General features: G+C 47.5%; 2 protein-coding genes across 2 annotated transcripts; one reads left to right on the top strand and one right to left on the bottom strand.

Annotated features, from left to right (window-relative positions):
• Positions 1–70,486: 70,486 nt before the first annotated feature.
• On the bottom strand, positions 70,487–262,933 carry TSPAN15 (tetraspanin 15). Its single transcript, XM_085625251.1, has 8 exons — positions 262,409–262,933; positions 176,033–176,218; positions 171,274–171,348; positions 168,417–168,512; positions 137,698–137,814; positions 125,142–125,189; positions 116,470–116,586; positions 70,487–75,888 (listed from the first exon to the last, which is right to left on the bottom strand). Exons 1-8 carry the CDS (start codon positions 262,502–262,504, stop codon positions 75,718–75,720), a joined length of 906 nt encoding a protein of 301 aa, XP_085481377.1. The 5' UTR covers positions 262,505–262,933; the 3' UTR covers positions 70,487–75,717.
• On the top strand, positions 86,517–87,698 carry LOC146798022 (uncharacterized). The gene has a single exon (XM_085627507.1). The coding sequence runs from the start codon at positions 86,517–86,519 to the stop codon at positions 87,696–87,698; it is 1,182 nt and encodes a 393-aa protein (XP_085483633.1).
• Positions 262,934–288,358: the final 25,425 nt, after the last annotated feature.

Raw genomic sequence — 288,358 nt, 5'->3', positions numbered from 1 at the left:
TTCTTGCCACGATCAAGCTACTCAAAAGGTTTCTGCAAAAGTCCCCTGCCTCTCTCAGTTTCTCTGTCAACCAGTGTAATGCTTTAGTCATTAATTGATCCGTCGTCTCCAATTGACCCTCCTTCAGCTCTGGTACATCCCCTAACACTAATACCAGAGGTGCAGCTGCCGGGGGAAGATGTAAAAACTGCAGACCAGGCGCCCATTTACCAGTAGTCGATTTTTCTGCCCCTTGCTTACCAGAATATCCGCCCTCCCCATTCCGTGACCCACCCTGACCCATAGATACAATGTCGGGGTTAACACTCTGGTGAGGTCTTACATCCCCTGCCCCGTTCAGGTATTGCATAGGGGGCTGACATTGGGCAGCTATATTGGAGTGTCTCACCAAGTATGTGTTCGTATTGACAGAGTCATCGGTATGACAGTGTGACAGATTAGCCCTTTCAATGGGCATGGTCCTAATCTTTGGGCAACTCATAGGTGGGATTGTTCCATACGCCTGTGTTTGTCTTTGGGTCGCTTGTTCTGGTCTTGACTCCGGCCTAGAGGGTAATGACTTCAGTAAGTGTGCATTGCTTTTTGCCTGGGTTTCTAGGTCTATTAGCTTCTCTTCAATCCGAGTTTGTTTTGATAATTTAGGATTTAACAGAGTGGCCACCAAAGTTTCAACTCTCAGCCACATGTCCTCGTTTAATATAGGGCTCGCAGTACATGGGGGCACTTCGGTCAGACTTTCTCTACCGTGTACGTCACAATCAACTACTTGGTCGTCGTTGCCCTTTGCTTTTGCTGCTCTGTTTTTTTTTGCTGGTTTATTATTCTGTGGGCTACCTCCTATTTTCCTCTTGCCTGGGTTCCCATTGCTAGCACCCGGCGGCTTTTTCACCCCGTGGCCCTAGATGACGATCTTTTTGATAGAGGTACAAGATCTTGCTGCTCCAAAGCCCCACCCGTAGATGCTGTCATTTCTACTTACTGTATTAATGGGGGGGGGGGGGGGGGGGTTGTGAGTCAGCGATATGCACAAATACTTCCCCCAGCGTGATCCTTGTTTGCAACACAGGCTCTAAAGATAGGCGACGCTGTGTCAATTCTATTTCGTGATTCAAAACCGATGTGGCTCTGGTTAAAAAGGAGTCAATAGTCCTCACAATTCCACCTCCCGGGCGATAATTCAGGGTCTTGCGCAAGGACATCTTACTCATGTCTACTGCAGACTATGGGGGTGGTACAATAATTAACAAACAACTGGCCGACAAACAGAAGCGATGAAATTAACCTTTGCGGGATGATGGGTGTCAGAGGGGGGGCCCCAGCCCATTCTTCTCCGGGCTCGGACGGGCCCGCCCTTTGCCCGGGCGGGTCACTGCGCACTTCCCGTGCTGCGGGAGCGCATCGCGTTTAGGAGTTGAGGTGGGCGGAAACCAGAAGTAACAGCCACTTACCAGGGGAGATGGGAGATGTAGTACTCTCCCCGAGTCCCCGGTGATGCTCCTCTGTATTCGGCCTCCCTTTGCAAGTTCCTTCAGCTTGGGCAGCGTGCTCCCGCTAGTCCTCGTCAGGTGAGGTTTAATTTCTGGTGGTCAAACAAATACAATTGCAAATGTCTGAGTGGATTGAAGGGGAACATGTTGGTCCAAAGTAAATATACCAGCCAGGGTCCAACTTGGCCAGTTGATGCTTGAGCCCTCGAGTTCCATTAGATTATTGTTCCGGATGGAAGTCAAATATGAATGTTTAAGTTTTGTGGTTGATTTCAAGTGAATAGATCCCCAGTTTGAATTGATGAAATATTTCTTTGAAGTAAGGGAGATGCACAATAGAAGCACTTAAAAAAGAGATGAGATTTGAGGTTTATAGGATCTGAAGTTCCAACTCCAGCTAAACTTGTTAGTATAGGTCTGGTTGCGACAACCATTTAGAACTTTGTCTGAAGAGGAAAACTTTAGGATATAATAAAAAGTTAGCCAATCTGACCCCTCCCTTTTTGCTTAATCTTAGTTTTTTCGGGCAGATCCTTGGTCTCTTGCTATTACAAAGGAATTAATTGCAAAATAAATCTTTTGATAGGGAGATCGGAATCATAGAGATCATTTAATTAATCATAGGTGTGATCATAATTTTGAGTGTTTCAACACTCTCCCACCAAGTCATAAATTCTGGGGACCAGCTTTACAAGATTTTCGTTACCTTTTGTAATGAGCTCGATAAGTATGCTTAAGGGAATCATTCAGATCATCATTAAATTCAGTACCAAGGTACTTTATAAATTTGTTTTACCAATATACGTTAAGTGTACCCAGGACTTCTTCGCCCCCAACTTATTCAAGGTATCACTTCAGATTTATCTTTGTTTAATGCACATCCTGATACACGGGAGTGAGCTTCAATAGTTTTTAGCAAGGTCTGGATAGATGATTCAGCGTGTTCCGTAAAGATTAATATCTCATCTGTGTATGCACCTGTTTAACGGTAAGATTACCAAATTCAACGCCTGCAGTATCTTTATCTTTTATGGCTTGTGATATAGGTTCAATTACTGAAAGAAAGCGTGCCAGTGAAAGTGGACAGCCTTGTCTTGTACCTTGTTTTAGATAAAAGAAATAGAACCATTAAGTCTAACTCTCACTTTAGGGTGGGTGTATAAGGCCATAACCATTTTAATGAAGTCTTCTCCTAAGTCGAGTTTGTTAAGTACTGCTTTTAAAAAGGGTCATTTGACATTGCCAAATGCCTTTTCAGCATCAAGCGCTATTGCAACTGCAGCAATAGTGGACAGTGAGGCCTTTTCAATAACGTGGCAAATCAATCTGGTATTATCACTGGACAGTCCATTTTTAATAGTCCATTTTAAACAAATCCAACTTGGATGGGGTGAATTAGTTTAGGAATTAGTTTATCCAAATGTGTAGCAAAAACTTTAGCGTAGATTTTACAGTCTACATTAATCAATTAAATTGGCCTGTAATTTTTCAGAAGTGATAGATCGTTACCTTCTGTTTTAATGACAACAATAATTGCTTCAACCGGTGTGCAATTCATTTTTCCTTTAGAGGATGACTGGTATAAGTCTAACAAAGGGAACTAATAATTCTGGCCAAAAAGGTGTATAGAAAGATGCAGTATATCCATCAGAGCCTGGGGCCTTGGAGGTCTTTAATCGTTTTATGAATGACCAAACTTCCTTCGCAGAAAAAAGTTGTGGCAAGAGTTGCTCTTTCCTCAACTGTGATGGTAGGGAGATTTACATTTTTAATGAATTCTTTACATTGCTCAGAATCAAATTGTTTGTTTTCATCATACAATTCCATATTGAAAATGTTACATCTGGTGTGTTTTATACTAGTTATCGAAGATTTGCCGTCTTTAAATTTTAAATATGCAGCCAACATCTTACCAGTTCTATTAGCACATCCAGATACTTTTCTGTTTTTGAATTTGAGTCGTTAGTTTGTTTGTTCATGAAGGATCTGATGCTGATGAGTGTACCTCTGGTAGTAGCTTTTAAAGCTTCCCATTTTGTAAGAGAGGAAGTATTGTTGACTGTGTTAGCGTCAAGGAAGTTCCAGATATCAGTACAAATTTTCGCTTTATGTTCAGTGTCATCAAAAACCTCCTTGTTTAATATCCAGAGTTTTATTTTTTTTGATAATTGACACACCCCATATAAGCAATAAAGAAACAGGAATGATCAGAGATGTGTCTGGCTTCTATACTAGTGTCATGATTGCACGAGCGTCGGCACAAGCCGGGAAGAAACCTGGATAAACTACATTTCCCGGGTGGCCCTGCTGATGCGCGCGTTACGTAACGTCCCACACGCACCGGAAACGAATAAAAGCCAAAACAACTATGGGGGCGGTGCCAATGATTCTCGTGAACTTCGTTCCTGTTCAACGGCCTGAGCAATCACCATTTCCAGCCTGCATTCCGCTAACCTCCCGAGCTTCCTACTGGCTACCTCAAGCTCCCGCTCGCTCGCTCTTCTGCTGCGGCCGGTTTCCTACCACGAGGTGAGTGACAAGGAGTATCTACCCTTTTGTAGCGCCCCCGGATTCCTGGGCCAACGGTCTGCCGGCACACGCTCCGCTGCTCCTCCGCAGCGAACTCTGAGGTGCCCCACACCATCCTCACGCCCACGGATTTCCGGGCCGTCAACCACCCAGGTGCGCGCTCCTCTGCTCTCTTCGGATCATCGAGCATAGAGTCGAAGCGCGAGCACCATGAGGGGTGGCTCTCCGACATAAAGGGGGGGAAGGTCATCATATCCTGATCGTGGGTTCGCTTCTCCCCAAACACTCGGGTTGAAGAGGCGTACAAAGCCCTGTGGTATCGGTCATACCTCCGTGGGTGAGAGATCCCCACAAACTTAGCGCTCCTCCGCCCAAGGATTTCCAGGTGTAGAGTGGCAGCGCTAACAAGTACCTCCGTAGGAGAGAGATCCCCACAAACTTAGCGCTCCACCGCCCAAGGATTTCCGGGTGTAGAGTGGCAGCGCTAACAACCCTTTGCACTTGCTTCTCTGGTTAACATCTCCCTCGACCCTTGCCTTCTCGTGAGTTCAACGGGACGCGAGGAAGGGGAGTACTATACCTAGACCCCATCAGCCAAGGAGAACAGCCTCCCAGTGAGATTAACTGGGCCAAGGCATTATCATTCTCACCGAATATCACCAGACAGGGGGAGGAAGGAGTATCAGGTAATGGGGGGAAAACACTCGACGAAGGTCTGGCGCAGGGGGAGGAGATAGATGATCCTGATCCGTTTCTGACCTATCTGCTTGTTTCCTTTCAGGTCTCTCTCCCTGCAGTCCCTACCCTGCCTTCCCTCGCCCACCTGTCTCCTGAGTCCGTGTGTATTATACATATCCCGGACTGGGGACGGATGGGAGGTGGACCCATACATAGCATCAGCGTCATCCCGAGGAGAGGATCAAAGGAGCCCGTGACAGAATCATTGGCCCACGAATTTATCTCCTCTTGATCACGCTGAAATAGAAACATGGCCACGTTGGATGACGTGTTAGCCGCGTTGGCTCAGGTCCAACTAGAATTGGCTACGTCTAGAGCAGAAACTGCCGCATTACATAGACGCTCGGATCGCATCCAACAAAACCCTTTTGATGCAGGGAATACACTCCCTCCCCAGGCCCCTCAAGTGGTGGTGGAGATGCCAGCGCATGTTCCCTTAGCCCCCCCTGAGAGATTTCACAGAGACATTCAAAAGGTGCAGGTCTTCATGACGCAAGTCCTGCTGCATTTCCACTGCAAACCGAAACTCTTTCTCACCAACCAAGCCAGGGTGGCGTTTCTTATTTCCTACCTGACCGGAGAAGCAGCTCAATGGGCTGTTCCCATCGTTCGAAGAGATGACGCCCTCTTATACGATTGGGACACCTTTCGACTTGAATTCGAAAGAACCTTTGACCGCCGGGCAGATACTTTCTCTGCAGATCCTGACCTCCTGGATCTTCGTCAAAACAGTTCAGACTTTATCGGTTACATCAACAGCTTTCGGCGGCTAGTGGCAGAAACCGACTGGCCTGAATCGAAGCAAGCCGCGATATTTTACAGAGGGCTCACAGAAGAACTAAAAGATGTCATTGCCCAGATAGACCCGCAACCAAGTACCTGTGCGGCCATGATAGAGCTGGCTTCCCGATTGAAAGATCGGCTCAGGGAAAGAAAAGGCGAACACAAACGCAAAGATAAAACTCCTTCGTCCTATGAGCATCCCCGCCATCCGGAACAAGCGCTGCCCCGAGCTGACCCAATGGAAATAGGGACGGTGAGAGCGTCCCTAACACTCAGCGAACGAGACCACCGACGAAAACAGGGCCTCTGCTTATATTGTGGCAAGAAAGGCCATTTCTTGCGGGAATGCCCTGTGCGCCCAAAGACCAGCCGATCCCGTGCTGGACAAGCAGCAACCATAGCCGGTGATGGACCGGCGGGAAACTTAAGCGCTTGAAGGAGCAGGAAGGGAAACCTTCAAGCTTTCATTCCATCCCTTCTATGGAAGCAGATGCTACCAGAGAACCCGACCACTTTTTTATCACCGTGCAAGTGGAGATAGACCAAGAGCCCCAATACATCAGGGCCATGATTGACTCTGGAGCAACTGGCTGCTTTTTGGACACAAAAGAAGCCGAACGATTGGGGATCCCCCTTCTGCTCAAAGACACTCCCGAACTTGTTTACGCCGTCGACGGCAAGGAGCTGGAATCCGGTCCCATAAGGCACGTTACGCCATCCCTGAGGATGACCATAGGAGGGGATCACAGCGAATGGCTCACCCTTAACATCATACAAGCACCCCGGTGTAACCTTATCCTCGGGTTACCTTGGTTAAGACAACATGAGCCCCTGATACATTGGGCTACTAACTCGTTACTTGTGTGACCGCTCAGCCCTCCACAGGGCTTGGTCGCCCCACTCACTGCTGCCGCTCCTGCCTGCCTTTGCCGCCTCCTGCCTGCAGATTCCTTCGCTCGCTGCCCGCTGCTCCTGGGAATTTCCCGCTGCTCCTGGGAATTTCCCGCTGCTTCTTGGAATTTCCCGCCGCTGCCTCCTTGCGGCCCCGCCCCCCTGTGATTCCATTCGCCGCCCCGCTCCCGCCACCCAGCTGCTCCTCCCTCCCGGCTCCTTACTTAAGGGGACCGTAGGGGACCACAGAGTGTGACCGCTCAGCCCTCCACAGGGCTTGGTCGCCCCACTCACTGCTGCCGCTCCTGCCTGCCTTTGCCGCCTCCTGCCTGCATATTCCTTCGCTCGCTGCCCGCTGCTCCTGGGAATTTCCCGCTGCTCCTGGGAATTTCCCGCTGCCCGCTGCTTCTTGGAATTTCCCGCCGCTGCCTCCCTGCGGCCCCGCCCCCCTGTGATTCCATTTGCCGCCCCGCTCCCGCCACCCAGCTGCTCCTCCCTCCCGGCTCCTTACTTATGACGCCCCCAGAGCGACCGCGCAGCAGACGCGCGCAGCGGGAGCGCCGATTGAGCGCCGAAGGTGCGGCAAAGGTAAGCCCGTCTGCGCCCGTCCGCCCCTGGACCACGCCCAGCGCCAGACACCCTGGTCCTCGCCCTCGCCAGCACACCCTGCACATCTACGACGCCAAAACCCTCCACACACTCAACGCCGGCCGAAACACCGCCTGCTACCGAGCCACCCCGAGACGCACCCACGGACTCTTCACATGCCTGACCTGCCGCTTCACCGGCCTCCGACCCAACACCGCACCTGCTAAACCGAGCCCCAGCAACAAACACCTGATGTGCATCCTGCTCAACACCCGCTCCGTTCACAGGCATGCCGTCGAACTCTGGAACCTCCTCGACTCGACAGCACCAGACATCGCCTTCCTGACGGAAACCTGGATGAACGCCTCCTCAGCGCCCGACGTCGCCATCGCCGTCCCAGAAGGCTACAAAATCACCAGGAAGGACCGCATCAACCAGACAGGAGGAGGCATCGCCATCATCCACAAGAACACCATCCGCATCACGACCAACTCTGATGACACCTTCACCTCCGCCGAACACCTCCACTTCCAGATACACACCGACCCCAAGACCATGCTCAGAGGCACCCTCGTCTACAGACCACCGGGACCACGCACACAGTTCAGTGAAGACATCACAGACTTCGTCAGCCCGCACGCCATCAATTCCACCGACTACATCCTCCTGGGGGACCTCAACTTCCACCTGGAGGACAACAAGGACCGCAACACCACTGCTCTGCTGGACAACCTGGCCAACCTCGGACTCAAGCAACTGGTAACCACCCCCACCCACTACGCCGGCCACACGCTTGACCCAGTCTTCTCATCCAGCAAATACGTCACCTTCAGCCACTCCACCAATCTCCAGTGGACTGACCACAGCTGCGTCCACTTCAGCTTCAGTAAAACGACGACCCACCACCACCCTCAACAAGCCCCCCGCAGGAGCTGGAACAAGATCACCGGCGACCAACTCACCACCTTCCTCAGCCAGAACCCCCCCACCAGCTCAACGGACCCCAACGAAGCCGCCAACAACCTCACACAGTGGATCACCAACTGCGCAGACGCCCTCGCACCACTGAAGAAGAACCCCCCCAGCAGACGCGGCAGCAAGATAGCCTCCTGGTTCACCGACGAGCTCATCACCTCCAAGAAGAACTGCCGCTCCCTGGAGAACACCTGGCGCACCAACCAGACCACAGACAACATGACGGCCCTCAAACACGCCACCCGCAAACACCACCAACTGATCCGCGCCACAAAGAAGACAGCCTTCAAGGAACGACTAGACAACAACACCCACAACAGCAAGGAACTCTTCAGCATCGTCAAAGAGCTCTCCAACCCCGACGCCGGAAACAATGACATCACTCCCTCGTAAGACCTCTGCGACTCCCTCGCAGCCTTCTTCCACGACAAGATCGCCAACATTCACAACAGCTTCGGCCCACCAACCACGAACCCCACCACTGAACCGATGCCCCCCACCACCACCCTCCGCACCTGGACCCCAGTCAGCACTGAAGACACAACACGCACAATGAACACCATCCACTCCGGATCCCCTACGGACCCCTGCCCACACCACATCTTCAACACGGCCGACCACATCATCGCACCCCACCTCCGCGACATCATCAACGCCTCCTTCAACACCGCCACCTTCCCGGAGTGCTGGAAACACGCCAAGATCAGTGCCCTGCTGAAGAAACCAACTGCAGACCCCTCCGACCTCAAGAACTACCGCCCCATCTCGCTCCTCCCGTTTCCTGCCAAAGTCATCGAGAAGACCGTCAACAGACAGCTAGCCGCCTTCCTCGAGACCAACGGATCCCTCGACCACTCGCAATCCGGCTTCCGAGCCAACCACAGCACGGAGACCGCCCTCATCGCAGCCACAGACGACATCAGATCCCTAATGGACAACGGGGAAACTGCGGCCCTCATCCTCCTGGACCTCTCCGCAGCGTTCGACACTGTCTGCCACCACACCCTGGTACAGCACCTGAACAACACCGGCATCCAGGAGAAGGCCCTGGAGTGGATCACCTCATTCCTCGCCGGAAGAACCCAGAGAGTCCGCCTCCCCCCGTTCCGGTCAGCGGCCACCGAAGTCATCTGCGGCGTTCCACAAGGGTCATCGCTCAGCCCCACCCTCTTCAACGTCTACATGAGCCCCCTCGCAACCATCGCACGTCAGCACAACCTCAAGATCATCACCTACGCCGACGACACCCAGCTGATCCTCTCCCTCACCAGCGATCCGGACGCCGCCAGAGCCAGCCTACACGAAGGGATGAAAGACGTCGCCGAATGGATGAAGAACAGCCGCCTGAAACTGAACTCAGACAAGACGGAGGTCCTCATCCTGGGATCATCACCCTCCGCCTGGGACAACTCCTGGTGGCCCCCCGCCCTGGGAGCCACCCCCAAGCCAACGGACCACGCACGCAACCTAGGCTTCATCCTGGGCTCCTCCCTCTCGATGACCAGACAAGTCAACGCCGTCTCGTCTTCATGCTTCAACACCCTGCGCATGCTTCGAAAGATCTTCCGGTGGATCCCCACCGAGACCAGGAAGACGGTCACCCAGGCCCTCGTCACCAGTCGGCTGGACTACGGGAACGCCCTCTACGCCGGCACCGCCGCCAAACTCCAGAAGAAACTCCAACGGATCCAGAACGCCTCAGCATCCCCCGACACAGCCACATCTCCGGACACCTGAGAGACCTGCACTGGCTCCCCGTCAACAAAAGAATCACGTTCCGACTCCTCACCCACGCACACAAGGCCCTCCACGACCTGGGCCCCAAGTTCCTCAACAGCCGCCTGACCTTCCACAAGCCCACCCGCCTGCTCCGCTCCGCCAGCCTCGCTCTCGCCACCGTCCCCCGCATCCGCAGAGCCACCGCCGGAGGAAGATCCTTCTCCTACCTGGCAGCCAAGACATGGAACTCCCTCCCCATCCACCTCCGGACAACGCAAGACCATCTCGCCTTCAGGAAGCAACTCAAGACCTGGCTGTTCGAGCAGTAGCGTTCCCCCCCCCCCCAGCACCTTGAGACCCTCCGGGTGAGCAGTGCGCTATACAAATGCCTATGATTGATTGATTGATTGATTGATTGGTTAACGTTCTGCTCCACCTTTTGTCATGTCCATTGCAATCGTCATGAGTCCACTCCGGAGCCTGACAACGCGTCCCCACACCACGTGGCCACAGCTGCCGAGAAGGACGTGACGCTCCCTGACTGTTATTCCCCCATAAGGAAGTGTTCGACAAACAAAAGGCAGAAAACCTACCTCCGCATTGCGACTATGATTGCCGCATTGATCTGATACCTGGTGCCACCGTCCCGTGTAGCAGAGTGTACGCCCTCACGGGTCCCGAAACCTGTCATCTCCGTGACTATCTGGATACCTACTTAAGGCTGGGATTTATCTGCCCCTCCAGATCTCCCGCAGCGTCTCCCCTTTTCTTCATACTAAAGGCCAACGGTGAGCTACGCTGCTGTATAGACTATCGCGCCCTCAATGCGATGACCATCAAGAACCAGTATCCACTGCCGCTCATTCCCGTATTGTTAGAACAAGTGAGGGAAGCACGAGTATACACCAAATTGGATCTCCGGGGGGCCTATCATTTGGTGAGAATACGCGAGGGAGACGAGTGGAAAACCGCATTTAAAACCAGATTCGGCCTCTTTGAGTATTTGGTGATGCCCTTCGAGCTCTGCAATGCCCCAGCCGCTTTTCAATTCTTTCTAAATGAGGTCTTGAGGGACTTCTTGGACAAATACGTCGTGGTGTACATAGACGATATCTTGATCTTTTCGTCCAATCTAGAGGTACATGTCGGCCACGTGAAGTCAGTGTTACAAGCCCTAGAAAAGCATCACCTATTTTGAAAACTCACAAAATGCGAATTTCATGTAACCACCGTGGAATTCCTCGGTGTCCTGTTAACCCCCGACGGACAAATCAATCATGACGGACCGCAAGGTGCAAGCAGTTGCTCAGTGGCCTCAGCCAAGAACCGTGAAGGATGTACAGAGCTTTCTTGGCTTTTCAAACTTCTATCGGAGGTTCATCCACCACTTCTCGCAATTGGTGACCCCTCTCACCAAGTTAACGAGGAAAGGAATCCCCTTCATGTGGTCACCAGAAGCCCAAACCGCGTTTGAGCAACTCAAGAAGGCCTTCACCTCCGCTCCCATCTTGCGTCACGCCAAACCCGATCTTCCATTTATAGTGGAAGCCGATGCTTCCGACGAGGCCGTGGGAGCTATCCTTTCTCAACGTCACCCGGAGACAGGCCAGCTCCATCCAGTGGCCTTCATGTCCAGGAAATTAAACCCAGCAGAGATTAATTACACCGTCTCTGAAAAGGAGTTGCTCGCCATACGAGAAGCTTTCCTGGAATGGCGACATTGGTTGATGGGAGCACAACATCAGGTGACCGTATTCACGGATCACCGAAACCTTCAGTTCTGCTGTCCGCTCGCCACCTCTCTCCTCGCCAAAAGAGATGGATGCTCTTTTTTGCGGAGTACCACTTCCTCGACACTTATCTACCAGGAACACAAAACAAGAAGGCCGACGCCTTATCTAGACAGACCCTTCCAGGCCTCCCTATAGAGTCTCCTGATCAACCCATTTTATCACCAGCACAAGTCGTCGGCAGCGTACAGACCGAGTCCTTTCTACAAGGAGTTAAGCAAGGGATACAAACATCCGCCTGGGCCTCATGGCTAAAGAGCCATAGAGAATGGGGCCTACAACACGGTCTCCCCATATGTGGCTCCAGGGTCCTGGTCCCTACGCTCAAACTCCGTAAACTCGTTTTTGCCTGGTGTCATGAACTACCTTGTGCAGGACATACGGGGGGAACCAAAACCCTGGAAAAGGTGTTGAGACAGTTCTGGTGGCCCTCTGTTCGACCGGACATTCTGCGGTGGGTAAAACGCTGTTCAGTATGTGCCCAAATGAAAACCGACCATCAAAAGAAACAAGGCCTTCTGATGCTGCTACCTACCCCTATGAACCCCTGGGAAAGAATATCGATCGACTTCGTGGTGGGTTTGCCTAAAGATCAAGGATGCACGGCAATCGTAGTAGTCATAGACTATCTCACGAAGATGGGACACTTTATAGCTTGCAAACAAGTGCCCACGGCAGGGGCATTGGCAAAACTCCTGTTGGTACACGTGGTGCGGCTTCACGGCCTTCCGTTGGGAATTGTGTCAGACAGAGGTTCGCAATTCACTGCTCGTTTTTGGAAAGTTTGGTGTCAAGAACTCGGCATCCGCTCCTCCCTCTCCACGAGTTTCCACCCTCAAACAGATGGACAGACGGAGCGGCTCAACCAAACCCTCAAGCAGTATCTTTGTTGCTACACCGACCACGCTTCGGAAACTTGGGTTGACTTGCTATGGGTGGCAGAAATTGCCTACAATAATTCCCAACACTCCTCCACACACCAAACACCTTTCTTTCTCGCAGCAGGGTATCATCCACGCTTTGTTCCCTTCATTCTCCCCCGTGGGAACGTTTGTCTTCCCGACTTACAGAGTAGACTCAACACCATCCACTCAGCACTCAAACAAGCCCGTGCACACCTTCGGCTAGCTAAATCACGGTACAAAGCCCAAGCTGACAAACACCGCAGGCCCGCTCCAGTATACCACAAAGGGGATAGAGTATGGCTGTCCACGAGAAACATCAGATTTCGGAAACCCAGTGTCTTTAATCCCAAATACATAGGGCCCTATCCTGTAGTCAGACACGTGAACCACGTAGCTGTACAGTTGCGACTTCCCCGACATATGCACATACACCCGGTGTTTCACGTCTCGCTGCTCAAACCTTCGCTGTGTCCTGTTCGGAAGGTCCCGGCTCCAGTGTGGGTACACCATGAACAGGAGTTTGTTGTTCGGCGAGTGCTGGATTCCAAGCTGGTGAGAGGCAAGTTGTGGTACCTCTTGGCCTGGCGGGGTTATGGACCCGAAGAAAACTCCTGGGAACCTGCATCGGCGATGCACGCCGACCGCCTGGTGGCAGCCTTCCACCGTCGTTGCCCTTCCAAGCCCGGGGGCTCCTTTGGCTCCAGGGACGGGGTAAAGGGGGGTGTGCTGTCACGATTGCACGAGCGTCGGCACAAGCCGCGAAGAAACCTGGATAAACTACATTTCCCAGGTGGCCCTGCTGATGCGCACATTACGTAACGTCCTGCACGCACCGGAAACGAATAAAAGCCAAAACAACTATGGGGGCGGTGCCAATGATTCTCGTGAACTTCGTTCCTGTTCAACGGCCTGAGCAATCATCGTTTCCAGCCTGCATTCCCGCTAACCTCCCGAGCTTCCTACCGGCAAGCTCAAGCTCCCGCTCGCTCGCTCTTCTGCTGCGGCCGGTTTCCTACCGCGAGGTGAGTGACGAGGAGTATCTACCCTTTTGTAGCGCCCCCGGATTCCTGGGCCAACGGTCTGCCGGCGCACGCTCCGCTGCTCCTCTGCAGCAAACTCTGAGGTGCCCCACACCATCCTCACGCCCACGGATTTCCGGGCCGTCAACCTCCCAGGTGCGCGCTCCTCTGCTTTCTTCGGATCATCGAGCATAGAGTCGAAGCGCGAGCACCACGAGGGGTGGCTCTCCGACATAAAGGGGGGGAAGGTCATCATATCCTGATCGTGGGTTTGCTTCTCCCCAAACACTCGGGTTGAAGAGGCGTACAAAGCCCTGTGGTATCGGTCATACCTCCGTGGGTGAGAGATCCCCACAAACTTAGCGCTCCTCCGCCCAAGTATTTCCGGGTGTAGAGTGGCAGTGCTAACAAGTACCTCCGTGGGAGAGAGATCCCCACAAACTTAGCGCTCCTCCGCCCAAGGATTTCCGGGTGTAGAGTGGCAGCGCTAACAACCCTTTGCACTTGCTTCTCTGGTTAACATCTCCCTCGACCCTTGCCTTCTCATGAGTTCAACGGGACGCGAGGAAGGGGAGTACTATACCCAGACCCCATCAGCCAAGGAGAACAGCCTCCCAGTGAGATTAACTGGGCCAAGGCATTATCATTCTCACCGGATATCACCAGACAGGGGGAGGAAGGAGTATCAGGTAATGGGGGGAAAACACTCGACGAAGGTCTGGCGCAGGAGGAGGAGATAGATGATCCTGATCCGTTTCTGACCTATCTGCTTGTTTCCTTTCAGGTCTCTCTCCCTGCAGTCCCTACCCTTCCTTCCCTCGCCCACCTGTCTCCTGAGTCCGTGTGTATTATACATATCCCGGGCTGGGGACGGATGGGAGGTGGACCCATACATAGCATCAGCGTCATCCCGAGGAGAGGATCAAAGGAGCCCGTGACAACTATTGGTATCAACCTGAAATCGTTAAATAATCTATCCAAGTAATCGAGAAAGAAAGGTACGCCAGAGAGAAAAATGTGAAATCTAACCTATCTGGGTGCTAAAGTCTCCATGATTTCTTTAGATCAAACCTCAAGCATACGTTTTTCATAGATCTAGGAGCCTTAGGGGATGGTAAGGACACCTAGTTAAGCTACCTATTGTGTAATCCATAGGTAAATTAAAGTCTCCTCCAAAATAGATCAATACATGATCAGGGATAAAAGCCATATCTGAAGAGAACTCTTCCCAAAAGCCCCATTGTTACCCATTAGGTGCATATACATTATTACATATTTCTGAAATTAGCCATCTGCCTTCTGGCAACTGGGGTTAAACACAATTTTTCTTACCTACTACAGGAGAGATGGCTACATCACTTATCCATTTAATCAGAAAAGAGGCCACGTCCCTCTCTTGGATTTTAGTCACTTGAAGAAGAATATCCCCTTTCAATCTAAAAATAGAATAGGTAATTTTGTGCCTTTTAACGGGGGTGATTAAGTACCTTGGCATTGAGCAAGAGAATATTGAGACCTTTTTTCGTTCGAGCCAGGAGTTAATAAAAAAATGATAGTGGAGATACAATTCCTAACATGGACTCTCGGTAAAAATGAAACGCAATTAGATTTTTAAAAAATCATCAAAGACTAGGTAAAGGAAATACAGAACAGAAAAAAGAAGAGAAATATAAGAACTGGTCTATAATGGAATCGCGAGGTTCCAGCAAAGGTGAAAAATGTTTCCCCCCCAAAAAACAGCAAAACTGTTGCCTAAACAGGTTATCAAACCCCAAACTTCAAAGCTCATTCCCTTCATCCCTTCCTCTCAAGAAACATAGAACAGCAATGTGGACAAGAGGACATGATACTCCCCCAATGCAGCAGTGATCAGTTTATACTACAAACCCATAAACGAAGATAGAAGCTAGCAGTAGTTATAATAAATGGACAGTTAATCAATCTGGTTAAACAATTTTTAAAAAATCATAATAAATGTCTGTTTTGAAGGTAATCAAGTAAACAAGTAAGTATTGAATAATTGTGCCGTAGTACAAAAATATAAACAATGTGATACCAATACTTATAAAGATACTGTTATTAGTAAACGTAGCAGGACTTCATAGACATATAGAATGTCACAGAAAGTAATAGCAAGGTGAAGAACTGGATGCAAGAAATCTCCTACTTGTCGTGGTCTTGAGGATATAGGCTTCGAAAATGAGGTATCCATGTCAGAGTCATCAAGCAACTTTTTCAAATCTGAGCTCAATGCAAAGATATACATAGAACCATTTAGAGAAACTTAATATTTCAACAGACCTGCTAAAAAAAAAATCCATGTTGCTGGCTCATAGTCTTGGTCTATGGGCTAAGAAGGCTTTCCTAGTGTCCACTGTGGCTTTGAAGAAATTTTAGAAGATGTATATTTTGTGGCCTTTCCAGAGGGAGTGGCTATTTTTCCTCATCTAGTTCACTATGAGTTCTGTGTGTTGAAATCTAAGAGGTTTATACACAATTGGTCTTGGAGATTTACTATTCGGATTGAGATGGGCCGGACCCCATCAGCACTTTCTAATTCACAGTCTTTCTGAAAGGATGAGACAGTTTTTTTTTTTAGAAATCCACGTCGCCAAGAATTTAATACAGGCATTTAAGTCTTGACCTTCTGAACATTCAGGTGGGCCAAAAATGCAAATGTTGTCCCTTCTGTTCCGGTCTTTCAAATCTCCTATTTCTCTATGTAATGTGAGAGAGCTGGTCATAAGAGTAGCGAGCTGCTTCACATGTGTATATTCTCTGTCTTGCAGACTGATGATTCGACCCTCCGCTACTGATACTCTTTTGTTTATCCGTTTAACCTAATTTTTTATGACAGTGATATCAGTTTGCATATTGTCTATATTGTTCTTAGTGGAGGTAGCCAGATCATGCACTTCCTCCAATTTCTTAAGTATCATCTAGATATGCATTCAGATTTAGGTTAAATGGGAGAGTCCGGGATTGGAGGCCTTGCCTTTGATATTTTCATGGCTATTTTTTGTTCCTTCTGGTCTTTCCCAGCCATGTTGCAGTTTTAACTGGACTGACTGAAGGAGCCATACAGGGAAACTGAAGTAGTCTCAAGTTTATGTGATAAAGTGTAATAATTCTGAGGTGATAGATGATGTGCTGATAATAAGAAGGGACTGCACGTACAGTAGGTCGAATAATGTAGTTTAACAGCACAGAGCTAATTTTAGAATGAGTGTGTGCATGAATTAAAGACCTCGACCTCTCACCATCCTCCGTCTCTGTATCCCACCACACACTGATTGAAAGACATCCAAAGGGATCCAAGGAGCGGCATCCAAGGTGACGCACTCTAATGGATCACCTCCTTACTTACCGGAAGAACCCAGAGGATCCACCACTGCAGTGCCCCCCATGGCTAATTCCTCAGCCCCATGCTCATCAACGCATATATAACCCCGCTAGGCAACATAATCAGATCCCACGGTCTCAACATAATTTCCTACGCAGACAACACCCAACTCATCCTCTTTCTTACCGACAACCCCACCACCAACAGAACCAACTTCCACAGATGTATGACAAATGTCACCAACTGGATGCAGAACTGTCGCCTGCAGCTGAACTCAGACAAGACAGAAGTACTGATCTTTGCCAAAAGCAGCAACACATGGGATGACTCCTGGTGGCCATCAGACCTAGGACCCACACCCACCATACAGAAACCTCAGAATCATCATTGAGAAGCAGCTCACCATGAATTCACAGATCAATGCCGTCTTCTCCCCTACTTCTTCACTCTTTGCATGCTACACAAGGCCTTCAAGTAGCTACCCCTACACACCAGATGCAATGTGACACAAGCCCTCATCACCAGCTGACTGGACTACGGCAATGCCCTCTACGTAGGAATCACTGCAAACCTCATACAGAAAGATACAGCCAGACTCATCCTCTGCTTTCCCTGATGATCCCATATCACACCCCACATTAGGAACCTCCACTGCCTCCCCATACAGAAGAGATGTCAATTCAAGCTGCTGACCCACACACACAAGCGAGTCTACACAACCAAGGACCCACCTAAATTAACCATCACCTGAACTTGCACCAACTGTCGAGAAGACTTTGCTTCAACTCCCTTTCACTTGCCTATACTCTCCGCATCTACCGATAGAGAAGTGGAGGATGCTCTTCTCCAACATTGCAGCAGACCTGGAACAGCCTCCCCACACACCTCCGGACCATCAGCTCATTTCTGGAATTCCGAATGGCCCTCAAGACCTGGCTGTTCGGATAAGGCTCCAGGACCTGCAAACGCCTGGCTAACCGATCAGGTGATTAGTTGCGCTTTTTAAATCCTGATTGAAGACATAGCACAATTGGGATTGTTGTAGCCCATAGAAATCAAGGGGTTGCAGATTGGGCTATATTAAAAGGGTTGCCTGTAAAATGACATAAGAACATAGGAGCAATAGCTGAGTTTAATGGTTGTAAGACAATTCCGTGATCCACAGGAGTAATTTGTATGAGGTTACAATGGGCGAATATTTCATTTGCAGTTGGTATTAAAGAAGTTCTATGTAGTTTAAAGGTAGCACAGATATTGAAGATTGTACAAGCACAGTAAAAGATCACATGTACATCAAAACAGCAGGAACTGCTTGTAGGGGCCCTCGGAGATAAAGATCATTCATCCCATTAAGTTAGGTAACAAATCGAAGACTGGTAGCCTAAATAGCCCATAGTATCCCAAAAGTAGCTCAAGTATGAAAGGCTTCAAAAGTATAAGAAATAAATGATCTTTCCCCCGTCAAAAGTGCAGCATCTGCATAAAGGTAAGTTCTTTTATGACTCACAGAAGCAGAGATCACTCCTCTCCGGGATAAGCAATAGAAGGATGGTTAGTAATCTGGGCAGCCCAACGTTGCCCGAAAGTAGCCCAAGTATGAGAAGCTGGAAAAAAAATTTTTTAAATCCCTTTTGTCCCTCAAAACACCAGGGTGGCGGGTGGTGGTACCACCACGGTGCCTGCGGTGGCGGAAAATGCCTTTTTCCTCACACCCACAGCGGGCCTCACGCCCGCCATATTAGTATGGTCAAACACAGCCCATTCCCCGTCCGCCGCGGTGCGCCATCAAAGTGCGCCCGCCACCGCGGCGATGAGAGCCAATGGAGACTCACAGCTGTGCGGAATGACGTCCCGTCCGCTGTACAAATCAGCATACCTCAGAAAGCCAGTCGCACAGCAGCAGAGAAACCGCCCAACTATAGACGGGGGAAGTGCGACAGCGGAGCGCGAAACCTGATTCACGGTCCCGACCGCAATGGATCCAGCTCTTCAGTCTTACCGATGCTGTACCTGATACATCACCAGCAACTCATGGACCGTCGCGGATGCCGCCGCAGGTACGCAACAACACAATAACGGACACAACCACAACACACAACTCATGGGCTGATTCCGGGTCCCTGGCCACACCAGACACCCTGGTGGGGACAGGAACACATCCACAAGGGTACCAACAAAGTTCCTACCTGCCACCAAGTCACCCCTCCGCAGCCCGGTCACACATCACCGCGATCTCAAAGTAATGTCCCAGTCACGTCACCCAGCGGTGAAGACAAGGGAAAACATGCGCACAATGCAGAAGGCAGGGCCAGCGGCAGGCATGGGCAGGGCATAAAGCACACAGGTCCACCCCTCCACACTCCACACACTGCCCCTCCAACATGAATGAACATGCCATGTGCACCCCCCTGTGCACCCCCATGCCCAACACCAAGCTAGGTGAATCCACACCCTGCACGACACAACAAACAACTAGGGAGACAGCCACAGCAGGAGTGGCTGCAGAGGAACACACAGCACAGTAGCACATGCCCAGGGCAACACACACACCACAACACCACATTCATGGCAAGAAAGCAGAGTACAAGCACACAATGAACACATACAATGAACAAACTTCCTACTGGACACTCAACCTGCCAAGTCACACAGACATACCCCACACTGACACACAGCCACATACACAGACCACATGCCACCAGCAATGGAACACAACATATAGGAAGGCCAAAATGTGGTGCACACAAATGGGAGGCCAAGGAGACAACCAACAAGCATGTGTACATCACATGCAAGACAAGGAACAGAGAACAACACCCTCACCCCATCAAAGCACACATGGCTGGCACAGTGAGTGAATTCAAACCACATTCCCCTCAGTGCAACAACTCAGGGAGACAGCAAGGCAAAACATGTATAGGCACAGGGATGAAAGGAAGGCCCTGAAGTCAAACTGTGAACAGCCACACATATGTACACAACAACTACACTGGGTTATGCCAGCAGCACAACACACAGGGCACATTGACCCACTCCATGACGGTCAAACACAAGTAGGATTCTCCACACATACACCCCCCCTCACACCTGCAGCACACAACCCCAGTGTCAGACACACAGAAGGGTGTCAATAATGTCCAGTCAATACACAAACAAACAATCACCCTCCCGGGGGTTATCCACAAACATCACACACAGGGATGCCAGAACCAGTGTCTGCACCAAAACAACAGCCAAACACATAACTCAACAGAAACACACACAGAACCACAACAAAACCACACATGACCTGTGCAGCCAAACTGTATGAAGGCAATGGGAGCAAAGACACAACAGGCGTTCACAACCTCATCAGTCAGGAACAATGCACAGGCAACATACCACAACACAGACAAGAAGTGCACCATCACAGAACAACACAGCCACATCAAACACACAACAGATGCACATGACAATAAATCACATAGCAAACACAGCAGGACATCAGGGGATGAACACTAGGCCAGGACAAGGCAACATACACCCACAGCACTGCATGCACAACGAGCAGTGTGTGCACACAAAAAACAACAGCCCGACACAGCCATGAGTGACACACCATGAACACCCACAACAACAATCAAAACAGCACACTGACAACATCACACCCAGGAAGTCAAGCAGTACCCCAGCATACACACATACACCTAACACAACACCCATAGATGCACAAGTCTGGGACACAAAAGTGGAAACAACTTGACCAGAGGACTGGCCAGCACAGACAGTTGAACTGCACATGAGCAACCATGACTGCTGAACGGTACAAGAACAACACAGATAACTAATTGGGGAAATCTCCTGAGTGGCACAGTGCCCCAGGCCAAAGATCTGCACCATAAAGCACAGTGTCACAAATGAAGTGATGGGGAGGCACACACACAGGCAACACAAGGGGACAGCTAACATCAAAGTGAAGTGGTGTGCACTTTAGTAGTGGACATGGCAGGAGGGTACCATACACAAATAGAGGGAGTGCTGACTCACAATGTCAAGGCATCTGAAGCACAGATAGGGGATGGTATGACACCGCACACCACATGCCACACTGGAGGCAATAAAGCACCATGTGACAGCAATGCATGAGAACACCACACTCACAATGTCAGTGTGGTTGAGCAGGTATGCACAGTGAGTACAAACAGTATCAAGACACATGGCTGTTCAACAAAACAAAACCCTGTCTTGCCAGTCACACACTCTGCATACTCACAATTGGCAAAAGCAACAAGTAGGAGTCAGCCAGAACTGCAAGGACACACCAACACACTGCACAGTGCATTGCATACAACTCACACATGTGCACACAATCACAATCCCAGGCCTGAACAATCACACAAACAGGGACTCTACTCCTGAGTGACACGTGTGTAGTTGACATAGCATGGGCACACACACATCAACACTCACAACTAACGCACCCCCTTCACACTGCTCACCTCTTGACCACCCAAGTGCACACATTGAAAGTAATCCATGTGACTAGGATGACTGACCATCACAAAATGACCATACACCTACACTGCTGGGCACACATGAAGTAAGAACACACATACATGATGATCCTGGCCAGCATGCCTGCAATCCTGTGGAAAGAATCATACACTGTGCTGGCAGTGCCCCCAAACCGGACGTGTACAATATAGCTAACTTGCAGGAAGAATGATAATGATAACAGTATTTCATCGTAAACCACCATCATTGCACCCACAAACATCAGAGGCAGGAGGAAATGAATGCCCTATCACACCTGTAAAAACTAGAAAAAGTGAAACAAGCCATTGGCAATGTTGAAGTGGCACACAGAGCATGTGGCACAGTAAACCATATACACACAGGAAAGACTTTATTCAGTAAGGACACTGACAAAACAGACAACATGAGCAACTGTCTTTATTCACAAATTGCACAGATAGGCACCATTAGAGAAGAGCTTGTCCATGTGAAGCTGCACAGGGGCAAACAGCAGCGAACAGCAAGGCCAGTGGCCAGTCCAAGATGCAGACTGAGTCCATGAGAAGCTGTACAGGATGGGGCAAACAGCAAGGCCAGTGGCCAGACCAAGGTACAGACTGAGTCCATGAGAAGCTGCACAGGCAGGGGGCAAACAGCAGCTAACAGCAAGGCCAGTGGGCAGGACTAAGTGCAGAGTGAGTCCATGAGAAGCTGCATAGGCAGGGGGCACACAGCAAGGCCACTGTGCAGGACTAAGTGCAGAGTGAGCCCATGAGAAGCTGAACAGGCAGGGGGCACACAGCAAGGCCAGTGTCCAGGGCTGAGTGCAGACTGAGTCCATGAGAAGCTGCACAGGGAATGTGTGTGACTGTACCCTGCCATGGTCAGCAACACAGTTGGGGGTGTCACAGTGGGCAGCACAGGCCCCGCTGTGGGAGAAACAGGTGTGTGAGGTTGACCAACATTCAGACTTGGCTGTCAGTCGGACTGGGAGCTGGCTGTGTGTCGGGCACAGTTGGAACACTTGACTGGGGAGAGAGAGACCCAGCTGAGGTAGAGCTATCAGTGGCTTGGGAACCCTGAGCGCTGCTTGGACCGGGTGGTGTAGTGGCACGTGGAGGTGGAGTTATGCTGACGTGCGATACAGTGTGGGTGGGAGATTGTGGAGGGGTGCCCTTCCACTTCTTGGGGATTCTAAATGGTTTGCCTGACTTTGTATCAATGGGAAGTGGTGTGGACACAACAGGCACACGCAACACCAAGGCTGCATCAGGTGCAGACGCTGGCCCTCCCTCTGGGGACGTGCTGTATCCAGCGGCACGCTTCACCTGACCTTGCCTCTGCCCCTCCATCCCCTGTTTACCAGGTGTTCCCCCTACAGTGCCCTCCTTTCCCTGCTTCACTGGACTTGGAATGGGAGTCGAGGTAGTGGGTGAACCTGCCTTGGAGCCCTTCTTATGTGTAGCCTTGGCAGGTAGCACCTTTTCAGTGGGCACGGAAACTGTCTGCTCGTCTTTGTGAGACACTTTTGGGACAGGAGAGTCCTTGGCTGGAGATGGGTTTGAGGCATGTGACCCTGAGGTCTGCTTCTTTGCTTTTTGGGCCTTGGTGTTGCCTGACGGGGTTTTCTGTTTGTGCTCTGGGTGGCTTTGGTTTTCTGTGGGGATGGTGTCTGCGGCCTGGACTGCTTGGGCTGTTGCTGCTGCCGCTGTGTGCTACGTGTGCTGTATCATGACCTTGAGGTCTGTGGGGAGTGGTCACTATCATCAGACGTGGCCACTGGCATGGGGGTGGACAAAGGAACTGGATCTGGACTACGAGATTGTGCCAGTTGAAGGGCTGCCGTCACTGCGGAGGACATTGACTGGACAGTCCGGTGCAGCCCATCCAAGTCTGAATGTATGCCCTCCATGAAAGCAACCACCTGTGCCAATTTCTTGTTGTGTTCTAGGAATGCATTGAGGAGAGCTGGCCTACACACAACTGGTGCAAAAGGTCCACAGACTCTGCACTGATGGCAGCAGGGGGGACACAGGCAGGGGCTGCGGTGCCTGGGGTGAAGGACACTCTTCCCCTCTTACTGGTGCTAACATGGGCAGCACCAGAGGAAGCGGCTGGGAGGGTGGGCACTGTACGCTGTGTGGTGGAAGATGATGCAGAGTCCCCGTTCCCTGTGCCCGCCAACATTGATGCGTCACCGCTGGCATCAGATGACGTTGAACTTTGCGTCTCGGGCTGTGATTCTTCCAGCAGACTCCTGTCCCCCTCCAAGGCGCTGGTCACATCTGTGCCACTGGGCTCCTGTGCAGCTGTTGTGCTCGTTTCCCCACCACTGGTGTCCATCCCCTGTACCTCCGTGACCACGGGAGATGCTGCATGAGAGAGAGAGATGTAGGGTCAGTTCAGTGGCAGCAACAGAACAAACATATGCAAGCAATGCAACACTGAGGATGACTAAATCTACATGTTGCATGCCAACCTGTGCAATAACTTTGTGCAAACACACTTTTGTTACTCAAACAGCGCGTGTAAACAAGAAAACCAGGCATAAGTGAGCCATGTGATGACCACATAGCACAACATCCTGCATGTGGCTCCGTTCAAACAGTAACACAAATAGCTCAGACATGAAGCCCACCGCCTAGAATGCTATTGAAATGCCCAATGCTCAAATTCCCTTAGGTAGTACAGGTAGGACAAATGCATGACAGCTGCACCCAGCACAAAGGCCACTCACAAGCCACTGCATCACACTACCAACATCAAATAGCCCAGCGCTGGCACAGGCTTGGTACACATGCAGCCACACACAGCCAAAGTCACCCTTCCCAGAATACTCACCCCTAATTTGCTGCTGATGTCTTTCAATCATGCATCCAGCTCAGGGTGTGTCACGGTCAAGATGCGGCACATCAGTGGTGTCATGCTGCGCCGTGCCAGCCTGCCACTGCGAGGGAGCAGTCCCAGTGTCATCTCCGCAACGTTCTTTGCCAGCCGTGAACTGTCGTCCCACCTCTTGTGGCAGTGGGTGCGCCGGCAGTTTGACACACCCATGGCCCGCACTTTGGTCGCAATGGCCCTCCACACGGCCTTACGCTGGTGTACTTTGAGCTGCAGGCATGGGAGACAAGAGTGGGAAAACATCAGTGACAGTGTTATGTAACAAAATCTCTCAGTACAGTAGCATGATACTGACTCATCCCAAATCCACAGATAGGTCTTGCAGAAACAGGAATGCATCTCACAGGGTACATCTGCATGTGAGAAGCACACAAATACATGCAGGTGTGAGGGGGGACACAGCGCCTGCACATCTCAATCTCACATACCAGCAGGATGCTGGCACAAAAAGCCATGTGTAGAGTGCCCACATCTACTGTCCATTTCCAGGTAGAGCAAGACGTACGTCACATGTCAACATGTGTTTGGGGGGAGACTCACTGTGTCCAACACTGCGCAGGCCTCAAAAACCTTGCCCTGTGAATAGATCACTGTGTCATGGATGTCACATTGAGGGACAAGATCTCACAAACCCACACCCTCTCACAGGGCCAGTCATATGCAATCTACAGGGCTGATTTGGCTCATTGATGGAGTCCTGCACAAAACACACATGTCACACTGTACATTCTGTGATGTGTCCTTGTCAGATTGGGTGGTGACTGTGCAGCCAGGTGGGCTCACACTGAGATGGACAACAGGGACCCACAAAGCCATTCACACAAGCAATTACTGTCCTGACTCTTGCATTACCAACTTGCTGCGTCACTGTATGGCTGACAAGACAAGACATGTCCCTCCAGTCTTGATGTGCAGGCAGGGAAACGTGTGGAGTAGGGTACACCCCCTTAACCCTACGAAACAGCATGTTAGGCAGTGCATGATACAACCCCACACTCTCAGGCACATACTGCATCAGACTGACTACATGTGTGCCCCCCCCCCTGCACTCTCACCCAACTGTTGAAGACTTACCATGAGATTTGGGGCACCATGTAGCCTTGGGTACTGTGTGAGCACCTCGTCCACCAGGACCTCCAGCTCCTCGCTTGTGAAGGGACTGGCACGGATCTTCTCTGTCCTTGCCATCACTGTGGACAGGAGACAGCAGCAGCAATTGTGGGTGGTGAGTGGTGTCAGGCAGCAGTTCCTGTAGGCAGCAGCAGGTGAGCGGTCTCAGGCAGCAGTCCCTGGAGGCAGCAGCAGGTGAGGGGTCTCAGGCAGCAGTCCCTGTAGGCAGCAGCAGGCGAGCGGTCTCAGGCAGCAGTCCCTGGAGGCAGCAGCAGGTGAGGGGTCTCAGACAGCAGGCTCTGTGAGCAGTGGAAATGTTGGGCTCTCTCCCACACATATATAGCCCCCTGGTGTAGTTTCAGTGGCTTTAAGATGCTGCAATTGGTGTTCTAGGTCAGTCTTTTTCAAATGCATCCAATGACTGGCTCCGCGGTGGAGCATGCCTACCGTGATTTTCAAAACTGCATCATGCTACCGCGATGGCGGATCCCATTGGCTGTAAGGGCATGGTCAGTGGCGGTGAAACACCGCAGGGGCCAGGCAGTAGCTACTGCGGTGGTGCATCTTTCAATTGCATCCAATGACTGGCTCCGCGGTGGCGGAGCACACCTATGGCGATTTTCAAAATTGCATCATGCTACGGCGATGTCGATTCCCTTGGCTGGAAGGGCATGGCCCATGGCGGTAACACACCGCAGGGGCCAGGCGGTAGCTACCGCGAGTTGGGTGACATACAGTGACATGGGTGACCGGGATTCGGGTGGCAGAGCATGCCAACCGCTATTTGGCAACACATATATATCAATGACTACCGCGATTGTGTCTTTGGCATTGGCGGTGACACACCGCAGGGGCCAGGCGGAAGCTACCACGAGTTGGGTGCCATACAGTGACAGGGGTGACCGGGGTTTGGGTGGCGGGTGACTGTTACAGCACCAATGGACACTTCATGCTGTGTCAATGGCCATCTGGCAGTCATCTACAGTGCACAGTGTCCCCATGGTTGATGGCACGTCACAGTGCACACAATGCCAATGTGCCATGTACCCCACTGCTGAGCACACATGCCATGTTTGTGTATGTGATTTTAGATTGGCATGTACTCCCTCACATGTCATTTGTGATACAATGATGTGCCTGTACACAGGACAGTGTTGTAATGGACTCCCCAATGTGTACACATGTCAAGGTGTAAAAGTGCAGGGAATATCGGTGTGATGTATTTCAAGTTGAAGATTGTCCATATGTGCCTGTTCGCTCATGTTTGACCATGCACACACTCATCATGTACACTCAGCCTGTGGTCTTTGTGTTGTTGATGTGTGCCAGGTTCAACTAACGCCTGAAAGTGTGTCAGGTGCAGCAGCTAGGTGTGAGACAGTGGTGTTGCATTTTTACACCAATGCTGGATGATATACTCCCAGGCGTGCCCATGGTGAACGTGGCCATATCCATATGTGCATTCTCGTATGGCGAGTATGATTTGGATGTACTTGCTGTGTGTCAGTTGACAGGTGTACGATCAGTGTAGCTGAATGAGTCCCTACATGTCAGCTGGTCTGTAACACAATTTAAATGACAGTCATTGTTGGCGTTGAGTCCGCCAAAACGTGAGATGCTGTGCCCATCTCATGATGTATTGCATTGACATGTGTTTACTTTTGTAACGCCCTGAACGTCTCAGGATCGTTTAACAGACACGACAATGAGGACGCAACCACTTGTGAAGGGTTAGTTCTTTTAATGAAGGCAAATAAAATACAAAGAACAAACAAAAGTTATAGTCACTGGAATCCTCCAGGCTAAGTACGTTACCAGCCCACAGCACGGATGGTCCTAACCGTCCTCTGCATATACGCCGATCCCGGCGTATGCCAACAGAGGGCAGAAATGAAATGGCCGACAATGCCAATCGGTAGGCTGTGAGGGGCACGAAGAGTGTTGGGGAGAATCGAGGAGTCAGGGAAACACCCAGCCGGGGTCTCTACCTGAAGGGAGCAGCCGCTCAACCTCTTCCTCAGACTGCACCGGGACGCGGAGTCACCTCCTGGTGATGCGTCACCGATACCCCAATCACAAGCAAGAAGACTGAACCGAGAGCAGCCGCTCGATCGATCCTGTGGACTTCCGAGTCTGTAACGCGGCAAACACCTCCTGGTGTGCGTTACAGCTGGCAGTCCCTGTGTCTCTGGTCGGGCTGGGAGTTACGACTCCAACCAGCAAAAGCGCCACTGCGCTTGGACTCAGCCGAGTCAAAAAGCGAAGCTCAATGGTTGACCGGTAGAGCTTCCGGGTCCTTCACAGGTGACGATGGGGCAAGACACGGCCCAGGGAGTAACGACTCGACCTACCTCCGTTCTTGCCTTACTGGAGCACCACTCCGGAACACTGCTCTTCACGAAGCAGGTACGTCGGTGTAAACACAATATCCGACAGCCTTGTACCTCCCGGTTCCTCCCTTTATAGGGCGTGTTTTCCTTGAGTTATGTAACAGCTCTCCTGTTTACATAAGGGCGTGTTTCCCTTGAGTTATGTAACAGCTCTCCTGTTTACATAAGGGCGTGTTTCCCTTGAGTTATGTAACAGCTCTCCTGTTTACATAACCTCTCAACCGCTAAGCATCCTGAGAGATGTATTCCGTTTTCGCTGGTTACCGTTTTCCTCCCCTCGTAGGACAGGAATTCTTGACAGTACATCCTCCCTCTCAGCGGCTCCCCACGGGTCCAGCGCTGGCAGGAAAACGCTGATGGAACAAGGAGACCAAGCGCGGAGCATGAACCCCTTCAGCCGGTTCCCATGAATGCTCCTCCGGGCCATAGCCTTTCCACGCAACCAGGTACCACAGCTTCCCCCTGCGCCATTTGGACGCCCGTATGCCCGACACTTCATACTCCACCTCCGACTCCACGCATACCGGCCTAGGTGTCCCAGACGGCTTGGAGGGTGCTGGTTTGAGCAATGATACATGAAAGACAGGGTGTATCCGCAATGACTGGGGCAAGCACACCTTCATGTTCACGGGACCCATACACTTGGTAATTCGATAGGGGCCCATGTACTTGGGATGGAACACACTGTTCTTTCGAAACCTCATGTTTCTTGTGGATATCCAGACGTAGTCTCCAGTGCGGTACAGTGGCCCGGGCCTTCTCTTCCTATCTGCCGCAGCCTTGTATCTTCTCTTGGCCTCTATTAGGACAGCCCTTGAGCACATCAACGTGTCTTTTATGTGTGCCACCCTGTCCGCTGTGGCGGGAATCCTGTCCTCTCTGAACGGATGTAGAAATGGCAAGAACCTGGGATGTTGGCCATAGTTGCTATAGAACGGAGATGACTGTGTGGAGCTGTGAGTGGCGTTGTTATAGGCTATCTCTGCAACCCATAGCAAGTCGACCCATTCTTCCCTGCCCTGGTCCACAAAACATCGCAGATACTGTTTGAGCGTTTGGTTCAGGCGCTCGGTTTGGCCGTCCGTTTGAGGGTGGTAGCTGGTGGACAGGGCGGTCTTAACATGCAGCGCAGTGCACCAAGTCTTCCAGAATTGCGCAGTAAACTGCGACCCCCGGTCCGACACGATCACCCCAGGTAATCCATGCAGTCGTACCACATTCTTTAGGAGTAGTGACGCCAATTCCCCGGCCGTAGGGACTCTCTTGCAGGGGATGAAGTGCCCCATTTTCGTCAAGTAATCCACCACCACCAGTATTGCCGTCATCCCCTGGTCTACCGGTAGGCCCACCACGAAGTCCAGTGATATGCTATCCCATGGTCTATCCGGGGTCGGAAGTGGATGTAAGAGCCCTTGGGTTCGGCCATGGTCGGCCTTCATGGTAGCACACGTAGGACACTCCTGTCCCCACCTCCTGACATCCACTCTCATGGTTGGCCACCAGAAATGCCGTCCCATGCTAGCCACCGTTTTTTCAAAGCCCAAATGACCTGCGCATGGAGAGTCATGGCACCAGATGAATGCTTGTTTCCTTAGCCTAGGCGTGGGTATCAATAGGCACCTGCCCTTCAGGGGTATCCCGTCCTTCAGCTGCCATTCTCTGTGACTGAGGAGCCACCTCCGCCATGCGAATGACCTGATCCCTCTCTTTATTCCCCTCAGGAAAGTATCCGGTTGGATAACCCCCAATACCATCCTCGGGGAAATGATGGAACGCTCGGTTGCAGGCAATGGTTCCTTAACTGCAGATTGACGGGACAGGGCGTCCGCCTTCCAGTTTTCCGTCCCCGGCCGATATGTGATGCGGAAGTTGAACCCCGCAAAGAAGATCATCCACCGCAGCTGCCTGGGAGAAAGGTGTCTAGTGGCCGTCATGAACTGTAGGTTCCGATGGTCCGTGTACACCGATACCACATGTCTTGCCCCCATCAACCAATGCCTCCATTCGGTGAAGGCGTCCTTGATTGCGAGAAGCTCCTTCTCCGCAATATGGTAGTTGCATTCGGCGTCGTTGAGTTTGCGGGACATGTACGCAACGGGATGAAGCACCCCTGTGTCGTGGTTGCGTTGGGACAAGATAGCCCCCAGCGCCACATCCGACGCGTCCGCTTCCACCACGTAGGGGAGATCCGGATCGGGGTGAGCCAACACCGGCGCCTTACCAAAGGCGCTTTTCAGGGCCTCAAAGGCTTTGTTCGCTTCAGGGGACCAGACAAACTCCTTGGACTTCCTCAGTAGCTGTGTGATTGGGGCCACCACTCCTGAAAATCCATCTATAAACCGCCTGTAAAAGTTGGCGAAGCCAATGAAACTTTGGACGTCCTTCACGCTTTGGGGCACCGGCCATTCTTTCACCGCCTTGATCTTTCGTTCTGCCATCTCCTGTCCCTCTGGACTCAGCATCACTCCGAGGAATTCCACGGATGTGACGTGGAAGTCACACTTGCTGAGTTTACAAAACAGCATGTTTTCCCTCAGTTTTTGGAGCACAGCTTTGACGTGGTGTACGTGCTCCTCCACACTGGACGAATAGATGAGGATGTCGTCGATATATACGACCACGTAGATATCCAACTCCTCTCTGAATACCTCATTCAAAAAGTACTGAAAGGCTGCCGGGGCGTTGCACAGACCGAACGGCATGACGAGGTACTCAAAAAGGCCGAACCTGGTCTTAAAGGCGGTCTTCCACTCGTCTCCGTCCCTCATGCGCACCAGATGGTATGCCCCTTTCAAATCCAACTTGGTGTAGATACGAGCTTTCTTGACCTGTTCCAGAAGTACACTGATGAGAGGCAAGGGGTACCGATTTTTTATGGTTATCGCATTCAATGCCCTAAAGTCCACACAGGCTCTCAGCTCCCCATTAGCCTTCGGGATGAAGAAGAGTGGCGAGGCGGCCGGAGACTTGGACGGGCGGATGAATCCTAGCTTGAGGAGTTTATCCAGGTACCCCCGGAGATGCACGTTTTCAGGCTCCGTCAGGGCATACAGCCTGCCGCTGGGAACGCTGGCCCCTGGCACCAGGTCGATCTGGCAGTCAAACTGTCTATGTGGTGGTAGCACTTCCGCCTTCACCTCATCAAATACATCCTCAAAACTGTGATAAGCCTGGGGGAGAGCCACATCTTTTTCTGCCGCTGTAGCCACCGTCTGACTCCCGCTCTCATCTGCGTCAAGGGATTCCGTTCTTATTCCACAATGCAGGATGCAATACGGTGACGTCATTTCGATGCGATGTGTTGGCCAATCCACAAAGGGGTTGTGTTTCTGTAGCCACGGCAATCCCAATATGACGCCATATTGGGGCGCTCGGATGATGTTAAAATCGATTTGTTCCAAATGGTTCCTCCCATATCTCATCGGAAGGACCCCCGTGTGCTGTCCGATGGGCCCCGTCACCAATCGCCTTCCGTCTACCGCATAGACGTCTTCGGGTACTGCTTTGGGAAGAAGCACTAGCCCTAGCCTGCATGCCTCGTTGTGGTCCATAAACATGCCAGTGGCCCCTGAATCCACCATGGCCACAACGGGTATCCACTGGTCATGCACTCCCACGTGCACCGTGATAAACAGGTGTCGTTGTCCCTTAGTGACCGAGTTGGAAAGTGAAGGGATGGATGAGTGACTCCGAGATGCCCCTTCTCTGGTCTTGGAGTCCTCTAGTTTTCCGCCGGTATGTCCACCACGGCTGTTACCGACCGGTTGGCCCGATAACGTGACGTCTTCGGTTTGGCAGGGCATTCACGTACGTAGTGGCCTTTTTTGCCACAATATAGGCACAATCCTTGTTTACGGCGTGACTCTTTCTCCGTGGCTGTGAGGCTCGCTCGTATTGCGCTGATGTCCATGGGTTCTCCCTTGGATGCGGTGGAAGTTTCAGGACTTCCCACCGTCACATAGGATGGAAGGGATTTTCCTTTTCTCCCATGATCCCCCTTTCTTTCACTTAGCCTATGTTCCAGCCGTAATACCAGGTTGATAAGGCCCTCACATGTCTTGGGTTGAGGGTCAATATGAGCCACGGCGTCCTTGAGCTCATCGCACAGCCCGTGATGGAAGAGCGCCGTCTGTTTAGCAACAGGCCACTTGGTTTCCGCAACCAGCCTTCGGAACGCGTTGAGATACTGCACCAGGTCGTTGGATCCCTGTCTCAACTCAAGCATTTCACGGTCCGCCGTGTACGAGTCAGCCCTTCTGTCGAATACCTTCAGGAATTCCTCGCGAAAAGCACCCCAATCACATAAGAGGGGGTCGTCCCTGCTCACCAGAGGTACGGCCCATTGTGCCGCGTTTCCAGCCAAATAGGATATAAGGAAAGCCACACGAGCCTGACTCGTGGGGAACGCCCTTGGTTTGCACGATAAATGTAGTGCCACTTGTGTGAGGAATACCTGCACTGTGTTAGGATCCCCACTGTACCTCTCTGGTGTTGCCAAGGGGATGGCTACCGGCATTTCCACTACTACCGCAGGGGTCTGGTTCGTGAGGGAGGTGCTGGGCGTGAGCGGGTCCAATTGGATAGCATCCAGTCTGGCTTTTACATCGGCTGTTTCTTGCCTAGAGGCAGCCACTTCAACTTGCATGGCCGCTAAAGCAGCCAGCACATCATCAAGTGTTGCCATGTCTGTTATCGACCGGGAGACAGTTAGTGTTATTAAGGTCGGATATTTTGTAACGCCCTGAACGTCTCAGGATCGTTTAACAGACACGACAATGAGGACGCAACCACTTGTGAAGGGTTAGTTCTTTTAATGAAGGCAAATAAAATACAAAGAACAAACAAAAGTTATAGTCACTGGAATCCTCCAGGCTAAGTACGTTACCAGCCCACAGCACGGATGGTCCTAACCGTCCTCTGCATATACGCCGATCCCGGCGTATGCCAACAGAGGGCAGAAATGAAATGGCCGACAATGCCAATCGGTAGGCTGTGAGGGGCACGAAGAGTGTTGGGGAGAATCGAGGAGTCAGGGAAACACCCAGCCGGGGTCTCTACCTGAAGGGAGCAGCCGCTCAACCTCTTCCTCAGACTGCACCGGGACGCGGAGTCACCTCCTGGTGATGCGTCACCGATACCCCAATCACAAGCAAGAAGACTGAACCGAGAGCAGCCGCTCGATCGATCCTGTGGACTTCCGAGTCTGTAACGCGGCAAACACCTCCTGGTGTGCGTTACAGCTGGCAGTCCCTGTGTCTCTGGTCGGGCTGGGAGTTACGACTCCAACCAGCAAAAGCGCCACTGCGCTTGGACTCAGCCGAGTCAAAAAGCGAAGCTCAATGGTTGACCGGTAGAGCTTCCGGGTCCTTCACAGGTGACGATGGGGCAAGACACGGCCCAGGGAGTAACGACTCGACCTACCTCCGTTCTTGCCTTACTGGAGCACCACTCCGGAACACTGCTCTTCACGAAGCAGGTACGTCGGTGTAAACACAATATCCGACAGCCTTGTACCTCCCGGTTCCTCCCTTTATAGGGCGTGTTTTCCTTGAGTTATGTAACAGCTCTCCTGTTTACATAAGGGCGTGTTTCCCTTGAGTTATGTAACAGCTCTCCTGTTTACATAAGGGCGTGTTTCCCTTGAGTTATGTAACAGCTCTCCTGTTTACATAAGGGCGTGTTTCCCTTGAGTTATGTAACAGCTCTCCTGTTTACATAACCTCTCAACCGCTAAGCATCCTGGGAGATGTATTCCGTTTTCGCTGGTTACCGTTTTCCTCCCCTCGTAGGACAGGAATTCTTGACAACTTTCATCTCAACTAGGAGGAGACCAAATCTGCATTGTCCCTTTACAGTGCTGGCAGACATGAAGAATGAGGAGATCATCCGGAAATACTGTCTGAATAGAGCCACTCTACAGACCCTTTGTGCTCAGCTGGAGCCCCATCTGTAGCCTCGCAGAACATATCCAACAGCTTTCACCCCACATCTGAGGTGATGGCAGCCCTGCATTTTTGTGCCACTGGATCGTTCCAGCACACGGTGTCCAGCGCAGGTGGGATGTCGCAACCCATGTTCAGCATGGTGCTACGGGAGGTCCTGTCCGCCATGATGAGATACAAGGACACATATATCCATTTTCCCAAGGGGCGTGAATTGGAGGCTGCGAAGGGAGATTTTTATCCCTTTAAACACATCCCCCATGTGGTTTGTGTCAATGATTGCACCCATGTTGGGCTTGTACCACCACAGGCACGTGAGCACATCTACCGGAATCGGAAACATTTGCACTCCATAAATGTGCAGGTGGTGTGCCAGGCAGACATGATCATCTCACACGTGTGTGCCAAACTTCCAGGCTCGGCCCATGACTCCAACATCCTGCGTAACAGCATTTTACCACAGCTGATGGCTAATCGGCTTCCCAAGCGTGCATGGATTATGGGTGAGTATGACTAGTCAAATAGCATGATGTGTGTGTGACATGCTGTCCTCTGAACCAGCAACATTGCAATGTGTATCTGTGTTTGTCACACATAGGTGACTGCATATCCCAATCTTCCTTGGTTGCTGAGCCCACTGCGGAATCCCAGGACACCAGCTGATGTCCACTACAATGATGCCCATGGGAGGACACGTCGTGTGGTGGAGCGCACCTTTGGTCTGATGAAGTCACGTTTCTGATGCCTGGACAGGACCGGAGGTGCACTGATATACTCGCCCAAAAAGGTGTGTCAGATTGTAGTGGCATGCTGCATGCTCCACAACCTAGCCATTCGCAAGGAGATCCCCCTCCTCCTGGATGCTGATGAGCAGCAAAGGCCCCCGCCTGCAAACCAACCCGTGTCCAGTGATGAGGACAGTGGAGAATAGGAAGGTGTTGACCTGCGTAAACAGCTCATCACCCGCTACTTCACTTGAAGGTGAGTGACAATGTACAACGGATCCATTGCCTGATGATGTTGCTGTTGTTGTGAAGGTGTATGTGGGCTTTGTGACTGCAGCCGGTTGTTGACTCAGTGTTGGCTGACAATGTTTCTAGAACAGGGCAGTTTTGTACTTCAACAGGATGTGTATGTTGGCACTTGTTGCCCATTGTAATGTGTGCATGTTGGATTATCTTGATGGTAGGTGTTGTGTGATGTCTGTGATGCAACAACAAGACTAGTGAATGTTGTTCTGTTGTGTTTTCCTAGGTGCCTTCAACCTCTACTTGCCTACATACATTCCATACTTCTGGTACATAGTAATCATGTTGAAGACAGTACATCCTGGGATAAAGACGTAGCAGACACTACAACATGTGTGTAAGGATTTTTTATTTACAATGGTGACATGGGGGGGTGAACATTTACATTGAGGTGATTAGTGGAGCAGTGAGTTTACAGTTATGGTAGATGAGATAATTGAGTTGCCACCACATTGATGTGGTGACCCAGTCCAACAGACAGATGCCATTCACAAGGCTGTGTGGGGAAGGACAGTCCAAAAAGTCAATGCAGTGGTGAAGAGGGTTGCCATCAGGGCTGGCTCCGTGACTGGCATTTGGCAGGTGCTTTGCCTCCAGATACTCCCAGGGTTTTCTTAGGATGGCCCCTCTGTCGCTTGGCGGGGGGACCCCTGCTGTAGGGCCAGTGGGGTCTGAGGACTCACCTCTCTCTGTGGGCGCAGGTGAGGGTGGTGAACTGTCATCCTGGGGCCCACCAGAGGGAGGTGGAGGTGTTGGTTGCGGCGCAGGCCTGTCCCTCAGTGCTGCCACTTGCTGGCCCAAGAGGTCCACAATTTGTCCCATGCGGGTGTCGATGGACCTCATCAGCAGGATGAGCTCACGGAACAGTTCGTCCGACCGGCCCGTTCGTCCCTGGGCCCGTTCATATGCCCCAAGGACTCTGTTGATGTGGTCCAGGGATCAGGTCCCAGCCTCTTGGTGTCCTTGAGTGACCCTGCCCCTCCTACCTTCCCTGCTGCCACGCACCTGCTGCCTCACCACTGTAGGCACCCACATCCTCTCCCTGCCCTCCTCAGTCGGTGGGGTGGGGTGGTCATCCTCTGGGCCAGGGGGAATGTTGTAGGCAGCACTGGTGGTGGTGGACGACGCACAGGCTGTAACAGCAGGGGTCTGCAGCGACGTTGTTATTGCAGCAGATGTGGTGGGGGGATGATGGGGTCCTGAGACCTGTTGCACCCTGGCACACCAGATGGGCCGGCTTCGAGCTCATCGTCCAGAGAATCCTGGGAGTCAACATCCGAGAGTCCATGTACTGGGGGGGGAGACTGGCTGTGCAGGTTGCTGGTGTTGTCCTCTACAGTGAGTTCTTGGTCACCTGTGGGTCAGTTGGGAAATGGTCATTGTAGGGCACCCCGAAAGCTTTGTGTTGGCTGTATGTCATTCACTGTTTGTACACCACACATTCGTCTAATCATCACATTTTGTTTTATGTGCACTACTGTGCCTTCTGACATGGTGCTGTGGTACATGCATTACTTGTCCATGGTGTGAGGTGTCAATACCTACCATGCGCAATGTGCATAGTTTGTGAGTACAGGGACAGGTTGCCATCTAGGGACTAGGGCAAGAAAAACTTTCGGTGAGGACTATTTTTTGCTTACTCTGCCCTGTCAGACGTTACATCTGGGCATGAAGTGGCCATTGTCATCTCCTGCATACCTTGGTCTTGTCATGTGCATATCTTGTACCACCAACTATGCTTTCTTGTTTCTCATTTGGTCCTTGCTGCTCTGGCCCCATGGCACTTACACATGGAAATCAGTGCTGTGCATGATTGTGCCCAGACTTTCTTCCACATGTGCAGTGGTGTCACACTTTGGTTGCTGTGACAGTCTTGTTTGCTTAGCTGTGTGCACACTGAATGGCAATAGGATCTGTGTGAATGTGTGTCCAATAAGAGGGCTGGTGTTGTCATGTGACACCATGCTTTTTGCGGACAATGGCTGTGTGCACACACTGGCTACTTACCTGTTCTGTTTTGCCATTTGGCTTTGACTTGACACTTCTGTGTGTGTGTGTGTGTGTGGTGGAGGCTTGCATCCTGGTCAGGGGTGTGACAGGCAAGCATGATAGGTCTACCTACCTGTTAGTTTGTTTGCAGTGATACAATGGCTGACATGCATCTCGGTGGGAGGGTATGCTCCATCTTGATGGTCTGTGGGACGAGGGGGCCTGGGGTGAGTTGTTGTGCAGGCATCCCACGCCCAAACAGACCTCCCAGGGAAGATGTCTGCCTACCTGTTTGTTTGTAGTGGTACAATGGCTTCCAGATGCTTCTGGGTGGTGTCTAGTGCTCCATCCTGCTCAGGGGTGGGACAGGGGGCATGGTAGGAGTTGTGGTGGAGGCCTCCCACCCCGAAACAGCATAACCTGGGAGGATGGCTACCTACCTGTTAGGTGAAGGTGAACAATGCAATGGCTGCCACATGCTTCTGGGTGGGAGGGAGTGCTCCATCTTGATGAGCTGGGTGACAAGGGTGCATGGTGGGAGTTGTTGTGCAGCCCCCCCACCCCCACACAACCTCCATGGCAAGATGGCTACCTAGCTGTTTGTTTGTAGTGGGACAATGACTTCCAAATGCTGCTGGGTGGTGTGGAGTGCTACATTCTGCTCAGGGGTGGGACAGGGGGCATGGTGGGAGTTGTGGTGCAGGCCTCCCACACAGCCTCCATGGCAAGATGGCTACCTAGTTGTTTGTCTGTAGCGGGACAATGGCTTCCAAATGCTTCTATGTGGTGTGGAGTGCTCCATCTTGCTGAGCAGTGGGACAAGGGGGGCTGGTGGGAGTTGTTGTGCTGGCTGCCTGTGCACATGCCTCCATGGTGATGTTGCTAGCTACGTTTGGGGTGGATGTGAGTGAGTGAATATTGGATCTGTGAGACATGTGTCGGGGAGTGTGTGGTGCATATGAATGTACTTGTGCCTAGGAGGTGTAGCTTTGTAGTTGTGCAAGATAGTACATAGCAGTGTGGTTGTAGTTAAGTGTTTGTACTTACCAGCCTCCACACTCCCGGCTACTCCTGTGAGACTCTCCGGATGCAGTATAGAGAGCACCTTCTCCTCCCATGCAGGGAATGGTTTTGGTGGGGTGAGAGGACCACCGCCAGTCCTCTCAGCCAGCTCACGGTTCTTGCTCCTCTTCTGTTTGACAACCCTCTTCAGGTCATGCCACCGCTTCATGATTTCATTTTTTGATCGCGGGGTGGTCCCTACTGCATTGACCTTATTGACTATCCTTGCCCACATTTGAGCTCTTGTGGCTAATGGTGTCTGTTGGACCAAGCTACCAAACCGTTGTGGTTCCACTCTGACTATCTCATCTACCATTACCTTCAACTCACTCTCTGTGAATTTTGGCATGTTATGTGTTGCCATGGTGTGTGATGTGCAAAGGGGTTATGGATGGAGGGGGTGATGTGTATGGTGTTGGATGTGCAGGGGCATCAGAGGTGCAGGTGTGGAAGTGGTGGTGGTGCTATGTGTGGTGTGAGTTGTGCTGGTGTGTTGCTTTGCCTATCCTTTGTTGTCAGGGTTAGTGGCCTTCAGTCTTGGGATGTTGCAAAGGACTGTGGTCTGGGAAGGGGCTGGTTTTATACTCGGCTATGTGTGTGTGTCCAAATGGGTCATTTCGGCCAGGTGTGCTGTGTGGATTGTCCTGGGATTTGTATTTTTGTATTTGCCATGTGGTTGTGTCATTGGGGTGTGTTCTGTGTTTTTGGGTGCATGGCTAGTTTGCTGTGTGCACTTTGTAGCCTTGTTGTGGGTTTTTTCTTTCATCTGCCATATTTGTCACGGAGCGTCCGCAGCGGTGTCTGTGCTGCAGCTCTAACGCCGGCTCTCCCATTCATCACTGTATGCGACCGCCGCAGTCAGAAACTGCGGAACGTACCGCGTGGGCATCGGGGTTATCCTAATTTTCCGTGCTGTGTCTCCACTGTCCTGGCAGCGGTTTGACTGTTTTCCGCGGCGAATGCGACCACAGAGGACGGGTTTAGGCCATCTCCACCCGCTACGGGCGTTTTTTCTTGGCCTCGTTACGCTCCAGTCAGTGGTTTTTGGTGGTTGCTCCTATTTGGACGCCGGATTTTCCACGGTGCCGGCGGGCAGTTGATTTCCGGATCCATGGCGGTCGTGGTGGTTTTCCTCCCGCCATCCTAATGGGCCCCAAAGTATTACATGAAGGTTAGCATCTAATGATTTGTAAAAGTAAAGATTACCCAGCTCTATGTGCTGTGCAATAGGGCAGCATCATGGTGGCGGCTCTTCCAACATCAGAGAAGTCAACATACAAATCATCGCCAGCAGGGCAACACCCTATTTAGGTGTTGTTCAGGGTAAGAAATTGATCCTTGGATGATCTGCCACAACTTTCATCTCATCTGGGGATTCGGATGCATCATGGGCATGTTCAGGACCACTGCATCTCCAACGCTGGGCTGAAACTGCCGAACTAAGCAGCCATCTTGAGTCAAGGCATAGTCAAGCCCTTCTTATTGTTTAAATTTAACTTGTAGGTATTGTGGGCCTTTTCCTGGGGAGGCGCTGTAGACAATACAGAGTTCCTTGAACAGTGTTGCAGTTGATTCATCATGATCAAACAAGAAAGTACGCCGTTCCTATGGGGGAAGGGGGGAGTGCGACAGGCCAAACATGTTGTGTCAGTTAAGAACAAGTGCTAGGACAATACGTGATTGTACAGGGATAGCTCCAATAAGGAGCAAGGGCCCTCACACACCCAGAGGGGTGTCATGCTTCTTCACAGGGCAGCTCCCCGCAGGGGGGCTCTTTGCCAGAGGTTTTCTCGGTCCCCGTTGTGAAGCTAAAAGATGTTGTGGAGGGACCCTTTGTGTGGTGAGTAGAAGTGGGGTGGTGTATGTGTTAAAAATGGCTACCGGATTCTCCAATGTTAATTTACTTGTGGAGTACCTGGGCCATGAGTAAAAATACAGACTAAAAAGTTGTAGACTGGAGAAGGAAAATTAAACCCGCTTCAGTTTTTGAGTTGTGCAGGGGGTTGACATGTTTCATGCCCTGTTCAGTCCAAGTGGATCTAGGCATTTCTTCAGGACCTAAGTATCCTCATATACTCATAGGGGGCGGCGTGTTTCGGGTTTAGAAAAAAAGGAAAAGTCACGTCCCCTTATGTCAGGACTCAACAGTGGTCCTAATGTGTGGTGAGAACGAGAGGTATATTATACTTCTGGAAAAGAGTGCACCTAAATGGGGGAAGGGTTCTGCCACATCTGGGACAGGCCGGGTTGCTCGCTGGCGTTGCGAGAGAGACCAACTTAGTCCGGATTGCTCCTAGTGCAGGACCTACCCATGACCGGCCGTACTGTTATTGGGCTCAGCTGTCCTTGTCAGAACTGGACGCAGGATAGACGATGTCAAGTTAGAGATAATAGATTAGTCTTCACTTCTTGTGAATGGGATTCCATCTTCCCCCTAAGAACCAGTTTCTTAAGAGCTACATTGATTTAACCTTCTTGTAAAAAGATCAAAACACAGACAGAGTCTCAAATCCCTTTTTTCCTCAAATAAACAGTCAAAATGGCTTTTGCTATGCCTTGTTCACACGCTTAGAGCAAAAAACTGATTTTTTTTACACTAATTCAATGGAAATGCCTGTTGATATTGTAGAGATTCGGTGCACTGGCGAGGTACCTGCTAATCCTAGGTGAAATTTAGATAATTGTCTTTGCAGATAAATGCCCAAAAAGGTATGCAAATTTACATGGTATTACATAGAATGCTGAACTGGAAATTGATGCCTTTTTGGCAATAACTGAGCCCTTTATCTAACTTTGACTTGAGTATGCAGCAAGTGCTAAATTAAAAGCACAAAAATCACACAAAGTGAGTTACAGTCGCTGGCTTTCAATTTGTTGGCATTGGTCTCACAGTTGGATTTTTACCCGAAGTTCATCTCAAATGCTTGATGTGGCATATCGGAGTAAGCTTGGGTATGTCATGTAACAATAGTAACATGAAATACTAGAAATTACAGGAGAGTACACCAGCATTAAGGAAATTTTACCTGGGGCTAGTACCTAAACACCAAGGGGGGAGGACCAGGAGCATGGTGAATGAATGAAGCAGACTTTTCAAGGCACCTTACAGGAGGGCCATTTTGCTATGCCACTACATTTAATGCACTTTATTTCCATTTGCAGCATATTCTTATGAAATAGTTTTACACTTATGAACAACGTGGACATTGCCATTGCAGAGTACCTTGAACATTGTTGCTGGTGATTCACCATCAATAACTGCTGCACCAATTCCTCTCGATTTTGCCCAACAGCATCAGGTCATTTTATATAATTTGCACCTTTTTGTACCTTCACTCTGGCAATATTGGCTACACAGTGACCTCTTGATAGCATTATGCACAGCTGATCACAAATAAACATTTATATACATGGTGAGTACCAAATAGAGGGTGTATGTGTAGAGTAGCGCTCTAGTGTTTCTGCCGCGTCACAGCAGGGAATGCTGGGAGCGCGGGCGGCCATGTTGGTTAGTGGGTTGCAGAGCCGAGGTGTGAGCGGGTGCCGTTCCCGGCACTCCGACGATGTTAACAATTAAACACCCTTTAAGCAAACGTGGTGTCAGTCTCTTAGTACCCCAGAGCCTCCTACAAACTGGCGACGAGGCTGGGGAGGTGGACACACCCACGTCTGGCCCCGCTACACCGTGCGAACACGACACGCGGACCGCGGGAGCACGCACATCGGGAGCACGGCAGCGGAGCGGCTGAAGGAGTCCCACCCTTCAAGGATCGGCAGGGAGACAATGCAGCTAAGCGGTGGACCGGAGAGAATAGGGGCCTGAGGAGAGGCGGTGCAACTACCCGGCACAGAGTGTGGAGGCGACAGAGGAACTGTGAGTGCAGCAGCGCCCCTCCCCCACAGGTTGCAGAAAGAGGCACCCGAAGGCAGTAGGGCAGGTGCTCACAGGCCACAGCATGAGAGCGGGGGGGTCCCGCTGGTCTTGCCCTACATACCGTCCACCGGCCAGCCTCGCCTCAGCAACGACTGCCCCTGGAGAGAAGCAGCACCTATCCCCCACAATAGGCCACCACGTTGGGAACAGAGCAGGACAGGGTGCTGCACAACACCCACCAGGAGGGCACAGAGAGTGCCGAGTCAAGCTCCTCATCACTGGCACACGCGCCAAGGCGGAGGAAATCTGGTTCAAGCATCAGACTGCCTCATTGAAAAGAGCATGGGTGAAATAGAAACGAACACCCTAGAACATTCCCAGAGTATCCCTACAGGCCACACGCAACACGCTAAGCGCCACACATGCTAGCTGCTGGAGGTACGTCAAGCTATGGAGGAAAAGCAACCCTGGCGTACCAAGGTCAGGCCAGGGGGGGGGGGGGGGGGAGAGAACCTCGCGCCTCCGGCAAGGGCTGCAAGCTCATGCGAGCTCAGTGCACCGGGGACCTCACCGCCCAGGACGGACGAAGAGCCACTGAGACAGCAAGCTGCCATGTGCGCCCAAACCTTCTCCCTCACGAATCCGGTTCCCTTCCTGCCGAAACCGGGAGAACCGTCCATGAAATGGGAAGACTGGAAAGAATACTTCCTGATCTATCTGTCGGCGCTGGAAGACGAAGCGGAAAAAGAAGATTCTGCTACACAATTTAGGCCCAGAAGGCATCAGGGTGTACATGAACCTAGTGAAAAAGACTAGGCCCGCGGATGATGACAATGTACTCCAACACGCCATAGAAGACCTGGACTGCCACTATCAACCAGTGGTGTGCACTGCGATCGATCGCTTCAACTTCTTTCAACGGAATCAGAATGCGGGAGAGTCAGTGGATGACTATGTAGCAGCACTGAAGAGGTTGGCGACCACATGTAAGTTTGGAGGACTCCATGATGACCTCATAAGGGACCAAATCATCATGCACACGGTGAATACATCCATACAGGAGAAGTTGTGGGTCAGTGGCGACGCCAAGGAGAGGACAAGCAAAGTTGCTACAGGTGCGGAAGCTGGGCACACGCTGCCAACGACAAACGATGTCCTGCCTTCAGGGCCAAATGCTTATACTGTGGAGTAATGGGGCACTTAGAGAAAGTTTGTAGGCGCAAACCCCGGAAGACGGCAGTCAAATACGTGGCACAAGACTCAGAGACCGAGGAAGGAGGGGGCGGAGAAGACGAAGACAGTGTGCTGTGCATTGATGACCAGGTCCTAGGCATAGACTGCGTCAGGACACGCAATCCGTTGTGTGAACTTTCCATAGGCGGGGTTCAAGTCTCCATGTTTGCAGACTCAGGGTCCCCATACACCATCATACAACGCAGCATTTGGGACAGAGACTTTGCGAAGATCATCGACACACACACCTTCTTTCTCCGGACATCCATCTGGTCACCTTCACAAAAGAACCCATCCCCATGGTGGGGTATTGCCCACTACAGTTTAAATTCAAAGGACGCATAGCTGAAGGGAAGCTATATGTGGCGGAGAAGGGACCCTCAGTGCTAGGGTGGGTAGATCAAGGAGAATTAGGGATCCAACTAAACCCAGGAGGCACGACGCAAATGCTGATGACAGATCACGCACGAACAGACAAAGCCAATACGTGGAAGGCAAGTTTCCCACCGGTCTTTGGAGGCACCATCAGCAAGTTGACAAAGTTCACTCACAAGATATGCCTCAATGAGAGGGCCCAGCCAGTGAGCCACAAAGTGCGGAATATACCGTTCAACTCTAGTGACGCAGTGCAACAAGAACTGCAGCGCCTGGAGGACAATGGAGTGATTGAACCCATAGAGAGCGCGGAATGGCTGGCTCCCCTGGTCTTAGCCCGGAAACCCAATGGGAAGGTACGCCTATGCATAGACCTGAGGGAGCTCAACAAAAACATAATAGTTGATGAGTTCCCGCTGCCAGGATAAATGAAATGTTGGCCCCGACGAAAGGCATCAAATGGTTCTCCACCATAGACTTGACCTCAGCATACCACCAAATAGCACTACACCCTACGTGCAAGAAACTAACTTCGTTCATCACACCGTTTGGGTGCTACCGGTTCCAGTGAATGCCATTCGGCCTAGCTTCCGCAGCAGCGGTGTTCCAAAAGTTGATGCATAAACTCTTCAAGGGCACGGAAGGGGTACAATATTTCCAAGACGATATCCTGGTTGTGGGGAGAACCAAATCGGACCGTGACGCCAAGCTAAACAAAGTTTTGCACATTCTGGCGCGGAATGGGACAAGTGCAAGTTCGGAGTGACATCAGTCACGTACCTGGGCCATGAGATTAGCGACAAAGGAGTCACACCCAAACATGCGAATGCCAAGGCTATAAAGGACGCTCCTACACCTAGAAGCAAGGACGACGTCCGTTCTTTCCTCAGAATGGCGGAATTTTATAGCAAATTTGTACCTCACTTTGCCACCAAAACACACAACCTGCCACAGCTACTGAAGGAGAAGACCACCTTCGCATGGTCGGAGGCGTCCCAAGAAGAATTTCGACAAATTAAGGAGGACATCTGTGAAACAGTGCCTCTACATGGCTTCGACCAACAAGCTCTGTCCATCCTCACCACGGATGCGAGTGACAGAGGGTTCGGAGCAGTCCTTATACAACAGTCCGAAGAGGGCGAGATGTCGACAGTCAGCTTTGCGTCCCGATCCTTAAGCCCGAACGAACAAAAGTTCAGTGTAATATAAAAGGAGCTGCTGGCGGCGATCTGGGCAATGGAAAGATTCCGCCAATTCCTTTGGGGCTCCAGGTTCCTACTCCGGACGGATCACAAGCCACTAGTGAAGGTGCTCACATCCAGTGGACATGCGAGTGCCACGCCTCGCATAGCAAAAATGACGCTGAGGTTGCTGGACTACGTGTATGATGTAGAGTATATACCGGGCTCCAAGAACAAGGTTGCGGATTACCTCAGCAGGGCTGCGGCAATGGAGGATGCGCCAAAACCAACGGGCGAGGATGAATACACCATAGCCTTCACAGACTACCAGGAAGCAGTCATAAGTGCACAAGAGTGGAGAGAGGCATACGACAATGACGCTTAAACGGTTCATAATTGCTGGATGGCCAGAGAAGAAACATTTGGGGGCAGAACACCGTAAATTCTATGAAGTTCGAGAGGAGCTGTCAGTCAGGGACAACAATGTATTCATACTGCGAGGAGACAAAGTAGTTCCGCCAAGTCAATTGGTGAAGCGATTACTCTCAATACTGCATGAAGGACATTTAGGCATAGTTAAAACTAAGCAGAGAGCCAAGCAAGCATACTGGTGGCCGGCTCGAGACAACCAAGTGGAGAAGCATGTCAGGGATTGTGTCCTGTGCAGCAATGCAGACAAGACGCAGACCACTCTGCGACCTCCACTGGGGAATTTTGCCAATTCGGTAAATCCATGGGAAGAATTGGCAGTGGACATCCTAGGTTCCATTTTGGACGAACAGAGTGTACCCAAATATGCAATCATGTTGGTAGACAGGTACTCAAAGTGGCCGGAAGAAAAGGTGTGCGAAAACGTGGACACAGACTTTGTACTGACATTCCTCACGGCCACGTTCCTGAGAGAAGGAATACCAAGAGTCTTAACCTGTGATAATGGGCCTCAATTTACGTCAGACAAATGGAACGCATTCATGGAGTGGAACGGAATACTGATCAAGCACACCCCGGTATATCATCCGGCCGGGAAAGGCCTAGCAGAAAGATTTAACCAGGTTATCATGGGGTCAGTACAGGCAGCGATCAATGCCGGGAAGAATTGGGAAGCTGAACTTAAGAGTACGGTATGGGCGTACCGGATCACCCCCACCAAGACTGGATATAGTCCATTCAAAATACTGAGAGGTTGTGCCCCTTTACAAGAGACAATGTAGCATGGAAACGACAAACTGTACAGAGTAAATGGTCTCCAGCGGTAGTGCGTAGCAATTTGGAAAGGGCACAAAAGATTTACACAGACCACTACAACAAGCGACGTCAAGGAGGCGTCACTGGAAAAGGGAGAATGGGTCAGAGTGAAGTTGGCTCAGCTGAGAAGGAAAGGCGACAGCAAGTATAGCACACCGCTGCAAGTACGCGAAGTCTACACAAGATCAGCCCGATTAAGCAACGGAAAGGTATGGTCTCAGGACAGAATGTCAAGGTGCAACAAGGTGTTGAATTGGACTAGGATAGGAGACATGCAACTTGAAAGAGAAGATGACGAGAACCCGGAGTGGGGCGAAACCACTACGGAAATGGAAGCAACTAGTAGCGACACGAGGAGCACCAACACAGAAGAGACGACCACCACCAGTGCACCAAAGAATGCAGAAGACAAAAGTATACGTGTGCAATGGGAGTACCAAGGAGCGTGCGCTCTGGCAAAGGGGAGCCAAACACAAGAGACACAAAACCACGCTCCACCCAGTAGCGGCAGAGATACCCGGGCATGCACGCCGGTGATATACACCCGCACCGGCAGGACAGTGGTATTGCCCAAAAGGTATCGAGAGTTCGACATGAAAACATAACCACCCATTGCAAGAACTATCGTTGGACACTGTATATGTTCTGTTAATTGTTTGTTGCAGTGTCAATAAAGGAGGGAGATATGTAGAGTAGCGCTGCTCTAGTGTTTCTGCCGCGTCACGGCAGGGAATGCTGGGAGCGCGGGCGGCCATGTTGGCCAGTGGGTTGCAGAGCAGAAGTGCGAGCGGGTGCCGTTCCTGGCGCTCCGACGATGTTACAAATAAACACCCTTTAAACAAACGTGGTGTCCGTCTCTTAGTACCCCAGGGCCTCCTACAGGATGCTACCCATTGAAATGACAAGGACAGTTCTTACCCTACTTCTTCCTTCTAAGTCGGTCTGTTGGCAGATGAACAAGATTTCCTGCTAGAGTAGATTTAGTGCAGCTGTCCTTAGTGCCGTGGCCTTAGCCACAAGTACTTGCAATGCGTGCTGGGAGTAGGGCACGCCTGTATCTGAACAGCAACACATATCCTCTTGCCAGTGGCAGGAAGAATTGTGCAAGCTGTCAGATTTTCTGAAAACCAAGAATGCACAGCATTTGTTTGTCAGTGGGTGGCTCCCAAACTGGACATAAGTGTCACCTGCCCAGGCGCTTCGGTAAGAATTCACTTTAACAAGGCCTGTGTAGAATCTCCATTTAGACCTTCATTAACACGGATTTGATGCTGTCCCTGTTCTCAATAATGAGACAGTGTTTGGACAAAATATTGAGTTAGAAATATTAGAACTTGAAAATGGCAGAAAAAAATATTGTGGAATAGAATATCGTTGTCAACAAAAATCGATTTTTTTGTAAAGTCATATGGTTTTTTATATTATTGTAGTTTTCAATTTACCTTTTAGTACTATAGTTGTAAAAATATAGTTTGTTAATTATTTAAATGAGCTTTAGTTATATTAATTGTAATTGTTATGTTTGTTAGTATAATTATTTTTTAAGAATGTAAGGTGTAATTTTAAATGAGTCATTTTTATTTTAATGTAATTAGTGATTTATAGTGTCATATTGGGTGGATAGGTTTGTAGTAGGATGGGGTGGGAAGGTATTTAAATTATACATGTTAAATTTATTATTGATTTATTTTTAATTGCCAATTCATTTTTTTCATGATTTTGCATTTTCTTTCGTGTTCTGGTTTAAATGTACATGTTTAATTTAGCTTTATTTTTTGTTATAGTAAGGTATATTGTACTATCGGGTTGTTCTGTTTTTCTGGTATAGGGTGGGAAGTTAATTAAGGCCCTGGTTAAGATTACAGAGAATGAGTTACTCGGTCACAACAGTGTTGGAATCCCGTCAGCTGAAATATAAATCCCATTGGATATTATGGGATTTATACTTCAGCGGACGGAATAGGTCAGAGTAACCCATTTACTGAAATCTAAATCAAGCACCAAAGTTATAATTAAAAAAAAAAGAAATCTATATTTATTGGTAATTAGTTTTTAATTGTTAATTATAGAATTTACTATCTGATAGAGACTACGAGCCGCAGATTCCTTAACATAGATTTATCCCCAGGCGTGAGACTGGATCCAGAATTTTTTTTGCCACAGCATCTCTGCGCGCCGGGGACGGCACCACGTGACTCCACCCAGACGTCCGTGGACGTGACGTCAGCGAGATCACATAAGTCCCACCCCGGCGCCTTTGACGTCAATTTCCTTCTTTTCCACGTGCAACGCGGATCTGGAGTGAGTTCCCTTGACCTATTTTCAGGCCTTCTTTTAACGCCTTTGCGTTGGGAACAGTGTGCAATGCCTTCAGGTTTCAAGACGTGTGCTTCGTGTACGCATCAGATGTCGGCGACGGACCCTCACCCTATTTGTATGTGGTGTTTGGGCAAGCACCATGATTCTACGGACTGCGACGCTTGTCAGCATCTGAAGCCGAAGTCTCAGCAGGAGCGCCGGATGAAATTACTTTCGGCCCGCTTGTCCAGATCGGTCTCATCACAGCGTCCGTCCCCTACCTCAGAAGGGTCCAGAAGCCGCTGATTCCGGCTGCGGCATCGTCCTTCACAGAGGCCGCACGGGCATCGCTCGCCCGCAAGTCCTGCAGCTTGCCATCGAAGCCCTGTCCTCGTTCTGCAGAGGGCACTGGTTCCTCTCGGGACGTGTGACCTCGCCCATCGCTACCCTATCCGCCGTTTCCTGGCATTGGGGCTACAATGGCCCAAATGAAGGCCTACACTACTGCTCTGCAGGCTTCTTTAGGCCCCCTCCTTTTCCTGAGACGTCCGCGGATCCCTCACCATGCGCAGGGCCTTCCGCGGACTCGCAAGCGGTATTGTCCCCGGCGCCGACTAGTTCGGCTTCGGGTTTCGGAGGTGTGGTTTCATTGGGGTGCAGCCCTACGGAGTTCCCCTCTTCAACCCACGGCATCCCTTCCTCGCCGCAAAACCCCGGGGGGTTCCCTGTGGTGTTGCAGGAGGTCGCCGGGACTCACGGTTCATCCCAGAGTCCCCCTCAGTCCTCTGGGCAGGCGGTTGTCTTACCAGAGGGCGAGCCGACGCCTTTACGGCGCTGACGGCTTTCCTCCCCAGCCCTGGCGGCACCGCGGGTGGCGACCGGGACCCGGGGCGCCTCCCCGAGTCCCTCTCGGTCCTCTGCCCAGGTGGCTGCCTAGTCAGAGGTCGAGCTAGCCGCTTCGGCTCCGCCCCCACCCCTTTCTCCTATGAGGCACGTGGTGGTGGAGGTGAACTCGGCACCCCTGGTGGACACTTCAGCGCCGATCGAGGACACACCAGTGCCCATGGTGGACTCCACGGCGCCGTCCTGACATCGGATCGTCGAATCTTCTCCGGATGTCCCTTCTTCTCCTGAGGTTTGTCATCTCCTTGTCTCCTCTTCACTGGAGACTGGACGCCGCATCGTTGCCATTTCCCCGGCAACTTCCAGGGCGGGTTCTACGCCGTCTCCACGCCCACACTCTTCGGACCCGCTCTTCGCTGTGGCTTGCCCCGCAGGTTTCTCCGCCTTCTCCGGAGACCCCTCAGGTCCCTCACTCGTCCATGGGTCTTCCATCCTACAGGGGCTGGCCGTTTCTTCCTCCAGCTGGGCTCGGGGACGGGTGGCTTAGTTTGCAGCCTTCGCCCACGGAAGAGTTGCCCTCTCCCCCACGACGCCCTACGGAGGCGAGTGTGGCCTTTGTCCGGGCAATTTCCACAGCCACTGGCATTTTGCAAATGGGCAACTCGGTCGCTCCACTCCCTATGGACCATTTGTTGGAGGTTCTCCACCAGGGCTCTGGTGGACGAGAGCTGCTTCTTCCATTTGAAGCTTCGCTCCATAACTCCCTTCTGGGGGCCTGGGGGCGTCCTGCTAGAGGGGATCCGGTGCCTCAGCCGCTCCTCCACCGCCACCGTCCTGCCCCGCACGATCCAGTCTGCCTTTTCCCCCCCACTCATCTGCCCAGGGCCCTGTCCTGCAGACTGCTTTTCCTTCCTTGCCTTCAGTGTTGCTCCCTCCGTCACGGGAGGCCCGGTGGTTGGACTCCTGGGGGCGTAAAATTTTCGCTTCCACTAGCGCTGCTCTGCGCGCGCTCAACACACTTTGTGTGTTGGCCAGGGCTACCTCCGACCTATGGGATTCCGCGGAGTCCCTTCTGTCTCGTACCTCGCATGAAGGTGTCTACGCTGATCTGTGGCACTATGTGCTGGATGGTCGGGAGTTAGCTGCATTTATTCTCCGTTCGGCCTTGAAGGTTTGTGATTCTCTCGCCCGCACTATGGTGAGTTCTGTGGCCCTCTGCCGCCATGCTTGGTTGCGAGATAGCTTCTTTCTGGGGAATATTCGGGAGCGTTTTGTTGACCTGCCTTTTGATGGGGTTCATTTATTTAACACCCACGCGGACTCTGCCATTCAACGACTTCTTGCGGGGCTCCATCCTCCTCCCCCTCCGTAAGCTTCAGCTTGTCGGTCCTTAGGTGCCATATGGGAGGCTTTTATCCCACCCTTCTCTTTGGGCCGAATGTTTCGGTTGGCCCGTCTGTGTGCTGTGTGTGGCTTGGAATGCCTTCAGGGTCCCGAAGTTGGCCCCTCTGTACTTTTGGCTGCTGGTTCAGCCCTTCAGCTTTTGTGGTGTGTGTTTTTGGGCTGTTAGTGAAGCCGTCTTGGTCCTCAGTTTGGACCATCTGTGTATTTTTTGGCTGATTGGTAAGCCACCTGTGGTGCTACCCACAGGTCTTTTATGTTCTTGACCTCTGCTGCGGGTTTCCCTAAGAGGTGTTCCCCTGTTTTGTTTGGGGACATGTCTTACCCTAGGTGGGGTACTTGTAGGCTATTGTATAGCTGTCCTAAGCAGGGCGGATGTGGATACCTTCTCGGGTTCCTCGCGTTTCCTGGCGTCACTATATACTGCTTGGTGCGTTCTCTTTTCTTCCGCCTTAGTGCAGCTTGCGCTGCTCCAGGTTCTGTCCTGCTCAGTGTCCGATGGTGTTTCCATCCTTCTTCTGCAGGGCTTTCCTGCCCTCTTCAGCCTCTTGATCACCAGACCGACTTTTGTCATGCCATCTACGGCGTAGTGTCATGGTGTTTCCACTTTATTATCCGACGTTTCGGCATAGTCCTATGCCTTGTGTTCCAGGGGGGCTAGGTATTCCTGGTGTTTCCCTGTGTTCTGGTTGACGGCTTTAGGTCTGTACTACATATTTCTCTCTTATCTGGCCAGTCCCACTTCTCTTCGTGGGACAGGTTATGTCACTGGGACGGTCTATCTCTGGGGCTTGTTCTGGGGTTCCCTTGCCTCGTTCTTCGTCTTGCGCTGAGGTTGTTCTGGGCACACTACTTCATAGTATTTACCAGCTGCCTGCTGCGCACGCCTGGTCGTTATGGTCCACCTCCGTGGGCCTCGGCGTGTACTAGTGTGCTCCTGTCCCTTTCTCTGCTGACGCTTTGCGCAACTGTGTCTTCCTTCTCACGTATGCACTTATCGGCTGTGGGGCCGTTCCTGCCTTGTCGCCTGCCTCGGGGCTGATGCCATTCAGCTGTAACCTTCGCTGTGTGTGTTCTCCTGAGGTGGGCTCTGCTTCCATTTCCACCTCTGCTCCTTGGATTTTGCAGGTGGTTCTTTTCTTCCTTTGGTACTCTTGGTGCAGTCTGTCCCTCCGGGTTTTCTGGCAGACGCCCTTTGCCCCTCGGGTAGGCTTGTGGTATCCTGGCCTTCCCTTCTCCTTGTTCTTGATTACTTCTGCTTGGTGGGGGCTAGTCCGTCCTTCCTGTTCCCACCCCCGACACATCCCAAGCTGGTGAGGTTCTCTCGCAGACCCTCCTCCCCTTTGGGTATGGCTAGGGTATCTATTCTACGTTAAGGAATCTGTGGCTAGTTGTCTCTATCAGATGTACAAGTTACTTACCTTCCGTAACGATGCATCTGGTAGAGACGATTCTAGCCGCAGATTCCTTTACAGCCCTCCCTTCCTCCCCCTTCTGTGAGGACCTTCAGCTCGGTCTTCTGCAGTCGCCTCCCTCCGGGTGGCTTGGTTTTCTGCGAGTGCCCTCTTTCACTGCAAGTGCCCTCTTTCACTACCTCCCTGGCGGGATGTTTTGTTCTGTTTATTTGTTCCACTCCTTTCTTTCTGGTAACTGGACGGTAGGTTCATGTGTACGTCTGCATCCCTACACCCTGGTTATTCCAGTGTGGGGCCTACTCATACTCTCCCCCCTCCCTTTTTCATTGCTTGGGATTTCTGACTCCTCTGCAGTCCTCTGGGTTGGGGTCTCTGGGCTGTGCCTCAGCCCTTAGCTCTTTACAGAGGATACAACACTCCTCGATGGTGTTGTCTTGGGGTAATTTGGCGTTACTCCTCTGTTCCGGACTTGTTGCCCTTCACTGTTATAGATTGTGATTGCAGACTTTGTCGTCTGCCTTAACATTTTTCACATGTTCTTCTGCCTCCAGGGAGGATATCGCCTTCGCTTTGCAGGGTTGCTTCTCAGAGAGGTACTCTGCTCTTTCCCTTCCAGGACTTTCAGTAACACAGTGCCTGGCACTGTCCCCAATGGTGCTGTTCCTCACCATTCACTTTTTTCCTTTGTTTCACTGATTTTTTTGCACACTGTTCCCATACTCTCACTGTTTTGTTTGTGATGGATCCACATTGTGGCGCAGAAAAGTTCTCTGAAGAAAACTGACGACAGCGCCTCGGGTGGGACTTAAGTGACCTCACTGACGTCACGTCAGCGGACAACGTCAGGGCGGAGTCACGTGGTGCCGCCCCCGGCGCGCAGAGATGCTGTGGCAAAAAACAAATCCGGATCCAGTCTCACGCCTGGGGCTAATTCTACGTTAAGGAATCTGCGGCTAGAATAGTCTCTACCAGATCCATCGTTACCGAAGGGAAGTCACTTGTACAATTATGTAACTAGTTTATGACCTACTTATTTTACCATTCATTAGTAGTGGGTTGTTGGATTTGTAGGGGCATGTACAAGGTATTTTTTTAAATTACTAATGATTAATCATTAGTTTTAAATTGTAAATTATTTGTTACTTTTGTAAATTATTTAATCCTGAATTATTTAAGTTATATTTTAGTTGTGGCTTGCTGAGTTTGTAGGAGATTATGATGAACAGTTTAAATTAAATGTTTTTTAATGTAATATTTTCTTGTAGTTTTTTTAAATATTAATTATGTACATTACCTAATTTATTAATTATTGTGTAGCTTATGTTTTATTGATTTTATTTATTTATTTTATTTAGAAATTATAGAAAAGCCTGGTTACTCCGACCGAGTGTCCCAACGCTAAGCAGTAGCCACATATTCCGGTCAGAAATAGAGGCAGATAGGCCCTACTCCTACTAACTGTCTAAAGAGCCAGGTCTTCAGCTTTTTACGGAAACTTGCCTCCAAAGGTTCAAGTCCCAGGTTGAGTGGCATTCAGTTTCACAGCTTGGTCGCGCCAGACGCACTCTAGGAATCACTGCGAGAGCTGCTTCCCCCGATCTAAGTACTCTAGAAGGGGTATAAGCATTAATAAACAAGTAGGTTTGTTTTTATATGTTTATTAAACTTGTATTTTTGAAACTTAGTTATTTGTCATCATCATCATCATAGTCTTTATTCGAATTAAAAGTAATTCATACAAGACACAAACATATACATAAGACAAAAGTATAAAATCCACTAAGACTGTACAGAGTTTTACAATAAATAATTAAAAACAGTTTTAAATAGAGAATTAAACATATCAGTTGACTACAGATGAAGCAAAGTGTTAAAAAAGAGAAGATAAAACAACCGGACAGTATGGCGTCCCAGAATAGAACCCTATAAAAGTGGCGCCTCTGCTCCCCGTATAACGTTACACCTTAAGGACCATGCCCATCCCAGGTATTTAGCTAAAGCGATTGAGTGGACTGGAAAAGTGCTTGTGCTTAAAATCCTAACAGCGACAGCAGAACTCCTTGTGCCCAATACTTTGCACAAAGGAGTAAGCCACCGTCGTCTGGGATTCACATAGACCGGGCAAACAAACAAAAAGTGGGCAATAGATTCTTTTGTGTCACCACAACCAGGACAAGTATCTTTGCCTATACCAAACCACCCACTAGTTAGGGACCTGAGTGGTAGGGAACCTGCTCTAAGTTGGAAATAGAGTTTCCTGTCCCTAGGTGAGGTAATCAAATCCCAATAGGGTTCAAAAAGTGGGGTGGCCTTAGCCTCCAAAAAACAGCTAGTCATCGAAGAGGGGGCAGAGTCACTCCACACCCTATGATCTACCTTCTCCCAATAAAGCGTTTTCAAAAGCTTCTTAGTGGGAAAAGCAGCAGTAGCGGGGTCACTCCATAAATCTGTCAGTCCCAAATCTGCCAAAGTATCTCGTAGATTCCTAAGCCACCCTATCTTATGAAACTTGTCGGCCTGCATTACATCCATGATACCCATTGCATATGGCCGAAGCTCTGGCGTAGTCCACAATCTCCTCCAGTATAAGACTGGACGGAGTTTGGCCAAATCCTTGAGGGCCTTTCTGCCTAGGTCATAGCGCAATGGGACCAAAGATGTGCTTTGTGGGAGACCTATTATACAGCGAAAGAAATTGTTTTCAACAACTGTAAGAGTCGATAGTACGTCAAAACCCCAGAGCTCTGCCCCATACAACACTGCACTAAGGGCCTTTGCCTCGTAAACCTGGAGCACGGGCTTGACCGGCTTGGTGGATGATTTTTTATACTCTTTGATCAATGTTCCCGTGATCTGTGAGAGTTTCAACGCAGAAATCTCCAGGTGTCTGTTCCACTTATTGTTATCTGACACGTGGATGCCCAAATAGGCAAAGTTATTTACCTCCTCGAGGACTTGGCCATTCATTGTAAGTTTACCTGTTCTATAGCTTGAGTGCGGGTTGAACGTCATGAGCTTGGTCTTGGTCACATTGACCTCCAATCCATGTTTGTTACAAAAGTCTTCAAAGACTTTCAAAGCTCTTTGCATGCCACTCGGAGTTTTTGATACTATAAGGGTATCGTCGGCAAACATTAATATTGGGGTAGGGACTCCAGCCAACTTTGGAGCATCGGTGCTAGTTTGAAGCATATAGTCAACTATGCCTTTAATATACAAAGAGAAGAGTGTAGGCGCCATGGCGCACCCTTGGCGCACACCACGCTCGACTGGAAACTCGGGGTTGTGTCCCCCAAGCCTCCCCACTGTATTTTGGCAAAATTAGGTTCGTGGAACCTCCTGATTAAAGTCAGGAGTTCCATAGGAAGGCCACGTTTTGCTAGTACCCACCACAGTTGTTCACGAGGGACGAGGTCAAAGGCAGCTCTTAGATCTACAAAAGTGACATAGAGACTGCCTTTGCCTAACGTGACTGTCTTCCAAAGCAGTTGTTCAAAACGGAACACCTGGTCCACGGTGCTGGTAAATTTTCTAAAACCTGCTTGGAGGTTAGAAAGGATCTGATTATCTTCGATCCAGACCAGTAACTCATTTAATACCATCCTCCCAATAACTTTTTGGATAGTATCAATAAGGCTAATGGGCCTATAGTTTCCTGGAAGGGTTTTATCTCCCTTTTTGTGAATGGGAATTATAATAGCACCCCCCCACGACTTAGGTACCGGGGCACCTTCAGCCACAGCATTGGCCAGGAGAGCAATATACTTACTCCAGGGTATCTTGTTGTTAAGAAAAAGATCAGATGGGACCCCATCTGCCCCTGGTGCCCGCCCGGCGGCTACACGAGCCAAAGCAGCTAAAACGTCCTTAGGACTAAAAGGGCCAGGCGAATAGAAAACATATGGGGTTGTCCTCAGGCAACTATAGAGGGGGTCACTTGCGTATTGGGGTTTAAAATACCCCAGCCAATCTTCTTGGGTGACATGGTTTGAAGGTTTTTCGGGGGAGCCACCTCTGTTCCACTTGATCACATTCCAGAACAGTCTAGTGTCCCTGGCATAACAAGCCTCCTTCAAATCTAGCCAAAAAGATTCATCCCATCTTTTCTTAGCTTTACCTATACACTTCTTGTACGAGGACCTGGCTTGCTGAATGTATACCTTGTTTCCGCTAGAGACAGCTAGTGAAAGAGTACTTCTAGCGCGTTTACATTCATTATCATACCACCTCAGTTGCTTGCGCAGTGGCTTATTGCCCTTGTTGAGTGGTTTGAGAAAAAAACCGCGCATGCCTTCAAAGAAGGATTCATGTATTCTGGTAACTTGGTCATTCGAAGCGTCCTCCAACCTCAAAATGGTTGCGGTAAGCTCAGTGTTAATACTGGCAATGGTCGTGGGATTGGTCATTACTTGGGACCACTTTAACCTCCGCATGTCATTAGACACAACACATCCACTGGAAACCATAGGTGTCTCCTCACATCTCAAATGATCTTTCCCCCACCAACTGTGGGAGACACAAATAGGATTGTGGTCGCTCTCTAATCTTATCTCGACCACCATATCTATCAGTTTGCACCACATGCTCAATCCACATAGCACAATCTATCCTGCTCTTTGAGCGGCCATTGTCAAAGGTGGAAGCTCCCATCCTATCCCCTGGGGTCCTACCATTCAGGGCCCTTAGGCCCCTCTCAAGGCAGAGTGCATTTACCTGCACTGCTACCGAAGACCATCTTTTGATGGGAGAGAGTAAGAGTGCTGGAATGCCCCATAAACTATCCTCTTCGGGATCAAGGCCACTTTCTAGATCGGGATCTAGTAGGGGTTCAAATGTGACATTGAAGTCTCCTGCAACAATCAAGTCTCTGTTACACGATTCAGTTTCTATAAGGCTAACCAAGGTGTCCAGCACCCTTGACGTTTTCCCTCTTGTGCCACGGAGGTATAGGTTATAAATATCCAAACTACCCCCATGGTCGAGAGTTAATCGTACTAATTGAATATCTGGGGAGCCCGTATCAATCGTAACGGCGCTCGGGAATAAATCCTGGCGAGCCCAGATGATTAGTCCACCCATTGGACGCCCGAACGGACCTTGGGTGGCTGGGACATGGAAGTTTAAATATCCCAACAGACACTGAGCCTCACAGGCCCATGTTTCCTGGAGGAGACAAACATCATATTTGCTCATGAATCTAACCCATTCTGGTGAATCTAGTTTGGTCTTAATACCAGCTAGATTCCAAGACAACAGGGTCCCTTGTTTAGTAGTGAGTGGTGCCATGTGAGATGGAGCGATCTGGCCTTGCGCGCTTTCCCTATCGTCCGTTCTGAATTTAGGCGGCGAAGGGGCCCCGGAGATTAAAAATGGTCCTATCGAATCTGGGGGGGCAGCATCATAGTTGGCCGTGGGTATGCTTTCATTGGCCCTCGGCTTGTTAAGGGATAAAACGTTTGTCACAGAGTGGGATTGTCAGTAATTAGAGCCCTTGTTGTAGAAAAAGTTTAAATTATGGGCCTCTATCCCTGTTCTGGGTCCGTATGTTGGATATTCCGTAATAAACCTTGGTAGACGTGCATCCTCAAAATTAACGATGATGCAATCTCCCTGGGTAGTTTTGGGTTGAGAGCCTACCCATTGTACTCTTCTGGCAAATAGAATCCGCCCATTAAAGTGAGTAGGGATTGGTCTGTGTATATTCAGCCAATGACTCGTTTTGTTTTTTAGCTGGTGAAAGGATTCAGATTTGCCAGTGGGGAGTTCAGGGACACCAGTTAAGATCACAACATAAGGTAGTGATTCGGGGGGGAAGATGTATTTGTGTTGGAGATGCTCTGGGCGGAGTGCCTGTGGAAGTTAACTCAGTAGCTGTTCTCGCATCCACGGATTTCTTAGGGTTTATTACCGGGGCTGCTTTACTTGTGCGACCCTCCCGCCCAAGTGGCTGGTGGATAACTGACATCCCCTCCCCCCCCAAGTGACCCAGAGGACTGACACATGTTTGTAGGTTGTAAGGGCAGGACTTTACCTAAGGCTATGCCTGCATCAGTTGTAACGGGACATTTGTCTGTTGGAGACGGCATGGGGTTTATAGAACTTATGCCATAATGGCAATTACTTTTATCAATGTCCCTTGTAGCTAGCTTAACAACATTCTTAAGTGAACAAAAGTTGTCCAGAATAGTTTGTTCGAGTTTGTCCACCTTTTCTACAACTGTTTTTATCCTTTCTAATAAGGGTAAAATTAAGGAGCGAACGGTGTGTTCTAGCTGGGGAATCATATCATTGCCATTAGGCAAGGGGGGAGAGGGTGCGTTTGCATCTGCCGGTGTAAGACAGGCTGGAGAATTAGTAAAGTCAAAAGTCAAGGTGTTATTAGTAGATTTGGGGATTTTCGCCTGCCTGTCACCGTCAATTACCCCAGCCCTTTTCCTTTTATGGTGCACTGGTCTAAAAGGTTTCCCCCCTGCCCTGGTCTGTGGTCGAGTGGTTTTGGGTGTAAGAGTTACCACAGATTCCACTGCTGAAACCAAATCCGTCATCACTGGAGATTGTGATAACCTCCCGGAAGGTGATAGCAAGTTTTCTGGAGATACAATCTCTATGTGAGGAGAAACAACCCCCCGTGTATGGTCTGTGTGTTTGCTTGGTGACTTGACAAGTGCTAGCGGGCCCAAGGAAGAACGTCTAGCAAACTTAGGATCAATGGAGAGGCGTCTTTCGGTAATAGCGATTTCTTGCTCAAGTACCGAGACAGCTCGGGTGATGAATTGGTCCATAGTGCCAGACACAGTTGAAGGGACCGCAACACGTTTCCCCATTCCAGGCATTTCTCACACGACAAATGAGGTCCCAACGAAAGTAACAGGATAGCGCAAATGTCAAACGTTATGCAGCGAGTCTTCCAAACGTTCGGTATATGTACGCACTGTACAGGGGGGTGGCCCAGCCCGGCCTCTTCCGGCCCCGGATGGCCACAGACGGTCCCGCCCTTGTCCCGGGCTTCTCCCGGCGCTACCCACGCGCGATCCCGCGTCGCGGGAGCGGTGACGCTGATTTAAGCGCCTCCAGGCGCGCAGCTGCAGGTCAGGTGGTGTGTGTCCACTGGGGCTGCTGGGGCGTGTAGTCCTGTCTCCCCACAGCGGCCGTGATGTTTAAAACGCAGCAGCGGGAGACCAGGATCACCCAGAGAGCGGGACAACCAGGCAAGCAACAGGATCCACAGGTCCTCTAAACGAGGGGAAATAAGCTGCCAAACGAACTGCCAAACAGGTACAAAGAAACCTTATTTGTTTAGCTGAGTAGTTTGGCAAGAAAATAAAAAACTAATTTTTAATATCAATTTATTGATATCATTTAAAGGTAATTATGTAAAATGTCATGTATTATTTAAAAACATTGTCTTTACTGAAGTTTGTGAGAAATTGAGATTACATTTGTTATTAAATTGTATTTGCTTAAATTAAATAGTGAAGTGATTTATTATTGAGGTATTTTTTATAGTTAGCCGAGTTGATATTTCTATATGTTATTTATTTTTAGTGTTATTTATTAACTTTAATATAAATAAATGTATTTATTTTATGTGTACTCTAGTTTCATATTAAACTACTCCAAAGTCCAACACTTTCCCTACTGTTGCTTAGACTAGAGTGGGACTAGTAAATTTCATTCCTCCGAAGTCAAACTCTTTCCCTACTGTGGCTTAGATTGGAGTCAGAATAGTAAATGTAACCCCGCGAAAGTCCAAAACTTTCCCTACTGTTTCTTAGACGAGAATGTGAATAGTAAATTCCACCCCTCCGAAGTCCAATGCTTTCCCTATTGTTATTTAGACTGGAGTGGAAATAGGGAATCTAACCCCTGCTAAGTCCAACACTGTCCCTACTATTGCAATGACTGGACTATGAATACTAAATATTACCCCTCTGAAATTCAACACTTTACCTACAGTTGCATAAACTGTAGTGGACCTAGTATATTTTATTTTTGTCAATAATGCTCACCACAATATTGTGTCATTGATCCATTGAGACTAAGCTTGATTCCTAACTAGAGCTCTGCTGGCTTCACCTGCTGCTCTTCATGCCTGTGTGGAAGTTCCCAGCCAGCCAATGAGTCCAGGGACTTATTCTCAAATCACTGAGAATCCCTTTTATCGTACATGAGAGACTGGTAGAAGGCTGCCCAAGCCAGTATCTCCTTGTTTCAATGGAGTTACTGTTTGTGTGATCTTTCATACCTTAATTAAATTCCTTGTGCAGGAACTGCTTTGTATTAAATGTAAAGCAGCAAACTGTACAATTCCTACATTTGTAATGGCCCCAGGAATGGTGTCTTCTCTACATGATTTTAAACTGAATGTGCTGGTGCCAAGGTTTTACAGGCCAATTCACAAGCTGCATTTTGTAGTATGGTTAGTAGTACTAAAATAGCACTACAAAATGCTATTCCCTAGCCTGTGTGTTGGGGTCTCTGCCTCTCCTATCTTGTCTTTGTGGCAATCTCCGCACACATATGCCTACGTTTTAGTAGTAAATATGGGAGGGACAGGGGAGAGTTGCTGGAAAATTGGTAAAACTTATTACAAAGTGGGAGGGATAAGGACAGGATGAATTAAGGGTTTAGAGAGTGGCATTCAACCACCCACAACAGAATATGCCATTTTCTGTTCACAAACTGCACTTCTATAGTTACTGCAGCCAAAAAGGACTGAAACAGCTGTAAATGTATTTCTGCTCAGACCTGGAGGAAGGTAGAGACTGAAAATAGAATGTATACAATGTTAAAATAAATAAATGTATTTCAACTTTTAAACTTGTAAACGGTGAATTGCCAAACATAGTACATTAACTACTAAGCACCCAATTCCGATCTTGTTCGGAAAGCATACCGACCAAATCTGTTCAGGAATGCTTTCCGTACAACCCGGGGGGGGAACCGAATGTGTACAATGCATCCGGATACAATTCAGTCGGACTCCCAGCCTGTGTTCCGAACGTGAACACAGGTTCCCATAAGGGGTGGGTGGGGAAAACCTTGCACCCTGTGGCGGAAACCCCATGGTGCCGGCCCCAATGCACATGGTTGAGAAGGTGGACCCATGGGTACCCCCACGGGCCAGATTCACAGGGCCCCGGGAGAAGGGGGCCTGCTACAAGCCCCAAAAGACCGATTCCGGCAGCCCTTTTGTTCCAGGCAAACTAATTCGGAAAGGCTGTACAAATCGGTCATCGTACTCGTTCAGAAACCAAGTCCACAGAGCTGTATGAATCGGCTTCGGAAAGGCTCGACCGGTGCCAAGGGTTTCCAGGCATCGTACTTGGTCGTTCGGGACTGGGAACGGGTCGGTCAGAAACAAAGGCTCCGTACCGGATTTAGCAAACCCAAATCCAATTCAGAGCCCTTCCGAATGACATCGGAATCAACCCCAAAGTGTGAGGGTACATTTAGAAATGCAGATTTACTCAGATGTAAATTTATGTTCCTGAACAGGTCTTTTGAGTTTTACATTTCACATGGTAGCCTGCTCATCATGACAAAGGGAATCTAATGAGTGGAGTGGAGATTGAAAACAATTTAGTTAAATAGCAACATTTTAACTAAAGTTTCCAAAATCCACAATAATCATAAATTACTTTTTAGTGGAAAAAACGTGTTCAAAAGGGCTGCATAATCCACTACATAGAGCAAGGACTTTAATGTGGCAGGCTATGCGACAGTAGTGAACATACAAAACCTTAGCAGACAACCGGTCATACACTCCCTATAGAAAAATTGTCTGGGGTGTGTATCTATGTGGGTCTGTGCCTGTGTGTTTGCTTCTTAAACCTTCACAAGCCCTGGCACCTTGTGCACCGCTCTCACTAGCTGGCACAATAAGCATCAGATCAGGACCACTCAAGAAGTTTTAGCAACACGGACAGATGTACTGTAAATCCTGGTACACAAGGGTAGCACACTGGAATACAAAAGCAACAATTATCTGCAACAGTTGGAAACTTGTTATTCGGCCTTCAGCTTCTGATGCACTAACTAACATTCTCCGAATTTCATCAGCCGTGGCACCCTGGATCATTAGGTGTGCTCTGGCCGACAGAGATCTGGATGATCGAGTTATTAGAAACAACAAGATACATATTGGCAGTAGAATGGGCAGTTTCTCTTCCTTTTCGCAGAATGCAAACCCTACAGTGTATCTGCCATTTTTTCAGGATCCAGTCCACTCCTGCTAATTGCACACTACACATTATCCAACAGTGGTGGATGGTTCTTTGTGAGATTGCCACTCTTGCAGCTCAAGATGCAGTGTCATGTGCCACAGCTATTCCAACTGCCTGCCATGGATGCTTTCCTAGACAGGAGTAAAGGAAGGCGCAGGATGGTCAAACACATGCAGTTTTCTGTGTTCTGTTAATGAGTCCACCTTTTTAGGTCTCGCCTAAGCAGCGCGCTGCGTAGGAGGGCCTTTAGTCATCGCTCTGGTCATTTTCAAGCACACACTCGTGCTTGTGGCAGCATCCACCTTGCGGGAGCACGCAGCTGCGCGCCACAAGCACGAGAGCAGTGCTTGAAAATGAGCAGACTTCGAGTGCGCACCACTCGCGGGTGCACTCCTCCGCCTCTCTCTCCCTCAGACGTCCCCATTGCTGCAGCCGGCCCGCCTTTTTTAAAAATTATTATTTTTTTTTTTTAACTTGTTTTACTAATCCTCCTTTTCCTCTTACCTTTCCCTCTCATGTACACTTTTTCTATTTCTTCCTCTCTCTGTGTTATCCCATATTTTCATTATTCCTTCATTCTTGTTTCTCTCTTTCCTTTGCTCTGCATTCCAGCCCACCACCCGCATGCAATGTATTACCCAAATGTCATTTATTAGCATTTTGTCTGAAAGCAGAAGAAGCCCACATATGTCTCATCAATGTTTTATTGGGAGTATGACAGTTCACAAGCCTCTCAGTCGCAGGGACAGCCTTCGCTTATTATGCTGCTTTCAGTGTTTACTTTTTGCCATAATTCACCATACTTTGCAGAGCCCTGCTGTTTGTTCTGTTTTGATGCCAAGTTTTCTCTCTTTCACTTTCTGCGCGGTACTTTCCTGACAGCAGGGTATAAATAAGGCTGCGCCTCGAGCGGTCACACTCAAAGCACGACTGGAAGCGAAGGACACTCAGCCCTCGATCCGGAAGTGATCCCTTGACCTCCGAGGACCACCGTCTACCAAGCCAAAGTGATGGTCTGCTCCCCTGCCTTGAAGAACGAGATGAGTGGCAGAGATCAGCCGGCAAGGCTCAAAGTAATAATAAATATGCAGGAAATATGTGATCTTGGATGCACGTGGTGGGTTGCACCAGCGGCGGTGTTAAGACAAGGAAGACTAAATACCTTGCATTTTGCTGGCCGGTCATCTATATAAAAATGCTTAGAAAATATTGGCTGAAACGGCATACTTAAGGATAGTTAAACATGTATTTGTTTTTTAAAACAAAAATTTCCGACATTGAGTCACTTACGTATCATTTAGGAAGTTCCCATTATGTAATCTCCAGTCTGTTTCATCCTTGAGATGGGGCTATATCATAAATACTGCAGCCTGTAACATACACCTTGAAGACGAATCACTGCAGCAGGTGCATTAACCCACTGCTTGAAGTCCCCCTGACTGGATTCTGTGGTCAATAGATTATGCACAAATTTCTGCAACAGGTACCCTAACACTGAGCCAAACTCTCTCTCTATCTCTTGATCTCTCTCTCGCTCTTGATTCAGTCTCTCTCTCTCTCTCTCTCTCTCCCCCCTCTGCCTCCGTGTTGAGCATGTAATCTTGTATTCAGCATTAATGTACTGTACGACAAATGTTGGCATCGTATTTCGTTTGTGTTCATTGCTACGTCACTACCTGTGATCTCCGAATTCTCGGGGAGTATTTATGTGACGTCACGTTTAGTGCTCGGCAGTTGCCATTTTGGCTTTCACCGGGCGCTTCACTGTTCTGACCTCTCGTGGGTCCTTATGGTTAATACTTAATAAAAGTCTTCGCTCCAGCCCGGTACCATTCCTTCTTTCTGCCGCAACACTGGCGACGAGGATTTGGATGCTGCAACGGGCCCACGAGTGGGAATGTATGGCAATGTAGGAAGGTATGCGGAATGAAGAGTTTAAGGCAGTGACGGGAAGAGAGCAACGTTAGAAAGAAAGAGAAAGAACTCAGAATTGAATCGATTCCAACAAGTAAGTGTGAGTCTATTTGGAATGGATAAAACGATTACCGCTACTGCCGCTCTGAGGGAATCCTGTCAGTATACGCGGAGTGCATGCCGGGAGTAACGTATGGTTCAACTCTAGGTGATCATTGGAGCAGAACCGGATACGTCAGACTACGTGGTGTGCGTGCAGCCATTTTGGAAAACCTAAACATTGCCTGACAGGAATACGCGCGCTGGTAAACGCCTGAGGAATTGGCTAGACAAACTTAAATACTTAAAGTAACCACGCGCAAACGCTGAAAAACTTAAAAACCGAGTGAGTATCGCGCTAAAAGCCACACGAGGGTACTTGCAAGTAATTGAGCGCTGAAATTGAAGAAATATACACATGCAGACCTTGTGTGCAGAAGTTAATGAGTGAATACTCGTTGAAAAAGAAAAATATACAAACTAAAGGAGCTATTACACTGAATGAGACGTGTGCTGCACGTAACGAAGCATAATAAATCAGTAAGAAATAAAATGAAAGACTGACAGACTTTACGGAGTAAAACGTGACGAATTGTATCAGTCCTATAAACAGGTGCCTACTGGATATTATAAGAGAGTAATATATACACCATGGCTCAAAGTAATAACATATGTGTACCTCCGCTTTTTCTTGAAGAACCGGGCAAACCAAATATGAAGTGGAAAAGTTGGCCGAGAGCTTTCGAAAATTACATTGTGTCTATCGATGGGAAAAAGTACGATGCAGAACGCAAAAAAGCACTATTATTTGGACTGCTAGGAAAGGCAGGTCAGGAAATTTGACAGTTTACCAGAGTATGAAAGCCCGCCAGGGGTGTTTATACCACTAGACGAGTATCAGGAGGCGATAAAAAGGCTTGAGAAACAATTCTCTGAGGAAAGTAATATTATGGTTGGAAGGCACAAGTTTGCTTTGAGAAAGCAGGAAGAGGGCGAGAGGATTGAGGAGAATATAGCATGTTTGCGTGTCTTATCAAAAGACTGTGAATTTGAAGATATGACAGATATGACAGTAAAACAGTAGTGTTTTACTGTCATACAAAAAAGGTACAAGAGAGATTATTAGCGTGTAGGAATCCTACACTACAAGAAGTAGTGGATTTAGCAAAGGGGATTGAGAGATTGCTAATATCTACGAAAGAACTAGCTTGTACTGGCAATAACTCAAACGTATTTTATTTGCAGGAAAAGAAAAAGTGTGAACATAAGAGTTTTGAAAGGAATTGGAATGACAAAAAAGTGGGAGGAAAAACCTTGAGTTGCTTCAGGTGTGGATCGCAGGAACACCTGGCAGATTGTAAAATGTGTCCCGCACTGAGTAAAAAATGCATGAAATGTAAAAAAATGGGTCACTATTCTATCTTGTGCAAAACGAAAAAAAGTGTGGGGAATGTGAAGATAGGTGCTTTAAGCGATTGTGATCAAGAAATGTGCGCAAATATTGTTTTGTCAATAGATATTGTAGATGGCCATGTAAAGGGACCCATAGGGTCTGATGATTGGGGAAGTAGAGCTGCCGTTCACAGCCGATGATTCAGGTTCACCCATAACTTTAATATCTGACACAGTATTTGAAGAAAGGTGGCAAAATGTAAAGTTGAGTGAGACAGACGTAAATCCAAAAGCATTTGGAGAACAGGAAATCGATATGAGGGGCTATTTCTGTGATACCCTTACCTTCAAAGGAAGGATGATCAACACAAAAATATATGTGGCAGAAAGAGGTAGGAATATGGTAGGCTGGAAAGATCTAGCAAAATTAGGGGTAATTTTGGTACCAGGGGCCGAAGACCCAATAGTGTTGAGAGAGGATTGGGTGAACTATGTACAAGCAGAAGAACAGGAAGGATTAAAAAAAAGTGCTAGACAAATTTGTAACAGTATTTAAAAATGAAGTTGGATGTGTGAAAGGTTTTGTGCATGAAATAAAATTGAAGGAAGGGTCTCTGCCAGTGAAACATAAGGTAAGGAATGTACCTTTGTCAGTTAGGGTAGAGTTGAAAAATGTGTTAGACTAAAAAACAGGAGTCATTGAAGAAACTGATGCTTCAGAATGGGTGTCAGCTATTGTCGTTTCTAAAAAGAAAAGAAACGGAGACATTAGACTATGTGTTGATCTAAGATCATTGAATAGGAACATATTGGTAAACTGCCATCCACTACCTAACATACAGGAAATACTGTCATCTACTTCTGGGTCACGATACTTTACTTGGATAGACTTGAAATCGGCATACCACCAGGTGTGTTTGACTGAGGACTCCAAAAAGTTAACCACATTCATAACCCCATTCGGAGCATACAGATATGTTAGACTACCATTTGGGTTGGCCTCAGCGTCATGGGTTTTTCAAAAATGGATGGACTTACTGTTTGGTGATATAAAGGGTGTCGAGCCATTTCAAGACAACATTTTGATACACACGAAAGGAAAAAAAAAGAGCATTTAGAACTATTGAGCAAAGTGTTGGAAGTCTTAGGAGAAAAGGGAATGACAGTGTCAAAAGATAAATGTAAATTTATGCAGAGCAAATTAGAATACTTGGGTCATGTCTTGACTTCGAAAGGAATAGCACCGAAAGACGACCTAGTAAAAGCGATAAGGAATGCTCCACGACCGGAAGATAAGGAAGCCCTGAAGTCATTCTTGGGGCTAAGCGAGTATTACTCGAAGTTCATTCGAGGGTATGCAAACAAAGTGGAACTGTTGAGAAAGTTGTTGCGAAAAAATGAGAAGTACCAATGGTCTGATGAGCAAGACTATGCGTTTGAGTCTGTAAAGAAGGATATTGCTGTAGCTCCAGCACTAAAGCCATACGATCAAGAGTTGAGAAATGTGATCACTGTAGATGCAAGCGCAAAAGGTATAGGAGCTGTATTCTGCCAACTTCAAGGGCGGAGTGAGAATACCATTGCCTTCATATCTAGGAGTTTGAGCGACGCTGAGAAGAGCTATAGTATCATTGAACGCGAGACGCTTGCGTGTGTGTGGGCTGTGGAAAAACTGAAAAACTACTTATGGGGAAAGGAGTTCGAGATCGTCACAGACCACAAGCCATTAGTATACATGATGGACGGGGAAGGTCGTGGTAATGGTAGGGCAAGTGCAAGGCTAATAAGATTGTTGTCCAAATTACAGGAGTACAATTTCACGATAAGACACATAAAAGGTGGTCAAAATAGCAGGGCAGATTGCTTGTCACGCTTGCCTGCGAGTGAACAGGAAGAAAATTCCCTTGACGATACGGAGTGTGTGGTGGCATTGGTGGATGCCACAGTGATGTGTAATGGATCAATTACTGAAGAAGAATGGCTAACTAGTCAAAAGGAAGACAATATTATCTTGAAAGTGATGAATCATCTAACGTCCAAGTGGCCCCCCATTGGAAATCTGCAAAGCGAACTGAAAAGTTTCCAACAAATAAGCGAGGAGTTGACAATTGAAAATGGGTTTTTGAAACGGCATGACTTATTCATACCACCTGCAAAGCTAAGAGAAAAGTTGATAAAAATAGCTCATAAAGGTCACCCTGGAAGCAACGCAACCAAGAACATTTTGAAAATGTATTATTGGTGGCCAGGAATGAACAGTGATATCTGCAACTACATTGACAAGTGCGAGCAGTGCCTGAAAGCTGACAAGCACTGGAAATTGAACAAGGGAGAGCTACAGATGGTAGAGATACCGATAGGACCTTGGACAAAGATTGCAATAGACGTTGCAGGACCATTTGCTATGTTGCAAGAGGACTGCAGGTATCTTATTGTATTAACTGATTATTATTCTAAGTGGGTGCATTACAAGTTTAACCGCGCAGTCACCACAGAACGAGTGATACAGGTCCTACAGAAAATTTTCGCAATTGAGGGACAACCAAAGATAATAGTATCTGACAATGGTACACAACTAGTGTCTAGACAGATGACTGATTTCTTTGAAAAATTGGGAATTAAGCAAGAGAAAACACCTTTGTATAGTCCCAAGAGCAATGGACAGGTGGAAAGAATGAATAGGTTTCTAAAAGACGGTGTCCAGCTTGCCATTGCGTCTAACATAAATGTCAAGGAGTTCATTCGTGAGAAAATAAGTACTTACCATAATACCCCAAACGACATCACAGGTCACACACCATTTTATTTGATGAGAGGGAGAAAGTGTAACCGTGAACTCACACCCAAGTACAACAAATGGTACAAGGTGAAAGGTAAAACAGAGGTTATAAAGGATGAGGTAGTAAAAGTCAGGGAAAGAATTGTATCCAAACAAGAAAAAACTAAAAAATATTCTGACGTAGCAAATAAAGTCAAGATGAAGGAAATAGAACAAGGAGATTGGGTACTGGTAAAGAAACCATACAAGATGGCGAAGGGAGAGTCTGTGTTTAGCCTTCCCATCCGTGTGCAAGAAGCGACCAAGGGTTCAGTTTGTTTGGAGGGTAAAGGATGGCGGAGTAAGGATGATGTAGTAAAGCTGAAAAAGGGGCAAGAAGAAATAATAATGAAAGGGAAACGAGAGCAAGACGAGGGCTGTGATGATAGCATTTTAGAATGGCAAGAAGAAGTGTTTGGTGACCAGGGTATGTATGACATGGAGGGCAGTTTGGGCATTTCTACAAATGAAGATGCTAGGAACAACAATGGTGTTGAGGATGACATTGTAGGCAATGAGACTTTCAGCGCCATGGATCAGACAAAGTATAGACCTTAACGGGAGGGTGCTACAGATCAGAATGCTTGTAGCGGAAGTCAGGGTACTATCAACACGCGTCCCGTAGTATGTCCACGAATTTATCCCTCTACAAGGTCAGGAAGAGAAATAAGAATGCCTAAACGTTATGCAGATTATGTAATTGAATGACATTGTATTATTTTTCCATGTTATCAAGGAAGGGAGATGTTGAGCATGTAATATTGTATTCAGCATTAATGTACTGTACGACAAATGTTGGCATCGTATTTCGTTTGTGTTCATTGCTACGTCACTACCTGTGATCTCCGAATTCTCGGGGAGTATTTATGTGACGTCACGTTTAGTGCTCGGCAGTTGCCATTTTGGCTTTCACCGGGCGCTTCACTGTTCTGACCTCTCGTGGGTCCTTATGGTTAATACTTAATAAAAATCTTCGCTCCAGCTCTGTATCATTCCTTCTTTCTGCCGCAACACTCCATCTCCCTCCCTCGCTTTCTCTTCCTCTCTCTCGCTCCCTTGATCTTTCTCAATCTCTCTCTCTATTGATCTTTCCCTCTCTTTCCATCTGTCTGTCTCTCTTGATCGTTCTCTCCCTCTGAATTTCTCGATTCGGATTGGAACCCATGAGCTGTATGCAGGTCTCTACAGTTAATATACAATCCCACTGAAATACTGCAAATCATGTAACCAGTGACCTGCAGATTACACAGTGCTTTAATATATACAGGTTGTTTATTTTCATCTCATTCGCCCTTTTCATAAGTTTTCTATTGTATTTTTGCTGTCATGTCTCTTATAATTTTCCTGGCTAGGCAGCGCTTGCGCTGTCTCTGCGAGACATGTTTACAATTCATAGGCTTGCCATTTGTTCACTTGAACGCCGCTCGTGTTTGCCCCCCCTTCTCCCTTAGAACATGGACCAAGTCAGGCGCGCAACACCCATTGGACTCAAAGGGCTTCAGCCCCCCCCCCCCCCCTCGTGTGTGGCAGCCTGGGATGAGACAGCTTCCCGGGCACACACACACAGCCGCACCCGAGCACTTCACAGGTCTTTAAAAGACCATTTGCATGTTAATGAGGCCTTGCTGTTTCACCCCTTTTAAGAGCCCCTGCAGCTCCACTCTGCCTATTGCTTAAAGATTCAGCCCTCCCCCCCGAAATCAGCTCCACCCTGCCTATTGCTTAAAGATTCAGCCCCCCCCGAAATTTTTCTTAGCCCCCCCCCCCCCGAAATTTGGCTCTAGTTGCGCCTCTGGACCAAGTACCAGTGTCCATCCACTGCTCCTGTTTTTGGAGCTACTTTATTTGGATTTAAGCATCCCATATCAGTGCTCATGTTTTCACTTGCTCCGTCCCCTAACACCCGCCCGCTCTGTACCCTCACACCCTCCCACTTTCCTGTTTGAAGCAGGTTCACGTCTCTGTGCTGGATAGGAGTGGAGGTTCACTCACAGTCCGGTCTTACAGGGTCTAGGGTTAGAACCCCAGAGACAAGAGCATCGCATAACCAATAGGTCTCGCCTTTGGTACCTTATAAGTGTTTAGCCATGCAACAGTTGATGTTGTTGCAGGAAGGATATTGTGCTGCATAACTAAATACTTATAAGGCCCCAAAGGTGAGACCTATTGGCTTTGCCAATGCTTGTTCTTTAACTTTATCCTTTCTGTCATTTGTTGGGGAACAACCGTAGGCTAATGTGGCCACGCCAACTTGCAGTGAGGGATGGAGGTTTCCAAAATCTGCAGGCACGAGATTCCCCCCCTTCATGTTCTACAGTTGTGTAAGGGGTGGTACACCTCCAAACCGTGACTAGTTACACCCACTTCCAGGCAGAAGGTAGTGCTCATTAGCATAACAAGGCCAAAAATGTTAATCACAAAATATTAGGGTTTTTCACATGATCACTTCAGTTACAAGAAATAATTTCTATCTAACTTAATAGATTAACTAGACCTTCATCAGTTTCATTGGAAAAACAAAAAAATAAAACAGGAAACCGAAGACTTACTGAGGAAATAAAACACATCTGATTTTTATTAATAAGTCACTGTATATGAACAAAGGGTCAGTGGAGACAAACACAAGTAAGGAACTTAAATCACAGTAATTCAAGGACTAGGAGAACGTCACCACTCAAAACCAAGAGATGATTATAGTTCAGTAGCACATATCATACAAAATCTATACAAAATAACTATAAAAGTGGCATTAACAGTACGCAACATGTGCTTAATTTCATGGTGCGAAATGCGAGTCAACAGGATGAGGTACACATCCTCACGGAGGCGACGAAACATTAGATACTGCGCAACCCAAGGTGCCATCTCTTGGAAAACCGATGTAGGGTGGAGATCGTTGACCTCCAAGATTATAAAATCCAGTCATGTTTTAAGATCTCCACAATGAAAATGTATGAGGAAAATGTACATATGACTTATTTCAATGGAGACTATTTGCACATCTATAGGCTACCCTGAATATCTATATGATGGATAAATAAATGCAGCCCTGGGTGCATATTTGGGGGTTTAGTGAGCAATTTCTAAAATGAATGCAAAAAACACAGAAAATGTTCAGCTATTCAATGGGGTCTCATTAGGGAGTTTGGGTTCATTCTATCACGGTCAGCGGCCTCACTCCCACAGGGGTAAAACATTTGGAGCGATGGGATGAGGATGATTAACCCCATGAATCCAAAGAATCAACCAGAGTGTGTATGGTTCTAGTAAATTAACCTCCTCCACTCAAAGTTTCCAGATGCGGCTATCACCTTACCCCAGCTTTCAACCAAAATATACACAAGTGGCCAATCTATCAATTTCACCTCTATCTGTACTCTTCTCAATTCATAAGATAAAGGTCTCAGGCAGCTATGCCAGTGCAGTTTAATCACCACCACATCTGGCATACACCAAGGATGAACACACTGGGCAAATTGAGGTGGTGTAATGCTCTGGCAGTCCTTATTCTATGCCCTGGCAATGGCCGACGTTAGCTAGTAGAGGTAGTGTGTTGCTCGCGTAGCTCCACATGCAACGCTTTGGTACTTCTCTAAGCAGACTAGAAAGATCCAGTGGAATTTGAAAGGCCAGGTGGTAAGAAAGTGTTTGAGACCTTTTCAGAATAGTAGGGGATTATTTTTAGTGGTCTTAAATATTGGACCCTACAGGATTCTGAGGAATTTTAAATACTCAGATCCAGCGCAGAGTTGGTAGAGGAGGCACAACGAGAAAGGTGGCATTGATGGCATAGGGTAACTTTTCTCTTCTTCAGTAGTCTCTTGAAGTGTTGTTACCCAACAACAGAAAGGAACTGGGTCTTGGAAACTGACAGCTAATCCGTCTGTTTTGGTGTCTCAGCAGCAAAACTAGTTCATGACAACCACCTTGGTTTTCCTAAAGCAATTGCTTCACAGATTTTGTACCTTCTTATTGTTGTGGTTTTAATTAAATAATGCAATAATTACATTATTCCCCCAAGGAGTAAGGATGGTTTAAAGCTATGATTAATGCGTTCATGAAGTGCCTAACTAACTTATTGCAAATTATTAAAGCTTGAAAATGAGATCATCAGAATACGTATTACATTGTGTTGAAAAGTACATCCTCAGGCACATGTCCTTTTAGTGTGCGTGGTCTGTCTCTAAAATACGCAGCTCTCAGAGACCAACAGAACATACACCCATAGTCAGTGGTACATTATGCAATCAAGGACTTAGAAAGCTTAGCAATGTGCATAGAGAATCCCTAGTGTATCCCTCAATAAAAAAAAAAAGTGTTGTCATCCACTTGTTGTTTCATCGTCTACATGCAGTTGCTCAGCACATGCAGCCGCAAAAGATTTGGGGCATCAGTTTTCTGTAGGAGACTTTTGTCAGTGGTAGACAAGCATGATTAAAAGGCACAGTAACAAATCAATTGAGCTGCGTGAAATTACAAGAAGGTCTGAGGAACAGCAGACTACCTGAGCATAAAGGTTAACACACCCGTAAGAGCGAATTTTTACAAAAGGATCCAGCAACTTTTCATAAACATATGGCTTTTCGTAAATAATACCCATGCATACTTGTAGGCTTCCTTTTCACAATTAAAATTTTAGATCAACTTGGCTTTCAAGAGATTATTTCCGCTGGAGAGCTGTTGTAGATGCCCTCCCCTATACATGGGCATCTAGTGAAACCACTTACATGGGTAATCTATGCAAGCCACGCGCCTTATTCAGAGCAATACAAAAATACTGGAATTATTTCAGGAAGGGCATGCCCTAATATTTTTAAGACAGACGGTTGTGAAAGAATGCAGATTTGGCGTGTTGGCGACCTGATCTAGAGCATGCTGGGAAAGTATAATCTACCAAAAAAGCAGTAGTACCACAATTTTCACAATGATATTTCCTCCAGCGGTAAACCCTCCCTGTAGAAATGTCTCCTATGTGGGAAATTATGTTACCAGCTGTCTTCAAGGGGTAGTGTGAGATTTTTATAAAAAAAATGTAATTCTCTGCACTTCACAGAAATACTTTTTAGAACATTATTTATACTTCAATGGCATTTAAGCTCTGACCCTTAATTTACCACAAAATACCATTTCAACTTGTACAAGTCTAGAAAACACATTAAATGGTACAAATTCACATGCACAGAATCTATCTCAGAAACATGAACCCCAGCAGAATAAAATGTGCTCACAATCAGGCTGTGTTTCAGATGTACCAACCCCCCCAACGTGTATCCTAAGTGTGCATAAGAATGACCCCTTAAACACTCAAGGTCTGTGTTCACCATGACACTCCGGCATCCATGATTCCTCCTTAAAGCAATGTTAGTTTCTTTCACTGAGCGTGTGAGAATGAACAAAAAGCAAAAGAACAGCAGAAATGAAAAGCACCTGGTTACAGAGGGAGCGAACCCGTAAACATGAACACACCTTAACACGCGAACCAACATTTTGGTAAACAGCAACCAAAATGCTCTCTCACGCTAACCCTGTGGTGTGGTTGAGGCAGATTTAGTAATCCTAGCTTGTACACATTGGAATTAGTGGATTATGTCCATGTAGTGTGTGGGTATAGATTCCTAGAAGGGGCTGGTTCAGGGAGATGGTGTATGGAAGTGACATGCCACCTCTTCAATTAGCAGGGTACAACTCACTGTTAGAAACATTTTTTTTTTTTTTGCAACAGACACATTATTGCTAGTGGGTGAATGAAAGATGGACACAGGGATTCCCAAAATTTGGGAGGAAAATTTTGAAGTGCCACTTTGAACTACAGATTCTGAAATATGACTGTTTCAGAACAAAAAGAAATTCAAACTTTCTCAAGCCATACCTAGAGCAAGTCTTTGGTTTTTCCTCACGTTAACCTTATGATGACTTCACTACACTTTTGTTATCATGAGCGGGCTGTATTTTCCCCTTCTTGAACTGGGGCTATGTTATTATGAGTGATGTGTCCCATTTGCTACTGACATTACAATGACCAATTTTCCCCAAATAATGTCCATGTGGTAATGAACACGGTTCCAGGGCTATTTTTGGTCTAAAGACAGACAGTATAAAGTTGGGTTCAGGATATGTTACAGCATCACTCTAGTTAAAGAACGTTATGTTGGGTGGCCAACAATGCTTTACTTGGAGGAAAAATACCCAATTCTGGATATGAATTTGCCAGATGGAAAATAACTTTGTTTTGGAGCATTAAAACCGGGCTCTAAAAGGTCTTTAAATATGCCTCTTAGAACCTTTCAGAGAACATTCCAGCGTCCTGTATGTATGGAGAACGATGCATTAGATGCTAAAGAGCATGCATGCAGAATTTAGATAAAGCATGTGCGATTAATGTTGTTTCGGGAGGGCCTATTCCTTGCCAAATTTTCATATTTACATTTTCTGCCCTGCCCTTAATGTTGTATTTTTAAAAACACAATATTCCTACCCAACTAACTCAACCCCATCAGCAGTAGGTTTTAGCAGTGGGTTCAATGTGACAAATACATTTTGACCAATAATTTACTGTAAATGATTGGGTTCAGTCTGTATAAAAATCACTTCCTACAAACCCTATTTCGTATCTGACAAAAATGTGCAATACATAGTTTTGGGATTCTGTGCCAGGTGCATTTTTATGGCAAGCCTCCCCAATATGGCTCAAGAAAAATTGCGCACATCTTCACCACTTTTATTCTGAATCCAACTACAAAAAACTGTTCTGGGCAATCTGTTCCTTTGATGTGATTTTTAGTCTTTACAAAAGTATTGACAAGCAGTCTGCAAACTTGACACATCAAGAAAGGCATAGCCAGTTCGACGACAAAGGGTCCTCTGCCTAATAGGGTTGAAGACTGCCTTACAGGTTTCTGCGTTATGGTTTTCAATTTACACAACACATTTTTAGGTAGGCGAATTGAAGTTTGATCAATCTACCTGTGCAGTACATTCCACACTTGGGGGAATCCAGGAGTCCTAGCTCTTATAGTGAGAATTTGTTAACACGGGAAAGAATAAGAGTGATTATGGAATGCATTTACAGACTCACTGGTAGCAACCTCCCCTTCGTAAAGAATCCTTATGAAGCCGGCAGTTATAGCACTGGTCAGAAGTCATCACTCTTCTTTCTGCCACGCTTCTGGTGTATGATAATATATTCAAGTCATCTCGTCTTTGAGATAAGCGAAGATCAGACAAGCTGTGGCATTTTGAGACATGGCTGCTTGTGAAATGGTAAGAGCAGACTATAGGTCTACTGAGCCTGGACTTTCTTTCAGCCTGAGATGGCTGACCCTTTTCTGTGCTTTAGTAGGAGGTAATGTAAATTAAAACACCTTCGGAAATACAGTGGATGTTGCTCCCATAAGTCACTCAAGTGGACCACTCACACTATCCCACTTGTAAAACTGTACCTTAAACCCTTCTTTTTTGTGGAATAGTGACTTGTGAAATGGGGATTTTCTCACAACAGCAAGTATAGTCAGTGAGAACACAAGAAAATAGATGGCATATAGTGGCTCATAAGTATACCTCTTTCCCCGCCCATTATTTAGGGCAAGAAACTAAAAAATAAAACGGATAAAGACAGGCTTGATTCTCCCAGGGATCCTGGACACCGAGGTCAACTGGTTTCTGAAACTTTTTTCTTGATGACCACAGGTAAATCTGCAGAAGATCAGCACCACACTGCTTCTACACAAGACCCCAAAGTTCTGGAGCTTCCGGAGACCAAGAATGCCGCTCCAGTGGCGGATCAGGCATAAGTCTCTTCTCCTGGGTAACACTTGCAGCAGCCTACGTTGGAGAAATCTATTTCTGGCCGCTGATCCTGCTCATCGAGAAGCACGTTGGATGGCTTGTCCCACTGACTGATGATGTCTTCCACTCGACTGATGTACAGCAAGCATAAGAGAACTCCCAGAAACTGCACAACGAAAGGAAACACAAATATTTATTTCAGGAAGAGTCAAAGACATAGAAAGAAGTCCCTTAAACAATAAGCAGTGTTACTACACAGTTCAGCTTTGTAACCTAGGCGAAAGAGTAAAGAAATGAGTCCTACTTAGGTCACAAAAATTGAAAATTACCAGCTGCCCTTGTTGGTAATTCCCAACATGAATGAAACATGCCTGTTTGCTTCCTAGGTGGGTGGTAAGTGTATGCAATGTATTCACATAATTCAAGGGTTTACAGTCATCGCTTTTTCCTGCTGTCAGGTGAGCTGCACTAAGTGGTGTGAGTATGCCCTAAAGTGGGTCTCATGCTGCGCCTCCCGAATGAATCTCAATGCAGAAACAGGGCTGGGGTTGATGGAAGGGGCATGGGCCCTAGCTGTATTGCTTTTGGAATAGGAATAATGGTTGATTTGCCTATAGTTGGTCTCCTTCTGTAATGGCATGTAAGAGCTGAAAAATGATGGAATGGAGTGCACACAAAGTAATTACTAGTGCTCTAAATTAATTAAAACAATTCAATCCATTACATATTTGCTGTCTGAACCTATGTGCAGTAAGACCATGGCTGCCAGCATGACGTGGCTGTGCAATAATCAGCACACGTCTCTTACCCTCATTTTGTACACCTAAATATTTAATTTCTAAAGACAATTTAGTAATAGCATAAAAAAAATAAAAAAACACCATAACAACCACAATGTCAAAGTAGCCTCATAGGTCCGGACTGAGTTTATCTGAGAACACCAAAAGGTTTGTGTCCCCTCTTCCCAGCTCATGATCTGAAATTTGGGATTGAATTCGTTTATTTTTATTACAGGCCACCAGCGCCTGTTTTTTCTCTCTAGGTGCAGCACAAATTTTCCCTCCCTTTAATATCCCTCTGTTTGTTTTCCCCCTCCACTTAACCTTTGCACCCTGTAACTTCTCTAGCCGGCAAAGTTCCGCTCAGGCAGCCAGGAGCATGTGCACATTTAGCACATGTCTAGTTTCTGGCTGCCTGATCTGAAAAATAAAGTGTGTTTGTCAGGCTGACCTTTGCTCAGCCTGACAGACATTCTTTATAGTGGCCAAAAGGTGAGGGGGCGTGGCCCCTCAGCCCATTAGGATGGGCCGCAGCTGTGTGTTACCACCCTAACTCAGGAGATGGTAACTTTCCAATGTTTTGCAACTGGATTGCGGCCACAAACCTTGATATATACCATATGGTTGCCTGTAAAAAGCAAATACTGTTTAAGACACTAGTGTCGACTCACAGCCCTTCACAATGTGGGACCTCACTCAGTACCTGAACAAAAGGCCCCTCGTTCACTACTGCCCCCCCATAACGCAGTGACCCCCAGTTGTCATCTTTTTTAAAACCCTCCCAAGATCAAATTAGCAAAAAGAGGAGAAGGCTTCTTTTCTGGCAATAAGGGCTTAGAACCATCTTCCCCTAGCCATGAGGCAAAAAAGCAAATTAAGCTGTTTCCAGAATACTGTTGAAGACATATTCATTTAGTGCTAATTAAGCCTTTGCCATAGCTTTGTCTCCTGCTGTTTTCAGGGCCGAGATGCTCTTGGGCAGCTGTGCACTTTACAAGCCTGAACATAAAATAAAATAAATAAAAATACCTAATTGCTATTTTAACGGGGAAATCCGAAACACGCCCCTTTCAAATAGCAAATCTTGAAATGGGTTTAGAAGGACATAACCAATTACTAACATTGCTGAATTGAAAAATGGGTTTCGTGCATTTATAAAAGCCGGTTTGCAATTTCATACCCCGTGATGTAACGAATCACATGCTCTGCGCCCGCAAAATGACTTTGTACATCAGGTCGCAATGCTCCCTAATTTAGATTCATAGATAACATGGACCGCTGCAGTGCATCTTAACCAAGTTGTCAAAAGCAGATATAGATTATAAATCGGTATTATGCATTTTTAATTGCGTTTCTCAAGGATAGAGAAATGTTGACACCTCCAGGACAGCGGTAGCATAAGAAGCATGGATCTCATGGAAGAAAAATTGATAGCCTGGGCCCTGTTAATTCCGAAGAACCTTTCTCACAATTTCTCTAGTCAAACTCTACCCCACTAAAAAAAAAAAAACTTTATTACTTTGGAGAGCCACTAAGATAAGATCAAATTTAATTAAACTAGAAATTTGCGTTGGCTCTGCCTTTCTATCACCGGCCAAATTAGCCACTGGCGACATGTCCTGGTTTTGCTTTTGTCTGGTAGCACTTTGAATTTTAGGATCTTTAGTTCTGGTTCTCTCATTTTATTGGCACTTTACCCATGGGCTCTTAATGTAAGGCATGCGGAGTGCTGTCAGCAAGGGGGCTTTGGCCGTTTGGGTGTCTCACACTGAGTCGCTTGACAACCAGACAGATCTTCTCCACCTGCTATTCCAAAAGCATCTTTTTTAGTATTCCTCTCTAACCTTGTATGACTTTTCAACTTTACATCAGTGAAGGGTAGGTTCAGCTGCATGAAATGTATCCGATTTATTTTATTCTGCTGGGTTATGTACATAGCTGGCAATATGGAACAATTGCTTGAGTGAAGAGGCACAGCTCAGTTTGGGATATGGGTGCCAATGAACAGTCTATTCTTTAATGCAGCTCCCGTAGATTCTATTAAAATGACCAGATTTCTCATGTTTTACTCCCCAGGGCGAGGCAGCTTCCATGGAACACCCATGTTTGGGGCACTGCCTTATTATAGCGAGTTAAAGCAACAAATAGAATGCACCCACAGGCTTCACTTTTTAATATGTTAAAAAAGGTGGAGCCAGCAATCAAACAACAATTAACGCCACAAGTACAACATTCACATATTCCTCCCGCCTCTGGGGTCCTCTCTCAGCACTTTCCTCCCTCGTACCTCACCTCAGTCTTCCAGTTTACTCCTTCCCACCATCCCGCTGAATTCTCACTTCTACCTCCTCCCACCGCCTTCATTTGTCAAACGTACCTTCCTACCAATGAGACCACTTCACATGTGACCCTAAAAGCAAACATGACAGACAGGCTTTTCACGCAAATCTGTTTTTTGGGTGTGGGGACTGCAGGGATTAGAAAAATCCAGCTCTTTTCAAAGACAATTCACCCCTAATACTAATAACCAATCATCTCAATGATCACCCTCTTACAAAGAGCGGTCACTTCTGTTTCAATCACACTCTGGCGTTTTAGCGCTGCCCATATTAAGTCAAATAACTTTATTCGATTCTAAAGAATCATAAAAGTTTACAAAAATTCATACATTAATTTTAAAATCCAGAGAATTTTTAAGATACAAATGGTTTATACAAACATACAAAAATCGGTGCCAAGTTACATAAAAACTATTCATGATTCATATTGTTTCCTTATTAAAAAAGCAATTCTAATAAAACTGAGCACAGAGCTACAGATAGTGGCGTTATTGGTTGTTTTTTTCAAATCAAATACCTTTATTCGAGTCGAAAGAATCATAAGTTTACAAAACTTCATACATTCATTTTAAAATCCAGAGAGCTGCCCATATCAAAGTTACACACTCCCTTGGTAATATGCTTTTTAAACAAATGAAGGTTCATGCACCCACAAACCTATTTGTGTTTTTTACAGGCCACTTGTAACTAAATTCCTGTTTTTGCGCAATCACCCCCTAACATTTGGACTAATGCTTGTTTTTCGACTCTGCCATACGGGCCTCAGTCCCATTGCTCTGGCCCTTAAAAGGTGTAAGTCTAATTAGTCTACCAACAATTGGAATACGTGAACTTAATTATAGGTCCCTACCTAGTAAATTGGACCACGAGAACCCAGGGCCTTTAAGTAAAGTTTCCCCCGTGGACTGCAGCACTCAGTGTGCCACTACAAGTGTGACAAAGGGAAACATGATTCCCAGCCATTGCAGGTTGGCAGGGCAGTTTAAAACTGATAACTCAACATTGCCATTTAAACCAATGGCAAAATCCCAAACTATCCTTTTTTTTAATTTATACACAAGTCACCTCAAGGCAGCACTATTGAGCCCTAAAGGCAGGGTGCATTATAATAAAAAGTTGGACATGCAGTTTTTAACTTGACATGTCCTGACAGTAAAAACCCTGCACTGTCTTTTACTGCGGAAAGGCTGGTAGCCCCATTGGCGAGTAGGGAGTTACAAGCTGACAAATCTGCATTACTAACTTATACATGGGACCACTAAACATGGCACTTCCAGGTATTCAAACTGATCGTTGCGTTAAACATGACTTGTTGCTCAAGTCAAATTTAAGGACATTTTATACAAACGGCAACTTTGTTACAGGAAGTCTCCTTTTATAGTTGCACACAAGCTTCTGTCCTTCAAACAGACTTCCGCCCTGCTGGGGAAAGGTGAGAACAACTCTTAAGAAGCCAAACAAAGGATCTGCAGCGGGGAGAGGTGCAACCTCCCTTGGCAGAATGGCCAAGAGTGAGTGGGAGTCCAAAAGGCGAGCCTCAAAGGGGGAGTCATCTTTGAATGATAAATGATAAATCACACACGGAAAAGGCTGCTCTTTTGTTTAAGCAGACAGGCTGGCATCTTGGGCAGAGAGGGAGAAGCCGTTGTCAACCTGGTTTTTCAAGGAAAGTGTCGCCCCCACCTCCGCGTTGAGTACGGGAGTTCCACACACCATGAGAAGGCTTCTGCCATGTTAAGAGTGGGCAGAATAGTTCATTCTAAGCTAGCCACATGCCAAACTTCACAAGAGGTCTCCAATAAGCAGGAGGGGAGCTAGTAGTCACCACATCCCCTAAGGACTCAAAACAGGCATAAAAGTGGCACCCTCGCCACCCAGAACTCAGACCGCATCTGAACAGGCGAGAGGGCAGAAGGAAGACTGCCCTGCTGTTCTCTGGACCCAGCAAAGAGGCCGTACCACAGAATGGCACCGTATGTACCTTGGGCTATCAAAGAAAGGACTTTGCCTGGTTTGTGTAAAAGTCATCTCCGAGACCCAGACAGAGCAGGTGACCAACAGTCAGTTGGCTGAATCTCTGTTACAGATGAAGTACCACAAAAGCGAGAAGAATGCACCCTTGTGAGCCCAGTGCCAAGAATCCTGAATGCCACTGGATGCCGAGGTGAAGCCTCAAAAGTTGAACCTTGTTCTGCTGGACCCTGGACAGTCAAAGTAAGTACAGTTTGGTCAGCCAGCATCACTGGCGTAACGAAAATTGAGGGAACCTCCCTGCAAGGAACGTGAAGGAGCCCCCTCCGGGCTCAATCAAGAGCTCTCCGGCAAGAGTGCTGTGCTGAGGGGGCCCCCTGGAGCTTGGGACCCCCCGCACCGCCAAGGCCGTGGGAGCCAGTGATACGCCCCTGCCCAGCATGAAAGTCCCTGCAATTTAAAGGGAACCACTGGTTTTGCTGTAAAAGGAGACCAGTGGACTTGGGACATCAGCCCCTAAGGGCAAAGTCTCCCCCCCCTTGCTTGAGGACTTCGAGAGCCACAGGAAGACCTCGATACCAGCTCAGCATAATTGAGCATATTCATCATCTTGCATCAGGACCACTACATTGACTTCTATGGCAGTTTGCCCTTAGTGCCTGGAACTGGACTGAATACTGCTTTTCCTTGCGAGGTAAGTTTCCAGTTGAACCAGACTGGCCCCTCTGACTGGCTCCCTGGAAGAGTTCGCTCCCACAAGAGTGCCCATATAGCCATTCTCAAGTTACTTGTCGAGGCTAACCCTAAACTTTGAGTCACGTTCGAGTTGAGCGATTTATTGCACTTGCCTGAAAAGCAGCGACTGTTACCTAAAAGTTCATATCGCCGTAATCCTCTTGTAGATTTGGGTCACTGAGGTGCCTATTTAAAGAGAAAAATATAGCCTATTTTTATAAATTGGTGTAGGATTTTTATTGTGTTGCATTTTCTTCTTATCAACTATTTAAGTACTTATTCATGCTTTGCACTTGATAACGCCTGACTGCTCTGAGCCACAGCTATCCAGGTCTAAGATAAGATTTTACAAGCAAACCTGACTGGACCGAATAAACAATTGTGTCAATTATTACATGGTGATGTCCCACAACCACACCATATATTCCACATTATTTCAAAATGATTTAACCTTATTACTACGGACTCTTGCAGAGTAGTAGCAATGTTTATAGTAGTGTTCTTTACGTAATTCAATGGTGCATATTTTATTCACCCTAGACGATTGAAAGGCTTAGTTGGCGACAAGAAGATCTGAACCAGTGACCTTCATATTGCCTTCAGGTTGAAACATTGAGACCATTACCATATAAACATACAAAAATATGTTGGCCAATTTCATCGTCTGGTAAGATACTTTATGGGGGGCTAAGGGTCTTGCTGTAGAGGTCTCTGGGCATTCTGCTACTCTCAGTGAATAACACTTAATCTGAGGTTGTTATTGCACTTGTTACAGAAATCTGTGGATCTTAGATTCGAATTGTTGTAAAATAACGTCGAGAGTTAATATGCATACTGCAAAACACTGTGCAAAATCTGCAAATCACATGGTCAAATCCTGGTTAGATAGTGCAGTGTGTTCCATACCCTGCAGGGCATTAGTTGCTATCCCTGTAAGTATTTCAGTTGTTTTTGCAGCAGCTGCAAACACGTAAATGTATCCAAGAAGCCATAAGCGTGACCCTTCGGAGGTTCAACTCAAACTTGTAAAAATAAACTGAAAAGAATGAGCTTTGTATCATCCTCACAACTCTTAGTGTGAAAGAAAAGCTCTACAAATCTGATTATATTCATTTTTACAAATGTACCTTCCAAGCATAACTTACTGTGCAATGTCAAAAGATTCCTTACATGATAAACAGATATAAACTGATCAATGTGCATATATCTGCCTATTATGTAAGGAATATACTAGGTTTACATGTAGGTACGTGAGGTGAGCATATGAGAGATTATTTTATTATGTAATCTGGCCTCAATTACTATATTTAATTAGATGTAAATGATTATCTGTAAGATTCATATTTTTTGAATGAATCCGTGCTAATATGTCAGATCGCAAGCAAGTTTTCTATGCTCATTCCATCACATGACCGCCACTGTTTGGGTGCTGGGCTGAAAACAACGTGGCCCTCACCGTTAACGAAATGCATGGAATTGGTCACCTTAAGATAAATAGACCACCATGGATTCAACCGCTGAGTAACAGCTTTGGGGTGCAGACACCTCTTTTATGTGTTATATCTATATAGATATCCATAGATAGAGAATTGGAGATATAGGAAAGCGATAGGGAGATAGATATACATGTTTGGGTGCTTTCATTGCACAAAATGCAAAGGTATAATAACCCATATTCCACAGGTAAATGAAATAAGGAACTCTCATAGGTAACTAAAATATGCTTCCCTATGAAATACGGATTTAATCATCATAATTACAGCCCCTAAACCACTCAGAGCTTTACCATTATTGGGCCAACTAGGATAATGTGGCTTGTAGGACAATTATGCTGCAATGTTATCCAAATTATGTAAAAATGCAAGTTACGTTGCAGATTCACTAGCAGGCCTTCCATTATTAGAGCTCGAAACAATATTTTCAGAAATCTGGAAATTGTAGCAAATGTGCCAATTCCCTAATTATGTGCTAAATGTCGCAGCAACAGGATTGCATAAATCCACTTGCGCTCACCACTGTCCATTGCTTCATCAAAAACGTATTTATGAAAGGTAAACAATACCTAAACATTCCAATTCCAATCAGGTTAGCTGCATTTTCCCACTTCAAGGTAACTTTCCCGAAACCAACATGCACTTTAAAAAGGCAGAATTGAAATATGTTTAGCATGGTCATATATTGCCATCTCAGGGTTCTGGTGATGCCACCAGAACACCTAAATGCAATTACACCTTTTGTATCATATTTTCTCTTTTTTAATTCCTCTACTTCCATTGGTCAGTTGGCAATTTGTTTCTTCCCACCACAGCATGAGGCAACGGGTCAGTGGTGTACTTCAGCTATTGGCTTTCTTCACTGTGTGGGACGGCATTTTGTCCTTGCACCTTTCCAAATCCACCTAAAAGTAGATCACCCTACTTTTATTTCTTGGTTTACATTTATTTTTTAGATGGATCATTTTACTTAAATGTTTTGCACATAGGAACACTCATTAAGGCAGCATTATTTTTTTCTTAAACTGATTACTTTGCAATTTCCACGCCTACTTCATAAGTTTGCAAACAAATCTGCAGGCTTGGGAGGTGCAAACATAATGTGATTGCTAATGCCTTTTTAACTTACTATGCACTGCAACAGGTAATTTTATGGTTTTTGGCAGCACTTAAATGCATGTGTGTAACCTATTGGCTTGCCATTGCGGTGTGTTTTTTTTAGGTCTCGCCTATGCAGCGCTTGCTCTTCTACACATGCTGTTTTCAGGTATGGACTTTAAGATCCTCCCATTTTCCACCCATCTTTTCAATTGGCCCCCGTTACTGTCCTTTGTAACTGATGGCTTTTGATTCGTGAATAGGCTTAGAAGTCCCACCTTTTCTCCTTTTGTAACCTACCATGAGGACGGCCCCTCTTACTTGTGTTGTTACTCGGAATGTTTTATTTACAGTCTGTGAGCCCAATCTTCTTAAATGACTTCCTTCTATTGCAGGCATGACATGCTTTCCCGCAAACTGCAACCGCTTGCTTTATCTTATTCTGTGTTTTTGCTTCAAGAATGACGGCCACGCCATTAACCCTGCTCTCGCAATTATATATATTTTTTAAAGCACCGTGGTTCTAAGCCGCGCTTTGTTTTTTTCCCCCAAACCCGAGGCATGCTTCAGGTTCAAGAATGCGGCTGCACATTTTTTGTAATGCGCAACTCGCCCAAATCAACAATCGTGTCCGCTTGGCTCTCAGACAGTCATCCCAGTCTGCCAAGCACGACCATCGGGAAGCGCGCCCTTAGGGCCCGGCCCCCCCGACCCTGTGACACACCCCCTTAGCGGTAGCTTGGCCAGCAACCTAATTGGTTGCTGGCCAGTGGTAGTCCTTCCGGGGCACGGCGTCGTAGGCCCAACGTCAACTTCCGGTAGGGAGGAGTGGAGGTGGGGCTTGGGGGCTATTTAGGCCCGGATCTCACCTCCACTCTTTCTCTCTTGCGGTGATTTCTGCCCGGACGACGGCTCCTTCTATCTTGGATATCTCCCCGCGGTTGTCGAGGTTGTGGAGGTCGTCGAGGATTGTATTCGGGCTGCTGGTCGTCGGGACTGCTTGCCGGTCGGGCTGCTTAGCTGCTGGGGAGTCGCTGGGGCTGCTTGCTGGTCGGGCTGCGGAGCGTGCGGCGGTGATCTCAGGGTGTGGCGTAGCTGATCTTCAGGTAAGGTGCCGGGGTAGTGGGGACGCAGGCGCGGCTTCCGGGGTTCAGTGGGCGGCCGGCGGTCTTTTGAAATTGTTGTTGCCCCCGCTGGGCTCCAGGTGTGGTGCGGTGGCCTTGCTGTCCTTGCATCTGGGCATCAGGCGCGGCAGTGGGGTTTCCCGCAGGGTTCCGTGTCGCGGCGCGCAGGGTTGCCGGTTCCCGTGGGGTGGAAGGATCTTGCCAGCTGCGTAGGTTGGTCCCGCTCTGGAGGTGCTGAGGCGGGAACTTGGAGCTCCGGGCACGCAAGGGGATAATTGCGGCCATCATCGGCGTAGGAAGCGCTGCACGGTGAAGGGTTTTTTCATGCTTAACGGCGCAGCGTGCTGGGGGTGTGTTGACAACAGGACGGGTGATAGAGTTTTCGCCATAGCGCGAGGCAAGGCTTAGGCAGAGGCGGACGGGGGCGCTGGGAACAGACCGGAAGTGAGGGGGACGGACGTTGCGTTGCAGGGGTGTTTTGATTACAAGCGGCTAAAGCACAGAGTCACTGTGGCTTAAAATTTAAGGTCCGAGACTCTTGCTACCAAGGTTACAGGTTCAATTCCCATTGATTCTGTTTAGTTAGATTTCTTTTGCATTTTCGCTGGGGCAGGGGTGAACAACGAAGGTGTGTACAAGGGCGTGGTAGTTTGTTACCACAGCATTGGAATACGGGCGAACATTGTGGGCTAGCAAGGCATCAATTTTCATTTTGTGTTCGGTCGGGTTGAAGTGCTCCACCATGCCCCCCAAGAGGAATCACAAGAGGAAGGAGGGGGAATCAGAGATTGCCCAGTTATTAAAATTGGTACTGGCGAAGTTGAACAAGGATGAGGATAGCCAGGGTGAGTTACCTGAGAATGCTGGGGGGGGGGGGGGGGGGGGGGAGGCGCCCGAGACGGACAGCGAAGAGAGTACAGAGCCAGTAGCGCCAGAGCGCCCGCGGAGGGCGATGGTGCCACCCAAGGCAGCCTTCCCCCCATTAGTGAAAAAAGCAAGGGGTAGCAAGAAAAGGAAGGTGGTGAAGGAGAGTGAGGGGACTGTGCCAGTTATGCCTTCCGCACCTGTAACTCCCGTACCGACACCCGCACCGGTACCTGCATTACCTCCTGCACCGGTAGCTCCCATACTTCCACCTGCGCCTGCCCCTGTAATACCTCAGGCACCGGTAGCTCCCATACTTCCGCTTGCTCCTGTAATACCTCAGGCACCGGTGGCTCCCATACCTATAACATATCCAGTGCCTGAGCCCATCATGGCTCCGGCGGTACCACATGAGTTGCCCAGGTCGGAGATTGAGCGGGATGACGTCAGCATTATTTTGGCCGAAATCAGGGGGGCCTTGAAGGCCTTGGCTCCAGCCATGAGCAACCCTGTGCCCATAGCCCCAGAGAACCCAGTCACTACAACAATGACAAGGGTGCCGCCAGGGATACAGGATGAAATAGCTGAAGGGCAGGCCCCCAGCACACCGGCAGGGGGGGGTCAGGTAGCAAACGCTAATATCTTAGCAACGGTCGCAACATTGTTAGCTCAGCTGGGGGCGCCAGCGACAGTCAACACAGCAATTGCCCCATGGGCTTCATGGGCTTCACAGGCAGGAACGGGTGGGGTCCTGGCAGAGCTGAGCAAGCAGGTGTCTCTCTTAGGTAAAACGCAAGAGACGACCGCGAACGGACCAGCGGTGGGTCAAGCGGCCCCCGCGCAACCAGCGTCAGAGGTGCCCCCTGCAGGTAAGGCAGTGGATGGCGCAAATAAGGTTGGAGGTGATGAATGTAAGGTTTTGAGCGGCATGGAAACAGTTCTGTCAAAAAGAGGTAAATTGGCAGCACACGTAGCGCTGGACATAAGGGAAAAGATTTGGAAAGGTGATTTTGTTGACATTTTCTCACTCATTAGGCCAAAACGGAGGGAGGAGGACAATAGAGAGAAGGACAGGAAAGAAGGTTTCTTTAGAGAGAGAAAACCAAAGGTGGAAGAATCCATTACCAATTGGCTGTTTGGTTTTAATGTGTTATCCATTGTGATGCTTGAGAAAAAGCCAGAGTTAGCTATTCCCTTGATATGTAACGCCAACAAGATCTTAAAGGCTCATGTCACATATGGGGGCGTGGCCTGGTTAGACTATGACAGGGATTTTAGGTGGGCCAAAGTGGAAGATCCTGACATGGGGTGGGACCAGACAGAGGTGAATGTATGGTTGGAAAGTGTGAACAAGACGCCTGTGAGGCAGCCGTTTCGGACATCCCAAGGAGGCCCGGGTGAGCAAAAAGGGACATGTTGGGCGTTTAATCGAAAAACATGCACTTGGGCCCCAGGGACATGCAAGTTCAAACATGCATGCGCTTACTGCGGCCACCCCTCACACCCAGAGTTTAAATGTCCCAAAAAATCTAAAGAAAAAGGGAGGGATCCCAAGCCTCTCCCTGCACAATGAATTACCTACTCCGGTCAATTTAGGGAAACTGATGCTCTGGCTAAATCAGCACCCTGACAGGAAGGCAGCCAGAATTTTGTATGAGGGGTTTTCGGTAGGCTTCCGCATTCCCGCGCTGGGTGTACCACCAGTGGGCTACTGCAAAAATGTATTGTCAGCACGTATGCACCCAGAGGTGGTGGCAAGTAAGGTAAACAAGGAAGAGGCCCTGGGACGGGTGGCTGGTCCTTTTGGGATGCCACCACTGCCTGGGTTTGTTTGCTCACCCTGGGGGTGGTGCCTAAAAAAGAGCCAGGGCAATTCAGAATGATACACAATTTATCAGCGCCTCTGGGTGCATCGGTAAATGACGCCATAGATCCGTCTTTGTGCTCAGTGACGTACTCTTCTTTTGACGAGTCTTCTGCGAGACTTTGGCCCAAACGCTTTGCTGGCAAAAACCGATGTAGAGTCTGCCTTTCGGCTCTTGCCAGTGCATCCAGAAGACTATCATCTCCTAGGTTTCCAGGTGGACTCCCGGTATTACTATGACAGATGCATGCCAATGGGCTGCGCCGTGTCATGCAGATATTTCGAAATGTTTAGCACAATGTTACAGTGGCTATTTGTGGTAAGGACGGGGCACAAGGAGATAGTGCACTACTTGGATGATTTCATGATTATGGGCCCGCCTGCCTCCGAAAGTTGTGGGCGGGCCTTGGGCCAGCTGGTAGCCCTGTTTAAGGAAATGGGTGTGCCTCTGGCCCCTGGGAAGATGGTGGATCCCGATACTAGCTTGCCCTTCTTGGGGATTGAAACAGATACTGTAGCGGGGGAATGCAGGTTGCCGTAGACATTGCCCTAGCAGGTCCCAAGGTTACCCTGCATCAACTTCAGGTTTTAGTGGGACAGCTAAACTTTGCATTGAGAATCATTCCCATGGGCCGCCCGTTTTCAAGATCCATTGCTCGCGCCATGACTGGCCTCACTCAGAAGTATCACCATGTGAGACTACAGGCAGAGGTCAAAGAGGACTTAAGGATTTGGCGTAATTTTTTGAAGGACTTCAATGGTAAGGTAATTTGGCCCGAGCCCGCTGTGTCTAGTTCTGAATTGGGCCTGCTCACTGACTCTGCAGGCAGCATTGGTTTTGGGGCAATTTTGGGGACACAGTGGTGTAGGGGCGATTGGCCAATGGCATGGCATGAGAGCGGTTTTGTCTAGGAACACCGCTTTCTTGGAGCTTTTCCCTATTATAGTGGCAGTTGAAATTTGGGCACCAATTTTCAAGTACAAGACGGTAATCTTTTGGTCTGACAATAGGGCAGTGGTGGAAGCCACCAATAGGCAAGGGGCCACTTGTAAGCACGTGTTGAGGTTATTGAAGCATTTGGTTCTGGCCTGTTTGAAATTAAATTTGGTGTTCAAGGCAGCACATATCCCCGGTATACATAACCAAGCCGCTGATGCTTTGTCTCGCCTCAATTTACAGGAGTTCAGGAAGGATCATCCACAGGCAGACGAGCAGATGACTGTGTTCCCAGCATCTGTGTGGAGGATTGGAGTCCCAGATTAGCAGGGCTGGTGGGAGCATCCTTGAGTGAAAGCACGAGAAGAACATATCAGCAGCAGTTCAGGGATTACAAGACATTTGCGGGGCACTCAAGCCGCTCCCCCCTTTTTTCAGCTGTGACGCTTTGCGAGTATTTAAAGGCACTTAGGAATCAGGGTAGAACGGCATCTTACGCCAGGGCGCGCGTAACGGCGATAAGCTTCTTTGCAAAAGTGGCGGGGCTGCAGGACCCAGGGGCTACCTTTGTGGTAAGGAGGGCTCTATCAGGTTGGGCTAGGCTGGAAGGGGCGAAGAAGGACATGCGGAGGCCTCTGAATGTACAATTGCTAAGGGACATCCTGGGGGTGCTACAGTCCGTGTGCGCGTCGCATTATGAATGCATTCTGTTCAGGGCGGCCTTTTCCCTAGCGTTTTATGGGGCTTCCGCCTGGGCGAACTGGTGGGAGCATCAAAAGCTGACCATACAGGGGGACTCCAATGGCAGGACACAAAGTTAGTCTCTGGGGGGTTAGAGGTGGTGTTGAGGCGATCCAAGACTGACCCGTTGGGTAAGGGGTCTGTAATTCACTTATCCCCAGCTCCAGGTGACGCAGCTTGCCCCATAGCCAACATGGAAGCTTATCGATTAATACGCCCCAGCTGGGGCGGGCAGGCGCTGTTTATTCACGAGCAGGGGGATTGCTTATCTAAATTCCAGTTCAGGGCCGTGTTTCAACGGGCATTGAACGATTTGGGGTTGGATCCTAAGGGTTATTCATCTCACTCCTTTAGGATAGGGGCAGCAACACTCGCTGCGGGAGCAGGTTTACCGGCGGAGACGGTCATTAAAGTGGGGCGCTGGTCATCATCCTGTTTTAAGCGCTATGTGCGGTCAGAGTTACTGTGAAAGGACATCCAGTGATAGAGTTGACTATGCTGACATTGTTTTCTTCTCCCTCGCTATTAGTATGTCAACAAAAGTAATCTGGGTGTTGGGACACTCGTTCGTGCGGCGCCCGCCACGGTTCGGCTGCGGCAGAAGCGAGTGGTCAAACCAGCGGGGTTAAAGAGGACATCATTTGTATGGCGAGGCGTCGGCGGCTTGCGGATCCGGCAGTTGCGCCAACTGGTCGAGGAAACTCGAGAACGCGAGGGAAATCCGTCCCCGGATTTGATCATCTTGCACCTGGGAGGAAATGACATGGTGGATTTGGGTCGCATGGCAGTAAGAGAGGACTTATTGACTGAATTTGCCTGGCTGGGGAGAACATTCCCACATGCCCGGATAGCATGGTCATGCATGATCCCCCGCCGGGTTTGGTCGGGGGGGGGGGGTCAGATCCCGGGCCCTGAATGTATCGGTGAGCCGCCTCAACGGGGAGTTGGCCAGGTTGTGCTCAGTATCGGGCCGCTTGTGTCATATTCCACACAGACTAATATCAGGCGACCGGATGTTTCATCACGACCGGGTCCATTTATCAGACACTGGCACAGACATGTGGATCAAGGGGATTTGGTCTTTTGTACAGAACCTTTTCTTTGGTGGGGAGGGTGAAGGACCTGTGGGCCCTGGTCACCCTAGTGGCGGAATAGGGGTCACAGAGTTGTGATTTTTAGGACAACGGGAGGCCTGCTGGCATACTCCTGAGGCCAGCACTGAGGGGAGAGATGGTAAGCTCTCCGCAGGGAGAATGGGGACACCGGCTGCTGGGGAGGCAAGGGCGACAGGTCACACGAGCCTCCTTTGGCAGCCTGGTGGCAAGGGGTGGGCCCCCCGGAAATAGACGGATAAGGACCAAGGGCTGGGTGGCTCACCACTCAAGGACGCAGGTGGGTTGCGCCTTGCGTGGTTCTCAATCGGCGGGGATGCGAGCCTGGAGGCCCCTTAGTGCTGGAGGGTATTATAGACTAGAAAATTAGGTTATGAATTCAGAACACTAAGAAATTAAAATGTGTTATGCAAGAATTTATAGCCTAGTACTTTAACAATGTTATTGATTGTCATGTTTATGAATAACTTGTTTTGTATTAAACATGGCATAATTTTCCCACACCTTGGAGTAAGGATTGGTTTGTGGGTATTCATTGGGTGGAACGGGGGCGATATGGTGGGGGGGGGGGCTCCGGGCTCTATGCCAAGCGCGACCATCGGGAAGCACGCCCTTAGGGCCTGCCCCCCCCCTCCGACCCTGTGACACACCCCCTTAGCGGTAGCATGGCCAGCAACCTAATTAGTTGCTGGCCAGTGGTAGTCCTTCCGGGGCACCGCGTCGTAGGCCCAACGTCAACTTCCGGTAGGGAGGAGTGGAGGTGGGGCTTGGGGGCTATTTAGGCCCGGATCTCACCTCCACTCTCTCTCTTGCGGTGATTCCTGCCCGGACGACGGCTCCTTCTATCTCCCACCCACCGTCCCTTAAGTTTAGGGTTTAGGAGCGTTAAGTTGGGGCAAAGGGTTGTTGCTGAATAGGGGTCACAGAGTTGTGATTTTTAGGACAACGGGAGGCCTGCTGGCATACTCCTGAGGCCAGCACTGAGGGGGAGAGATGGTAAGCTCTCCACAGGGAGAATGGGGACACCGGCTGCTGGGGAGGCAAGGGCGACAGGTCACACGAGCCTCCTTTGGCAGCCTGGTGGCGAGGGGTGGGCCCCCCGGAAATAGACGGATAAGGACCAAGGGCTGGGGGGGCTCACCACTCAAGGACGCAGGTGGGTTGCACCTTGCGTGGTTCTCAATCGGCGGGGATGCGAGCCTCAAGGCCCCTTAGTGCTGGAGGGTATTATGGACTAGAAAATTAGGTTATGAATTCAGAACACTAGGAAATTAAAATGTGTTATGCAAGAATTTATAGCCTAGTACTTTAACAATGTTATTGATTGTCATGTTTATGAATAACTTGTTTTGTATTAAACATGGCCTAATTTTCCCACACCTTGGAGTAAGGATTGGTTTGTGGGTATTCATTGGGTGGAACGGGGGCGATATGGGGGGGGGCGGGTTCTATTGCCCCTTGGTGACGCTCTTTACGTTTCAGCACAGCGCCTGCTTTCATTTTAACACTGGTACCGCACTTTATTTTGCAGCACGGTGCCCACTTTTCCACTCTCTGCTGGACTGTCTGCTCCTCATGACCATCCCATCCTCGGGTGCCGCGCTTTCGGTTTCAGCATGGTGCCTGCTTTCATATTAACACGGGCGCTACACTTAATATTCTAGCAGGCGCCCGCTTTTATGATTTTTTTATTTTTATTAGCATGGTGCCCGCTTCATAGGCTGCCATGTGCATAACTAATCTACACGGGAACCGCGCTTTATACTTCAGCAAGACGCCCACTTTCATATTTACAAACCTAATAGCTGTAAATATAGCAAAAGCAAGACCTATCGCATTGCAAATGCTTGTTTTTAATTGCACTGTTAACATGTAAGACTAGGGACGAGCAAAACGTTAAATACTTCCTTTGACCACTAGAGGTCATCATGCATCCATTATGCTTAAGGGAAAGGCCCAGATGCATCAATTTAAACTAATTTTTAGAAAGGGGATTTAGGAGTCCTTGGCATGCTCCTGACTCGTCAATGCTAGAAAAAGGGAAGGCAATTAAAAGACTTCTGGACCACTCACCGGACATGAAAAATGTTATAAAAGGCACCTCTTATCTGCATGGGTTTACTACACATAATGATGAAAGAACAAGCCAAGACTGAACAATGTGCCTCTTCCGCTCTTAGATGTGAACTCTTTGCCGCCCCTTAGAGAACACCCTGTACAGCTTCTCTCCTCCCCATCCACAATATTCAAACAAAGCATTTGCTGTGTCCCACTGTGGCACAAGGGACACGCACATTTCCTTCCCACAAGGTCAACTATTCCAGGCATTTGCTGCTGATCCATTTCCCGGCCTGGCTCGTGGCAGCACGAGTTGGAACGTGTTCAATAGATGAAACCCACCAGGCTGAAGCTGCAGACGGGGCATCAATATACAGTGCTCACAGCCCCCGGGAGGGCAACAAACCCGCAGACTACAAAAGAACATCACTTTTTAAAGGAACAGACCGTGTGTAATATTATACTGTATACCAAGGCTATCCGTTTCTGATTCCGCTTCATACCTCTTTCCCACACAGCTCTACACTTCCTGTCTCTTTATATCGCTCTTGCAGGTTATTTCTCAATCCTGCTTTACTCCTTTGGCTCGCTTTCCCTACCATTCTCCTCCTGCTTTCTCTCTTTTCAGCTTATATATTTCTTTCGGTCAAAGTCTGGTATTAAAAAGTAAGCCAGAGTGCCCAACAAGCACTGTAAATATGTCCGCCTTAGGAATGAAAGTGCCTTTTTAGTCATGGATAGGTTTAGGGCAGGCACTCAATGAGTAATCATACATGCTCTGTGCCACTCAACTTTGCACTCCTGCATCTATTCATCCATCAGTTTACTCATTCTTGCATTCACCCTTTGACACAACCTCCACAAACAACACACATTCAACAACATATGAAATATACATTATTAGAATACCAATTGAAAAAAAAGCTTGCTGCAGTCTAAACATGGCAGGCATATGCTTACAATAAAGAAACGAAACAGCAGCGCATGTCAGTCTTGCAGAGGTAATGTACATAGTATATCACCGTTTAAAAAGTTCCAGCATGGCTGCCAAATTTAGAACCCACGTATTGGCCATCTTGGAATGGTAAAACAATGATACACTATGGATAACTTTCCATAATGGTTTCCTGCTTTAGAGGAAGTGACCACATGGAATGCTGCTCACTGCAGATGAAATGAGTGGCAAGCAATTGACGCATTAGAACTGTCTGGAGAGTCGCAATATCCTGTTAATAAAAAAACAAACAAAAAAAAAAAAGACGACGACAAGTAAATACATAAAAAGGGGAACTATAAAAGAAACTTGAAAACTCAAGGACTGGCCAACCACCGTTACTGATGCACACTCATTTTCTAGTAGAGGTGCATATATGATCAGAAAATGCTGTTTCACAGTTCCAATGATTGTTGGGGACTGAGCCATTATCTCATGCAATACGCAGTTATGGGTGGAAGCAGAGTGTAAATAACACTGAAGCACAATAGCAGAAGAGAGCTCATCCAAAGGCCCACTATGTATCCATCTGTATATATGTGGAGTGATGTATTTTTTAATTATGGTTTTTGAATTACAAGATCCTGTTAGACAACTAAGACTGTCAGTTCTTCCAAAGAGATTCTAGCAAGACATTACAGTGCAAATCTTTCCCACCAACCACCCCTCAGGGTTTGTCAGTGGCGGTAAACAGCAAAATCCTTTGCAAGAAAGGTAATCGGTTAAATCTTGTGTAACAAAATACCTGTCTGCAAGCTATACTAGAGAAAATTAACAATCCAACCTTAAATGCCCATTGACCTTAGCATTTGTTTTTCACAATAGATATGTCAGGCCTACTGTCTTTCTCATAACTTTTCATAATAAGCAATCAGACCTATAGCCTTTATCATTGGATTATCACCATAATCAATATTATACTGGGCATAAGCTTTCCCTCAGACAACAATCAGGTATACAGCATTAATATTACAATATGTCAAAATAGTATTTAAAAAACCCTGTTAATAGAGCCTAGTAAGGATTACCATGTTGCAAATCTTCTAGCTTCATGGTTTGTTGGGGTACGTCAGAAACACCAAAAACCTTGGCTACTACTGTAAGCTGTGGGATTTCATGTAAGGAAATACCTGTCCAAAGTCTTTAGCACACTGTAATATCAATCAGCACGTAAATGCATATTGCCGTGAACACATGCTTTACAAATAAGTCAGGCCTACTTGATAACTTTTCATTATAAACAGATCACACTTAAGCGACCTCACATAAGCTTTCCCCACAACTAAAAAGGCTTGCAGCCTTTACCATTGGTTTGAGACTATATCCAACACAGGCCTACTGAAGTGCACATAAGGCTGGTAAACAACATGCACACAGTTATAAAATACAAATATGTACAGAATTACAATTGTAAAAACAACATAAAACCCTCACAATAGGGCCAAACAAGAATCGCCAGTGAAATAATTCTACTCCAAGTGGTAGATTACGATGTCGGTCCGAGGTTCCTCCGACCGACACCGTCTCAGGGCCGACTGACCTCAGGTTGGCGGTTCCGACCGCATGATTACAATGCGCTCGAACACTGTTCGGTCACATACTCCCTTTTCTCTATGGGAGCTTGTGTCACAGCCGTAATACAGGCTCCTATAGAGAAATGGGTGTGTGTGTAAAACCCTGCATCCTGTGGCTGGCTTCATCATGGTGCCTGGCACACAGTACAGGGTTTTACCTCAACCACCAACCATAGACGGCAGAGGCAAGGGGCCCTGCTAGGGGCCCCCAAAGTCGCTTTCCGACAGCCTTTCCATGTTGGAAAGGCCAGCACAAAAAGGCTGTGGGAAACGGACATCGGTTCCCACAGCCTTTCTATGCGGGCCTTTCCGACACGGAAAGGCTGTCGGACAGCGACATTGTTATCCGACAGCAGAAACTATGTCCATAGAGGATTACGATGCGGTTCCGACCACCTGGAAGACTCCAAGAGCCAGTCGGAATGACCGGCCGGTTTAAGTTCAGACCGCCGACTTTGTAATCGGGTGGTTGGACTGCAAACCGACCGTGTCGTGGGAAAGCTTCTGACTAGCGGTTGGAGGCTTTCCGACCGACATCGTACTCAGCCGCCAAGAATTTGACAGAGTGAGCGACCAGCATCAAAATATTTTCTTACTATGGTATATTATGAGAGTACATGTAACAAAATACCTGTAATATCAGTAGGAGTACAATTCACTGTCAGAGGGCTAATGACGTTTACAAATCCTTTGCACAAAAATACAGGCATATTGTCAGGGTCATAAATTTGCATAATAAACAGACAAGACCTAGGTCTACTCTCAAACCTTTTCACTGCACTCCAATCAGGCCTACAGCTGTTATCATTGACTTGTCAGCATAACCTACTCAGACCTACTGTACAGAGTGTAAATGTTCCGAAAAGTCATCTATTAGGCATAGAGTAATTACACATGTATACAAAATTACTGTTGGCAAAGCAAAACAATCTCTCCCAGAAGAGGCTAATAAGGATTACTGTAGTGCATCGCTTCTATCCTCATGGTTTGTTTGGGTGGGTCACCAACACCAAAACCCTTGCCACTATGGTAATCTGCAAGATTCCAAGTAATAAAATACCGGTCTATAGCATGTAACACAATGTGATAACCATCAGACACACAGTCATAAAATTAGAAATGTATACAATATTATAGTTGGCCAAGGAAAATACGGTCTCTCTTTAAAGGGCCTAACATGGATTCCCACAGAGCACATCTTTTATATCCATGGTTTGTCACAAGAGTAACCCACCTAAACCCCATCCCCACTACAGTAATCTGAGATTCCATGTAACAAAATACCTATCAAGCTTTAATACAGAGTAAAAACAATCCACCCGTAAATGCCTACTTTAATATGTTTTTCATAATAAATACATCAGGTCTACTGCCTTTATCATAACATTTCATAATAAACAGAACACTGCTAAGCCATAACTACAAATCCAAATAGATTGTGTAGCCCTGGGCACCACATTCTGCTCTCAAAACACACAACTACATTCTGAAGTCTAAAGTTAACGATGGAAGGGGAGAATGCTGTGATTAGAAAACAGCAATACTTTTCTCATGACTGCCCTCCTCCCATCTGTGCTAATGCCAGAGAAAAACACTGTAAATTATGTACTTATCTTAGACACTTTAACAGCATTACATTGCCACGTGTGCCCTCCAAAAGGTCTAGAAAGCCCTACTGCTGCTGGCTTCGGCAGCTGGATAAACAAAATAAACACAGCTGTATGGGGGGGGGGAACAACTTTTTTCGTGAATCACAAAACTACAGTCGAATCAAAATCTTTAATCCTGTCCACTAACAAGTGGGTAGTGTGAAAGTCCTTCATCCATAGTACCCCTGAATGCTCTTTTTTTTTTTTTTTAAGGTTAATATCATAAGGTCTGTTGAAAGCTATGATATGAAGCCAGACCTAAGAATGAGCACGAGGCCCAACAGCTGCATGCATTGGCACAATCTGTAACTCTACAGGCCAGGCCTCCTTTACATGTAGGTCCAGTGTCTGCCATAGGTTCGCTAGATGTCCCTTTCACCTGAAAATGTAATTTGAAAACTAGCCTTCCACATGATACAGGGCATTAAAAGTGGGTAGAGCTGGGAAACGTTTTGCAGGTGTTATCCTTTTTCCAGACCAAGTACTTATCTTGCCTTAACTTTGAATTAGAAGAACACTAACTTGTCTACCCTAATGATCCATTTCTGGTGCAAAAGCACTTTACCCCTCGAACATGGTAGCTTTGTTAACTGAACACAAGCTTTGATTTTGGAGCAGTCAGTTTGATTACCCTAAAAGCATAATTTTTTAGTTGGTAGGAATCCTACTTCACCTTTGAGTGGTGGGTTTTACGAGTTTAATAACGTATCTGATACACAGTATCACGGTTGCTAGTCTCTGTTCCCAGGTCTCTCGTCTTCGGACTATGTTGTCCCTATGCTTCAGTCCTCTCCTTCTGGTCCTGGATTTTCCTCCTTCCCTCCCTCCCTCACTCCCTGCCAGTTTTAGTCATTTGGGAGAGGTAAGGTTTCTCTTCCTTTATGCACCTACTTTTGGAGGTTGCTCTGGGTTCTACTCTAACCAATGTTTGTTTGCGATTGTTATATTACGTTTATTATTGTTCTCGCTCCTTGTAAAGACGGGAATTCATTTGACAATGACGGCACTGGATAACAAAACTAGAAGATAACAAGGTGTGAGTCATCCCTTTCTTTAATTTGGAAATTGAAACTTTGTGTCAGGCTTTTGGTATGTGAAACGCCTCTTGCAGGAAGCAATCAGCTGTTTCTGCCATCATTTCATGTTATTTAGGACATGGATAGCTTGCTGGATAGATTTCTGACTTTGTGCTTGCAAGCATTTCTGTTTTTCACCTACTTTGCTTGTGTGTTAGACATCCACATTAAAAGCTCAGATAGTGCTTAGCTTAATGTTATGTGGAGAATAAACAATGCCCTTTTAGTGGATGAATCCTTCTCAAATACCTTTCAGAAATTTGCTATTGAGTTCTTTAATCTTAACTCTACTAGTGATATTTCTATACAAGTGGTTTGGGACTTATTCATGGCGGCAGTTAGGGATTTCATAATCTATTTATCAAGTAAAAGAAAGCTAAATAAAGAATTGTATAATATTATGCATAATATTAAAAAAAATTAGAATATCAGTATTATTCATCTAAATCCAAACCATGATTAAATTACAAAAGCCAAATTCCAATTCAATACAATATCCACAGAAAACGCTTCCTCTTTTCTTCTTAGGTCCAGTGCAAAATATTATAGCGGAAAGAATAAAGCTGGAAAACATTTGGCAAACAATCTCAAAAGTAAAAAAGAACTAAGGTGGAATGTATTTTAAAGAATGATAAGGGTCCTAAATTGGAGGATTACATTCTAAATGAATTTGACCATTTTTTTTGTCATGTCCAGCGTTAATTTGTTTAAATACTTCTAACGGGGGGGCGTGGCCAAGTAAGATGGCTGACTGGTAGGGCACCGAGTCAGCTCTGGCCCCACGGACTCCTGTGAGCGGCTAAACGGGGGCTCTGGACTGGCGCTCTTCGAGGAAAACACTCGCGGGACACCTGTGGAGGCGAATGGACCGGCGGCGAGGATGAGGCGGCCCCGGTGCGGCTAGAAAGCGAGCACTGACCCGGGAGCGATGACCGAGCAAAATGGCGGCGGAAGGCCACGATCGCTCGCCGAGCGGCGGTTCACCCGGACTCAGGAGAGTGAATGGAGGCTGGTCGCGGTGACCGCGCAACGGGAGTGACCGCCGTGGCTGGAGAGAGGCTGAACCGGATTCTGCCGGCGCCAGTGAGCGGGACAACGCACGGGGACACCTCACCGTGGGACGTGCATGAGGAGGCGGAGATTGCGGCCATCACGGAGCCCATGAGGAAGGACGGAGGGCCAACAGGAGATAAGTGGTCCGCCCTGACGGAGACCGAGCCAGGCTGGAGGGAGCGGGGGCGCAGGGGGCAATCACCGCGCGCCCGGGCGAGAGACGATGCCTGACTCCAAGATGGCGGCCAAGTAAGACACCTGCCGGCGCCGGGACCGGGGGAGCCTCCGCAGCACTGGTTCTCTGGCGCGCTAGATGGGAAGGATGCTGTGAAATATAGGTGCGGGTTGGCGCTGGTGAGGACTCTGAGGCACGGCACGTGGGTCCGGCTGAGTGCCTGAGGCGGCGAGCGGAGCCGAGTCGATCCCTGCTCTGACTTCCGGGGTCCCGGTGGCTGAACGGTGGTGGTCGGACGCGACAAGGCCATAGAACTGGTGGAGGCGACGTCGTGTGGCACGGAGGGGACGGTCTGATGGGGAGGTCGTCCCGTGCGCCCCCGACAAAAAAGGCGCCGAAGCCTCAGGAAAACCGCGTGGCGAAGTACTTCCAGGCGCTCTCCAGCACTGCGGACGAGGGAGGTCCAGGCGGAGGGGAAAGCATGGCCTTGACGAAGGATGACCTGGTGGCTACGCTCCGGGACTTCAAGAGGGATTTATGTGGTGAACTTAAACGGGACCTCCACGCCAGCCTGGACCAATTGCGTGGGGACCTGACGGAGAAGCTTGGTGATCTGCGCAGTGATGTGGACGCCGTGGTGTCGCGAATCCTGGAGGTGGAGGAGAAGGTGCAATCCCTGGATAGTACAGCTCAGGCTTCCCGGTCGGAGTGCGCGGAGCTTCGCGCTCAGCTGGCGCAATCTGCTCTGAAGCTGGAGGACTTGGAGGATCGTTCCCGGAGGGAGAATATACGGGTGAGAGACTTGGAAGAAGGCGCAGAGGGCCCGGACCTGGAGGCGTTTATTATAGGCCTCTTTGGAGAGGTGGTGAACAAGCCAGACCTGAAAATAAAAGTGGATCGGGTGCACAGGGTCGGACCACCGGTTCACGGGGAACGCCGGAGACCTAGGGATGTCCTAGCAAAGCTGCACGCCTTCCCAGTCAAGGAGGCCATCCTGGAAGCGGCCAGGAAGAAGGAAGTCTCGTTCCAGGGCCACAGTTGCTCTCTTTACCAGGACTTGTCGCAGGCCACCCTTGTTCGGAGGCAGCAGCTCCGCCCAGTGACCAGCAAACTCAGAGAGGACAATGTGCGCTATCGTTGGACCTATCCCTTTGGGCTCAGCTTCGAATGGCAAAATAAACGACACCACATCACAGACTTGGGAGATGGGCTGCGTATCCTGTGCCTCCCGACGGAACCGGAGGAAGGAGGCGGCCCGGGGCCATCCGGAACAGTGGCAGTCGGCTCTCAGGGGGAGCAGTGGCGCAGGGCGCAACGCCAGCGAGGAGGGCCTCACCGTGAGTAGAGGTCGCGAGCTGGAAGAACGGGATTCTCTGGGATGCAGTTCAAGAACGACCGCGGGGGGGTCCTCCGGCCGGGAGGGACCCGGGAGCCCGAGCGGCGAAGCCAGGTGGCTGGCGACGAGTCTGTGAAGGCCCAGCGGAGAGATGCGGCAGTCTCCACAGAGACACTGAGGTTACATGGACACTGAGGTTTTTGTTTTTCTCTATGAGCCCTTTGTCTGGCACACATGTTGTTGATGCTCTGCCGGTTGCGGAGCAAGTTGATGAGGTTAGGAGTTCGATGGGGCGGGGTCTTGGTTACTTTCCCTGGAACTACCCCAGGCATGAGGGGTTCCATGGCTGGGTGCTTGTGGTGGGGGGGTGCGGGAGGGGGGGGGGGATGTGGGGGGGTCTGGGCGGGGGGGGGGGGGAGGGTGACAGGGGTAGGCTGCAACGAAGACGTGGAGAGGGTCCGGGGAGGGACGGCGAGACATTAGAAGGGGGGCCCGGGGGGGGGGAGGCGGACAGGCGCTGAGGTCTGGTATCGGCGGATCCCACAACACGGGGTGGAGAGGGGGGTCTACACTCACTTAAGATGGTGACGTGGGCTACATGGAACGTGAAGGGCCTGAACTCGCCCCAGAAGAGACAGCAGGTCCTGAAGTACATTGTGGATCGGCAGGTCAAGGTAGTTGCTCTGCAGGAAACGCACCTTACAAGGGAGGATGTGGGTAGGCTCAAGCATAGGGCATTCCCGCAGATTTTTCACTCAGCGGCCACCACCAAACATAATGGAGTGGCGATATTGTTCCACAGCTCAATGCCCTTCCAAGTAGTGGATTCACAGAGAGATAAGGAGGGGAGGTGGCTCATGCTCAAGGGGCGGCTTCAGGGCCAACTATGCACCATTGCGGTCGTGTATGCTCCGAACACGGGCCAGGCGGTGTTCACAGCCCGCATGTTGGGGTCCCTGGGCGGATTCGCGGAGGGCCCCATCATTCTGATGGGGGACTTTAACTGCCTGTGGGATGGCGTCCTGGACGGCTCCCACGTTGCGGGGGCCAGATCATCAGTGTTTTCCAAGCGAGTCAAGGACCGCTTCGATTCCCTAGGTCTGCGGGATGGGTGGCGGGCTCTCCACGAGACGGCAAAAGACTATACTTTCTATTCCCATGTTCACCGGACGTACACTCGAATAGATTACATCTTCATTAGTCAGGCATTAGTGGGGAAGGCGACAGGGGCGCAGATTCTCCCCATTTCGGTCTCAGACCACGGGATGGTTCTATTGGAGCTTCAGTGGGGGGCGCGGGGTTGTGGCAGATGGTACTTTCCGGGGGCCCTCCTGCGAGACCAAGTGCGGAGGGTGGAGCTGACCGAGGCCATAGGGGAGTACTTCCAGGACAACCCGCCTGAAGACACCTCACATCAGAATACGTGGGACGCATTCAAGGCGGTGATGAGGGGCAAATGCATCCAACTACAGGCGTCGCTGCGGCGACAACAGGCATTGGAACGGGAGGCACTGGAGGAGGAACTTAGAGGGTTGGAGGGCAGACATAAAGATAAACCCACTCGCGACCTGCAACGACAACTCACGGCGGTGAGGGGTAAATTGCGGGCGATTTATAGCGCCAGGGCGGAATATACCTTGCTGAGGCTGCGCCGCGCGGGGTATGAACAGGGGGACAAGGTGGGTTCTCAGTTGGCCCGAAAGCTTCGCATTCAGCGGGCAAAATCCTATGTGGAAGGCATTCGGGTAGGGCCAGACCGAGTCACACACGAGGAGGCAGCGAAGACCAGAGCCTTTAGGGATTTCTATGGTGAGCTGTATGGGGGGAGCACGCTGGCGCACGACGCGCAAACGGCATATCTCGATGGGGTGGAGTGCCCCCAGCTATCAGCGCTGGACCGGGAACGGCTGGACGAACCTATTTCCGTGGAGGAAGTGCGGAATGCCATAAAGCGTCTCAAGCTCCACAAGGCACCTGGGCCCGACGGCTATACCGCCCACTTTTATAAACACTTTGTAGACGAGCTCGCCCCGCATCTGACGGCTCTGTTTCGGGCGGTGGCGAAGGAGGCGAGAGTGTCCAAGTCAATGGCAGAGGCGGTGATTACGGTCCTGCCTAAACCGGGCAAGGACCCACTGGTGTGTGCATCATACTGCCCCATAGCACTTCTGAACCTAGATGCCAAGCTCTACTCCATGATCCTAGCTAGCCGCCTGGATGACCTGCTGCCTCGATTGATCCACCCGGACCAATCGGGCTTCATTAAAGGGCGCCAGACGCACGATAATATACGGCGTACCATCCACCTTATCGAGAAATCATCCAGATTTAAGATTCCAGCTGTGCTAGTAGGATTGGACGCTGAAAAAGCGTTCGACCGCGTGGACTGGCCCTTCCTCTTCATGACCTTGCAAAAATTTGGGTTCGGGGACGCTTTCATGGAGATGGTGCGAGCTAACTACAGCCATCCCTCCGCGAGAGTGGTGGTCAACGGGACACCTTCCGAGCCCTTCCAGCTGACTAGAGGTACTAGACAGGGGTGCCCGCTGTCCCCTCTGCTTTTCGCCCTCAGCATTGAGCCACTAGCCATTCGGGTGAGGGAGAATGCTTCCATTAAAGGGATCCGATTTGGCGGGGAAGACCACAAAATCTCCCTCTTCGCGGATGATATTCTGCTGACTCTGGGGGAGCCACATGTCTCTCTGCCCGCGGTGCAGGGGGAATTGAGGGACTTTGAGAGAGTGGCAGGGTTCAAGGTCAACATGACCAAATCCTACATACTCAATCTCACACTCTCGAGAGCGGAGGTGGCCTTGCTCAAATCCCAGACGACGCTCTCATGGGCCCAACACTCGCTACAATATCTAGGGGTGCAGCTGACACCGACGGTTTCGGGACTGTATGGGGCCAACTACACCACAGTTTTGCCACACTTGCGGCAGGAGTTGCGGCGGTGGACGCCCTTGTACATATCTTGGTTGGGGCGAATCAACGCGGTGAAGATGATGGTGCTGCCCCGGGTCCTTTACTTGTTTCAGGCCTTGCCGATCCCGCTGGAGAAGGCATTTCTTCCGCAGCTGAAGACGTTGATCACTCAGTTTGTATGGCAAGGAGGGAGGGCCCGGCTCCCTTTCACGGTGCTTCGGAAACAAAGGGCGGATGGAGGGATGGGGCTGCCGGACTTTGAGCTTTACTATCAAGCGGCCCAATTGCGGGTCGTGTTGGAATGGACGGTACGGGAATCAGAGAAGCATTGGCTTCATATGGACCGCGCGATAGCCGGCAGATCCATCTGGGATCTGCTGTGGAAACCGAGGAGAGATAGACCGCCGAACGCATATCTTAGCACGCCAACGCGCACTACGTTGGAGGTTTGGGATAGGGTCACGCGGAGGGAGGGGTGGACGACATTCCCTTCACCATATACCCCGATACACTTTAATCCGGCCTTCGCCCCAGCCAGAGAGGAGGGTCCCTTTGATGGGTGGCGAGAGGGAGGGTGTCTAAAGCTGGCGGACCTATTCGACAAGGGGGCGTTCCGCTCGTTTCAGAACTGTAAGAGTGAATTTGGGGTCCCCAACAGTGAGCAGTTCCATTATTTGCAGCTCAAACACTGGGCCACGGCGCCACCGTTCAGGGAGGCGGGCTGCCGGAGCCTTACGGATATGGAGAAACTGGTTTTGTCGCGGGCGGGCTCGATGATGGGGGCAATCTCGTCTCTCTATGGGATGCTGCTGACTACACTACACACACCCAGGGCCAGACATATGGAATTCTGGGAGCAACTCCTGGGGAGAGAGAGAACTGAAGCTGAGTGGAGGGGCTTGTGGCGGGACATTCCCAGGCATAACTTGTCGGTAGGCTTACGGGAGGCTCACTACAAGACCATCTTTGATTGGTACCTATACCCCACAAAATTGGCTAGGATCTTCCCGGGGACTTCTGCACTCTGCTGGCGGGGATGTGGTCTCCTCGGGGATTTCAAACATATCTGGTGGGACTGCCCTAGTATTCAACCTTTCTGGGCAGAAATCTTAGCGCAGATTAAAGAGATTTTGGGCTTTGATCCCCCCGGGGACCTTGCTCATGTCATCCTGGGTCTTCGGGGAGAGGACTGGGAGGGGGTGTCCAGAGGAGATAAAGCTATATGGTGGCTCTGCGTGGGGGCAGCTAAGCTCACGGTGGCTGCGGCGTGGAAGAAACAGGCTGCTCCCGCCATGTCACTGTGGCATGCCCGCCTGTGGCGCCTGCTCTCGATGGAGCGCTTGGCGGTGTGCTTTAGGGATGATCCCACAGCCTTTGAGGAGTCTTGGGGCTCGTTGCTGGCCTACTTATCTAGGGGCCTCCCGGCAGCAGTCTTCCCGCCCGCATGGAGGACGTTGCGTATCTTCCGGACCTGGCACTCCACAGACTGAAACTGTTTCCCCTTTTTTTCGGACGCTTTGCAGCAGCCTCTGGGGGGGGGGTGGCGGGAGGGGGGTAGTGGGGGGGGGGGGGTGGGGGGTGGGGGTGGGGGGGGGTACCGGAGGAGTCTGAGGAGGGGTTCCCCTGGGCCGCACATGGAGCATCTGAACCACCTATGGGGCATTCTGTAGATACCTATGGCCGGGGGACACCCGGCAGTTACTTGTTATTGTATGACTACACATGTGCAATGATACTGTTGTTCTGAAATTCAATAAAAATGATTGCTATATAAATACTTCTAACATCCAGTCTTTTGTATACATCCTCCAACCATAGTAAAGAAACACAGAATTTCTAGGACAAAATGTCTTTAAAAAACTTTGCAAGAGCACAAGCTACGTCCAAAAAGGTCATGCTCGTCAAAAGTGCACGTGTCTCAGCCGGATTAACATTTAAAAAAAATTGGTTTTAAAAACACACCAAATCTTATAAAAATGCAAGAAATCTAATAAAAGATTAACAATTCTTTTTAAATCCTAGGCCGCATCTACAATTATTCTCAGTATTCAAAAGTATGTTAAACTTCCTAAATAATGCACATTCAAGGCGATCCGGAATTTCAGAAGTAAGAAGCATAACTGGGCAATAGGCAAGGTGGCTGTATATGGAAATGCCCCCTTGATTACCCCAGGATTCCAATTTTTAATTTGCCGACTGTTTACTCTTTACATACCCCAGGTCAGAAAGCCTGGACTTTTTTGGGGAATCTTTTTTCAAGTCTCCTTGTGCAAAAGGAGAGGCCACAGCCAATTTGAAATTTTTCAATTTTAAGGTCACCGCAATTTTTCCTAATCTACTCCATGCCCGCACCGCCCCTCGTAAGTAACTCTTTACAATTTCCTTTGCACACAGGCACAATACCTTTGGTGCCTCAGAGGTCCACAGTTTATCCCAAAACCTCAGGATTGATTTACAAGCCAGGAAAATCCAAGACTGTAATTCCCCTTCCAATCTTATTGTCGGGAACCATTGATCTATTGGGCAAACTGAACAGTTTTTTCAAAAATTTGCCCTCTCCCAACTTGTCTCAGAGCTTAAGGCCGCTAACTCTGCCCCATACAACCATAGAGAGGGCACTATTGCATTATAGGAAGTTAAAAGCCGAGACCCCAGTCTCCCTATAGTGACCAATTTTATATACTTTATGTACTCCTGAACTAATACCTCAACATAGGCGAATTGTGGAATATCTTGCCTCCATACAACACTGGATATCAATATTCATTCTTTGGAAATGGATATCTCTTGCGAAGAGATTACGTAAGTAGTTCATTTAATTAAAATAGGTAAAGCACCATGTCGAGATTTTTTTTAATTGATTTTTATTCTTTTTTTCCTTAAATTTAAATCTCAAAATTACATGACTTATTTGATTACTTTTCTAAAGCAGGGACAGTGCAGGATGTATTTCAAGATGCATCAATTTGTTTGATCCCTAAAGAAGATAGAGATCCAAGATTTTGTAAGAATTATAGACCGATATTACTGGTTTATATGGATTATAAGATCTTTGCAAAAATGATTGCTTTGCGTTTAGATCCACTCCTGCAAGATCTGTTGAACTGAGAACAATCCGGTTTTGTTAAAAAGTAGATTTATCTTGAATTATACAAAATTACTTTTTGATATTTTAAGCAAATCTAATAGTTTCAGGTCTTCTTTAGTAGCAGTTTAAGTTGAGGTTGAAAAAGGAATAGAACTTAACCCCACACGCTTTTACAACGTGTGCCATTAACCTGCATTTTTTACTCCGCTAAATCTTTTACAACGCAGGGCTTTACAATGCAATCCATTACAAACGCATTACAACGCAATTTAATATTCTAACTACACCGGGGGGTTACTTTGCGGAATGCGTTGTAATGGTTTGCAGTGTTAAGCCCTGTGTTGTAAAAGATTTCACTGAGTAAAAAATGCGGGGTAAAGGCATACGTTGTAAAGGAAGTTTACCTTGCAAAAGACTGATTGTATGAATTGGCCTTTTATTTTCCATGGGTTGAATTTGGCTTTGCTTCCAAAATGATCAGTTTAATATTACTTTTGTATGCCTTACCACAAGCTTCTATATTTAATAACCGTTTACTTTTCCCACCTTTCAAGTTAAAAAGAACAGTTAGGTATGGGTGTCCTTTATCTCCTATATTACTTATCTAAAATAAGAAAAACATAATTGAAGGTTTTATTTATAGTGAAAACCAAATTAAATTATCTGTTTATGCAGATGATATGCTCCTATTAATTTCTAATCCAACTTTGTCGCTTCCAGCTTTTCTTGATGAATTCAACAATCTTTCCCTAGTCTCGGGATACAAACTCAATATCTAAAAATGTGAGATGCTTCCTCCAAAATAATCGTTTAAAATATGATTTTATATATAACAATCAAAATAGTTTCCTAAATTCATCTCTCTGGCAAAATAAACTTATTAAAATTGAAAACAGGTCAATTTTGTGGCAACCATGGAGAGAGAAATGGCTAATAGTAGAGTGGTGAGAGTAGTGTAGAATGGCGCGCCAGTGTGTTGTGGAGAGAAGGGGTGGGGTATACCGTGGATGGGCGGGGAGGGATGAGCGTAGAGGGAAGAGGAGAGAAGGGGCATAGTGTGGAGCATCATGGAGTGGGGCGCATAGAGTGGAAAGGAGCGGAGTGGAGGGGCATAGAACAGAGTGTTTTGTAGGGGAGCGTTGTGGTGAGGAGTGGAGCATCATGGAGCAGAGTGAAGGGCAGTGGAGGGGTGTAGAGTGGAGCACCATGGAGCAGAGGGGCACAGAGTGAAGGGCAGTGGAGGGGTGTAGAGTGGAGCATCATTGAGCAGAGGGGCACAGAGTGAAGGGCAGTGGAGGGGTGTACAGTGGAGCAGAATGGAGAGAAGGGGTGTAGAGTTGAGCAGAGTGGAGGGGGCGCAGAACAGAAGTGGAGGGGGCACAGAACAAAAGTGGAGGGGGCACAGAACAAAAGTGGAGGGGGCACAGAACAAAAGTGGAGGGGGCACAGAACAAAAGTGGAGGGGGCACAGAACAAAAGTGGAGGGGGCACAGAACAAAAGTGGAGGGGGCACAGAACAAAAGTGGAGGGGGCACAGAACAAAAGTGGAGGGGGCACAGAACAAAAGTGGAGGGGGCACAGAACAAAAGTGGAGGGGGCACAGAACAAAAGTGGAGGGGGCACAGAACAAAAGTGGAGGGGGCACAGAACAAAAGTGGAGGGGGCACAGAACAAAAGTGGAGGGGGCACAGAACAAAAGTGGAGGGGGCACAGAACAAAAGTGGAGGGGGCACAGAACAAAAGTGGAGGGGGCACAGAACAAAAGTGGAGGGGGCACAGAACAAAAGTGGAGGGGCATGCAGAGGCACAGAGTGGTGTGTTGGAGCATGGAGGGGCACAGAGTGGAGCAGGTTCGAGAGGAGGGCTGTAGAGAGGAGGGGTGGAGAGTAGAGCTGAGAGGGCGTAGAGCAGAGCATTGTGGAGGGGCATAGAGCGGAGAGGAGTGGAGTGGCGGCTCATGGATTGGAGTGGCGTAGAGCGGAAGGGCGTAGAGCGTGCAGAGTGAAGTGGAGGGCGCAGAGTGGAGGGGTGTGAAGCAGAGCAGAGAATCGTAGAGTGGAGCAGAGCAGAGTGCAGAGCATTTTGGTGTGTCGTGGAGAGACGAGTGCAGAGCATTGTGGAGGGAGCACAGAGTGGAAGGGCACAGAGTGGTGTAGAGTGGTGTGGCATAGAGTGGTGTGGCATAGAGTGGTGGGGGAACAACCTTTACAACGCAACTTTTACAACGCACTACCTTTACAACGCATTTTTTACAACGCATAATCCATTACAACGCATGACATTACAACGCATGACACTACAACGCATTTTTAAAAACTACCTTTACAACGCATTCCATTACAACGCATACTACCATTACAACGCATACCATTACAACGCATAATATTACACTACACTATCCAACACTTACCCTACTGTTGCACCCCCTGGAGTTAGAATAGTAATTTTTACCCCTATTCTATCCAACACTTACCCTACTGTTGCACCCCCTGGAGTTAGAATAGTAATTTTTACCCTTATTCTATCCAACACTTACCCTACTGTTGCACCCCCTGGAGTTAGAATAGTAATTTTTACCCCTATTCTATCCAACACTTACCCTACTGTTGCACCCCCTGGAGTTAGAATAGTAATTTTTACCCCTATACTATCCAACACTTACCCTACTGTTGCACCCCCTGGAGTTAGAATAGTAATTTTTACCCCTATACTATCCAACACTTACCCTACTGTTGCACCCCCTGGAGTTAGAATAGTAATTTTTACCCCTATACTATCCAACACTTACCCTACTGTTGCACCCCCTGGAGTTAGAATAGTAATTTGTACCCCTATTCTATCCAACACTTACCCTACTGTTGCACCCCCTGGAGTTAGAATAGTAATTTTTACCCCTATACTATCCAACACTTACCCTACTGTTGCACCCCCTGGAGTTAGAATAGTAATTTTTACCCCTATACTATCCAACACTTACCCTACTGTTGCACCCCCTGGAGTTAGAATAGTAACTTTTACCCCTATACTATCTAATACTTACCTTAAATGTAATTTAATATTATGCGTTGTAATGTCATGCGTTGTAATGGATTATGCGTTGTAAAAAATGCGTTGTAAGTGCATGCGTTGTAAAAGTGTGCGTTGTAACGTCATACATCCAGAGTGGTGTGGCACAGAGTGGTGTGGCACAGAGTGGCGTGGCACAGAGTGGCGTGGCATAGAGTGGCGTGGCATAGAGTGGCGTGGCATAGAGTGGCGTGGCATAGAGTGGCGTGGCATAGAGTGGCGTGGCATAGAGTGGCGTGGCATAGAGTGGCGTGGCATAGAGTGGCGTGGCATAGAGTGGCGTGGCATAGAGTGGCGTGGCATAGAGTGGCGTGGCATAGAGTGGCGTGGCATAGAGTGGCGTGGCATGTTGCAGAGTTGAGTAGTGTGTTGTGGCACATAGTGGACTGGAGAAGAACGGTGTGGAGTAGATGTCGTGGAGTGGTGTAGAGTGGAGTGACGTAGAATAGAACAGATTGTTGTGGGGCAGCGTAGAGTGGGCTGTCGTAGCTTAGAGGGGCGTAGTGTGCCATAGAGTGTCATGGAAGAGAGGGTGTAGTAGCAGAAAGCCATTACAGACAACCCATTTTCAATTGAAATGATGATTACATTTGCTCGGACATAGTTTTACTGACAAAACCATACAGTGTAAAAATAATATGTGGGAGTGTGTTGATTTGTTTTGATTGTATTAAAATATTTGTTTCCAACACACTTCAGAATTACAAAAAGCTGTGCTGTCTGGTAGGCTTTAATGTAAAAAGATGACCTAACGTACAAAGATAACAAGCATTTACAATGCAACGGTCTCGGCATTGTTAAAGTTAGAGCTATTGGCATTGCTCATGATATTATTTTCGTTTATGTTTTTGTTTTTAAAACATTTAAAGAAACGGCATTGTTATTTACACTTTTCTCATCAGTACTTGTCTCTATATGATCACCCGCCATGCACCTGTAGATACAAAACATAAACTCATTGTAACCTTTAAAATTGGATCATTAAAAACAAGCAGAGGTACAATGTAATTACCAATTAAAGATGAATGTGCATCTCCTAATCAATATTGAAGCTCCAGAGTTCCTTGGGCTACTCAAGAGAAAGCGCTTGTTGAAATAAGCACTCCCGCTGCTCTGAAGAGAAAAGAGGCCCGTGGCAGCGCTGTGTCCTGAGAGGAAGTACCAGCTCCTCCCAGCAGGGGTCGCCACCACCCTGTAGGCCGCTGGAGAGAGGTGGGGCACGAGCCCTCAGCAAGCAGTGGAGGGGTGCGAACACCGAGAGGTCGGCGAACAACATCACGAAGGGGAGGACAAAGAAAAGGCATGGCAGTGGCAGTGCCAGAGGATTCGAGGGGCTCCTAATAAGCGACTTAGGCGAATAGACCCCACAGGGCCCGGAAAACGACACAGGGCCAACCTAGACTGGAAAAGAGGCGAGCGGGATTTGGGAACCAAGAACGAGATTTAGGCAACAACTAGAGAAATTAACTTCCGCATTTTTTCCCATTGGCGTTAAGGACGTTTTAAGTGGGAGTGAAGAAAAAAAAACTAATTTAAAGGCAAAATATTGAAGTCTAGCCCTCTAAAACAGGAGTCTCACGTGGCAGAGATTAAAGATGGATTAATCCCAGATCAGTTGACTGGGGGTGAGTGCTCGCAATGTTCAACACTCCGTCCATCATTTCCTTTGGTATTGCTTTGTTCGCCATAAGTTGGCAGGGTATGCTCAGACGCGATTCCCTTGCTCACTTTGCCACTGGATTCAAGCAAGCCTGGCTGAAGACGGCTGAAATGCCAGAAACCGGTCCTAGGAAGCTTGTTTCCGGTCCAGGGAAGACATGGCTTGGCAGTTCGGGCTGGACTGTTCCCATGAGGCACAGGGTCAGACTGATTTGCATATGGCCATGTCTGAACTGGGGTGGCAGAGTGGGCTAAAGAACGGTGATGGATTAAACCCAGATCAGTTGACTGGGGGTGAGTGCTTGCAATGTTCAACACTCCGTCCATCATTTCCTTTGGTAGAGATTAAAGATGGGCCAGTTGTGTGCAGCAGAATGAGTTACACAAATGAAAAGACCGCATAGGTGGCTTTACTTAAAGATAAAAATACATGGGCAAGACTTCTTGTTCAAAAGATCACAACAAAACACAGCGAGCGCTGACACCAGTGTTAGCAGGAGGGTATTCGGAAAAGAGAAGAACCCAACCAAGAAATACAAATAATTGGTGCACGAATTTGCACGAGGGAGGCACACTCGTCCAAATTCTAAAGTTGTTACATCTAACGTTCATGGATAGTGATGCGTGTTTTCAATTGTGTAACGCAGCAGCTCACTAGTATCACTGCAAATAATCTCTGTGACCCCCCTCCCGTTTCTCATATATGCGGTTTTATTTTGATTTGAATAGAAACTTTATTTTTGGATGTTGCATTAACACATTTCTCTGCAGAATGTTTGTAATAGACTTTCACACACCACTCACTTAAAAAATAAATGAAAGAGAAATTGAAATTCAAACAATCTGTTGAAGAATTATTCAGGGTCATCAGGGCAAGCCTCTGCAGAACAGAGCTGGGTTTATCAGAGGGGCCTGAAAGGCTGGGGCATGGGCCCGAGCCCACTTTGCCCATGCCTTAAAACGCCTCTGCCCCACGGTGGATCCATAGCAATGCTCCCGTAGGCCCTGCAGAAGCATTCCCCTCTCCAAGGCTTGAAGGAGGGTGCCCGCCCCCTTCCTCGGGTGAGTTTTCTGCAAGAAGGCCGAGTGTGACCATGGTCGAGGTACTGACGGAGCGAGTATAAACAACCTTCTCACCCCAACGGCCCTAACCCAGGACCTGTCTGCTCAGTTCCCTGTACCCACGTCACTCTCACTCACCTTCAACACACAGAACCTCTCCCTCGAGCTGCCCTGGCCTCCATGCCTCTGTTCACTCCACGCGCAGCCATGTTCCCTGTACCCAAGGCACTCTGACCATTAGATGACGGCTTCGCTCCCACAGCACTCTCAGCCATTCTTTGCCCCCACAGCTCTCTTGACAGTACTCTGTGCTCCGGGCCGCTCTCCCCCAGGTATCTCTGCCCGTGGCCATCCACACCCCCCCCCCCCCTACTTCCGACCCATGTTCCCTGTATCACTTGCTGTTTGATTACCACTACATTCTATGTCTCACCAATAGCATACTTATCTGGCGTCCTTCGCAGCCCTCTCCCGCATTCACTTCACTATGCCACAGCTCCGGCTCTCCTTCTAGGCTCTCCTTCTAGGCCCTGTCATTCTCACGAACTCTCAGCCTCGCACCTCTGCCCTCACTCACAGCCTCACGCGGCCACCTCGGTGTTCGGCGGCCACTCACCTTCCGAATGCGCATTTTGACCGAAGATGCTGTTAATTTCCGGGGGACTTCTAGTTTTTAGAACTGGGTGGTCTCTTTGGGGACCAGGAGGAACAGGAACAAGCTCTCCCGGGGCAGGGCACGCAGAGTATAATTAAGGACAGGGCACGGGGTAGTCTCCGAGGGCTCTAGGTAGTATTTTCTTGAACACTGGCCTTTCTGAGTCTGTCTCTTATCTGCAGGGAAGAGACAGAGGCGGAGAGGAGCCCGTGCGACCGGCCTGCAGCGCGAGGGTGGTGGGGAGCCCCGTGTCGCGCGTCTCCAGTCCTACCCGAGGCAGGGGGCTGGGTCCCCTGTTACTGGACCCCATACCCGAGCCTGCCCTCCAAGTGCTTGCCAGACGTGAAAGCGCGCCGATTCCCACTGGTCTGCCTATACCCGCTGGAAGTACGCTACGGACTGGAGGCGAAGACGACCCGACACACTGCTGGCGACTGAGGAAAGCCGCGCCTTGGTGGGAAATATCGCGCTGACCCTAGGAGGGGAAAAGTGACGAGCGCCCCCGAGCTTCCTAGCACCGCAAGGAAGGAAGAGAGAAAAAGACCTTTCTTGGAGGTAGAGAGAGAAGGGCTCTGACTTACTCGACCAGTCGGCACTGGTACTTGCAAAAGGCAAGCACACCACCGCCTTTCTCCGAGGCAGAGCAGAAATGCCTCGGAGAAACGCAGTGTCCTTTTCGGATTCGGGGGCGTGTTTTGCGGTTATCTCCTCTTGCCATTGGCTGGAGGAGATAATTAGACTTTCTGCAAAAAACACGCCCCCCGATCCGAAAAGGACGGGGCCTGATCGGAGTGACGGGACCTCTTCTCCAATGGCTGGCCAGCATTGAAGAGGCCAGCCAATGGAGAACAGGAGAGAAGAGGGGCGGGTTCAAGCCCCTCTTCTCCAAGTCATTAAATCTCGGATCGAGACTGCGCAAGCGCAGCCTTCGAGCCGAGACCTAAAAAGGATTCTGGTGGTCCCTGGCTCGACACCCAAGACTATGCACAAGGTAGCATCTAAATAAGATTAAACAACATTTTATAGGCAGAGTTACTCTGGCGGGGCCTACTGCAACGGATGAAGCAGGAGTCTTCAATGATTTAAGTATTAAACACCTTCGAGTATTTTTTTGTTTTTCTTAAAAAATGGTATTGGTTGCATGGTTCGAAACATTCATGCCCTGATCAACCCACACCTGGCCCTTCAGTGCAAGATGAAGCATCACGTAATAAAATACTTAGAGCTCAATTCATATTATATTTTACTGTTTCACCCATTCCTCTTCGCCAAAGCAAGGCTTTTTTAATTCCATTTATTGCAGTCTGGCAGTCTTTTGAGGCAAACTATGGTAGTGCTTTAAGACAGCTGCCTCCGGATGGTTTCAACAGAACTAAATGGTGAGTTTTTGTAGTGTTTATACATACACAGCACTAAAGGAGAATAAATAGCAAAGCACAAACAAATTCTACCAAAGATTTTTTTGATAATGGTGCATTACAGGATCTTGGCTCATATTTTAAGGATTAGAGGTGGGGGATACAGGAAAACAAAGAAAGGGTGTAACATCCAAGAACTGCATAAGTTCTAGCCTCTTCCTTGAAGACAATATGCAATTACATGTTTGATGTGAGGCATAGAAAACAAGTTATGTAGCAACATCAGTGTAGCTGTGAAAAAGGCAGCTTCCTGCTATGACACAACTTCACGATACCAAAGTGAAGAAAGGCTGGACTGGACAAATCAGGAAGATGAGTCAGCTAGTGTACGGGAAAACAATTTGAATGCTAGAAACATGAAGCACACACTTGTAATTTATAATAAACTTAAGGCACATTCAGCTTGTAGGAGCTGGAGCTGTTGCACCGCAGCAAGGCAGAAACAACAGCAACAGGAGAGCAAAGATGGTTAATAATTTAAAACGAAATCCCTGACATTCTATATGAAGAGGAGTCTTTTTGCAATAACCTTACTCTTTCTACATAATCCAGGGAGTCAATTACACACACCTGCAATGTCTGCAGACAGAGGTCATCAACAACTACGGGGAACATGGCCACAAAGTGTTAATCCAGCCTTGTTACAGGATCCGCCCGAGTGTGAGCAACAGACCCTGGGCTGTCAGCAGGATAACAGCTTCGAAAACACCATCAAAAGAAACAGAGCAGTGGCAGCGACTCCGGATACATGCCTGGGTGGCCCACAGCCAGCATGCTCCAACACTGGCTGCTGGCAGCCTGTTGAGGCCTGTCACTGCAGAAAACGAGCTTCTCGGTTGAGGATCAATGGGGAAAACCGGGGTAGCTGGAATTATATCTCGAACCCAAGCCCTGGAAACCAGTGGTCTGTCACGAGACTCGATGAGTGTAAGGCGCGCCTAACAAATTATTTAAACAAGCAATAGGTTTCGCATTCGCGAGAGTTTAAGCTATTGACATTGTAAATGACAATGCCTTTCCTTTATCTATTTTGATAATTTACACATAAATAAAAGGCATTGTCAATTACAATGCCAATAGCTGAAACTCTTGTAAATGCGAGACCCATTTCATTATAAGGAAGCGGCCACCATTGTCCCTGGCTGTTTGGAAAGTAAAAGCGCGCATGGCATGCTGAATGTTGTAGGAAAGCATGTCGGGCCTGCAGTAGGATAAACACATTAAAGAAAATAGTGCGCACAGACTGAAAAAGACATACCATGTAAAAACTGAAGTAAAAGGGCCAGTCCTCATGGGAGGTTAAAAATGAAGACAAGGCGGTACTAAGGAGGGACTAACAAGCCTAGTAACGAATCAGAAGCCAGCATTTACAAAGGGCAATGACACAAGCCAATGAAAAATATGGGTGGAGTGTGGGCGGAGCTTAAACTCCATACTCTAATACAGCATACCTCGCAAAGTTGCGCATGCGCTGCCCAGGCTCGACCTTAAAATCATATAGGTGCTTTATAAAGAAAGGCCACGGGCCTATCTCCCACTCTTGACATCACCAAAGCTGAAATGCCAGGCTGCACCCTGCCACTAGAATTATGCGATTCTCAGGAGTAGTGGCGTTTCCCACCTAATTATAGATTGGCTGTGCTTGCTGCAAAATCAATGATATGCAGCATAATTTGCAGATTTAGACAAAAAAAAGTTTCAAGCTCAAACAGACAGTGGTGTCTCTGAAGGGGTCTGTCATGGACCAGCTTGCCACACACACATTTTCTCTTAAGAGGCAGGCTTTATCCTTGGAACATGCTTATTAGTATATTGTTGCAAGAATTATACATTATAAACAGAGAAAAGTTGAATAAAGCTGCAAATGGAAGCCCTACAAGAAAAGCTGAAGCGTAACATTACCTGTGGGAGCAATATTCCTAGAAGCACACCGGCCATGATGCTGTAGTGGTCCATAAACCAAATAAGGACGGCATTCGTGCACCCCCTGATGTGGATGACATGTAATAAGTCCAGCCGCTGCAAAAAAAGAGAAAAATACCCAAGGTGAGCACTGGAGCAATGAGAAAGATGAGGGTGCTTCCAATCTATCATGTCAGTGGTTCAGTTTCCAAACTTTGTGGAAGCAGGCGCCACGTACAGGAGAACGTCAATTAGTGCCAAAGTAGATGCTCACTGCAAGAACCACTGGTTCATAACCATGGACTGATTGGTCCCATTTTCACAAAAAGTAACAATATTATCAATGCAATTATTATTTTATTTTTTTAACTCTGGCTAATCACTTCACTTGTATCATTCCAAGGGATTACACGTTTTCACAGTTCCTGTCCATGACATGTATATGAAATCAGAGTAATTTAAACTGCAACACATTATTTTGAACCCCTTTGTACTCTCACTTTCTAGTACCTCTACAGTCTTAATTGAGTTGGAGGGTGAGATGCGTAATATAAATGTTTTTACCTTCACCACAGTCCAGGGAAGATCTAGGTGTTCAGGATATTTTTGTTTCAATCCATCCCCCCCCCCCCCCCCCCCAAACAGCCAAAATGTCTCTTTAATCTCATTTATTTAACAAAGGAATTTCATATCTAGATGAGGAAGTGACAAGTTTCTTTAAGAGCAGGGACTGACTCTGGTCACAACCTAGTGCAAGATCGCATTGAAGAACAAGTTACTTACCTCCGGAAACGATACATCTGTAAGAAACATAGGTTAGTTATAGATTCCTTACCTTAGAATTACCCCCCAGGAGTCGGACTGGATCCGGAAAGTTTTTCGTCAGCAGTACCCCTGCGCGTCGAAAGGTAGCGTCGGTCGGCTCCGGGTTCGTCGTTGGCGTTGTGGTCGCCGGGATGACGTCGCGGTAGCTACATAGACGCCGCCATAGCGCGCTGAAGTCAGTTCTGGTCACGACTTTCCACCCCAGAAGCGCAGAGCCATGCAAGACACTGACCACTGGTGCACAAAACTAGGGCCCTGAAAGGAAGTCCTTAACCCTAGAAGTCAGTTCGCAGAACAGGGAGGATGGGTGGGGCGGTAAGGAATCTATAACTAACCTAGGTTTCTTACAGATATATCGTTACCGAAGGTAAGTAATTTGTTCATCTGAAAGAAACAGTTAGAGATTCCTTACCTTAGAATAGATATACCAGCAATACCAACCCCGGAGGTGGGTCTGCGAACTAAGTTCACACCAGGAAGTCCTGGAGAACAGAACGGCCAAAGAAACCATGTCTCCGGACTTGGCTGTCCAGGCAGTAGTGTCTTGTGAACGTGTGCAGCGATGCCCACGTAGCTACGCGACAGATGTCATTAAGGGTGACTCCACGTCCCAAAGCACTGGTAGATGCAGTCGCCCTGGTGGAATGGGTGTGAAACCCCTCTGGAGGCTCCTTCTTTGCCAAGGAATAACAAGCTTTGATGCACAAAAACACCACATCTGGAAATGGTCCGTTTGTGCACAGCCCGACCTTTTTTGGTGCCCACGTAGCCAACAAAGACCTGGTGATCCACCTGGCATGGTTTTGTGCGATCCAAGTAAAAGGAAAGCGCAAGTTTTGGATCCAGACCGTGGAGCCGCTCTTCTTTTTGGAAGGATGCGGAGGCGGAAAGAAGGTAGGCAAAGTGATGGTCTGTCTAATATGGAAAGGAGTAACCACTTTGGGAGGGAAGGAAGGACGGACGAGTTCGAAGGACAACCTTGTCCGGATGAACGGTCAGAAAAGGAGGCTTAGAAGAAAGTGCTTGGAGCTCACTCACCCTGCGCACAGAGGTGATGGCCAACAGAAAAGCAGTTTTCAAGGTCAGAAGCCGGAGAGGACAATTATGTAGCAGCTCAAAGGGAGCGGACATTAGATATGTAAGAACCAAGTTCAAGTCCCACTGGGGCATTACGAAGGGAACAGGAGGAAAAAGAGGAGTAATGCCCTTAAGGAAGCGATTTACAACAGGGGACTTAAAAAGAGAAGGCTGATCAGGAAGCCTAAGGAAGGCTGCAATGGCTGAGAGGTAGCCCTTTAGAGTGCCCGAAGCAGAGCCCTGCTGGGCCAAAGAAGGAGCAACAAGAGAACCTCAGAAAGAGGGGCGGAAAGGGGATCCACAGCCTTTGCTGTGCACCATGCCACACATTTGTTCCAACTGCAGGTGTATACCGTCTTATTGGAGAGACGCCTGGCTGCCAAGATAACATCAGACTTCCGGAGGCAGGTCAAACAACATCAATTGCCGCCGCTCAATCTCCACGCAAGGAGGTGGAGGCTGGACAGGTTTGGGTGGAGGACCGTCCCCTGCTGCTGTGACAGAGGATCCTCCCAGAGAGGCAGTCTGATCGGAGGATCGATGGCCATGTGTAGCAGCTTGGGATACCAGACTCTTCGTGCCCAATCCGGAGCCACAAGAATGACTTGGGCCTGGTCGCGCTTGATCTTCTTCAGCGCTCTGGGCAGAAGTGGTATCGGCGGAAAGGCGTATAGAAGACCACAACTCCACTCCATGAAAAGCGTTGCCTAGCGAGTGCCGCCTTGGAGATTCGAACGCGCAGAATTGCGGACATTGCGCGTTCTCTTCGGTGGCGAATAGATCTAACCAAGGCTCTCCCCACTGTCGAAAGAGACCTTGACCACCTCCGAGGGAAGACGCTATTCGTGATCCTTCATGCACCTGCAGCTAAGTTAGTCCACCCTGGCGTTCAGGGAACCTGCCAGATGTTGAACCACCAGGGATATGCCCTGATGTTCCAGCCATGTCCAGAGGCGGAGGGCCTCCTGACATAGGGCCACGACCCCACCCTGCCTTGTTTCTTGCAGTACCTCATGGTGGTGTTGTCGTCCGTGATCACCTGCACTACTCTTCCCCGGAGAGAGGGAAGGAATGCTTGGCGTGCAAGACAAATCGCCCGAATTCCCACAAGGTTGATGTGGAGCCCATACTACGTCGGAGACCAGAGGCCTCTGATTTCCGCCTCTCCATGTGGCCGCCCCATCCGAGAAGTGATGCATCGGTCACCACTGAGAACTCGGATTGGGGAAGGGAGAGGGATCTGCCATCGACCCAATCCTGGTTCGAAAGCCACCACTGCAATTGGTGTGCAGTGTCCTCCGAGATCTGTACGCAATCGAACAGGTTCCCCTGATGTTGTGCCCACTGGAACTTCAGGTCTCACTGCAGAGCCAGCATATGCCTACTGGCATGGTCCACCAGCAGGATGCAGGAGGCCATCAGGCCCAGTATTCTAAGGGTCAGCCTGACCGAAACCCAGGATAGAGGCTGAAAGATCTGAATCATAGCCCGAATATCCCGGACTCGCTGTTCGGAAGGATAGTATGTAGTATAAAGCTTAGCTGGTGGTGGGTCTCTCTTGGTTTTATCTATACACTTCTTATCCATTGGGATTCGATCGTGGTTATAATATGTACATTTACAAGCACACTCACCTAATGTTCTTTAACTGTATACTGTACTACATCCTGCAGTTTCACGGTCCTCTATGTTTGTTAGTCATATATCTTTTATACAAATTGACACTTTTGAATGTATGTATACCACCTCAACCATTTATCTTCTTATACTGTAAAGCGCTCCGATACCCTCGTGGGTCACGTTTGCGCTATATAAAACTTTATAAATAAATGATTGGACCCGAAACTACGTCGTGTCCAGAACCGCTCCGATGAAGAGGGGCTTCTGAGAGGGAGCCAGGTTTGACTTTGGCACGCTGATGGAGAACCCCAGCGAATGCAGAAGGTCGGCCGTAGTCCGGAGGTGGGAGACAACAGCCTGGGGCGAGCCCACCTTCAACAGCCAGTCGTCAAAATAGGGGAAGACTGGAACCCCTGATCTGCGCAGATGAGCTGCAACCACTGCCATCACTTTTGTGAACATCCAAGGGGTGCTTGTAAGGCCAAAGGGGAGCACGGTAAACTGAAAATGCTCGTGGCCTACCGTGAATCACAGGTAACGCTGGTGGGCCAGCAGGACGGGGATGTGAAAATAAGCGTCCTGCAAGTCCAATGCTACCATCCAGTCTCCAAGGTCGAGGGAAGACAGCACCTGAGCGACCGTCAACATTTTTAACTTCTCCTTCCGGAGGAAGTGGTTGACGTTCCTGCAATCCAAGATAGGACGCAGGCCTTTGCCCTTCTTGGGCACCAGAAAGTAGCGGGAATAGCAACCACATCCTACTTCTGGGACAGGAACGTGCTCGATGGCTCCCTTGCCCAAGAGTGCCGAAACATCCTGTTGGAGAAGGACCAGATGATCCATGCCACCTCAGTACCATCGCATGTCGGAGGATGGAGGAGTAGTCTCGAAGGGGAGGGATTAGCCCCTTCGGACTATTTGCAAAACCCACCTGTCCGACATAATGGTGCACCAGTGGGGGGAGGTGATGGCAAATCTTCCGCCCACTGGCGTTTGGTGGCCCTGAAAGCTTGGACTAGGAGGGTTTGGAGGCTGCTGTAGAGGGGGCTGTGGTGGACTGGCCCGCCCGCTGGCCCCAAGAACCACGGCGGTGGTTCCCACGTCCCCGGCCACGCAGGGGCTGAACAGCTTGTGCTGGCCTGTTGCTCTGGGCAGGACGGGGTGAGGCACCCCTTCCGTAGCCACGACAGACTGCGCAGGGCGGGTGGTGGAGAGGCCCAAGGACCTAGCCGTAGCCAGAGAGTCCTTAAAGCACGCGTTGCCTGCCTTGTCGCCAAACAGGCAACGGCCATCAAAATGCATGTCCATAAGAGTGGATTGGACATCCCCTGAAAAGCCAGTCGACCTCAACCAGGCATAGCGTTGAAGGGCTACCGACGTGGAAATCGTCCTGCCTAGTGAGTCGGCGGTATCCAGCCCACAGCGGATGGTAAACTTTGCTGCATCTCTCTCTTCGGCAACTGCACAGGAGTACACGGCCCGGGCCTCCTCCGGGCATTGGGGCACCACTTGCGCCACCTTTTCCACACGGAGTGGGTGTAACGGCCCAACAGACCTGCAGTATTTACTGACCGCAGTCGCAAGCTGGAGGAAGAAAACCGCTTCTTCCCAAGATGGTCCAGCTTTTTGGATTCCCTATCAGGTGGTGCGTTAGGGAATGCACCTTTGGAGGTGGAGGCTTAGACCACCAAGCTCTCAGGGGTGGGGCGTTGGGAGAGGAAAGTGGGGTCGCCCGGAGCCAGGCTGTGGCATCAGGCAATCATCTTATCCACAGGAGCCCCTGTGTTGGGCCAGGACCAGGTGCCCAAAAGGATGTCGGTGAGTGCTTCATTAAACGGTAGCAGGGGCTCCGAAGAGCTCGCTGCTGGCTGAAGCACCTCTGTCAGGAGGTTAGTCTTGACTGCCACTGTAGGTGGCTCGAGGTGGAGAGCCTCGGCTGCCCTGCACAACACCCCGGCGTAAGACGCTCCCTCCTCCGTAGCCACAGTCGGAGACAACATGCCAAGGTCTGGTAAGGTATCCAAACCACTGGCTTCCCCCAGTTCCTCTCTCCAGTCCGGTTCATAGCCTAACTGGTCATTTAAAGGGTCCCCAGACCCCTCCTAGTCCTCCTCACCCTCCTCTGGCTGCCAATCTGGTCTAAGGGCAAGTGTAGAACAAGGGCACAAGAGTACCCGTTGGCATCAGATCCGGCGTCGGTCTACATCGGGATGGAGGCCGGGTTCGATGCCGGCTGGTGACACAACCAGCATCAGCTGCAGACGTGATGCCGGTGTATTCGGCACCGGGGAAGGTGTAATGAGGTCGACTGGCGCCGATCCGGATCCAAGGGGACCCTGCGGTGCCGGAGCCACCAGCAAAGGTCCAGTGTCCCCTGCTGAGTCGGCCAGGCCGAAGGCGCGCCGGTGGAGTCGGGCTGCTCAAAGATGGCATGCATCGCTTCGTAAAATTGGCGAAGCTGTGCAGGGGTCGCTCCAGGTCCCGGGAAGGGAGGGAAAACCAGTCGACCCTTCGGGTTCGGCATGTGGAGCCACGGGAGGGGCCCCAACCACATCCCTCGTCTCATCGGCCAACAGACGGGAAGAAGTTGAAGAGAGACGATGCTTCTTCGACTTCTTCTTGTGTTTCGACTTACCTGACCCCAAGTGCGAAGACTTGGAAGAGTGATGAGGATGAGGATGACGACGACGACGACGACGCCTTGACCGGTCCCTCGACCACCCACGTGACCAGGACCTCGAACGGCGTTGAGCAGACTGCCGGGCCTCGAAAAGCTTTCGGGACCGCTCCTGCAAAGACTTATGCTCGGACTGCCGGGCCGTGAAGCCGGACTTGGGGTCGTGGTCCAGCTCCAAGCAAAACAGGCACAGGCGGTGTGGATCTGTCACCAACATCAGTCAGCTACAGGAACCGCAAGCCTGACGTGCACCAGGAGTCAAAGACTTGAAAACACCGTCGACAAAAGTCTGCAAAAAGTCAGTCAAAAAGTGACTGGAGGTACCGCTCTCTCCGGACCTGCGCTGGCTGGCGTGGCAATAGGAAGAGCTGACGTCAGCACGCGAGGGTGGCATCTATGTAGCTACTGCGACGTCATCCCGGCGATCATAACTCCAACGACGGACGCGGAGCCGACCGACTCCACCTTTCGACACGCAGGGGTACTGCTGACGAAAAACTTTACGGATCCAGTCTGACGCCTGGGGGTAATTCTAAGGTAAGGAATCTATAACTAACTGTTTCTTTCAGATATGGTTAGGGGCAACCTGGAGGCATATAGGAGAGATGCAGAGTACTGGATGAAGCTACTCCTCTCCATGCTGGGCAGGGCCAAACTGTATAAAATGATATACTTGCCCAAGATACTCTACATACTCCAGAACACCCTGATTGAGGTGCCAGACTGCTTCTTCAGCGACGTGAAGGCGGCGACTAGACTGTTTGTCTGAGACGACAGTGGGGGTGAGGATTACCCAGAATAGCCTTTAATGCTTTGCCCAGGAAACCATATGATGATGGGCAGCCATCCCCAGCCTGCGTCTTTACAATTGGGTGACCTAACTGCTGACAGTAAACTATTAGGCATTCGCAACACAGCAGGAAGCCTCACTGGTAGCGGACAAGACTGTGGAGGGTCATGGGATGTTTTGACAACTCAACACTGGGGGATGTCTGGCACGAACGGGACCGGATCCCATTTGCGGAGCTCCAGCAACAATTTGAGCTAACTGAGAGACAATTTCTACAGAACCTGCAAGTACAACAAATACTCAGAGGCTATGGGGCTTTACTAAATGAGGTGGTGGACGAGACACCACTGGAAATTAGAATAGAGATCCCCCACTACATAAGCATGTGATTTTTCACATCTACGTCACTATTTTATTGCCAACAGTTTACCCCAGTCGCCCCGACTCTCCACCGCCCCTTTGATATGCTCTGGAATAAGTGGGAACATGACCTGGTGGTTCTGGAGGATGACACATAGGGAGGCCTGCAGATGCTACAGGGAGGTGGCCATATGGACAGGCTTCTGACTGATACAGCTAAATATTCTGCAATGGGGAGGACTGGGGACAAGCTGTGCCTAAGGGGGGGGGGGGGCTGTCAACAGATGGGTTCAATAATAAACACACTGCTGGACTGCCGTGTGATAAGGGAAAACTGGAGAGGGGTAGGTGGCAGGATATCCCAAGCTATTGATGGTCCACTGGACCGGATGTTCCACTTAGTGATGCAGGGAATATGCGAGGAACTCACTCGCCCTATTATTCTACAATGTGGCTTCGAAGGTGGCACAGAAACAATCAGATACGGGGTCCGTCACGATCCTGAACACAGCGGACTGGGAGGTGAACCTCAGCTGGGGTATGAGGACCAAGAAGTTGGTTTACCAAGTCCGAGGAGGACCCAGCAAAATTGATTAAGTGTGGGGCCCATGGAGGGAAGTGGGAGAAGGCCCGGAGTGAGGCAGCCCTCAATTCATGTAAAAACAAACTGGGGACTGTGCCAGGAGAAGATCCCACAAGGAGACCAGACTATCGGGCTCTCACACAGGGAAGTGAATGTATGTAGGACTGAGTTACATTTTGATAATGTGGTGGCAGGAGGGCGGGAGAGTGGTGCGTGGGTATGTGGCATCTAAATTACAGTTTTGTTATTTGTCTTTTGGTGGCAAAACTCGATAAACAAATTAACAACAACAAACTCAGAGTGTCACCATCACTTTAATTAGGTCATTCCATTAGGGGCATGCCTTTTATCATTCTGTGTATTACAACAACTTTAGTAATTTGAACTAAATGTAAAATATTGGTTTGTCTCAAACATTCAGCATTTCATTCATCCCACCAGCGCCAAGACACCTCTGGGTATTTGTGCGCTTAATGCATTTAGTAACATAACATCCCAGGGCTTAAGGCTCAAAATCCTTGACTGTAGGGAGAGGGAAGCAAACTGGTGACAAGTGTGCGTAAACAGAACTCAAGGTTTCCTTCCATAATTGTTGAGCTAAATCCTAACTTGGTGGCTGGTACACCAGTACAGCACTATGTTGTATAGGCACCAACATGTAGTATTACAAAAACATTTCTAAACGTGCCCTTGTCCACAGTTGCACACTTTGAAGACGGAAAGAAAAAATGAAAAATTACCTCTTTTTCTAGTGCTTTAAATCCACACATTGTGTTGATTACACTCGTCTGAAAATGAAAAAAGTTAAACAGGTCAATTTTACAGTACTGGAAATCAACAAAGCTAAATGAGAAGGCCAAAGACAACACAGACAGACTTATGAATACCACATGTTTTGTTGTTTGCAATTGGCTCAGCAGTTCTTCTAAACCAAGTCACTGATTGGTCCGAAAGAGTGTCTAAATGTATTGAACCGTGACTCTGACTGAAGGAGATGGGATGCATAAGAATAGGGAATGAATACACAGAAGCACACACTGGACAAGTTGGGGTCAAGTAAAAAGGTGTGGTTCATCGAAACAGTCATAGGTGAAAGACATTGAAATGACCTAAGATGGTTAGAGCAATGATCCGCACATCCCCTCTCCCAGTATTAGTGTAAATATTAAGCAGGCGAGAACATATGAATGCAACCAGCAAACTTCTGTAGGATGGAATGGGAGACCTTACTTAGTTAACTCTGAGCTAGTAAAAACACAGAACCACGGCGGAAGACTCTAGTAGGGTAAGAAGTGTGCTCTAAAGCGAACTGGGGTCATTCCAAATTCATTTGAAAACATATGTGGTAACTAACTATATTTAAAAAAAAAAAAAAGCATAGGCTTCTAAATCCATACTGGGAATGCCAACCCCATCATCATGCTACTTACTCTTATTTTGGGTAGGGGGGTGGGGGGGGGGAGGGAGGCGGGGAAGGCTGTGTACCATTATATCATGGTGGATATATTGATCTACAAAAATCTTGCATCTTTTAAATGAACAACCACTGCATAATCATGGTGAGCATTTGTGGGCAAGCATAACATTACGGTTCTTAAATCTACATCTGCTTACTTTGACAACGTAGTGGTAGTTAATAAAGAGGATGCAATATTTTTTTGGGCTAATATTTTGACTGATCTATTACCCACACCGGCTAGAGAGGAGGCACTTTGACCAATGGCATCACAAAGGTGGTCAGGAAAAGGACAGTGCCAGACTGGGCTGTGTAGAAAGGCTCGGTCCTCAGTAGTTCATTTCCGGTTGCAAACACTGCCTGTAAAAAGACTTTTTGTCTGAGGTCAAGAAATTGCTGTTCTAACTTATGTAAAAGGCAAAAAAGCCAAACCAAGATGTACCTGATGTCATTTACCTGCTTTACTCTGCCCCACTTTTGATACTCATTCCACAATTCAAGAAACGCCTGGAAAAAACTTTAGAAGTGAACACATAACGAACATGCCCTTCCCTCCATACCAGTCTCAGTATTCCAAACTGTTTCACCTATAGTGACTGTAAGGCTTATCAGAGGAGGAAACACACACTAAGGTATGAACCTTCTTTGGTGTTCATTTACTTTATTTTAGTGGCAATCAACTTCTCCATTAAAGCTCTTCTTCTGTAAAAGAAATTAGGTGTTTGTTTTCTGCCTACTTTGGTAAACAGCAATACCCACCAACGAGAAGCCCAAAAATAACGTTTTTAGGATTTTGCCCGAGCAAGGATCAGTAACATGTGGGTTCTGGCACCTGCAGCTGCTTCTTGCTTAATAAACCATCAAGAAACTATTCCTCTCAAACGAGATAAGTTGAAAGAAGAATGCAGTGCCCATGTACTTGATACTGAGCCATGCAAAGGTGGCTCCTGTTTTTTGGTCTGGGTTTGCTACACCTACCTACACCTTAACTGATTGGTGGTTATTCCAGCCTACCTCTTATTCTCATAGTGAAACGCAGCATTTGCTGTGTGATAGGTTAAGATTTTCTTCGACACCTTTAAAGCGCATTTTTATAGCCCTGGTTTCTTTTGCTGTCATAATAAGGCTTTGTTCAGTGGTCTAAGTTTAGCCATTTTCCAGAGAGGTGATGACTTACTGGACGTCTGCACGTATGAGAGCAGAACTGTTAATGGCTGGGTGAATCTCTGTGTTGGAAACCGGGCAACCGGGTTAGCAGTCACCAGGTTTCCAAGCACAATGGTAGCTTGGCTCGAGCGGTAAGGAAGACAGGCACCGTGCTAAGCGTACGTCACACCCTCACAATAACCATGCGTTCATCCGTTCCAAAAACGACACTACACCGTAAAAATTATGAAAGAAAGTAGTTTGTCTTTATCTTTTTCTCTTAGTTGCAGGTTTCATAAAATAAATACAATATAATACAATCCAATAAGACTTTTCCTGAAAATAGCAGGCCAAATAAATAATACCACAGTGGGGTTTCAATAAATAGGTTCAGGTCATAAATAAACACAGAATAAATATAGGTGCAATAAATACAGAGGGCAAATAAATACTGTCAGACAATAAATACAACACCTTCAATAAATAATATAGCAATCAATAACAATTGCAAATCAGATCACATTTATGAGGTAGTCTGGTTTCACTATGCCCAAGTACAGCTTGTGGTCATTTGGCTGACATGGGGGGTGTCCCACCTAGATTGGTCAAGGCTGGGCCTGAACAGAGGTAGAATAAGGGTAACCTATGGATCTGGCTCCCCCACAATACACAACCCCTCACAGAGGTCACTACACCAGTCTCAGTTCACCCCTGGCACTCCCAGGCTGGTTCTAACACCCCTCTAGCCCCTAGAATGGTCTTGTAGGGCTCCACAGGGCCTCAGATGCCCTTTCTACCACTTACTGCCCTTTTCACGATGATCGGCGCCGGGTCGACGTCGCTGGACGGCTCCGGTTCGATGTCGCGTCGATCTGTTCCACTTGACGCCGTGTCAATGCCGTCGGGCGGTTCCGGTTCGATGTCGCTGGGCGGCCTCGATTCGATGTCGCGTCGATCTGCTTTACTTGACGCCGGGTCGGTGCCGTGAGGCGGCTCCGGATCGATGTCGCTGGGCGGCCTTGGCTCGATGTCGTGTTCCGGCGTCACAGGGTCACGGTCTCCCCGCTTCCGGGTGTCTCCGGAGTGCGACCTCCACTCCCGACCTCCGTCGGCTCCACCTCGGGTTCCGGCGACTCCGGAGTGCGACCTCCACTCCCGACCTCCTGCGCGCTTCACCTTGGTTTCCGGCGACTCCGGAGGGCGGACTTCACTCCCCCGTCGACGCCTCACCTCGACCTCAGGTGACTTCCTACTCGACCTCCGGTGACTCTCCACGACCTCCGTCGGCGCCCTATCTCGACCTCTGGCGGCTCCGGGTACGACGTCTGCTTTCTGTCAGCGCCGCTTCTCCACCTCGGGCTCCAGGTCTCCAGGCTTCTCGATGTCAGGACTCCAGGAGGTCACTGCTGTACAGGTCAGGAACTTGCTGTTCTTCCGTTGTAAGGCCTGTTCCAAATGTTCAGGTCCTTAAGATGGTTTTTCTGGTCTTGGTCCCACACAGGGCTCTAGGCTGGGCTTGGTCAGTAGGGACTAGCATCAAGGGTGGGTTTCTGGACCCCACTCCAAGCACTGGTTTCCACCCCTGCTGCCTCACTCCTTCCTCCTTCTGAATCTCTGTCCTCTCTCCTCTCTAGTCAAGTGCCAACTGCCAACCTGAGATGGCTTCCCAACTTTCTAAACTGCCTCCCTCTATCCCAGGGTTCTAGAATGTTGCAGAAGGTTCTAGAAACCTCTAGTGTGTTCTGGTGATGTCACAGGTGACAATGGGTGGCCACCATTTTGTGTCTCAGGCCCTCAGACAGAAGTTCCAGGGGTAGGGAAAATGGCTCCCTGACACTGCATCAACACTAAAAAGTCTGGTGGTTCCCAAAAAAAGGAAAAATTACAACAGGGTTTGAGGCAAAAGTGGGACAAAATAAATAATGATGAGGAGGGACCACCCAAAGGGCTGACAGGTCTAACACTCTGGCACCAGTCAGTATTGCCAGATGTCACAGGTTGGTAAAGGTACCAGAATGCCCAGAACATATATGGGAGCTTAACTTCTGATGGAAGTCCCGTATTTCTCCTCAAGCATTGGTTACTTTGGCAAGCGTTGGAAAGGACAGAGGTCTCAAGCATGTTTTCCGTGCAAACAGGCTTGAAGGTTTCAGGTAAATTTAAATTTCTGGAAACATATGATCTTCTGTTACTTAGCAATCACTCTCTTCAGAGTCAAGCAATTATCGTATTTATTGCCATTCCTCTAAAAAAAAAAATATTTAAAAAAAAGCTTTGGGTGTTAGCATGGTCTCTCATCAACAAAGCCAAGAGGTGTGTCTGCAGGAAGAGGGACCTGCGAACCTGTGAAGTATATTAATAGTATTTATTTCGCTCTCCGATTGAGGTAGTCTTGGGCAAGCCTAAGAAAGGTCTCTCTACAGACCACGTCCGCTGTAAAGGAATGCTACAGTGATTCGATAAACGGTGGTTATTTTTAGGTAGGTTTCCAAAGTCAAACAGATGAGGCACATTTTAACTTCCCCGACAGGGCAACAGACAAATTACCCAGGATCACCTGGGAAAGCATGCTTTACAGCGGTTGACAATGTGTAACTGTAGCCACCACCTCCTTTGTGAATGCAGTAATAGGTTTGACTGAGGAAGATTTGCTTTTTACTGTGTAAATTCACCAGGTGGGGGCTGTATGGGACACATTCTGATATTCCTCTAATGACTGAAGCCCTGAGATTTGGGGTGAGTCTGTTGATTTTGTTTCACCGTATTCTGTGTTTTTAAATTTGAGAGCCAGGCAAAACTTTGAAGAGTCCAGATATCTATAACACTTGTAAGACAACACATCAAACAGACACCATTCAGTGTGCATTTTTTAGGACCATCCACTTGGAGACAATAGCACCCCTAGTGGATAAAACAGGAGTGGAGTGGTTTGCATGCATAAAAATTATTAACCCTACACTCTGGGAACCACTCCCTTCTTATATTCCCTAGGGGGTTGCAAACTATTTCTTTTATTTGTGATCACTTGCAGTCAAAGTGTGCAACATCTAGCACACAAGACGTTTGCATTTCAGGATATCATCAGGTATTTGGCATTTGGAGTTATATTCTTTATTTTCTGCCTTTTAAGAGTTCCTCACTTATATTTATTACAGGTGTGAATAAATGAGTGAACGCTCTCCTGTTCAAGATTGTTCTCTTCCAGTTCAGTCCTTGCATCTTGTACAAAGTCATCTCTTTCTGGGCCTTTTTGCTCCTCCATACCAACGCTTTGTCTATCAAAGTGCCCTTTTAAAAGCCTTGGAATCTCCTCACGAACAGGCTAATAACAGGGGCTGACTCAGGATCGAGTGGTTCTCCCTCTCTCCTACTATTCGAAGAATAAGAAAAGCGTTGAAAGCTTGGACACCATAAGTGACTAACAGACACGATAGCGCTCCCACATCAAGTGTGAGCATGCACATGGCAACACATTTTGGCTCTTTTCCCCTCTAGAAAACAGAGGAACAGGGAAATAGTGATAGTATGTATGCTAGGCATCCATATGCATTAAATGCCAGATCTACCTATAGCAAAGTGACTACTCCTTATTCCCAAGACATGACATTATGTCAGTAGCAGTAAGATCAGGGAACAGAAAGTTGCTATTTTGCAGTTCCTGAATGAATTAGTTAAATCACAGTCCTAGTTAGTTGTGTGTCGGAAAGGTGATATAAGGTGGTCTCTGCATCTCATACCATGTTAGCCTCATCCTGTGCCACACCTCCAACCAGGTGTCTGGCAGTTCCAACCACTGTATTGTTTAATTTACTTAATATTCATGTCCTGAGACGCTGGGAGCCAGCATAGCATTCCTACGCCTACCTCATTGATGTCAGGACATATGGTCTTAGAAGTCCAAATGGCCATGGTCTTCGATATGGCTACCAGTTACCAAAGACATCTATTACAAGCTGAGCTTTTGAAAGGAGTCCAGCTTGTACAAATACGTCCTAGATCTACAACTGGCTTCTCCACCGTAAAATTAAAATTGGTATGTAGAGTCACGTTTGTCATTGAACACGGAAATGCCAGATTTGATCACCTAATCCAGAAGTCATCCACCCTGTGTTCACAGCATCCTAATAAACAGCGACCTCAACTTTCACCTGGAAGATAGAAATGACCACTGCTCCACAGCATTCCTCGAAAGCTTGAGCAACATCAGACTCACCCAGCTCGTCTTAGAACCAACACATGACAAAGGATACACTGGACCCCATTTTCACCACAAGCAACAGCATCAAACACTACTCCACCAATAGACTCACATGAACGGACCACTCCATCATCCACTTCCAAATCAACACACCTAAAGTCAACATTCTACTAGGTTCAGCATTCTAAGTAACATCTGGGGCAAAATCACAGAAGACTGCTCAGCGTCCTCATCACGGATCAACCTAACCCCACAGACCACCTGGACAAGGAAATCAACAACTGGATCAAGAATTGCGCAGGCTCCCTCGCACCTATCAAACCTAACAAGCATAGAAAATCAAACAAGCAGGCCAGCTGGTACACAGAAGACCTCCAACACCACAAATGACACTTTAAACAAACAGAAAGGAAATGGAGAGCCAGCCACGACACCACAGACTACTTATAAGGCAACACTCAGATGCTATCACCAGCAAATGAGAGACTCCAAGAAAAAAGCAAGAGTGTACCACTTCAAAGGAAGCTCCAACATCTGCAAGGGGGTCTTGATATTTTAAGATTAAAGTAGAATAAATCACTTGTGTCAGTAAACCAGAGACTCGCAGGGATTGTATTTTAGACCCTCAACCACAGAACCATTTTGTGCGGTATATCTTGATTCTCCTCCAATCTGGTTAAGTGGACAGTATCATCATAGGGCCTATCACTTTAATGTTCTGTTCTCCAAGTGATCTACTGTCCTCCACCTGGAAGGAGATTCACTGGGTAGCGACAGTCCTGAACAGAGGTTAAAAATATCGATTTTCCTGTGTATGGTGATTTATTGAACAGGAAAACGATAAGGTTAAAAAAGATGGTGGTGTTGAAGTAGGTGAGTTAGTGATCCACAACACCGCGTAAGCGGTTGACATATTTTGGCAAGGTGTTGCCCCTACGGGTCGTGTGGCCTTCATCAGAACCAATGAGGACGAGGTCTGAAGTTTCAGCGCTCTCCAAGCATGAGTGATGTAAGTAATCTCACTTATCACTCTTCGTTATGTGGGCGCAGACTTGGCCCATAACTTAAAATAAAGAGGAAATGTCCTCCGGGAGGAGAGGGAAGAAAATAAGTTTTGTGTGTAAAGCATCTCTGCCAGCACTACTGCAGACCTCCTCGCCTCGGAAGCTTCGATAGTCAAGGATTTCACCTCGCCCTGAGCCACTCAACATCACTAGCTCCCAACAACTCTGCGATAACCTATCCAACTTCTTCCAAGGAAAACTGCAAACATCTAGAGCAACTTAGTTCTCTAGGGTTGGGCTGGTGAGCAAATTGCTAACCTAGCCACCACCAACCAAGATGATTTTCTGACGGAATGGGCAACCCTCAACAGAAAGGACACAGCAGCAATCATGCGGATCATCCACTCAGTGGCCCCAACGGACCCATGCCCCCGACATTAACAATCAAGGAACATCACCGTTCATCAATACCCTGACCCACGTTAACACCTCCATCACATCTGTCACTTCCCCGGATGAATAGAAACTTCTAGAAATCAATGTCTATGTCAAAGTCCCTCGGTCCACTCTCTTCCCACAGCTCTGCTGTGTCGTCTTTTGCCTTCAGACCCCGACCTCCTTGGGAGGTTCGAGGCTGCTGTCCGCTCCTGCTGCCCGCTCCCACTGGGACCAGACCGCCTGCACCCACCGTAACCTTTCTCAGCTGTTTTTTATCTTAATTTTTCCCTGTTGTGCCACTGTTATTGTGCCCAGCTGTGTCTTGCCCTAATTCAACCACTGTTTTTATTTTCTCGTGCCTGCCTGTTCCTTTCGCCGTTGCTGCCCCTGCGGCCCCTCCCCCACGGAATTTCTCCCACGGAATTCCCCCGCTCCCAGCCTCTCCTCCCTCCCACCTCCCCTACTTAATTGCAGCCGCAGCACAGGCACGCCGCTGGTGCGCCGAAGGCTCACCAAAGGCAAGCCCGTCTGCGTCCGTCCGCAACCCGACCGAGGCCAGCGCCAGGAACCCTGGACCTCCCACTACCCATCGCTACGACACCACCACCCTCTTCGCACTCAACCCTGGCAGACTTCGAGAATGCAAACAGGCCTCGTCGAACACGACCCACGGCCAGTTCTGCTGTCTCCACTGCCACCAGACCCATACTGCCACCCCGGCCTCCTACACCAGCACTGGCGACACCCTAAATTGCATCCTCCTCAATGTACGCTCCGTACACAAGCACGCCATGGAAATTTGGAACCTACTCTACTCTCGTCCAACATCGCCTTCTTCACAGAGACCTGGACCAACGCATCCTCCGCCCCCGACATCAACACCGCCATCCCAGACAGATACAAGATCCAGAGGAAAGACCGTCCCAACCACCCAGGAGGGGGCCACGCCATCGCCCACAAGAGCACCCTCCGCCTCACCACCTCCAGCGAAACCTTCCCCTTCGCCGAGCACATCCAGATCCAGACCACCCCCAAAGCTACACTCCCGAGGAACCCTCGTCTACAGATCCCCCCGGCCCTTGAACACCCTTTGCCACCACCATCACAGACTTCAACGCACCCCACGCCATCGCCTCAACAAACTACATACTCATTGGAGACCTGAACTTCCACCTCGACAACCCCAGCGACCCCAACTCCACTATCCTTCGTGACAACCTCGCCAGCATCAGACTTAAACTCGTCAACACACCGACCCACAGAGCAGGACACACACTCAACCCCATCTTCGCGGCAGGAAACAGCATCCAATTCAGCCACACAATGCAGCCGCCATGGACCGACCACCACTACGTACACTTCGCCATCAACAAACCCAAGGCACCCAAACCAACCCCACGCCCACCACGAAGGAACTGGAGCAAGGTTACCGACGAGCAACTTAACTCCACCCTCACCGAGAAAACCACATCTGGGCACCTGACCCAAAACGAGGCAGCCAGAGAACTCCACACCTGGATCTCTGACTGTGCAGACGAGTTCGCCCCGCTACGCAACCCCAACAGACAACGCCCCAGGAAAGCCGCCTGCTTCACCACTGCTCTCCAAGAAGCCAGACGAACCTGCAGACACCTGGAGAAGAACGGGAGAAACCCCTAGACAACCGAAAACCACACCACCTACAAGGACGCCATGACTGCCTACCACATCAGAGCTACCAAGAGGAACTTCATCCCCAACAGAATCCTGGCCAACTCCGCCAACTCCAAGGAACTTTTCAGTGTCATTCAAGAATTCTACAAACCACGCAGCGAAGCCACAGACATCACCTCATCCCAAGACCTCTGTGACAAGCTTGGAACTTATTTCCACCTCAAGATCAAAAACATCTATGACAACTTCATTGACCATCCACCAGGTGCCACAGACGGCCCCCGGCCCCCCAGAAACACCAGCCAGCCCACCATCTCCAACTGGACACCGATCACAACCGAAGACACCGCCTCGACCATGAAAAGCATCCACTTGGGAGCACCCCCACCAACCCCTGCCCCCCTCACATCTACCACAGAGCCACGGCTGCCATCGCACCATCAACACCACTTTCAAAACAGGCACCTTCCCAGACGACTGGAAGCGCGCAGAAGTCAGACCTCTGCTCAAGAAGCCCAAAGCTGACCCCAGTGACCAAGAACTATCGGCCCATCTCGCTCCTCCCCTTCGCAGCCAAAGTTGCAGAGAAAACAGTCAACAGGAAACTGACATGATTCATTGAAGAGAACGCCGTCCTCGACCAGTCCCAATCCGGATTCCGAAGCAACCACAGCAGAGACCGCCCTGTTCGCCGCCCCAGATGACATACGCACCCTCCTGGACCAAGGCCACTCCGCAGCCCTCATCCTACACAACCTATCAGTGGCCTTCGACACCGTCTCCCACCACACACTAGTCGCCAGACTACACGACGCAGGCATACAAGGGACAGCCCTGGACTGGATCCGATCATTCCTCACCGGAAGAAGCCAAAGGATCAGACTCCCACCCTTCCTCTCCGACCCCACGAAAATCACCTGCGGAGTCCCACAGGGTTCATACCCGAGCCCCACACTCTTCAACATCTACATGGCCCCCCTCGCAGCCATCGTCCGACAACACGGCCTCAACATAGTATCCTACGCCGACGACACCTAGCTCATCCTCTCCCTCACCAAAGACCCCACCACTGACAAACTCAACATCCAGAAAGAATTGCAAGACGTCGCAGTCTGGATGACCAACAGCTGCCTGAAGCTCAACTCCGAGAAGACCGAAGTCCTTGTTCTCGGTACCACCCCTTCTGCATGTGACAGCACCTGGTGGCCAACCACCCTCTGAAGCCCACCTACCCCCTCTGACCACGCCAAGAACCTCGGCATCGTACTCTACTCACTCACCATGAACCGACAGGTCAACGCTGTCACCTCCAGCCGTTTCAACACCCTCCGCAAGACCTTCTAGTGGATCCCCCCTGAGTCAAGGAAGACAGTCACCCACGCACTCATCACCAGTAGACTGGACTATGGAAGCACACTCTACACCAGCATCAACAAGTCCCTAGTCCACAAACTCCAGACAATACAGAACACTGCGACCAGACTCGTCCTCGGCATCCCCAGACACGAACACATCAGTCAACACCTACGAAGTCTCCACTGGCTCCCCGTGGAGTAAAGTCACTTTCAAAATCCTCACTCACGCCTACAAAACAAGGGACCCAAATACCTCCACGACGGAATCGACTTCCACTTACCCAAAAGAAACCTCCGATCTTCCAACCTCGCACTGGCCAAAACCCCGCGCATCCACAGAGCCAGAGCAGGCGGAAGATCCTTCTCTCACATTGCAGCCAAGACCTAGAACGAGCTACCGGCAGACATCAGACACACCCCCTCCCTGAACACCTTCAGGAAGACCCTCAAGACCTGGCTCTTCGGCTAAACAGATCTGCGGACCCCCCCCCCCCCCCCCCCCTCAGCGCCTTGAGACCCTCACGGGTGAGTAGCGCGCTTACAATTCCCTGATTGATTGTTGAATGTCCTCCTCAAGAACCCCACAACTGACCAGAATCAACTGAGCAACTTCTGATTTGTCTCCCTACTCCCCATTCAGCCAAAGTGTTTGAGAAGACCATCAACAAGCAACTCGCAGCCCATCTCGAGCTTCCCGATCTTCTAACACTATCAGGATTCAGAAAGAAACAGCACCGAAAACAGAACTCACTGCGGCCACCAATGACATTCTAACCATTGTGGACCAAGGAGAAACAGGGGCACTCATCCTGCTTGACCTCACCGCGGCCTTCAACACTGTCTCCCACAACACCCTCATCAGAAGACTCCATGAGATTGGCATACAAGGATCTGCTCTCAAATGGATCCGTGCCTTTCACATGGGAAGAAGCCAAAGGGCCACCCTTAACATCAGAGTCCAAAAAAAAAGATATGGCGAGTGCCACAGGGATCGCCCTTTATCCCCACCCTTTTCAACATATACACCACTCACCAACATCATCTGATCATAAGACCTCACAATCCTCTCTCAAGTCAATGACCCCCAACTCATCCTCTCCCCGACGGACAAGAAAACAACCACCAAACCAATTTCACCAACTGCATTACCATGGTAGCAGACTGAATGTGAACCAACTGTCTTAAGTCCAACTACAAGAAGATGAATGTACTGATCTTCAGAAACAAGACCTCCCCATGGGACTCCACCTGGTGGCCATCAGAGCTAGGACTGACACTCACACCTAAAAACCACACACAAAATCTAGGGCTCATCCTAGACGGCAAGCTCAACATGACAGCTCAAGTCAACGCAGTGAGCCAATCCTGCTTCCACATCCTACGCATGTTGCGATAGATCTTCAAATTGTTGCCTCAACACCTGATGGACTGTCATGCTCGCCTCATCACCAGCAGGTTGGACTACGACAACACTCTACACTGGAATTTCCAACTCCTACACAGACCATACAGAATGTCACCGCAAGACTCATACTCTACCTTCCACGCTGCACACACATCACACCTCAGGAAGCTTCACGGGGTCCTCATTTACAAGTGCAGCCAATTCAAACTTCAAGCACACATATAAAGCCCTTCACAACACAGGACCAGAATACCTAAGCACCCGCATACATTTTCACCAGAGCGCTACACTCTGCCTCACTCATACACTCTCCGCATCCGCTAAAGCAAAACAGGAAGTTTCTCATTCTCCTACATCACACACAAGATATGGAGCGATCTCCCTCAACCCATCTGAGCCTCCTCCTCCCTTTCACGAGTTCCACAAGAAGCTGAAGACCTGGCTCTTCATATAAGCTCCTTGGGGACCGCACACCCACATACCTGTCCAAGGACCTGGATACCCTCTCAGGCGATTAGTGCACTATGCAAATTTACATAACAGATTGGGTCACTGCAGGCCATGCTTAGAAACCTGTACTCCTCACATTTACTAAAGCAATGTGTTAATGGATGGCCACATTAGTAGATTTAAACACCAACCTGATTGCTTATGCAGCACGTGTACGGCACACCACAGGCCAGCGGCCCCTTCCCTTCGCACTCATGATATTGATTCTTCGCCCAGTCTTTAAAATCTTCACCACCGCAACACTTGAACTATAGGAAATGAGAGAATTCATATGAGAGCTTCTATTTAGAAAGGCACATTATCACCCCCCCCCCCCCCCCTTCCATCTTGTCAACAAGTGATGGCGTTCCGGTTAAACTCACACAAGGGACATAGAATTCAACCAAAAGTACAGGCTACTGTGATTTCTAGCAAGCCAATAAAATATACCAATTTACTCTACTCTGAACCCAAAGTGTGCAGGTAGATCTCAGAATTGCTCATGTTGGAAATCGTTAACACTGTCACTGGTTTAAGGATTTAGTCCCAAATGCACCCTAAACCCAGAATAGAACACAGTATTGCCAGCAGGAAATCTCTCGTGACATTTGCACTCATCCAATGCTTGCAGTGTATTTCATAAACAACTAAAGAGAACAAGCATGCCTTATAACACAGTAAAATAATCCATCAACATTGGAAGTTTGTTCAAGCAATCATGTGTATTGGTCTCTTGATTAACCTAGTCTGGTTGTAGCCCTCAGTCAAGATTCGTTGGAACTTCGGTTGTGTGATGCCAGGGATTTAAGAGGATGAAATAAAAGATTTCCTTTAACCTGAAAGCTAGGTATAGCCTTGGTCATTACGAGGGGGTAGATTTGAAAATACCATGCCCGACACCCGAGGCTGTAAGGTCAGTGTTGCTTAAATACTTTTCAGAGTTTTTTGAAATCTGAAATCCAAAGCAGGATGGTGCACCCTGAAAAGTCAGTGGATTTAACTGCATGACCCTGGCTGCGCAGTCTCTTTACGGTTCCAAGCAAAAGTGAATACACTCATGTGCTGGATCTCAGATGGGTGTAAAGTTCATGCAGGTGGGGCTGCGGAGGTGGGACAGTATGAAAGCAAACTGATGGCCTTATCAGAAAAGTGTACGAAGTGAGTAACAGGTGGCAGAAAGGCGAGGCAATTCAAACAGAAAATAGAATCAGGCTCCCACGGAGAACATTACCAACTAAACAAAAGGCGTGATGACAGTTGTTTCATTCCACTGACACGCGCAAGCGTCAGAAGGCAGGTGCGCGCCTGTAGAATGACAAAGGCAAAAAAAAATTAAATGTAGTATTTGACAAGCCATGTGACTTGATCTAAAAGGGGCCACGAGACAGAATGCAAATTAAAAAAAAATATATACATTTTGGATGAGCTACTCACGCCTGAACCTGGCAAGTTTTAGAACTCCGCTCACCCATGGGTTGGGAGACCTAGTCCTCATCAGTCATATGCCTTCTACTTACTCCTAGGTGGAATATATGTTGAGGTGGCTTCCTATCAGTATTTCTCTTGCTCCCATTTGCTAGCAAGTGCTACAGCTAAATGTTAGGCACATGGAAGGTCTGAGGAATCTCTGCTTGTTGGTGGTTAATGATGCCCAGTCCTCAGGTCCCTGAGTGTTCGGTCACATACATCTGGTTAAAGTAGAAGCCCTCAACCTGGAAACTTTCTGCCCTGGGCCAGAACCAGGCGCTACGGGTGCAGCAGAACCCTCAGCATCTCATTGGGTATCAAGCCCTATTCAATCCAACAATCCAAACATTTGCAATCTCACCCTCTCTCCTCCCTTCCATTTTCCCTTCCTTCCTGGTCACAGGCGTGACTCTCAACAAGTCCATTACAGCCTTTTATCGGTACCAGGTTAATAAAATTAGTATTGTTGAGCTTGTGATGATTATTAGTGTCTGTAACTGTGCTGATGTTGTAGACTTTGGGAGGCAAATTCACACTTTCATGAACGTTTACTAAGATAGCTCAGGGAGTTAAGCACTTGCTGCTGAGATGTGTGCAAATTCTATACAGGTTATATCTATCATGCTGAAAAGTAAAATCTTGAAAAATATAATTTATGGTGCTATGAAACACATTTGTTTTGGGTGCCATAGGAAAACAAGTTAAAAAGCACCTAGAAGTGGTTACGGGTGAAAGCACCCTGAAAGTTTTAAAATGAAACATGAATGATTTTGAAAATCACACGAGGTTTATTATTGGCTTTGTTCATTTTGCCATGGCTACAAATGTCCTTTACTTCGTTTTAAAAATACATCTTTTTCAGTAATGTATATTTTAAATCAGGCTTCTCTCAGATGTACTCACACAGAAATGACTGGTAGTTCATTTATCAAGACACTCCCTTGAATTGTAAGAACAGAACGGGTTAGCACTAGGGTCTGCATGAATGTTCAGAGCAGCCAGCACACGAGTGCTTCACGTCAAAGCCAAATCCATTTAATCAACCAACGCTAAAATATCCTTGAACAAATCCCTTGTAGGCACATTTATCTGTTCATATTGAACCGCCCAAACCGTCAAGGGTCTATTGTGTATCCCACTATTTGTGATTTCTATTTCATGTCAAAGCAAACTCATTTTCATGTTTAGGGTAGAATTACATTAGGGCGATATCCCGAAACCGGTCCCAGGATGCCCGTTTACGGTCCAGGGAGGACCTGGCTTGGCAGTTCGGGCTGGACTGTTCCCATGGGGAGCAGGGTCAAGAATGATTTGCCAGTGGCTGGGCCCACACTGGGATGACGTGGCGAGCTAAATAACTATGGATGAAACCCAGATCTGTCCATCATCTTATTTTGTGATGTTATTATATTAGCACCACTGGGAGAACAGTATTGTTTGTGACATAGGTGGGGGGCATGAACATGTAGTTACAGTACATTTCACCTTTTCTGCTTCAGCAAAGCAATGCATCCACAGCAGTGCATCATGAAGCAGTGCATACCGCTGCAAACAGCATTCACTGATCCTCTTGTTAAGAAACTGAAGTAATGGGGGACTCTAGTCTGACTTGGCAATCAGGCTGCTTTAAGTATTTAGGGCTGGACTTTGATAAGGATCTAATCACAACATTACGCGTTAATGAAAACCTGACTCTAAAAAAAATATCTAAATTACTAGAAGGGTGGTCCCGGAAATACCTGTTGTGGTGGGGTAGGGCTGAAACCCTGAAAATGATGGTAACCCCATTGGTGAACTATCTGGCGAGTATGTTACCAATGACCTTCTCTGATGACTTCCTCACTAAGGTGGATAGGCTAATCGGCGTGTTCCTGTGGCAGGGGAAGAAACCCAGGATATCAATGAAAAAGCTTCAGCTATCAAAAGAAAAAGGTGGCCTGGGTCTCCCTAACTTCAGGAATTATCAGACTGCCTTCCTTTGTAAACAGGGTGCACAGTGGCTGACTGGGGAGTCGGACTATACCCCGCTGTGGATAGATATCGAAAAATCCCTTATTGATAATGTCCCTCTTACAGCCATACTCACTATGGATCTTTCACATCTCCCTCATTCCAAATATATCTTACTAAACACAAGGCGGGCCCTTTTGAGACTTGACCAAGCTCATAAAACAGGACTATCCTTAAAAAGAACTACTATGATATCTCTGTGGCGAAATCCGACATTCCAGGTCAAAGGGAAACCTCTTCAGTGGGAAAACTGGTCAAGGAAAGGGGTCAATCTGGTGAGTGACTTGTTTGAAGGGGTACACCCTATACCGTTCTCTTCGCTACAGGTCAAACATAACTTGACACCGATAGATTTTTACGATTTTTTGAAACTCAAAGTTATTTTATCCACCCGCTCCCTTAATCCGTGCGACCCATGGCTTAAGACCCATGTCCCACGGCTCATGGCGGCTGGGCATTTTGTGTCCAAAATTTAAAAGCTGCTTCTTCCTAACCCAGGGAAGGCCGATAGGAGGAATGAGGTCAAGTGGGAGTCTGAACCAACTCCACCGGCTTATTATTTGACTGGGATATGATACACACCACTGCTCTATCAAATAAGATTTCACCAATACTAGCTCAAACTAAGTACATGATCATTAATAGGACATATTGGACGCCTGAGAAGCTCTTCAAACTTCAATTGAGAGACAATCCGCTATGTTGGAACTGCAACTCAGTTGTAGGAGACTTGGCTCATATGCTCTTTAGCTGTCCCGCGTTGGGTGCATTCTGGGGGAAGGTCTTTGACTGCATAGAGCCTATTTTCGGTATCAAACCTAAGAGAGAGTTTGTCTATGTACTATTGGGTGTATTGGATCAGGAACTCTATCGTGCCAATGACCGCTAATTGTTAGATATCTTACTTACTCTGGCCTGTAAGGTAGTGTTATGTAAATGGAAGAGCGCTTCTGAAGTCTCGTTCAGGGTCTGGCAGGAGTGGCTCTCCTTTTTAAGAGGAGCCGATAACCCGGCTCTGCATTCCTCACCATGGCGTGCTTCCCACAGGAAGCTTTGGAAATCTCTTGATGGGTCTTCATTCTCATTTGACCCGCCATGACTCTCCATGATTTCCTACGATCATCCGAGCTTGGGCGTACTCACACGGAATCAATGAAGAGCGCTACAGGTTTCAATATACGTTTTAACGATGGCGACTCGTATGTATTATCGTGCTGGCAGTAATGGTGCCCATTCACTATGGCACACCCGGATCCTAGGGTATGCTTCGTGTGTTTCATGATTTAATATCGTTTTGCGTTATTGGATCTTATTTTATTTGATCTTATTTAATTTGACTTGTTGATCTGTTCTAAATGACTCCTCTATTATGATTTGTATGTATCATTGTACTGTATTTGTATTGTGATATGTATGAGCCACTTATAGGTTGATGGTTGTTTATGTATGATTATGTTTATTTTGTTTACTGGGACTCCTTGGTTCTTTATTGTATGTATTTGTCTTTTCTTTTATTTTCTTTTTCAATAAAAATGATTTGAAATAAAAAATTTAAAAAAGAAACTGAAGTAAGATCCTTGAGATCAGATCGTTTCAGTGTAAATTAGGCAGCCATCTTGCCGCATCGTATGACAGCTAGAAGTTCTTCAATACAAGAACAAACAACTATGTTTTATCTGTATCTATTTTTATCACGCTACTGTCAACATGGTACGCCATTTTAGGTCAAGCCTAAAACCGTCTGTTTGCGATTGATTCACTCCTGTGTTGCTCTCCCCACTCCTTATTGGTTGGTGCTCCCGATGCATCATTCACGTGTTATGTTGAGGCGCACCGACAACTACAGTTTACTTTCGTTTTAGGGGGTTACATGTTCCTCGAGGGACTACTTGTTTGAATTCAAGCTAGTCAGTCACCATGTGTACACCGATGCCTTGGGCGCAGCGCTTTCTCTTACAGCATGGTATATTTAACAAGGCTTCTCGCGTTCACTTGCCTGCCCATATTTTTTGGCGAAGTTATACCTTCTACCACAGTGCGTTTACATTGCTGGGTGTATTGAACCTCCTTCACACAGGAGCAGGGGGAGTTACTATTTTCCCGTTTGCAACACTGGCACCGCGTGTTCTCTTTCAACACAGTGCCTGCATTTATGTTTGCCAAGACTTCTAACGTTCACTTCCATACTTTTTTTTTTATAAAATCGAAGCCATCCTTTTACCACAGTGGCATTTGCATTGCTGGGCGCATACAACCTCTTTCACGCAGGAGAAGTTACCACTTTAATGTTTGCAACATGGACGCCGCAGGGCGTCCGCTTTTAGGTTTTCCACAGCTTCACAAGTTCTCTTCCTCACCCGTATTTTTGGGCGAAACTATCCCTTTTATCAGAGTGCCATTTTCATTGCTGGGTGCATACAACCTCCTTCACAATGGGGGCTTGGGGGCAGCAGAGCACGGCGAGGTCTGCCCCCCGGGCTAGCCCAATTGTAGCCCAATATTGGTGTTATAGCCCAAGGGGTATTTAGTCCATTTTCGCGCCTCCCCAGCCACCATTTTAGGTTTGGTGACCTGGTGGCTGGGATCGCTGACCGAGATAGGTTTTTTTGTCTGTCAGTTATTGTTTTTTTGGCGTGGTTTGAGGCTTGTCAGTTCGAGTATCTTGTCATGGCTGGTGGCGATTTCAGAGTCATAGAGGCAATGCGGCTACTTCGTGAGGCGGGTCGGATGGATCTTTTGATCCCCGATGTCACCGCATCCCCGCGCCCGGCGAGGCGCGCGTCTGCCGGGGTGGCGGCCGCCGTCGCGGCCTGCTCACCCCCTCGGAGAGCGGACAAATCGCAGGTGAGCGGTGGTGGCCGCGCAATGGGTCGGAGCGCGGCCCCGAATGCTGGGTTAGTGGCGGTGGGGGTCGCGGGGGAGGAGGTTCATGCTGGGCTTAAGGCGGCAGGTGCAGTGCCTCGGCAGGGGAGCGCCTCTCGCGTCTCCCCGCCAGGCCGTTTTGGTTCTGGGGGCCGCTCATATGCTAGAAGAGCGGCCCGCTGCAGGAGGAGGCGGGGGGGGACAGCGGGGCAGCGTGCAGAAAGCGCGCAGTGCCCGGGGTGGTTTAGAGGGGCGGGCGGGGGACAGGTCCTGCAGCCCCACAGGAGGCCCAGATTAGTGAACGGAGGGGGAGCCCAGCGCGTGGCTCCCCTCCGCGGGCACAGAATGAGAGGGGCCGCTCACGGGTCAGGAGAGCGGCCCTGCCTAGCGCTATAGGCAAAAATTGTGTCCTGGAACCCACGGGGGGGAAGTGTGGGCTAGGCTGAGAACCAAGTTGTGGGGACTCAAATTGAAAGCGAGGATTATTTAGCAGCAGGGGGAGAGGGTAGGGGGTTTGGCTTTGGGGGCAGGCCCAATGGGGGGGGGGGGGTATTGTGGGGGCAAGGGAGCAGTCAGGCCTGGGGGGAGGTCTGGGGGCTTCTGGGGGGGTGGAAGAGGAGGCCGATAGAGGGGATTCCCATTTGCTCATTGAGTCGGATGGGAGTGACAGGGACTGGGCGGGCTTGGACATTTTTCCTTCATGAGCCGAGGGTGTTTCTGGGGCCCCTGGGAGGGGGTGGCAGGACGGGTCGTGCCTGGGAGTACGCCCAGAGGTTTTAGGGGGGGGGGTTGAAGATTGTCTGGTGCAGTGGGTGGGTGGCGCCATTGAGGGGGGGGTGCGGGCCGAGTTTCTGGGGGGGGGGGGGCCTGGGGCAGGGGGTTTGGAGTGGAGTGACGGGGAGGGGGACGCTGGGCGCTCATCTAATGTTGTCCACCAAAGAAAAGATTTGGAAAGGGGAGTATGTTGAGATGCTTAAACTCTTCCATAGGGAGGTGAGAGCAAAAGAGGGTTCGAAAGAGGAGGAATTAGAGTTGGCTAAAAGGCCTAAGGTGCCGCGGACGATTGAGAATTGGACGGCAGCATTTCTCATCTATGCTAGCGTGTATTGTGAAAAATTCCCGGACAGGTTGGTGGCCATGTTTAAATACATGGATGTGATCAGGAAGGCTCAAATTACGGGGGGCGGCTACGCATGGGCGCAGTACGATGAAGAGTTCCGGGCACGCATGGCGTGGGACCCAGAGGCGAAATGGGGAGAGCTTGATACGGATTTGTGGCAACATATGATGGGGCTACGGGGTCTGGAAAAACTATTTTGACGGCCAGCGGGCTCCCGCTCGTGTATCGGCCCTTTCGAGGAGGCCCCACCCGTGGTGGGGTGGGGGGGGAGCAGGCAGGGGGCAGTCAGGGGCAAAAGGGGCTTGCTGGGATTATAACAATGGGTTGTGCACCAGGGAGTACTGCAGTCTCTGGCACGATTGCTCCGGGTGTGGAAGAAGACACGCTTTGGTCAATTGTTGGGGAGGCCAGAGGCAGTCTCAGGACTCACAACAGTGGCAGACGGGAGGTTTTAAAGCAGCTGGTCAGCAGCAGCAGCAGATGGGAGGGGGCGAGGGGCTAAGGGGCCTGGACCCAAGGGCTCGTACTCCGGTTAATGTGGATAACTTGTTGGCAGCCTTGCAGGGGTATCCGGAAAGGGAGGGTGCGGAGCGGTTGCAACTGGGGTTTCTAGAGTGTTTCAGACTGGGGTACGAGGGGTCAAGGGTGAGGAGGTGGTCGGAATATCTAAAATCGGCAAGGGAGCACTCTCAGGTAGTGCAAGACAAGCTTAAAAAGAAGTGCGTGAGCGCCGCATGGCGGGTCCCTTTCAAGATTGTCCTTTACAAAATTTGATTGCGTCACCCATTGGTGTGGTGCCTTAAAAAGAGCAAGGTCAGTTTCGTCTCATTCAACATTTGTCGTGGCCTGAAAGCGGTCCAGTGAACGATTTCATTGACGAGTGGGAGGCCGCTATCTCTTATTCATCTGTTGACGTAGCCATGTCACTGGTAGTGACCGCGGGCGCAACAGCAATGATGGCAAAGTGCGACAAAGTCAGCTTTCCGGCTGCTTTCAGTTCACCCGGATGACTGAGATCTTTTGGGCATCCAGTTTGGCGGTCACTGGTACGTGGACAAAGCATTGCCGATGGGCTGCTCTATGTCATGCGCGCTTTTTGAGTGTTTCAGCACGTTCCTACAATGGTTGTTTACGGAACGGACGGGTCACCAAGGAGTTGCGCACTACCTGGATGACATCTTTTTTGTTGGCACCTCAGGCTTCGCGGACTGCCAGAGAGCGCTGGACAGTTTCCATGAGCTCGAGGGGACTGGGAGTGTCGTTGGCACTGGAAAAGACTATGGGACCCAGCACGGCCCTTTCCTTCTTGGGAATTGAACTGGACTCACGGTTGATGGAGGCACGACTTCCGGCAGACAAAAAGCAGCAAATGTTGGGGCTTCTGGAGATAATGTTGGCAAAACAAAAGGTCACGGTCAAAGACATTCAGGTGCTGCAGGGTCACCTCAATTTTGCTTGTCGAGTAGTCAGAGTAGGGAGGACTTTTTGTAGGCGACTGTGTAGGGCACTTGCGGGGCAGAGGCCTCCGCATCATCATGTACGCCTGTCAGCAGGAGGACTTGGGGATGTGGCAGTTTTTCTTGCAACATTTCAATGGCATACCTTTGATGAGGGAGGCTGACATGCTATGGAATGTTCAAATTTTTTTCGGACGCGGCAGGGAATACTGGATTTGGTTTGTACTGGCAAGGGAGGTGGTGTGCTGAGCAGTGGCCTGAGGAGTGGTTGGAAGGGGGCAGGAGCATTGCTTTCTTGGAATTGTTCCCTCTGGTGGTGGCAATCACACTTTGGGGGGAGAACTCTTGGCGCACAAGAAAGTCACTTTCCGAATTGATAATATGGCGGTGGTGCACATTGTAAATCGCCAGTCTGCCTGAGATGAGTAGGTTCTGAAGTTGTTGAGGGTCTTCGTGCTGGGCTGTTTGAAGCATGATATTGCTTTTCGTGCGGTGCATGTGCCGGGTGTGGACAATGACATTGCGGATGCTTTGTCTCCTTCACAGTGGGGGAGATTCCGTGGGCTCGCCGAGGACAGGACAGGACCCCGACCAGAATGCCGCACCAGCTGTGGTACGTAGGCAACACAGGATGTTGCAACTGGTTCTAGGTTCTCTAGCTCACTCCACGAAAACAGCGTATCGGGCAGCATGGGAGGAATTTTTGCGCTCTGGCGCACGGCGGCGGGTTTCTTTGGCGACTAGACAGGAGGATGTTCTTCAGTTTCTTGGATTTGGTGGAGAAGGGTCTCACGAAGGTCACGATAGCGGGAAAATTGGCAGGGATTGCGTTTGTCGGGAAATTATTGTGGGGCTATGCCCCCTCCACGGGGGAACTTGGGGCTCGCATTGTGGAGGGTTGGGCGCGAGAATGCGGTCAGGCATCCTGGGTGCGGAATCCTTTGTCATGGGAGATGTTGGAGGGGGTGATTGGGGTGTTGCCTGGTTTGTGCTTTGAAGTTGGGGAAGTGGTTCTTTAATCTACATTGATGTCCTGGATGTTTTTCGGGGCCTTTCGAGTCTCGGAATTGTTAGGCACTAAAGTTAAACAGGGGCTGTCTTGGAGGGAGGTTTCTTTTAGTGTTGACAGGGTGCACATATGGCTGAGGAACGCGAAGACAGATCAGAGGGGCAGGGGAAAATGGGTTTCTTTGCAAAAGGGGCAGGCTTCGCAGGTTTGTCCTCATCAGTGGGGTCTGAGGTGGAGGTCTTTTTCTGGGGCTTTTGGGGGTTTGGTTTTTGGGCATGGGGACGGGCGGTGCGTCAAGGCTTCACAGCTGTTAGCGGTGCTGAGAAGAGCTTTGGGCAGGCTGGCGATCGACAGGAAGGCTTTTGGGACTTAATCGTTTCGGATTGGTGCAGCTTCAGAAGCTCACTCTAGAGGTTGGGAATGAGGGGACATTATGAGGTTGGGCAGATGGTCTTCAGACTGCTATCAGCGTTACGTGCGCAGCGTACCTGGGGGGTTATAGTCCGTTTGTTCCCCTTTTTTCCTGTTCATTTATGTTGCAGGTTCGGTGATGGGTCCCCTCGCCAGGGAGATGTCCATTTGGATTGTCGCCCATTCTTTTGTGAAAAGGGCGCAATTCCAGGCCCGCTCAAGCTATTTTGGGGAAAGTTTGGGGTTCAATAAAGATCTTTTTTCTGTGGGTTGGCGTGGTAGGGGTGGTATGCGATGGAACGAGTTATTACAGTTCCTCAACGGGATTTTGGTGGGTGGTAGGTGCCTGGATGTGCTGGTACTTCACTTAGGGGAGAACGACATGGTCAGGGAGACGGGCTTTGGACTTGCGCGTTGTATGAAGAGGGACTTGGCCTTGATTAAAGCTCAGTGGGCTGGTTGTTCCATTGTCTGGACAGAGTTTGTTCCTCGCAGGGTTTGGAGAGGGGCGGTTAAACCGGGTGCGGTGGACAAGGCCAGGCGTAAGTTCAACACCAAAATGGTGAGATTTTGTCGGCAGTCGGGGATTTGCAGGATTGCGCATAAGGATGACTAGGTATGACTCGCATTTTTGTTTTTTTTTGTTTTTAGAGATAATGGGGTCCATTTATCCAGGCTGGGCATGGACTTGTACCTATTAGAATTGAGAGCGGTGTTGGCCAGGTTACTGGGTGTCTATAGGCGTTCAGAGGGGAGTTGTTGTGGGGGGGGGCAGAAAAAGGGGGAGGCGGCGTCTCCGCCTACACTCCCGCCTTTTTCTGGGTGGCGGGGTGGTTGACAGTTGGCCGGGATTGGCTGTAGTTTTTTGTTATATGTTGGTAGTTTGTGAGCAGTAGCAAGGAAAGGGTAACCAGGGAGGATAAGTTTAGATTAGAGGTTGGTTAGTTACAGTAGCACAAAGGCAGGTAGGGATTAGGGTCAAGGGAGTTTAGGATTTGGAAATGCTACATTGTGTAGGATTGGGTAAGATTATGGTTATGGAATGTTATGCTGTATTTTGTGGGGTGGGGGGGATCTGATGTGGGGGATCGTGGGGGGGGGTGGGGGGGGGAGGAACAAGGGGTCTAGAAATTCTTGTATAGTGTGGTTTTAGTTTTGGAAGGCAGTTGCCAAGGGTTGTAATTGTGATATGCACCTGTTTCAATAAAGCAGCCTTTTTCACACACAGAAGGTGGTCTCGTGTTGGCTTGCTCCCCCCCCCCCCCTGTATTTCCCAAAGGAGCTACGCGATCAGGTGTCACAACTTTCACAGCTCTGCCGTGTCTCGTATGGGGAGCTTAGTTATTACCTAAATCATGTAACGTGGCTACGGTGAGGGCAGGCTCTGCTTCCGGGCCTACAGAACTGCCTGAGGCTTCAGAACTAACCTGCCCACCCGCAGGAGCAGCATGCCCCTCCCCAACCCTGCTCCCCTGCATTCTCAGCCGGTGCTAGATAAAAGCGTAAATTCTGTAAGTAATGTTGATAACTAGAAGAAGGCACTGTATACAAACTAAATTAGAGGCCCACAGCATCGCCATGCTATAAATATCACTGGTTTTCCCAGAATTTACAAGATTTTGTGCTTTGTTACGCACATATAGGATTTCCCCATACAGGAAACCAGATGTGCATTATTTCAGACCAGTAGTAAAGCTGCATTAAAGACTCTGATAGCATTGGTGTATCAGAGGTAAAAGAAAAGCTCAGCGGGTTAATATGATTGCTACAGTGATTTGTGGGCGACATGCAGCTCATTGGTCAGTTTTTTGTTGTACTGCTTCACTTCACATTCTTTCACAGGTTGTTACTCAACACATCAAATTGGATAAGAGGGGAATTTCAAACAACAGAGGCTTTCATCCTCGACTGGGGGACTTTGCTGACAATTGCTGGTGCCCTACCTTACCTACGTTGCTACCGCCGCTCCTGGGTCCTTTAAGCTGCGTGTCTCCCCCGCCACTGCCACCACTACATCTCGCGGCCGAGAGCGGGGGGAGACTACAACTCCCAGGCGCCTGAGCGCCCGTTGACGCCACCCACGCGCCCGGAGGCGCACAAAAGATCGCGGCTGCCTCCGCGTCGCGGGATGCGCGCAGGCGGCGCCGGGCTAAGCCCGGGCAGAGGGCGGGCCGTTGTGTGGCCGTTAGGGGGCCGGAAGGGGTCGGGTCGGGCCATCCCCCTAAGCCACGAGGACTTATTCTAGGCGGCAAGTAATCTTAGTGAGACATTGTATAACTCATTGTGGTCTTATATCAATCGAGACTGGATATTTATTTTAAGTGTGCCGCTATTAGATTGTTGTGGTGTATATTTTGTGTGAGATTGATAACAGTTAGATTAATCTCTTAATATATTGTTATCTATATCTGTCCAGCATGTCGCGTTCTAATAACGAAATATATGCTACTTCGCAGGGAACTATTGATAATTATCTGGGGAAGAGAGTAATAGTGACCGGCGCGCTTCGTTAGGGAGGGAGAGCCCAGCATCGGCTCTGGTGGAGTTGCCTTTACCCGTGTTGGATACAGAGTGTGAGGCCTCAACGAATAATACACCCACTGTAAAGTTAATGACGCCAACGGTGGTGAATGTTGAGGTTCACTCAGACCAACACAACATGGCAAGTGATGTAATTGAGGAAACGCCATTGGTTGCAAGGCCAGTGCGAAACTGCAGGAAAGCGCTGTCTAAACGGGGGGCAAAACACAACAAAAAAAGATGTGAGCTGGATCAGTCAGTTTGTACTGGCCCTACCCTAAACCCTTTCGTCTTCTCTGGAAATACTGAAAGTGGTCTGAATATGAATTTTGACCAGTTTGCCGCTCATATTAAAAACTTGGAGATAAAGTTAGAGGAGAGGTTAGTGGAGATGATTAGACCTCTGACTACCATGATAGACACCCTGACAACGGAGGTGGCTAGGCTTGGTGGTCTTGTATCCACACACTTGGCAGCGGTCACAAGCGAAAGGGTTAGGGATAAGGTTACGGTAGAAGGGTTGAGAGACGTGACGAGTGGTAAAGTTTATCAGAACATCTGTAATACAGGTAACACCGCTGAAGGAGTCACCTCAGCAAATAAGATACTAATTACCCCTGAAACTTTAGTAATACCTGCTCCGCTGGCCCAACATAATATAGCCCCAAGTTTAGCCCCAAGGGCTAGATCAGATCATAGACCTCCTAGAATCAATCGTTATCTTAATTTGCCACCTGACTGTGCACCGTATGTGATAGTCCTAACTAATGTTCCACCTTGTGGCTCTTATCCTGCCTCACCATATGGTGAATCGTATGACTCACTTAAAAATAAGACAGTCGCATGGCTTAATAAAAATTGTGGCTTCCCAACTCCATACCATGATCAGATATTGGGAGTGAGGAGGGTGGACTGGGTAGGCCCGTCTAAAAAGCTAGGAAATGGGGATTGTATCGTTGTGAACTTTAAACATCCCCAACATGTGGCAACTGTACTCTTAAGAGCATCTGCACTTATATATAACGAGAATAGTATTTGTGTTCGTCCACTAGGGTACTTTTATACGCATTTGTGCAAAAACTCACCACAACAAATGTTAATCAATCCTGTGGTTGAATTCCAGACTCCGTTGACTAATACCCAATTCATATATAACACTGTAAAAACATGTGGGTTTGGTAATGCTGCCAAGATTCAGAACGGGTCTAATTGTGTTGGCCAATATCACCATGGGTCTAACGTTAATACACAGAATAGGTATGAAGTGCTATCCGGGCTAGAGATGTGCGATTGACATAAAGCACCTAAGGCCCAGGTTACTGAAGCTATAGGCGACTCAGTACCCGCCACAAACCTACAGGGTAAAGCATCGACCAGTAACGTTGTCTCGTGGAATATCGCGGGACTGGCTGCTAAGATGGCGGATGCTAACTGGGTTAATTACATTAAACAATTCAAGATAATCTGCCTACAAGAGACCTGGTCGGTAGAGTGTGACTTCTTCTTAGAAGGATATAAGGCCTTTTATGTGCCAGCTACACTATCATTTAGAGGCAGAGCAAAGGGGGGACTGGTGACCTTTGTCTCTATTACACTCTGTTAAATGGTAGCGGCAGTTTCAGTCGATAACCCCTCAAGTATTTGCCCGGCGGTAATCGCCTCTCATACCACTCGATAATTTACCAATAAAAGAGGCAGGCGCCGGAGACTGGAAGGCAGGAAACAAAGTTTTATTCCGTCGGAGCAGAACACATCAGATCAGACAGCAAGGTATCGTCACGAGGTGCTCTAACTGCATCTCTGAGACCTGGTCTCTTATACACTGGTTTATTGCTTTATTACACATAGTATATTCTTGAGATTCTCTTGATGCCTGAAAGAACATCCCCTGAAGCCCCGGCTCAGATCCGGTCCCACACATAGATACAGTAGAAGTTCCCACCCTACCCGCAGTGGGAGATGGCTATCGCGCAGCAGGGAATTCCGCTAATTCCCGGCGGTGTGTGCAACCGGCCGGGTCTCAGGGGGTAGGGGCTTTGATCTACTGTAATCCCTTTGATGCGGGGTGTTTCCCTTACAGTAGGGGCAATAAACTGCATCCGCAGGGCTAGGTGATGGCCTGGGACCAGTTCGGACAATGGGGCGCAGGGGAAGGGGGTTATCAAAGGAGAGGCATGACCATGTATGGGATGTCGGTCGGATGTGGTTCCGTAGCAGGGTCGCGCAGAAGGAGAGGGTTTATGGCCTGTATGAGAGAGCGGGGGTGGCCAGCGCGCGGGGGATGCTTGCAGCGCCAAGGGGACCGCGCTGGCGATTGACAATGAGTGGGGTGCCTAAAATGGCAGCCGTGCGTTCGCTGTGCGTGGTGCTGGGGAGGGGCAAGATGGCGCAGATAATGTTCAGTTTGCAAGCTAAATTTCCACAGTCCTCCCTTTTAACATATCTCGCCAGCTTGTCCGGCCAATATTCACCTTTGTTAGCCTTTCAGTTACAGTATCGTCAATGTTCGTCACACATTTTAAAGATACAGAGTCGTTAGGGTAGGCAGGAGTAATCTGACACATTTGTACATTGTCTCATACAGTTTGATAAAGTAGGCGAGGAGGAAGTACATTCAAAGTTGCAGTATAGTCGTGTACATGGCTGGTGTTGTATGAATGTTACTATACAAAGTTACATTTTCTTAACTTCTCAGTGTACAGTCGGAAGTGATTGATGCAACATCATGAAAACTTGATAAGAAGATAGTTAATATAATAAGGTGGTTGGGAGAGGATTTTCAACTTTGACATGGGTTCTTCTTTCCAGTGTCCTTGTTTTATAAAGAGCTATCACTGGTAAGCTCTCATTGTTGTTCTTCTTTCGTTGGCACTGTTGAGCACCGGCGGTGGAACTAAGGTCCAGCTCAAATCCGATTTCTTCACGTGGCAGGGTGTGACCACTCACTGTTCCTTGATCACAGTCCTGTTCCTTAACACAGTTCACCACAACACAGTTCACCACAGGTACTTTTGAGACAGGGTGCCGGCCTTTTGTTCCTCGGTAGTAGGTCAAAGTCATAGTCCAAATGAAAGAGGACGAGAGAATGGGGTGGCATGGGATCGGATCAAAAATGCGGACCAAGGAGAGCAGAATCTTTTCAGCACTGGGCCCATCAATCGGGCCCGACGGGTTGAGACTTCAGGCACGCTGGTCAGTGAGCAGGGGCCTCGATGTAGCCCTTCGCGCTCATCGTTCTGATAATGGTGTCTCGTCTCACACCCTTGTTGCTTCGTCGCTTCCCCCTTGGTCGATGTCATAGATGCTTTATGATCCGCAGCCAGACTGTGCGTCACGTCCGACCCCTCTCTTCCGATGGCTGCAGGTTATCCTTGAATAGGTTATAAGAAACGAAAGTCTTAGAGATCTTGGCAGGGAAGACATTTACATACTTCATTCTCTCTCCCAACCACTGAGTAGTTGCGGAAATGCTCTTATCTGTTACTACATGATTGGTGCCTATTAACTCTGATGTTAATGTGCGTGTTACTAATCTATTAATTACTGCTGTGGTGCAGGGTTCTGTGGGTGTCCCTGTCCATCGTCTGGCCTTCTAGGTGTCGGTTTCTGCGCCTTATAATACAAGGTTTGGTAATACCCGTAAGTGCGAGGTGCTACTGTCATGCGTTCATGAGTATCCTTTTCATACAGTAGGTGACCCTTTATCAGTTTAAAATAGGGCCATCAGCTGTTTCGTTCGGGATACTCTGAGACGGCTAGTATAGGGCTGGAGTTATCTCTGGGAGAACAGGGTGCTTTAGACATTCTATTTCGGGCTAATTGGTCAGGGGTAATTCTGGGTGGTGGAGATGGTGTCCTTTAAGAACAAAAACCACTGACATATAGTCCCCGTGTTGAGGGTCAGATTGGGAGACATCAGTCGTCTTACCTGTCCTTTCCTTCTCAGCCGATTAGGCTTAACGTTCGCAGAAAGGAGAGGTAGTAACGTGGTAAAGTATGGTCGTTTTTGTTTCTGTCACTTTTGTTCGAACACCACCGTGTTCGGGCCAATTATACACTTACCAAAGAGGTGTATGTCGTTAATTTATTCAAGAAGAAAGAGGACAAGAAAGAGCCTTTTGCGAGAGAGAGAGAGGGGAAGAGAGAGAGAGAGAGAGAGGGGAAGAGAGAGAGAGGGGAAGAGAGAGAGAGAGAGGGGAAGAGAGAGAGAGGGGAAGAGAGAGAGAGAGAGGGGAAGAGAGAGAGAGAGAGGGGAAGAGAGAGAGAGAGAGGGGAAGAGAGAGAGAGAGAGGGAAGAGAGAGAGAGAGAGGGGAAGAGAGAGAGAGAGAGAGAGAGAGGGGAAGAGAGAGAGAGAGAGAGAGAGGGGAAGAGAGAGAGAGAGAGAGAGAGGGGGAAGAGAGAGAGAGAGAGAGAGGGGAAGAGAGAGAGAGAGAGAGAGGGGAAGAGAGAGAGAGAGAGAGAGGGGAAGAGAGAGAGAGAGAGAGGGGAAGAGAGAGAGGAGAGAGAGAGAGAGAGAGAGAGAGAGAGAGAGAGAGAGAGAGAGAGAGAGAGAGAGAGAGAGAGAGAGAGAGAGAGAGAGAGAGAGAGAGAGAGAGAGAGAGAGAGAGAGAGAGAGAGAGAGAGAGAGAGAGAGAGAGAGAGAGAGAGAGAAGAGAGAGATAGAGAGAGAGATAGAGATAGAGATATATTATATATATATATATATATATGTAAGATAATAGGCCACTTGGTGCACATACAACATGGAGTAGCATGGGTCTGTTCCATGTAAGAAAACACAAGCGGGGAAAAGACATAAATTCGGTGGTCACGTACACACAAATGCCGGATAGGGTGTGACAGTACATGCATCAAGACGGGGACTCAGGGCTGCGTTGAGCACGGGGGCCTCTCCTTTCCTGTCCTCTATTCCTATGCAATGCTGCGTACCTTTAGTATTTTGTAGTTTATCTTATGGGTTGTCTGACCCTTTTATTCTCCTCCCTTAGATCGGTGGACGAGCACTTCAATCATACAATGACGCTCTCTTCAAGTGACCCAAACATGAAATGCATACACATTCATATCGTATAATCGTAGTACACACGCACAATCATATCATACAGTTTTTCATGTTCCCAATGATGGTCTGTAATTTTTTTTTCGCACTATCTCGCAACATTTGTCTATGTTTTCCCTGATATTGAACTTGGTGCGGTCCGTGTCCACTCCACTTTTCAGTCGGAACTTCGTCGTGACCTATAGAGGGGGAAATAAGAGGGGAGGGGAGGTGCAGTATTCAAAATACCCCAGCGCGCGCAGACACGAAAGGTTCTACCTACCATGTACCAGGCTAGCCGCAGGGGTGGGTAATACCACGGACCTATTATTCTTTAGTTCGAGGCAAAGATGCTCTAGTTCATTCATCTCCTAAATTCGCGTTCCCTGGTCGTGCATGTATTTCTCAATTGGTCGTGTATTATGGTGCAGGATACCATACCTTGCATGCGACATATACCTTAAGTTATAGTTCATTATTGATTTGACAATTCTTGGAAAAAGGGCAGGCGTGATGGGTACAAATTCCGTTAAACAAAAAGATTTTTAGGCAAATTGTGTCTGTATTATCTGTATGCTTTCGCTTAGGAGTAACAATCATTTATTTAAAAGAAAAACCTTCAACAACCCAGATGATTAGTCATGACACTGATTTCGTAATTCCTTTTTAAGAAGCCCTTTATTTAAAACAATGTCAGTATGGAAGTACGGGCCTACAGCCGCCATAGACCGGCCACGGTGTGAGAGGCGTCGAGCAACATGAGCAACACTGGATTAACATAAAAATCGGTTCCCCCCTTTTCCCCACCATCATGTGTGTAAGCATCGCATACATATATATATATCTCTTTTTTAACACAAATGTCACGTGACTGGAACGCCACAAGGAGTTGTAGGCCACTCCTACATCAGCGCCATCTTGGGGCGGGGTCGGGTCAGTGCACAGTCTAAGTCTTTCCATGAATTAGCTGTTGAACCAGAATTCCTTTCGGTAGTTCGAGAACTTTCGTTAGCGTCAACTTTGCGTCAGCATGGCGTCACTGCAACCTTGTAGCAATGCCATGGTTCGTTCTTAGGGCGGGGCAGCAGGCGGGTTCTTCCGCCGACGCTCTACTTTCTCACTGCACCAAGCGGAGGCAAGGCGGCTGCCGCCCGGGGGCAAAAGAGCAATGGCGGTGGTTTTGTCCTTACCGGAACTCCGCAGGAGTCGAATGTCAAATGACTCCAACCAATTCTGCAACGCTGAGGGGAGCGTTCTGTCAAGGGTGGGGCCCATGCCCTAGCAAACAAGCTTTCGAGTCCAGAATTGTCTCACGGTGGGCCAGGCCTGGAACCGGAGGGGTCAACCGCCGGAGTTCAATGGCAGCAGTAGCAGCAGCTCTTCGGTACGGCTATCGGAGAGGGGCCAACAGCAGCTACAGCGGCAGTTCAGATGGTATTGCCACCGGAGTGGTTCCAGTAGCAGCGACAACAGCAGTTCGGATGGTATCACCATCGGAGTGGGCCCCTACTTACTTGGCTGCGGGGGCCCACTCCCCGCGTCGGGTGCTAGCGGCAGTCTTGGTGAACCCTGTGCCTGGGTGGTTGCCTGGCGGTCGCGTGCAGGGGTGCCGGCTCAGCCGAACGGCGAATGAAGTGGCAGGAAGCAACTCAGCTGGCTGACGTGTGAAAGATGCGGTTGGGGTGCCCTCGTCTGCTGGCGAGCCTCCACCTGGGGAGGTGGGGGAGGCCCGTCCGAGTCGCCTCGCCCCGCCAGGGCACCCTCCATTATTGAAGGAAGAAGCAAATGGGAAGATCCGCACGGCGTGCCAGGGTGAAATTCAGCAGGCCGATGAAAAAGATGGCTGGGTGCAGCTTAGCTGGCCGGCGAATAAAAGACGGTTGGGTGCAGCTTAGCTGGCCGGCGAGTCAAAGACGGTTGGGTGCAGCTTAGCTGGCCGGCGAGTCAAAGGCGGTTGGGTGCAGCTTAGCTGGCCGGCGAGTCAAAGGCGGTTGGGGTGCCTGGCAAGCCTCCACCTGGGGAGCTGGGGGAGGTCCGTCCGCGTCGCCTCCCCCCGCCAGGGCACCAGCCCTCCGGCGCTTCGTATAGCCTCCGGCCTATTCGCACAATCGCCCGCCACTGATGTCAAGGGATTTTTGCATGGCTTTTATAGCCCAAAATCAACTAAAAAGGACCGCCCAAAACAGGCCAATGTTGCAACTTCGAGGAAGGAGAGGAGAGGACGGTGTCACGTGGACGTAAATGCTTTGGGATGCAGGTCGCAGCAGACTGTCATGTAAATAGTTGTTTAAAACATGTTCTAACCTGTTCATTTTGCCGGAATGTTGTTATACTTATAATTTATTAAAAATGTTTGACCATACTATTTTGCTGGAGCGTTGTACGTATCAGCGATCTGGTTAGCGTATTCGGAAAAAATGGCGTTGCTCGATTGCACGTGATCCTAATCAAGTGTGGTGACGTTGATGGTGGGTATCAACAAACTTCCGGTTGTGTCTATTGGGGTCCCTATTTTTGTTCAGTTCCAAAAGGACCGGGCACTGGGATTTCCAGTGTCCGAACCCTCTACAGAACGCACATTGATTCCCATCTAAGTCTCTCCGTCCGTTGTAGGGTGTAGGTGTATGGTCTCTAGGGGGTAGCTTTCTAGGGGCGGTTGGTTGGTAATTCTCTTTTGGGGGTTCCCTTCCTATGGTCACCCCTTGCAACTGTGCTATCATCACCCTCTCCTTTAATTCCTTTTTCTTCTTCTCTGACGCCCTATCGTTCTCGTTCTTCTGGTTTTCGTAGTATTGGGCCATCTGGAGAATTGCTGCGGGTTTGGAGGCTGCCCAACTGCTCTCGCTGGTCTGTAGCTTCTGGGAAACTTCTTGAGACAGACACTTTACATAATTCTGGACAAAGAGGTGGTGTCCGGTTACGGTGGTCATGTCTTGGCCACTGTAATCGGAAAACACAGTCTCGAATCGGGAGAAGTATTCAGACACATCCTCCTGGGGTTTCTGGCGGCAAGCCGTCACTATCGACCAGTCTACCTTTCTTTCTGGGATTAGAGTCTTCAGCTTTTGTACAATCTTGTCTGGGAGCTCTAAGATGGCTTTCGGGGGTTTCTGTCCTGGTTCTCGCTGTTTATCTATGGTATCGAGTTGTATCCAGGTATATCCGAACGGCTCAGCGTGGTCAACTTTCCGGATTTGTTTCCACACATCAGCCGGCAGGCATAGCCCAAAGAACAAGTCGATATCTGCTAACGTCATTATCGTTGAGCCTAAGGCTGTACCCAATTCCGTGTAGAAGGCAGTCGGGTTCTTTCTCAAGTCGGGTAGAGTCTTTCTAAAGGTCAAAATATCTTGCCGGTCCCACGGCTGGTAGACCCAGTTATATACAACCCTTCCCTTCGCATCTTGGTGGTTGATGTCGTCGTGTGTTCCCTGACCCCGTGGGGGGACCCAGTAGGGGGCAGCTTCTTTAATGGGCATCATGGCATCGGCCCTTCCTCCCTGGGGCTTAGTTGCTATGGGGGTTTCTGTTTTGGTGGTCTGTCCATGTTCTTTAAGGTGTCGGTAGACCTCGAGTGTACGAGTGAAGAGGTTCGTTACATCGCCCTCTCCTTCTTCCCCAATGTCTACCTTCCTATATAGGGCCGCTAAGCCTTCGGGACCTTTATCGTGGTACCTATCCTCATATGCATTCAGGGCGTGATAACAGAGCCGTACGACGAAGTGTCGTCTGCGGCTGTCGGCATACGATTTATACACGTCTGTTATATACTCCTCACTTTCTTTTCGCTCCACCAGCGTCCCTACTATCTTGTCAATTCCTGCTCGTTCATCCTTAGTTAATCGATTCATTCTGGTGGACTCTTTCTTTCCTATCTCATGGTCGTCTAGCGTTGTAGTCGACGTTGGGTTCGGCACAAGAGGCTCAGCCGGCGCGGAGGCCGTGAGGGCCGAGGCCCCTGTACTGCTTTCGCTCGTGTTCGGGGGTTGTGGGTGTTGCACTATTGATTGGGAGGGTGCATACGGAGGGGGCATGTAAATGATCGGGGGACCTAACAGTAATTCGTCATTCGTCCGCTGCTTGGAGGACAACTCAGGGTAGAGCAGAGAAGGGGTCCTAACAGTGTACTGGCCTGAGGTTTCGGGCTCCTGTCTTAGTTTAGTTTCCCTTCTCTCCTTTATGTCTTCTTCTAACTTTCTAGCGGCAAGGTGAGCTGCCTTTCGTAATTCCTTTTCTGCTTTTACTTCTTCCCTCTTTTTCCGTTGCGTCGCTTCTTTGCGCCACATGCCAATACTGTCAAGCATAGTAGGCGTCGTCTTATTGCTACGCAGAGCTACTTCTAGCGCTTCTATCTTGCGGTCGTCGAAGGATCCCATCAGTGGCCACCGACTTTCGGGGTCCTTCTTGGTATATTTATGCCACAGCTTGCTATAAGCTACGGCGACTAGTCCATATTTAGTGAACATGTCCTTATTAGGGGTGCCTTCCAGTGGAGCCGGGTGGTTCACCTCTAATAAGTGGTCCGGGCAGAACCAACTACCAATCAGTGGGGAGAAGATAGGCATGACGGGTTTCAACGGGGACAAAAGTCAGCACTACCTATCTTTTCACTGCTTGCAAAGACTAGACAGAATATCTCTATTCTTCGTTATTTGTAAGCAGAGAATACCTCCAAAGAACCAATATCGAACAACTAGTGTTCGGACAATCAATCAATCAATCAATGGGGAGATAAAGATAGGCACGACGGGTTTCAACGGGGACAAAAGTCTGCGTTACCTACCCTTCACTATTTGCAAAGACTAGACAGAATATTCCTATTCTACGTTATTTGCAAACAGAGAATATCTCAAAAAGCACTATTCTTCAAAACAATCAATGTTCGGACAATCAATCAATGGGAGATAAAGATAGGCACGACGGGTTTCAACGGGGACAAAAGTCTGCGTTACCTACCCTTCACTATCTGCAAAGGGAGAGAGAGAGAGTATTTCTACTCCTCCCCGTTTGTAGACAGCGAATATCTCAAAGAGAACAATCAATGAGCAATACTAGTATTCAAACAATCAATCAATTATTTCGCACTTTTGTCGTATTTCACGACCTTACCCGGACCGCGTGGACAGTTTCTCGTCTTCCGCCTCCAGCGCCCGATCGTCCTCTACTCTCCGTATTTGCCGCGGCACTCCTGATGGTTCCCAGTCAGGACCGTAGATCACTCGAGAGAGGTCTGCTCGGAACCAGTGAAGTTCGGATGATCGGCTGCCAGACGAGGGTCTATTGGGCAGGAGCTCTCCCGATCGTTGCAGTCGTTCACTCTGTCGTCGGGACCTCTCCCACTGGATCCACGTGTCGCTGATGGGCCCCACGTTTGGGACGCCAATTGTTAAATGGTAGCGGCAGTTTCAGTCGATAACCCCTCAAGTATTTGCCCGGCGGTAATCGCCTCTCATACCACTCGATAATTTACCAATAAAAGAGGCAGGCGCCGGAGACTGGAAGGCAGGAAACAAAGTTTTATTCCGTCGGAGCAGAACACATCAGATCAGACAGCAAGGTATCGTCACGAGGTGCTCTAACTGCATCTCTGAGACCTGGTCTCTTATACACTGGTTTATTGCTTTATTACACATAGTATATTCTTGAGATTCTCTTGATGCCTGAAAGAACATCCCCTGAAGCCCCGGCTCAGATCCGGTCCCACACATAGATACAGTAGAAGTTCCCACCCTACCCGCAGTGGGAGATGGCTATCGCGCAGCAGGGAATTCCGCTAATTCCCGGCGGTGTGTGCAACCGGCCGGGTCTCAGGGGGTAGGGGCTTTGATCTACTGTAATCCCTTTGATGCGGGGTGTTTCCCTTACAGTAGGGGCAATAAACTGCATCCGCAGGGCTAGGTGATGGCCTGGGACCAGTTCGGACAATGGGGCGCAGGGGAAGGGGGTTATCAAAGGAGAGGCATGACCATGTATGGGATGTCGGTCGGATGTGGTTCCGTAGCAGGGTCGCGCAGAAGGAGAGGGTTTATGGCCTGTATGAGAGAGCGGGGGTGGCCAGCGCGCGGGGGATGCTTGCAGCGCCAAGGGGACCGCGCTGGCGATTGACAATGAGTGGGGTGCCTAAAATGGCAGCCGTGCGTTCGCTGTGCGTGGTGCTGGGGAGGGGCAAGATGGCGCAGATAATGTTCAGTTTGCAAGCTAAATTTCCACAACTCCCGTGCAATACTCGTAGAATTGCAACACATCATTTTGGAATAATGGGGCTTGTTTTAACTGGTGAAAACTGCTCGGCGGGTTTGGTGAACTTTTATAACACCCCAAATACTAGTTCAATGTCTAGTTCAATAATTGCACTACACGTCTTTATTATTACCTCTATGAAGGACTTCATTCATAACCTTATGATCATGGGTGATTTTAATGTGCACCCGTGTGGTGACCCTCTGAGGAAATGTTTAACAGATCTGCAGTGTGAGCGCCTGGGTGGTTTACATCTGGAACATACGGTAGATGGGAAATTTTGTAATGATTTATTGAACAACGTGGATCTTGTTTTGGAAATGACACTTAGGGATCCTTCAAAATGTTTTGACATCCCTACTTTTAAAGGGCATGGCAGGGGCACCTTCATTGATCATATGCTTCTGTCAGTACCTATGCAGACCTTTTTGGATTCGTTCAAAATAGTTCACAGTGAATTCAGTGATCATAACCCCCTGACAATCCGCCTTAAGGGCCCCTGGATTAACATGGAAAAACAGAACTATAGTTCAGGTAGGCTGGGTACAACGGACGGGAGGAGGCGACTCAAGTGGTCAATGGTCACACAAGATCGACTATATAAAAATATTATAGATAAATGCACTGAGGACATAAAGATCTGTACATACGAGGGGGGAGACCCAAGGCAGGTTCTTAATGCATATCATAACCTGACGGAGAAGGTGTCTAAGATGTTGTTGGTCCCCGCTAATAATATGGAGAAAGGTGGCCCAAGATGGTTTAGCCATGAATGCTCCAAAGCCGCTCGCAATCTTAGGAGTGCCCTGGCAGTCAAACCGAGAAACCAGGAGGATGTAAAATTATGCAGGAAAGAATACAAATCTCTTATCGCATCTCATAAAGAGACCTTAAGAGAAGAGGCTTGGAGCGAGATTTTAGACCCCACCATCCTAAAAAGTAGTTCCAGATTCTGGGCGCTAGTTAAAAAAACATTTTTGGTAGAAGACCCTGGTGATGGTTTAGTTTGTTGCATAACCAAAGAGGAGTGGGAACATCATTTTAAACAATTGTATTATTCAGCTCTCCCTGTAATAAATAATTCAAAATTGAGTGTAAGGGGAGATACCATCAAGTTCAATAGAAGTGAGGTCATGGAGGTCATAGAGGGATTGACAGCTAGGAAAGCTCCAGGACCTGATGGCATCCCCCCAGACCTGTATAAGTCTGACCCGAGTTTCTGGGGCCAAATCCTGGCTGTAGTCTTTAATGCTGCCGCTAAACTGGGCTGTCCTCTGGCATGGGGGTTATCAACGATTGTTCCTGTGTTTAAGAAAGGAGATAAGGGCAGCCCTCTTTGCTATCGACCAATCTCAATGATCGACTCCATGGTTAAAATCATGGGGAGAGTCCTGTTACAGAGATTGTCATGTTGGGCGGACGATAATGATATTATGTCAATCTCTCAATACGGTTTCTGCAGTGGTCGCTCTACCATAGCCCAGTGCCTCAATCTCTTTCTGGTTCTGAGTAAATATACGGTGGTGCAGAAGGGGACTGTTCACCTCGCCTTCATGGATCTGTCATCAGCCTTCGACTGTGTTAACAGGGGAAGGCTGTGGCAGACCATGAGTGAGAAGGGGGTGGATAGGGGGATTGTTGATTTTCTGGTGGATTTGCATAGTAACACCAGTGCAAATGTTAGGTATTCTGCAAATGGGGACGCCACTGGTAATTTCGACATTAAGAAGGGAGTACGGCAGGGCTGCATTCTCGCCCCATTTCTTTTTAACTTTTATATTAACGATTTAGATGTTGTCCTGCAGGAGGTACAGGCTGACTGCCCGAGAGTTGGCAGGCGGAGTATTCCAGTTCTTTTATATGCCGATGATGCGGTTTTAATCTCCAGAACAGAGAAGGGACTCCAGGCTCTCCTAAACGCTTTTAACAATTTTATGTCTGATAGAGACTTAATGATCAATAATGCCAAATCATACATCATGCATGTTGGCCGTCAACCAAAAAAGAAGTTTGTCTTTAAATTAGATGACGCTTCAATCCCCACTTCACAATCATTCACGTATCTTGGTGTTTTATTTGACTCCAAGCTTAGCTGGGGTCCCCATCTGGCCAAAAAAGAAGGGGAAATGTTAAGGGCAAATGCCTCTATTTTTAATTTCGCAAGAAAACTGGGGAAGAAGCCAACTAATGCAATGATTAAACTTTATAATGCTAAATCAGTAGCGAGCGCGGTTTACGGCAGCGAACTATGGGGCTATGTAAAGGGAGAACATTTACAGGTCGCGGAAAATAATTTTCTTAAACGTCTACTTTGTGTTCCCGGTAGTACACCGAATATGGCAGTTCATGAAGAACTGGGGACAAAATATTTATGTGATATTTGCCCTAAGGCCACTGCTCTGTTGGGTAAAGCTGTGGCTAAACAAAGATATACCGCTTACCCATCTAATTGTGAAAGATCTTGTATCCCAGGATAACTCAATGTGCGTCCCCTGGTTGAAATATTTGAAATCTTGCTTCTTCAGGCTGGGTCGTTTGAATCTGTTTGAAAACCCAGACAAGATTGTAAAGGGGGACGTGGCAGCAATTAAACAAGCTTTTCTTTTGGATAGGGTGACCCAAAGAGAAGGGGTGGAGCTTATGAAACCTAGTATCAGAAAATACATGATCCTCAAGACCTGTGATACAATGGAGCCGTATTTAACGGGCAGTTTCACTTCGCACGAAAAAAATTTACTGACAAGGTTTAGGCTCAATATTTTACATCACCTTTTAATCAGACCAAAACTAGACAATTTTAATAAAACTGCTGCTCCCTGTGGCTGCGACGGAATGTCTCCACAGGATATGCTGCATTTTATTTTTTTATGTAAATTTTATGAATATCCGCGCAGACGTTACCTGGTTGCCCTGTTAAAAAAACTTAATTTTAACCAAATTAGACCAGCCCTTGTGTATCTTCAGCTCCTGTATAGTGATAGTGTTTTACATGTATTAGAATTTTTAAAATTAACTGTTAAAATGAGGAACTGCCTGGATCAATGATGCTGCATTGTTTAACTCATGATTAGTTTAACCACTGGAATACCTTTTTAACACCTACCAAACCTGATAATATTTGCACTTTATTTTAAACTTGCTATTTGCCTCATGTACTATGGATGTTTTTTAACTATGATTAATGTTAATAATGTGTTGTATATGTGTACTTTTATGGTGTGAAATAATACCGAAATAAAGTCTGGATTGATTGATGGATAAGAATATTAATGAAAGACAGGTTAGTTCAGAATGTTTGCCATTTATGTGATATAATTTGAACATAAGCGTTTTCCTCTTGTGGAGGATAGCATCTCCAGTCTGCATTAAATTTCAATAATTCAAAGAGTAATCCAATGAGGATATCAAACGTTCATTTTTAGTTTTTTTTATACTTTCTTTGTTCATTTTGTCATTAAAATGCTTATATAACTATTCAATTATGATCATTAGATCAACATGCATCTTCTGGTGAAACTGATTCTAAGGTACAGCGAGTCTCCACAGCTTGTCTAGAAGGGCATAGCTTGAAATGCTTTGGGCATACCGTTAATTGGATATACTGTCATGTTGATCTATAGATCCTAATTGAAAAGTTATAAAAGCAGATTTAATGACAACATTTTCAGTTTAATAATTAAAATCTCACACTCAGGAGATACCAATCTGCACTTAAGATATATTCACCATTTTGACCAGGATACACTTGAGTGCGTGCGGATCTTTCCATTGTTTTGGAACACTCTTACATAATTTAATATTTGCAACATTGGTGTAAGTGGTCTAAAACTACGAGATAGTTCTGTGGCTTTACTTGCTGCAGAGATGTCAGGGTATTGTTTGCGTCATTGGCATAAATTCTTGCATGTCCATTCAGCTGTTCTTTTTTTAAAATTCAGTATGTGATCTGTGCTATTTAAATTGTCTTCTTTATTCGCGACAGAAAGAGCTGCAAAGCGATCCAGGCAACAGTACACAGAAACAAGCATTGGCAAAGCCAATTGGTCTCGCTTCTACGAGATCTGTTGGCTTTGTTAAAGTTTTTTTGCCACATTGCATAGCAGCGCACCCACAGTGCAACATGGCTGAAAGTAAAAATAAAAGCATTTGAAATGTAATAGGCGTCGCATTACTGGAAGTTTGAGCTATGGGCGCTGCTAATAATAACGCAACGCCAATAGCTCAAACTTTCAGTAATGCGAGACCTATTGCCTTGCATATGTTTGTTTTAACACAACTTAATAATCCTTAAAGAATCCAAACACTGGTGGAAGGTGTAAAATCACAGTTTAGCAGAAATTGTTAACTTACTAACGAATCGTGGGTTGCACTAAACAAAAAACCCACTCATCTCCTCTCACAGACGGACATACAGTTTAGATTTCCAAGCAATTAAATGTTCAAAATAGAAGCTTAGCCTGAAGCAGAGAGTGTGTCAGTGTTGAAACCGTGCCTGGAATCAGTGACAAATTCTGTGCCCATTGTTTCTTACACGGCTTGTCTCCGTTGCGTTGGGAATGAGGAGAATGGCTCAAAGCAGTGTGTGGAATTGTATCACCATTTCAAGTATTCACTACATGTCCCAGCACGTTGTAACAGGCTCCCTAAAGGTCACCCTCGTTACAACACACCAGCTGGTAGCCAGGACTAATTCTGGACAAATAGTGTGTTTATGTTTGCTCGACCAGCGATCATAGTGGTCCATGCACCTCTGGGGATCCACGGTGGTTTAGAAAATGAATTCTGACTGGGCGACAATAGATACATAAATCAAAATGTAAAACTGAAAATGTTAAAAAAAAACTCTGCAAATGTGCAGGAATTTGACCTTGATAGAGCACCATGTTATTCTGAAATTTGTAGGGGTGCGCCATAATCGCTGGTAGTCTGCACCCATATATTTAGTGGCATTTTATTAACGCGTGGCTTAGAAACGTAGTACTAAAAGCAGCATATATTAGTTTAAATAGAAATGTAACAGTCATTTATGAAGTTTAATGTAATGTTTAGTCGGGAATATATGTTAGAAAATGCAGAACGACTTAGTTCACGTATAATGTGATGCATTAGGATTCAAACGTGAACCATATTAATGTCTGCACGTGTAGATTGCTTATTCATGAATGCAATTTAACGAATATCAATGCTTATAGTGTGATTTTCAGAAACGTGTATTTAAAATGTGTAAAGGCCTGACCGAATCTACGTTTAAGAGAAAGGCCTATTCATTTCTTATGTTAGCTGAATATTGTAGGCCGAAAATTGTTTCCTTAGAAAGGCACTGGGTTTTAGAGAGGTTAGAAAATCTCAGTGAAATGGAAAGTTTCTCGTTCCCATGTTTCTGTTGCAGGTGCAAGGACACCTAGCTTGTTAGGAAGACTAACCCTTTTGTTTTAGGAGTTAGGATGGCATGAGAAGCCAACATGGGAGTATACTGTAATGCAGGGATGATACTGTCGGCAGAGAAGGTGCCTGGGACACAAGGTCAAGCTAACCGCCTTTGGATGGAATACAAGTTTCGGTGGAAAAGTACCGGCAGAAGACCTGGCTGGAGAGGTGTGACGGAGGGAGTGTCCTATGATTTTAGGATTTTGAATTGGGGACAGTGCCCCGTGGGTTGAGCAGCTGAGGATTAGATAGAGAGGTAGAAGGAACATCTTAGAACGAGCTCTGAGTAAAGTGAGTGCACTTCTAAGGAAGTCTTCACTTCTGACACCTTTTCCTATTCTCTTGCCTGAGGAAAATGCCAAGTAGGGATGTCATCTTGGAGATAGAGTAGGAATAGACTAATTGATATTTCTTTTAGGTTAATGACTTCTAATATAGAGATTGGAGCAGTTATTGGTTGTCTAATGCTTCTGGAACGGACTATTCTTCTTATCCTGAGTCGGATGAGACTCCTGCGTAGAATCTTCTTTGTATTAGTGCCCATATATTTTCTTAACCTCATGATGAGGTGCTTGTATGTGCAATTATTTTTGGCTTTGTAATAAATCCTTAAATTTTGATAATCTGAGTCAGTGGTCCTTTAGAGTTCAGATTCGATTCGTTGAATGATGTGCTAAAATTGGATTTTCTCCCCTTTACACTATTTAGCAGATAAAAAGATCCTGGCGACCTGAGAGGATTCTTGGTGATGGTAAGACCGATAAGAATCCGGCTTTATCAACCTTTCAATATATAAATTAAAGCTGGCATCCTTAGTTTCATAGGAGTGGCACAAGTACAGCAAACAGTAGTATGGACTATTATTGGCCTGAATTGAAAAGATGCACTCGTATGTGCAGACAAAAATAGGAGCCAGTAGGAGCCAAAAAAGACACAGCAATATGCTAGAGTCTAGCGTATGGTCTTGCCCTTTAAGTATAAAAACACATTTTAAAAGCTCCAAATTTCCCATTAAAATAGATTGTTGTATATGTTTTGATTGTGAAGTAATGTAAAATGCTCATAACTTGTGTAATTGTTTGATATCTACTTGTTTGTGTCTCTGTATACTTTTCTTTTTAGTTTCAAATTGTAGAAAATGCTTAGGCTGTGGTCTTGTTTGTTTGTGTGTATATATACACACATATATATATATACACACATATATATATATATATATATATATATATATATATATATATCTCTTTGGAGTCAGTAATAGTCTTGGCATCGCCATTTGCTTAATAGAGGAGAAGACTGAACAACAAACCTGCTTTTGAACAAAATCCATAATGTTCTTGAAGTCCAGGTCGTCGTAGTAATTCACAATCCCTCGTCGGATGTTAGAGTTTAGGAAATCCAGAGTCTGGAACACGAAAAAAGAAATTAGATCATCTGATTAACCATTATTGAATGGACGCATATTATTTTTCCTCTGGTGTATGTTTGAAACGATCTCTGTAAAGAGGGTATAAAAGTAACATTGCAGGGGAACGGTGACCAGATATTCGTTTACTCATACATGAAAGAGCATACACTGCTGGTGCCATCACCATGCCCCAGTTTTCCTCAAAGACACTGAGCTCTATTGTCCCTTTGCCACACAAAAATGGTAGTTTGAACATGCACAACTTTTGCACAATTTCACACATACACAAATGGACCATTAACACGGCCAATTGGACAAATGAAGTTTGAAAAAGGAAATTTGCTTACGCAAAACAGGGTAGTCCAAAGGAAAGCAAGTGGAATGAAACACCCACAGGATAAACAAGCCTATAGAAACGTTTCTGATTCACAAACGTGAGCCCAAGGATTTGCTTCTAGCACTACTTCCATTCCAGAGGTAAAACTGTAAATTATGATGGGAGACTTGCTCAGGTGTGGTTGACACACAACCCTTCTGACTTCCCTGTGGGTCATGTGGAGTGAGTAGGATGACGATGATTAAGAACAAAGCCGACAACAATAGCTATCAAGGTGCCTACATTTCTAATACAAGATATAAATATTGATTAAAATTGCTTCACTGGTGATGGCAATCTACTTCCTTCTTTCAAATGCATTCCTTCTTTCCTAACAACCTACATGAGAACACCACTGGTGCACCATTTAATAGGAATACAGCGCTCAGGTACAATAGGGTGAAATAGATGTAGGCATCCGCACTCATGAGCAAGTTGCTCATGCAAAAAAAATGAGGCAATTGTGAATTTGCGGACATTCACCTTTTTACACATACAAAATTTGCACCCAAAACAGTTAACTCTACTCAACTCTTGGGAGTCAGGCTGAGCGAGGAATATATATGGACATTATATCCGTGGCCTCTTTATATTATGACGATTATTGGCCATTGCGAGACAAGCAGGTCATATGTTTGCTTATGCAGTTCATACATTCCATGGCCATAGTGGACAGCATGGTTAGTGATTAGAATAACTACTCTCAACGAGGTGAAGTACAAACCAAATGTGCAGAATACATTTTATTGAACGTTAAGGGCCTGACTCTGTGGAAATGTGGATTTTCCTGGTCAGTTATGTCCCCTATCTTGGACCCCAACGGTTCTATATGCATGTTACAAGTACATGTATGTTCCCTCCAGTTCCAGTTTCTAAGACGCAAACATATGTGTGTCTACCGTCAACATGTTCTCTGTCAGATCCGCCATCAATGGGCTGGATATTCGATTCCTAAGTATAAAAGGCCACCGACTTTATATGGCCAAGTTATTCCATTTTTACAGTTCAGGCGAGTAGGCCCGATTCTGTCCTCAAAGCCTTTCCCTGCTCTCTGTCTCTGACAGCTTCAGCTTGAGCTCGCATCTGTATCCATGAACTTTGTCCTACTCTCTGTGCAGCTAACGGTGCCTGCCTCGGCCAGTTTTCGCCTGTCTGCCAAGAAGTTGTATTTCACCTTCGAATTATCTATTTTGCTCTTCAGCCGATGCATTCTTGCCTAGTAGTTTAAGTAAACATTCCTCCAGTTACCAAGCAAAAGGCCAGGCTTCTCTGTCTTCATGCAAGTGATTCATAGCCCTGTTGCTATGGAAAGTTTTCTGCCCCTCGCATCTCATATAGACACTTAGACGCTTGTACACGCACATAGTCAGTATAGAATAGATTCTGTCCGAGAGTCTCTTCCTTGTGGATAACATAGTTCTTTAAACATAGGATGTTAGATATGATTTGGGATTAGGATGACTTGACCCCAGACTTCTCGTCTCCACATGTAGAGCTAAATGTCAAGTCCCCTTCACCCCCTAGTTACACGTCAATTACACGTCATGCTGCTGCGCGCGCATCTATGCCAAGTATTATCTTATAGATCCACCTATGTCTGATAATGCAAGCCAATTATGTTTCTTTTATTCCTTATTACGCCTAGTTTCGATTATGTCACTGTTACGTCATTTTTCTTATCAAATGTTACGCCTTCTACATTCGTTTCATTGTAATGCACTTATTATAAAAATGTATGTCTGTTAATAAGTTATTGTACTTCACTTCCTGAACCCTCGTGGTGACGGAACCTGAAGGCCGCCACTCGAGTCGGCCATTTTGAATGGAATAAAGCCCATTAGAAAACCTCTTATACCACGGATTCTGCCTCTTGTTATTTTGAGCTATTTTACTTTATTTTAAGACTCCGTACGAAATTCAGTCAGGTAATATTTATTTTATTTACCACAACTCGCAAAGGTAAACTTAAACTTTTTTTTTTACTAGTACTGCCTTTACAATTGCGGAGTCTCCATACATAAAAATATAAGACTGCCCTACCTTTACAACTGTGGAGTCTCCGCACATTAAAAAAAGAAGGGCAAGTCATATATTTTTGTGTGGGGTGACTGCAGTCATAACACTACTAGTAACATACCTTTGTGAATAGCAAACAATCATAACTTACACAAAAGTATAAGTTTACCTTTGATAATCGGGCCCTGAGTCGAACCACATTGATTTTTTTTTTTTTTTTTTTTTTTTTTTTTAAGAGAACCACAGCAAAAAGGATCATTGTAGCCAGGGTGAAAGTCTTGCATTAAAAGTGACCAGAACTAAGGTACTGTCAACTAGTGCTGCATATGTAGGGCCTGAAGCTGGATCAAGCAAGAGTTCTCATACCTGGTGTCGGAAGATCAAGGCCACAATGCCACCCGTAAGTTCAAGAATCAAACATGCTCCGAGGGTGTACATAAACTGAAACGAGAAAGGTGGAAACATGGTTAGTAATGGAGGGATGGGACTTCACATTTGCGTCTTGGAGGGTGTGCTCATCTTGCTTAGTGCATTCCCAGGCATTCATATCCTGTTGCCCCCAGCCCATCTAGCAGAAGCCCATCTAGCAGATCTGAAAGCCACTGTTACTTATCAAGGCTTTCAAAAAAGCCTTTTACTGCTTTTTCTTCAATTCAGTATGCCCCGATAATGATGGTTTGATATATCTTTAGGCAGAAATAAATAGAGGGTTTAAAAAATTCAGGAATGCAAAACAAACATTTTGGAGAAAATATTATACCAGTGCTGGTTTGTGCTTTGGACTAAAAAGCAGAGATTTACATTTTACATACAAATCTATACCCCCGGAACCATTTGGTGGATTTTGCCCATCTTGGTGTCTGAAAATTCATAAAAAGGTAATAAATTGGTGTCGGTTTTCTTTTGTAATCTAGGAGTTTCGTATCTGGTTGCTTCACCTTCCTAAATGCTTTACACTAGTTCTGTTATGCAAGTATTGCTACTCGAAGCCACAGCTTTCCAGGGTTGAGCAATAGGTTTACACTCCAGCCTGACTGGACCCAAGATGGGGAGTGTATTAAACAGTGTGGTCCCACAGCCACACTATAAAAATATCACCACAGTCCTCACACCTCTGGCAATTGCTCGGGCCACATTCCAGTATATTTTTCACCCACCATACCCCTCTAGACAAGGGCTCGCACTATTCAAATCAGTAGCGACCATGCTCCTCAAATGAGAACAGTCCGCCCTTAACTGTCAGATGAGGCTTCCTCCTGAATTGGAAGTTTGTTCATAAAAAACAAAAACTTTGAAAAAGTTTGGTTAACAGCCGTCAAAACCAACTGTGGCCGTCCAACAAACCTTTTGGACACTGAAAGGAACCACCGCGACGGCAGGTCCTTTAACCTATAGAGATTACCTCCATCATCCGGATTGATTAGTTAGCCCGATTCAGAGATGACAGCCAGCCCTGAGGCGAATTCGTCCGCCACCCTGACGGACAGAGCGCCGGCAGTCAAGCCATAAATCATGCCCTTGGAGAGGACTATGAAAACAGCTACACATTTACTTTCAACATCATTGTCTCCCCTTTTCATTGGTATTGCTTGTGCACCCCGAGTGCTCTTGGCCCTTACATTCCCTCCATCCACACTATGTGGAAATGACACTGTAATTGTGCTTAATTTGTTCCGACCGTTGCAAGAGGTTGGTATCAGGACATGTTTTTCATCATCAGACTTTGACCCAGACCAGGAAGAAATGCAGAAAAGAAAGAAAAATAAGAGTAAGATAGAAAAACAGTAAAAAAGTGTGAAGGCATGGGTTAAAAACAAACCTATAGGAGTGCGATAAAGAAACCAGGAGAGTTCGGTGCTGGAATCAAAACTAGAAAGCCTTGGTGTTTGATAGCCCTGGCACGCAGCAGCACTGGTAACACAATCTTAAGACAAACGTGTTTTTACAAGTTAAGCAGTAGCAGTGAGATAAAGTATTTACAGTGTGAAGGCGCCTGTGCCATCCAATGTTTACTGGGCAGGCCAAACATGCATGCCAATTGTTCCTCATCGACCTCTTTCCAAACAGCTGCAGTCTAATTGATGGCTGCAACTGGGCTAGAGTTAGTGGTATGGGGATGGGCTGTTGTAAGAGACACCCGATAAAATCAACAAAGATAATACGCAAGTGAGCACTTTCCACATTCCAACAATTGACCATTAGTACCTAGTTTGTAAAACTTTAAAATCAGCCACAGGTCTTTAGCGCAGAAATAGCCTTGTATCGCTATGCAAGATAAATACACAAAATATAGCAGTGAGAGAAGTATAACTGTATAATCACACCACCTCCCTATCGAATGATACATACACAAAAAATGTATTTGATGGGTCCGTAAGAAAGGGGTGGGTTTGGAGGGGGGAGCAAATAAGAGACAATGAAGCTGGTTCCGGCAACTGTTGTTAATCAGTGCCCAATATCGACCAGGCTGGTACCTTTCCTTTAAAGACGCTAGACCCTCCAGGACCAAGGCAGCATGCCTCATCTTTGGATCCACTACTCCCCCGGGACACGCTATTCAGTAACCAAGGTGGGCTTTTTAGCTGGAGTGCAATAAAAAAGGCTGGTCTCCAAACAGAGTCCAATATTAATTGTGAATGCGTTGTCCAAACTCTTGAAGGTTTCACGAGGGTGAAGGGGCCCCTAAACTGACGTAACATTACCTAGTAGGGGAGAATATCAGTTTATTTAGGTCTTCCTAAAGTAAAATTAAACATAGCATGGGCCAGTGACGGTAGTAATTATCAGGTCGACATGTTTCTACCAATGTGAAAGCTCAATTGCCGTCTCTGGCTTTCTTTGAGACTAACTGCCTTACAATATTCGCTACTCATTGAAGTAGGTATTCCTATAATGTTGTTTATAAAGGGTGCAAGTATACAAGCCTTACAAAATAAATATACTTGCATTTAACTGAAATGAACTTCTTCACAAGTTATCTTATTAATCAAGTCTGCTTCTGGTTCTCTTTGGACACCCCTGCTCTAGAACAGGCTCAGACTGCACAAGCCTCATCTCTTGAAGAATCATTTCTGAGGACACAGTGATGCAAACTAGGCACAGTATTTGACAGCATCATTAAAGATTTAGTGAGGGGGTCCAAGGGTGTTTGAAAATGCTGTAAGTGAGGCGCCACTAAAGGAGATGGCGGCCATGGTCCCGAGCCAAGGGACAAATAGCATTTGGCAGCAATAGAAAGGTTATGGAATCGCACAATAGAACACTGTAAGCAGAGTTCCAGTGCCAAGGCTGACGCATTCAGTGGCAAGCGGGGACATCTTTGGAACACTCTCCCTTAGAGTTGGCTCGGTCCTTTAAATGCACAAAGCTGATGATCTGTGCCGCCTTTCCCTGGCCATTTCCTGCACTGCTAGCTTACACATTTCCCGACATCTGTCTTCAAGCGGTGGATCCAAGTCAATATTCGTTTTAAGAAGCAAACACCCCTAACAAGCTCTTCCCATATACATACCATTCACTAGATGTAAGGAGGATTTTGAAAATATCCATATTCACTAAAATATTCAGTTTTTGAATACTCCATTGTTGAAAGCTGCATCCTTCCAATGGAAACTGCAGTCAGCCCTGGCCAACGCTGTAGGGGGCTAACCTCATAATGGAGTTGAGGGAGCAAGGTTGCGTCATAGAAGCCCATCTAGCTCTGAAAGAAGCCCCCGTCCTGCAACACACCTGGGAAATACCAGAGTGTCAGAATGGCCAGTCATACCCCTCCCTACTCCCCATATACCGTCCACCAGCTGGGCTTCTATTTGGGACATTTTTGCACAAAACAAATGTTCCTGGCCTATTTTATGAACTGGTGAATCCTTTCTTTCTTGCAACAAACACCAGAGGATATCCGCCCTCACTGTATACCACTGCTGCAAAGAAGGAGGACCCTCACACTCAATCTTTAAACAAAATTGCTGTGAGGGAGGACTCAACCACTAGTACTAGTCCCCCACTACTCACACTAAGCACACAAAATGTGTGGTGAAGAAAAACTAGAGGATGGTGCACTGTCTGGATCTCACCAGTTCAGATTTATATATTTCAAACATGCAGATACGTTTTAGATTGCACTGCAGGTCACTTCAAGGCCACAAGGTTGACCATGTGCCCGTTTCAGATTTGAGTCCATTTCTTCAGGACTGGATTACATTGCTTTAACATTTTTGGGCAATTAACATACATGAATTATTTTGTCAAGAGCCACATGTATATTTTGAGTATTTTTTTTTTTTACCACTTTCCTTGTTTTTGGTTCTCTACAACTTTCTTGAAGCTCAACGTGTGAGGCTTATTGCCAGGAAAAATGCAGGTTTTCCTCAAAAACACCTATGCAGGTAGCAACCCCAGCTGACCAATAAACAGTGTACCAATTTGCAGCAAGTTTTGCGGTGATCGTCCTTCTTTCAAGGTGCTTTTTATTCCGACCATGGAGGCAAATGGGGACTTTCCGGATTACTTTTTTCAAGGTTGCAGAAAAATACACGTAATCGACATTATATTGCAGAGTGAAACATATGCAGGCAGCAGCTACATCATGTGAAAACACGTCGAAATACATTATTTTTCTAAATTTGGAACCTTTATACAGAAGTCATTCTTTTCCATAGATAGCTGCAAGCCTCAACTAGCTCAAACTTCTGTCTCTACTCCCATCCCAGTAACCCAGATAGAGAGAAAACTGGTTGCGGGGGGTATGGCCCGCGACTCATTGACAGGAGCTGCCTTAACTTGTATTGTTCTCTGTTCAAAGCAAGGAAATGTCCTGCTAATAATGTCACTGCAAGAGGCTGACATAAGATCTGCCTGTGAATGGGCAGGCAGATTCAGAAAGTGACATTCTGTAGTAATGTGAATATTATCAGTGTCTGCGTTAAAGTTTTCCAAATATCCACAAACTGACAAAGTAGTCACATTTGTGACGTTTTTGGGGGTATTTTACTTCCCAATAATGCAGATTCTGAAAGCGATAAATATTTACTCAACCTTGATGCCAATAGAATATTGGAAACTCATAACGCCTACCCCAAGCCAGTCTTTGCAATAGACTCAAGCGAAAGGTTGGTCGTATCCTTACCACTTGAAGAAGGCAGATGTTGTCCCTGAGGGATGCCAGGACCCCGATGAAGGAAACAATGAACATGACTAGTCCCAGCAAGATGAGGATGAGGGCTGGCGCCAGGAATAAACCGTGAAGGGTCTTATACTTCTGCCGCTCCACCTCGGCATACACACCCACCACAAGAACCAAAAAGCCGATGAGCTGCAGTAGAAAGAAATAGAATGTTTACAGCATTTAGAATGAATCTGAAGAATTGAACCAAGCTAGAAATGAGCAAGGAAGACACTGTTCATAGTATAAGGAAACATACATACAGAGCAGCTATAGAGAGACAATCAACACCAGAACAGTGCAAAAAACAAAGAACAGCATCTGCAGGGCCAGCACTGAACGCACAGGGTGCACCTGGGGCATTGCAGATGTGGGCCAGTTCATGATGCACAGGATTTGTGAGACACACACACACGCACACCGCAATGTCATGACCACTACACCCATCTGATATTCATGTGTATGTCTCCTTCTTCAGATGCAGACTCTTGCTGAAATGTGAACATTGCGTGTGAATTAAGGTTGGTATTTGTCAGCCTCTGCTTTCTCTTGTATATTACTATGTGTGACTTGCTCTCCTCATTGGATGTGGGCCTGATGTATTGCGTACGATGATCATATGTGATGCTTTTTGTTTACTTAAAAATGCAAAATAAAGTTGTAAAAAAAAAAAAAAAAAACATTCACAGCAGTGGGGACCTCCTCACTGTGGTGACATTTTAGCGGATGTATGACGTTACAGCGCACACTTTTACAATGCATGCACTTACAACGCATTTTTTACAACGCATAATCCATTACAACGCATGACATTACAACGCATGACACTACAACGCATTTTTAAAAACTACCTTTACAACGCATTTCCATTACAACGCATACTACCTTTACAACGCATACCATTACAACGCATAATATTAAATTGCATTTAAGGTAAGTATTAGATAGTATAGGGGTAAAAGTTACTTTTCTAACTCCAGGGGGTGCAACAGTAGGGTAAGTGTTGGATAGTATAGGGGTAAAAATTACTATTCTAACTCCAGGGGGTGCAACAGTGGGGTAAGTGTTGGATAGTATAGGGGTAAAAATTACTATTCTAACTCCAGGGGGTGCATCAGTAGGGTAAGTGTTGGATAGTATAGGGGTAAAAATTACTATTCTAACTCCAGGGGGTGCAACAGTAGGGTAAGTGTTGGACAGTATAGGGGTAAAAATTACTATTCTAACTCCAGGGGGTGCAACAGTAGGGTAAGTGTTGGATAGTATAGGGGTAAAAATTACTATTCTAACTCCAGGGGGTGCAACAGTAGGGTAAGTGTTGGATAGAATAGGGGTAAAAATTACTATTCTAACTCCAGGGGGTGCAACAGTAGGGTAAGTGTTGGATAGTATAGGGGTAAAAATTACTATTCTAACTCCAGGGGGTGCAACAGTAGGGTAAGTGTTGGATAGAATAGGGGTAAAAATTACTATTCTAACTCCAGGGGGTGCAACAGTAGGGTAAGTGTTGGATAGTATAGGGGTAAAAATTACTATTCTAACTCCAGGGGGTGCAACAGTAGGGTAAGTGTTGGATAGTGTAGTGTAATATTATGCGTTGTAATGGTATGCGTTGTAATGGTAGTATGCGTTGTAATGGAATGCTTTGTAAAGGTAGTTTTTAAAAATGCGTTGTAGTGTCATGCGTTGTAATGTCATGCGTTGTAATGGATTATGCGTTGTAAAAAATGCGTTGTAAAGGTAGTGCGTTGTAAAAGTTGCGTTGTAAAGGTTGTTCCCCCATTTTAGCCAGCAAAGTACGAAAAACTTAGAGTTGCTCTAACCTCCATCTGCCCATTTTTCAAGATTTCCATCTCAGTTTTTGGGTTGTGTTAACTGCCAGAAACATATTTTCTGGATCAAACGATAGAGAAAGCCTAAGTAAAACCCATGCATGGTGACTGGTTGACCCTGCCTCTATCCAGCCTTTGCCATGCACGTGAATGGAACAAGTTAGGGCTCCTACAGCTTGCAACGATTTAAAAGCATAGGTTTGTGCAAGAAGGCCACTGGCTAAATAGATGTGTACGAGAGGGAAAGGCTTTTGTGTGCTAATCCACAGCTCCCAGGGCCGGACTGGCCGTAGTGAGCATCGGGAGTTACCCCGGGAGTCTGGAAGGGTGGGGGACGGTTTTGCAGCTTTGGGGGTCGGTTTTGTTACTGGGGGCAGGTTTTGCAGCAGTGCTGCAATATCGTCCCCCTGTAACAAAAGCAGCAGTGCTTCAGACTTGTATCCCCACCCCACCTTGGGGGTTGGTCCAACAAAATTGCCAGGGCTGCATTGAATTCTCAGTCCGGCCTTGGGAGCTCCTAAATCCTGGCTAGTCACAGAGAACTGAGATAAGGTTTCTGGTTTCATCATTGCCTGCCCTTAAGGAAGCTCAAGTTTGAAATGCATTTGTGTTTTACATAGACCATTTCACAGGTAGGCAATCGATATACTGGTCTGTCTGCAACAAGTCCTGAATTTCGTAGAGCTCGGAATGTTACATCTCGTGTGTCTTTCCAATTGTTTATTGCTGGGAACTGACCTAATGCAGGAATAATAGAGTAAAATGATCCAAAGCAATGCAGTGGGTGGAGATGGGTTCACTTTGTAGACCGATTCTACAAATATTCTAGAGTACAGGGAAGGGCAGTGTGTGCCTTTTCTTTTGGTGTTTGGCGCACACCTTACAAACGGTCCAAGCAGGGAAGGATGCCGACAGTTACTGGCTTGCCCATGCAAATGTGGTGTGGTCACTGTCCCAAGGAATAAATAGGCCTACACTAGAGTGTATGGAGAAGTACCCTCTCCAGGGGTAGGTTACCAAAGATGCCCAGGAAAAGGAGGCAGACAATGGCCAATAAGCATCCTTCAGCAGCGTTGGTACTCTAGAAGGCGAAAGTCAGATGAACATTTCCATGAGTAGGAAGGGGTCATCCAAGTAAACAGTTTCCCTAGCAAACGTAAGCGTTCTCATATGCGAGTGAAGTGGGGATGCGACTGCCATTCATGGGTATGGTGAAGGTTGATGATTGACCTCGTCTGTGGCAATAAGTTAGCAACTGGCATGGTCCTAAATTTGCCCCAGCACCATGTCAATTGCTTAGAGGGATGAGACCGCTGGAGTGATCCATTTGCTGAGAGAAGGGCTGCCCTTGGTAGATGGCGCGGTCCAGGGAGTACTAACCTCACTGTACATTTTTGGTAAGGTCCACAAGGGGCTCGTAGCTACAGGCAGCTAACATCTGCCTAGTAGTTGAGACATTAACAGTATTGGATGCCTTTACTTGCTCCATAGCAAGCCATTTTCTCCCTCGAATGTATTATTTCGGAATGGTCAGGTGCCTCAAATTATTCTCAACCACCTTTCCACTTCTCTTTCTCTCTCTCCAAGCTATATATAGAAAACATTAGATGGGATCTGATCTAGGTACACAGCAGCGCTTGATCAGGGAGAAATATTTTTAAAGAACGCAGTATTCCCAACACAGTAAACCAAAAGTGGTGTTTGTATGATTTTTAGGAGTATAAAGCTGAAAAGGATGAACCAGTATTATGACTTCCATCCAGTTAAACAAAAAAACTAATTATTTACAAATTATCTACTTGTCTGGAAAGAGGCACTCTTGCTGCGAGTCAGGGACTGGCTGCCCACGTTCATCGTTCACCCTGTTTTTGAACCACTGCGATTACCTCTTGTCCCATATAAGATTGGACGCACCACTTACGACCTTCAGGAAAGGATTCATGGACCTCAATGCAGACCACCATCCATCGACTAACTCCCACATCTATCATGGTTGACCACTATAAATGTTGTAACCTGCAACGACTTGTAATGCAGATGTGACCCCCCGCATGCAACCCTAATGTTGTTCCAAATCACGCTTCTGCCTTATGTAAATGCCCACTCACACTTCTATAACCAGCACATGGTGTCCAGTCCTATGTACAATGGACCTAACCCCCGGTGGACTTTGCTGCCATCAGCGTTAGGTCCATGGTATGTAAAGACCCCTAAATAAAAAGTAATATGTTTTTGGTAACATGGAGTGGTTTGAATATTTGGAAGCGGGCGGCAGCCTGCTTTTGGAGTGCTCCAAAGGGGACACAGGTTGTGTTAGGCAGATAGGTGTGCGTATTATTTAATGAACATCCACGTTTTGACAGCTTTCCTGGGCTTAAGGTAGTCCTTAGCGACACTCAAAGGAGTTTGCACTGTCCGAGACAGACCGGCCTGCGCAAAGGGAATGCAAGAAAGGATTGAAGAGAAGAGCTCAGGATCAGAATAATGGTGACATTTTGAAAACAAAAAGCGATTCTCTGCAGCCTACATTTGTTTCATGCCTTTTTTTCCCGCAGAAACATTTGTAACGACTGGCTCAACGGGTGCCTCTCTTCCTCACCCCACTCCACTCCTTGTAAATCTGAGATTTCAAGAGTAACCCATAACTTCAAACAGCTGCCAATTATTTCTGGATGGTAACAATACTCTGTTCATAAAAACATTCTACATTTATGGTTCATCTACAATGAGCCTGTGACTAAGCCGGCCCCTCTGGCGTAATACAAAACAGGGTCGGACTAGGACTAAAAAAAAAAAAATAGGCCCTAGTACCAAAATAAAAGAAGCCCATTCGCGATGCAGACAGCTAGAAAAGTGGTAATATCAAGGAAATCAACTGTAAAAACCAGCCCACCTGGCTAGAAAATTGGCCCACAACTGCTAACAAACACTAGCCCACACACTGACCTGTCCAACAAGCCCATAGGGTATTGCCCGATTCTGCTATTGGTCAGTCTGATCCCGATATAAAATAAGGGGGCCGCACTGTACATTACAGTGAGGGGCCCCAAAGACACCCATTTTCACTGATTTTCATATGTCTTAGGGTGAATAGGTGCCCCCAGAAGTGTGAATGCCTCAGGGGCTCAAGCTACACCCTGTGCTGCACCGAATGGCCCTTTGCACCCAATTTCTGCCGCTTCAACGTCCCCTCCCCGGGTGTCAAAGCACTCCTCATTCTCAACCTAACTAACCAGCATAGTACCCCCCAACGCTATAGCCCCTCCCACTAGAATCAAGGTCTCTAGCGCATTCTTTTATTAACAAGCAGAGATGAGTGTTGAAGTGAGGAGTGGGAAAGCAGCAGAACTAAACTGGAGATGAAAAATCCATTGTCTTTCTCACAGGCGTTTAATGCCACTGGGCTTCGGTCCATCCCCATTCACACGTGTGCTTCTTTCTGAATACAGTGCCCTTTTCCATAGGATTCCCTCTATGCAATGGGAGTTAAATGACAAGCGTGCACGAAACTGGGGGATAGATTTTTCTCCTCTATCACCCGATTTAAGACAGGAGGACAGACCTCCCCCATCTAACAGTAAAACAGTTAAATTAACCCGAGATCACATCCTGATAACTAGGACAATGGGCAGACAGGCTTAACTTCGAGCAATGTGTGAAGTTTTGGTTTTTTTTTTTTAAACAAAACTTTGTTATTTTCAATCACATACAATAAGGCCTCACCATTATCATAGCATATAATTTGAACATTGTAATAAGTGACCTTCATGTTCTGATCCGTCAAAAGGGAAAATCAGCATGGATTCTCGTGTGTAGAATACCATTTTAAGGTAACAGATAGGAAAAAACATTCCTGATGCGCATTATACATTTAATACTAATAAACTATGTAACTCTTCTCGAACCCCCTCCCCCTTTCCCCCCCACTTGAGACCCCTTGTGGTCTGCAGGATAGGAGTGTTGACCATGACCTCATTCTTGTCTTGTGCATGGCATGTGGGTTTTATACTATCCCCGATTTGGTTCGTTCCACATGGACGTCCAGGGGCATGGCTCCTGGTATAAAGGAGGGGGGGGGGGGATGTGTTTGGTATTGGGGCATTCATATATATATATATATATATATATATATATATATATATATATAGCTGTTGAACTATTCATCCATAGGTTGCCGTACTAATTCTCAGGTCCCTACCAGGAGCCAAATGCATTGTTCCAGCAAATATTGGGTATAAAAGTGTAGCTGGTCATGTGGCCGGTAGATGCACAGTTTTGAAAGCTTCAATGAGTGTCCCAGCCCAAAGCTATTGTTTCTTTCGTAGGCCTCTGTATTCATCCCTGCGGAGAGCTGCGCTCTCTGCTGTTCCGCATTTTATAACTTCTTCTCGCCAGGCTGCGATATTTGAGTGAATTTGTAAGCAAGGGTCAATTGTCCTGGTAGGTAGAAAGTTTTTGTCCTTATTCCATTTTTCATTTGAGCAAAAAGGAAACCAGCCAACAAGTGTTTCTTCGCATATGGAAATTAATTCCGCAACTTCCTCAGGGCTGTGCGATGGAGAAAACCATCTTTATAGTCTCTCCGCCGGTGATAATTCCGACCCGGCTGGACAAGGTAAGGTCCTAAAATAGTGGACTGCTCTGTAAAAGATGCACCACGGTAATGGTGATCCAGTTATTAGGTGTGCCGTGAGTCTTCCAAAGACGATAATTGGTTGGTGCCCGTAATGTGGATCTAAAGCGTGTGCGCTGTTGCTCCTCACGGCAGTTTTGCTGTGTTCAGAACGCAGCAAAACTGCTGTGAGGATCAAAACGTGTTGGCTCAAATGAAAAATGGAATAAAGACAAAGAAACTTTCTACCTCCCAGGACAATTGACCCTTGCTTACAAATTCACTCAAACAGTGTTGATACATTTTCACTGTATTATTATTTTTGTGTGCCCAGGATTGTGTTGTATATGTAACAGTGTAGGGTTCCCTACACGAAATCTAGGGGTTAAAGGGCTTATCCCCTTACCTGGTTGCACCATACACAGAGCTTACTAATACTTGCGTTTATAGGGCAGAGCGCCACACTCCTGAGCTACTAAAAACCCTACAATATAGAAAATTGCACCTTTTCGTTATTTGATGTTTCGCAAGGAGCAGTGCCAGATCTACAAACTTAGTCTGTGCCGTGTAATATTTGAGACAGGGATATAGGCCCAATAGACAAATTTCTGCCGCACCTCTGTTAGAGCCCCCTATTGTCTTGTTTATGTCCTCTGCCACATGCGACCAGTAGGTTGACAGAGTGGGGCAAGACCATATCATGTGTAGGAATTGTATGTCCTGCTGACGGCATCTGGGGCATGCTGCTGACACTTCTGGATACATAGCATGCAGTCTATGTGGTGTAAGGTATGATCTATGCAAGATCATGAATTGAATTAGCTTAAATCTAGAATTACGCGAGACCTTCTTTGGGAATGCTAGTATCTTTTCCCATTCCTTTCCCCATAGGTCCCTCCCAATATCTTGCTCCCATTTGTCGCTTGTTTGAGTGAGGGGCGTTAGTAGGTGGGCCCTCAATTCACGGTATAGCCACCGCGTCAGGTGTTTGTGATTACCCATTAAGTGTACTGCATGTATGAATTCATGGGTGCTCGGTTCGGTATTGTCCGGGGCCCAGTATGTGTTAAGTATTTATGCAGTATCAAAACAGTAATAAAGTCAAAATGCAAACCAATAAAAATTCCAAACTGAATTAGAAAAATAGAGTAACATTTAATAAGCAAAGTGACATCAAAGTGACTCAAATCCAACAAGGGGAACCAGGGCTAGGATTTTTAAAATTTTAAGTAGAGCTTGTGGCAAAAAGCACAAAATGCCAGTGATAGTCACGGTAGACCGGGACATGAGTGAAATTTGAGGGCGATGGATCTCAGGTCAGGAGCACCAACCAGGTTTGTCCTAGTCAAAGATTTTACTTTCTGACTTGGGGCCTAATTTATATACTGGTGGGTGGCTCGTTTTTCCATCAGGGAGATGAAGTAAATTGTTCCATTGTCCCAATGGCAGTGCTGCCCCCAAAATTTCTAAAGCATTGACAGGAACCACCATCACAGAGGTTCCTGTGAATTATATTTACAGTTTGATGAAGGGTTTTGTCAACCTTATGGAGCCCTGCACGAAACGTTGTTCCTTTTTATTTTCAAAAAGAAAATCCTGAAGAGGGATTTTCTTTTTTATTTATTAAAAAAGAAAATACTCCTTTCACAATGGGAATCCTCTCATAGTAAAGGGAGCATTTAGCAATTTCCCCTCCTCTTACCGCCAGGGTTTTCCTAGTGGTGAAAACTGACTTCTAAATTGTGCCCACCTAAATTAGGTGGCCAGAATTGGAGGTCAGACTCACTTACTTCGCAGGGCCATTGGTCAGAGGTGTTCAACCATGGTGGAGACAGAGTAGTCTCCCCCGTGATTAAACCCAAGTTCTTCCAGCTTTTAAATTTGGCGGGTAGACCATTATTTTGGCAGTATGTATATTCTGTTGTGACGGAGTATATTTATACTGCCAAGATGTGAACCAGGACCTTAGTTCTTCAAGTTGCAATCCACCATAGGAATACACTTCTAAATCGCCTCAGGCGAGGTGCTTAGATACAAGGTGTCATGCAGAGGCCAACATCAGTAATTGGTCCATGTCAAGTTGCCACTGGTCACCTGGGTACTTCCAGGACAAGGCCTCTTGTAGCTTGTTTTATCCCTGTAGCTTGAACAGGAGGTCAGTTTTATGATCCTTCTCATCTACTTCTTTGTCCTGGGTACAAGAGGGAGCAGGTTCATCCTTCAGGCCTCCTTTCAGGTCACCTTTCAGGTCAAAGACAGAAGCTCCATTCCGCTTCTGAGGTTCTGCAGCAATAGGAAGTGATCTTAAGCGGGTTTCTGAAGATTCCACATTCAATTCCGGTGCTAGCTAGTGGGTGGGAATAACTTTTGAGCACACCATAACCAATGGGGTAGAAATTCCTGGAGCCAACCTTACCCACTTTGGCCATTTTCAAGACAGCCAAAGTCACACTAAACTCGGGCTCAGACAGCTAGTGATGTGCGTGGGGAGTGTAGTATGGTAATCCTAGTGTCGTCCTGCATTTAATACTAAAATCTAATTGGAGGCATCCACTTTACTCACAACAAACCCAAAGACAGAGGTCCGGTAGGACATAGGTAGAGCCATTCAGCAACCAGACAGGGAATCCATGAGAACGGTCTTGGAATCCTGTTCTTTCCCATTTCATGTTTACCTTCAGGGCTATATGTAAATCCAGAAACAAGTCTGGTAGTACAAAAGCAGAGTCCTTCAGCAACTAGACAGTGGATCCGCAAGAAATATCTTGGGAGGAACTTGAAAGGCAGGAGGCCAGGGTGCCAAGTGTTATATGTGAACCCAGCAAACCTGCCAAGCAGGATTTGATACTCTAGTGGCTAAATGGATTGCCACATCCCCCAAAAATTTAATGGGCTCAAAGGAGTCATCCACACCCATTCAGTTTGACCTGTGCATCAAAGTGAACTATTGCGTAGCTCCTTGGAGAAATTTCACACCTTATTCAGGCCAAGTACAGGCTGGGAAAATGAATACAAATTTTCCTCCAGGAGCTTTAGGCAGGGAAAATGTAACTTTCTATAACTTACTTTTACTTCATATGTATTAAAAGCGGATTTCAACATTGAATTGGATTTGCATTAACTGCTGAATATAGTTGTTGAATTTTTTCTAGCGGATTGAATTCCTAATATATAGTAATATTTAAATTTGCTTCCCAGACTCTATGGCCAGCTTGCCTTTCTACAGTGAAAGACAAGTTACTTAGCTTTGGTAGCGCCTTATTTGGTAGAGACATGATCTAGCCGCAGATTACTTACTTAAAATTTTCAAGGCATCAACTGGATCCGGAAGATTTTTCTTCGAGCAATACACTTGGGCACCGGTCGCGTCGACGGCGTTGTCTCCACCAGTTTAATGTCCGCGTCACCTATTTAGGCGCCACAGTGGCGTTTTGACGTCAGTTTTTTTCATTCCACGCCAGCCAGCACAGATCCGTAATGAGAGCTACCCTTTGTCACTTTTTGACAGGCTTTTTTTGACCTTTTGTAGAACATTTTTGGGGTGTAGGTTTTCCTAACATGTCCAAGAATACTTCTGGATTCAAACTGTGCAGAAAATAGCTTTTAGAGGCTAGTCACTTGAAAAGGTAAGACAAAGAAATGTAATGTTTTCATGTCCTTAAATACAACGCACCTTGCCTTTTTGGCTACAAGGCTCACAAAGGGGTGCTTAAGTAATATTTAAAATAAAGTTTTACCTGCCAAAAGGGGTTTACTTTGACCTGCCACACAGCGGCGTCACTAGGGGGGTGCGGACCGCACCGGGTGACACCATCCCATGGGGGTGACACCAATCTCAGATCTGGTTAGAAAAAGGTTTACAACATGGCGCAGGCGTTGCACGCCACCCACGCACGCACGCACGCAGCACCTACTAGCATAGTGGTGATGGTGCGATGCGCGGCGTGCCCAGTTTATGGGTCCCAGGGCCGTCAATCTTATAGCGCTACCAATGACGGCCCTGGGACCGCCCCCGCGTTGTGCTCCTCTGACGCGCGCCACCACCACGCGCTTAGACTGAGAGGAGACAGACAGTCTCGGCGTTGGAGTGCTGCTGGGCGATTAAAAGAACGAACCCTTACGGTAGGGGCCCAGCACAGCCACCACCACAGTGGAGTCAGAGTCGAAATAAAAGGTAAGATCAAGATGTCATGTCACTGTTACTGTGACTGTGATCTGAGTCAGGAGCTTGCCTCTCAGGCCAGGGGCCCCCAGGCCTCATCCTAGCATTGCGGGTGCTAGGGCTGCCCCGGGCCCGGCCATTGCCACTTGTAGTTCCAGGTGGCAAAGATGTATTCCTCGTGAGAGGGGAGGAGGCTTATCGGATTGTGACAGAGTTTGTAAGGAGCAGATAAGAGAATTGTGGCTATGGTTGCGTTTTTTTTTCCAATCTGTGAGCAAGACACATACTTTGTGTGCTGTGTATATTTTATTTAAATCGTTTGTTTAAATCTTTTGTATCATTATCATGACAACTATTAAAATGTCCAGATAACTCTAGGGATTAATGACTCTGCTGCAGAGAAATCTTTTGTCTGTTTTTAGTTTTTAAATGCAGATAAACTGTGGTTAACGTGGATAGCTCCGTGGGTTACTGCCTTTGTCACAGAGATACTTTGATTACTTGCAGTTCAGACGTTACAATCCTAACATACGACACTGACTGACCTATGGACTGTCAAAGACATGCATTCAAACCAGAATGGTATAATCAGATTATTTTTTTTGTAATGCTAGTTAGTTCGAATTTTCCCAGTCTTTCATAATTCTAATGTTGCAATAAAGAGTTTGTTTGGGCAGATATAAATTCTAACCAGTAAAGCCAACCCACAACCACTGGGGTATGCTTTAAATCCTGTGTTTGTGCTTCTCCAGACCTAACCCTCTAAACATATTGCCCAGCAGTATGGATGACATGTGATTCCTACACCTGGTAATCATCATTAGCTTATGTGACATTCCCTATAGGCTGATTTACATACTTGTATGACTCATTGTATCTGCATAATGTGTGCGTGATGTAAAGTACTGTGACACTCTAAACTACGAATAGCGCTATACAGCAAATAAAATGCATACGAGAGAGGGGCTATGGAGAGATGATGGGCACTGTTGGAGGGTGGCAATGAGGGGAACATCGAGGGGGGAAAGGCTATGGAGCGCTGAGGGTCACTGGTGGAGGGTGGCAATGAGGGAATCAGAGGAGGAGGTCATGGGGGGTGGAGCAACGGAGAGATGAGGGGCACTGGTGGAGGTGGTTTGTGAGGGAGTCTGAGGAAGAGGTCATGGGGGGTGGAGCAACGGAGAGATGAGGGGCACTGGTGGAGGGTGGTAGGGAGGGAGTCTGTCAGTTGTCGAAAGTGTGCCTTCTCTGTTGGTCTGTGGATGTCAAGAGGGTGGGGGGTCTGTGGTACAGGCCAGGCGGACTGGAAGCTGAACATGGAGGTCAGAGGATGTTTGGCAGACAGGGGCAAAGGGAGAGAGAGAGACAGAGAGGAGAGAGAGAGTGAGGAGAGAGAGAGGGGGGCGAGAGAGAGAGAGGGGGGGAGAGGGAGACAGACAGACAGAGAAGGAGAGAGAGGAGTGAGAGAGAGAGAGACCGAGAGAGACAGAGAAAGAGACCGGAAAGAAGCAAGACACGTAAAAAACCTGGGGGCATATTATCAAGAAATATGCCCTTGAGAATTCCCATAGAAGCCCATGTTAACACCAGAACCTGGGCTTCTATGGGAATTCTCAAATGCATATTATCAAGCCCATTATCGCCGCTTCAGCGGCAGTTTCCTGCCACTAGAGCTGCAATAATGTTATTGCCTTTCTTGATAATATGCCCCCATATTGATGGCAGTACGGGATATCCTGGTGTAGGGTATGGGGTCTTCTGAGTAAGGGATGTCCTGGTTTAGGGAATGGGGCCCTCAGATTTGGAAATGTCCTGGTATGGGGTCTTCTGGTAGGTCCCTGAAGGATGCTTGAAGCCGTTTTATTTATTTATTTATTATATTTAGTGCATTTTTATAAAGCGCGGACATTACCCGAAGGTGTCAGAGCACTGTACAATAGAGCTAGTTACGTTACAAGAGAAAAGTAGAACAAAATAGAACATTACAAAGAGAAACAGGAGACTAAAAATGAAGGGCAGACAAACACAAATTCCAACACAGCGCGCAGGGGTGAGGAATGTACAGAAAAAATAAAAATTTACAATGAAGAGCGACCTTCAAAGAGGGGCCTGAGAATGAAAGCCGCACCAGTCCAAAACCCCTGCTCGCATGGGCAGTGACGTCACGGTGGTCCCCTGGCCCGAGGACAAGACCCTGACTGTGAACCTTACCTCACGCTGATGGGACGCCATTTGCAGCGTCATTTGAACATTTTTTTTTTCGGTCTGTGAGATAGGGCGCCAACTGTGTCCATTGGCGGACTCGGAGCAGGAGGAGGTCTATGCGGTAAGTAGTGAGGGGGTGACACCATGAGTTACCCGCACCGGGTGACACCAACCCTAGTGACGCCACTGCTGCCACAGTACATGTTTTGCACTGTTACAGCCAGGCTACAGTGGTACGCATGAAGCCGTGACTGCACAGCCACTGTAGTGGATGACACAATCGGTACTGCAGTCCACTAGTTGCATTTAAATTCCAGGCTCAGGGTACACATTGTAGGGAGGTGTAGGCAAGTTAAATATACCAATTATGAATATGCCATTTCGACCATGTTAAAAGAGGGAGTGAAGGAACTTTACTAACAGAAAGCATGGATCAAGTGTTCAGAGTTCTAAAGCCAGCAAACATATAGGGCTAAAGGCAAAAACTCCAGACTGATTCCCATACTTCGAAGAGAATCAAAATTAATCAAATTTCAATTTTTCCATATCAGAGAGGCTCCCCCAAAGCAGTTTTCTATTAATTTTGGTTTTCAACATCAAATCAGGGCCTGGAGCAGGGATAATTTTGTTTGCAGGATGAATTCCTACAAGTTTTTGAATAGGTACGCTGACTGTTCCAACATCTCCTAGACTACACAGATCTTTTACGCTAACAAGAGTCAAGCTATTCCTCAGGAGATGTAGATTTTCCAGACTTTGCAAGAAGACCCACCCTCAGGTACATATAGAATTCAGAAACAGGTCTTCCTGATCTTAAAAATAAGAGCCAAACACACAAGTGTCACATGTACATCTGCGTCCCACATGGTTGCTTCACCAACGTTAGACAAAAGATTCACAATAGGAGGTCGCTCGTGGGCAGAGGTTCGGTTCTGTCCACCCTAGGTCTGGAATCTGGAGATGGAATACTTGATCATACTGCTTCTGAGGAACTTCTGCCATTGCGCCAGAGAACGTTGCAAAACCGGAGGTCATCTTGCTGGTTGGGACAAGCCATATTGGAATCCAACAATGTTGTTCTTGCACCTCATATCACAGTTCTGAAACACGAAACATCAGTATCCTGCAGGCTCTCTTCACAACATTCAGGTTTCATGACAACTGCCGTTGATCTGGTTTGGTGAGTTTTTCCGCCCTTGGCAAATCGTTTATTTACAATCCTTTTTCGTTGTAAATGAGGTCATATTTGCTATAGTTAGGGCCAATCTGGCGTCCCAGCTTGTGGCACTCGCAAACGCCCCTTGGCAAGGTCTTGCTTCATAGTAGCTCACAGAAATGGTGTGAACAGTTGCTCTGCTGATACACTGCAGGCCACACAGTAGCATCCTGAAGCTTCCTCTCTGCCTGGGGCTCAATGATCAACTTGCAGCGAACGGTAGGGAGGCACAAAGATAGAACAATCATGATCCCATGAAAGGTGCCTTGCCCTACATGACTGCATGTCTTCGGCATAGTTGCTCTTCGAAGAGGACTGTCAGGAACCATTGAATAAGCAATCATTTAGGGGGGGAAAGCAACGAAACGAGTAATGCCAGACAAAATTCAAAAATAAAAACAAAATATACTAAAGCGAACACACAGGAAGAAGGAAAGAAAAGAACAACCAGGACAAACACAATCTCGATAATAAAGTATCACACCTCAGGGTAACTTAACTTGATCTCTTCGTTTACTGCTCCAAGAGATACTGTTGTAGCTATACGAGGCCAGCCAGGGGGAAAGCTAAGAAAATGGCTAACACCCCTGAGAAGGGAGTGGAATTAAACACTGGCGTCAGACTAATTCAGACAGGGCCTGGGGCTAGTCAATACAGTAGGCTCTCCTGGTGAAACATCCCCCTAAACTAATCACAGGAGGAAATTGAAGCCCGGAGGGTCTCTTCTGGTCACACGCGAACACCTATAGAAAGCTGAATTCTGACCAGCCTGTAGGTGTGTAATTCTAAAATACAAATGTTACTACACACTACTGAGCAAAACGTGGTGCTCTGTTAAAGTATGGCATTTTGTGTACATAAAATATTTCTCTCTGGAAAAAATGCAGAAAACTAACATGGGACATAGTTTCTTTACTTTTATTGAAGGTTCATGCACAGGAGTGCCTGCAGGGACCTTTCTGCACAAGTGCCTTCATTTCCTTAGCCATTTATACAAGAACCACCGTAGCTGCATTATCAAAGAATACAGGGTACAATGATATAAATCATGGTTATAGCGCTTAAGGCACCCCAGGGCAGCAGGCAGGAGTAAAATCTTTTTAGTCTGCCATAAAATTCAAAAGAGTGGGGACGGATCAGAATCCTAACAGATCCTCTAAACTGTCCCATCAAAACTGAAATCGATCATCCAGTCCTGTCCATTTGCATTAGTACAACAATTTAAACCTTGTGATAGTTGACCAATGTATACAACCAGATTCCAAACCACATTAAAACATACTTTCAATTTCATCATAGTTTCTTCAAATATAGTACATTATACTTGTTAGGGAGAGAAAAAAAACATTAAGGCTTAAATACAAGTTGCGTAACACACAGAGGTGAAGTATAGTAGGAAAGCTGGACTTTAAGACCTGCTGTCAGAGTGGTTTCTGAGGAGTGGGGAACCGCGTGTATTTGTGCTAGCTGCATACAATGCATGTGGTGTTAAAGAAATTCTGTTGTCAAATTCATGACGTTTCTTCCCTATCAAAAAGATGAAAACATGGATACATTCCTTCTCTTCTATACACAAAGAGCGAATTTCCATCCAACCTGCATGCAATGAGAGAACCGTATCAACAACCTGCAAAGTCATTCTTGCTACTGCCTCGCACAGTCCTTATTTAAAGACGTTTAACAGCAGCCCTCTGGCAGCCACAAAATAGGCACACACAGAGCAACAAAACTGTCTCGTCTATGTCAGACTAGCCCATTTGGCATTGCCAAACTGCCCTTTAGGTCACTCCGACCTGTACACCATAGTCCGCAACACCGCTGTTAACATCTTGTGCGATCCTCAGATCCCAGCAGGATCAAACTCGGCCTTTGAGGTTTATTACCCAGTTGTCATAAAGTTAGTTGAGTACCACTAACACCAATCAATTACAGTGCTGAGATCAGTAAACTATTTGGTCGTTTTATACAGTGCGAACATGACCCTTGCAGGTAGCAGAGCGCTTTACAAGGCGATATGTATAAAACAACACCATCATCAAGGAAGGACAAGGTATTGGAGAATCCCTTAAAGGAAAAAAACAATTCTAGGCGGACAACAACCAGTTAAACAGAATAAGAACATAGGCCCCTACTAATTATGATGGCAGTCGGTTGGACTGCCATCGCATCGGACAGGAGACGATTAGCCAATGATCACCCGCAATATTACGATGAGACCATCTGCACAACATTCAGAAAGTGCTGTTTTCTACTGCGGCTTATTCTTCAGCTCAGGAAAAGGGCCACAGCACATTCCACAGATGAAAAAAATACTTTATGCACATCCATGCACCGTGTGCCAGGCACCATGTGGTGCCTGGTACACGGTGCATGGATGTGTGGGGGGGCACTGCATGTGCCTCTAGTGCCACTTAGCAGTGGCCCATGGGGGCCCGGGGCCCTGCTTGGGGCCTCCAAAGATTATTTCCATTTCCCTTTTCATGGCGGTGGAACCGCCTTGAAAAGGCAGTCAAAGGGACTGCCTAATCCCTACGGCAGTGCCTGCGCATCCTCCGCCTCCATTGTAGGGATAGGATGCGGCCCGATGGGATCTAGGATCCCGTCAGAGGCGGCGGTCTTTCCCCTGACCGCATGCATTAAAATGTGGAGGTCAGACCAATGGCCTATCTGTCGGGCGGACCGCCACCGCGATTGTAGAGTGGGAGAAGTGAGAAGGGTCTAGAAAGTGTTCATCTGAAGATTATAGCAGTAGGAGGAGGTTTGGGATGAGTAAAGGAGATCGAGGAGGGAAGAGTCTCTAGAAGTGGAGAGAGATGAGGTATCAGATGAGTCTAGGAGGGTTACATGAGGTTTAGAAAGGCTTATTTGGGAGATCTGAATAATAGAAGAGGTTTGAGATGATGCAAGGAGGGGTAGTGGAGGGAAGAGTCTAGAAAGCGTTATGTTGAAGATCATAGAAGTAGAATGGGATTTGGGATGAGTCAGAGAGTGGAGGTAGAGGATATATTGAGAGAGGTATAGGGTGAGATACAGGGTAGTGCATTGGAGATGCTCAATTAGGAGTAATGTAATAAATATACATAAGTATAGCGAAGGTATATATGTAAAAGGAAGGTAAAATATCTAGATTTAAGTTGTAGTTTTAAAACCCAGACTTTCATGTGTTGCAGTACTTTAAGCTACTCAATTTGCTTTTAATTGTGTTTCCTTTTAATAATTCAATAGTGAAGCAACTGTAGATAAAAAGTTTAGATAAAAAAGTACTTCCTTCCTTGCGGCCTGAGCCTGGAACGCCCTTCCACTCCACCTCCGACAGACATCGCTTCCCATCTCCTCAAGAAACCTCAAACCCTGGCTCTTCGACAAACCCGCCCCCCCCCCCACCACCCCCAGCGCCTTGAGACCCTTACGGGTGAGTGGTCGCGCTTAACAAACGCCTGATATATTCATGCAGTGACCTATATACATGTTAAACATAGAATAATGTAACCATAATATATGCATTTGTTAAGCAGACCTAATGAATATCTACATATTTGCAGACATTATAGAAATTTATACAAAGGAATAGACATATCTAGATACAAACATATAATCCCATAAAATGCTTATATACACAGGGATTTGCTTCACATTTATGTTCGAGTATGGTGGTTAAATGGGGAAGAACCAACTGGAGTAGTCTAAGCATTCCATTTAAGGATAACAATGGGGTCCCTCTGCTGGCCCCAGAAGCTGCAGGCTACAAATTCTCCCCTCGTTTTTATGGAGGGCTGCACCATAAGTCTTCTAGAACATTATTGGCACTGCTGAGTACTGTTTAGTAGTCTTAGCAAGTATGCGTGTACTAACAAAGAAGTGTAGACAATGGTAAATGACAGACTGAAATGGCAGAGATTGTGCGCACCAATCCCAGATCGAAAACCTCAGAGTACATGTGGGTGACTTCCTCAACTCCAATGGATTAGGTGCTCTGTGTATGGTAGGAAATATCCAGGCACAAAATCTTTGCACAATGATCAAGAGTTGGTGTTACCACTAAAGCCTAACACATTTCAGAGTCCCACGGAACCTAGATAAAAACAGGTATTGGCAAAACCAACAGGTCTGTGTTTAATGTGCCAGATCAGGCAGTAGCCCATGATTTCTTGACCCCATTACGGCATGATACAGTGACACACACACTCACTGCTTCTCACTCCACTGAATGTACAGGTTCCAGGATACACCAGGGGTTTGCTGTCAGTCCAAGGTTTTATTTCTTCAGCACTATTTGAAACCACCTGGAACTGTTACCTCCACTGGAGTCTGTGTTCACGTTTTTAGGCAGAAAAAGGGGGGAAACAATCTTCAAAATTTCAGGAATGTACTGGTGTTCTAAAACGCAATACTTTATTTCTCAGAAAAGACATGATGAAGACGACATATCAGCTTGTGTTTGCTAAACGTCAACTCACCTGGCCTGGGTCTCGTTGGTGGGGATGTTGTGCAGAGGGTACCACACCCCAAGAACCCAGAGAATTGACTAACCAGCTCCTACGTCTGAGCCTCCCAAATGTGGCTTACATTGTGCTGCACCCACAGCAACACAAATGAAAAAGGCAGCTCATTTTGAGCACCATTCGGACTGGCTATCTCGCATCCCTGAGCCAGACAATCCCGTGAACCAGCTATCCTGCCACACGATGCTTTCCTTGATGTGTGTAGTAGCTCCAAGGGCATCACAGTTCAAAATACAAGAAAATATATTCACAGGGTACACAATAAAACAGAGTATGTCTAATAAAGTCACAGAACAAAAGATATTGATTCTATCAAGCTATAAAAGATAAACATTTGGAAAGCAATCGTTCTCACATTTCTGAGAGTTAGAGCTATTGGCATTGTAAATGACAATGTCTTTTACCCATGTGCTTTGGTTTGGAGTGGATGTATGTGGGTTGAATAGGAAATGTTAATCGTGCCATTGTGTGGGGTGGAATTGTGTGGTGTGCAGTGAATTTGTGCGATGGAATTATGTGGTATGGGGAATAGATAGGGGTGAGAGCTGCACAGAATAGAAAGAAAAGAAGATGGAGAGGGGTAGGTAGCTAGTGCAGAAAGTGGTGAATGAACTCCAGACAGAGGAGCAGAAAGTGTGTGTGGGAATGAGAGAAAGAAGGGCAGAACCGGCGACAGACGTATAAAGAGGGAGCTCCTGTGTACGTAGAAGACACCTCAAGAAGAGGAGGAGAGCATGGGTTTGAGGGATGAAAATATCAAAAAGGCAAGGTAAAGAAACTGTGCTCGAAGACCTGAAGCGAACCAATATGAGAGGCAGGAAGAGTGTGTGAGAGAGCGAGAGAGGGGTACGAGAGAGAGAGTTACGAGTGGGAGGTTCACCCGGGGGAGGGGGGGGGGGGGGGCAAGAGGTGGACCAGTGCACAATGCGAGTAGGGACAGGAAGGTAGCATGAGTGAGCAGGCAGTATAGAAAGGAGACAGGGAGTGCGAGAGAGGGCTGGGAGGAGACAGAGGAAGAACGAAATGAGAAGTGGTAGTTGGAGAGATGAAAGGGGCAGTGGGTGTGTAGGGAAGAGATGACAGGGTTGGTGGAAGTGCGATGTAGAGTTAGGTTGTATTGGAATCGTTTGTTGTGGAATGATGTGGGATTGTGTGATGTGGAGTTGTGTAGTGGAAATATGTGGATAGTAATTAAATGGTATTAACTAGTGGAATTATGTAGAGCGAGATTTTGTGTAATGGAGTTAATTATGTGGAATGTATTGCGTTATTGTGGAGTGGCATGTTGTGGAGTTGAATTATGTGGTGTGCTGTTATATTTTGTGGCAGGATGTTAAAATCTGTGGTGTGTATTGGAGTTATGTGGTGTGTTGTGGAATTGTGTAGTGGAAATATGTAATTTGGTGAGGAACTACACGGTGTGTATTGAATTGTGTTTCATGGAACTGTGTGGCGTGGAGTAAAATTCTTATTGGAATTGTATCGTGGTGTGTAGTGCATTTATGTGGATTGCTGAGTTTACAGCACCTGCTGCAGGGAGCAGGCTATGAATTTAAAAAATAGCTGAAGCGTAGCCCATTGCAGAATGCAGACCCTTTAAAATAATAAATGGTATGTAAAAACAGGATTACAAACAGGCTGTTAATGACTACATTTTATTGTCTCCAAAAATACATTTCGTATTTAGCTTTATGTGAAAAGTATGTGGTGTCTAAGTAAACCGCTCCAAAGCCCTTATGCCTCGTTTACATAGCAAAGGCAACATACTGCTGCTATGGTGCTTTAGTCCTCCTACAGGAAGGTTGTAGCTCAAAAACAGTTAGCTTGCCCTTAATTAAGACACATGCATTTTCCCCATACTAAACAAATATACCAGAGGCTACTGCTTACACTAAAGCGGAATTGGCGAGCGAAGGTGGCGCATTCGTCTTTGTGGGAACTGGGGAACCGGGTTGCCTCAATATTCTGTGCATACTCATGTAATCGCCCCATACCAAAAAAACACAAAACACACAAGACAAATACGTATGCGCCTTTTGTAATGTAACTGATGTTCACATAAAGCGCTCCAATTCCTTCTGGTCGAGTTCGAGCTATAAAAAATTAAAAAATTAAAAAAAAGGAAGGAAACCAGCCCAAATTGCATCCAATTCTAACAAAAAAATAAGCTGCACACAAAATAAAAAGTGTATGCCAAATTGCAGCACTCTGGCATGTGAAGCACTGCAGGATGGAAATGTGTTTTACATGCAAATTTTCCTCCAGGAAAGAAACTGTTTGTTCTTCACTATTTAAATTATTTCGGAGTTTGGTTTAATGAAGATCACTGTCTGCATCCGTTCATGGGGCAGGTTTGGAGCGGAGTAACGTGGGTGCGTTTGTGGAATGACTGGTTTTTCAACCTCCTGAACAAGGCGGGTACACAAGCGAAAGGGTGTTGAACCTCTTGCACGCTTAACATAGGATTCGGCTGCCTTCAAGCGAGCTGCAGGTTTAAGTGGTGCATTTCATTACAACGGCTACCTCCCAAAAGTGGGCATACGGTTATCTTTTACTAAAATTAATTTACTGTTGGTTTCATGTTAGTAAATCGTTTAACAGATGCTGCCAGCGAATCCAGTCACTTTTCAGATTTTGAAGTCTTTTTCCCAAAGATGGAAGTATATTTTCTTTTCAGAACGAGGAAAATTGAGAAAGCAGACAATACGACATCAATTTCATGTATTCATATGTGCACTGCATTCTCTTAAATTCCAAGTGGTGCGGTCACCTATGATCACCACAATGGGCGTGTGTGTGCATAGAGCGGTCAGGGTCCCCGCTGCCAGGGTGAGACCTAAAAAGGGCTCCTTGAGGGCTCTTTACGTGCTGCAGTTTTCAGTCTTTGTCATGGTCGCACCACCTCAGCAGCAAACTGGAGCCTTGTGAGGAAAGAAGGGTGGAAATAGGTCCTTGTGTAAAGTAACTGGTGCTCATGGAAAGCGCTCCAATACTTTCTGGTAGCGTTTGTGCAAAGTAAAAAATGCAACAAAAAGAATCCCATTCCCATGACCTCGCATCGCTGGAGAACCAGAAAAGGGGTTATAGGTTACGAGGGAGGGGAGGTGGAAACTTAATGACACCAATGGAAAAAGGAATAAAAAAAAAAAATAGGGAAGGAGGCGCTGTAAAGGGTCAGGGATAATGCTTGACAGGAGAGAGCATGATACTGGAGCATGGTATGTGCATGAGAGACAGAGCAGAAGAGGGTTTAGAGGTAAATGAGTGATAGGGAGGAAGGAATGGTTAGAGAAGAATGGGGCCGGGGAGAAGGAATGTGAGAGGGAGCCGGAAACAGAGGGCAGTAGAGGGTTTGTGAGCATGAGAACAGGGGGACTTGGTGCATAGAGAGAGGAGACCGTGAGGAGTTCTTGGGACATGTTTGGGAGTTGTCAGCATTCTTGGCCACGGACTTTATTCAGATACTTTAGGGACAGACACAGAAGGTCACAGGCACACATGGCAGGAGCCAGGGAGAGAGGGGGTGACACCGGGAGCAAGAGGAAAATGGGAAGAAAAGTAGGAGGGGGGGGTGAATGGAGAGACAGAGCTCAGCAGTATGAACCCTGAAGTATAAAAGATGTCTTCGGTCCGAACGTATGGATTGGTAGTCAAAGACTGTTGCAGGAAAAGTGAGACCCCACATAGGACCGTCATGACACCCACATGTTAGCAGTTTGATGGTGGAGAAGGGGTGTACCAAGTGTGTGTAAAGTGCAACTATTAAAATGCACTTTATCTTTTGATCCAGACACTGGTCTCTAAAATTATATTTAAAAAATACTTTGGTACTTTTGATTCCTTACGAGTTAATAAAGCCAATAATAGGCCTTAGTTGGTTATTCTTTCCGCTTGCGTTTAAACTTATTTAAAAAGGCACTAAACACAGGTGCGTAAAACATAACTGGTGCAACATGTGCCAACTGAGACATAAAAACAAGATAACTGCACTGTAATATCTACTGGAGTAATCCCTCACCTTGTGTTCCGGAGTAGCGTGCTACTCACTGTAAAGCTCTACAGCGCCTCCTCAGGATTAGTAGGCACTACAGAAATGTAATTACAATACAATAGTTACATTTATATAGCGCTTCATACCTCGGATGAGGTACCAAAGCCTATTTTGTGCACAGGCCTCATGTTTCTCCATCAGAGTGCTTGGCTGGAAGAGTGTGTCCGTATTAGAGATTATGTTTTCAGCACAATGTATGCTTTTAATAACAAAAACAATAACTGGGAGATTCGTTGCATACTTTGAGTTAAGACAATTGGGTTAAAAAATGTGTTTGCAAATCGTAGGGTAGTTTATTGTTTTAAAGACAACCACGAAGAGAGAACAAGCACATGGAGTCGGTGAACTCTGAACCCCTCAGGAAGCAGTCTTGGTATCGGCTCAACATCATGTAATTTTGGGCAAATCACTGAAACTGCCTACCAAAAGGTAATGTCTCCTTGTGTAATGTAACTGGCGCTCATATAAAGCGCTCCTATACCTTCAGGTGGAGTTCACACTACATAAAACTGCAAAGAATAAACAAATCCCATTTCCCGATTGTTGCAAATAAAAACAAATACAAAACGCAGTATAACAGATACAAATTGGGGGTATCCGAGGGTACAGGTGGGAAATTAATATATTCCTGTTTTTAATTGTGAAACAGGAGAAAATAGCCTTAAACGTGTCTCAGACTGCTTACAACTGATCAGATTGCTAACACGAAAAATATATTGAAACTGGTAACCAGCACCACTGTAACCTCCTGTGGGGGAACTGGATTGGGTGTATGTTGTCGGACCCAACAAACTCCTAGGTCCACTTTCCAGTGAGAAGCAGTCACCGGAAGTACCTTAGCTCGTTGCTAAAGTTCACTCGTCTATCAAGGTACTCCTAGGCGGACTCCGAAAGCGTACTCTACGTTATCGGCTTTTCAGTTTCTAGTCTGCATTTAGAACTGGCATTCATGGTGTGCCTTTTTTTTCCTGGAGGGAGGCAGATAGCATGCAGGATTGCACCCGGTTCTTGCAGAAAATAAGATAACAGACAAACATTGTCTCTTCTTCCGATCAGGATAATTGGCTCGGTGATCAGGGTCATGCGGTGGACTCCGGGTGAAGGTAATAATCATTCACAAGAATTTATATCCAGGTGCACAGAACATTTTTTAAACAATCAATAAATGACTGGAAACAGTGTAATCACGCGCTTCAGCAGTATCTTGTTCCTTGCAGGAGGGATGGAAGGGACAGCGGCTGCGGGCATAGGACCAATTAAACAAAGCGGGGCACAGAGGTCGAGCAACACAACAAAACAGGGCAGGCACAAGCATTTAACAACTGGAAATGACATAATCACAACTTGGTATACAATCATCGCAAATCACAACAAGCCAGTGCACAAAGTAAACAAAACACAAACGCTTCTCACTACAGAGGCAGGCACACAAAAACAAAAAAAAGAGTGCTCAGAGTATCATAAAAACAGAAAGAGTAAGAGCACATGTAACTAGGCCAGTCCACTTGGGAGGTTACAAAAGTCCAAAAGGAGGGACTATTAAGCATATTCAAACAAAAGCAGGCATTTATGAAGGACAGTAACAGGAACCAATGAAAAAGATGGGAGGTGCTTGAATCTCACATTGTAGATACAGAATGTCTCAAAGGAAACTAGGTGAGACCTAAAAAAAAGCGAAATAGTAAAGTGGATGATTAAAATCTATTTCATAATAATGTCATTGGCCACTGCAAGAAAAGCATGAGGTGAGTGAAACTCACAGATAAGCTGACAAACCTGCATGGACAGCAGTGAGGCAGCCCGCTCTGCCAAAGGAGCACCACACAACACCAGTGGGCCAAATAAATGACCGCATAATGTGCACACACAAAAAAACAAAACAAAAAAAAAAACAATCTTGGGCAAAGCCAATCGGTCTCTAAGGGCGAACAATTGGGTTTGGAAGGTTGGGTGGGGTTGAAGAACAGGACGTCATGCGAATGTAAAGAATGGGAGGGCCGGTAATGGTGGAGAAAAAGAAACCCAGTGCTATGAAGCAGCTACACAATGGACTTTTTTTTTTTTTTTTAAACTTCTGCTGTTTGGGGGACGGGGGAGAAGAAAAAGGGGCAGGGTGGGAGGGGGAGAAGAAACCAGGCAGGGGCGGGCAGCAGGGTTAAAAAGGGGACCGGTTGGGTGGCAGGGTAAAGAAGCAACATGGACAGGTGGGTGGGAGCTATAAGAAGCAAAACAGATTGGGTGGGAAGGATCAGAAGCAACACGGAGGGGGTGAGAGGGATAAGAAGCAAAACAGATGGGGTGAGAGGGATAAGAAGCAAAACAGATGGGGTGGGAATGAGAAGAAGCAACACAAATGGGGTGGGAGTGACCAGATGCAATATGGACAGAGGGTCAGGAAGGATAAGCAGCAACAGGGACAGAGAGGTGGGATGGATAATAAGCAATATGAACGGGTAGTGGTTAGGAGGAGAAGGAGCAACAAGGACAAGTAAGGGGAGAGGAGGAGAAGCATTAAATAAAAATAAAAAAAATAGTAGCTCAATGACTGTGCCAGCAGCGGAAGGACCATAATATATCTGTAGCAATCAGTCCTTGGTCTGTGCTCATGACGAAAGAAGAAGTGAAGCCGGCTCACACCACCCAATTAAAAGGCAGTAAATGAGTGATAATGAATCAAATGAATGGTAAGCTATGGGCCAGCTCCAAGCCCATAGAACACCAACAATATATCTCTCACAAGCGGTAGCGCATGAGCCGACATAGGCAAGACCTAAAAAGAGTAAATCAACAACAGCCAGCCTGCTAACAACCTTGCCTTAAATTATCAAAGTATTCAGTTAGTGGTAGAGGCCTTGGCTGACACACAAAGGTGGAGCATGGGAGGCAGGCCCACCACTCCAACACGGCTATCCCTAAACTAGGCCCGCAGATACCTCTTGCAGCACAAGGAACAGCAGCACAAAAACTCTTTTGTCACATCCTTGCCTCTTAAGCGGTCTTCAAAAATCAACATAACAGGTGCCCCTTAGTAGAAAGGTCACTAGAAACCAATGTGTAAAGATGCTGGAGGACATCCATTCAATTGCAAAAATATAGAAGCCACTTGGAAGAACAAAAGGCTAAAGGTTTCTCATATAAACTCCAGTTATCATAAGGCAATTTCGTAGTACTAACTGCAAACACACAATATCTTAAAAATTACTTCCTGGTGAAGTGCGTCAATCAAAGAATTTGCTCCTGGGGGAAAGTACTTAGTTCTGGTAGTTTTTTTAGTGAATTTTTACCCTGGTTACCATTACTAGTCTGCTTTATGGCCAGCTCCACTATGGGCTACTGTTAGTCACTTGTTTTACAGTAGAATTGTTTTTTTAGAGGTCCCAAGGTTGTGACTCCTGGGAGGAGCCCCATGGAGGACTTTCTCCTGTTTCCAGTAACTGCTGCTTACTTCATTGGGGTTGTCTGTGGAGACCTGACAGATGTGGAAGAAGCCAGTTGAGACAGCCAGCTACAACTCTGCTGCACTGCGTGGGTCTCTGAAAATTCCAGCGAGGCAATATAGAGGAAGCAAACGCTCCCCCTTATGAACTAGCAACAGTGGAAAAACGACTTTCGTTTCCCACTGCTGCTGTATCATAGCTGTGAATAACTATTTCGAATCCAGAATTTCAAGCTAATCGCCCTTTATGAGAGCCATACATTACACAGTCTTCAGCTTCCAACAAAAACTACAAAAGGTTACAAAAATGGTACTCTCCGAATTAGCTGCTCTATCACTCTGCAGTCCAACTCCACGATCCCGAATGCCAACAATCTAGCAAACGATTCTCTGCAATCCAACTCTAGTATGATGGCAGACTAATCACATCTTGCAGGCGTTCGAACCTGTGACTTCGGTCACATAGGCCAATCACAACAGAGCTATCCAATAGGTTGACTCAGAGTGACCCCTTAGCATGGACAGATCTTCTAGGCTTTAGGCTGTAGAACAGAGCCTGGGGATGTGTCTCTTAAGGTTCTAAGTCTCCTGCAGCCTCGTTACCCCAATAAAACACACTGTTTTAATGCTATTGGAGAAACCAAAGCAAAGCTTTGTAGAGATAAGAATCCACCTCTGGAGGCACTTATTATACTGGTGATAGTGGGAATCTCCAGCCAGAATGTTGACCTTGGCTCCACCACGTTAAGTCCTCTACTTATGCCAAAACAAACACTGCTTTAGCAGGTGTTCTGCAACCAACCACCACGCTACACAGGCGTGAATGTAGTGTTGATCTAGCCTGGTTAACAAATCAAATCAAACGTCTGGTATGTTATTGCTACAACTCATTTCACGGTTTCAAAGCAGGAACCACTAGGTTCCCGAGGGCATATTTCAAAAGATTTTGCTTTCATGAAAATTATTGCTGCTGAATGGCAATGCTATCAGCGCACTAGTCACAAGGGGTCATTTTGCTGCTTCCATGCAATGTGTATGATTCTTGGCCAGCCTCCAGTATATACGATAATTGGCCCTGGGCCAAAAAAGCACTAGGTCAGATATCCGTTACGTTGGGCTAAGCGAATCAGGCTCAAGAGTAAACAGTGCCTTAAGAATGTGCCCTTATTTTCTGTTTTGTAGCAGGTTGAAGGCAACAGTGGCACAAAGGCAACCTAATATTTGGTTGTTAGCTCTTTTGCCTGCTTTTGAATTAACTGGAACATCAGCATTGCATCCTACACATAGGAGTGAGTGTTTACTGCAAAAGGCAGTAGATAAAAACTACATTTAGAAAGCAGTTACAAATCCACCCTGCAACACCATATTTCCAATGCCTATACTCAGCAAGGGCTAGTTTACTGAACTTCTGCTAATTTAGCCTTTTCTGTTGAGTTATCTTCAGCTGCAAGTAAGAAACAATGTTCACAATACCAACACTCTAGGCTTTCAAGGTCTACTCTAGTTGCAATGTTCCAATCAATCTCAATAGTTCAGTCTGTTCTTCGTTTCATTAGTACTTTCCTGTCCTTCAATACAATCACAACCTGGGAATTTGTTTTTTGTCGAATCAATGAAAAAACAGCTCATAACATTTCAGGTGTACCTAATTGTGGAGACACACTGTACAGATCGGTTAAATAAAGGAAGTCAGCGACTGGACCCTACCCTGCCTGAGACTTAGTGGTTTCATCTCTATATATGTGTTGATATATTCAACCTTCATTGATTCCTGTGTCTCCAAAAATTGTCTTGCAGGTTTTACCATTTCGGTCACTGGAGTCTGCGTTTTGCAATTATTCGTTACAAGCCAATGGGCCAGGCCTTCTTCCAAGTCATAAAAGGAGAATGACCCTCCTGGGGATGCCATGCAAAATGTTGACGCAACTTGTTCGCAGTTGTGATGGAACAAATCAGGGAAAGGAGACTTTCAAATATTTCATAGTCTGGATATCAGGAATTGATTTCCTTCAACAATGAAGTTTCAGTAGATCTCGAACAATATTTACTTACTGAAACAAATATGTGAACCAAACTAGCATATTCCTTCCTGCTTTTGGGTTGGTTTGACAGTAATGCCTGTCATGTGTTAATTGATATTCTGATGCTTCTGGCCTCTTCTGTTCAACCTTTGTTGCGCCCAGGAGCAATAAGTCAACCTCTTCATATGACATCCATGGATGTTGCCTTGAATTAGTATAATCTATAACAAATGCTTCAGTTAAGCTCTTTAGGTATGAGGCCGAATAACAAAAAAAATCCAAACATTGGAGCAGGAAGATAAGCACTGCCACAATTTGCAGTATAGTCAAAGAAACACATCAATAAATCAAGGTTTGTAGAAACACTCATCACCCCAAAGGATATCCAGGCCCTAGCGTGAGGTGGAGCTACTCGAACACCCAGGTCTGGAGTCAGCTCCTGAAATCGACGAGGAAGGTAGATGTTTGGAGGTGGATGGGGAGGTCGCTCCAGGCTTTGGCTGCGAGGTGGGAGCAGGAGCGTCATCCGTTTAGGGTATGAAAGATAATTGTCTTGTAGCACTAGTAGAATTTTTACAGCCGGTGTCAATTTTTTCATTTTCTCCACAAGTCACTTCCTCCACTTATTGTGCCCTGATTTAGAATTCTACAAATGAGTTTGGTTCACTGTTTTCCCTTTGGCTCTCAGACTAGATTCACCTGGCATCTCACCCAAATAAGGAATTACATTTTATTTGGCCTTTATGCTGTTTAAACAGCATTAAGACCCTGCAACATCCCTATTAATTAATGCATCTTGAACAATAGAAGGTGTTCTCTTCCGGCGTACAGATTATATCATCCAGCTCCTGCAGCTATTCTTTTTCTTGCAGCATTGTTTTCCCAAGCAACAACTCTACTAGACCTGGGCGGTGAACTTCGCACCGTTCGCGGAGTTTTCTGCACTCCGCGGAACTCGAGGAGTGCAGAAAACTCCACTTTGCGATGTGCAGCGGAGTTTTTTCCGCTCTCGCGATAGCGAATGGTAAATTCGCGAACGGTAAGTTCGTGAGCGCGAGCTGCCGCTCTGGTAGAATTTCTACCCAAACGGCTGGAATACCAGCACAAATTGCAGTTCGCACTGCACTCCACCACTCGCGGAACTTCTGAGGTTTTTTTTTTTTATAACTTCGCTAACTACGCCCAGGCCTGAACTCCACATCACTGGACCAGCAGTGAGTGGAATTACTCCATTATCAACAAACAAACCCCTCGACACCCTCACCAGAGTACCGAAATTAGACTTCCTATTTCCAAATATCAAGTAAAGAATAAGACGCTCTATATTATTTTAAAGATAGTTTTGAGAATGTCTTTTCTGCATATGCACATATTTCATAAACATATCCTAGATTAATCCTAGCAGGGCTCGTTGTTCAAAATATTCCACAGGAAAAAAGCAGTTAAGGCATGAAGACTCTTAAAAATAAGGAGAATGGTGATGGTCCATACCAAGTAGTAACCCAGTTCTTATGAAAATAAACTATATGTGAGCAGATGACCAAAACTGAATACCGTTAGCAAATCAGAGAGGACTTAAGAAAAAAGAAAATATTCTGGAAAGCTATTCACCCTTCCCATGTAACCATTAGATTTGTTTTTATTTTCTCGTGCAACATGAGTGAATATTGAATATACTAAGTAACAACTAGGTAACCACGATCATGGTGAGGACTCGGCTAAAACGATTACGGACTATGCCTTCACACCCGTGCTAAATAAAACAAACAGTTGTATAGATGTTTTCATGTAACCTAGGCTAATAATCCATTCTTTTCACAATGAGCAGGAAGTATGATGAACTATAAAGAGTCGACTCCCAATTGTTCTGCCATCATTGTTTGAGCAGAAAATAGTTTCTCTCACTCTATGAATGTAATGGGGGATAACTACTCTCAAAAACACAAAGTTCAAGTATATCTCCTCACTCTTCGTTTACACTGAAAAATACGGTTTTATTGCTTTTTAGGTCGAAACCTACCAGACAGCAAAGCTGGCTTATTGCAAAGACATAGTGGAAACATGTTGATAGCTTCCTTATACATTCCACCCATTGCTTACCACTGGCTTGGTTTTGTAACTCACATTAGCTAGATTTCGATGTACTGGCTTTATTTGTTTTAGGCTGTCCAGCATGTCTTTGTCCCTCACATGGAGCATAGCCTGTTTACCACCTCTCTGACTGGCTTCTTGTATTCTTCCACCAGTGCTCGTTTCTGGAAACTTTTTTTTTAAATTTTTTTTTTTAGAGAGGCACTTTGGGAGAGCACGTGTTTTCAGTGGTCTCCTTTGTAGGACAGTGAAGTGGTCTCCGTTGCACGACAGTTGACAACAGAAAATGTGCTGTATTTCTTTGAAAATATTTCCTGCCTCCTATCTTTCTGCTTGACTGGTTCTCTTGATCTCTGCCACTATCAGTTCCTCAATCTCGAATGCCTGCAAGGAACAATATTCCGTCTACGAGCTTGTTTATTTTGGTCAGTGCCCTTTACTTTAAGAGTGACTGTAAGAAATTGGGTTGTTGGTTGACTGGATGATAACCCTGGTTCAAGTAACAGCACAACCCCTGTCAGAGTGAACTACAGAAGCGTCACTAAATTAACATGTACCTAACCCCTGGGTAGCTTGGAACAAAAAGCAGTCAGGCTTAACTTTGACGCAATGTGTAAAATATTTATGCAGCAAACAGACAGTTATAAAGTGAAAACACAACAAAAACCCCACAACGATTTTGAAAAATTTAGTAAAATGTAATAAACTGACACCAAAATGACAAAAAAACAAAATAAGTAGAACTAATGAATTTTTATAGTATTTAGTAAAAACTAGCGCCCAGCAGAACAAAGCGCCAACTGCGGACATCATGTCACACGAGATGGGTTAAAGTTGAAAGGTATGGCCTACCGGGTGGGATACACTAAGTGGATTGGGTCTGGTCGGTGCTTACCATCAGACTTAAAAGACGTCTCGAAAAAAAATGGAGAAAGTAAAGTTCAGCAAGGCAAGGCTTCAGGCGGTATCTGAGGAAGGAGTGTCCTCTTTAGGGATCTGCTGGGCGAAGTCGAAGTGATGATTTCTTCATTTAGACGTAGTCACTTTTTTGGTAATCCCCAGCATGACGAGGCAGGAGACCATATTGGACAAGACTTTCGGTTAGCTGGATACTCCTTTGGTGAAGTACCACTGAACATGATTTGCTGCAGAGGAGAATACGGTAGCGGGAGCCACAGCGTAGTCAGGCTGACCGGCAATGCACCATTGGTGGATCAACAAGCAGGATGATCCCAGTCTTCCCTCGGTTCTCAGAGACATTTTTAGAAATGTTTGGCTAAGTCCCAAGTTTAGGATTTTGACTATCTGAGCACCTTTAGTATCACCAAGGGTCCAGGACTGGAGGGAGACCACTTGGGGGGGCGGGGGTTATGACTCACTCAGGCTGGGTCCACGAGCAGTTTCAAAGTGGTGGGAGCCAGTTATGTCCCTGTGACTCTGAACAGGAAGCCTGCAAACTAGCTCTTGGATGCACTCTGGTAGACATGGGTTCAAGTGATGAAACAGGGCTCAAGCAGCAGGGCAGACTTGCGAGGGTTCAAGGCAGGCTCCAGACAGTAAAGCAATCCTTCCAGGTGCAGCTAAGCAGTCTTGTGGAGTACGCAGCAGGTGACAGCAGCAGGCAATCATGAGAGTCCTTCTGCAGGTCCAGAAAGTGAACTAAAGAGCAGGTCTGAAGCCTCTATTTTATTACCTGGTGCCTTCTTTGAAGTTTCTAGAGGTTTCTCTTTGAAGTGCTTGGAATTTCCTGACTCTCCTGTCCTGGCTCCAAGCTGGCCACAGAGACAATTCAGTGGTGACAAGCCTTTGTGTGAAGGCACAACATAGTGTATTTATTTGTAGTGGGGCTGCGTCCCCCACCCCCCACCCAATCCTGACTGCAGATTCCCGATCTACGGAAAGAAACAAGCATATGCAAAAAGGTAGAAAGACGTTGGCGTCTTTCTCATGATACAACTGATAAAGAAGCCTACAAGAGCCTTCAGGCCCTATACCATAAAAATCTAAAGAAGGCATGCACAACTCATATTGAGTCAGAACTTAATCAGGCAGGAAAATCTTCTAAAGTACTCTACCACATTCTTGACTCTTTTACGAACCCTAAGGCCTGTCATAATGAAGTAACTCCAACACAAAACCCTTGTGACAAGCTGGCTAACCACTTTACCCAGAAGATTGAGAGTATTTACAACAGTATCACCAAAGATAAGGACCCCCAGAAAGATATCACCCTCTACCCCTCACATTCCCACACGGCACATTCCTTGGACAGCTTCCCCCCACTTACAACTGACACGGTGGAGGCCCTAATGAAAACAGTAACATCAGGCTCCCTTCTGGATATCCTACCTGCTAAAGTATCCTTGCTACTTCATAAACAGCTGGCACCCACAATCTACCCAATTCTCAACTCCTCCCTGAACAAGGGCAAATTACCTTCCGAATGGAAGGTTGCCTAAATAATTCCTATCAAAAAGAAACGTAATGCCGCTCAGGAAGACTTTTCAAACTATCGTCCTATCTCCCTGCTACCATATCTCAGCAAACTTTCGGAGAAACATGTTAATAAATACCTCTCAGACTATATGGAAGTAACAGGAGACGTTGACCCTTCGCAGTCCGGATTTTGTCCCAGATTTAGTACAAAGTCAGCACTTATTGCAGTCACAGACAACCTCAGGCACTTCCTGGACAATGGACAGGCAGCATTATTGGTGCTGCTGAATCTGTCAGCAGCACTTAACACGATATCCTATTCCGTCCTACTAACTAGATTAAGAAATGTTGGAATCCAAAGTCTTGCCTTTCAGTGGCTGTCAAGCTTGCTAACCCATCGTACCCAAACTGTCAATATCGGCACCTTCTGCTCTCCAACATCAGAGCTGACTAAAGGTGTGCCCCTATTCATACTGCCTTAGTCCCACGCTGTTAAACATTTATGTGGCTCACCTTGCAGATCTACTTAGGGAACTGGGATTCATCCCAGTTTCATAGGCTGAGGATACCCAGCTCCTAATGGCATTTGACAAAAACTCCACCAATACCCAGTCAACCTTCTCTGAAGGTATGGCAGCCATCTTGGACTGCATGAGGAACAACTTCCTTCAGCTAAATGCTAGTAAAATTGAAATTATGCTTTTTGGAGATGCGCCTCTACTCTCGTCCCCAGAGCGGTGGCCCACCAACCTGGGTCCTGCACTGGTCACCGAAAACAGTGGTGAAAAACTTAGGAGTACATCTAGATCAGAAACTCGCAATGAAAGAGCAAGTCCCAACCACTTTGAGTTCCTGCTTCCACACATTAAGTCTTTTGAGGATGGTCTTCCCTTTCCTCCCAACGACAGCCAGAAAAACACTCCTTCAGGCCCTGGTGGTAAGTAGTCTTGACTATTGCAATGCCCTCCTGATCTCAGCCAACATATCCTCTGTTAACAGACTCCAGGTGGTCCAAAACACCGCGGCCCGCCTAATTTCCAATGCTCCGGCCAGGACCGCCTCCTTGCGGCTACTCCTTGGACTACACTGGCTGCTCATCCGCAAGCAAAACCGTTTTAAGATCTGCTGCATAGTGCACAAGGCACTACATGGCAATGCCCCAGCTATCTCGCAGATAGACTCATATGATACCAGCCTTCTAGAACCTTCCGATCTGGCTCTAAATTGCTTATTGTACCTCGTGTAAAGCAATCTCGCATAGGTGGGAAAGCCTTCGATCATTTGGCCCCCTCTTACTGAAATCCAGTTCCCTTACACCTCTGCTAATGCACCAACTTTCTGCAATTCCGCAGGTATGTTAAATCCAAACTCTTCTGAACCCCCTCGTGACTGTAGCATTCCCGCTGCGCGGAGATACCCCTATGGGATGATTTGGGCGCTTAACAAGACAAATAAATGTACAACTAAGCCCTCAATTGTGAGACTGTCCAGAAGGAATTCAAAGAGTCTGTCAACTACACCAAGTCATGTGACCTACTACAGGCACCAAATGGCAGGAAAATGCCAACATTCTGTAGTGGCATCTTCAAAATTGTAATTTAAAATCTGAAATTCTAATTAAAACTCCTCTTTAATGGTAACACCATAGACATCAAACATGAAATGATTGTTCCCAACCAAAAGTTAGCACTTATTAAATGTATTAATGCAACCCAGTGTTCTCCTATGGGACAGAGAGGTGTCACAGTAGTGAAAAATTAATTTAGGAGTTTTTCACTACCCGAACATATAAAAATTAAAAAAGGTACATGCCCAAACTTTTCATTACAATGCACCCTGCCACATGAGCTGCCTATGGCCTACCTTAGGGGTGACTTATATTCAATAAAATGCAAGTTTAAAGCTTGCTTGGCATGGGGGTTACGATTCCAAGTCGAATTGGCAGTGTAAAACTGCATTCAGTCTGCAATGGCAGGCCCGGGACTAATTTTAAGGGGCTACTTAATTGGGTGACACAATATGTGCTGCAGGCCCACTAGTGGGTTTTAACTTACAGGCCCTGGGTAAAGTAAATATGCCGTTCAGGTTTAAGAAAATTTTACCATGTTTAGGGGAGAGAGCACAAGTACTGGGTAACAGTGGTAAACCTATAGAGGGTCCGTAGGCCAAAAAAAACGAATTCAACAAAAATAGGAGGAGTGGAGGCAAAAACTTTGGGAGTGGAAAGGGCCAGGTCTAATAATAACAAACAATAGTTGTACTCAATTTCAGGTCCATGTCATGGGCACTGGAAGTAGGGGAGTGAGGGGTTGCAGAAGCACCCCGGAAATAACCGTGCTCCATATCAGAAGTGAATGAGCAATAAACTGGCCTTTAAATCTTTATCTTGTCACATTTACTAGGCAGTCAAATGACAGAGGCCAAGTGTTCGGCTCCGTCTTTGAGGAAGGCTGGCGTTTACTTTTCTTTCTTGGACTGCAAAGTGAGAGGATTTATGTGACAATCTTGTTGGGTGCTAGGGGTTGAAAGTAAATGGTGTGGGGTGTTTATTTTTGTAAAATTTAAATGTCAGTAAATGAACTGTAGAAACATTTCAGACTATATGAATTAGGAAAGCACAAATGAAGCACTTTTTTTTGTAATTCTAAAGTGTGAAAGTAACAAATATTTTAATACACCAAAACAAATCAATATATTAGGTGATGCTGATTTCCACACAATATCGTTTGTGAGCTGGACTTTTTTTTTTATTTCTGTGCAAATATAATGGTAATTTCAATTGATAATGTGTTGTCTCTAATGGCAGTGCACTATCACAGCCATACAATATTTAAGATTTCCTCACATAGACTATGTACTCCTAACTCTACTGTAAAGCCCTCGGTCATAGTATGCTATAGTTCTTGCGTTCATAATAGAAACAAAGATAATATTTTTTTTTTTTAAATGAAAACTGGAGATGTTCTTTTGAGCCCTACATAGTGAACGCTGTAGGCATGTTGGTGCAGAGTATCAACTTTCACACTAGGCAGGTTACCTCGTTTTTAGGGCACAGACATCTGGTTTCTTAAAAGATATCTTGGGGACATGGAGGTGTGACTGTCAGAGTGAAGTGGGGGGGGGGGTCAGGAGACTGCGAATAAGAGAAACCTCCCTGTTAGAAAAGGGATTTCTGGTTAGCTAAGGCTTGCGTCAAAGCCAGGCAGAAACCACCACTCTAGTCAGGGCAAGGGAGTTACACGCCAAAGATAACCCATGCTCACCCCCTTGGTAGCTTGGCACGAGCAGTCAGGCTTATCACGGAGGCAATGTGTAAAGCATTTGCGCAACACACACAGCAACCACATACGAGGCACACCACAAAAGGAACTCCACACAATGTTAAATACAAAATAGCCTTTGTATTATCATAAAACACATAATAGTAAATCACACAATATACACTGCCAACTGGCACTGGGCAGTATTTACAGGGAATTATATACACATGACAGGGCCACTTGGACCACTGTCAGAATCATCACTTAGTAAAGATAATAAATGTAGACATATACTAAATGTAGAACACAACCAGTAATTACTGGCAACACTATACTCGGCATCATCCTATAACATAAATCATATCATGCACAGTATCACATTAGGCGAGAAATGTATTCGGCGCCAACCTCATAAGCCTAAACATATTAGACCATACCCTCCTAAGCATAACTCACATTAGGAAATACTCTTACTAACAAACCGCAGTAGGGAATAACTCAAACATAACAGTATGGAAAACCTCAATCATAAAAAACACATTTAGAGGCATAAATCAGGGTGCATTAAATCATAGTATATAAATTATTTTCTAGCACCACATAAATCACATTAGGGCCTGGCGCCCTATTAACCTAACAGTCCCACTGGCCAACTGGCCATCTCAAAAGGGGCTCAAATGTCCCATGTCCAAAAGTCAGGGCGCGCTGCCAATGCGGCAGAAGTCAGGGGTGCGCAATTGCGCAGACCTAAACGTTGCAGCTGGCACCAAGTGCTGCGCAGCTCTGAAAGTATGGGGCAAAGGAGTGCATCTCACTCCTAACTCAATCAGAACTGCCCCGAAGGAATAAATGGCCTAAACGTTGCAGCTGCCCACTACTTGCTGGGCAGCTGTGCAGATCAAATAAGGGCCTGGGCTCTCACTGGGCGCTTGGGACAACTAGGCCCATCTTGCAGTAGCTGCCCACGCTGGTGCGGCGCAGCTGGGAATGAGGAAAAGGGGCCCTGGCACATCTGAGCCCTAGGGGCCCCTCTGAGGCGCTTTAAATGAATGTGCCGCAACGTTGGAGCGCCCGCAACGGCAGGTGCTGCTCATAGCCAATAGACACGATCTTCACTGGCACCGACAACCTGTGCCCAGAATTGCCCCCAACCCCCACTGGGGCCCATACCTAAATTAAAACTGCCCGCTGCTAGACGGGGCCGCTCATAAGACCAAAGCACCAACCATGCACCTTGAAGAGCACCCCAACACTTAGGTGGCATGCATACAAGAGCCACCACTCACCGTGCACTGTCGGGGACTCCGCTCCTCCACTGAGGCCACTCCCGGCTTCTCCGGTCCCCTTCCTTGACTGGTGGAGTGTAGCAGGGGAGCCCCCACTCCCCGGGGACTCTCTCCTTCGAGCCGACGCAGGCGGGGCTTACCTCAGCTTCGCGGGTGCCCCGCCTGACTGCAGGCTCCGACTCGGCCGCTCTGCCGGCCACCGCGCTGCCATTGGCTGCCGCGGCAGCCTCTTCCTGGTTTGAGCCTGCCCGGAGTCAGGCGAACTCTGACTGGCTTCCGGGTTGGGCCGGCTTCTTCGCTCTTCGCCGTGAGGCAGGGTGGGGTGGACACCCGCTCACCAAATCAATCCTCAAGGCGGGGTGGGTACCCACCCAATCAACGGTACCCAATGCGGGGTGGCACCCGCTATTTTAAATATAACGCAGCGGTGTGCACCAGTCCTATTAAAAGAAAAACAGCATAAGCGGGGTGGGCACCCGCTCGGAGGCAAATCAGAGGGGGGGGGGGCAATCCCTACGCTGGGGATTCCCTCTTAGTCCTGCAACGCAGCGCTGCCAAGTTCACGTGTTCCTCTCTTCTTGGGGAAGCTTAAAATATAGAGCCCACGAGGCGCTAGCAGCACAGAGTCCTGAAGGATAAGGAAAATGAATCAAAGTCAAAGGGGCCCCAGTAAAAAGGTCCTCAAAGATGAAAAGGGCAATGCAGGGCCCAGGGAGGCAAGCCCTCATGGTAGCCCCCCCCCCCACCCGGGCCCAGCAGCAGCATGCCCTGGCAGGAACAACACTCCAGAACTGGACTGAACGTTTTCATGGGGTCACAGCCCCTATATTTATACTGCATTTCCCTTTGTGTAAGGGCATGGGGATACCAGTCAGGACTGGTTTAGGGGGGATTTGGAGCACTTTGTTTTGCCCAGCTCCTCTCCCCTTTGTCAGGTGGGGGCTCAGTGATCAGACACACCACAGGGGGCGGAGCCAGCATTGTGGAGGGAAGGCACAGCCCTATTCAGATTCCCAGGTGCAACTCCTCCCTCCCATCTGCATGCAGATCTCTCTATTCATCACTGGGCAGACTCACCCTGTCTCCTGGAGCTACCCACACCTCTCAGCTCCTATCACTCACAAGCCAGACATGCAATTCACATCAGGTAGGCAGACACATTGCACACAGAAATGCCAACTTCTAAAAGTGGCATTTCTCCACCAGTCACAATAAATCTGCGCACAGCATTTATCCTCACGAGTTCATGCATACTAAACTTGACCCTGCACTCCTCTCATACCAGGAATTACCATGGACACACTTATCCCCCATGCATTCCTATGAGAGGGCAGGCCAATCTGACCACACGCACTCAGAGCACACGCACTTTACACTGGGCCACAGTGCTAAAGTGCCCAGATGCCTAAAATCACTACCACCATGTCAGAGCTTAAGGCAAAAAGTTCAGGGGTGAACCTGCCAACAAGGGCCAAGTCCAACACTCCCTGATCTAGGTTTCAGACTATTATAGTACTATAGGTTACCCAATGGCAAATGAATTGTACAGAAATACGTGGATTATTAAAGTACGATACTGCTTTTCCATCAAACTCATTTCTTGCCCTTTCACAGCGGTTCACACTTTTTAAAGGCAAGGACAACTGTGAATACCAGTTGTTACCAGCCTGCTCCAAAGGACTTAAACCATGACCTTCCTCACTGGCAGATGTTTAAGCAGGGAACTCCCAGGCTTGCCGGTACAAAGTGATGTACTGAGACCCTGCCAGTCACAACACAATTGTCCCGTCCTTTGATCCTGCAGACTCCCCAAACATCTCATGCCTTCAGGACCGCCTACAGCACACAGCACTTGCCATGGCAAAACCATGCATCCTCCGCCACAGGCACTCACCCATCCCCCTCTCTCACAACGAGTGGCTCTCGACATTGTACCAAAAGGCTTCATTTGAGCGGGTCATTTATAATCTGCAGGATGAAATGTAGACCTTCCTCCTCACCTGGGCACCTTTCCTTCGGGACATGGGGCGCGGGGTATGACATTGAGTTCCTGAGCGAGCACCGGATCTTGCGGCCCTACCGTGGCAATTGTGGATGCTCATCCACTCTTCCCTCTCCCCCCAACCTCCCCTCTGCCTTTCAATTCTCTTTTCTAGTTATCCCACCTATCTGACCCCCTGGTTTGTGGGTTCTCTACCCACCGACCCCCCTCACTTCCTCTCTTCGTGCGGATTCCCATGGGCGGCACTGTGGAACCGTGCATTTGTCCTGGAGTTACCCGGACTGAATCCCCGCATGAACTGGTTTTGATGGGCTGCCGCATGCTATGTACCTAGTGCTGTGCTTATTTTGCGATCTAGGATTGCTTCATCTCTCGTGTCAAGCCCGCCACCCCATTTTCTTAACCCCTGCTTTGTTTTGACACTTAAAGAATTGTGAAACAAAAAGAAAGTGATGTACTGAGGGTGTTACTACTTACAGTGCTTTAGAATTGTGTTAAGTATGCAAAAGTCGCAAAATTGACACCACTCCGGACTCTACGAATGTATACTTAATAAGAAATAAAATACAAAAGCATGATGTAGCCTAGTTCTGCAGCATGGAATCCTTAAACACATGTTTTTAAAATATTTTTGGATGTCCAAAAGTAGCCCAGGCGCAGAAAAGATGATGGAAAGAATGCTTGCAATTTGCCTAAACACTGGCAATCGCTGTTCGTTGTTTTTTTGCTCACCCTGGCATGTCTAGGGTTGCATGGTGGGCGAAAAACGATGGACTGGCATGCGGCTCAGAGTGATTGCTAGTGGCTGAGACTCATTCAAGCATTCCACACATCACCTTAATGTTGTTTTAGTTTACGCCTGGTGTGCGATGGGTATGCCCAGACATGAGCCCCATGGTCACTGTGCCATAGGACTCATGCTATACCTCACTGATGAGACCCAAGTAGGTTGAAACCAGTCTGGGTTTGCTTGTGGTCCCTTCTGGAAGGGACCTTGCCTGCAGTTGGGGGTGGACCGTTCCCATGAGATCAGGGTCGGTACTGATCTGCATAAGTAGGCCTTCTAGAGTGGCATGGTGGGTGAAAATCAATGGACTGGAACCTGGCCTAAGCAATAGACAGTAGTTGAGATTTCAAACATTCCATCCATTACCTTGTTTTTGTTGCAGGAATATCCCAAAACACATTTTTAGGTCTCGCCTAGCGAAAGCAGCGCATGCGCTGCCCTCGCAATTGTGAGTACCTTTTGTAATCGATTCTGCCGAGGGCTTTTCATGCACACGCCTGCATGGACAAACATGGCTGCTCTTGCCATTTGTCCATAGCAGACAGCATGCGCATGTCCGTAGGGACTGTGGACAGTCCCACGCCATTTTGTTGCTATAGCAACGAAAATACTGCTTTGCTCATAGCTCCGAACCAGCGCGCACCCTGCAGTTGCCGGGGTACAAGCAGGCATCCACTTCTCGGTTTTTGCTGCGATCAGCTTGTTTTCTAACCAGGAACAAGTGCCGAGCACTCCTTGCCCACGGCCAACTATAGTTTTCTGGGCTGGTCACTTCTGTCATAGATTTCGCACCCATGGCGAGCATCGGGGACATATGAATGTGGCAAATCTCTCCCCTCACCCCCACCTGTTGAAGTAAGGACAGGGCGCTTCTAGCACAGACGGTTCAAGAAACCCCCCCCCTCCTCCCCCAAACTAGAACAGATGTAAACGCCCATAAACAATAGGATTAAGGTCCGGTACGTGGTGAGACACCAGCTCCCATAAAAAAAATGAGGACTTCACGTCGGCCAGGTCCCGCTCGGCTGACGAGTCCTCGGAGGTCTTGTCTCTTTCGACACAACCCTCTTTCTCTCTCCGCACTTCTCTTTAGATTTCTTAATGCTTTAAAACATTCACTTTTGTTTCTTCCATAACCTTTTCTACGGTCATCGCAATAAAAGCTCTCAGGGCTGCATACACCAGCCCCTCCCAGCGTGCAAAGGGCTCAATGAAAACAGGACGAAAAAAAACACATTTCTGGGGACACACCTGCGGGTTGGGAGACAGCGGGGACTTAATGGGTTAAAACAATATGACCGTGAAGAAATCTCGAATTTCTGGTTAAGTTTCTTGTTTCTCACGCAATATACACTTGGAAAAAGACAAGCAGCCAGTCCTTTGGGTCTGTTCAGACGTTAAAAGTGCCTGGTGTTGTGTATCAACTTTGACGCAGGTGCTCTCTGAGGTCAAGTGAAGGACGTCGTCCTTCACATAGGAGGGCTTACTAACACAGTCTATTATATGAAAATCCGACTTCTCGGTGATGACAGCTTCAAGTCACATTCATTCCCCCACTGGCCACACTTCATTGTCCACTCACTGTCTGAGTGAGTTCCCCAAGCACAAAAGGCTTGTGGAACCGCAATAGAAGTGGCTCTGATATTGGTCAAGAGTTGGGGCGTTACAAGTGGTGCGATATTCTCGAGGGCGGTGACGCAGTCTGTTTTGGAAGTATTCATCCGCCTGTTAAAAGCAAGCGGATTGTATGCTGGGAAAGGGTGTGGGATTTGGGAATTGCATGCAGATATTGGTGTGGCAACACCGAATGTCGCATTTTATTTCCCATTTCATTTCCAAAACAAGTAAAAGACCTGATAAAGTGTGAATAAATGAGACGGTGTTGCACCCTATTACTACGCCATTTTACCTCACCACTCATACTGACTCATTTGTTCACTGGTGCCCCCCTTACCGAAGAAGATTAATTTAGGTTTTAATTAAGTCCGAAACGTTGGTAAATTGTAACCAAACGCTCCCTTTCAGTCAGTTGTAGAAACGTGTTCCATACTTTGTATTGATTTACTCAGCCTGGACTCCAGGTAGAGGGTGCGCTGTCACTACTGTTACCCGACAACTTCATGTCACTGAGTCCTGTCTTTCCATTTTACAACCTATTGCATTCTGGCAGTTGCAGTCCCGGTTGACCTCAGTAGCTTCAGTTGACCTTAAGCCAAGGCTGAAGAATAACGTCCTTGTTGACATGGAATAAGCTGGTATCCATACCCAATTATTTTGAGAGGGATTCTGGATTCATTTTTCATCATTTAAAATTGTGTGGTGATTTTTTTTTTTTTTATAATAGGGTATTTCAATAGTTAATAGAATAACCTACCGATCAGAAAATGGGCTCCGATTCTCAGCCTCTGTCAATTTTTTATTTTATTTTAAATAATGGATTCTGGGACTTGTAGCCATGATTCGCTTTGTTAGATCCATTTGAAATAACACCTGAAAAAAATGCTTTATTAAAGATTAGCACAAACTTACACCTTCAAACTGCATCCAAACGCCAATTTACAATCATAGGTAAGTGAGGACAGCAGGTCTCCAAATGCTCTGTCATATATTCAGATTTGATGTTCAAACCTTCAAATTAATACCAGGATATTATGTTGGTTTATCATGTTATGTTTATGGACCCTATACATCACATCCCCGCCATTATTGGCCTCTAGATTCGTGTTTGCTAGTAGCTGTGATAGCAGTTTATCAAGCAAAGTAGCTATTTTGGTGATAAATGTATTTTAAATTATTCCCTGGAGGGGTGAATAAAATTGCAAGTTTTGGATCTATTTTAGAGGCAGATGCTTTTTATTTCATTCCCTGAAGGGCCCGTAGGGAGTAGTACATGTTTTGTGCGACCTGCTTCCCAGAAGTGACTGAAACATAAAAAGCTGGGTGTTTGCCTGTGAAACATGTGAAGAACTGGCGCAATATGCTACGATTTAAAATCTCAGGGCCCGATTCACGTGTAGTAAAGTTATAAGGGCGGAGTCTGCAATTGGGGCAGAATCTCCGCACTGCAGTTCCCTGAGTGCCGAGACTTTAATACACAGAAATACCTTTATAAATCGAGCTCACATTGTTATTTTTTCTCCCTATTTTACGCATTTTATTTTTGTCCCCTAGGAGTTTTTAGCAAGTGGTGTGAGCAGTCATATTTTTTTAAGGATATTGAGGTCTTTGTGGGTGCTGGGTTCTCCTCAAGTAACTTTGGGGTACTGTCATGTCCAGTGTTGCAAGTGTGGCGTCTAGGGGAGAGGTACAAATATGCCCGCTATGTGTGTTCATGCTTTTTTTAGTTTTTATTATCTGATGCAGCAATGCTGGGTTGGAGTAAGTCCCTTATGAGCACCCATTATTTAACAGGAGGACAGACAGCTGCCCTACCGGACAGGTGTCCCTGCACTTTCATCATACTGTCCTGATAATATTAACACAGAATGGCACCAGACGTAAAAAAATATCACTGCAGTGTGGGAGCAGTAAGTGGTGATAGCGGTAGGGAAGTGACTTCAGCAGGAGAGACGGTTGGCCTAATGATTTGTGGGAGGTGGACAATAGTAGCAGAAGTGGGCGATAGGTTGGCCTGACGGCCGGAGTTAGTGATTCACAAAACGGGGTGTTTGATAGCAGTGGGCTTTAACTAAAAAGTGAGTGCAGGTGGTCCCATCAATCATATGGTACATAGCTAAATACTTATAAGGTCCCAAAGGCGAGACTATTGCATTGCAAATGCTTGTTAATTATGTAGTCACTGTACTTCCATAGAAATAATAAACACCTCTGGTGTCAGAAATTTGTCATAATACTTTAACGCTTTGTGCTATCTACGATTTTTGTTTCACTGCACATCACAAGTAAATCTCTCTAAACTACAAGAAGTACCGTAGCCTTTTATTAGTTTACCTCTAGGACACATCGTGGGCTATTTATTTGTTTTGACGATCAAGATGAGTAAAGATGTTTTTCTACCCCATGCGAGTCTTTACTTAAACCCCACCCCCAAATCCCAACCAGTGTCTTCAAACTGTAGGGCACACTGGTTCTTCACCCCTTTGTTCTTTCAAAATTCTCCGCTTTTTATCGTGACGGTATAAAGACAAAACAAGCTCAGGCCTCGTCTGCAATCAGACTAATTGTCGGTGGCAATAGATGCACGGGCTTTCAGGGAAAACTGGACTCCGGTTTAGGAGGATAAATCCTTTTTTAGAGACAACTGAGCGAATAAAAAGAGTCCCTCTTGATCCCACAAAGGACTTGAAAGGTGAAACAAAGGCAGCTCTCCCCCGCACAGAAACATAGGTATCAAAACATTGTTCTCCCGAAATTGTGCTTTCCCTCTGGTTCTTGGTCTCGCTCCCCACCTCTCGCTCTGTGTTCTCTAGGTAAAGTGGCCTTTGTCGTGGCCTTTGTAATGGAGGAAAGACTTTTGAATTTTCACAGCGGAGAACGTCAACTGTCATTCGACCAGGGCAGTGTGCATTTCATTTTCAGTTTGCAGTAAGTAGATATACATTACAGAGCAAATCCGCCTTTTTCCAGAATCTGCTTCCCATGTATAGAAACAACAATGCAAACAGCAAGTGGTAAAATGGAGCGACACAAGATCTGCTGTGAAACTGCCATACCAACTGGAAGAAAGTTTGCTGCAATTTATGCTACATTTATTCGGATGGGCTGCTAGGAGCCAGTCAGAAAGGCCACAACAGAGGACCACTGATGTAATTGATTGGTACAGTGACTTAGCAGATTGCTGAATAAAAATGTTTCACCAATTTTAATTGGTCTCCCTTTAATTTGTTGCCCACCCACCTTTCAACCAATAAGGATACATTCTGGTGTTAGGATTTCTGATTGGTAGCTGGAAGTGCAGCAGAATAGATGTGGGTAGACCAAACCTCTTTGGGCTACCTTTTGTGATTAAAGAAGAGCCGACAACCTCAACATAAGAGGTTTTCTGTTTTTGGGCACATAAACCCCATCTTTTTGCTCCAACGTCTGGTCAACCAATAAGGAATGTTTTAGCAACTTTCCAAGACAGATTCTGATCCGCCAGTGGACAAATAAAGGACACAAACAGGGGATAGCGTCCTTGTTTCGTTCAAGCTAGAAACTTTGCTCAACCCTGCTAGAGAAGTTTGCCCGATTCTTGCACTTTTAAAAGAATTCCAATTTGAGAACCATGGCATCAATTGCCTTTTCAGGATCAAGAGACTGCAAACCATCTGGTGGTGAAAATGTAATGATGTGACGGCTAAACTAATCATGGCTAGGAGGTACAGCCTTTAAGTCACAGGATGATGGGAGTCTAAGCATCAATGTGTGAACACCACGGAGCCCCCAGTCCTTATGAGAAGCCCCCAACATATTATACATTTGCTTCCAGTATTGTGGCCATAGTTTCATTTCTTCAAGGGTTGCAAGGATACACCGCGTAGTCTTGGAGAATAGTACCTTAATCTATTTATTCAGATTATTAGAAAATGTCGTCAAACAACTGCAACACTACATAGAAGGAAATATTCTTTTTAAGGCCCAGGGTAAAGAGGAGCAGGAACAAATTGAAAAAAATGCTATCCATAACATTAGAATGAGGGACTCAAAATTATCTCAAATTCAACCCATCAAAAAAGGAGATACGTTTTTTATTAAAATCTCAAGATGGGAAATGCCTATGTCCTACAGACTTCGATAACTATCCGACACCTGTAAACTCAGTGCAAAATGCAGGCATTATATTGGGAACAGTTCTCTCTAGAGACACAGACTGCAACTATCACAAAATTATTCATGTTCCTAAAAGGACTTTAGGAAGAACTTTGCCTCTATTGTCGTTTTCACACAAAATAGCGGCAAACGCTTCTGTCCAGGCAAAGCTGCATTATGAAAATGCCACTTACTTAGGAACCTCTGATAAGAACAGTCTACAACATAGGTACTCACAAACATTTGCCATGGGGCCACAAAGTTTGGTCTGTGGTGTTACTGAGGGCCGCATGGATGCCATCAAGGAAGCAGTAGGGGGTCTGGATGGGTCATGAATTGTGTAAGGAGGCCTACACATTTTTTAAATAAACGGGCAAGCATTATTTACAAAAATACCATATAAATAAAAAAAATAATGCAAAACATTTTCTTCAAAACAGAGATGTTGAACTATGCCAGAAGAAGGTATCTGGTACAGATTTCACTTCCAGGAGGCATTGTTCCCCTTGCTGCAATAGTGGTTCAGAGAAACAGATCAGTGTTTTGGGAAGACAGCCTTAGGGGAGCTCAAGGTGTTTATCTTGGCAAAGAGTCTGGGTAACTTCATCACTAAAATAATATTCGTCCAGGATTGGGGCTATGCCGCTGTTGGAGCAATGAAGACAGGGACGTATCTTCCCTTACACTCCCCTAATAAATCTGGTTTCTAGTAAATAATTGGTACAGGTGTTTTCAGTTGGGTATGGTGATGTCTCCGATTTCATATGACATTTTCTCACACACGTCTCGGTTTTGAAGGTCTTAGAACAAGTTGGTCATTTTACAAACTATTGGGTTTACATACCCCTTACAATCTGCACCCTACTTAATTTTCACCGCCTTTTAAACTCCCCTTCTGCACTGCTGCTCTTATAATGTATCTTAACATGATATGCCAGCATGGTTATTGGAAAACCTGATGTTCACACCCCCTTAATCTTACTGACCAAGCTACACCCCCAATTGAAGAACACGGTCTAAGCGTGCCTTTCTGCAGGACTTATTTTGCACTTTATTCTATCAGCAACCCCTATTGTTGGGATTCTCGAAGATCATCGAGGAAATATGTTTTGCCACATTTAGGAGGATGCTGCCCCACGACTGCTTGAAGCTCAATGGATAGGGGAAAGGGGACAAGTGGTTCAAATTCCTTTAAAAGAATCCCGCTCCATCAAATGTTGACAGACCGTACACAATATTTTGAAGCAATCGGCGAGTAGAAAACGATCCCAAAGAATTAGAAACATTCAATGCTAAACAGTGGAGTCAGTTTATAGTTGGATCATTACAGAGGCGGAGATTAAAAAAAAAAAAGCCCTTCACACATTAACTGGCGGCAATTAAGCATTCAGGAAAAAGCGGATTTCCTTTCCTCCAGGACATGGTGAATATGTGCTCATGTACTCAATGTTCAGACAAGGGGGAACAATATCCCGTCCCTCACTCAGTTGATAGGCACATGCATTTCTCATCAGCCAGCATTTTTAAAAACACACTGGTCATTTCCTTCTATGGAAGAAACCCCAAAGCTCAGAAAAATGAGATATGCCTGGAGGCACTGAATAAAAAAAACATTTTGATAGCCACATCGACAGTTATCGGAACACGCAAAATGCCAAGACTGCAAGCACTTTGAGTGGAATAACAGTGCTTTGCAAAGTCCATAAGCTTTTTTCTGAAGTTTATTTTTCTACAACTTCTTTCTTGCTTTCGACAGTCCAGGTCACCCACAAGCTCAAGAACACAAAAGAAAATGTTCAGATTAACTTTAGCATGGGGCAGGCTAGTGAGGCACCAAGATACTCAAATCTTGATAAGCTACCCAACACAAGAGACCTACTCACCAGGGATGAAGCGCCATTACCAAAGCATGCCTTGCTGAGTTGATCACACTGGCACATGATGCACTGAAGTAGGATCACCTCAACTGTCCTCCAGAGGATATAGTGTAACATGCAAGCCAGTCAATTGCTCATCAGTGCATGCTACTCTTTCAGCAGGAAAGATTTTGCATTTAGTGTGTGGGCACGCATCTATCTCTGCTTTTGGCCAACCATATTTATAGTACCTGGTCAAACAAAGGCTATACAACTCTCGATAATCTGCGGTCTTTACTAATTATATTTAGATGTCACAGATATGGGCCCACAGAAAATATATTAAAACCCCTTTAAACAAAGACATCCCAGTTCTATGTTTTCCAGATCAATTAGAAGAAGGTTCCACCTATTAATACTTGCCCACCCCATTTGGGAGAAGTGATACTGTGGCCAGTTGTAATGGTTCACCTTTAGAAGCAAAGTACAGATTGGGCCTGAAGTTCCCTTTTTAGAAAGTGACAAACCGTTGTTTTTTCTTGATCACCAACAGTTAGTGAGATATTTAGCTTTCTGCTGAGAACTGGTTTGTGACTTTCATAAAAGGATGTGCTTGGTCCAAGGTTTCGCATGAAAGTGCTTCTTAATTTGATTAACATAAAATCGGTCTTTTTAACTGACTGTGCCCTTTCTGGACTTCAGTTCCTGCAAGCATTTTTACATATTTTCCTCACCAAGAAAATTCACATATAACAGTGCTTGCTGAGGACTTTCCAGCAAGCACTCTGTGGTATCTGGTAACATTGCCAAGGTAATTTCAAAACAAGACATCGTGGGGTAAATATTCTCAATTCTTCTCAATTCTGTTTGTAACAGCCTTTTTGTTTATATCTCTGCCTCCTCAACGGGGGCCTGCCTATATACCTACTAATCCGCCTACCTGCCCACTTTATTTGCCTACCTACATAGCTACACATCTAGCTATCAAGCCTTGCAGAGACCCTTAATAAGTTCCTAGTCAACGCAAGCTATATATCTTTACCATACACCATGCCCTCCAAGAGCAATGCTAGCCTCATCTAACACGGACTGTTCTGGATCCCAACTAAACATCACCAGGACACGCACTGCAATCAAATTCAGAAAGCCCTGCCTAGCGCAATTTGCTTGCTGACTCTCCAGTCCCCTACAAAGCAGCCCCCTCTGTCACTTTATCTCACGCTCTAATGTACTCCAATGTTTTCCCCCCCAGAGGCCCCCAATCCAGGATGTGGGCCCGCGGAGACTGCTAACTCATCTCAAAGATGATATCAACAACCCCACAGCCCTTAAAGGGAAAATGTATTTTCAACCCTTGGCCCTTAGAACTTTTTGAGCCGCCATAAATGCAGCAGGGACATCGAAGAGTGCCAGGGCCTGCTCATAGGCCCCACAATAAGAGTGAACCCCTGCATTACTCCTGGACACCCGTAAACTGCTGATCGGCAATAAAAGGGATTTGTAAACGGCATTACTATAATTCCGTCCTTCCAGATCTAGGCTCTGCAGGACATTACAATTTACGAGCTCAGGACAGAAACTTTAGAATGTAGTCAATGGTGCAGATTTGCTCATCACTCTCGAGGGCTTGAAAGAACCGTGCAAGATAGGACACTGTCTGGAACATTGTTACAGGACGCCCACCAATGCAGCACAGCACGAAGCCACAAACAGAGGAAAGTGACACTGGGGCAGAGACCGGCGGTGCAATGAGGCACACTACACAGTGCGACACCCACAATACCAGTGTACACAAACAAACAAAACCACGGATCCTAGGAACAAACTGGCAGGAGAATCCATGCAAGGCTACAACACACACTCATGAACTACGGGACGCAGACATGACAACAGCAATACAAGAATAAAGCTGTAAGGACAACAAAGCAATCAACTGTGCATTCTCAAATCGATTAATCAGAAGACCTATACCTCATATTAACGTTCCTGCCGGTGTTGAGAGCGCGAACAAACAACCACAAGGTCAGACACAAAATAAACAGGTGATACACACTATGCTATGATGAAAAATATGTTCTGGGTTACAAAATACATTTATATACTAGGGGAATGAATACACAGGCAGTGGTTGCGGGTGAACGCTGTGAAAGCTAATCCCCAAAACAGCAGTCAAGTTTATAAACTCCCAACAGTGCCAAGCAGCTGCTGAAAACCGTGGATGTTAAAAACCACAACATTGTTATTATCTAGTCAAACAGTTGCCGCACTACAGACAAGGCAGCTACTGCAGGGACGCCCAAGAAGATCTTTATGTTATAGGAGAAAAAGTCCCCTATTCTAGAGTTACTGTTGTTAAACATACAGATGTTCGTCATGATCACATGCAACATCTCTCCCACGTTACATAGCGTTCGTGTATGTCAATCTTATATTCTTACTGCTAAATAAATAACTTAAAGCCCCAGGGTAAAAGGCTGTGGGAAAGCTTTCACATCATACGACCAAGGAAGTAAAAGTAGTGGTCTCTTAAGAGTTGTTCTACAATGTGAGTTCCACGTGCATCCTCTTCACGTTGGTAAAGTTTAAGAGCATGTGACCTACGGAAGCTCACACGCGGGTTCTGGTTTCACTGGGAACATTGTGGGGATGTGGGATGGAGTAACCTCCAGGGTCAGTGAATTTATTGTTGTTAATTCACATGGAATCGGGGGAGGGGGGGGAAATATGCGAGAGGGTTATTATAGCTTCGAATCCTTAATGGCTCACTACTTTAAAAACATGGTATTACTTTTTAATTGATGAGCATTAGTTCTGGTTTTCAAGTATGAAGGTGTGAAATTCTTACATTTCTGAAAATATCACGTTTGCGAAAACATGTCATCCATTCAAAGCCTAACACTTACCAACATATATAGGAGGATAAAATAGGTTTACAAATGTATAAGCATACCCTAAAAGGAGAGAGCATTTCAAAGAGACCCACATTTGATTTTCTGACAGGAAAACCTCAGGCTATTCTCACAATTACACCGATGGCCTATCCTTTAGAGCTTTACCACTCTGCCCGATTTCTAAATCTCTACATGTTAACTTTGTGTATTCCTGAGGCTGAGTCAAGCATTTTAACAGAAATCTTCTGACTTTCCTCTGCAGCCTCTGTCCGCTACCATTCCATGAGGCACAATCAGAGCCCATACTGCCTCCCTAGGAGAACCACTTCTTAGGCCTGGAAGTCCACAGTTGATTGCTAGGAGACACAGACCTGTACCCTGTGACTGAAATTCTTGTTTTCATGCCAATTTCCAGGGATCCTTGTGGTAGTGTCTGTATTGCAACCGGACAGCTTCACCAAAGTGAGAGTCAAAGAGAATGGACTCTGTGGGGTGAAACTTCTTTGTTTCCAGCAGCCTTGCTCCTCACACTACAAATGCCGCACAGCTTTTGGTTGCTCTCTCCCCACCACGTTGGAGCTAGCTATATATTTACCCGATCATGTGAAAAAATCTTTTACTGACTTGGTCACCAATAGTTGTTTCTAGAAGTGCTGTCTGGAAGCTGCCAACACCATGGCTCAGACCCGACACCGCTAAAGACTTCTACCAGCGGTATACACAAGATGAATGCCACATGGCTTGATGACCAGATCAGACAAGTGAAAACACAAAATCAACATCCCACAATACCCGCGGAGAAAAACAAGGGATAAAAATGACAGACTTGAACTGTAATTATAAACAGAACCATAAAAAAACACTGATCCACATGCATAATTGAAATGCACTGCTAATGAAAGGAACTGCACAAGCTTTTAGCAGAAATTCATAATCCGGAGCACGAAAATGCAGAAGTCCCACAATTGTACAGCTTCTGCTGCAAAAACTCCATGGAATTGATCTAAAAACATTGAATTGAATGAACAGAAGACGATGTTAAGGAAAAAACAGCCAATAGTCCTCCTATGCATGACAGCACCACCCCTATGATGGGCAACAGCAATAACCCATCTCTCACCATCTTCAGTGCCCTCTCTGAAAACAATTCCACGATTTGCCATATTTTAGATTATTAGGATCACCTTCAGGCGTAGCCTCCTTCTCACCAAAATCTTCATAGACGGCCTTTACACAACCTGTGCAGCAGAATTAGCCAGAAGCTTCCTAAACAAGTCCTTAAAACTAGGAGCTTTCTCGCACGAGCTAGAAACCACTTGCATTAGACCACTCCTCAAAGAGAAGAATCTAGACCCATTCACCAGCAAAAGCCAATCTCCAACTGCATGTTCCGAGACAAACGACGAAAGGGCAGTTTTTACTCATCACTTCAAATGTATCACCCCTCATACATACAATGCGATGTTCCTTAGGGGTCCACCAACTCACCTCGCCTATTCAACATCCATCTAACTTCCTACTGGACTATCTCAGATCCTTTAACCTTATATGCTACAACTGTGCAGATGATATGCAAATCATTCTAAAATTGGATGGCCCAGAAGACCTGTACGTAACAGGACTTGTGACTACCTTTGTGCCTTAGATACAAGGGTGATGAGTAACCACCGATACCTCAACACTAAAAAGAACGAGATCATGACTAGCGGTCAATGGCACAAACACCAGCCTATGGACACATGGCCAAAGGAACTTGATGCCACGCCAACATTTTCACATTTTAGAAGTAAGAAAATCGAGGAGCATCCTTGGACTCAGATAGGTCCCGGATACCATGAGTCAAAGAGGTCACAAGGAGCAGCTTTTACACAAACAAAAACATGTAACATATCTTCCCTAATCTCAGATATGAAGGAAAACTAGAAGCTAGCCTTACTCGGGCCATATCCAAGCTCGAACTATGCCTAGAGTGTAAACGTTGGCACCCTTGCTTCATTATGAGCAAAGTTTATCAAATACTAAAGAATGCTGCAAGACTCTTCCTCGGTCTTCACTCCAGTGAACATGCGATGCCAGTCCTCCAAACCTTCACTGGCTACTTGTAGGTAGACACTAAATGTTCAAAGCAATTTGAATGGCTCACAGTGTCCTAAGTAAAAGGACCACTATATTCTCAAAGTAAATATAATAAAAATGCAAACACAGGACACTGCATTCAAGTCTAACACTACAGATCGCCATACCACCTTACACTAAGAAATACATAGAAGGCTACAATTTATTGGTATAAGCTGCCAAACTCGGATACACATTGTTTATCAAAATGTTAAACATTCAAGTTCAGTAGAGAGGTGAAGCCATCATTGTTCCCAAGATAATGCTATGAACAGCTGATCCTGTGATAGAGCTCAGAGCAATAATCCTACCTATATAAGCACAGTTGAGAGCTATTGAACAGTATGAACCAGCACACCGTACCAGAAAGAAAGACACAGGTGTTCAACCCAACTTGAGGAGCTTGGTCAAACACAACCTTATATGACCTTGGAGTACAGATGAAATAACAGTCTCTCCAATCAAAACTAGAAGTGTTCTCTGCACTTGAAGGCCTGCAGCCCGTCTAACAACATATGGGACTTGAACCATAACCACCAACATGGTAAACTTTGTTTACCTTCCCTTCTACCTCTAACCACTAGATGGAGGACTGTTGACCTAGTTTTTATGATGGTCCTCCAACAACAAATTTGATAGAATACGTCAGAATATTACATTTAGCAATTTAGTAGCTGAACCCTTATCGCCAACAGGAATAACAATGTATGAAAGGACCTGTGGAACCATCACAATTAAAATAACCAGGCAGACCAGCCACAAAATGCTGGCCAATGGACAACTCCAGCATAGTTCAACTCACAGGTCCCAGATAGTAAATCACAAAAAGGGTGACAATTTCATGGTCCATTTTGACAACTTATCAATAGACATCTAATAATGCAAATCATAAAGGAGGACTGTAACATAGTCTATCTTGGCAGCCTGTTACCTCTTGAGGAGCCATAACATTAGAGTGGACGACCACCTACCATAGCCAACAAAATAAATCTGATTGACAACATAGAAGATAAACTAACACAATGCACAACAAATTAATCTTAATAGATTATAAGTGTTGGTTCATTTAGCAGACTTCCTCATCCATCATACTGTGTATGATAACTGCATCTCGATGGTCATCACACGCAACTGGAAACATTTTTCACATATGTTCAAAGCAAAGAAAACATTCTTACAACTACACACCCATATGGTGAAGCATGGACAAGTGCTTCTGTGCCCCACATGTGTAGTAAGCGCTATACAAACACTCATACCATGCCGTACTACACTCCCAGGCTCCACAAACCAAGCCCTTTATTCAAATAGCTGAACCATAAAGCTAACCATGTCATACACTGGGTTATGCACAGGCAGAGACAAGATGACCACCACAAGACCAGACTATGTGAGGAATTGAGGGGTCACACCAAACCCATCCCACATGACATACATATTACAACCACATGTTCTCCCATCCAAACAGAGACCCACCAGCAATCCCTCCAGAGAAAGAAAATGCTACACTGTTGCTTGTACTGAAATGTTACAAAAATAATGCCACGTGCCAATCAAGTCAAGTGAGGTTTGCGTTCTCTCAAGCATTTACATTCAGGCTGAGCACAACCTAGTGCCATTTGAAATTGAATTTTGTGGAGAGAATTTTTTTCACAAGGTTGTGCTTCTTGCCACGCTGATTTTAAGAGCTAATTTGCAAACCTGGTTCATTACATTTAACAGCATTTAGCTTTTTCAATTTACAAGGCACCAAAGCCGATGCATTCTGTACAACACTACAGATAAGAAGGCACAACGTGATCGTGGAAAGCAGCATCGCATACCACTTACCCAAAATATGCGGTTTCCTTTAGAAACAAACACAATTCTCCCTACCTAATCATTAATTAAAACCCAGAGAGTGAAAACTTTGCCATGCAATCTTGTAAGTAAATAGACCAGAGCAATAATCAAAAATGATACATAGATCTGCAACAGATTATTAACAACTCCCTTGCTACCTTATGTTCAACTGATATTAATTACACTTGCTCCTGCCAATCAAACGAGAAGAGAACACGAAGCAAATGTGCAGAAATATTTTTCAGCTTCTGAAGCATCAATTACAAGAATCCATATATAATTACTCTTTACAAGACAAAAATTCCTACAGCACCTTAAAAAGCAATACACGGTTCTTACACAGGGGCGTCCCATACATCTTTTAAAAGAGCTCGACAAAGATCCCGATATTTCATGCTACAAGCCACTACTTGAAATAAAATTCACAGGTACATACATGTGAAACTGAGCAAACAATTATACAAAGAGGATTTCCTAAAAATGTTTTTATTTGACGCTGCCCCAACATGCAAAACGTCTAGCTGTATTGAGTGAATTTTAAGCAAGATCATACTTTTTAAACCAATGTCTTTCAAACACCTTAATTACATTTTATGGAGCCAACACTAGGAGGATGGCGTTTACTTTTCTTTCTCTGATTGCAAAGTTAGATTTTGTTAAGTGAACTGTGCTGTACAAGGAGTGTGAAATGGAAAGCTGTGGGATGTCAGGTTTTTTTCTAACACACATTTTTTTTAAATGCTTTGTAAATTAACTGTGCAAATATTTCAAAATGTTTTTCAGTACTTAGGAGAGCACATCTTTTGTCCCAAAGAGTTGGGATGCCAGTTTGAAGGAAGAAAACAAAAAATAACATTGGCATAGTCAATAGGTCTCGCCTTTGGAATCTTATAAGTGTTTAGCCATGCAGCACATTATCCTGGGTGCTGTGCCGCCAGGGATAGAAGATCTATACAGTTACTACACACTGGGACATGCAGTCTGATTCAGGAATATATGCTTGCCTCAGGAAAAATGTATGGCCACATTCCAAGTGACTAGTTACAAAGCTGTAAAGAACAGTACCATGCAAGCCAACAAACGGCTATGCAACAGGCGGACTACAAGCCCTTTTTGGATACAACAGTGTCTCACAAACGAGATGCATGTGCTAGCGCATGCTCTCATAGGCTCAACCTTAAAAAGAAATCAAAGCATCAAAATTACACCAAATGTGATGAACAAGCTCTGCTAATGAACCTCGATCTTGACTGACAGCACTGTTGTGTTACTGGACTGGGAGCATTCCTCAGTTTACCTGATCTCCCTAAATGGTGCTTTGAAGTCACTTGTGGGTCCAGCTATGTCTTACTGTTGTGTCCCAATTCTTGGAATACATTATACCGATAGCTTTTCTCGTCTGATGATAATGTATCACTAAGCAAAGCTGGTCGTGGGCCATTAGAAAAGGGAACGGTGGCAGATAATGGTGCATTATGTTACTAGAAGACCAATAAATGTTAAAGGTCAGAAGAAAGTTCCTCTGCAGGAGCCCTCACGAGGTCTTAGTAAGACAGGTCAACACAGAGATACACTTTCAGCTAGGTCTTAATGTGGGGCCAACAGTGCGTGAGGCAAGTCAGACTGGATGAGAGATTACCTCTTCATGTCCCCATTTAGGAATAGCAGCTAAAAACAAGCATTGGAAATGCAATAGGTCCCGCATTGGTTCATGTTAGAGCGTTTGGCTTTGCTAATGGTATTGTATTTTAGCTATGTGTTATTTAGTGTATGTATCTGATGTGTGGTGGAATTATGTGGTTTGGATTGTAATTGTTAGCTGTGTAGCAGTATGAAGCATAGAGTTAGGGGGAGAAGAACGTGTGATGATTTGGGAAGGAGAGTGAGGAGGAGAAGAACAGCATGAGGGACAATGAAGGAAAGTGGAGGAGAGTAGCATGAGGCAGAAGAAAGGAGAGTGAGGAGAGCAGTATGAGGCACTTAGAAGACCGGGGTCCAAAGTGACGTCAGTTCCTCTGCCCTGTCACCAGCACTGCTTCACTTACAAGCCTTCTGACCAAAGAGACGTCAGTACCTCAGCCCTCCCACCAGCACTGCTTCTGTGCTTACCGCCTATGCAGGGCATCACTTAGAAGAACTAAGGTTCAAAGTGACGTCAGTTCCTCTGCCCTGTCACCAGCACTGCTTCACTTACAAGCCTTCTGACCAAAGAGACGTCAGTACCTCAGCCCTCCGACCACCACTGCTTCACTTAAAAGGCATCAAGGCATCAGTCAAGAGTGACATCAGTCCCCCAGCCCTGCCACCAGTGTTCTTCTCTTGTGATAACGGAGGGCTCTACTGGGGTCAGAGCCTTGCCGCTGGCCTCTCACACTTACCACTGTCCCTCCCAGGATGGCTGTGCTTCAGATCTATAATGTACAAGCCCAGCGCCGCTCCACTCCGTGCCTAATCCATATGATCCCCGCTCCCTCAGATGAAGTAAAGCATTTCCCAGCTCAGCATCGCCATAAACTATCCAGAACAGCAGTGGGGTGATCATCCAGGAACACACTAAATAAACAACACGTGGGCGTTGCTGGCAGAGGTAAATTACCAGTTGATTCGGATGCATTTGCCCTCATTTGTAGAGGGAGTCTCCCAGGACAGAGGACCATGAAACATATGTCCCAGACACCTGCTCCGCGCGGGCCCTCCACCTAACGTGTAAACGCTCCCATTCATCTCTGTCCCTCGCGCTCCCGTTACACCCCTCTCTTGGGTCCTACCTGCGCGTGCTGTGTTGGCAGCTGCTAGTGGGGGTTCTGTCGTCACAGTAGCTCCGCAGGCAGTGTTTGTTGTCTGTGGGGCATTAGTACGAAGAGTTTGATGCTGGGGTGATGGTCTGGTGCACAAATCATGGCTGAAGTCTCACTGACCCACATTATTACACGCCCACTCTTGAGCACGCCCCGGACAATGGACCATCAATGTCCTGAAGAGCCCAGGATTGCCCTTCGGTACCCCATTCCTGCCCGCACTGCTTAATTTGTAAAAACAAATAAATAAAATTAGTGACGGGTCCCAAGTGTTTCCTAAGAAGCCAATCACTACCCCCGCCAAATGCCGGGGCTGCATATTGACAAGGCTGCCAGTCCCATCTCATGTCGCTCTTCCTAGTTCTTACCGCATCCTAGAGTTATTGGTTAGAGGAGGGGCTTCAGGTGTCTGCTGCTCCCTTCCAAAGCTAGGATCGCCACCAAGCCGTTTATCACCAAGTGCCACCTAGAACGAGCTAAACAAGGGACCCCCCCCCCCTTACGCGTTATCACAAGTAAGAGTTAGTGAACAAAACTACCACCACCCGCCTTAAGGGGCCCCCCTCCCGAAGGTGACAGTCCGCTATGCCCACACCCATGCAAACCACCTCCGACCTTCGCTTTTCTCACCGCACAAACACCCCTCGTACCAATGCCCCCCCACCCCGTGGCAGGTCTCAAGTGCCACAGTAAGCCCTGCTGTTATTTACAGCGTCTAGCGAGTAGTGTGTGCGGCGCCGGCCGCCATTGTCTAACTAAAAGCAGACTTGGCGCACTGAACAACGAGGCTTGGCCCGAGGGAGATGGTAACAGGAGCCGCTGCGCCGCCGAGGTAAAAGAGCCCGCCCGAGGCGCATTTTAAACAACCTGTTGGCGTTGTGAGAAAAATATAGTGCGTCCCGGCTAATGAAGGACACCGTGTAACGCCGCAAGTGAAAGATCCAGTCCGGGAGGGCCGTCCCAAAAGGAGACAGGACGGTAACAAGGAGGGACTAAGAAGCCTCCTTTTCAATCAGAAGCCAGCGTTTAGCAGGGAGGATGACACCGCCCAATCAAAAAGATGGGCAGGGCTTCAAGTCCCCTTCGGAAAGCGTACTGATGACAATAAGCCTCGCAGAGCGAGGAGCGAATGCGCGCTCCAGCGCTAGGTCTGCGAGGCCTAAAAATAATTCACTTTATGAGAACATACCATGCACAAAAGTGCAATGTTAGTTTACGGTGAAAAGAAAATATTTGTGGTTGTTTTTTTTTATTCATTCATTTTGTTATGGATTCTAAAATTTGGGAATGCCCTCTAAAATTCCATGTGTGGTCTAGTAAGACAGAAAGAAAACAAGATTCACCAAAAAGGTACCACTGGAATTCAATAACATTGTTTGAATGTCATTTACACATTAGTTCTTGTCAACCAATGATTTTTGATTCATGAAGGAGAAAGTGATTTGCCCAGAGTCACAGGATGTTGAGCCGATGCTGGGACTTAACTCCGTTCTACAGTCGGCAGCCCTAGTTGTTACACCCCACCCTCTCAATTTAGCCTTTTTGATTTTAGCAGCTTGTAACTTTTACGTTAACGGAGTGGTTGCTTTTATGTTTAATGATTGAGCCTTTTACTTTTTGCAATAGTTTTTATTGTTTTATTTTACTTTCGGTGACTTATGACTATTATTTTATCTGGTTTTAGCTTCCACTTTAAGCGACAATTTTATGGCTTTTATTTACATTGTTAGCCAACTTTACTTTTTAACGAATTGTGTTTTATTGCGATTTAAGTTTTGATTTTCTTTTTACTACATTGCTGCTTACACATTACACCACTGTGGTATTCATGGTTATCTGGTTGCTTTTCATTCAGTGGTTTTTTTTACCGCTGGGCTCAAGCTTTTACACTACATCAGTGCTGCTCTGCGTTTTTCAACGCTTGCTACTGTCCTGCAATGTTAAGTACTGTCATAAGGCTGAAAGAATGGGACGGTTTAGGAAATGTGGTCGTTGAGCATGTTCGGGTGAATAAGTGGAGGAGCAGCAAATTGAGAACCTGGAGGAAAAATGCATGGCTAAAAGTTAAAAAGATAAATAAATTAAAAAACAAACAACCACAAGTGGGTAAAAAATAAAAAAAAAAATTGAAAAAAGATGGGTTGGAGAAGCGTCAGATGCAAGTGGCTCCTACAGGTGCAGTATACAAAACATTTTTCATTTAAAAAAAAAAAAAATACTAAATACTAGAATCCATACTCTAAATTTGTTATGGCAGGAGTTATTCGCATGCTTTATGTTTACCGCTGTTCACGTGTCGCTAACAGATGCAGTGACCAATGAGTGTCTCATCTAGCGGAGGTAAAAACCTCAACTATACAAAACGCCGATCTCTCTCCAGGAAGATAATTAATCACACGAGTTATCTTGACATTTATGTGAGGCCTAGCGATTGCCGGAGTAAAGAAACGCTGCAGCAGGTGCTTCAAAAACATAACAAACTTTCAAACACGGCGCCCCCAGGAAGCCAGCACCCGGTGCGGTGGCACCGGTCGCACCGCCCTAAAGCCGGCCCTGAAAGCAATCAATAACTAGGATGGTTCAAAGATCAAACAAGCAGATAAAGCATGGTGCTCCTGAAACGGGCGTGGCACAGGGGGAAAATGTGTTACGGTCTCTTTAAATTTAATAAAAATAGGAGGTGGCAGAGACGCGCCATGCGGAACAAAAGAAAGACATGGTCGCCAAACTTAAAGCGCAGTGTGCCACGTTGATTAGACGACAGCCAAAGTTGCAACCACAGCCATTTGAAAAGAGTGCACCAAAACTAAACATATGGCTGATTGAGAAAGGATCTATGTAGCTGGGGAAGTCTCCAGTGCTGTAACAAAACAGCCAAAAGGTGGAATAAATGTAAACATTTACCAACAACAGCAAAGAATTTTAGAAAACCAGAGAAAACAACCAATGAGAAGCGTTAGGCATGTTCAAAGGCCATAGAGTTAATACCGCATTTCTCGAAGACAGAGCATGCTTGCTGCCTATGCTCTACCTAAGAAGGGGGGTGGAATAATCATCAGATCCACAGCCATACAAAAAGTACAGAGCACCATTCTAGGATTTCTCCAAACGGATTAATTGCTTACAGGAATTCCCGCCCTCCTTGCCCGTCCAGTAAAGTGGGCAGATATCCCGAGTGGGGTATCCCTGGGGTTTTAAGACTTTATATAGCAGAGCACAAAGGTTAAATGGGCGCAGTTCATCTCAAGATGTGGCTACTTTGCTTGTAGATTTATATAGCACGGCTTATCACCCGTGATGGTATCCAGGCACAATCCATGGGCACGGGGAGATTAAGTGATTATCCTAGAATCACAGAATGTTGTGCTGATGCAGAGACTCAAACCCGGATCCCCAGCTCCCGAATCAGCTGCTCTGGCTCCTGCACCACATCCTCTCCCTCTATCAGAATGGATAGAAAATAATGGAGGGGCGGTGACACGGACACCAGAAGAGAACAGATGAATGTGTATCATATTGCTGCGCATGCCATTGTTGGCATGTAGAGAGGCGGGGCACGACGTAGGTAGGGAGTGCTGTGCAAAGTTTTTTTGCATAAAATCACTGTGCTCTCCACTCACAAATGTGCATTACAAGATACTCTGCAATTAAATTACTAAACATTTTCACATAGTGGCACCAAAGACCCACTTAATCAAAGTAAGAAGATAGAAGGCTCACTTCATTCATATGAAAAAATGTAAAAGGGGGAGTTTTGCCCTAGAAGAGAAAGGAGGGTTGATTAAACCCCAAATCAGTTTTATCTACTGAAAAAGCCTATCATTTACAGTTGTGAAAACGTAGTGTTTGTGTGCGACTTCTAGGGCTTTAAAAATCGCCCGGGAATCACCTGCAAAGTCAGCAATCATAACAATGCAATGACTCCCAAAGCTGCCAAGTGGCACCATGCCACACACAACATCTTAAACAATCCTTGCTTTTTAGCCAGCAGTAATTTAAATGTTAAGTCATCGGGTTAATAATTGCAGTAGAAAAAGCAAGAGTACAAGTTCTGAAATGGAAAGTGCCCAGCTGAAATGCCAGGACAGGCTACATGTGTTACACATGACAAAGGATTATCTGATCGCTATATTGTGTGTGTCGTGTAAACAAATTACATTAATTCTAAAGCTCACTAGTCATTGAGCATACCAATACACTTTTCCTGGTCGAATTCTTTGAATTTGCATTGTTCCTGCAATTCACAGAAAGTGGTAAACTTCTTTCTGCGGGTTGGCATGTCCAACAACAGGCAAACATCATACCTTTTCAAAATTATGTTGGCATTGGCCTTCAGACAAGTCTTAACTTGCCCAACAAATCGGCAGACTAACTATCGATTTTATGTTTGCTTACGAGTCCAATCCAATGGTACTGCCACATAGATGGGCATACTATCCGTTGGTATATATCCCTCTCGACCATACGAAATGTCAGCAATGTCCTAAATCACACCGAACACAGAACCCATACTATTCAAAACAAGCGCTGGAAGGAGGAGATGAACAATGGAATCAAGCGTGCCTTCTAATCCTCCTTGACTTGTCTTCAGCGTTTGATACAGTCAAGCATGATAACCTCCTGGATTTACTGGAACGAAGGATGGGTCTCTCTGTTTCTGTATTAAACTGGTTTGCCTCCTTTCTTAACAACAGAACGCAAAGATTTAAAGTCAATCATTCCCTTTCTAAATCTTTGCCATCCACTCTTGGGGTCCCTCAGGGATCTGCACGCTCTCCCACGCTTTTCAACTTGTTCATGGAGCCTTTAACGAAATTACTCAATTCATCCAACATTCACCGATACATTTATGCCGATAACACCCAACTTTACCTGAAAATCTCCTCCCCAGACTACATCAAATCACTCAACTCACCCTACTCAAATCTCAACACTGTCTGACTTCCCAACATCTTAAGCTCAACTCCTCCACAACGGAATTCCTCCTGATCACACCAACAAAACAGACTGCCATCAATGCTGAGTACTTGAACCACCTAACAGCTCTCAACTGTACCCCACACATCATTGACTCTGCAAGGTCTCTTAGAATTATACTTGACAAGTCATTGAGCATGTAGGAACAGATTAGCTCAGCCACCAAAGGTGCCAACTACCACATGAGTATTCTAAGATAGATAAAACCCTTCCTCCCACCTGAAGACTTCAAGTCTGCTAGTAATTTCCAGGCTAGACTATGGCTGCGCAACACTCTGTGGGCTACCCAGCTACAAGTTGGCTCCGCTCAGGGCTTCCCTGAATTCAGCGTCTACGCTCATCACAGGTTCCAGAAGTGATAGCCACATCACTCTGATACTGAAATACTTAAACTGGCTGCCTTTGGAGGCTAGGATTCATCGTAAGATTGTGTGCATGACTCACAAGGCCCTTCACATTAACACCCCTCTGTATCTAGCCCAAAAACTGCAGCTTTCTGGTGGGAGCCGATCTTCTAGGAGTTGCAGCACTCTGCTGCTGAAACCTCAGAAATTCCAGTAAAAGAAAAAACTTCTAATCGAGCATTCACGGGTATCGTCCCGAGAATCTGGAAATCACTGCCCCCGCACATCAGACTGATTCCCTCTACGGCATCTTTCAAAAAAAGAAGAAGTGAAAGCTCTATGGATGAATGCCCTTGTTTGACGGCACTTACCTCCATTAACGCTACTTCATTTTTATTTCTTTCATGCAGGGGGTCCTATGCTTTTGACTATGTCTGAGACGTTGGTTTGTGCTCAACCCCTCTATTTGTCTGTTGCACGTATATGCTACTCTATTTCCTCTTGCATTGGCATATTTTATTGCTCCTCTATCTTTTCCAGTTTCTTACTTATCCTTGTTGTTTTTTACCTGCAACTCTGTTTGTACCTCGATCATATGTAAAGCGCTCTGATACCCGCTTGGGTCACGTCCTCGCTATATAAAACGTTATATAAATAAATAAAATGGAGATGGGGAAAATTGGTTGAACATTCAAAAACCAAAAGCCATAGTGAAAACGTTCTATCACATCATAACAAACCCACCCAACAAACAAACTGAAAGTATTCAGCACAAGGAGCCAAAGTGACCAACAAATGGGTCAACTGAGAAATGGTTGAACCCAAAAAAGACAAGCTGCCAACTGGAATTTCTATGGTACAACACTCTATATGAAACGTGTAAGACAAGTCAGAAAAGAAACCATAGAATGGGCTACCATAAAGCCATTAAGACATAATAAAAAGGTCCAATTTGAGAGGGTCACTGACGAGGAGCAAAGCAAAATGAGAGATCTTTAATATATTCCCAGGTCTTACCAAACTCATACCATGCATAATCATATATCTTCTGTGTGACCCTGAAACACTGCAGGACTCTCATGACTTCATTAAAATTAAAGAAATGTCACAAAAATCTGAACCATCGCACTCAACGCCCCTGTCCCACATTACCCCACCGCCTATAGAGGAATGAATGAAACAGCAATGTGATCTCCCACATGTAGGAAGGTGGGGAAATGGATGAGCAAAGGATACCCACCACCGTGGCAGTGGTGGGAAAGAACTTACAGGGGATAAAAGGAGGAGGAACAATGGGCTAGAACCGCAGATGGAGAGGAACGAGAGAGCAACGGGGGAAGAAGGACAAAGCCCATGATGGAAGTCATACGAAAGAGTGCCGTTCCAGTGCAAGTGCATTTGGAGTCCAAGCCAAGAAAGCAATTTCTGACACCATTTGTTGCACTTGTAGGGCAGCCTGCCTGCAACGATCTTACTGGAGAACTAGCTATAGGATGGGACACAGAGTGTATGGGGGATAATGATGAAACATGGACAGGAATGGGTAAGAGGGTGATACAGCCGGGGGCAAGAGAGAAAAGACAACAGAAAAATCAAATCAAACATCCTGACCCACTCCTAATACTAATTCAGCAGTTTGCATAATTCGGATGGGGAGGAGAGACAGAACCTTGGTGGCGACAGGTGAAGGGATGGGACAGAGGCAGGAGTTAGTGGACAGAAGGCCAGGAGTGGTTCTAAATTGGACACAGACAGATACTAGGATAATGCAATGGAACGAGCGCCATTTTTAACAGGTACCACACATGGACTTGGCTGGACCTCTCCTTCTCCAACCATTGTTGAAGGCAAACTACAGGGACACAGGTAACCAGTGGGGGTTAGGAGGATATGAGTGGGCACATATGGGGACCAATGCACTGCAAAGGCATGGCAGATAAGGGGGCACAGCGCTACTGGGGAGGGAGGAAAGCAAGGGGACACATGCAGCAGGGGTTAGTTGTCTGGCGAGAAGCCGCACGTGAACTGGCAGGCACAACACACCTGCCTTAGCAAAACTGACTGCACCACATACGGGAGACCAGTCCAGCCGAGGAGCAGCAGAAATATCCCATCATGTACTGGCTTCTGCTTACATCTGCACGCACCCCAGCATACGAAATGACAACTGCTGTGCAAATGCCCGTCTGCTTAAGAAAAGGAATATACGAATTTGCATAAAACAGATCAGTGCGACTAACTCCCAAAAATTCACTGCAATATGGTGGCCTGCAGTGCAAGGAGTATTCTGCAAAACTAAGGAAGTGTCACTATAGAAGGATGAGGAAGTTTACACCTGTAGGGGCAAATGTGCTCCTAGGCCACTACTAAATTCGAAGTGAAGTCTGAATAAGTGCTACATACAGATGGTGACGTTTCAAGAAAGTGTAGCCCTGGAGGTGGGGAGGTTAAACAGGACACTGCCTAAATAGATTCAGTTGTTGAGAAAAGGTACATCCACTGAAGTTTCTAAACCAGCTGTCAATTAGTTGCATTTATTATGATCTGTGCATGCCCTCCTGTAGCATCGAAATGCCGCAGGAACCATCTTCATCAATTACCAGTCCAAACAGTGCACTGGCTCTCCCGTCTGCCAAAGGGTCCCGTGCCAAGTATGACATCTTCAGACAGTCCTGGATTTTTAGCCAACAGCGCTTTGAATGCTGTATAACCTGCGGGATCGTAGGTATAGACTGAAACGTGATACTACAAGTTTTGAAATTAAATGCGGGCTACAAGTAGTCGCATATCATTGGACTGCTATATGGGGATTTTTTTTTTTATCATCGACAAAAAATTTTTTACATTTTTAAAAAAAACTCAGAAGTCATTTCAGATTACATTTTCTATTCCGAACTTCTTGAAGCGGTGTTACAGAAATCCACATAAGACTGTTAATGGGAAACTCCAGCTAGAGGTAGGTAATAGACACAACATTAAGTGGATGTCACACCTTGAAAATATACTAGGTTGGTCTTCAAGCAAACAGTGAATGGTGCTCATTTGAGCGAATTATGCTATTGTCACAAATAAATGGTTATTCACCAATATAATGCTACTGTAGATAGGAAAGATCTGTCACGTCCACACAGCAAGACTAAAAGATAACACTTTACCAAAAGACAATAAAAAATAGCTTAGAATGGTTCAACAAGATCTGCTATGGACGGGAGACAAACAAGTTTGACCCTGTAATCCAAGAAGCCAAGTTAGAAACCATCTGTGGCAATAGAGAATTTGCTGGATGAACTCCGGTTAAGAAATCCAAACTAGGGAACCAGAAAAGCCAACAAATGTTTCAGAGAATTTACAAATGAAAAAAAAGGATGAGGGAAACTGTAAAGACCATGACTACAACACTATTTGTATTGGGAATCCAAATTCATACACAGATATGTGCATGTATGTAACAAAGACCAGGAAATTAACAAGCCACTAGTTTCATATGTCAATGTGTAAATCATGCAGCCAAGAGGGCTAATGGGTGGTTATCCTGCTCATGAGACACCGCACCTCAACTTCTGGCTACTATGTTCGCCATTATTCAGATTCCGCCCCAAACTACAGTGGAATCGATAGAATTTCACAAAATTCAATGCCCAGGAACAAAACTGCAGTAACTCAAAGTTGCCATCAAATCTTAACACGTCCGGCATTGTGTCTGGTGATGAGAAATGTATTTAAAGCTAAATTATGTAATAAAGAAATTGCCTCTTCTCGCTATGGTCTTCTGAAAACAATTGAACTCTCCAGCCCAAGTGCAGCAGGGGCAGCCATGTTGAAGAGCAGTTTTTTGTACATTAACTGCTTAGTCAGTCTTGTTTAATGGCACAGCCAGCCCCAGTTCCAGGGCCCAACCTGCCCCACTTCCGTGGCCCAGGCAGGGACAGTCAGGCTGCCTCATTCTCTACATAAGATAAGAAGCAACGAACTCACTTTCCCGTTCTATGCTATCCCCCAAATGTTATTAGGTTTGGGCCTGGAGTTCTTCGAAGCACAACACACCATATTCTGGGGTTTCCTGAGAGCGGAGTGCTCCTGCGTGCACACGTGGAACCCCCCAGTATTGCAAACAGGCTAATGTTTGTGCAGGCGAGATAACGTCAACAAAGCAAAGTCCCCAGGAGAGCAAGGCAGCAAACCTGCCGGCAGCACTCGTTTCAGGAAAGCGGGTGCGGATAGCAGTAAATGGATGCGGGCGGCGGGTCACGAGGGAAAGTGTGAATAAGCTATTTGGTGTAGGAAGGGTCTTGTGAAAGGGAGGGAGTGGTTGACGGCCATTGCTTTAATGGTTATTTGTATTTATAAAGTGGTGTCGGGAAACGTTCAAGTCTCATGGTGCATATAAATAATAATTTTTACAATCAAGCTTGTGTGGTGCAAGGAACGATGGGCCTGGCATGGTATAAAAGAGGTCAGAGTGAAGACGGGAGTGGGGGGGCAGGGGCCGCGCTTCAGACCGAGTAGTTGGCTGAGTGTATGTGGCATGAATCATGATGACACAGGAGTGGGCTAGGTGCGGCATCGGTCATGAGAGAAGGGCTGGCTGTCACAGGAGTCGTGACAGAGGAGCTGGCTGGGTGTGGCAAAAGTCGCGACAGAGGGGCTATTTGGGATTGGAAATCGTCATGAGAAAGGGCAGGCCGGTGTGGCACTAGTCATGAGGTGCTGTGGTGTGGCAGGAGCAATGATACAGCAGTTGGCTGAGGCAAAAGTCGCGACAGAGGAGCTATCTGTGCATGACAAAAGTCATGAGAGGGCAGGATTGGTAGGAGTCATGACAAAGACAGGGGCTGTGCATGACTTGGGGGAGGTGGAGGAGCACGCAAGCTCATGGGGGGTCGAGGGGGGGGGGGAGGTGAATGAGCACGCAGGCTCATGGGGGAGGTGGATGAGCAGGCAGGCTCATGGGGGGGGGGGGGTGGATGAGCAGGCAGGCTCATGGGGGGGGGGTGGATGAGCACGCAGGCTCATGGGGGGGGGGAGGTGGATGAGCACGCAGGCTCATGGGGGGGGGGGAGGTGGATGAGCACACAGGCTCATGGGGGGGGGGGGGAGGTGGATGAGCACGCAGGCTCATGGGGGGGGGGGGGAGGTGGATGAGCACGCAGGCTCATGGGGGGGGGAGGTGGATGAGCACGCAGGCTCATGGGGGGGGAGGTGGATGAGCACGCAGGCTCATGGGGGGGGGAGGTGGATGAGCACGCAGGCTCATGGGGGGGGAGGTGGATGAGCACGCAGGCTCATGGGGGGGAGGTGGATGAGCACGCAGGCTCATGGGGGGGAGGTGGATGAGCACGCAGGCTCATGGGGGGGAGGTGGATGAGCACGCAGGCTCATGGGGGGGAGGTGGATGAGCACGCAGGCTCATGGGGGGGGGGAGGTGGATGAGCACGCAGGCTCATGGGGGGGGGGGGAGGTGGATGAGCACGCAGGCTCATGGGGGGGGGGGGAGGTGGATGAGCACGCAGGCTCATGGGGGGGGGGGGGAGGTGGATGAGCACGCAGGCTCATGGGGGGGGAGGTGGATGAGCACGCAGGCTCATGGGGGGGGGGAGGTGGATGAGCACGCAGGCTCATGGGGGGAGGTGGATGAGCACGCAGGTTCATGGGGGGGAGGTGGATGAGCACGCAGGTTCATGGGGGGGAGGTGGATGAGCACGCAGGTTCATGGGGGGGGAGGTGGATGAGCACGCAGGTTCATGGGGGGGAGGTGGATGAGCACGCAGGTTCATGGGGGGGAGGTGGATGAGCACGCAGGTTCATGGGGGGGAGGTGGATGAGCACGCAGGTTCATGGGGGGGGAGGTGGATGAGCACGCAGGTTCATGGGGGGGGGGGGAGGTGGATGAGCACGCAGGCTCATGGGGGGGGGAGGTGGATGAGCACGCAGGCTCATGGGGGGGGGGGGGGGAGGTGGATGAGCACGCAGGCTCATGGGGGGAGGTGGATGAGCACGCAGGCTTATGGGGGGGGGGGAGGTGGATGAGCACGCAGAATCATGGGGGGGGGGGAGGTGGATGAGCACGCAGAATCATGGGGGGGGGGGAGGTGGATGAGCACGCAGGCTCATGGGGGGGGAGGTGGATGAGCACGCAGGCTCATGGGGGGGGGGGGGAGATGGATGAGCACACAGGCTCATGGGGGGGAGGTGGATGAGCACGCAGGCTCATGGGGGGGAGGTGGATGAGCACGCAGGCTCATGGGGGGGAGGTGGATGAGCACGCAGGCTCATGGGGGGGGGGGGGGAGGTGGATGAGCACGCAGGCTCATGGGGGGAGGTGGATGAGCACGGAGGCTCATGGGGGGGAGGTGGATGAGCACGCAGGCTCATGGGGGGAGGTGGATGAGCACGCAGGCTCATGGGGGGAGGTGGATGAGCACGCAGGCTCATGGGGGGAGGTGGATGAGCACGCAGGCTCATGGGGGGAGGTGGATGAGCACGCAGGCTCATGGGGGGAGGTGGATGAGCACGCAGGCTCATGGGGGGGGGAGGTGGATGAGCACGCAGGCTCATGGGGGGGGAGGTGGATGAGCACGCAGGCTCATGGGGGGGGAGGTGGATGAGCACGCAGGCTCATGGGGGGGGAGGTGGATGAGCACGCAGGCTCATGGGGGGGGGAGGTGGATGAGCACGCAGGCTCATGGGGGGGGGAGGTGGATGAGCACGCAGGCTCATGGGGGGGGGAGGTGGATGAGCACGCAGGCTCATGGGGGGGGGGGGAGGTGGATGAGCACGCAGGCTCATGGGGGGGGGGGGAGGTGGATGAGCACGCAGGCTCATGGGGGGGGGGGGGAGGTGGATGAGCACGCAGGCTCATGGGGGGGAGGTGGATGAGCACGCAGGCTCATGGGGGGGAGGTGGATGAGCACGCAGGCTCATGGGGGGGGAGGTGGATGAGCACGCAGGCTCATGGGGGGGGAGGTGGATGAGCACGCAGGCTCATGGGGGGGAGGTGGATGAGCACGCAGGCTCATGGGGGGGGAGGTGGATGAGCACGCAGGCTCATGGGGGGGGGGAGGTGGATGAGCACGCAGGCTCATTGGGGGGGGGGGAGGTGGATGAGCACGCAGGCTCATGGGGGGGAGGTGGATGAGCACGCAGGCTCATGGGGGGGGGAGGTGGATGAGCACGCAGGCTCATGGGGGGGGAGGTGGATGAGCACGCAGGCTCATGGGGGGGGAGGTGGATGAGCACGCAGGCTCATGGGGGGGAGGTGGATGAGCACGCAGGCTCATGGGGGGGGGGAGGTGGATGAGCACGCAGGCTCATGGGGGGGAGGTGGATGAGCACGCAGGCTCATGGGGGGGGGGGGGGAGGTGGATGAGCACGCAGGCATATGGGGGGGGGAGGTGGATGAGCACGCAGGCTCATGGGGGGGGAGGTGGATGAGCACGCAGGCTCATGGGGGGGGGAGGTGGATGAGCACGCAGGCTCATGGGGGGGGGTGGATGAGCACGCAGGCTCATGGGGGGGAGGTGGATGAGCACGCAGGCTCATGGGGGGGGAGGTGGATGAGCACGCAGGCTCATGGGGGGGAGGTGGATGAGCACGCAGGCTCATGGGGGGGGGGGGGGAGGTGGATGAGCACGCAGGCTCATGGGGGGGGGGGAGGTGGATGAGCACGCAGGCTCATGGGGGGGGGGGAGGTGGATGAGCACGCAGGCTCATGGGGGGGGGGGAGGTGGATGAGCACGCAGGCTCATGGGGGGGGGAGGTGGATGAGCACGCAGGCTCATGGGGGGGGGAGGTGGATGAGCACGCAGGCTCATGGGGGGGGAGGTGGATGAGCACGCAGGCTCATGGGGGGGGGGGGGAGGTGGATGAGCACGCAGGCTCATGGGGGGGGAGGTGGATGAGCACGCAGGCTCATGGGGGGGGGGGGGGAGGTGGATGAGCACGCAGGCTCATGGGGGGGGAGGTGGATGAGCACGCAGGCTCATGGGGGGGAGGTGGATGAGCACGCAGGCTCATGGGGGGGGAGGTGGATGAGCACGCAGGCTCATGGGGGGGGAGGTGGATGAGCACGCAGGCTCATGGGGGGGAGGTGGATGAGCACGCAGGCTCATGGGGGGGAGGTGGATGAGCACGCAGGCTCATGGGGGGGAGGTGGATGAGCACGCAGGCTCATGGGGGGAGGTGGATGAGCACGCAGGCTCATGGGGGGAGGTGGATGAGCACGCAGGCTCATGGGGGGAGGTGGATGAGCACGCAGGCTCATGGGGGGGAGGTGGATGAGCACGCAGGCTCATGGGGGGGGAGGTGGATGAGCACGCAGGCTCATGGGGGGGGAGGTGGATGAGCACGCAGGCTCATGGGGGGGAGGTGGATGAGCACGCAGGCTCATGGGGGGGGGGGGGGGAGGTGGATGAGCACGCAGGTTCATGGGGGGGCGAGGGGGGAGGTGAATGAGCACGCAGGCTCATGGGGGGGGGAGGTGGATGAGCAGGCAGGCTCATGGGGGGGGGGGAGGTGGATGAGCACGCAGGCTCATGGGGGGGGGGAGGTGGATGAGCACGCAGGCTCATGGGGGAGGTGGATGAGCACGCAGGCTCATGGGGGGGGAGGTGGATGAGCACGCAGGCTCATGGGGGGGGAGGTGGATGAGCACGCAGGCTCATGGGGGGGAGGTGGATGAGCACGCAGGCTCATGGGGGGGAGGGGGAGGTAGATGAGCACGCAGGCTCATGGGGGGGGGGGGGAGGTAGATGAGCACGCAGGCTCAGGGGGGGGGGAGGTAGATGAGCACGCAGGCTCATGGGGGGGGGGGGGGGAGGTGGATGAGCACGCAGGCTCATGGGGGGGGGGAGGTGGATGAGCACGCAGGCTCATGGGGGGGGGGGAGGTGGATGAGCACGCAGGCTCATGGGGGGGAGGTGGATGAGCACGCAGGCTCATGGGGGGGGGGGGGGAGGTGGATGAGCACGCAGTCTCATGGGGGGGGGAGGTGGAGGAGCACGCAGGCTCATGGGGGGGGGAGGTGGATGAGCACGCAGGCTCATGGGGGGGGGGGAGGTGGATGAGCACGCAGGCTCATAGGGGGGGGAGGTGGATGAGCACGCAGGCTCATGGGGGGGAGGTGGATGAGCACGCAGGCTCATGGGGGGGAGGTGGATGAGCACGCAGGCTCATGGGGGGGGAGGTGGATGAGCACGCAGGCTCATGGGGGGGAGGTGGATGAGCACGCAGGCTCATGGGGGGGGAGGTGGATGAGCACGCAGGCTCATGGGGGGAGGTGGATGAGCACGCAGGCTCATGGGGGGAGGTGGATGAGCACGCAGGCTCATGGGGGGGGAGGTGGATGAGCACGCAGGCTCATGGGGGGGGGAGGTGGATGAGCACGCAGGCTCATGGGGGGGAGGTGGATGAGCACGCAGGCTCATGGGGGGGGAGGTGGATGAGCACGCAGGCTCATGGGGGGGGGAGGTGGATGAGCACGCAGGCTCATGGGGGGGGGGAGGTGGATGAGCACGCAGGCTCATGGGGGGGAGGTGGATGAGCACGCAGGCTCATGGGGGGGGGAGGTGGATGAGCACGCAGGCTCATGGGGGGGAGGTGGATGAGCACGCAGGCTCATGGGGGGAGGTGGATGAGCACGCAGGCTCATGGGGGGGAGGTGGATGAGCACGCAGGCTCATGGGGGGGGAGGTGGATGAGCACGCAGGCTCATGGGGGGGGAGGTGGATGAGCACGCAGGCTCATGGGGGGGAGGTGGATGAGCACGCAGGCTCATGGGGGGGAGGTGGATGAGCACGCAGGCTCATGGGGGGGAGGTGGATGAGCACGCAGGCTCATGGGGGGGGAGGTGGATGAGCACGCAGGCTCATGGGGGGGGGGAGGTGGATGAGCACGCAGGCTCATGGGGGGGGAGGTGGATGAGCACGCAGGCTCATGGGGGGGGAGGTGGATGAGCACGCAGGCTCATGGGGGGGAGGTGGATGAGCACGCAGGCTCATGGGGGGGGAGGTGGATGAGCACGCAGGCTCATGGGGGGGGTGGATGAGCACGCAGGCTCATGGGGGGGAGGTGGATGAGCACGCAGGCTCATGGGGGGGAGGTGGATGAGCACGCAGGCTCATGGGGGGAGGTGGATGAGCACGCAGGCTCATGGGGGGAGGTGGATGAGCACGCAGGCTCATGGGGGGGGAGGTGGATGAGCACGCAGGCTCATGGGGGGGGGGAGGTGGATGAGCACGCAGGCTCATGGGGGGGGAGGTGGATGAGCACGCAGGCTCATGGGGGGGGAGGTGGATGAGCACGCAGGCTCATGGGGGGGGAGGTGGATGAGCACGCAGGCTCATGGGGGGGAGGTGGATGAGCACGCAGGCTCATGGGGGGGGGGGAGGTGGATGAGCACGCAGGCTCATGGGGGGGGGGGGAGTGGATGAGCACGCAGGCTCATGGGGGGGGGGGGAGGTGGATGAGCACGCAGGCTCATGGGGGGGGGGGGGAGGTGGATGAGCACGCAGGCTCATGGGGGGGGGGGGGAGGTGGATGAGCACGCAGGCTCATGGGGGGGGGGAGGTGGATGAGCACGCAGGCTCATGGGGGGGAGGTGGATGAGCACGCAGGCTCATGGGGGGGGGAGGTGGATGAGCACGCAGGCTCATGGGGGGGGGGGAGGTGGATGAGCACGCAGGCTCATGGGGGGGGGGGGAGGTGGATGAGCACGCAGGCTCATGGGGGGAGGTGGATGAGCACGCAGGCTCATGGGGGGGGAGGTGGATGAGCACGCAGGCTCATGGGGGGGGGAGGTGGATGAGCACGCAGGCTCATGGGGGGGGAGGTGGATGAGCACGCAGGCTCACGGGGGGGGGAGGTGGATGAGCACGCAGGCTCATGGGGGGGGAGGTGGATGAGCACGCAGGCTCATGGGGGGGGAGGTGGATGAGCACGCAGGCTCATGGGGGGGGAGGTGGATGAGCACGCAGGCTCATGGGGGGGGGAGGTGGATGAGCACGCAGGCTCATGGGGGGGGAGGTGGATGAGCACGCAGGCTCATGGGGGGGAGGTGGATGAGCACGCAGGCTCATGGGGGGGAGGTGGATGAGCACGCAGGCTCATGGGGGGAGGTGGATGAGCACGCAGGCTCATGGGGGGGAGGTGGATGAGCACGCAGGCTCATGGGGGGGAGGTGGATGAGCACGCAGGCTCATGGGGGGAGGTGGATGAGCACGCAGGCTCATGGGGGGAGGTGGATGAGCACGCAGGCTCATGGGGGGGAGGTGGATGAGCACGCAGGCTCATGGGGGGGAGGTGGATGAGCACGCAGGCTCATGGGGGGGAGGTGGATGAGCACGCAGGCTCATGGGGGGGGGGGGAGGTGGATGAGCACGCAGGCTCATGGGGGGGAGGTGGATGAGCACGCAGGCTCATGGGGGGGAGGTGGATGAGCACGCAGGCTCATGGGGGGGGAGGTGGATGAGCACGCAGGCTCATGGGGGGGGGGGGAGAGGTGGATGAGCACGCAGGCTCATGGGGGGGAGAGGTGGATGAGCACGCAGGCTCATGGGGGGGGGAGGTGGATGAGCACGCAGGCTCATGGGGGGGGAGGTGGATGAGCACGCAGGCTCATGGGGGGGGGGGAGGTGGATGAGCACGCAGGCTCATGGGGGGGGGAGGTGGATGAGCACGCAGGCTCATGGGGGGAGGTGGATGAGCACGCAGGCTCATGGGGGGAGGTGGATGAGCACGCAGGCTCATGGGGGGAGGTGGATGAGCACGCAGGCTCATGGGGGAGGTGGATGAGCACGCAGGCTCATGGGGGGAGGTGGATGAGCACGCAGGCTCATGGGGGGGGGGGGGGGAGGTGGATGAGCACGCAGGCTCATGGGGGGGGGGAGTGGATGAGCACGCAGGCTCATGGGGGAGGTGGATGAGCACGCAGGCTCATGAAGGGGGGGGGGGAAGGGGGGGGGGGAGCTCATGGGGGGGGGGAGGTGGATGAGCACGCAGGCTCATGAAGGGGGGGGGGGAGGTGGATGAGCACGCAGGCTCATGAAGGGGGGGGGGAGGTGGATGAGCACGCAGGCTCATGGGGGGGGCGGGGGAGGTGGATGAGCACGCAGGCTCATGGGGGGGGGGGGAGGTGGATGAGCACGCAGGCTCATGGGGGGGGGAGGTGGATGGGCACGCAGGCTCATGAAGGGGGGGGGAGGTGGATGAGCACGCAGGCTCATGAAGGGGGGGGGGGGGAGGTGGATGAGCACGCAGGCTCATGGGGGGGGGGGAGGAGGAGTATGAGGCTCACAGGAGGAGTACGAGGCTGGCTGCTAGTGGTTTGCTAAACCGGTCCTTCTAGTTGTTTTAGTAAAAGCCCTCTCTCACGCCTGAAGTCAAAATCGTCGTCTGTCTGGCTGCAGCTGCTTTTGTTGAGCAAATTCAGACAGTGTAATCTTGTAGGCTCTTGCTGACCTCTGATCCCAGTAACGTTTTTGTGAGCTCAGGGTTTAGTGAGTTGGAGAGGCAGCCAGGCTGGGACAACATAAGGGGGAGCAGGTCTATTGCTGATGCACCACTTACCAACAATGCAGCAACACAGGCCAGAGGGATCCAGCCGTAGACGGGCTACTGGCGCACTGCCAATCAACAGCAGCAGAAACAACAAGGCCTCAATGGAACGAGCGCCATTTTTAACAGATACCACACATGGACTTGACTGGACCTCTCCTTCTCCAACCATTGTTGAAGGCAAACTACAGGGACACAGGTAACCAGTGGGGGTTAGGAGGATATGAGTGGGCACATATGGGGACCAATGCACTGCAAAGGCATGGCAGATAAGGGGGCACAGCGCTACTGGGGAGGGAGGAAAGCAAGGGGACACATGCAGCAGGGGTTAGTTGTCTGGCGAGAAGTCGCACGTGAACTGGCAGGCACAACACACCTGCCTTAGCAAAACTGACTGCACCACATACGGGAGACCAGTCCAGCCGAGGAGCAGCAGAAATATCCCATCATGTACTGGCTTCTGCTTACATCTGCACGCACCCCAGCATACGAAATGACAACTGCTGTGCAAATGCCCGTCTGCTTAAGAAAAGGAATATACGAATTTGTATAAAACAGATCAGTGCGACTAACTCCCAAAAATTCACTGCAATATGGTGGCCTGCAGTGCAAGGAGTATTCTGCAAAACTAAGGAAGTGTCACTATAGAAGGATGAGGAAGTTTACACCTGTAGGGGCAAATGTGCTCCTAGGCCACTACTAAATTCGAAGTGAAGTCTGAATAAGTGCTACATACAGATGGTGACGTTTCAAGAAAGTGTAGCCCTGGAGGTGGGGAGGTTAAACAGGACACTGCCTAAATAGATTCAGTTGTTGAGAAAAGGTACATCCACTGAAGTTTCTAAACCAGCTGTCAATTAGTTGCATTTATTATGATCTGTGCATGCCCTCCTGTAGCATCGAAATGCCGCAGGAACCATCTTCATCAATTACCAGTCCAAACAGTGCACTGGCTCTCCCGTCTGCCAAAGGGTCCCGTGCCAAGTATGACATCTTCAGACAGTCCTGGATTTTTAGCCAACAGCGCTTTGAATGCTGTATAACCTGCGGGATCGTAGGTATAGACTGAAACGTGATACTACAAGTTTTGAAATTAAATGCGGGCTACAAGTAGTCGCATATCATTGGACTGCTATATGGGGATTTTTTTTTTTTATCATCGACAAAATTTTTTTTACATTTTTTAAAAAAACTCAGAAGTCATTTCAGATTACATTTTCTATTCCGAACTTCTTGAAGCGGTGTTACAGAAATCCACATAAGACTGTTAATGGGAAACTCCAGCTAGAGGTAGGTAATAGACACAACATTAAGTGGATGTCACACCTTGAAAATATACTAGGTTGGTCTTCAAGCAAACAGTGAATGGTGCTCATTTGAGCGAATTATGCTATTGTCACAAATAAATGGTTATTCACCAATATAATGCTACTGTAGATAGGAAAGATCTGTCACGTCCACACAGCAAGACTAAAAGATAACACTTTACCAAAAGACAATAAAAAATAGCTTAGAATGGTTCAACAAGATCTGCTATGGAGGGGAGACAAACAAGTTTGACCCTGTAATCCAAGAAGCCAAGTTAGAAACCATCTGTGGCAATAGAGAATTTGCTGGATGAACTCCGGTTAAGAAATCCAAACTAGGGAACCAGAGAAGCCAACAAATGTTTCAGAGAATTTACAAATGAAAAAAAAGGATGAGGGAAACTGTAATGACCATGACTACAACACTATTTGTATTGGGAATCCAAATTCATACACAGATATGTGCATGTATGTAACAAAGACCAGGAAATTAACAAGCCACTAGTTTCATATGTCAATGTGTAAATCATGCAGCCAAGAGGGCTAATGGGTGGTTATCCTGCTCATGAGACACCGCGCCTCAACTTCTGGCTACTATGTTCCACCTCATTCAGATTCCACCCCAAACTGCAGTGAAATCGATGGAATTTCACAAAATCCAAAGCTCAGGAACAAAACTGCAGTAACTCAAAGTTGCCATCAAATCTTTACACGTCTGGCATTGTGTCTGGTGATGAGAAATGTATTTAAAGCTAAATTATGTAATAAAGAAATTGCCTCTTCTCGCTATGGTCTTCTGAAAACAATTGAACTCTCCAGCCCAAGTGCAGCAGGGGCAGCCATGTTGAAGAGCAGTTTTTTGTACATTAACTGCTTAGTCAGTCTTGTTTAATGGCACAGCCAGCCCCAGTTCCAGGGCCCAACCTGCCCCACTTCCGTGGCCCAGGCAGGGACAGTCAGGCTGCCTCATTCTCTACATAAGATAAGAAGCAACGAACTCACTTTCCCGTTCTATGCTATCCCCCAAATGTTATTAGGTTTGGGCCTGGAGTTCTTCGAAGCACAACACACCATATTCTGGGGTTTCCTGAGAGCGGAGTGCTCCTGCGTGCACACGTGGAACCCCCCAGTATTGCAAACAGGCTAATGTTTGTGCAGGCGAGATAACGTCAACAAAGCAAAGTCCCCAGGAGAGCAAGGCAGCAAACCTGCCGGCAGCACTCGTTTCAGGAAAGCGGGTGCGGATAGCAGTAAATGGATGCGGGCGGCGGGTCACGAGGGAAAGTGTGAATAAGCTATTTGGTGTAGGAAGGGTCTTGTGAAAGGGAGGGAGTGGTTGACGGCCATTGCTTTAATGGTTATTTGTATTTATAAAGTGGTGTCGGGAAACGTTCAAGTCTCATGGTGCATATAAATAATAATTTTTACAATCAAGCTTGTGTGGTGCAAGGAACGATGGGCCTGGCATGGTATAAAAGAGGTCAGAGTATAGACGGGAGTGGGGGGGCAGGGGCCGCGCTTCAGACCGAGTAGTTGGCTGAGTGTATGTGGCATGAATCATGATGACACAGGAGTGGGCTAGGTGCGGCATCCGTCATGAGAGACGGGCTGGCTGTCACAGGAGTCGTGACAGAGGAGCTGGCTGGGTGTGGCAAAAGTCGCGACAGAGGGGCTATTTGGGATTGGAAATCGTCATGAGAAAGGGCAGGCCGGTGTGGCACTAGTCATGAGGTGCTGTGGTGTGGCAGGAGCAATGATACAGCAGTTGGCTGAGGCAAAAGTCGCGACAGAGGAGCTATCTGTGCATGACAGAAGTCATGAGAGGGCAGGCTTGGTAGGAGTCATGACAAAGACAGGGGCTGTGCATGACTTGGGGGAAGTGGAGGAGCACGCAAGCTCATGGGGGGGCGAGGGGGGAGGTGAATGAGCACGCAGGCTCATGGGGGGGGGAGGTGGATGAGCACGCAGGCTCATGGGGGGGGGGGGAGGTGGATGAGCACGCAGGCTCATGGGGGGGGGGGAGGTGGATGAGCACGCAGGCTCATGGGGGGGAGGTGGATGAGCACGCAGGCTCATGGTGGGGAGGTGAATGAGCACGCAGGCTCATGGGGGGGGGTGGATGAGCACGCAGGCTCATGGGGGGGGAGGTGGATGAGCACGCAGGCTCATGGGGGGGGAGGTGGATGAGCACGCAGGCTCATGGGGGGAGGTGGATGAGCACGCAGGCTCATGGGGGGGTGGATGAGCACGCAGGCTCATGGGGGGTGTGGATGAGCACGCAGGCTCATGGGGGGGTGGAGGAGCACGCAGGCTCATGGGGGGGGAGGTGGATGAGCACGCAGGCTCATGGGGGGGGGAGGTGGATGAGCACGCAGGCTCATGGGGGGGAGGTGGATGAGCACGCAGGCTCATGGGGGGGTGGATGAGCACGCAGGCTCATGGGGGGGTGGATGAGCACGCAGGCTCATGGGGGGGTGGATGAGCACGCAGGCTCATGGGGGGGTGGATGAGCACGCAGGCTCATGGGGGGGTGGATGAGCACGCAGGCTCATGGGGGGGTGGATGAGCACGCAGGCTCATGGGGGGGTGGATGAGCACGCAGGCTCATGGGGGGGTGGATGAGCACGCAGGCTCATGGGGGGGGTGGATGAGCACGCAGGCTCATGGGGGGGGTGGATGAGCACGCAGGCTCATGGGGGGGGTGGATGAGCACGCAGGCTCATGGGGGGTGGATGAGCACGCAGGCTCATGGGGGGTGGATGAGCACGCAGGCTCATGGGGGGGTGGATGAGCACGCAGGCTCATGGGGGGGTGGATGAGCACGCAGGCTCATCGGGGGGTGGATGAGCACGCAGGCTCATCGGGGGGTGGATGAGCACGCAGGCTCATGGGGGGGTGGATGAGCACGCAGGCTCATGGGGGGTGGATGAGCACGCAGGATCATGGGGGGGTGGATGAGCACGCAGGATCATGGGGGGGAGGTGGATGAGCACGCAGGCTCATGGGAGGGGGGGAGGTAGATGAGCACGCAGGCTCATGGGGGGGGGGGGGGGGAGGTGGATGAGCACGCAGGCTCATGGGGGGGGAGGTGGATGAGCACGCAGGCTCATGGGGGGGGGGAGGTGGATGAGCACGCAGGCTCATGGGGGGGGGGAGGTGGATGAGCACGCAGGCTCATGGGGGGGAGGTGGATGAGCACGCAGGCTCATGGGGGGGGAGGTGGATGAGCACGCAGGCTCATGGGGGGGGGGAGGTGGATGAGCACGCAGGCTCATGGGGGGAGGTGGATGAGCACGCAGGCTCATGGGGGGGAGGTGGATGAGCACGCAGGCTCATGGGGGGGTGGATGAGCACGCAGGCTGCAGGCTCATGGGGGGGTGGATGAGCACGCAGGCTCATGGGGGGTGGATGAGCACGCAGGCTCATGGGGGGGTGGATGAGCACGCAGGCTCATGGGGGGGTGGATGAGCACGCAGGCTCATGGGGGGGTGGATGAGCACGCAGGCTCATGGGGGGGTGGATGAGCACGCAGGCTCATGGGGGGGGAGGTGGATGAGCACGCAGGCTCATGGGGGGGAAGTGGAGGAGCACGCAAGCTCATGGGGGGGCGAGGGGGGGAGGTGAATGAGCACGCAGGCTCATGGGGGGGAGGTGGATGAGCACGCAGGCTCATGGGGGGGGGGGGGAGGTGGATGAGCACGCAGGCTCATGGGGGGGGAGGTGGATGAGCACGCAGGCTCATGGGGGGGGGGGTGGATGAGCACGCAGGCTCATGGGGGGGGGAGGTGGATGAGCACGCAGGCTCATGGTGGGGAGGTGGATGAGCACGCAGGCTCATGGTGGGGAGGTGAATGAGCACGCAGGCTCATGGTGGGGAGGTGAATGAGCACGCAGGCTCATGGGGGGGGTGGATGAGCACGCAGGCTCATGGGGGAGGTGGATGAGCACGCAGGCTCATGGGGGGGAGGTGGATGAGCACGCAGGCTCATGGGGGGAGGTGGATGAGCACGCAGGCTCATGGGGGGAGGTGGATGAGCACGCAGGCTCATGGGGGGAGGTGGATGAGCACGCAGGCTCATGGGGGGAGGTGGATGAGCACGCAGGCTCATGGGGGGGTGGATGAGCACGCAGGCTCATGGGGGGTGTGGATGAGCACGCAGGCTCATGGGGGGGTGGAGGAGCACGCAGGCTCATGGGGGGGGGGAGGTGGATGAGCACGCAGGCTCATGGGGGGGGGGGAGGAGCACGCAGGCTCATGGGGGGGAGGTGGATGAGCACGCAGGCTCATGGGGGGTGGATGAGCACGCAGGCTCATGGGGGGGTGGATGAGCACGCAGGCTCATGGGGGGGTGGATGAGCACGCAGGCTCATGGGGGGGTGGATGAGCACGCAGGCTCATGGGGGGGTGGATGAGCACGCAGGCTCATGGGGGGGTGGATGAGCACGCAGGCTCATGGGGGGTGGATGAGCACGCAGGCTCATGGGGGGTGGATGAGCACGCAGGCTCATGGGGGGTGGATGAGCACGCAGGCTCATGGGGGGTGGATGAGCACGCAGGCTCATGGGGGGGTGGATGAGCACGCAGGATCATGGGGGGTGGATGAGCACGCAGGCTCATGGGGGGTGGATGAGCACGCAGGATCATGGGGGGGTGGATGAGCACGCAGGATCATGGGGGGGTGGATGAGCACGCAGGATCATGGGGGGGTGGATGAGCACGCAGGATCATGGGGGGGGGGGAGGTGGATGAGCACGCAGGCTCATGGGGGGGGGGGGGAGGTGGATGAGCACGCAGGATCATGGGGGGGTGGATGAGCACGCAGGCTCATGGGGGGGGAGGTGGATGAGCACGCAGGCTCATGGGGGGGGGAGGTGGATGAGCACGCAGGCTCATGGGGGGGGGGGGGGAGGTGGATGAGCACGCAGGCTCATGGGGGGGGGGAGGTGGATGAGCAGGCAGGCTCATGGGGGGGGGAGGTGGATGAGCAGGCAGGCTCATGGGGGGGAGGTGGATGAGCACGCAGGCTCATGGGGGGGAGGTGGATGAGCACGCAGGCTCATGGGGGGGGAGGTGGATGAGCACGCAGGCTCATGGGGGGGAGGTGGATGAGCACGCAGGCTCATGGGGGGGGGGGAGGTGGATGAGCACGCAGGCTCATGGGGGGGGAGGTGGATGAGCACGCAGGCTCATGGGGGGGTGGATGAGCACGCAGGCTCATGGGGGGGTGGATGAGCACGCAGGCTCATGGGGGGGTGGATGAGCACGCAGGCTCATGGGGGGGAGGTGGATGAGCACGCAGGCTCATGGGGGGGGGGGGAGGTGGATGAGCACGCAGGCTCATGGGGGGGGGGGGGGGGGGGGGGAGTATGAGGCTCACAGGAGGAGTACGAGGCTGGCTGCTAGTGGTTTGCTAAACCGGTCCTTCTAGTTGTTTTTGTAAAAGCCCTCTCTCACGCCTGAAGTCAAAATCGTCGTCTGTCTGGCTGCAGCTGCTTTTGTTGAGCAAATTCAGACAGTGTAATCTTGTAGGCTCTTGCTGACCTCTGATCCCAGTAACGTTTTTGTGAGCTCAGGGTTTAGTGAGTTGGAGAGCAGGTCTATTGCTGATGCACCACTTACCAACAATGCAGCAACACAGGCCAGAGGGATCCAGCCGTAGACGGGCTACTGGCGCACTGCCAATCAACAGCAGCAGAAACAACAAGGCCTCACATGGGAACCCAGTATTCATCGCCATGGTCTTGGGCCAAAAACAGAGCAGAGCATATAAGACGGAGGCAAGGCAACACTAAGTTTCTAAACTTGGGACCAGGCTCACCAATCGTGGTGCCCAAATCATATGGTCACCTATGCCAAAGCGAGATGCCAAGCATGTCCCATGAGGTGCCCCGACTCAAGCGCCCAATGGGCCATGTAAGGCACAAACCACCACCCCCATTCCAAAAATATAAATGAAAACTTGTGTATTCCTTTTCATTGTGCATCTCGTCAACAAAACCATGCTGCGCACCAGCGCTACCACCCCTTCAAGTCCCGAAAGCAGGGAACGAGTCCTATTGCTTGGGTGTTAAGAGTAGGACAAGACAGAGGTGGCGTGCAGATGTAGCCGTATGCAAGTCTCTCTGGCTCTTCCGCTCCACCCCTCTTTATGTGTGCTTATCCTTCCTTCACGCCTTCTCCTCTGAGCACAGGCGCCTGGCAACACATGGGCCTCACTGCGGTCCAGCCTGCAAACACTGAAAGGTACAGACCTCACCCTCGGGATTTTAGCGTAAATTATTGGTGGAGCCCAAGCCCCACCAGCCCTTATAACCTGGCACCTATGTTGATGAGGCAAACCCATTCCTGGGGAGTCACAAATTGAGAGAAGACCACAGCAAGCATTGAGCGACCAGGAACTGTCTGCAATGATAGCATGACCTCAGGCACTCCCATTGGGTGAATATATGCCGAGGTCCTGATCAAATTAATCTTACCGTGTCAGAATTCAGCAAATAAGAGCAGTAAAATAGAAAACTATGCGCTTACATGGTCCAATCGCGAGCAGCCCATTCCCATCGTGGGCCTTATTTCACCCAACCGCTTTGATTATTTATTGCTTCAGCCTGGCCTCACTGAGGAACAACACTCACTTGGTTCCCGCTCAAATTACGGATGTGTCCCAGACGCATCTGTGAATTCCATGGCCAGCGCGTCCAAAATGTAGGAATGCGGCCCTGCTCCCTCGTTAAGCACGCTGCTTCTGAGGCTTGTCCTGTCCTGCCTGGCGCCCACGTGACTGCCACACAAGTTCCGTGTCAGAAAAGAGGGGTCCACCTCCGCTCTACAGCCCACTCTTCACAGGGCGCACACCTCTGAGGTCCCCCCCCCCCCCCTCTCTACAGCCCACTCGCCACAGGCAGCACCCCTCAAAGGTTCCAAAGCCCACCCTCTACACTACAGCAAAGTCTTCACAGGGAAGCACCCCTCCAAGGTTGCAAAGCCCACCCCACCCCCCTTTCCTGGCACTGCTAGGCTCGTAGCTAGCTGTTGTGCAAACTGCATATGTCAAGCCTCCCAAGTATCACGACAACACAGAGGCAAGCCATGGTGAGCTGTCTTCGAGCACTAAATGTGGCATTTTAATGTTTTTTACAGCATGCCACAAAAAAAGCAAATAGTTATGGATTTTACCCCACCCCCATTTCATGTATAACTCAATATTATATTGGATGTCCAAAGATCAGGTGACCTCGAGGTAATTCCAGATTTAAATTAAGCGTCTCGCCGTCTATTTTAAGTTGAGCACAATGAAGAATTGAGCGCTGGAACTGTCCACCTTTGATATGCTTTACGTGTGCATGTTGTAAACTTTCATTTTTTAACTAAAAATTGTAATGCTTAAAAGCATACCATTTGGAAATTGACGCAAGCGTATTCAGGAGTCTGACGGGCATGCATGAACTCAACAGAATGAGTTACAAGATGGCCATTTGTGCATGTATTTTCCTGTGACTCTGCCCACCTGTGTGCCCAGCAATGGGACTCGTTGCTTAATCTAAGCTGATGGTTCACCTCGTGGTTATGGATTGGTTTGGGACTGCGACCCCCCCCCCCCCCCACCACACCACCACCATCATCAGACTGACACCTCAAGAGAAAGGCAGGAAAAAAAGTCAGAAAGAGAGGAAAAAGGGAGGAAGCATAGACGAAAAAGAGCCTGCAGGTGTGAGATAGACAGGATGTGCTGGCTGGTGGAAGAAAGAGGCCCGAGTTGGAACCTGGGGGCGAGGCAGGGCGGGTACTTAAAAACATGCAACCGGGAGCATATTTATTTTGCTTAGGTTTCGAATCCACTGTGGCAGGGACTGATCAATAAAAACGCGAGTGGTGTTCTCCCTACCCTCTTCATCCTCCCTCCCACTCAAAGAAAACGCGCAACAAAAACAAAGCCCAAAACTAAAGTTTGTTCCGGCGTAAAATCGAAGCCGCAACCAGTAGTATAGATGACCCATACTGAATTAGAAAGAAAAAAAAATACTACCTCGCCCATTTAAGAAAAAAAATGGCCAACCACATACTTCCCGCTGCAGGCAGATTGTTAGTCCGAAAGCCATTGCAAATTAAGCTTAAGGTCTATTTAACATTAGGGCAGTCTTAAATAGTACAGAACCTGCGCTAGCATGCACACCCTGTTCTTGAATGCCGGCTTCCGCCTAGTGCACGCAGGAGGGCTTAGTATGAATGGAAAATAAACTTGGGTGTGGCAGCAGAGATTTGAAAACCAGGGAAGTGCGCTTTTGAAAAGGTACACGTTTTAACCAGCAAGCCATAAATTCGGAAAACAAAAGTATTTAGCACTGAAAAGAAAAGGGAAAAATACATGTGGCTCCACTCAACACCCCAGTGTAAACTACTCGACCTAGTAGCCATTTCATGTTTTCATAAACAAAGTAAAGACCCCCCCGCCCCCCCATCTGAAGTGTGCGTGACCAGGATATTGCAGGTCCCATAAAAGTTCATTGTCATATGAAAAGCAAAAATGTCGAGCAGATTGTCAATGTGACTTGTAATGATGAAAACATCTTTCCATTCATGTTTCTAAACCACATTTTAGTTCAATTTAAAAGGGCCATCCAGTGTAGAGAAAAAAAAAAACAGTTCTGTTTACCTACTTCTGCATCACTAACAAACTCGTATAAGGTTTTCTAGAATAGTACTTAAACATTGCTACTCACAAACATTTTTATTTTTGTTTCATATTTGTTGCACACAAACCTTAAGAAACAGAGGCGGGGGGGGGGGGCGCGTAAAACACCTCACTTCTTAGTAGATGGGAGTTTGAAGAAAGGAGCTGGGCACAGACGGGAGGGGGCAGAACTTTCATTAGTGCAGCAGGTGCAGTGGCACGGAGCCCAGGAAAGCAGGTGACTCACTAAACCATAGTTTACCGTTTACTAGCCAACAGGTGAGTATGAGGGACCCATTTTCCATGCTTACATTAGGATCGATGTCACCCTCACTACTCCGCTACATTACTGTGCGACTGTTATACATTAATACTGGTGACGTGTCTTTTCTTATTGCAGGGAGGTTTTGACGCCAATAGTCACTTGTAACACGAAAAAGGGCCAGGAATTTATAGAGAATCCCACAGAAGTTTTAAAACGTTAAGTAGACCACGTAGAACAAATAAATCAGGTACCCAGGGGCGTAGGATTGTCAGTAACATGGGGGTGGGTGAACGTCAGGTCTTCAAACAACCATGCTGGCATATCATATACATTATAAGAGAAGCAGTGCAGAAGGGGAGTTTAAGACACGGTGGAAAAGAAGCAGGGGACAGATTGTAAGGGGTACTTAAAACACAATATTTTGTCAAATCAAATATGTAAGAAGACCTTCGAAATAGAGACGAGTGTGTGTGCCTGTGTGTGAGAAACGGCAGGTAAAATCCGGCACTCATCACCATACCCGACTGAAAACACCTGTGCCCAACGATTTACTAGAGAAAAGATTTGAGATTGAGGTAGCGTCCGTTTAAATTAGAACGAGTAGGTACGGCAACAGAATGCGACAAAAAATAAAAGCAAAAGTGGTCAAAGTTCAAAAATTGAAATAATTGTATTTAAATTTATGAGCGCGTTTGGGGGCTAACACACATCCCTTTATTATAGTTCCTTTTCAACCGAAGAGGATTAAATGCTGGTTCGGCCACCTTGGAATTGAAAAGTTGACGGTAGGCAGCAAACGTTTGTTCAGCACTGTTTTCTGTGAAAAATGCTAACGCCTGCTCATTACAGCAGCAGGCTCTCAACCCACTGGGCAGCCTCGCACAGTATAAAAGCTAAACCATATTCAGTTCCACTGGGGTGCCCAACTGAAAGATAAAGGAACATTTAAAAAACAGAATCAGAGACAGCCTGAAGTGCCTGCTCCAAAGTTAATACACTGCCCGGGAATAAATGCAGGCGCGCCCCTGCCGCACACAACAGACCATCATTATAAAGAGAATAAAACGTGAAACCCACCCAGAAGATGGTGGCGTATACGATGAGCGTGAACTTGAGGCAGAGGTAGGGGAAGCGGGAGCAGTAGCGCACCTCCTGCTCCGTCTCCCCCGCCATGGTGATCCTTCTCGCTCCCAGCGGCAACTCCTCTACGCCCGCAGGAGCCTCGCCTCCGACAATGACAACTGGGGCGACCGGTTCTAGCGCGGAGGCATGTAAGCTTCCTCGTCATTGGCCATGCGCGGCCGGGCCCATTGGCCGCTGCGCGGTGTCTCCGGATTGGTCTGGGATGCCCGGGGACGGCGACTGAGGATGTATGAAAGGGGCAGCTGGGCAGCAGTGAGGGCACGTCGTAGTAGCTCCAGTTATGTCCCGTCAGAAGCAATGCTTTAAATGCGCCGGTGCTCACCGGTACGAAGTAACGACACTTTAGTATGTTCCTCCCTAGGATACCGAAACTTCTCCTCAGACAATGAGAGTACCGGTATTCATAGGGGCCTAACTTTGACGCAGGTCAACTTCCTACCTGGCCGCACCTTGCCTTCACTGCTTATAGCGTGCCTTTGAAAAAGGAGGGACACCTGAGCTGACCTGGAACAGGGGCGCCAGAACAGCAGCTCTCGTCTCCAGGACACTGTGATCTAAGTGGGCTGCTGTGGAAACTATGCCAGGAGGTATTTTCTGCTGCAGGGTGTTTTCAGTGTCTTACTTAGTGAGAGCAGAAAGGTGACTGTAAATCCAATGGGCGTGGAAATGGAACGCATTGTTCAGGGCAATACAGCTTTTTAGCATGCCATTTGCGTTAAATGCCTACAAATCTTCCCCCATCAGCAATTTCAATTAAAGGTATTTCCATGAAAGAAAATCATTGCCCTCTACACCAATTTCCTGATTAACTTCAAACAAAGAGAAAAACAACTTAAAAGAAAAAATCTTATTTTTAGCATTTTTCACTTGAGAACTTCTTGCTTCAGATGGAAAACCAGATACAAATCAAATGTGACAGGAGGCTCCATGGTATGTGGGACACTTTCATATGGTTTTGGATATTCGCAGGCAAACCTTTGCATTCTGGGATTTGTAGATTCCTTTGCTCATTCTAAGTAAGAGATTATAAAAATCCCAGCATGCAAAGTGTTTATTGCAAAAATCAAGGACAGATTGAACATGTCACATGGCATGGTGTGCCACTTGGGAACTAGAAGGCGCTACTTAAAAACAATCCAACTCAGACACAATAGTGGAACTGTGCAGAGTCTGATTTCGCTTTTTGAATCTCCCCCAGATGAACTCGTGTGTCATAACCTGTATAAATGTTTAAAATCTTTTTAAAATCTGTATTGAATGTTTTAATGTATATCGATATAACACATGTTTTGTCTGAAATTTGTTGTTCTCAGTAGAGAACTAAGTCAAATAAATAAGAACTTGAAACTTGGGAACTACCAAGCCCTTGCTCACATATTTTGTGGGAGTCCACACACATCATGCATATAAAGAGTCAGTCCATCTCCATCTATTGTAGGGTAGCCAAGTTAAGGTGTAAGTACTTCTGCTGAATACATACAGACTGTATGTATTTAGCAGAAGTACTTACACCTGCTACCTTACACATGAGATATTTGCAGCAGCTCTTCAGACTTCAGCAACGTCACAGCATTGGTGCAAGAAGTGCTTATTCATTTCCGGACTGCGAACTTTGAATTGACCCTTGGGGAATTGTTGCAATTTTGTGATGTCAATTTATTTAAGAAAATATCAGCTTTGTGAACAAATAAGGGAGCAGATTAACTCAGATGAAGATAAATGTATTGTAATAATGGCTACTCATGAGGCCAACACTAGTTTTATTAATCGGTCACGGTCCAAGGGTTGGCAGCAAAAGTGGGCAGAGTCACAAAAGGCAACGTCTGGACTTATTTATTTTTTAAAACTCTGCCCCAAAAATTTGACAGCAAGACAAATGTGATAACTTTATTATGTCTTGCTTAACTGATCACAACCTGCTGCATTTCAAAACATCACCTGCTACAGAGATCTTTGTGTAACCATCAAGTTTCCTGGTTCAATAGTACTTTAACCCCTTCTGTGCCCCGCCCTTTCCCCGCCCTGTGCCGGGCGTTGAATTAGCGGGCGGGGTTCATGACGAGATAGTCTCGTCATGGGCACAGCGCAACCGCGCTCCATGACGAGACTATCTCGTCATGGGCACTGAAGGGGTTAATAACTCTGGTAGTTAGTGCACTTGCTGGAAAGATCTGTGCGCATTCTCATCAAAGGCTCAACACACCATTCAATTGCATAGAGTGTCAATATGTCTGCTGTAAAGCACAGCATAAAACATGTAGATCACATATTTGTTTTTTATGTATAAAGCTCAGTTGGTTACTGGTTTCGTTGCAGAGATCATTGTATTAGCTGCAGGTCACAAGTTAAAATCCTTGTCGTATAGCTTAGTGGCTTATGATCCTGTATCAAGGCAATGCATGCAAGCTACAAGGCATATAGTTCGAACCTTATTTTTTCTTCAATATTTTGGTAAGGTTCCTAAAAAAGGGTTATTTTGGTTAATAATAAACATCTATTAGTTAGTGCTATGTAAATGGTTATTAGTGTAATGACTCATGGGAAGATACATGAGACATTCTTACAATGCATGCAGGTTTCTTGCTCCCCCGTTTGTGTCCAGTGAATACTGTATCAAACAAGGGGTGCCACAGGGTTCCTCCCTTAGTCCCCTACGGTTTAATATTTATGTTCAACCTTTGGCTGCTGTAGCCTTGAGTAGGGGCCTGACCATGGTCTCATATGCTGACGACACTCAGTTAGTGGTGGCACTCTCTAATAACACAGAGCTAGACGCCCTTAAGTTTCAGGGCGATCTTGCAGCAGTGGCCGAGTGGATGACTGCTAACTGCCTCCAACTTAACTCCAACAAGTCGGAGGTTTTGGTGGTAGGCAGAGACCATGGTCTGTGGAGTGACCTCTGGTGGCCAGCAAGTCTGGGCACGCCCCCCTCCCCCAAGCAAGTGGTAAATAAATTAGGGGTTTGGTTGGACTCATCTTTAAACTATCGAGTCCAAACTAAAAAAAACAGCAGGTATTTACTTTGGACTTTTACGAGGGCTCAGGCCATTGATGGGCTTCTTTGATGCCTCTATACGTCAGGTCATTATCCAAGCGATGGTCTTGTCTAGACTTGACTATGCTTGTTCTCTCTACTTGGGGTCCAATAAAGCAGAGGTTTAGAGGCTGCAAAGGACACACAATGCAGCAGTCTGAACACTCCTAGGTTTGCGCAAGTCCTGCTCTGTGTCCAGTGCCATCTGTCGCCTCCATTGGCATCCGGTGGCCAGGCGCATTGAATTTAAGGCCCTGTGCACCTCTTTTAAGGTTTTGAAATCTGCCACCCCACCTATTTTGGCTAATCTTCTTTCATCATATGCTCCATCACGCCCCCTCCGGTCAGAGGGTCAGCATTTGGTGGTGGTCCCTCTGATTCGAAGAGTTCGGGCTGGTGGCCACTCCTTTCGTTATAGAGCTGCCACGCTATGGAACACACTTCCTGTGCAGATTCGGGGTCTAGATAACTACCTGGAATTTAGGAAGGCCATTAAGACTCTTCTCTTCCCCACTAACTAGCTGGTGTTACTCTGCGATTTGTCAGTCTTTCCTTCAGCGCCGGGACGCCCTTTTGCTGGGGCAGCTGTCACGCTATATAAGATACCCTAACATAACATACAGAGCTTAGAAAGATCAAAGGCCTAGCCCGCCTCTTATCCTGCCCTTATTAGCTCCCTTAGGCAGGCCCCAAACTCTGCCCGCAGTTTACCGCTCCTTTTGGTGAGTGCCTGCACTTATTTTTTTCCATTTAAAGCACTGGTCAAAAGTACATGCCAATAGTAGCTGCAAGGTGTCAAACGTAAATATGGTCTCATATCTTCCAAGTGCACCCATGTCATGAGGGTCACAGTCACCAGGCCTTGCTTTTTTATCCAACAGCACTTTGAATTCTGGGACTTGAAGTTTTTCATTGCCTATTGTAAACATGAGTTTAAATGTAATAGTTTGCAAAATATACTTGTTTATAAAATCGGACTAGAGGATGGTGTCTCATTGGAAAAGGAGCCATCTGTAGTGCTAAATTTGGAGAGGATGTGGTGTAATGGCCAGAGCTGTTGACTTTGGAAAATGCCATTTTAAGTCACGTGTATATACAGTATATAATTTTCTTTGTTAAGAAGTTTTGAAATTTCTGTAGTATTGAGATACCCCTTTTTATTATTATTTGTAAAAGTATAAAAAGAACAACATTATAGGCTTTATAAAGGGTCTTTCCTTGCCTCATACAACTGTTTAACTTTAGGTGCCAACAGGCCTGCATCTATGGCTGCCGACTGGGCCATGTCCTGTGCGACATCTTCAGTCAATCTAGTTTTTTTTTTTGCCAACAGCACTTTGGATATTAGGATTTTTGTGCCTAAACCTAAAATGCAAGACTTCAAGTGACAGAGGACCGTAGGCCGTCACAGCTGTGTGTTGCTTCTTTATGTGGGCTGCACGCTTTCCTCACACACACACAACCTCAGAATGCACACTTGCCACTTAGAACCATGTCATCAGGATACCATCAGGGCTATTTAGACCAGGGCAGGTGGCGCACAAGGCAGCCTAGTCAGGAGAGGCGCTGGCCTCAACTCCCCTGTGGTGGATCATGCACTGAACTTTGCTGTGTGGGCATTAAGGGACATCTTAAGGATTTTGGGGGCCTTGGGCCAAGTATTTTTTGGGGGCTCCTGTTAGTAACCGTTTAACATTTTTATTTATGATCCAATTTCAGTTCTTTCATGCCCTCTTTGGCAAAGTCACTGACCGTGCACAGCTACACTCCTCCTAATTCTACTTGTGTTTACATCTGATATTCAGGGATAGTGATGTGTGTTTTCAATATTGTAACACAGCACCTGCTCACTAATATATTATTGAAAATAATCTCTGTGAATCCCTCCCATTTCCTATATGTGAAGTCCTGATTTGATCTAAAAGAAACTTTTTTTAATGGCTGTTACATGAAACATAAACCCAAACTTTCTCTGCAAAATGTCTGTAATAGACACTCACACATCACCCACAGTAAAAATAAAACAAAGGAAAATGGTATTTAAAACAATCTGTATAATATTAATTCAAGGTCATCAGGGCAAGACTCTCTGCAGAACAGAGCTGGCTGTATGGGGGTGGGGGGGGGGGGTGAAAGGCTGGGGCCCTGGGCCAGAGCCCACTTTGTCCATGCCTTAAAACGTCTCTGCAGGCATCATGTTTGTTGAGAGTTGGTTTCTTGAAGACAAGATGTCTTTGGCCTGATATGCAGGGAGTATTTTCCCTGCCGGAATTGATTTCCTTCAGGGGAAATCTTACTAAAGCTGCCCTCTCTATAAAGAATGGGGCGACCTTCGCCTTACTGCAGTGGTGGAGAGGCCACCATTCATTGGCGGTGTAAACCTGAATCTTCTCCCACTTCAAAATGAGGCACAGGAACCGCACGGTGGAAATTAAGGCACCCCCGTCATTTCGCCTCTTGTTTTCAGTCTTATGCTTTTCAGTTACAGATCTGTATCATGTGCATCAGTTCAGCCGAAGTGACGTATGACACCAAGAACATATTTAGATAGTCAAATCAAAGGGCCGGATTGAAACATCATCACGGATATGGAGGTAGGGCATTGCTCGTTTGCCACACAGCAGTGCAAGACACCATTATCCGCTCCTCTGGAAGCACTTAAAAAGAGAGTTGTATGATGCAGGGAGCACATGGATATCCCCTGCAGCGGATGTCACCTGCTCAGGCGCATGGTAGGACTGTGGGTGCCTCAGTATCCTCAACAACATTGCACTCTGTTGTCAACATTAATACTTTCACTCTTTTTAGGTGCATGCTAAACCCTAAGTGTTTGTTGTGGGGTGGATGTTATGGTGAGCAAGAATTAAACAAGGACTGGCAAAGCAAATAGGTCTCAACGTTTTGACCTATTGCTTTGCCTAAGTTGTTGGCTTTTGTTGGGCAGCATCGGCAAAGAGCATTTTTTTACTGATGCTGTGCAGCACTGGATACATTTAAAACAAGCATTTGCAATGCAATAGGTCTCGCATTTACGATAGTTTAAGCTATTGACATTGTAAATAACAATGCCTTTTATTTAGGTTTTAAAAACAAAAACATAAATAAAAGGCATTGTCACTTACAATGCCAATAGCTTAAACTCGCATAAATGCTAGACCTATTGCATTGCAAATGCTTGCCCTTCAGCTCCGCGTGAGCTGTAGCTTGCTCTGAAAGGTAAACAGTCCGCTGAGCAGACTGTCGCTGGTACTATGAGCAGAAGAAACAGTGCAGTTTCCCGCCTCACCTCCCATTATCATGTTTAGATTTCTGCAGATTCTATGGAGTAGCCTCCTTCTCCACTACTTTAACATTAGGACGTTTAAAGCTTTCCGTTTATAGAAGTAAGGGCGTCACTTCCAAAGCTGATGTATTTCAACTTATTAACAGCCAACGTAGTCTGAAATAAAATAAACCGATAGCTGTGGCACATTTCAATGCAGTTCACACTCTCCACAAATTACAAGTGGCACCACCACAACAGTACTGAGCACTTAGAGGAGCGAAAAGAGTTAGGAAGTCTCCAAACACACCAGAAATCGGAAACCTCACAGGCAGTACAAGCACACTATGCAAACATTGAACTAAAACAGAAACCAACGAGGCTGAAGAAGGGGAACGGAGCCTGGGACATGTGAAGAAAGAAGCATAGCCCACGGGAGCTATGAGGTATGCCGCGGAGGCAGCCTCACCAGCATATGATACAGATAGCTTGCCCCAACGCTGCCCACTTTACGTCCAGGTGAAGCTTTTGATGCGTTCAAGTGGTCGCGTTTTTCTCCTATTTTTCGGCCGAGCTTCAATCTATTTGCTTGCGTACCTCATTTTTCGAGTGTCTGCCCCTATCGCCAAAGTTCTAGTTTGCCAAACTGGCAAATTATCTTTGACAATAGGAACAAGCCGGAAGTCAGGCGCCCTTGCCCGGGACGTGGGCGGGGCCTGCTCCATCAAAAACAGAAACCGGCGTGCCGTGCTAACGCGGGGCTCCCATGTTGAAGGGAGAGCCCCGCGGTGGCGGCCGGAGTGAAGAGAAGCCCCGGGTCCCAGGCGGGGGCCCGGGTGAAGAATGCGGCGTCCGAGGATGACCACAGCAGCGCTGGGCTCCCAGGAGTGAAGGGAAGCCCCGCAACAGAAGTGCTGCAGCCGTGAGGAGGAGCCCCCCCCCCAGAAGAGCAGCCCGGTGAGTAAAGAAGGGCTGGGGGGGCTCCGTGTGGGCTATTGTTGCTCAGAATTACACTTTACGGCAACAATAGCCCACACGGAGCCTCCAACGGGGCTGGCATGTTATCGGAAGCGGGACAGGAGATGTGCACATTGCGTGTGTGCACATGCATGTTCACATGCACGTACACCGGCTCAAATCCACCGAAAGCCTTGCGCGTGCCCATCTCCTTTCCCACTTCCGAGGCAAGTCAGCAACAATAGATCTCGCTGCGGACAGCAGCGCTTCGCGCTGCGTTCGCAGGCGAGACCTAAAAAAGGTGTGTTGGTGCAGCTCCGAGATGGATCAGTAAATTAAAACAAATGAACTGTAATAAGTGTGAAAGACCTATCTTTTAGGTGATGGGCCAGCGCAATTGGCTGCCTGACTCTGCCAAAACAATTTATATACAAAAACAGGACTGCAGAGAGAGGTGGGGCAAGTGAATAGTGGGTGGGGAGCAGGGGATAGGGATGAAGCAAGAGGGAGTCGGCAGGGAGATACATTAAAAAATAAATCTGATTGGGCTGGGGGAAGAGCAGAACAAGAGGGTGAGAGCAATACCGTGGTTGGGAGAAGAAACACACAAGGGCTAGAACAGAGGGTGGGTGATGGTGAGGGGAGAGTTAGTCAAGGGAAAAGTACATAAAAAAGAAAGTGAGAAGCACAGTAGGGAGAGAGCTGGAAAGCACATACTCTCTCCTGGAGTGCTTAACCAAAAATAAAAAAGTAGTCCTCTAAAAGTGAGCAGTGGAAGGATACAAGTGAGCCAATCAAAAGGATGATGAAGCGGCTATGCTCCAGAAAAGGGACAAACACAAGAAGAGGGAGGCAAGCCATCAAATAAGAAGCAAATGAGAGTGACAATAAAGCCAACCAATGGCGAGAAGTCCGCTGGCAATAAGCCCCCTGTAAGTTCTTGGTAAGCCCTCATTAGGTCTTACGTAAGATCTAAAAACTACCTTCTTTCAACAAAGAATACAGACTCAAAGAGGTCACCACTCTTTCTCTTCACAATGGAGAAAGTACAACGGATTGTTCGAACAATCCCTAAAACAGATGTTGGGGAATGTTAACATAACTTCGATATTTGTAAAGTCCACATGATCTAAGTAGCAGCATTACACTGAAAACTGACGTTCTTTGTTCTTAAACTTATTTGTACTCATTTGTCAACCTTGGAAAGATGAGTGGCTCAGTGTACCTACCTGGATTTAAACCTTTGACATGAACATATAAACACAGATTCCCTCATAGGTTGCATTAGTCCAGTGAGTCACCAGACCTCACAGCAATCAATCAATCAGGGGGCTTATAAAGTGCACTACTCACCCGTGAGGGTCTCAGAGCGCTGGGGGGGGGGGGTAGGGGGGAAGGGGAGGGTGCAGCTCTGGGTCAGCTAAAGAGCCAGGTCTTGAGGCACTTCCTGAAGGTGTGCAGGGTAGGGGAGCGTCTGATGTTTACTGGGAGCTCGTTCCAGGGATTGGCTGCGATTTAGGAGAAGGCTCTACCACCTGCTCTGGTTCTGCAGATCCGCGGGGTTTCTGCATCGGCGAGGTCGGCGGAGCGAAGGTGTCTTTTAGGTACGTGGAAAGAGACTCTTTCATTGAGGTATTTGGGTCCTATGTTGTGGAGGGATTTGAAGGCGTAGGTGAGTAACTTGAAAGTTACTCTCTTCTCGACGGGAAGCCAGTGGAGGTCTCGCAGGTGCTGGGTCGTATGCTGATGTCGTGGGGTGCCAAGGATGACTCTGGCTGCAGTGTTCTGGATGGTCTGGAGTTTGTGTAGCAGGGATTTGTTGATTCCAGCATAGAGGGTGTTACCGTAGTCCAGTCTGCTGGTGATGAGTGCGTGGGTGATGGTCTTTCTGGCATCGGGGGGATCAACTTGAAGGTGTTGTGGAGGATGCGGAGGGAGTAGAAGCAGGTGGAGGCAACGGCATTGGCTCTAGCGAGTCATGGTGAGGGAGGAGTCTAGAATGATGCCAAGGTTCTGGGTGTGGTCCGTCAGGGGGGGGGGCGGTTTCCAAGGGCGGAGGGCCACCAGGTGTTGTCCCAAGCGGTAGGGGATGGTCCAAGGACGAGGACCTCTGTCTTCTCCGAGGTGGCTTCTCTTTGCTTATTTCAGCATTCAGGTCAACGGTAACTAAAACCTTTGTTATAAAAGAAGTCAAAAAAGCAAACCGCAAACCTCAGTTTCAGGAATGGTTTCAGGATTGTAAATTGTGGAACGAATACATCTTCCAGCCATTTTCAATGGCAACACATATGTCTTTGCATGTAAGGAATGATCAGAAGGGGAAGAGAAAAGAGGACACAAATAAATAGGAAGGACGTCATTCATGCATCCCTAACACCCAGATTTCCCCTCCTCTGCCACTCCTGTCACACTAATCACAAGTGGGGATAAGAGTTATTGGGTGTCTGGGTGTGATTCACCATTTGGCAAGTGAGCAACTATATCTCTCATGATTGCCTTGGTCTATTGGGTAATCATGACAGAAAGGAGAAGCAGGACTACATTTTCCATGATCACCCCGATTGACGAGGTGAGTGCAGGTGTGTGCATACACTCATCCCATGATAAAACCGAGGATATGATTATGACGTCTGAAAACGGAGGCCTAAGTAGGCACACTTGAGTTTGAAGCGTACATATACATATATATATGTATATGTTTTGAAGGTTGTTGTTCATGTGATTGCAGGGAAGTGTACTTTCAAAAACAGACAACTATCACTTTGGAGTAGATAATAAAAGTGAAAATAGAGATGCAAATGTCTGGCGTGACTGAGAGGAACTGAAATGATACAGCATGTAAAGTGCATGTGATGCATGATATCTGGTTTCCTTGAAATTGTCATATCAACAATTGACAAAATGTCTATAAAACTTTACTTTTTCAGGTGGGCACGCCAGATTATTTCCGAGCGACCAGCAGGTGGGCAAACAGCAACCGAAAAGTGGGTTTGTAAGCATGAGTGTACAGTGTGCAAAGTAAATGTGGATTACATGAATAGGGATACACAAATAAAGTTAGATGGAGTAAGGGATCCACTTGCCCCTGAGAAAAGCCAAGTGACCCATTGGGCAAAAGAAAAAGGCTGAAACATGTCAACCTAAATAGACATGGTGGTAAAAGGTATATCCAAACGCGTCATTCATGGTTTTTAATTCAGTCCTGAGGTCTTTAGGAACAAGCATTGGCATAGCCAATAGGTCTCGCCTTTGGATCTTTATAAGTGTTTAGCAATGCAGCATATTTTCATGGGTGTTGTGCTGCCAGAAATTGAAGAGCTATACAATTATTTCACACTGGGTCATGCAGTCTGATTCAGCAATACATGCTATAAAATAGCAACAATTTTGTGGAGTAGGTGCTATACACTTTAAATTGAGCGTCCTAATAAAGTAGTAAGTACGTCACATTTCACTTAAGATAGAGAAATAACATAGTGTTTAATTATTGAAAATAGTAACGCTGAAAGCAAATAAAAACCTGCAAAAATAAAAGTAATGTGTTGTATAGCAAAAATATAACGAATATGCAGGATGAAGGGTAGGGCACTTGTAGAGCAGTGCACAACACCACTGGATCTGAGCACCGTGGCCTGCAGTGCTGGAAGCCTCAGACTAAAGAACGCCAGCCCTAAACCACCAGTCCCGTATGCAGCACCTTCACAGTGATGCCTGTATCCATAAGCGTAGGCCAGAATAGCGCATTGCCTGATTGACAAAGGCCATATATTCCTGCCATTCCTTGGAAACGTCCATCCAAGTGGTGGCATCCTGTAGAGGCATGCTACCTTAAGATCCATGCTTGTGTGAAATGGAACCTAAAGGGGAGAAATACTTTAATGGTGCACTGAAAGCCCCTGGATTCCTGAAAAATCATCCGCAAGGAGAACGTGTGCAGTGATGCAAGACAAACTATGGAATTGATAAATGAATAAATCACTTGCTTTAGTGTTCAGATTATTTATTTTAAAAAGTACAAAACGCTGTGCAAATGTTGCACTCTAACTTTAAGTGAATTATTCACGTAAATTGCTATGGGTAGTATAATAAAAGAGCCATCATAAATAGTGTTTTGTGTCCTTTTTCCACCAAATGGTTTAAGGTATTTTCACATGAACAATGCAATCCAACATAAATATATAGCTGCCATAACAGCAGAGCGAAACAAAAACAAAAAAATCTTTGTTAGTTCATACAAATGGCTAGCTTGAAGTGTTCATGCTTCTATGCAAGTTTAGCTATAGTGCAAGTGTTGGAATCTTTGTGTTGAGGTAAACCAAAGACTGCTAAGGCGGAGAGACAGGACGCAAGTTTATTTTAAATGAAAGTAGACCTCAGCTGATGTTTTTAAAAGATGCAAGCACATGTACAACACTGTGTTATGTGAACATTGCGGGTTTGTGAAGTGTGTGCCGCTAATAACACTGAAGTATTGTGGCCGCACATGCACGCAAGTGAAATTAGAAATAATTTATAAAAATAGAACGGAGAGTGAATAAAAGGCTAAAGCAGATGGGATATGCAGTATACCTTTGCTAAATCCAGGCGTACTTTGATATTTTCAGTTTCTGTATTTGTGTTGAAGGGTGGGCAGAAGCAGCGACGGGCGCAGCTTCTGTTTAAGGAAAACTCTGTATTTGTGTGGGAGGGTGGAAGCAGTGATGGGTGTAGAGCCACCATTTTAAAACAAAGTTACCAGACCCACCCCCGTAGTCCAGCCACTCGCTGCTCATGTAAAGCTAAATCCATGCAGCTCACAACATCTCACCTTACAAGTTTTTGCAGAGCTCACAGAAGCTGATAATTTTGCTTTCTGGTGAGCGCGGAATGCGGGCAGTGTACACTATGATCGGGGAACATTGTCCGTGAAGCTTGACCGTACACGAAAATAGAATTAGCATGCAAAAGCACGGCGCGCCCGGTATTTGTGTGGGAGGGCGGAAGCAGTGACGGGGGCAGAGCCTACATAATAAATCGTACATGAAAATAGAATCAACAATCAAAAGCACTGCGTGCCCTGTATTTGTAGTAGTAAACGCATCCCACACACAGACGCATGCAATAGTAAAAAAAAAAATGCCAAAAGTAAATATAAAACCCACCGTCTCACGCCGCCAGTAAAACATCCAGTCCGGGTGGGCTGGGCCAAAAGAAGACAGGGTGGTAACCAGGAGGGACTAAACCCTCCAATACAATCAGCAAACTATGTTCAGCATAATCACTGATGACAAATGACTCACACCAATGAAAATTACAGGCGGAGCAGAGACACGACTTCTGAAACCGTATGGATTCCAAGAAGCCCCCGCAGAGCGAGCAGCGCATGGGCGCTGCAACGCGAGATGAGACCTAATAAAGGAACTCAAAGTGGGTTACAGGCTATTTGAAATCACTTTATAGGATCCCTAACTAAAAATAGAAAGCACCCCCCTCCCTGTTGGTTAAGGGTTGGGGTGAGGCCATAGGGGAGCATTAGGTATATTGATGTGGAACTAATAATAAAGCATTTGCCACTCAAATCCTGTGTGGTTGAGAGTCCTTTCTGAACATCAGGCAGTTGCCAGATGATCGTATTTGTGCAGTTAGGAAATAGATTAGGTCACATGGTTGTCCGGCTTTCATATGGTTTAACTGTGGTCTGGAAAAAACAAGACGACTGTCATTCAGGGATATTCTTCTCTCCCTCTTATTTGAATTGAAGTGTATGAGCAGCGTGCCGCTGTGGCAATATTTTTACCAGAGGCCTTATGTGAAAGATAAGGGTGGTGGGACCAGTGATGGAAGGGAAATTCCCAAATGCACCGCTAATACAGAACTAGTTAAACAGTGAGGTGCAGGCGCTGTATTATTCTGAATATTACATACCCATAGTGATAGTAAAACCCATGAGTTTTTCAGTTGAGGAACACCTACAGAAATTGATGACATGGCAGGGAATCTTGGACTAATGTTTTCAGATGAGGAGGTTAATTCAATCTTCTGTGGTCCCCCACTATTGAATGATCTAAACATCTCTCAAACAATGGCAAGAGCGAAAGACTAGGAAGCTTTGACTGAGCTAAAAAATAAACCAGGTTCAAACCATGTTACACGGTGTAATCGTGACATGTTATTTTATAGCCAATGTGGTACCAAGGGATATTGAATGCACCGGGTAGTTTTCTGGAGGATGTCACCTTCAGAAAGGGTGAACTCTGATGCTTAGGGGTGTAGATGCGACTGGATGATTCCGATTATTAAAACGGTGAAGAGGTTTTCAGATGCAATGCTGGTGAAGATACAGACCAGTGTAACCAATCTCAAGACTTTGGTACAGATCACCATCTTTATACAGTGATTAGATTAAATAAATGCAGATCTGTCAATATAAAAGGAATCTGAGATGCAGCAAAAAGTACAGACACTTCAAAAAGATGTCAGGAAATTTGCTCACGAGAAGGTGTACCCACATTCGGCAAGCAATTTTGTGAATGAAACTGGAGGTGATGGAGACACCAAAACAGATACATCATCGATGGATAGCTGGCGTCTGATTCGGAAAATTGGAGCAGCAGAGAGGAGAAAAGAGGGAGAAAAAAGAACCGGTTTAGGAATATGAGGGGGCATTTCCCATATTTCTCATATAATATGTACCATACTATGCCCCAGGAATCTTAATTTCAATCTCTGTTTATGAATTGGCACTCATATCCATTACTGATAAATCCAGCCTTCCAACAACCACCAAGTAGGTTTCCTTTTTTAGGACGCGGTTGGGAGAGAGAAAGAAACCGAAGAAAATCAGAGCAGTGTGTACAAGGAGGACACAACCCATCAGATATATACCCGGAGCATGACTAGAGAAACAGTGAAGGACGCAACACTGGGGACGAATTCTTCAACTTAGTAGTCAACCTTTCGAAGGTGGGATTGACAGAAGTGCAGATACAGGTGCTCAACAGGGGTTTGGGATTTGTACCAACACCTATAGTAGAGAAGTTCAGTGTAAGACACAACGTTTCAGAGTTTTTCAGGATAATGAAGTTGACGTCTTTTTTTTTTCTGATGGGGAAATTCTAACAGATAGGAGTGATAACAGAAAAGAAGAAATAAACATTGACATCTCCAACCAGCATGTTTCTAATAGAGATAGTAACTTTTGAACAGGCTGGTATTAAAGAGGTGGAAGCAATAGATGCCTCTAACCAGCGTGTGTTCCAAAACGCGAGCAATGCTGAAAGAAGAGATATGAAGTCCCTCCAAACATTAAGAATGAATCGTCATAAAAGCAGTTGGCTAGGGTTGGGCGGTGGTTATCCAAGATATTATCAGAATTACAAAGATGAGTGTCTATGACTCTTGGGAGATGAAACAATTTACAAACCACTTGAAAAGGACCCTACACCGTCCCTGAAGAAGGAGATTAAAAGACTGCTCAAGGGGGCTGAGGAGAGAGGCTGTATCTCTAAAAAAGAGGCACAGTTTTTGATAACAGAATATCCAGAAGATTCCAAACTTAGTGATTATTTCTTATGCCAACTACTGCAGAATATCCCCACATATTTCAGAGACATAAAATATCTTTTGTGTATGATAAAGGATCTGGAGTATGATCCTGTACAGAACATTCTGAGGGGCTAGTTGTGGAGAGCTTATATATCAGCCTACCATAGGAGGAGGCAAAGAGAGTCATGGAAGAACTACTCTGTTCCACTATGTGGGAATATAATGCCCCTGTTCAGTGTGCAATGCAGTGTATATGGATAGCAGTAACAAGCAATGTCTTTGAATTTGAGAGATCTCTGTACCTGACAGTACATTGAATATTGATGGGGAGCACATTTTCCCCAAGTATTGCTTGTTTGCTTGAGTGCCATTTTGTGGAAACTGTTGTGTTGACCTCTGAGAATCCATTTTGACATAATATATGCCTATAGAAAAGATACATTGATGATGTCCTTGTTGTCTGGGATGGAGTTGAGAGAGAGAGACTGTAAAGTTTATGGAGTGGCTTAACACCAGGAACTCACGTTTGAAGCTTACCTGCACCACAGATGGGGAAGCAGTGACATTTCGGGTTGCAAACCACGAAGAGTGCACACAATTGCAATAGAGAAGCAGTCTTCGAACCCACCAGCCAAAAGAATGAAACTGATGTTTTGGTATGTGTGACTACATACAATGCGATATTAAACAAGATGAAGAAATTAACAATTAGAAACTGGAAGATCCTGCATACTAGAAAACTAAGATTGAAGAAAGCAATCTTCGCTCTGAGAAGGGAGAAGAATCTGAAAGACGCTCTAGTGCATAAAACACCATATACACTCTATGGAACCGATCAAAGTGGAAGGGTCACTTCCTGTGTGAGAACTATACCATATGCCATTGGACAAGACCAACAAAACCAACCAACAAAAATCCTGGACCTGGGGTTGGAAAGGAATGGATACTGAACAATCATACTAACTGTAACTCCAACCATGTAGTATATGTAATGACATGTCCAGGAGGTCTCAGATACCCTGGAAGGACCAGTAGAATAGTGAAACTCAGAATAGGAGAACACAGTATTCTGAACATAAAAAGAATAGGAGAACACAGAAATTGAGATGCTGAAAAGTAAAAACGAGAATGGCAAGCAATTATATAGAACTGGGTCACTTGGAGGATGATTTCAAATGGACCATTTCCAAACACCTTTTAAGGAAAGGTCCAGAAATGGATATGATAAGAATCCCTTTTGAAAAGGAGCAGAAATGGATATCTAAACTGTCCACCAACATCCGCAGTTTAATTGATGAGATATCGCGGACAATAGTGGGGGACCAGAGACAGTGATCTTTCAAGAGTCCCCTATCAGTGTGGAAACATACAGAGAGCCAGCAGGGTAATATTAAGTGGAAAAAAAAACGACACCAAATAAGTAGGAAAGATGTCCTTCATACAAACCTAACACCCAGATTCCCCCCCCCCCCCACCCCGTCACACTGATCATAGGTAGGGAAAAGATTAATGAGGGTCTGGATCGGATCCAACAGTTGGGAAGTGCATAACTACATCTCCCATGATTACGTTGATCTAGGGGAAACCATAACACAAAGGGTCATGAACAGCAGCGGCACACAAGGGAGAGACACAGGCAGGATTTTAAGTGGGCCGTGTCTCACCAGCAGTTTTTTAAAGGGGGGCTCGAAACGAGTCTCTATCGGCCTCTGTTTTGTGCCCTGGCACAGGTGGGCAGGTTTTTTCCAGAATGCAGTGACAGCAGGCACATTGATGTGCGAGTGCTTACACTGCTCATTTCTCACTGGTGGAGAAGTTACGGCATGACGTCATGCCAGGTGAGCGTTGTGGGGGTAGGGAAATCCTTTAAAGTGAGTAATTTTCTCTCTGGATTTCCCTTCTTTTTTTGAAACTCAGGAGCAGCAACATTGTCATGGATTCACCAGGGCTTTAGGTGGAAGTTTTTTCAATATTATATACAAGCCATAGTTGCTGCTTATTTAACATATGCAACTAACAACCATTGACAAAGCCAATAGTCCTGACTTGTAGGTATGATATACTTTTTGTATCATATATCTGGATGCAATGACAGAAACAGCAAAATACAAGTCGGGCGGTACACTATGCTTAGCACAGATTTTTAGCTTGCATGTTATTAAGCTTCTCCCTTAATTACATTGGCCACGCCCTTTTGAGAGCCCCCCCCCCCTCCAGTTTTTTCATATCACTTAAAGCCCTGGACACAGGTCTACATTTCGCAAGATCAACCTGATTGACCAGGTGAGGTCAGGTGGGAAAAATATGACTGATGCAGTTTTATTTATTTATTTTATTTTAATTTATTTAATGCAATTTTATATAGCGCAAACATTACCCGAAGGGGTCCGAGCGCTTTACAAAAGAACCAGTTGCGTTACATAAGGACTTTGGAATACATGAGTCACATAAGAGATATAAACAGAAAAAAAAATTGCAAATGTACAAGTGGAGTGAAAGGAGGGAAAAATTGCAAATGTACAAGTTGTAAAGTCACTCAAGGAAGATATAAAAACAGATAAACTCTAAAATCACATAGGAATGGTAGTAAGTACAAAGGTCTACTTCATATACTAGTGGTTAGAGTTATATATACAAGTGGAGGGAAAAATTGCAAATGTACAAGTTGTAAAGTCACTCAAGGAAGAGATACAAACAGATAAATGCAGTGAAAGTACATGCCCACATTGTATCTAGGAGCCTTTGTAAATTTTCCGATCCTGAATGGAAATATATCAGTTCTGGAGAAAGCAGAGCTGGACTAGGTGCAGATGCTGAGGAAACCTGTTGAGCAGTGATTAGACCTCTGGTTTTTCCATCTCTGTTTCATACGTAAAACGGCGGAAAGCATCTAGTTAAATTAACCACATTACTGTTTGTTCTTTCTCTTTGACCCTGAGAGTGTTGCAGAAGGTTCTACATGCCTGCTCTCTTCTATGCAGCATTAAGCTCGCAAACCAAAGGTATGTACTCACCCTAATGGACTACATTAAATGGGGGCTTATAAACACATGATAGCAAATACTTGCTCCATCATAACACTGAGGATATGAATGTGACTTGTGAATACAGGGGACTGAGTTGGCACATTTGAGTTTGAAGGGTACACCTATATGTATATATATAGTTTTTGAAGTTTGTTGTTCACGTGATTGCATGGAGGTGTACTTTTGAAAACTCACTACTATCACTTTGGAGTGGATAGTAAAAGTGGAAATGGAGATGCAATTGTCGGTCATTTCTAAGAGGCACTGAGATGAAACATCATGTAAAGTGCATGCCGTGCATACCATGCATGCTATCTGGTTTCCTTGAAATTGCACCATCAACAATTGACAAAATGTCTATAAATCTTTTTATATTTTTTAGGTAGGCACACAGCATAATTTCTGTGTGACCAAAAGGGGGGCAAACAACAACAGAAAACGTGGAGTTGTAAGAATGAGTGTGCAGTGAGCAAAGAGAATGTGGAGTACATGAATAAGGCCACACAAATAAGGTTGGATGGAATAAGTGATCCACTTGGTCCTTAAGAACGTTGGGTGACCCAAAGGGTAACCCTCCCCAAAAACTGCTGGAACACGTCAACCAAAATAGATGTGAGGGTAATAATTAGCTCTAAACACCTCATTCATTGTTTTTCTTTGAAATCTCTTGTATTAGTTTCACAATCAAACAATGACTTATAACATCTACATAGGCAATGAAAGAAGCAAGAGAGGAGGCTGCAAATGTATTGATTTCTGACATATCAGAGATGATATCCATCACTGCTTCAAGAACCAGAAGGCCCTGGCCAGGCTCCCTGGCCAATAGGTATTAGCATCATCTGTGAAGAGAAAGTTAAGCTTGAGATAGTTTAGTGGTATAGCTAATAAATTGTCGTCCTCTGTCAATGACTGCTCTATCAATACGACTATAAAAGAGAAAGAAAAAGAAAAACCTAGAACTGGAGGGGGTGGGTAGCAGGAGGGGATTTGGGGGGGAACTCCCACAGTAGTAAATTAAGAAATACTCCCCAGCCCTGACCATGGAGGGCGCCCACGCCGGTGGAGATGGGGAGAGGAGGATGAAGAGCAGCGAAGGCGGTTGAGTCCTCTGTCCGTTCTGCCTCACTCTGTTGAGTCCTCCCCTTGTGGGAGCAAAGCATCTTCAAATAATTGAAGAGCCCGTAGGCGGGGGAGAACGGATCGAGCATGTTCTAATTTGGATAAATGTTGCACTAGGGGTTGCCAGATACGTGTGAATTTGGAGTCAGTGTGTGCAAGTCAGTTGGAGAGGAGCTCCATCGCCATTATGTGCCATAGGCGAGTGAGCCACACCGAAGACGGGGGAGTCAGGGCTTTTATTTAATGCAGTGCAATGATCTGTTTTGCTGCTCCTAACATGTGAAGTATCAAGCACCAATCCAAGTGGGTCATGGCTTTGAGGGATTGAGGTCGGAGTCCCAGAACCGCCACCCCGAGGGTATTCAGGATAGGAAATCCTATTACGTCTTTGATGTGGCTCAGCACCTCTTTTCAAAAGATCGTTAATAGCGGGCATGACCACCATATATGAATAAACAAACCTGTGTCTGTCCTGCATCACCAGCACAGGGCCGTAGAGGTGGGAAACATTTTCTGGAGGCGAAGGGGGTGTAATAACAACGTGTCATTACTGTTTAAGCTGTCTCTTGTTGTGTGATACTCTTAAAAGTGTTGGGAATGTCTCTCCGCAGCTGCTCACAGTGTTCAGCGGGGGCATCTTCTATAATATCTATGTGCCACTTCCGTAGATAAGGGTGAAGAGGCAGCGGGCGAGAGTGTTGCAGGACCCTGTAGTTTTTGGAGATCAGGCCTCGCGAGCCGTCAAAGGTTCGTACTAATGACTCAAAAGGGGTAAGTGGACGCTTGGCTCCCAGTGTATTTTCGGGGATATGTAGCAAATGTCGAATTTGGTAATATTGAAAATGTGCCATAGCAGGGAGATGAAAATCTTGTCTACAATGGTCAAATGTTTTAAAGGCCTCTCCCACAAAGAGGTCAGTTATCTTAATTCAGTCCTAAAACCCTTAGGAATAAAGGAACACAGAGGGTTTTGAGGTTATTTTAAGTTACTATATAGGATCCCTAACTAAAAATAGTAGGAGCTCCCCTCCCTGTTGGCTAAGGGTTGTGTTGAGCCCATCTGGGAGCAGTACACATACTAAGGGCTGTACTACGATGGCGGCCAGACGAGCAAAGGGGAAGAAAAAGGGATGTTTTTAAACATCTGTGCACCGAGCGGTGCCTGGCACATAGTGCATGGATGTTTGGGGGGGCACCACACGTGCCCCCCCCAACCACATAGCAGAGGCCCATGGGGGTACGGGGGCCCTGCTAGGGGCCCCCAGTGTCCCTTTCCGGCGGTGGGACTGCCATGAAAACTGTGGGAAATGGACATCATAATCCCTATGGGGTTTTCTGCCCCATTGTAGTGATTAGTCCGAATGCCGCCCCATCGGGCTCCTTGAGCCTGTTGAAGGCAGCGGTCTTTCTCCCTCCATCTGACACCAGCATTGTAATCGGCGGTCGGACTGCTGCCCTAGATGTCGGCACGGACCGAACTAAATAGTCACTTAATTATCAATTGAAACTAGACATGGCATTTACGGGACAGATGCAGTAGGAAAACAGGGCAGTAACATACAAAGTAGATGGGGTGGTATGCGGGTAAATCATAGGGTTGTGGAGAGGTTGAGGGTGCAGAGTGTCTAGCCACGTCTGGGCAAATTCAGTCCTTTTGGGTCCGGGCATAAACTGTAGTTGTGGACCTCATCAGGCGTTGTCATTTGAGGTATCTGTGCCAAGTGGTAACAAATAACCGCGTAGTGGTTGCCAAATGTCCTTGGGTCTGGATGTGTGAGTGTGGAGCGTAGTGCATACTTCACTGGTGGTGTAACAGTATATCATGTTCCTCAGACATTCGTCTTCTAGTGGGGCAGAGGCTACTACTCCAACAAAGAGCTATCTGACGTTTAGCCAACAGCAGTGCAATGGCAGTGAAGTGCCAGGAACTAAGTTGAAGAGGTTTGACATATCCCAATAGGGCTAGCAGGGGATCAGGTTCAACAGCAACTCCAGTCATTGTGGAAATCTGAGCAAGGATATGAAGCCAGTAGGCTTGGACAACAGGACAGGTCCAAACAAGGTGTATAAAGTCTGTGTTATTAGTCCTGCACTTCGGCATTTGTGGCATCGCGTGGGATCAATTTTTGCTAAACCTGTGGCATGGTGTATGCTCAGTGTAGGAACTTGTAATATATCAGTTTATTCTTATGATTAGGGGAAAGGAGTTTTGCTAGCATACAACAATAACCCACATCATATCTGTTATTGGGTGCCCTACGTCACGCTCCTATGCCCCCCGGACCCTCTCCACCCTGTGGTAAATAATTTTCCTTTACCGGGACTGAATTTGATACAGAAACATAATAAAACAGCTCAGTAAAATGAGAGGCAGAATCCGTGGTATTAGAGGTTCGGAATGGGCTTTATTCCAAGGAATGATTATAATCGGTTGCTCCAGGTTCCATCACCGCGGAGGTTCAGGAAGTGAAGTACATACATTATTGACATGAAATGACTTTTATAGATCATACATTACAATGAGGCGAATGTAGTAGGCGTAACAATTGATAAGGAAAAATGACGACATATCTGCGTAACCAAAAATGGGTGTAATAAGGAGTAAAAAGGAACATAATTGGTTATGATGTCATATATAGGTGGATCTATAAGATAATACTTGGCATAGATGCGTGCGCAGCAGTATGACGTGTGATTGACGTGCAACTAGGGGGTGAAGGGGACTTGACATTTAGCTCTACATGTGGAGACAAGAAGTCTGGGGGGTCAAGTCAACCTAATCCCGAATCATATCTAACATCCTATGTTTAAAGAACTATGTTATCCATAAAGAAGGACTCTCGAACAGAATCTATTCTATACTGACTGTGCGTGCGTGTACAAGCGTCTAAGTGTCTACACTGAAAGCGAGGGGGTAGGAATATTCCATGGTAACAGGGCTATGAATTACTTGCATGAGGGCAGAGAAGTCGAGCCTTTTGCTCGGTAACTGGAAGGATGTTTACTTAAACTACTAGACAGGAATGCATCGGCTGAGGGGGAAGCAGATAACTCGAAGGCGAAATACAGTTCTTGGCAGAGAATAGGCTGATGTCAGGCTTCGTGAGCCGCGCAGAGAATGAAACAAAGTTCATGGTCACAGATGCAGGCTCGAACTGGAGTTTTCAGAGGCAGAAAGCAAGAGGAGTTTGACGACAGAATCAGGGCCTACTTGCCTGGACTGAAAAATGGTATAAGTGAACCATATAAAGCCGGTGGCCTTTCATATTTAGGAATGGAATATCCGGCCTAGTCATGGCGGATCTGACAGAGAGCATGTTGACGGTGGACGCACATGTATTTGCGTCTTCATAACTGGAACTGGAGGGGACATACATGTACTTGTGACATGCACATAGAACCGTTGGGGTCCAAGATAGGGGACATAACTGACCAGAAAATCCATATTTCCACATTCCCTCCTTGTCCCCTACTTGCCCGTTAAGAGATATCAATCTTCATCAATCCATTGATCTGTTAATATAACATCATTTGTTCTTCTTTCTTCTTCCGGGACGAACGAAATCTTGGTGGTGGAATACACGATGTGGTACACAGACCACAAATCGCTGGTCCACATTGCAGACATAGACAGCAACTGAATAGTATGAGAAGGCCAATACCTAGGAAGGATAAAACTCTCTATCCCCAGGCCGATATCACACTCCAAAACCAACTGGACCAAGTCCAAGTGCCTGGGTTCTGGTGTATCTGGTTTACAATCTTATGAAGGCGAGTGATGGCTTTATATACAGATGGCGAATTTTCTGGTATGAATACGCAGCAGCTTGATCCGATGACCCTACAAGCTCCGCCCCTATCAGCCAGGATGACGTCAAGGACAAGACGATTTTGAAGCACAACAATCCGCATAGCAGACTGCTCTTCCGTTAAATTGCCTAAGGCGGAAATAGTCTCATTCACTACTGCTTCAAGGGTTCTAGTTAATCTACGTATTAGTTTACTATTAGTAACAGTACCTATATAGGGAAAGATGCCTTTATTGAAATCTGTGTATTTTTCCCATGCTGTTTCAGTGTAATCGACAATTGGGAGATCTCTCCGCTCTCTGTTGTGTACTAAATGAATATTTCTGTAATAATCAGGAGGAGCTAGGAAAACAGGTGGCAAAAGGAATGCAATGTAGCAGGTACCATCCCAATCTAGAGGTAGACGCATATATGCAGTCTGACCACATATAAAGTAGGAGTGGCGATAAGCTCTAAATGAAGATTTGCCTTGATCACTGAATTCTACTATAGTAGTGCATTTACTATGGCCCATATGTATGGAACCAACCTTTCTTACACATAATTCACCCTTCGCTGGGAATACTGACATGGTGGGTAAGACTAGTTCAACTTCGGATACGACATTTAGAATCATGAGATTAGGTGTAAAATTACCTAATCCATATACTTCATTTTCTAGATCAGTTCCTGTTCTCTTGGGGCGACCCTCCTTGTCAGGGTAGCAGACCTTGAGTAAAACTAGGTTCAGATTTCCCCATACCCAATGATCTTGGTAAACTGCTGTGTCTGAGTCTATGGAATTAATTAAACTAAACCATGCTCCACAGGATCCATTATGTGTAAATGGATGTGGAAAGAAAGGCAGGACTCCTTCATAATTCTGATAGGGAGGGAGTCGGCCACACACCCAACAATTAGTGGCATTACTAGTCTGATGGGAATGATGTAACATACTAATGAAAGTGTTATTGCGCAGCGCAAGTCTATAAGACAATTCATGCGGAGGTAAGTCACTAAAAGAATGTTCAGCAGTAACATTATAAACATGTCTAGAAATAGGGTAATATATGTGCAACAATATGCTTGCAGTAATTATTAAAAGACTCAAGAAAAACAAGATTATTAATGTCACTATGCAATGGCTACGCAGTGATTTACAATACGCCTGTCGTTTCATCATTTTTCGCGACTGTCCATAATTCAGGTCTAGAGGATACATGTCAGAGACAGATTCAACCGCTTCACCTAGGAGAGGACTTAAACAATCAAATCGTCTGACGTTCTAGGCCTCAATTTAACTTTGTAAAGTTCAGTTTCAGTCTTTTCAACCAAAGGAAGTTTTGAATCAGTCTGTGAGGGAGTGCAGGGCACAATGTCTATATCCGAGGATTGTCCATGAAATTTCTTGATATGACTTGAATGAATCCAGCCCTTGCGGCCCTCGATCTTCACGGCTGTTCTTGTGGTCAGCAGGACCAACTTGGGTGTCTTCCACCTGGGCTCCAGCTGAGTCTTTCGGTCGAAATTTTTTACAAACACGAAATCACCCGGAACTACGTCATGGGGTTTCACCTCCGTGTTGTCGGGAAATGCTGCAGCAACCTGTGAACGACAAGATTGTAGTGCAGACATCAAGGAAGCCAAGTAATCTGTCAGCATATTACAGTCAATATCGGTTATTTTGCGTGGTATGGGCGTCCCCCACATATTTGGTGGTCTGCCGAAGATCACCTCATACGGGGATAGCCCTGTTCGAGAGTGTGCTACCATTCTCATGTAAAAGAGTGCAACTGGTAATTCTACTATCCAGTCGACACCTTTCTCTCTGCATATTTTGGACAGTCTAATTTTCAGTATCTGATTATGTCTTTCTACGAGACCTGCTGCCTCGGGGTGTCGAACACAGTGGAATTTCCACTGATATCCTAGCAGAAGTGAAACATGTTTCATTAATTCGGATGAGAACGGCTGGCCGTTATCTGAGTAGACAACACGTGGTAAACCGTATCGTGGGAAGAATTCTCGAACTAACTGTTTGGCAGTAGTCGGGGCAGTGTAATCTGAAACCGGGTATGCCTCCGTCCAACGGGACAGAGCGCAGACAACTACGAGAACATATTTGAATCCTCGACATCGTTCCATCTGGATATAATCCATCTGGAGGACTTCAAAAGGGTGGTCAGGAGGATGAAATCCACCCTGTTCTACGGGAACGCTTTTTCCTGGGTTGAACTGGCAACAGATCATACAGGTACGGACCTTTTGTTTGGCTGCTGCTCGTAAATGTTTATTGAACCAAATGTGTTGAATGCTGTCTAGCATAGCTTTTTCTCCTAGATGCGCTGGACTATGTATAGTGTTAATTATAACTTGGACCATTGAATCAGGAAGGAACCATACAGACTTTTCCTTCATCATCCATCCTTGGTCCGTTTGAATCCCTCCTAATTCAGTCCATTTCTTTATTTCGTCTGGTGTAGCATGTGTCTGTATGTCAATTACATCAAGGGTAGGATCTTTAACTGTCATACAATGTGTCGGTGTCGGGACTATTGTCTTTGTCATGTCGGGGGTTTGAGTTTGAGCAGTCTGTTTAGCTGTTCTGTCGGCTAGATCATTGCCTTGGGAAATGATATCAGTAACCTTCGTATGAGCCTTACATTTCATAATTGATATTGCAGTGGGTAGATGTATTGCATCTAATAAGGCATGAATGAGGGGTCCGTGCTGAATGTGGGCACCGTGGGAAGTTAAATAACCTCTCTCTCGCCACAGCACGTTGAAGTCATGTACAACTCCGAATGCATAACGTGAATCAGTGTATATGTTGACTTTTTTACTTGTGGCTTGAATACAGGCTTGTGTCAGAGCGATGAGCTCTGCGGCTTGAGCTGACAAAGTATTTATACGATTAGTTTCAATGACTTCAGTATCTGTTGTGACTGCGTAAGCAGCCACTAACTCTCCTGTACTTGTTCTCATACATGAACCATCTACATACAACGTCAGGTCTGGATCTGACAATGGGACATCTGTCAAGTCTTGTCTGGGTTTTGTCGTTATAGTAATAACTTCAATACAGTCATGAGCTAGTGGGTCTGTTCCGGTTACTGGCAAAAGTGTGGCAGGATTCAATGTGTTACAGCGTCTGATTTCTATATGTGGCTG

The sequence above is a fragment of the Triturus cristatus genome, chromosome 9 (assembly GCF_964204655.1).
Source record: "Triturus cristatus chromosome 9, aTriCri1.1, whole genome shotgun sequence".
In the NCBI taxonomy this organism is placed as follows: Eukaryota; Metazoa; Chordata; class Amphibia; order Caudata; family Salamandridae; genus Triturus; species Triturus cristatus.
This window is presented reverse-complemented; position numbering and strand designations above follow the sequence as displayed.

What these genes read in the sequence shown, in the direction of transcription:
- LOC146798022 (XM_085627507.1), top strand. Translation starts at nt 86,517, where the DNA reads ATGGCTCCGGCGGTACCACATGAGTTGCCCAGGTCGGAGATTGAGCGG.
- TSPAN15 (XM_085625251.1), bottom strand. Translation starts at nt 262,504, where the DNA reads ATGGCGGGGGAGACGGAGCAGGAGGTGCGCTACTGCTCCCGCTTCCCC. An exon ending in TATACGCCACCATCTTCTGG is followed by an intron (nt 176,219 to 262,408) that starts GTGGGTTTCACG and finishes TTTCTACTGCAG; the next exon opens with CTCATCGGCTTTTTGGTTCT. An exon ending in ACATCTGCCTTCTTCAAGTG is followed by an intron (nt 171,349 to 176,032) that starts GTAAGGATACGA and finishes TTCTCGTTTCAG; the next exon opens with TTTATGTACACCCTCGGAGC.